General features: G+C 39.7%; 5 protein-coding genes, 1 long non-coding RNA gene and 1 other non-coding gene across 10 annotated transcripts; 5 read left to right on the plus strand and 2 right to left on the minus strand.

The window, feature by feature from the left end:
* Positions 1 to 49086: 49086 nt before the first annotated feature.
* On the plus strand, positions 49087 to 85649 carry BBS7 (Bardet-Biedl syndrome 7). Of its 2 annotated transcripts, XR_009696471.1 has the most exons (20): positions 49087 to 49269; positions 51112 to 51177; positions 53294 to 53356; positions 54859 to 55034; positions 56300 to 56486; positions 59280 to 59352; positions 59785 to 59901; positions 61229 to 61359; positions 65073 to 65157; positions 65925 to 66027; positions 67637 to 67829; positions 69184 to 69258; positions 72107 to 72172; positions 76930 to 77069; positions 78388 to 78552; positions 81722 to 81831; positions 81948 to 82051; positions 82202 to 82325; positions 83560 to 85066; positions 85518 to 85649. XR_009696471.1 is itself a non-coding variant. In XM_061164099.1 (19 exons), exons 1-19 carry the CDS (start codon positions 49234 to 49236, stop codon positions 83691 to 83693), a joined length of 2148 nt encoding a protein of 715 aa, XP_061020082.1. In that variant the 5' UTR covers positions 49087 to 49233; the 3' UTR covers positions 83694 to 85527. The 2 variants fall into 2 exon arrangements, 1 of the variants encoding a protein (XP_061020082.1); XM_061164099.1 differs by having other exon boundaries at positions 83560 to 85527.
* Positions 85650 to 85690: 41 nt separating this feature from the next.
* On the plus strand, positions 85691 to 91505 carry CCNA2 (cyclin A2). The gene is made up of 8 exons (XM_061164101.1): positions 85691 to 86136; positions 86921 to 87161; positions 88355 to 88467; positions 88653 to 88876; positions 89502 to 89709; positions 90133 to 90246; positions 90728 to 90861; positions 91183 to 91505. The coding sequence occupies exons 1-8, from the start codon at positions 85930 to 85932 to the stop codon at positions 91235 to 91237; spliced, it is 1296 nt and encodes a 431-aa protein (XP_061020084.1). The 5' UTR covers positions 85691 to 85929; the 3' UTR covers positions 91238 to 91505.
* A 350-nt stretch (positions 91506 to 91855) lies between these two features.
* Positions 91856 to 105896, minus strand: EXOSC9 (exosome component 9). Its single transcript, XM_061164100.1, has 12 exons — positions 105735 to 105896; positions 105162 to 105256; positions 104394 to 104513; positions 104173 to 104275; positions 103139 to 103276; positions 100831 to 100913; positions 97302 to 97434; positions 96250 to 96338; positions 95443 to 95589; positions 94682 to 94866; positions 92318 to 92396; positions 91856 to 92003 (listed from the first exon to the last, which is right to left on the minus strand). The coding sequence occupies exons 1-12, from the start codon at positions 105798 to 105800 to the stop codon at positions 91919 to 91921; spliced, it is 1323 nt and encodes a 440-aa protein (XP_061020083.1). The 5' UTR covers positions 105801 to 105896; the 3' UTR covers positions 91856 to 91918.
* A 116-nt stretch (positions 105897 to 106012) lies between these two features.
* On the plus strand, positions 106013 to 175534 carry LOC133071865 (uncharacterized). 2 transcript variants are annotated; one of them, XR_009696549.1, is made up of 4 exons: positions 106013 to 107904; positions 154279 to 154396; positions 155464 to 155532; positions 175411 to 175534. It is a non-coding gene; the product is annotated as an uncharacterized LOC133071865 (long non-coding RNA). The 2 variants fall into 2 exon arrangements; XR_009696548.1 differs by lacking the exon at positions 175411 to 175534 and adding an exon at positions 158047 to 159551.
* Positions 153093 to 153284, plus strand: SMIM43 (small integral membrane protein 43). The gene has a single exon (XM_061164791.1). It carries the CDS (start codon positions 153093 to 153095, stop codon positions 153282 to 153284), a length of 192 nt encoding a protein of 63 aa, XP_061020774.1.
* TRNAC-GCA (transfer RNA cysteine (anticodon GCA)) lies at positions 165040 to 165111 on the minus strand. The gene has a single exon. It is a non-coding gene; the product is annotated as a tRNA-Cys (tRNA).
* Positions 175535 to 218294: 42760 nt separating the features above from the next.
* Positions 218295 to 249599, plus strand: ANXA5 (annexin A5). Of its 2 annotated transcripts, XM_061164103.1 has the most exons (13): positions 218295 to 218426; positions 218606 to 218653; positions 231667 to 231751; positions 233083 to 233177; positions 234375 to 234488; positions 236076 to 236166; positions 238874 to 238953; positions 239383 to 239439; positions 244671 to 244764; positions 245721 to 245816; positions 247515 to 247573; positions 247779 to 247901; positions 249094 to 249599. In XM_061164103.1, the coding sequence occupies exons 2-13, from the start codon at positions 218645 to 218647 to the stop codon at positions 249154 to 249156; spliced, it is 966 nt and encodes a 321-aa protein (XP_061020086.1). In that variant the 5' UTR covers positions 218295 to 218426; positions 218606 to 218644; the 3' UTR covers positions 249157 to 249599. The 2 variants fall into 2 exon arrangements, with proteins under 2 accessions (XP_061020086.1, XP_061020085.1); XM_061164102.1 differs by lacking the exons at positions 218295 to 218426; positions 218606 to 218653 and adding an exon at positions 218905 to 219024.
* Positions 249600 to 288358: the final 38759 nt, after the last annotated feature.

Genomic DNA, 288358 nt, shown 5'->3' on the forward strand with positions numbered 1-288358 from the left:
TGATACACAGATCTCTAAAGTACCTTAAAGTCAATGTCAACTGTTAGTTCTAATATTCTAGTTATCAAGGGGAAAACAAACAAAAAAAATCTCACACAAGATGGTATGGAAGACTAGAGATAGGGTAATAGATTGCCAAAAGCCATTCAGCACAGACCCATAAAACTTTCTTCCTTAATCCATGTCCCCAAACACCCCACATACCAGGGAAAGAACCTGTTCAATACTTGGAAAATACAGCAAGAGATGTAACATTTGAGTAGAAACCCTGTAGTAGATTGTTAGTGTCTGCAGGCAAAAGAGTTATCTATCAGTGGAAGCTAACAGTGAGAAACAGTTTTGAAAATAAAGTTGATCTAAATTGAGAAAAGAAAAAGATGGCATATTCTTTTCATTGTAACCTAAAACCTCTATTAACATAGGTGAACTTCAGCATGTCTTATAGGACAACATCTAGAGTCTGAGCTCTTCATTAAATTGGACCCAATTCCAAAAGTAGAGAGATGATCAAAGGACACATTGAAGTGGGAGAAAACTATCTAAGCAGAATATTTCATTTTTAAAGATCTTAGAGAGTCAGCTAGCACCTTGGCTATTAAGTCTAAAAAGTGGCTTATCTCAGAACTGCAGCATGTTTGAGTAGGCTGCCATTGAAGCTACACTCACTTATTTATCCAAGTGTAATTATGAGAGCAGCTGCTACTCATCAGGGACTATTCTAGGTGTTGTGGATATGCAATGGAGCTTATATTCTACAGGAAAAAATAGTCAGAAATAAATTAGTACATAATATAAGACATTGATTGGCTTCCCAGGTGGCACTAGTGGTAAAGAACCTGCCTACCAATTTGGGAGATGTAAGAGATGTTGGTTCGATCCCTGCGTGGACAAGACCCCTTGGAGAAGGAAAAGACAGCCTGCTCCAATATTCTTACCTGGAGATTCCCATGGACAGAGGAGCCCGATCCATAGAGTCACAAATCAGACTAGAATCATCAGACATGATTGAAGCGACTTAGCAGGCATGCATGTGACATTGATAGAATAGCAAAATCAAACCAGGAGATATACAGTGAGAGACAGAAAATGCTCCCTGACATATGGTTGTAGGTGAAACCTTTAATAACAAAGTGATATTTGACGATCAACTGGGATTACACAGGGGAGTAAGTTATGAAGATAAGTGGCTGAATACCGTTCTCACCAGACAACAAAGATGAAAACACTTTAAGGTGAAAGTGTGATATCCAAGAGCACCAAGAAAGCCAGGCTGGCTGGAGAGAGAGAAGGTGGGAGAGGAAGGTGGAGGGATGGATGGGGCCAGAATAAGTAGGGGGGTGACCCCTATTGTCAGGAGACAATGATGCTATTGGAGAAATTCCCACCAAAGAGTTGAGACATCCATATTTCTCTTGTTACCCAGTCTCAATCTTCCACCTTCTAGACCCCAAAATAACCCATCAAAATGGATGTATTTCTCTCCTTTCCTGTTATCAGTAGTTCCAACATACAAAATTTGTAATGTGTTTCATAAACATTCGTAGGTATGTTACCATTTTTAATTTCAAACATGAGATTTAAAAAAAAAAAAAAGTTTGGTGCACTTTATCATGAAACACCTGCTATTAATAATGGAATTCCTAGAGATAAAAATTTTTAAGTACAAAAGATTAGCAAATTTAGTTCCCTTCCACTATAGAAACAAATAACTTAAGTCTGGATCATCTAAAATTAATATCAAATCATATTTCAATAGCAGTTGATATCCCCTAGTATCAGATTTTACTTTCATCACCAGACATATCCACATATCCACATAATGATGGGAGAATGCAGCATATAGTAGTTTCCTTTTATGTTTATTTCACTAAATTTCAATATAAGGCAGCATTGTTTCACTATGTGAATTTTTTTATAATCAATGCCTAACTTGAGAGAGCTCAACATTCAGAAAACAAAGATCATGGCATCCGATCCCATCATCTAATGGCAAATAGATGGGGAAACAGTGGAAACAGTGGCAGACTTTATTTTCTTGGGCTCCAAAATCACTGCAGATGGTGATTGCAGCCTTGAAATTTAAAAGGCACTTACTCCTTGGAAGGAAAGTTATGACCAACCTAGACAGCATATTAAAAAGCAGAGATGTTACTTTGCCAACAGAGGTCCCTATAGTCAAGGCTATGGTTTTTCCAGTAATCATGTACAGATGTGAGAGTTGGACTATAAAGAAAGCTGAGCGCCGAAGAATTGATGCTTTTGAACTGTGGTGTTGGAGAAAACTCTTGAGAGTCCCTTGGACTGCAAGGAGATCCAACCAGTCCATCCTAAAGGAAATCAGTCCTGAATATTCATTGGAAGGACTGATGTTGAAGCTGAAACTCCAATACTTTGGCCACCTGATGCGAAGAGCTGACTCATTTGAAAAGACCCTGATGCTGAGAGGGATTGAGGGCAGAAGGAGCAGGGGACGACAGAGGATGAGATGTTTGGATGGTATCACTGACTCAATGGACATGAGTTTGGGTAGACTCCAGGAGTTGGTGATGGCCAGGGAGGCCTGGCGTGCTGCGGTCCATGGGGTCGCAAAGAGTTGGGCATGACTGAGCGACTGAACTGAACTGAATTTGAGAGAAAGCCTTGCAATCTGTATCTTACTTCTCTGCCCTTTTTGCTCACTGTAGTGGTAAAACTGTATTGCATCTCAGCAATATAACTTCATTATGTTTACTTCCTTCCTGATAAATTATCAGCAGCCAGCAGCCTGATAGCAATGCTGCCCCTCCTTTGACAGACACTGGGAAGCCTGATCCAGGTCTTCCTCATACTCTCCTATTCACGCGCATGTGTCTGAGCCGAATCCTTGATGTGTCAAAGTGATAGTGTCACTCTCTCGGTCATACTTGACTCTTAGCAACCCCATGGACTGTAGCCCTCCAGGCTCCTCTGTCCATGGGATTCTCCATTCAAGAATACTGGGGTGGGTTGCCATGCCCACCTCCAGGAGATTTTCCCAACCCAGGGATCAAACTCATGCCTCTTATGTCTCCTGAATTGGCAGTCAGGCTCTTTACTACTAGGGCCACTTGTCTGTGAAAACTTAGCAAAAGAAGAAAGTACAATTTATGCATTTAATATTTATGCATCTTAAAACTTGTTATGACACTGAATTCACGCCAGGTCATGGTAACTTGAGCAAAAATCAGAAAACATATTTGATATATTCTTAAAACATATATTTTATGTTTCATAGGAAGACAGACTTTCTGCTTAGCAATATAAATGGGTTGTTAGTTTTTAAATTTGGAAATTATCTACTCTAAATACAGCCAGTTTTCTTCTAAAGAGGCAATACTAAGAACTAAGACATTTTTATTAAGTTCAATTAAAACACTATTTCTTGAGGGTCTACTCTGTGCCAGTGTCCTAGGGGTTCAGGATGGAGAAAAAGAGATGGATCCACTTGCCCTTTGAAGTACACTTTTCAGCAAGGCAATTGCCCCCTCATAAGGCAATGACATGAATGTTCTAGAATGGTATACAGATAGAAAGGCAACTTCTAGAGTGATTCAGAGCCTTTGCTTTATAAAATGTTTCTAATTATATTTTCTCAGTTCTGCTTCAATTTGGCAAATACTGCCCCATCAATCTTCCACTCTCATCAACAAAGACATTTCTCCAGGTCAGTCTGACCATGTACTAGAAATAGATGTAGCAAATAGAGTCTAATCTGCCAGGAATAGTTTAGAAAATCATCAATAAAAGACAGCACGTGTCATTAGAGAGTGTCACAATAGCTTTCTAATTTGGCGAATAAAGCATATTAAATATCTGACCCACAGCCTTCACACTGTGTTTTGTGGGGCAAAGGGGTAGTCTTAATCATCTAATCTAAAGTTGGCAGTGCATGTGTGCTAAAAGACTTCAGTCCTGTCTGACTCTTTTTGACCCTATGGACTGTAGCCGCCAAGCTCCTCTGTTCATAGGATTCTCCAGGAAAGAATACTGGAGTGGGTTGCCATGCCCTCCTCCAGGGGATCTTCCTAATCCACAGATTAAACCCACATCTCTTATTTCTCCAGCAGTGGCAGGCAGGTTCTTTAACTCTAGCACCACCTCGGAAGCCCTAAAGTTGGCTACTCTGAGCTAATTTGACTGAAGCATTTCTCTTAATGTAGACCTTTACAGTAATCATCCATGTCACACCCCAGAAACAGCCTAGCAGTATTACAAGCAGAAGAGATTTCAGAGGATTTTAAATTCAATCTCATAATCAAAAATAGGAGACTGAGACCTAGAATGATTATATGATCATCCTGAAGTCCCATACTACTCACTAGCAAGTTCAAATTCTAATCTTTGTGTCTTGCTCTTTTCAGGAACTTAAACAATTTTACTACAGATCCGTTAAAAATTAATCATAAAATAAAACCCATACTATTGTGAGATATATTTTACATGTAAGCTTGATGCCTAAATTATAATTCTAGAGTGCAACTCTCAGGAAGAGGGACATTTGAAATGCAGAAACAAGGTAGAACTTTATGAGATATTTTTAGGTTTGCATTGGGCAGGATTTGTTTTTGACCACCTATAATAGAGAACTGAAAGGTTTCCCAGGTGGTACGTTGGTAAAGAACCTGCCTGTCAATGCTAGGAGACACAAAGAGATGCAAGTTTGATCCCTGGGCCAGGAAGATACCCTGGAAGAGGAAATAGCAACTTGCTCCAGTATTCTAGCCTGGAAAATTCCATGGTAGGTTACAGTCCCTGGGGTCGCAAAGAGTTAAACTGAGCGACTGAGCACACAAGTGATTACACTTTGTAAGAGACATCACTTTCCCGACAAAGGTCCATATAGTCAAAGCTACGGATTCTTCAGTGCTCGGGTACTTAGTCTCTCAGTTGTGTCCAACTCTTTCTGACCCCACGGACTGCAGCCCACCAGTCTCCTCTGTCCTTGGGGATTCTCCAAGCAAGAATACTGGAGTGGGTTGTCATGTCTTCCTCCAAGGGATCTTTCCAACCCAGGGATCGAACTCAGGTCTCCTGCATTGCAGGCAGGTTCTTTATTCATATACAGATATGAGAGTTGGACAATAAAGAAGGCTGAGTGCCAAAGAACTGATGCTTTTGAATTGTGGGATTGGAGAAGACTGTTGAGAATCCTTTGGACTGCAAGGGGATCCAATATGTCAATCATAAAGGAAATCAACCTTGAATATTCACTGAAAGGACTGATGCTGAAGCTGAAGCTCCAAAACTTTGGCCTCCTGATGTAGAGAGCCACAGAGAGCTGACTCATTAGAAGAGATCCTGGTGCTAGGAAACATTGAAGGCAAAAGAAGAAGAGGGTGGCAGAGGATGAGATGGTTAGATAGCATCACTGACTCAGTGGACATGAATTTAAGCAAACTCCAGGAAATAGTGGAGGACAGAGGAGCCTGCTGCACTGTTGTCCATGGAGTTGAAAAGAGTCAGATACAACTTAGGCAACTGAACAACAATAGAGAACCCAAATAACAATACCTTGATCAGGTGAGGGCCTGTTATTTTCACATAACCAGGGAGTCCAGAAATAGGAAATCTAGTGGCAATCTCATCAGTGTTTTATATTCAATCTATATTTCTTCCCAACCTTTCTTAGCATGTGGTTTAGTCCTCATAATTATCACCTAATGGCTACAAATTGCTTGTTCCATTGCCAGCAATGAACACTCATTTCAGGCAAGATAAAGTAGAAAATAAAGGGCAAAACTGATCCTACCCTGTCTAAAAGAGACTTCTTAAGAGTTCTGTCTTGACTTTATGTTCTGTTAGTCAGTATTTGATCACTTGAGCATCTTCATACACAAAAGTCATTGGAAATAACTTTTTCACAGGCTGTTTTGTTTAGGAGTATGTAAATATCTCTAGTGACATGCTGTTGCTAAACAGAATGATTTATATTTTCATACCTTATGGAATATTTTTCAATGGGCTACATTTTTAGTGACAGGTTAATAAATAAATGAAACATACACCACTGTCATGTATGACAATTGGAACAAATTTAAAAATAGGAAAAATAAAGAGGATAATTGAGAAACAAAGTTGCAATTTAAAATAGACTCATAGTAATTGTGGGGGAACACCTCATTGAAATGTATGTGAAGGAGTGACCCCAGAAAACCTTTGGGGAGGACAATTCTGTGTAAATTCAGCAAGTGCTACAGTGCACCATGCTTGAGGACTTCAGATGACCAAGGGAAAAACAGAAAATTAAATTTTCTGTTTTATTAAAGCAAAACATAATTTGCTCTACCATAATATGATATATTTATTTCTTAAAAGTCATCTATAACTTTAAGTTATAATTATATATTATAAAATACACATTTTAAAATGTATCTTTAGTTGGAGAAAAGGAATGATGGATAAAATTTTATACATGTAAAAACATTTTATTTCCTTCACTAGGAATTTCAATAATAATTTGTGGCACAAACAATTTGGAGAGTGAAATTGGATTATAGAACACTGCTAAGGTAAGTATAATAGATATAAACTAAAACAATTAGTACTATTAAAGCCATTTGCTGTATTTTTGTTAAAATGGAAAATAATATTTGTGAGGTCATTTGAGAGAGAAATTTTAATCCAGATCAATGTACTCATGCAAACCTGATCAGTCTGGTACTCTGAAGACTACAGGGAAGTAAACGTTTGTGAAAAATGTCAGGCATTTGCTTGAAGGGCAAGTCCACTGGCATAGGATAATATAATTGTGATTCATGAACAGCTGATAGAAGTGACTGAAATGTTTTAGTTAATCCTAGAGCTTAGAATCTTTTTTATTTCTGGAATGCAAAAGTAGGAAGTCAAGAAACACCTGGAGTAACAGGCAAATTTGGCCTTGGAGTACAGAATGAAGCAGGGCAAAGGCTAATAGAGTTTTGCCAAGAGAACGCACTGGTCATAGCAAACACCCTCTTCCAACAACACAAGACAAGACTCTACATATGGACATCACCAGATGGTCAACACCAAAATGACATTGATTATATTCTTTGCAGCCAAAGATGGAGAGCTCTATACAGTCAGCAAAAACAAGACCGGGAGCTGACTGTGGCTCAGATCATGAACTCCTTATTGCCAAATTCAGACTTAAATTGAAGAAAGTAGGGATAACCACTAGACCATTCAGGTATGACCTAAATCAAATCCCTTATGACTATACAATGGAAGTGAGAAATAGATTTAAGGGACTAGGTCTGATAGAGAGCCTGATGAACTATGGACAGAGGTTCGTGACATTGTACAGGAGACAGGGATCAAGACCATCCCCATGGAGAAGAAATGCAAAAAGGCAAAATGGTCATATGAGGAGGCCTTACAAATAGCTGTGAAAAGAAGAGAAGTGAAAAGCAAAGGAGAAAAGGAAAGATATTCCCATTTGAATGCAGAGTTCCCAAGAATAGCAAGGAGAGATAAGAAAGCCTTCCTCACTGATCAATGCAAAGAAATAGAGGAAAACAACAGAATGGGAAAGACTAGAGATCTCTTCAAGAAAATTAGTGATACCAAGGGAATATTTCATGCAAAAATGGGCTCAATAAAGGACAGAAATGGTATGGACCTAACAGAAGCAGAAGATATTAGGAAGAGGTGGCAAAAATACACAGAAGAACTGTACAAAAAAGATCTTCATGACCCAGACAATCACAATGGTGTGATCACTCACCTAGAGACAGACATCCTGGAATGTGAAGTCAAGTGGGCCTTAGAAAGCATCACTACGAACAAAGCTAGTGGATGTGATGGAATTCCAGTTGAGCTATTTCAAATCGTAAAAGATGATGCTGTGAAAGTGCTGCACTCAATATTCCAGCAAATGTGGAAGACTCAGCAGTGGCCACAGGACTGGAAAAGGTCAGTTTTCATTCCAATCCCTAAGAAAGACAATCCCAAAGAATGCTCAAACTACCACACAATTGCACTCATCTCACATGCTAGTAAAGTAATGCTCAAAATTCTCCAAGCCAGGCTTCAGCAATACGTGAACCGAGAGCTTCCAGATGTTCAAGCTGATTTTAGAAAAGGCAGAGGAACCAGAGATCAAATTGCCAATATCCGTTGGGTCATTGAAAAAGCAAGAGAGTTCCAAAAAAAATCTATTTCTGCTTTATTGACTACGCCAAAGCCTTTGACAGTGTGGATCAGAATAAACTGTGGAAAATTCTGAAAGAGATGGGAATACCAGACCAGCTGACCTGCCTCTTGAGAACCCTGTATGCAGGTCAGGAAGCAACAGTTAGAACTGGACATGGAACAGACTGGTTCCAAATAGGAAAAGGAGTACATCAAGGCTGTATATTGTCACCCTGCTTATTTAACTTATATGCAGAGTACATCATGAGAAACGCTGGGTTGGAAGAAGCACAAGCTGGAATCAAGATTGCCGGGGGAAATATCAATAACCTCAGATATGCAGATGACACCACCTTTATGGCAGAAAGTGAAGATGAACTAAAGAGCCACTTGATGAAAGTGAAAGAGGAGAGTGAAAAAGTTGGCTTAAAGCTCAACATTCAGAAAACTAAGATCATGGCATCTGGCTCCATCACCTCATGGGAAATAGATGGGGAGACAGTGGAAACAGTGTCAGACTTTATTTTGGGGGGCTCCAAAATCACTGAAGATGGCGACTGCAGCCATGAAATTAAAAGACGCTTACTCCTTGGAAGGAAAGTTATGACCAACCTAGATAGCATATTAAGAAGCAGAGACATTACTTTGCCAACAAAGGTCCATCTGGTCAAGGCTATGGTTTTTCCAGAGGTCATGTATGGATGTGAGAGTTGGACTATAAAGAAAGCTGAGCACTGAAAAATTGATGCTTTTGAACTGTGGTATTGGAGAAGACTCTTGAGAGTCCCTTGGACTGCAAGGAGATCCAACCAGTCCATCCTAAAGGAGATCAGTCCTGGGTGTTCATTGGAAGGACTGATTTTGAAGCTGAAACTCCAATACTTTGGCCACCTGATGCAAAGAACTGACTCACTGGAAAAGACCCTGATGCTGGGAGGGATTGGGGGCAGGAGGAGAAGGGGATGACAGAAGACGAGATGGCTGGATGGCATCACCGACTCGATGGACATGAGTTTAAATAAACTCCGGGAGTTTGTGATGGACAGGGAGGCCTGGCGTGCTGCGATTCATGGGGTCACAAAGAGTCTTACACGACTGAGCGACTGAACTGAACTGAGGGCTTAGAATAGACTTCCCTGGTGGCTCAGACGGTAAAGTGTCTGCCTACACTGCGGGCAACCTGGGTTCGATCCCTGGGTGGGGAAGATCCTCTGGGGAAGGAAATGGCAACCCACTCCAGTATTCATTCTTGCCTGGAAAATCCCATTGGATGCAGGTCTGAATTAACTAGTGGAAGAAGGAAGTGCTCTTGGGTTAATGTGCAGACTTGTACAGTTCACATAGATAAAAACATTCTGTCAGGATCCCAGGAAAGATCAGTTCACAATTTGACTGTACAGAGGGCAAAAATCATAAGGCTAGAATTAAAGAAAAAAAGCAGTTGGATGTCACTTAGGAGACACTCAATTTACAGATTAAGGCAGACAGAGACCTACTTCTGAAGCGTATTTATACAAAGCACATTTAAAACCAGGGCTTCCCAGGTGGCACAGTGGTAAAGAATTGCCCTGCCAATGCAGAAGATGCAAGAGACACAGGTTCGATTCCTGGGTAGGGAAGATCCCCTGACATAGGAAATGGAAACTGACTCCTGTATTCTTTCCTAGAAAATCCCATGGACAGAGGAGCCTGGCTGGCTACACAAAAGGATTGGACACAAATGAGCACACACACACACGTTTAAAACCAAACCAGACCTTTCTGAGCTGTGCTTGGCACAAGCTTGCCTCTCTCTGGTGTAGAATCTCTTGTAGAAGCAGGAAGAGGCCAGGTTGGACCCAGAATCACAGTCACAGCTGCATGAGGGTGCACAGTATCCTGAGTTAGTTAATAACAACATCACTAGAGTCTACTGGAAGAGCTCAATAGGGAGGAACAACCCTCCAAAAATATGGGGCAGGGAGACATGCTCCAGTCCCCTGAGATGAGTTTTTCTTTTGTTGAAAAAAAAAAAAAGTAATCAGTGTATGTAAGAAAGAAATAGAAAATGTTATTCAAGTCAAATTTGAGGACTATGACCTGGGAACAGCATCTCAGAAAGCTCCAAGAATGGTTTTGCCTCTTAGGATTCAAGTCACAGTTACATATGCTTTTTGAGACAGAGGGTTGTATATTTGTGTAACTGACAATTTACACAAACTGTATCTATTAAGATGGAATGTTATCTTTAAAGAATTGTCTTGTTGGTGCTAGAATTTTGCTCTTTATGGTTGAGCAGGTATTTCTACTGATGTGGAAGTTTTGGTCAATGTATAATGCAGAAACATAATGCACAGTGAAGGGAGAGAAGAGGCTAAATGTCAGAGAAAATTTTATGGGTTTTTTTTTTTTTTTTTTTTTTTTTTTGTCTTACCATAGAATATGAATTTTACTTCACACTTTACTGACAAGCAAACTCATATTCAGGAACGTTGTTCTGGAGTTGTTGCTGTAGTTAACCAAGGGATTCACACTCACTAAAGAACTCTCATCCAAGAGAGAGTGTTTCTGGGATCGCAGGGGATCCTGACACTTTAGGGACAGCTTCTCTCCCCTTCCTCATCCCCAAGAGATAAAGGAGAGCTAGTTACAACTTTCAGTACAGGCATTTGGGAACAGAATGCCAAAAATATATATTTCAGTTTACTTGAATAAAGGGACAAACCAAGTATAAAAGTGATGAACAAATTAAAGTCGACACAAACCCAGAAGAATTCTGAGTTCTTCAAATCTAAAAGATGCTTCTTTTGGCACCGACTCTGGTTTCTGCCCTTTCTATGATCCTGCTTGGTGTACCAGCGAGGTGATAATCTGGAGACAAGATCTGCGGTGCCTTTCGGTTTCCATCAGTGATTCTCAATGCACCCACATAGTCACACATGTCACAGGCCTGAAACCAGGCAATTTTGTGAACACCTTGGAAGATGTCACATACCTAACTACTGGAATTTCAGCTTTAGTGAAAAAATTAAATGATTTTTTTCCAGTTTAAAATCCTTCAAAAAGTTGAGATGATTGAAAGACTTCTCAGATGGTAATTTAGGGAGTAAAGACTATAATCTCTATCTTGTCTATTAAAATGTGAATGACTATCTTTCTTTAAAGGATTTCTATCTCAAAGAAATTATATGTAGTTTTGGTAAGACTGATGCCCAGGCCAAAAAAAAATTTCATGCCAAAAAAGAAAATGTAAGCAGACCCGAGATAGTATCTCATACTGTTCATACTTAGGAATAGGTTCCATCCAGTGGTTTGCAGCAGGATGCATAGCAAATAATACCAATTCTTCTGGCAATTAAAAGCCTGAACATGATTAACTCATTGAGGATGTACAAAAATGCTGAAATTATGAATAAGGATGAGACACAAAGGTTATATACTTTTACTAAAACTGTGTATGTACATGTATTTTAAACCTGTCTCTTTTTGAAGAAGTTCCTTGAATTCTAATAGTTATGTAGATCATTCTGCCGAACAAGAGCAGAGCTCAATAATACAATTAATCTGTAGATATATGCACACACATACATATAAAAATGTGGGTATGGAAAATTAAAATTAGGCTATGCATTTAGAGTGTAGTTATTCATTTGAATCTGCATTGTGTATTACAAATAAACAGCAGCAGAAACTAGAATTTAAATGTTATTTATCAGACTATCATTTTTCAACATTATAGGGTTACAATGTAATTACACATTATCCCTAAGTGATCAATGAAATGGAGGAAATGGAGGAAAATGAAAGAATGTGAAAGACTAGAGATCTCTTCCAGAAAATTAGAGATACCAAGGGAATATTTCAAGCAAAGATGGTCACAATAAAGGAAATGTCAATAACCTCAGATATGCAGATAACACCACCCTTATGGATGAAAGCAAAGAACTAAAGAGTCTCTTGATGAAAGTGAAAGAGGAGAATGAAATGGTATGGACCTAATAGAATTAGAAGATATTAAGAAGAGGTGGTAAGAATACACAGAAGAGCTATACAAAAAGGATCTTCATGACCCAGATAATCACAATGGTGTGATCACTCACCTAGAGCCAGATATCCTGGAGTGTGAAGTCACGTGGGCCTTAGGAAGCATCACTATGAACTAGGCTAGAAGAGGGGATGGAATTCCAGCTGAGCTATTTCAAATCCTAAAAGATGATGCTGTGAAAGTGCTTCACTCAATATGCCAGCAAATTTGGAAAACTCAGCAGTGGCCATGGGACTGGAAAAGGTCAGTTTTCATTCCAGTCCCAAAGAATGTTCAAACTACCGCACAATTGCACTCATCTCACATGCTAGCAAAGTAGTGCTCAAAATTCTCCAAGCTAGGCTTCAACAGTACGTGAACCATGAACTTCCAGATGATAAAGTTGGATTTAGAAAAGGCAGAGAAACCAGAGATCAAATTGCCAACATCCATTGATCATTGTAAAAACAAGAGAATTCCAGAGAAACATCTAATTCTGCTTCATTGACTATACCAAAGCCTTTGACTGTGTGGATTATAATAAACTGTGGAAAGTTCAAGAGATGGGAACACCAGACCACCTGACCTGCCTACTGAAAAAAACTGTATACAGGTCAAGAAGCATCAGTTAGAACTGGACATGGAACAACAGACTGGTTCCAAATACAAAAAGGAGTAGGTCAAGGCTGTATATTGTCACCCTGCTTATTTAACTTATATGCAGAGTACATCATGTGAAATGCCGGGCTGGATGAAGCACCAGCTAGAATCAAGATTGCTGGGAGAAATATCAATAGCTCAGATATGCAGATGACACCACCCTTATGGCAGAAAGTGAAGAAGAACTAAAGAGCCACTTGATGAAAGTGAAAGAGGAGAGTGGAAAAGCTGGCTTAAAACTCAACATTCAAAAAATGAAGATCATGGCATACAGTCCCATCACTTCATGACAAATGGATGGGGAAACAATGCAATCAGTGACAGACTTTATTTTCTTGGGCTCCAAAATCACTGCAGATGGTGCCTGCAGCCATGAAATTAAAGACACTTGTTCCTTGGAAGAAAAGTTATGAGAAACCTAGACAGCATATTAAAACACATAGACATTACTTTGCTGACAAATTTGCAAATAATCAAAGCTATGGTTTTTCCAGTGGTCATGTATGGATGTGAGAGTTGAACCATAAAGAACGCTGAGCACTGAAGAATTGATGCTTTTGAACTGTGGTGTTGGAGAAGACTTTTGAGAGCCCCTTGGACTGAAAGGAGATCCAATCAGTCAATCCTAAAGGAAATCAGTTCTGAATATTCATTGGAAGAACTGATGCTGAAGCCGAGACTCCAGTACTTTGGCCACCTGATGTGAAAACCTGACTCATTGGAAAGGACCCTGACGCTGGGAAAGATTGAAGCCAGGAGGAGAAGGGAACGACAGAGGATGAGATGGTCGAATGGCTTTACTGACTCGATGGACATGAGTCTGAGCAAGCTTCAGGGGTTGGTGATGGACAGGGAAGCCTGGCGTGCTATAGTCCATAGGGTGGCAAAGAGTTGGACACAATTGAATGAACTGACCAAATGCAATTATTATAATTTGAATTTATACAAGTTATACAAATTCTAATTTGTAAAAATTATAATTATTATAAGTTTGGCAGAATGATCTGCATAACTCTTACTATTCAAGGACCTTCAAAAAGAGGCAGATTTAAAATACTTGTACATATACAGTTTTAGTAAAAGTATATAGTGTTTGTGTCTCTTATCCTTATTCACAATTTCAGCATTTTTGTACATCCTCAATAACTTAATTATGTTCAAGGTTTTTAATTACTAGAAGAATTGCTGCTATTTGCTATGTATCCTGCTGTAATGTAATCCTAGATAGATTATGGGCTTCCCTGTTGACCCAGTTGGTAAAGAATCTGCCTGCAACGCAGGAGACCCGGGTTCCGTCCCTGGTTCAGGAAGGTACCCTGAAGAAGGTAATGGCTACCCACTCCAGTATTGTTGCCTGAAAAGTTCCATGGACAGAGAAGCCTGGTGGGCTACAGTCCATGGGGTCACAAAGAGTCGAACACGACTGAGCAACTAACACTTTCACTTTCAGAATGATTATAAAAGTAATAATAAATTAAAAAGTAGCTTATTTTTAATTTGGTCCTAGAGCTGTTATCAGTGGAACTTGCACCGTAGCTTTTAGTTCAAAGCCCTGGAGCCTTGGACATGTTCCTTTTTCCACTATCTTCCCACACGGCTTTCTGGGCTTCCAGTAAAGGTGGTGATGGTACCTTCTCTTCATAGATCCCAGGATGGGTCAACCAGTCCTGCCAAGGATCCACTCGCTGGGGTTGCTGCCAGGTCTGTTCACCACAAGGGGCACTGTTGCCCTTTGCCCTCAGGTGTCCCTGGCTGAGCTCTTCGATGGAAACTGAGTGACTTCCTGATTGACTCTGTCCACTATGCTTCACATACAAATTACAGTTTTGACTTCATTTTTGTTTTATTTGTTGCTAATTTCTCTCAATAAGACTTCAGCACCTTCCTGAAGTAAGCAAATTCAGAAGCTTTTCTGGGTTTTTCTCAACCAGTTCAGTTCAGTCGGTCAGCCGTGTCTGACTCTTTGCGACCCCATGAACCGCAGCACTCCAGGTCTCCCTGTCCATCACCAACTCCCGGAGTTCACCCAAACCCATGTCCATTGAGTCGGTGATGCCATCCAACCATGTCATCCTCTGTCGTCCCCTTCTCCTCCTGCCCTCAATCTTTCCCAACATCAGGGTCTTTTCTAATGTGTCAGCTCTTTGCATCAGGTGGCCAAAGTATTGGAGTTAGTCCTCAATATTTGCATTTCCATCCCATATCCCCTCACCTGGTACATTTCTTTCCCCACACAACTGTGCACCCTATGCTTTCTTTTAGAGCAAGTATCTATTTCAATTGCTTTATTACAATCAAGGCAGTATAAAATTAATACATTACTTCCAATTGTCCATGATCACGCTTTTATATAAGGTCTATATACATATATCTACAGACTAATGGTATTATTCAGTTCTTCTCAAGAAGGTTAAAATTTCCACCTTTCATGAAAAGGTACTGGAGATATAAAATATGCCATAAGAACCATGGTTAACACTGCTCTATGGTACATTTGAAAGTTGCTAAGAGAGTTAAGTCCTAGAAGTTCTCATCACATGGAAAAAACACATCTCTTTTTTTTTCCTGCTTGTTATCTCTATGAGACTATGGATGTTGACTAACATTACTATGGTTATCATTTTGCAATATATATAAGTCAAATCATTTTCTGTACACTTTAAATTTATATAGTGTGCATGTGTGTGCTCTGCCTTGTCCAACTTTTTGCATCCAACCCCATGGACTGAAGCCACCAGACTCCTGTCCACGGAATTTTCCAGGCTAGAATATGGGGGTAGTGGCCATTTCCTTCTCCAAAATTTATGCAATGTTTTTTGTCAATTGTATCTCAGTGAAACTGAAAGAAAAGAATATCCCCACTTCCCCCAATAACTGAAGGGTTTATTCTATGTGTTGGCCTTTACAAAATCCCAGATTGCCTAAAATGACCCAAAGGGGCCAAGTGAGAGCCCTTATACTTAAGTATAAAGACTCTGTGTCAGATATTACAGATACTTTCACAGCTGGTCTCTTTGTCTTACCATATACTCTATCTTAGAGCAGATGATAATGGTATGAAAAAAATTATGGAGTGGTAATTATTTCATCAGCACAAAAATGACTGCCTAAACTGAAATTTAACTTTTTTCTAATATCTTTACTTACTGGTCAATTTGAATCTCAGGTGAATGTTCCTCATCTAAATTGCATATTCTTGAATTGAAGTCATATTAGATGAGCTGAAGGGCAGTTGGATCATTATCATCAAATGGTCTCTTTCTTGGAATAACATGAATATCTAAGTAAAAACTTTACTAATGCTCTTATTTAAAGTTTGTAGTTACAATAGTGTGTGAAAGTGAAAAAGTGACAATAGCTTAACTAAAAAAACAACTGTGTCATCTTGTAAAAAAAGAAGTTTTAAGAAAGGATAATACATTTAGATCTCAGTGCAAAATAAAAATATGTAAGATATATAAATCACATATTATAGAAGGCAATAAAAGTGATTCTACAGGCTTATAACATAATTGTTTAATGGGTCCTTGAACACAATACTATGCTGGTAGGATAAGCCACTTTTTGTAAAAAGCACATATTTAATTTTTTTGATGTTTTATCTATAGAGTATTGCTATAAAAGTTTGCATTGTTTTGAAATTTTGAGAAACCTTGAAAGAAATGACAGTTTCAATAGCTACTCTCAACTGCTCTTAAATTGTGGGATTGGTTAAATCAAGTGAAGTGAACACCATTGAAATGAAGTGAAGTGAAACAAATCATCTTTCCTCAAATAGAGTAGCTGTTCTATGCAAGGTCACTTTTACAAATCTCTGAAAATAGTTGTGTCTCTGACAACAGAGTTTAGATTTCTTTCTTTTATTGCTATCAGGAAGTTTGGTTAATATGCATGAAATAAGGACGGAGATATTTCAGAATTTCTTTTTCCTTCTGTTTGGACTAGCCATTTAGTATAGGTCTGAGACAGTCTGAAGAATTTAACTGGATCCAGCAGAGAATAGTCTGTCCATCCATCCCTTCATGATTTTAACACTCACACTGTTCTTTGGAATAATTTGTTACCATGTTTTGCAAATATACTTCTGTATATATCTTGTGTTTGATGGAAAGATGATATTAATACACATAAGGAATTAAAAATAAAGCATAATTTTAAGTATTAGTTCACAGGGTGCACTCATCTATATTTGTAGTGAAATATTAGAACTATCAAGAGAAACTCAAGGCTGTTCCTTTCCGCTTATGTTTTCCAAAATAGAGAATGCTGAGATAATATACAGAAGCATACTAGATACAGACTCATCAGTGATAGTGTGGACTCAGCATAGTGTTTCCAGCTCTGAAAGAAAGCATTAAAAATAAATGTGCCGAGGAAAACTGCCTCACCTCTTTGTATTCTTCCTATTTTATTAATATGATAAGATTCGGCCTAAGAATCTGACTCTGGTTTGTAAGAACAAATAAGAACAAGAAAGGAGATCAAAAGTGTCTGACTCAAATAGAATCTCTTTATTTTAAATAGTCAAAATGAGCTTGTGCCCAATAGATGAGAGAAACTATATGAATTTTGAGCCAAAATATATAATATATACAAAGATGAAGAATCTAAAAAAAGAGTGGATATATGTATACATATAACTGATTCACTTTTCTGTACAGCAGAAACTAACAAAACTTTTAAATCAACTATACTCCAATAAAAAGTTTTATAAGATGATGTTTCAATATTGATTTATTCATTGTAAAAGATAATAGAGAAAACTGGGTGAAGGATGTATAGGAACTCTGAACCATATTCATATCTCTGTAAAACTAAAATTCTTCTGTATTTTAAAAATTTCTTAAAAAGAAATTTGGATCACCATGCTAAAAGAAAGACTGAACTGTCCATTCCCTCTACAAAAAATGTCATAAATTACATTTAATAATCATATTCTTACATAGTTCAAAATGAAATGGCAGTTATAATGTGAAGAGTGTCAGGCAAATAAGTAAGTTATTATGAATATTTCTAGGTTTTGTGATGTTTATGGTACTTATCAGCTTTTTAAATATTTAATTTCTTGTGATTTTTTTTTCTCTCACTTTGAATATTTTGTACCTATATAAGGCCCAGTGGTAAAGAATCCACCTGCAATGCAGGAGATGAGGGTTCAATCCCTGGGTTAGGAAGATCTCCTGGAGAAGGAAACAACAGCCCACTCCAGTATTCTCGCCTCGGTAATCCTGTGAGCGGAGGATCCTGGAAGGTTACAGTCCATGGGTCGCAGTCAGATATGACTTAATGAGTAAACCACTACTTCTCTTTCTCTTTATGTATGTATGTGTGTATATATTTGTGAAAATGTCTTCTGTGTAAATGCATAACTTCACGGTGCTTTTATTTGTGAACACATGGAATTAAGCAGTGGTGTCACCAGTAACCAGCTATTTGGATTAAATATAATTCTCAATTCAAAATTGTTCTGAATTTGAATACTGCTTTCATTTTTAATATACTAAAATTTTATGTCTTATAGACATTGTATACATTCTAGTGAGTAGAGAAATGATAGATAGCTTTTGATCCTTACCTAGGAATCATCATGAATAAATATATGTAAAAGTAAATTAATTGTTGCCAAGGTTAAACACAAAACTACAATATATATTATCATAATTTAGATAAAACCTTTCCACTACTGTATAAAGCATTAATTTAAATTAGATTTATGTAGACAATGATGAATCTATTTCTTTTCTGTAATCAATTTGGAACTTTTTTTCAGAATCTACTGTTTAAATTAAGACTGTCAGGAAATGTTGCCATAGTTACCCTGCATCATGTTAGCATAAAATGAAAGAATTTTTTTAAATTTCTCTTCCTATTGCTATTATCACTGCATTATGTGGAAGGCAATTATATTCTTTGGGGTTAATATGCATTTTACTATATCTGTATGGTGCTCGTTTATAACCCACTTGTGATTGAACTCAGTATACATTTTAGCCTGATGGGAGATGGGATAGGAAAAGAGTGCTACAGAAACTCAGAGGAGAATTTGAACTTGGCCTTCTCTTGTAAAATGGGTATACACTGCTCATTATTCCCCTCTCTGTTGTCTTTAGTTATTTCTGTCCTACCTAGGATTTTCTGTTACTCTAAAGTCATGCATCCAAGAACATTAAATGTACATGCTTCCTGACCAACCCAAAGAGTTCTGTCCTCTGAATTATGTGTAAGTCTTTAATCAATGTTTCAACCCCAGGGATAGATAATATCTGAAAGATCACTGTATACAGCAAATAGCCACTGGTATTTCATGGCTAATACTCACAAATAAAGATGATGACTGGTAGATTCTGTTTTGCTGAGCTTCAGGATAAATTCTGGTCATTTGTGTATTTTGAATACTTACTCTGAAATCACTGAATTTTCATACTTTTTTAACCATATTTATCCATATACTAAAATGGAGAGTTGTAATGAAATCATTGTGCTTTATCCAAACTAAGAACATGATACTTCCCACAAGAGACTAATCGCTTGTGCTTGCTTTTGCAAACTCACGACCAGTCTCCCGCTTTTTACGTGTCGCCCTAACCGGACAGAATGGTTCTCAGAGGTGTGACCCAGAGGTGGAGGTTGGCTTCTGGGAGGAACAGTCCCCTACAGCCAGAATTGCCATCAGGGGCAGTTCTGACCAGGGCCCTGCTGGTGACATGTGCCCTGTGTTTCTCTATTTTCTCCTCCATGAGAACAGTGTTCCTACATCTCTGTGGCATCAGCTTTTGTGGAGACATGAAGGAACTCACTCAATCCTCTGTGTGTGTGTGTGTGTGTGTGTGTGTGTGTCGTTGTGTCCAACTCTTTGCAACCTCATACACTGTAGATCGCCAGGCTCCTCTGTCCATGGAATTTCCCAGGCAAGAATACTGGAGTGGGTTGCCATTTCCTTCTCCAGGGGATCTTCCTGACCCAAGGATTGAACCCATGTCTCCTGCATTGCAGGCAGATGCTTTACTGTCTGAGCTAGGAGGGAAGCCACATGCAATCCCAGAACAATGATAATATAATGTTAACTTGCATGGCAGTTTATAATTTCCACGTGCCTGAACACACTGTCCCACTTTACCCTGGAAGCATAGGGAACACATGTTTTCATTATTTCCACTTTTCATGTAGGGGAAACAAAGAATTAGAAATAGAAGTGAATGACCTGAGAGTATACAGTTGGTAAGTATCTGACCCCAAGGTGATGAAAGGTAAAGCCCAAGCTTCCTCTGTAATACATTATGATTCTTGTCCTCAGTCTTCACAGTCAAGTCTAGAAAAATTAATGCTTGTACTATAGGATTCAAAGTAGAATCAAAAAAGTCAGGTCTGTTTTCCTTCTTTCCCCCTGCCTCCCTGACTTTAACTGTTTTTCCCCCATTTAAAAAGGACTATACTTTTATCAGTTATTTTTCTGGATGAATATTAAGATGCAATATGTATATTCATTCTAGTTTTCTAATTTTGTTTGTTTCAAGTCTTAATCTAACCCTTTGTTATTTTAGGAAAACAATCTATTTGATATTTTAGTTAAAACATCATTTTTTCTTTAAGACAAAAATCTGCTTGCTGACTTCACCTAATATAGGAAAAAGCCAGATTGCCCCCAGAACAGTAGATGTTCAGAAGTCTGACAGGCAATTTCCTGGAATGGCCATCTCTGAGCGGGTGAGCACATGGGATCTGCCAGAGGAAAGCAGCTGAACGGTGGCAGGGAGCAACTGAATCCTGCATTAGAGCCAGCGGCTGAGTTAGTCACCGCCAACGGAAGTTCCCAGAAAATAGGTCTAGGCTTTTAGTGAGTGTTTGTGGTCCATTAATAATTCTACTCAACACAAACAATTCAGTTTCCAGAAACTAATTTGAAGTTTCTCCACCCAAAACTCACCCACAAAAATATTTACTCTAAGCATTTTGGTGAATTTTGAAATCAGTCTAACTATAATCTGAGTTGCCTTAATATAGCATAATAGTGCAGTTTCTGAGTGTGCGTGTTACCACTAAAACACACCACTGAATTAGTGGTTCTTATCTACCTGTTTATCCATCTTTATTTTCCCAGTAGCATATAACAGAATTTCACTTTCATTAGTATTAAGTTATTAGCAAATTTGCTTCATGGTGTTACTGGGTCTTATGTGCTTTTTTTACTCAATGGTGTATCAAACCTGAATTGAGGATTATATATGCTCTCATCAACTGTGCAAGAACTCATATTTTTCCATATCCTCCCTAAAATGGGATGATTTGACATTTTAGATTTTTTGAAATATGGAGCATGATCTTCATTATTTAATGTGCATTTCTGAATTCAAGAGGCAGGGAGATTGGGATTGTGATAGTTTGGAAAATTAGGGAAGATGTCCCAAGAAAAGACTAACTGAGCTGACCTCTGAAGGAAGAAAGGGGCTAATTTTTAAAGAGTGAGAATCCTAAGAGTGCATTACAGACTGAGTGCACAGTAAAGCCAAGAAGAGTCACTTTGTTAAGATGAGGCTGATAAGATAGGTAGAGACTGGGCAATACGGAAATATTTAGACTTGTGCTCTTTACCCAAGAGCAATGAGAAACAAGGATGAGTTGTAAGCTGAGGGTGTATGTAAGCTGAGCAGTTTGTTTGTTGAATGCCTCATTCTCCTTGTAATGACTAATTAGAACTAGTTTTAGAGGGAGAGGGTAACAGGTCTAAAGCACATCTTAAAGTCATTTTTAAAAACTTTTAATTTTATATTGGAGTATAGCCAATTATCAATGTTGTGATAGCTTTGGGTGGACAGCAAAGGGACTCGGCTACACATATACATGTATCAATTCTCCCCCAGACTCCCCTTTCCTCCAGGCTGCCGCATAATACTCAGCAGAGGTCCCTGCACTGCACAGCAGGTCCACGTTGGCTATCCATTCTAAATACAGCAGTGTGTCCTGTTCATCCCAGACTCCCTAACTGTCCCTTCCCCTCATCCTTCTCCCCTGGCAACCACAAGTTCTTTCTCTGAGTCTGAGTCTGCTTCTGTTCTATAAATAAGTTCATTTATGTCATTTTTTTAGATTCCACATATAAGGGATATCATGATATTTCCCCTTCTCTGTCTGACTTACTGAAATCATTTCTGTGATGAATCAGCATGGCCTCTCCAGGTTCCACTATCACCAAAGCTGCTACAGCTGTGTACTGACACACTCATGTCCCAGACACTGACATGACCTTACACCTTGATCCATGATCACAATTCCATGAATTCCAATCATATTGCTTCCTATTCTACTTACACTTTTGACCCCAATCCAAAGCTCTTTGATCTCATTAAGACTCTCAATTCAAAGAATACACTGTTTTTCCCTATTTTTCAAAACTTTTTATCCCCCGTAGGACTTCATATCCCCCACCCAGCAAAGATTCCATGGCCCAGCTCTTTAACAGTTCATTGCAAATATCCTTACTTCCCTCATTCCTCTTTCCCTCTCTCATTCAAATCTGGCAACACTAAACTTTGTTAAACCCAACCATCTACATTGTAATTCAGTTAGAGCAGTCCAGCATTGACAGAAACATACCACAAAACTCAGTAGACTCACTTAAAATTTATAAGCAAAAATTAAAAGTGGATGTTCAATAAGCAGAATAATTTACTTTCCTTGTAAATTCATTTTCCTTTCCCTAAAATGATTATTTCACACCATGTCTTAGTTCTCTGCAGTCACTATAACAAAGCATTGCATACTGTATGGCTTACAAACAACAGGAATGTATTTCTCACAGTCCTGGAGGCTGGGAGTTCAAGATGAGCATGGTCAAGTGACAGCCTTCCTGTAGATTCCGGGCTGTAGACTCCTTGCTGTAACTTATATGTGGAAGGGGCCAGATTCCCCCTCCCACCTCAGTCTAACTGAAGCCTCAGTACTCATGAGGACACCAGCTTGCTGTCATCTCAATTGTGTGTTCTCTCCCTTGACAGGAAACCTTAGTAAATACATATAATCCTTGTCACTTCAAGACTAGCAAAAACGTGGTCGCTTAGGACCTGAGGTCGGAGGCAAATAGAAAGAGTTGAAGAGTGTTACCGATTACAAAGAGTTCTAAAGGATCAAGAGAAAGAGAAGTGAAGAGGAATGCTCAATAAAATTCAGATGCTCCTGGGATGCTGGTATGATGGAAGATCAGCAGAAAGGAGAGCTTTATGGGAGAAGAGACTTGTGAAGGTACTTTAGAAATCTCTTTAAGAAATGTGGGCACATTGCCTAATATCCGGAAGGAATATTGGCTGAAGGGGTGGCTGACTCAGAAGCTGCAGGATCTACAGCCTACAGGTGCCTCCTACTCTGACCATGTGGAAATGTCAAGATCTATTATCTTACACTAATTTTAGCCACACCACCTTTAAAGTAAAATTAAGTAAACAGTATGATATGAAAAAGGTTGCATTTTATTTGGTACTATAGTATTCTTTTAAGAATATTATTTTAGGTAAAGCAATCTATAAACACATCTCAAAACATTTTTCTGATAGTTATATCTGTTATATCGGCAAATTGTTCCAACATAGTTGATCTGTTGATCTTTTTTTTTTTTTGAAATAAAATGATTTGGATGGCCTGTGATTTGCTGGGTAGGGAAGGGAAAGTGATATACAGATTCTCAGTCCCAAAAGAAGAAAAAATTGACACAGCTCTTTGAAATCTGACAGATATTCTAAACTATACTCGAAATAACCAAGTAAGCCAGTTTTCATGATCTCTATTATATAGTTGAAGGAATTAGGCTTACAATAGTTAAGGATGAATCAAACTCATAATTACTAAGTGATGAAGACCAATTTTAAGCTTATTTTTATGAGTTTTTTCTCAATGTTCTTTTCTTCTATAATACATTGCTTCTTCATTGAGTCTTATATTATGAACTTGATTATAACCTTTGCTAAGGACCAAATTGCAGTCATCTGAACATCTGGTACTTCTTTTCTCTGGCACTATGGTCCCCTTAAAGAGTTGGTAGCTGGAATACTAATTTCAACTCTGACAATAATTAACCACCAGCAGTGATTTTCATAGTCACATTTTATGAGAGGTTGCTATCAAAATAAAGATATTTGGATTTAAGATTAGTCAGAGCAGCCATTTCACTGTGATATACAAAAAAAGTAAAATATTTTTTATAAGAATAAAAATTTTATTTTCATTTACTTCTCTTTTTGTGTCTAAAATCATGTTGACATGTATTTGACCTTTTTTTTTTTTTTTGAGGTACTTTAGATCAGGATAAGAAATAGATTGTATACTATATAAGTATTTTAGAAACATTAGATAATATAAAAATGTAAAAGAAAACTTTTTTTTCAAAAATTATCTATCATCTATTTTTCTACCACCCAAAGTCAACATTAATGTGTACAGCATTTTAGTATATTTCCTTGAGTCTCAATGTGTTAATCTTTGCATGCATAAATTCTTTTGACAAATAGATATTGATGTCTCCTCTGTGCCAGACTTTGACCCAGACCCAAGCATTGAGCCTACACAATACACCAGATAAATGAGGCTCCTGTCTGCATTAGAACAGTCTCCTGCTACCTCTCTTTGTCTCTGCCTCTCTCTCTTCAGTACACACTGACATGAATATGAGCATAGTAATATACCAGAGTACCTTTTTATTTCCTAGAATTATACTTTGGGTATTTCCCTATTTGAGGGCTTGTCTGGTGACTCAGTGGTAAAGAATTTGCCTGCCAGTGCAGGAGATGTGAGTTCAATCCCTGGGTCAGGAATATCCTTTGGAGAAGGAAATGGTGAACTACTCTAGTACTCTTGTCTGGGAAATCCCATGGACAGAAGAGACCGATGGGCTTCGTTCTATGGGTTGCAAAGAGTTGGACACAGCTTAGTGACTAAATGACATTTTCCTATTTTTAAATAATTCTTATGATGTAATCCTAACAGTGGACTGTTCAAACCATAATGGGCCACTCCCCTATCATCACAACTCATAATATTATATTATCAATGTAATGACTAAATTTTTATATGTTTTATTAATTACTTTCTGTAGCACTAAAAATGCTAACTTTATAAAATCTGAAAAATTCAAAAACGGGAACAAAAGTAGTCACCCATTCTACCATCTTCAAATAATCATTGCTTATAATTCAGTAAGATTCTATATCTACTGTTAACAGATTTGTCACAGAGCCGTGTGCTATGTTTTTAACCTATGTGCATTGTGCTATGTTTTTAGTTTTAATTGAAATTGTACCAACACTTTTCAAATTTATTCCCTAATTAAAATTCTTTTTAAAAATTCCAGTGGTTTTGAATGCACTTCTTGATTAATAATGCCTGAAACTCTGAGTTAAATTTTGCCTATTGACTCATTTTTTGCATTTTGTTTATTTACAGTCTTTTAGCTATTATGACGTGAATTTTTTTTCATGATTTTATTAACCAAGGCCAGTTTCTTTTCTCTTCATCTGTATATGCAAATATATATATGTATAATATCTTTTAGAGCTAAATTTTTCAAAAGTTGTATAGACTTCTTAAATGTTGAGCTATGATGCAATACTGAATATTTTCATTGATGCTTTATTTTCTAATTAGCTTTTATTGCAATATAGTTATTTCCCAGTGCTGCACTAGTTTACACTGTACAGCTTCATGCACACACACCTCCTCATTTTTGAGTTTCCTTCACATTCAGGTCACCACAGAGCTCTGGGGGGGGGGGGCGGGCGGGGTCCTTGAGTGCTGACAGCTTACATATTGCAGCTGTAAACTCACACATGCAAGCAGAGGTATTGCATAACTTCATTGTCAGCATAAAATATAATTTAGATTTATTTTTAGGTATCTTTCTGAAATGAAATTAGTACTATATGTACAAAATCCTTCATTTAATGTGTTCACATAGACCATAACCAACATCAACAACTTACTGTACCAACTCTGTTCTGCCTTAATGGCTGTTATGTGAATTTGTGTTGGTGCTCCCCTGTTGCCAACCACCAATAATAATGCACTTGATCCAACCGCTTCTCAATTTTCAAAGGTCTTCCTCCATAAATACCCCATTTTTCTCTTGCATGATCATAGTACTATATTATTTCCATCAACAAATATAAACTAAATTATCTTTCTTTAAAAATAATCAACCTACCTCACATGTCTACTTCTCTTTATAACAAAACTTTGTTGAAGAGTTGCTAATGCAAACTGTACTCATTTTGTATATTTTTGTTTTTTCTTGGGCCCTGTTCAAACAGGCAATTTATTTTCCCTATTGTCCTATTAGTACAACTGATGATATCCAAGTTGCCAAATCAACTGTAGTTTCTCAAAGTCTCTATAACTTGAGTTATCAGCTGTGCTAGATGTAGTTGGTTACCTTATTTTTTATTGAAACAATATCTTCACTACTTCTAAGGGCCATACTCTCTTTTGGTGTTTCACTTTACATATTTGGAAACTCTTTCAGCTGGTTTCTTCTCATTTTCTAGACCTTTGACCTGTTTCAGATCTTAGGCCAAGAAATAACCTTTTTTATAACTGCCTTTATTACCTAAGTTTTCATTTAAATCTTTAGTCTAAGATTATGTACACATGATAATTAACACCAGATGCATATCTCCCAAGTCAGATTTCTTTCATGAACCACAAATCTGTGTATTCAACTGGCCACCCATCTTTCCACTTGATGAATAATGGGTAACTCAATATTGAATTTCTAAAATCAAACTCCCTTAGCTTCTCATCTGGCTCTCTTTTGATTATGCTAATCATCAAATGCATTTGCCTAGATAAAAAGCTTTGACTCTTTCTCTTACAACAACCAATTCAGTGGCAAATTATGTAATCTCTACCTTGAACACCTATACTGTGAACTAATAAGCAAATATATCAAAGTCACAAGACAAAGGTCCATAATATTGTACAGGAGGCAGCTAATAAATCCATCCCAGAGAAAAAGAGGAGCAAGAGGGTTAAGTGGTTATCTGAGGAGGCTTTACAAATAGCTGAAGAAAGAAGAGAAGTGAAAAGAAAGGAAGAAAGAGAAAGTACACCTAACTAAATGCAGAGTTCCAGAGAACAGTAAGGAGAGACAAGAAGGCCTCCTTCAATGAAATATGCTAAGAAACAGAGGAAAACAACAGAAGCAGAAAGAATACAGATCTCATCAAGAAAACTGGAAATATCGATGGAATATTCATCCAAACATGGGCACAATAAGGGACAGAAACCTTAAAGACCTAATAGAAGCAGAAGAGATCAAGAAGAAATGGAAAGAATACACAGAAGAACTGTACAAAAGAGATCTTAATGACCCAGGTAATCACGATGGTGTGATCATTCACCCAGAGCCAGGCATTCTGGAGTGTGAAGTCAAGTGGGCCTTAGGAAGTACTGCTATCAATAAAGCTCATGGAGGTTATGGAATTCCAGCAGAGCTATTTAAGATCCTAAAAGATGATGCTGTCAAAGTACTGTACTCAATATGTCAGACGATCTGGAAAACTCAGCAGTGGCCAGAGGACAGGAAAACGTCAATTCTCAAGGTCAATTCCCAAGAAGCGCAGTGCAAAGAAGGTTCAAACCCCCGGACAACTGTACTCATCTCTCAAGCTAACAAAGTTATGCTCAAAATCCTGCATGCTGGCTTCAACATTGTAAATATCTTTGTTACAATTAAATTTTTAAAAAAAAAAACAGAATCTTGGACATGGAGTTGTTAAACCTTCACTGAGAAGCGTAGATCAGGACTTGTTCACTAGGTTGGCAGCATAGGGCAGAAAGAAGTATAAAGGGAGAGCTATATATGGATGTGTTCACCTTCATACTTTGATGATAACCATGGATGTGTGTGCATCTCTTGGCTGTGCTATAGGGGTGCACTGTTAAGTAATTCAGTGGAAACATACCTGTTTGCTAATACTTTAATAGTTTAGATCAGATAATGAATCCTCTTAGAAGCACTGTTTTTTGTACTCTGATGCTTTATGTCTCATTTTTAATTGAACATTAAGGGAATATAATATTTTAATCATAACTCTGTCAGTATCTTTATCTAGAGGACATTTTTGTGCTTTTCTGAAATTTTTGTTGCCAAGAAAGGCAGTATTACATATTTTTCCTTCCAGATTGAATTGGTGTAGTGTATTCTTGGTTATCAAAATATTCATAATTTTGGGACTTTGAAATGGTAAATACTCATGATGTGTGAAACAGCATGACACATAACTGTGTGATCTGACTTACATAAAAATGGATGCTTAGTTGTCAAAATACACGAATGAGACATAGAAAGATACATTAATGGTAAACTGTTTGTGATTATGAATGGCTGTTTTTTGCCTCTTGTGTTTTTTGGTTTCCTCTTATACACATGTTAACTTTTAAGAAATAAATGTTATTTAAAAACCCTTAAAAAAGAAGATGTGGTATATATATAATATTTCATTCGTTTCACGAAATATTTTCCTTTGCAGCGACATGGATAGATCTAGACAATACACTTAGTGAAGTAAGTCAGATAGAGAAAGACAAATGCTGCATGATATAACTTCTATGTAGAACTTGCTTCCCTGGCAGTTCAGCTGGTAAAGAATCTGCCTGCAATGCAAGAGATCCTGATTCGATTCCTAGGATGGGAAGATCTGCTGGAGAAGGGACACCCGCTCCAGTATTCTTGGGCTTCCCTGGTGCCTCAACTGGTAAAGAATCCGCTTGCAATGTGGGAGACCTGGGTTCAATTGTGGGTTGGGAAGTTCCCCTGGAGAAGGGAAAGGCTACCCATTCCAGTATTCTGACCTGGAGAATTCCATGGACTGTACAGTCCAGGGGGTTGCAAAGAGTCAGACACAACTGAGCAACTTTCACTTTCACTTTTCATACATAGAACTTAAAACATAAAACAAATACACACACACACACAAACATATATATCTATAAAACAAACTCACAGACAGAAAACAAACTGATGATTACCAAAAAGGAAAAGTAGGAGGATAAATTAGTGGTATATGATTAACAGATTCAAACTACTATACATACAATAAATAAGTAACAAGGATTTATTGTATAGAAAAGTAAATTATATTTGATGTGTTGTATTGACCTATAATGAAATTCAATCAAGAAAAAAAAAAAAACTGAATCACTATGCTATGCACCTTGAAACTAATACTGTAAATCAGCTATTCTTCAATTTAAAAAAACTCAGATATATGAATTTCAATAGTTAATGTCTTGTAAAACACATATAATCTAAATCATTTTATGCTATGGGACTATTTTTAATTATAAGCTTGTTTTACAGAACTTTTAGCTGTTTCAAGTTTTCCTTTACATAGAGTGCAGTGGCTTTATGCAAGTGCTCTTATCCTTTGCTGCCACCTGGTGGTTATAGAAAAAAATGAAGTGAAGTGAAGTCGCTCAGTCGTGTCCACTCTTTGCGACCCCATGAACTGTAGCCTACCAAGATCCTCCTCCGTCCATGGGATTTTCCAGGAAGAGTACTGGAGTGGGTTGCCATTTCCTTCTCCAGGGGACCTTCCCGACCCAGGGATCGAACCCCGGGATTCCTGAATTGTAGGCAGACGCTTTACCATCTGAGCCACCAGGGAAGTCCATAGAAAAAATAATCTAGACAATTTCACTTCCCTAATTTTTTTTAGGTTAACCATCTAGGGGAATTTAGAAAATCAGACTTCTTTTTAAAATTAAATATTAGATCACAATCTTAAGAAATAATTTTTAGAGCAAATAAAATAGACATACTTTCTTGTGCTAAAATATACATACACACAGATATGTATACATATATATGGTGGGCACATACACAAATAATATAGGTCTGTCTATATATAATATATATATATATACAACCTATATATATTATATGATATAACTTATATGTAGAACTTACTACATATAATACACAAACTATCCAAAGCTATACATATCTATAAGGTACATATAAAATCTATATATTTATTTGTAATAGAAATATAGATGTGATATATGGATATATAATATCTTTTTATATATAGCTGTATATATAGGGGCTTCCCCAATGACTCAGCAGGTAAAGAATCCACCTGCAATGCAGGAGATGCAGGAGACACAGGTTTGATCCCTGGGTCAGGAATATTCCCTGGAGGAGGGCGTGGCGACCTGCTCCAGTATTCTTGCAGGAAAAATCCCATGGACAGAGGATCCTGGTGGGCTAGGATGTATGGCGTCACAAAGAGTTGGACACGACTATAGCCACTGAGCACACCTATATAGAGAGAGACAAAAATATTTGCTATTCACAATTTATCGAAATTTTCAGTCTCTCGGTTTATGAGAAAAAAATTAGGAGCAGGAAAATGAAGAGGGCATTACAGTCTTTACAGTGGGATCACTGATGCTCCTGTTCCCATCCCCCAGATTGAGCTATGGCTGTAACCCAGGAGTTCTTCTGACGCTCTGCCCCCTCTCTTCCTTCCCAGCTGTATTCCTATATATAAGACTCCCTGAGAGAGCAAAAAGTCCTTAGCATTCGGTATTGTTGTTGATTACTGGCTCTGTCGTCTCTGACTCTTTTGAGGCCCCATGGGCTGCAGCCAGCCACGCTCTTCTGTCCATGGGATTTTCCCTGTAAGAATACTGGAGTGTGTTACTATTTCCTTCTCAGGGGATCCTCCCAACCCAGGGATCAAACCTGTGTTTCCTGCATTGGCAGGCGATTCCTTTTCCACTGAGCCACGTGGGAAGTCCATTATTCTGTATAAGAATATACAGAATACTGATGAACCATCAATATCAATATTGGTTATTTTAAAAACTATAAACCAATTTTTCAAGAGCGTGTTGGCTTTAGCCAACTTATAATCGGAGTGACTACAGAATTTAGAATCTAAATTGGACAGTTTTGAGTCTGAAAAGTTGAAGTATAAACAATCACACCAAAACAACCAGTTTACTTCGGGGTGTCCAGCTAACTAAAATATACCAACATGCTACCTAACAATATGCTAATTTAAATTGTTACATGCAAAGTGGGCTTCCTGGGCATGTAATCTGTAGTCTCACAGGTCGCCATACTCAGAAGGAGCATATTTTTTTTAATTCTTTTCTGTTGCTATTTTGAAATTCTTAATAACTTTTGAACATAGGGCCCAAACTTTCATTTTGTACTGCATCTTGCCTATTATGAAGACAATCTTGGATACAGAATTTAAAAATTATCTCACTTTATTTCATAAGAAAATTTGGCTATCTATATCTCCTCCCTCATCAAAAAAGTCACACCATTCCAGAATAAAACTTCAACACTTTGTCTAATTCATAAACACACATTAAAAACAAGTTGTAATGTCCTCCACAAGTAAATTACATAGAATAAACATTCCCTTCTTTTGTTCTATGTAGTCTTGTTCTATGTACTATGTTTTTTACTCTATATTTCCCCATTATTAACTTAAAACAAATTTTAAAAATATTCTTTAAGTTTAAAAACTTTTAATATACTAGCACTTCTCATGCTGTATCATTCTGATAAGCACAGATTTTAGTTACTGTGGTTTAGTTAAATAATGCCAGTTCCCCAATAATGCTGTTCAAATTTAACTTACCATGCTCTGTTCACTGTGAAAAGTAACACAGATTCCTATGCAAAGATCAGATATGCCTAGGCAGGATCAAGATGGTGGAGGAGGAAAATCCTTAGCTCATTACCTTTCATGAACACACCAAAACTACACATAGAACAGTTCCCTTTAAGAATGATCTGAAAACTAGCAGAGGACTCTTCCACAACTGAAGATATAAAGCAAAAGACACGTTGACCGTAGCAAAAGGGGAAGAGACTGATCTAATCAGGACCCACACATGCCCCATCCCCCTCAGGAAGCCACTCAGAGGAAGGAGGCTCAGGGATTTTCCCTAAGGAGCAAAGATTCAAGCCCCACATTGGGTACCCCAGCCCTGGAGCCTGGCACCAGGAAGGTGACTCCATTACCTGGCTTGTAAGTCAGTAGAGCTTACAGAAGGGCTGTGGGAAACCGAGACCCTTCTCTTAAAGCATGCATGCTCAGACTTGCTCCCCAGTCCCAGTGCGAAGGCAGCAGACCATAACGTACCTGCTGTTCTGGCCAGCCTGCAGAGAGACGAGCTGAATGCACTCCCCGGACTACACCAGGCTGTGGCTCCTGCCTTCTGCTAATGCGGTAACTGTCAGCACCTGGGAGAAACTGCAGCTGGAGTCATGCTCTCTCTACCCTTCCTGGGCCCAGTCCACTTCTACCAAGGCAGTGGCCCCACTAACACCCTGGAAGAAATCCTGGCCTGTGCAGGGCTCCAGTTCCTATTCCCACCCCCAACCCTGCCAGCTCTTTTCAAAACAAAAAAGCCCCAGCCTGCACTTACTTCAGAACCAACCCTCTCACCATGGCCCCTATACGCAGGTAAACAGCTATCACATAAGGCTATGCCTTCAGGACCAAGATAGATCATTGTTTTGCCTCATTTCATAGAGACAGATAAACATTCAAACATAATAAGACACGAAATAAGTTCTAAATGAAATAACAAGATTAAATTTCAGAAAATAAAAACCTTAATAAAGCAAACATAAACCATTGACCTGAAAAAAAGTTCAAAGGAATGGCCATAAAAACATTAAGTGAATTTGGGAAAAGCATAAAGGAATACAGAGCTGTAATAAAGAATTTTTAAATATATAGATATAGATAGAAAAGCAATCAGAGCTGAAAATAGAATAAACAAAGTGAAAATACACTAGAAGGAATCAACAGAAGTTTAGTGATACAGAAGAAAGAATAAACAACCTTGAAGACAGAAGGGGAAAAGTCACCCTATAAAAACAACAAAAACAAACAAAAAAGCTAACAGTATAGTTTAAGGGACCTGTGGAACATCAGACATACTAACACTCACATTATAGTGGGCCTAAATGGAGGAGAGAGAGAGAAAGGGCCAGAAACATATTTGGTGGAAATAATGGCAGAAAACTCCCCTAACTTAAAGAAGGAAACAGGTATCCTGGTCAGGAAGCACAGAGTCCCAAACAAGATGAACCCAGGGAGACCTGCACCAATATATATCATAATTTAAATGGTGAAAGTTAAAGATATGGAATTTTAAAGATAGCAAGATGAAAAATGAAAACAGAGAGTCACATACAACAGAATCCTCATAAGACAGGATTCTTAAGCTGATATTTCAGGAGAAGCTTTTCAGGCCCAAAGGGAGTGGCATGATATATTAACAGCACTGAAAGTTAAAAAAAAAAAAAACACAACTCAGCAGGGAATTATTCACAATTGAAGGAGAGATGAAGACTTTTTCAGACAAACAGAAACTAAGATTTCATCACCACTGAACTAGCCTAAAAGATATATTAAAATGTCTTTAAAGAAAATTTTTAAAAGGCCATAAAAATAAGAAAATATGTTAAGGAAAAAATTTCACTGGTAAAGGCAAATACTGCAAAAAGCTAGTACAAAGGATGAAACACAAAAATTATAAAAATAAACTATTACTACAATAAATAGTTAAGAGTTACAGATAAAGATTCAATACATTACATGAAAAACATAAAAGTGGGGTGGTTTATATTATGACAAACATGTAGAGCTCTTAGAATGTGTTTGAACTGAATTTCAATCACTGTAAAACAAATATAGTTAAAGATTAGATGCATCTGTATGGAGCTTCCCAAGTGGCTCAAATGGTAAAGAATCTGCCTGCAATGCAGAAGACCCAGGTTCCATCCCTAGGTCAGGAAGATCCCCTGGAGAAGGAAATGGAGCCCACTCCAGTGTTCTTCCCTGGAGAATCCCAGGGACAGAGGAGCCTGGCAGGCTACAGTCCATGCGGGTCACAAAGAGTCAGACAGGACTAAGTGACTAATACACACACACACACACACATACACACACATACACATACACACACACACATATAAACACAATGATAACTTTAAAAAAAAAAAATGATGTACTATAGAACCAAAAAAAAAAAAAAAATAGGAGCACAAATATAACACCAAAAAATCATCAAGCCACAGTGGAAGAGACTCAAAGGAGAAGAAAAAGAATAGAAAACAACTATAGTAAAAAGCAGAAAGCAAGTAACAAAATAGCAATAAGTGCATAACTATCAATAATCACTTTAAATGTAGATAGACTAAATACTCAAGTCAAAAGACCTATAGTGGCTGATTGGATAAAAATCAAGACCCACCCATATGCTGCCTATGAAAGACTCACTTAACTAAAGAAACACACAAGCTGAAAATGAGGGGATACAAAAAGATATTCTATGCAAATGAAAATAAAGTTGGGGTAGCAATGTTCATATCAGATAAAATGGACTTTAAGGCAAAGTCCATACCAAAAGACAAGAAGGGCATTATATAATGAAAATAAGTTCAATCCGAGAGGAATGTGTTCAATTCAACTGGAATGGAAGCGGAGCACAAGGATGGAGAGAAAGGGAAGAAAGAAAAAAGTAGGCGGACCTTCACACAGCTCTGGGATAGGCTACCTCCTATGGGTGAGGTGTAAATGAAGTGGTATGGGGATCCAGGTAAACGCCGAGGAGGTGAAAGCTGATCAAGTAGAAGAAGCAGCAAACCTGTTCTCCATTTCTCCAAAGAACGAAACTTGGACCAGTAGCTAAGAAAGTACAGTGAAGCAGACTTTGGGTTCAATACAAAGGGATTTTTAACAGCTACGGTTGTCCCAAAATAGACTAAACCAGCTGTCTAGGGAAAGTAGCAGGGTCTGAATCACAGACCCTGTGATTTATTCAGAGGCTGCACAGTGGAGATCTGCCAGAATAAGTCACAATAAGTGGTATGAAAAATGAAAAACACATGATTTCCAAGGTCTCTTCCCTCCCCCAAATTCTGCTCTCTACTTCTAAGTCCTTTGTGCTTGTCCAAATCTGTCTTGTTACTTTATATTCATACTTTATAGATGGCTAAAATTCAGAGTATAGAACCCGCTAATGTCGATAAATGTTGGCTTCTCTGTAGAAGTAAATGAGAAGATGAATGTGAAAATGTCTGATAGAGCACTCAGCAATTGCTGGTTGAGTTTTGTAGTGCTCATTTATTTACTTGGCTGCATCAGGTCAGTCTCAGCATGCGGGCTCTTTCGCTGCGGCGGTGCCCAGGCTCGGGAGCCGCAGCACGTGGACTTAGTTGCCCTGAGGCTGGAGCCTGTGGGATCTTAGTTCCCCAACCAGGGATCAGACCCATGTCCCGGTACTGCCAGATGAATTCTTAAACACTGGACCAACAAGGAAGTCCCATCAATTGTTAGTTGAACTTGAATCAGTAAAAAATAAGCAAGTTTAAAAAAAAAGCTCTGATGCCTTTTGGAAAGGCAGGGCATAGCAAATATCTAACCATCCAAATCTCATTCCTATTTCCAGTCTTAATGAAGGGCTGAGAAATTTGTTTGCAAGAGATAATGTTTGAGGTAACTAACACCAAGCTTTTCCATACCCTGGACAGAGAAAATCCATAGTCCACTCAATAAAGTTACAATGTCTCCCTTAAAGAGTGATCACAGGCTCATTCAGAGAAATGTGGGTAATTCAAGGAGGCCTGGGGAATGTAAGTTAATTTATAGTCTTCCCTTGCATTAGTTTGAACCAGAGGGAAAGAAGATGATTTTGTTATTGACCAATTTAATTTTTGATACTGGCTGTGATTAAAGAATCCACTGGAAATCTAGGTAGAGATATTATTTTAAATGATACTTTTACTTATTACTCAGAAGTTTCATGATCCTTGCCTGCAGTCCCAGCATTATTTATAGGTTAATAAAGACTTTGCTTTATAACTGAAGCATAAGTGCTAATAACGAATAAAACTAAGGAATAATAGTTATATTAATTAAGCACCTTCTATGTAATTTACTTATATTGTCTTTTACAAGATAGATTCTAACATTTCCACTACACAGATTGCCACTAAGATTCCATAACTTGTAAATAACTCAAAGCACATTTAAATCCAGGCAAGTTGGTAGATTCAGAACTGGTCTAGAGATTCCCAGTGAGCTCTGATGGGAGGTGGCTGGCTCCGACTGCAGGCGGCAACATGGTCTTAGACCATGGGATAGTTATCATCCTTTGTCATCAGTTTTGGGTTTATCAACAATTCTAGGACAAAAGGAAAAATCCTGTTTGACATAAGATTACATGTTGTCTGGCATCCTTCCTTATATGAAAGTTTTAAACTGTCTTAATATGGTTAGCGTCATCAACCTTTTCCTTATGGCTTATCCTTTCAGCTTCTGTGTAAGGATGATCCATTGTCCCAGAGCTATTTGTTGAGTAGTCTTTTCTTTCCCACTGATTTGTATTACTGCCTTTCAAACTGCTTTTAACTGATAAACATTTGTTTTTTCTTTTTATAAGAATATGCCTACATTGTCCCCTAAACTTAATTACATACCTGATATGTGGACGTGTCATAGTGAATTGTTCTGGTGAAGTTTCACTGGAGCAGTGACTGTCTTCAGTGTTGCATCTGCAGTGTCTAGTATGGTACCTGGCACAGAGCTAAATATTTGGTGAATGAATGAATGAGTCCTGTTAAGATCTACCCAGCTGTGAGTCTGTCCTAAGGTTCCCATTCCACACAACTCAACACGTTTTTTATATATTTTATTATGACTGATAATATGGCCTTTTCTTTCTTGATAGCTTGGGCTCCCTCCAACTTATCTGAGACAGACATTTCGAATTATCCCGAATCTCTCTTTTTTACTTGACCTTGACATCTAGTGGGTCACTTCAGTTCATAAATTTTATTTTCTTAAAACTGAAGTATATTTTCCACCCTCACTATATCTGCATTTCAGTTCAGACTTTTTTACTTCATTATCTTTTTAATGTGATGTATGGTATATGCACAAGAATGTGTACAACACATGATCAATTATGACATGATCAATTACACGCACACCTAGGAATCCCCCACCTCCCCACGAGAGAAAACCGAGTCTGTCTGTTGCCTCTGCTTGGCTGCTGCTCCCGAGGCCACACCCTTGCCACCACCTAAGGGGTAATCACTGTCCTGAAATTTGGGCTTCTCACCCTCTTGCTTTGGTTTTCTTTTCAAATATAGGCTTATTGCATATATGTTGTTTAGTTACTAAGTTGTGTCTGACTCTTTGCGACCCCATGGACTGTAGCCTGCCAGGCTCCTCTGTCCTTGGGATTCTCCAGGCAAGAACACTGGCGTGGGTTGCCATTTCCTTCTCCAGGGGATCTTCGCAACCCAGGGATCGAACCCTAGCCTCTGGCATTAGCAGGTGGATTCTTTACCTTTTTAACACTGAGCCTCCAGGGAAACCCTAATACATATATATATATATATATATATATATATATACAGTCTGAAAAATGCACTATGTAGATTTACTTATTATTGAGTAAGCTTTATGAGAATATAATTTCATATTTAATGAAGTCTGCAACTTGAATTTTTTTATTCAACATTTATGCTTCTAAGATTCATCCATACCATTGTGTGTGGCTCTGGTTCATTAAGTTCACTAATTTCACTGGTGAGCACAATGACATTACATTGTGTAATATACCATGATTTGTCTATTTGGCATTTGTTTGGATTGTTTCCAGGTTCTTTGTGTCTCAGACAAGGTTTCTATAAACCTCGTCTATGTCTGTCTCTTGGTCCACATGTGGCCTTTCTCTAGGCCTTGTACCAAAGAGTGGACTTTCTGGGTGAAAGGATATGCAAGTGTTTCACTTTAAAAGATAATAAATTTGATAAGGGATTAAGAGGTACAAACTACCATGTATAAAATAAGCTGCAGAGATATATTGTATGGCACAGGGAAAGATAGCCATTTCTTAATAACCAATATTAAATCACTGTATTGTATACCTGAAGCTAGTAGAATATTGTAAATCAACTGTATTTTAGGAAAAAAGATAATGCCAAATTGCTCTTCAAAGTGATCTTATACCCATGCCAGTAAAGTACAAAAGTTCCATTGATCCACATCCTTTCCTCTACTTGGCATTGTAAGATCTATTAATTTTTCCCTTTTTAGATATAAAATTATATCACTTTTTGTCTTTTTTCCAGTTTTATTCAGATATAATCGACATACAGCACTGTATAAGGTTAAGGCGTACAGCATAATGATTTGACTTATGTACATCATGAAATGATTATCATAGTAAGTTCAGTGAAAATCCATGATCTCATATAGATTTAAAATTAAAGAAATAGAAACAATTTTTTTTCTTTGGATGAGAACTCTTCAGATTTACTCCCTTACCAACTTTCATATATAACGTACTAGAGCATTAGTCATATTTATTATGTTGTATATCATGTCCCTAGTACTTACTTATCTTATAACTGGAAGTGTGTAGCATTTGACTGCCTTCATCCAAGTCTCCTTTCAACCACCCCCCTGTATCTCTTTTAATTGTAGTTTGAAGTTCCCCAAGAAAGTATTTTGAGATTGTTTCATATGCTTGTTGACCATTCACAATTCCATTTCAGCCAAATGCCTATTTGTTTTTCGCCCATTTTCCTGTTGGATTATTTGAATTTTTCTCAATAAATCTCTTCACATATCTTGGATCCAAATTCTTTACAGGTTGTAAGTATCATCAATATTTTCTCCTAGTGTATTGCTTGCTTTCTTTCTGGTATCTTTATAAACAGAAGTTTTAATTGTAACGAAGTTGTGTTTATCAATCTTTTCTACTATATTAGAATTTTTAATATTGTTTGAAAAACATCCAGTTGTATACTGACTTTATATTATTCTATACTTTCTTTAAATGATTTAAAAGCTCTGACTTTCATATTTAAGATGCACATGAGATTCACTTTTGTGTGCTTCTGTGAAGTAGGGCTCAAATGTAATATTTTCTGTATGGATAAACAATTATCTTGTAACAGCATTTATTTAATTTGAAATATATTCACAGTATATATTTCTGTGGGGGGAAAACATAATATAACAATGTGTGGTATTTAGAAAACATAATACCTAAAGTAATTAGTATATATACAAAATTTTTAAAGATGTTGGAAAAACATACACTAAAATAACAACAATGATTATCTTTGGCTGGTGGAATAATTGATGAGTTTTGTTTATTTTTTGTTCTCTTTACTCTCCAAATTCTCTGTATTTAGCATAAGTTCACAGATTTTTTAAACAGTGAGAAATATAGTAGTGTCAATAAATGATAAGTGTCTATAGATGACCTAACAGAAGCAGAAGATATTAAGAAGAGGTGGCAAGAATACACAGAGGAACTGTACAAAGAAGATCTTCACAGCCTAGATAATCCCGATGGTGTGATCACTCACCTAGAGCCAGACATCCTAGAGTGTGAAGTCAAGTGGGCCTTAGGAAGCATCACTACAAACAAAGCTAGTGGAGGTGATGGAATTCCAGTTGAGCTATTTCAAATCCTGAAAGATGATGCTGTGAAAGTGCTGCACTCAATACGCCAGCAAATTTGAAAAACTCACCAGTGGCCAGTTTCCAGTTGAAAAGGTCAGTTTTCATTCCAATCCCAAAGAAAGGCAATTCCAAAGAATATTCAAACTATTACACAGTTGCACATGCTAACAAAGTAATGCTCAACATTCTTCAAGCCAGGCTTTGGTAATATGTGAACTCTAAACTTCCAGATGTTCAAGCTGGTTTTAAAAAAGGCAGAGAAACCAGAGATCAAATTGCCAACAATCACTGGATCATCATAAAAACAAGTGAGTTCCAGAAAAATATCTATTTCCGCATTATTGGCTACACCAAAGCCTTTGACTCTATGGACCACATAAACTGGAAAATTCTAAAAGAGATGGGAATACCAGACCACCTGACCTGCCTCTTGAGAAATCTGTATGCAGGAAGCAACAGTTAGAACTGGGCATGGAACAACAGACCGGTTCCAAATAGGAAAAGGAGTACATCAAGGCTGTATTTTGTCACCCTGCATATTTAACTTATATGCAGAGTACATCATGAGAAACACTGGGCTGGAAGAAGCACAAGCTGGAATCCAGATTGCTGGGAGAAATATCAATAACCTCAGATATGCAGATGACACCACCCTTATGGCAGAAAGTGAAGAGGAACTAAAAAGCCTCTTGATGAAAGTGAAAGAGGAGGATGAAAAAGTTGGCTTAACGCTCATCATTCAGAAAACTGAGATCTTGGCATCTGGTCCCATCATTTCATGGCAAATAGATGGGGAAACAGTGGAAACAGTGACAGACTTTACTTTTTGGGCTCCAAAATCGCTGCAGATGGTTATTGCAGCCTTGAAATTTAAAAGACGCTTACTCCTTGGAAGGAAAGTTATGACCAACCTAGATAGCATGTTAAAAAGCAGAGATATTACTTTGTCAACAAATATCAGTCTAGTCAAGGCTATGGTTTTTCAAGTAGTCATGTATGGATGTGAGAGTTGGACTATAAAGAAAGCTGAGTGCTGAAGAATTGATGCTTTTGAACTGTGGTGTTGGAGAAGACTCTTGAGAGTCCCTTAGACTGCAAGGAGATCCAACCAGTCCATCCTAAAGGAGATCAGTCCTGGGTGTTCATTGGAAGGACTGATGCTGAAGCTGAAACTCCAATACTTTGGCCACCTCATGCAAAGAGCTGATTCATTTGAAAAGACCCTGATGCTGGGAAAGACTGAGGGCAGGAGGAGAAGGGGATGACAGAGGATGAGATGGCTGGATGGCATCTTGGGCTCGATGGACATGAGTTTGGGTAAACTCCGGGAGTTGGTGATGGACAGGGAGGCCTGGTGCACTGCAGTCCATGGGGTCGCAAAGAGTCGGACACGACTGAGCACTGAACTGAACTGAACTGAAAAATGACAACTGCAGGGGAATCCCTGTCAGTTCAGTGGTTGGGACTTCTTGCTTCCACTGCACAGGGCAAGGGTTCCAATCCTAGTTGAGAAACTAAAATCCTGCATGCCTTGCAGCACAGCCAAATTTTTTTTTAATTGTTTTTAATGAAAACTACAGCTTTCAACACTGATGAGTTGCTATTAGATCTATCTACACAGATAAGAAAGGGCTAAACTAAACTGTTGATGACCTCTGAAGCCATTACTTGATTAATGCATGGAATCCCAAATCTGAGTCATAACAAAGGTATGTGTTTGTAACACCAAAATCTAAAAATGTGTGTTTGGGAACCAGCAAGAAAATCCAGTCATGGTGATTTAGAAACAGTCTCAGAGATAGGACTGTAATTAAGTTTTAGTTTAGAAAGCAGAAACCTTATCAGTTGTGCCATAACCTCCCTGAAAACAAAAAAATTAAGTGAAGTGGGGAACTAGGCCACCATGACAGCTTCAGAAGAAAGGAGCTGTCTTCTAAGTCCTTTTACACAAAAGAGGAAAATGAATTAATGAGAATTAATGAATTAAGGAGAATTTACAGTTTTGGACAAAGTTCTAACTAAAAGAGTGTATCATATATAATGTAACCCCCTCATTTAATAAATACGTTTCCCATATTGATAAATACAACACTTGGTGTGGAGGCTTTCCATAACTCAGAAACAAAGAAGAAGGATAGGGTAGTAGGGACGAAAGAGGAAGCTCACTGGCTTATATAAGGTCCAAATATGATACTAAATGGTGTGAGAATCCATTTCTTCCACGGAAGCCTTGTGATTTATAATTTGATCAGTTTATTTCCTATTGCCATATGTGAAAGGAAAATCACCTCCACTTTTTTTCTTTGCCATGAAAAGATGAAAAGAATCAATAAGTGTTTTGCATGTATTCTTGAAGAAGAGTTAGGATTCCTTAAAATAAAAGGTTGCCTTTTATATAATAAAAGAGCATGGATTATACTTTAAAACATCATAAAGATACCAGGAAGTATCATAAAAGATATGTTTTACATGTGATTCTATTACAAAATGCTGTTAAAGTGTCAGTGATTTGAAGAATCATTTCTTGGATTCAAGATAAGTTCATACCCCAAAAGTTACCTTTCAAGGTCAGTGACATCTACATTTCAGTTCTTCGCAAGAGAATCCAGTTTTTAATTGAAATCTACACATTCTCAAAATTAAATTCTCAAGCTAAATTATGGGAATAGTTGCATTTTAATAGCCAGAAGTTTGCTATAGCCTTCTGTGTGTGTAAATCTTGCACGGTATCACATCTAAGCTTCTTAATTTCACCATTGCTGCTTGTCTCCTTCTATTAAATACATCATTGCCTGTGCCACACAAACTGATTTGTTTGTTCCCTGACTCCATAGTCATCACCATTGGCTTCCCTAAGAAAAACCTTTACTCTTTTTCCTTCCTTTTCCTTCCTTCAACCTTAACCTCAAATATACTGCTCCCATGTGAGCATTTGCCTATTAAATAGATTTATTCCTTTTTAGTAATATTTCCCTTGACTAGGATCCCCTTCTAGCCTAGCAGTGGGAGATGATCTATATAGGTGTCTAACCCTTATGGCTCAAGGAGCCAGAAGAACTCCCTGAAAACAGAAAGGAGATGCCCTGATTATAGATTACATCCTGATTATAGATTACTAGTTAAATCTGCCATCTGGGAAGCCCCAACAGATAAATCACCCAGTGTTAAAAATTGGCTGAGCCAGGACAATAGTTGATGTTTACTTTTAAAACACAGCTGGCCTACTGTTATAGCTTTTTCCAAAGTCAGTGCATTTTTAAAAGCTAAGCATTTCTTAAGCATTTTAAATGAAAAAATCCAAAATAATTATGTTGGAGACATTATGCTGCTGCTGCTGCTGCTGCTAAGTCACGTCGGTCGTGTCCGACTCTGTGCGACCCCATAGATGGCAGCCCACCAGGCTCCCCATCCCTGGGATTCTCCAGGCAAGAACACTGGAGTGGGTTGCCATTTCCTTCTCGAATGCATGAAAGTGAAAAGTGAAAGTGAAGTCATTCAGTCGTGTCCGACTCTTTTAGACCCCATGGACTGCAGCCTACCAGGCTCCTCCGTCCATGGGATTTTCCAGGAAAGAATACTGGAGTGGGTCACCAGTGCCTTTTCCGGAGACATTATGAGATGAATGTATTCATGTTGTATGAATTTCATTCTTTGTTTTTTTTTTTTTAATCCAAAGAGCAAATTACCAACTATATGTTTTTAATACAAACACTACAGGTGAATTAAAAAAAATTAAGCAAGATATCTCCAGCCTTCGTTATGAACTTTTGGAGGACAAGAGACAGGCAACTGAGGAATTAGCCATTCTAATTCATATGCTCAGTGGGAAACTGAACCCCAGCATGCTGAGATGTGAATGACTCAGTAACCTGGAATTACGGCTTTGACTATAGCACAACTGTGGGCAATAATATTTCTAAGTATAAAGTACTTGAAAAACTATGGTGTAAATTTTTAGTATTAACTACCTTTATCATGTGAATCTTTAAAAGTTAAGTTTTAATTATCTTACTATTTTATCACATGCAATGGTCTTCATTTTAATGGCTTGCTTTGACACTACAAATAATGACATGCCATTGCATTTAAAGGCCCAGTATTAGCTACATTACTGACATTTTTTGTCCATTTTAGAATAAACACTATGTCTTTGCACTACCTGTTTGACTACAAGCGACTGTAAGCTCCTTGGGGACAGGAACCATGTCTAATTCATCTTTATGTCTCCAGGATCTAGTACAGTGCCTGGCACACAGTAGGTGCTCAACAAATGTTGTCAAAACCAACCAAACTGCCAACAAAATACAAATAAAAATTCAAAGCCCATGGGTATGTAGCATACCTTCCCTTGTGCAAATGTTGAAGAGGTGTCTTTGTTTTTTTTTCAATAGAAACTGAAAAAATTTATAAACAGCTATGACTTGGTCAGATTTTCTTAGATTTTTGGCATCACTGATACTCTTAGAACCTTTGAACCCTGAATGAAGAATTTCACAATGAAATGGGTTAACAGAAAATATAATTACATTACATATTTGTTTCATAGAATTGTTCAAAGCAACACATTAAAGGTTTTTCTAAAGTATATGCTGTTTGCTAACTGTCTTAGATTTTCATTTATTGTTTTTCAGTAATGTGAATTTAATCAGCAGGGTGGTGAATTTTCTTTTAAGTTGGGGGGTATGCAGGGTTGTTAGTTATAACCTCCTAATTTCTGCATCTGATGATTTAATGCTAATAAGTCACCAACAACTGACTTCTTATCTTGGCTGTGAGCGCCACTCCGAGTTTTGGAGCAAAGGCCGCATACCTGGAGAGGCGCGGCCAAGCATAACCAGGGGTGCTTCACTTCCCTTTGAGGCATCTCTTGTCATAATTGCTTATGCTGAGTAACATCTTTTTTTTTTTTGTTTTAAATCAAGGCATTTCAGTTACACTTGTTACACAGAATAGATTGTGATATGTCTGTATCTGACTTACTATGTAAGTGGGCTGAGCACTGGTAATATTGAGGCTTCTTGACTAATAGGAAAAGGGATACAGGCTGGTAAGCTCCCTCATCTCTTCATAGACAATAAAATATGCAAAGTATTTTTTTTTTAACTAGCTAGGTTTAAATCTTTCATTACCATCCTGATTCTCTTCCATCCGTTCCTCTCAAATCTATGCCAGAATACAAATTATGGTCGTAGCTCAAAGATCATTTTATAGGTTCTAAAAGTCAATTAAATATATAATATTTTAACAGTCATTACATCACACAGAAAGGCTTTCTAGACGTGAAGACAAAACTGAACATTAAAGGAACTACATAAAAATCTTTAAAGATTATTTCTTAATTTCTACTTTTGGAGACTTAATTAAATTAAGAAAAGAACTTTATACATTTTTGCTACCATTGTAGGATATTTCATTAACTTTTGTGCTATGCTAATAGTATTTTGTCTTAAACATTTTTAAAACTTTATGTATGTTATGTTATGCCTCAAAACTGAATAAAATACTGAATTTTTTCATTGCTATATGTTACCATATTTTATATGAAAACAGTAAAGATACGAAGTTTCCATGATAGACAACACTTTGTCTTACATATAGTATTGTTTAGGATTCCAAGTGCAAATATTTTTTATTACAGTTATGGAGCAGAATATTAAGTAATAGCTTGGGATGTAAAGATGTTGAAGGTAAAAGTGTCAAATTCAGCTAGTTTAGGATTCTTAGAGTCTTGAGTGAAGATAAAATTCATGTGAGTCCATACATCTTATATTTTAGTCCTTTTGCAATTCTAGAACTCTCAACATAGGCTGTTTTTCCATTATGTTTGTGTAAAATTAGCATTTTTTTCAGTGTTTATGAATTAATTTATTCAATCAATATTTATTGCATGTTAATAGGTGTTTAATAATGTTCAAGGGAAAATAATCAGTGTAAAAAGCAGACAAAAATCCCCAGTCTCCTGGAGCTTATATTGTAGATTAATCACAGTCTAACATGAAAATAATATATAACAAACATTTATGTCACACAGAAGCAAAAGTTTCCTGCTGGTGGTCTGTTACCTTTGAGTCTCTTCTTGGGTCATCTCCCCAGGGGCTCCGATCTCAGCATCGTGTGTAAAATTAGTATGTTATTGATACTTCACATTTTTCCTCTCTTTATACTTTCTGGGTGAGCTTCAAGAGAAGGATGTGATGCCAAGGCGTGGTAGATGCTATTGCTACTATGGATGGCCCCCTGCCCAGATCCCTTTTAACGGACCAGCGCATATGTCTCTGAGAGCCTGAGTCTTTGCTCCTTAATAGTTCCCAACTATCCTGTTCCCCAGGGAATTGCCATCAGCTGAAAGAAAGCAGCCTCGTCCTGGTCTGGTAGTAAACAACCAATTTCCGTGAAAGCATGAAGCGCTGTTTTCTTGTGTCAAGGTAGGGCCAACTCTTTTGGTCCGAGTCATGCTTCAGAACTCTGGAAAGGATGTAGGCTTCGGCTAGATTCCAGCTGGGCTTCCCTGGTGGCCCAGATGGTCAAGAATCCACCTGCAATGCGGGAGACCTGGGTTTGATCCCTGGGTTGGGAAGATCCTCTGAAGGAGAGCATGGCACCCCACTCCAGTTTTCTTGCCTGGAGAATCACACGGACGGAGGAGCCTGGCGGACTACAGTCCATGGGGTCGCAAAGAACGCAGCAGAGACTCTAGCTGAGACCAGGTCTGTTTAGCTTCTTCCCTGTCACCACTTTCAATGGCTGCATAATGGCCCACAAAGTGGATGCACTATTTCCCTTTTTCGTGAATAGTTAGGTCTCTGTTTTAAATAATGTCTTGAGTATGCCTTCTAACCTATTTTTTGTGGTTTTCACAGACTAAATATCCAAAATTGGGATTATGAGTTAAAACTATAGCCACATAATTTGTAGATTTGGATACATATTACTAAGTTGCTTTTGAAAATGGTTTTATTAGTAGTTTAAAGCATCATGGTTGAGCTCATGTTCTCGCTACAGCATATATAGTGGTATCATTTAAATGTTTTTCTCATTCGAAAGGCAAAAAACTGTATCTCACTTTAGTATTATTGATTACAAGTGAAGGTAACACGCACGGTTGTGTAGCAGCCATCTTCTTTGTGAATTATTGGTTCATGTTTTTCTTATTGGAATAATTGTATTTCTTTTTAAAAATATTTGTAAGAATTGTTTATAAGGATACTAACTGCACACATTTATCCCATTTATTTTTATATTTTCAAATTTTGTGACATATGAAATGTCTAATCTTTATTTTTCATATCTGTTTTCTCCTTTGTGGCTTCTCCTATTCCTTTTGTTGTTGTTGATATAAACTTTTTTCTTTGACATCCAGTGGTCGCCCTCCAGCTGCCAAAGTCCCTGCTTCCCTCTCAACCCCTTCTGACACATGTCCTCTGAGAAACAGCCACTGAACTCCCACAGACCAACCCCCCGCCCCGCTCCTCTCCTCATCTCCAAATTCATCTGTTGAAGTCCTAACCCCTAGTACTTCAGAATGTGACTGTTTTTGGAGAAAGGACCTTTAAAGAGATAATTAAGTTAAAATTAGGTCACTAGGGTAATCCTTTATCCTTCACGACTGGTGTCCTTACTAGAGGAGATTAGAACACAGAGGGAAGATCGAGTGATGACACAGAGAAGGTGCAGTGTATGCACCAAGAAGAAAAGTGCCTTCGAGGACTGGTTTGGCTCCCTGCTGACATCTTGAGTTTGTACTCCTAGCCTGTGAGGTCATACAGCACAATAAGTTTCTGTTCTGTAAGCCACTCAGTTTGTGGTACTTTATTATGGTGGTCCTATTTAAGTAATGTACCTTCCAACCCCCTACATTCCATAAAATTCTATAAATTTTCTATTTCATCTTCTTCATGGCTTTATTTTTCTATTTACTTCTACAATGTATATGTATTTTTATTGAGTCTAAATTGATATTTTCTCCAAATTGCCACACAGCTAAACCATCTTCAAGCATCGTCATATATTTCCAAACAGAGTTATTTTAGCCTCAGAAAAAAATTGTCCTCAATACCTCGGGACTGAGGTAGAACCGTCTCCGATCTCTCTGTAGGAAATCATTTTTTTTTTTTTAAGAATCTCTTCTCAAGGCATTAATTGTTTCACAAACATTTCTGAACTCTCCCTTAGTAGACCACAGAAATCATTTGTGAACCCTCTCCTCATAGACCATAGAGACCACTTATTCATTTGCAGTATTTCTGCAGGCAGAGTATGATAGGCACAAAGGACGGACTGATGAAAGTCAGTCAAGGAATGTCAGTGCCCAGACCTGGGTCACCACTACAGGCCAGCAGTAGTGTGAGGATCCCTTAGGCCTTTTTGGAGATCTGTGATTTTGAAGGTATTTTCATAATACTAAGATCCTATTTGCCCTTTTCACTGTGTTTACATTTGTACTGATGGTACAAAAGCAAGGGTTAATACTGGTGGTGCTTAAGCCTGGATCAAGGCAAGGGCTTTAAACTGCTGTTGTAGTCATTTTGTCCTTCTTTCCTTTGTTACCGACAGGAAACAAATGCTTCACATATTAATAAAAATGTCCTTTATGAAGCAGAGGAAATAGTTAATTTTAAGTCTCTATGCTGGATTATCTTTTTTAATATTCTGTGGGGTGACTTCTGAAGTATGCACAAAGAATTTCTAGTGAATACAGAAGTACATTAGTTGTTTCAAGGAAAAGCACTTGGAAGATTATTTGAGTTGCTGGCTGAATTCACTGATTGTTTTCATGGTACTTTTTTTTTTTAAAGCATGACTGACAGGCAAATTATGGTTATTTAGACTTGGCTACTTGGCATACACTTCCTTGTTAATTCAAGAAGGGAAACTATCATTTAAAGGAAAATAATTGACATTTGTTGCCAATGCTTAAAATTCAAACTTTTAAGCACAAATTAGAATTTGTGTCCATCATCTGAGGCTGAAAACTTTCCAACACTTCAAAATTTTTCTGATGGAATCTTTGATGACATATACAACATCCTCAAAAGTCTGTTTGTTAAATGAAGCCACATTCCACACTGCAACTAACTTTTCAAAAACTACCACTTGTTGAGTTTGGGCCTCATTTTCTTCATATACTTACAGTAACAAGAACAAAAACTACATATACCAATAGATGGTATGCAGAAGTAGATCTGGGACTCCCTTGCTTACTCTTCAGGTGGGCAGTCAATAGATTTGCAAACAAAGCCAGTCTTTTTACTTTTATTTTAGAAAAGAATGATTTTTCATTAAAATATATACATGAGTTCATTATTTTTTCAATATTATTTTTAGAAATTTAGTTCTACTTGGTATCAACAGATAATTCATATAAACAAACGTCTTTGGAGTCCTCAACAGTTTATAAGAGCTTTGTAAAGGGGTCCTAGGGCCAAAAGTTCGAGAACTGCTGCTTGTAAACTAACTCCTACGGCGGTGAAAGATATTTCTGTGAGGGATCCTTTCCAGGGGCGGTGAAAGAGGTCAGAATCTACCCTTGCTTCAAGTCAGGGCTCCACTTACAAAGACTTAGACGGGGCTCAGGGCAGTAGCGGCGTCGTAGCTCGTCAGCGTCTCGGTCTCCCTGGAAACCACTCTTCTGAGGTCTCCTGAGCCCCGCCCTCCTTTCCTCTCCGCCTCTCATTGGAGCGGGTTCAGTCAGTGGGCGGTCTGTCGGGAGGTGGGCGGGGCTTAATCCCTCCGGAGCCCACTCGCAGGAACGTCCTGACGTCACGCAGGACGCCGCTGCCCCGACGCTCCGCCTTTGCATCCCCCACTGAACCCGCAGTAGCTGGCGTTACCCCTCAACGGAGTCGCCAGCATTTTCCCCTGAAGTCTGGGATACCGCGCTCTTTGACCCACCTTGCCTGGCCCGGCGCTGTCCGCCGCGTCCGTGCCGCCGTCATGGATCTGAATCTAAACCGAGCGGATTATTTGCAGGTAAACCTGAGGGGTTGGGGCCGACGCTGCGCGAGGTGAGCCCCGCTCTAAGAGAGGATTCGATCCTTCCACTGCCGTTTGTTGCGGTCTGTGGGAGCCGAGCGGCGAAGGAGCGGGTGTGAGTGGAGCCCTCCAGACGCCGTCCGCACAGGCTTGTCCGCGGGGCCGGTCCACCGGCGCTTGGGAAGAAGGAGAACCGCCGCCCCGCCCCGTGTGCCGGCGTCCTGCAGATGCTCCGAGTGTCCTGACGCGATCCCGGATTCCTCACCAAGGCCCTTCTCCGCCCTTCTGGCTGCAGCTACCTGTGGGGTTCAAACTCCTGACTCTCCTTCTCTACCCAGTCTCTTGTCCCCAGGGCCAGACACGTATTTCTTACTGTGAGCTGGACCTGGCGACCCGGATCGTAATAAAAGCAATGGTAGCCGTTTTCGAGGGTCTAGTTTATTCTCAGAGCTTACCTTTTGTACATATATTTTATTGTTGTTCGTCGCTCAGTCGTGTCAGACGTTTTGGGACCCCGTGGACTGCATGCAACACGCCAGGCTTCCCTGTCCTTCACTATCTCCTGGAGCTTGCTCAAACCCATATCTGTTGAGTAGGTGATGCCATCCAACCATCTCATCCTCAGTCATCCCCTTCTCCTGCCCTCAGTTTTTCCCAGCATCAGGGTCTTTTCCAGTGAGTAAGCTCTTAGCATCAGGTGGCCAAAGTATTGGAACTTCAGATATATTTTCCTTCACAAAAATTCTCAAAGTCGGTACGTGACGATCAAAGGGATTCAGAGAAGGTAATTTGCATAATAGCCAAACTGATGCGGTTCCTCTGTGAAACAAAGTCTCTGTTACACCACCCTGCCTCTCAGTATTTCAGCCCTAGACTTTCCCTCTTCTCCATCCCCTTTCCCAGTAATCCTCTTTTGGCTAATGGTACAAATGTTTGTCCTGCCACTTGAGACTTATGCCGGATACTTCCCACCTTAATATCTTCCATATATATCTGGTCACCACATTTTGCTGTTTCTATCTCGAAAGTATCTGCTGAATCTGTCACGTTTTCTTCCTCCATCTCTGTTATCCCCAGTTCAGTCCTCATCTCTTGGATAATGGAAATAGCCTCCATCGTCACCTCCCTCCAACCCATCCTTCACAACACTGGCTAGACTGATGTTTCAAAAATACAAATCTAAGTAGACTAGTTTAAACTTTAACACTATTCCATAGAATACAGAATAACAGGATAGATCTGTATGTACAATATGTAAATTCTTTCATGGTCTATTGTCTCAATTTCTCTCTCTTTGGTCCCATTCTCCTCCCCTAACCATGCCCAACTAGTGACATTTCTCTGCTGAGCAAACCATGCTGTTTTCATCTTCTGTACCTTTTGTAAAATGATCTTCATCATCAGTTAGATTGGATGTCATTGTCATCAGCATGTTGGTGTCTTAGCAAAAATCTCTGTTCCATTTTCAATAATCTATTTCTAAAGATTTTTCATTACAAACTCTTCTTTAATAGCTGTATGAAGTTGTAAAAAAAGGCTTCTAGATATAATTTTTGTGTGTGAAGTACCTTACCAGTAATGTCACATAATTATGTTTGACTTGACAACTTTATAGTGTGAATTTTACTGCTTTTGATTGTTTCCTATATTCTGACTTTTGTGGCATATTTCATTAGAAAATAAGTTCACTGCTGATAACAGTTATTTCATATCACTAATTGCAATTAAAAAACTAAGGCTTACTATGATTAGAATCTGCTGGTCCTTTTACTCTTTGAGGTGTAACTTTAAATTAGTGTCTCAGAAAACATTCACTAGGCAGTTGATCTGTTTCCTTAGGTGGGGGTGACCTCTCAGAAGACTATGAAGCTACTTCCTGCCTCAAAACATACAGCCACACAAAAGGTAATGTAGAGACACTGCTTCCGCCATATCTCTCTAGCTCTTACAGAGGAGAGGTTTATATGTCCTTCTTTATTGGTAAGTTTTTTTTAAATTTCAAAGCTAAAGTGGAAATGGATTTCTCTTAATTTGAACAGAGGTTTGAATACCAAGGGACACTTATATACAGTAATTTTCTTGTACATTATAAGTATCATGTACAATCAGTAAATAGTATTAGCAAACTAGTTGAAAACTATGTTCTATTTTTCTGGGAATAATTTTCCCTGAGTGTACTTGTGCATACCAGATTGTATATATGAAAAAAGAAATATAAAACACAATATGCTGTAGAGAAAATACTTTTAAAAAACTTTGTCATATTTTTAAGAGTAACTTTTTTAAACTTTATATTTAACTAACAATATTGATTATTTTTATAGAAATATTAATCCTGTAATTTCTATAAGACAATATAATTTCTTAGTAGACTAATGGGATTCTTTAATAGCTGCAAAATAAATGCAGTATTACCATATAATACATTTTATCAAGGTAAATCAACAGATTTTTGATTATCATGTCTTGTATTCAGTCTACTAAAGCAACACTTTTCAAACTTTTTGGTCTTAGGACTCATTTATAGTATTTTTAAGGTCACTTTATTAAGATCACTTTATCAGTTTATTTTTTATTGAAATATAGTTGGTGTACAATATTATGTAAGTCACAGGTGTGCAATAAAGTGATTCATAATTTTTAAACATTATATTCCATCTATAGTTATTATAAAATATTGGCTCTGTTTTCTGTGTTACACTGTATATCCTTGTGCCTAATTTTACACATACTGGTTTGTGTCTCTCAATCCCGACTCCTATGTTGCCCTTCCTCCTTTCCTGTCCCCACTGGTAACCCCTGGTAGTTTGTTTTCTATATTTGTGACTCTGCTACTTTTTGTTATATTCACTAGTTTGCTGAGTTTTCCAAATTCCACATACAAATGATATATGGTTTGTTTTTCTCTGTCTGACTTATTTCACTTAGCATAATGCCCTTTAAGTCCATCCATGTTGTTGCAAATGGGAAAATTTCATTCTTTTTTATGACTGAGTAGTATTCTTTATCCATTCATCTGTTAATGGGCACTTATGTTCTTTCTATATCTTGGCAATGATAAACAGTGCCATGAACATTGGGGTGCATATATCTTTTTGAATTCATGTTTTTGGTTTTTTCAGATATATGCCTAGGAGTGGCATTTCTGGGTCATATAGTAGTTCTGTTTTTAGTTTTTTGAGAAAATTCAATATTGTTTTCTACAGTGACTGCACCAATTAATATTCCCACCAACAGAGTACAAGAGTTCCTTTTCTCCACATCTTTGTCAGCATTTGTTATTTATGTTATTTTTCATGATAGCCATTCTGACAGGTGTGAGGTGATATCTCATTGTGGTTTTGATTTGTATTTCTCTGATGATTAGTGATGTTAAGCATCTTTTCATGTCCCTGTTGGCTATTTTCATTTCCTCTTTGGAAAAATGTTTATTCAGGTCTTCTGCCCATTTTTTAATCAGGTTGTCTTTCTAATATTTAGTTGTATGAGCTGTTTATATATTTTGGATATTAACCCCTTATTACTCATATTATTTGCAAATACTTTCTCCCTTTCGATAGATGATTTTCTTTTCTTTTTTTCTATGGTTCCCTTTGCTGTGCAAAAGCTTTTATTTAGGTAAATCAACTATATTCAATAAAAATTAAAAAAACTAAAAAAGCTTTCAAAAATATCAAGTAGGTCTGTCACAAACTTATTTTGATAATGTTTTAAAAATTAGTCTTACAACATTCTTATGCCCTGGTGATGGGGAAAAAGTCACCTCCTTGCCAAATCCATCTGTATTCTCTCGTTCTCTTTACCTTGTAGGAAACCAGCTACTTCTGTAACTCCCATGGGCTTCTCTTTGGCCCTTTCTTCTAATTCTTTAGTGAATATTTTTTTGTAGGGCTGTCTTTACTAGGTTTTCTGATCTCTATTTTTTAAAATTATAATTTATATATTGTGGATCTTGTTTTCCCCATATAAGTTAATAAGGCATAATAACAGTAATTTTAAGATTCTCTTTAATCTGTTACAGGTGGTTGTTGGGGATCATGATGGAGTAGTTATGTGCTTTGGCATGAAGAAGGGAGAAGCAGTGGTATGTGTATGTTTTGAATACTCCCAGGTTGAGCTTTTTCTAAAGCACAATGAAAAATGGGTTAAAGGAAGTAGTGATATGAAGTATGAGACTTCAGGCAGCATAAGAGTCATTTGCTAGCTGTTTGTAGAACATCTTTGACACTCTAAGGTGATATATTAGTTTTTTTCTGCTGTGTAACAAATTACCTCAAATTTAGGGGCTAACAATGAAACACATTTATTATCTCTCAGAGACAGGAATCCAGTCTCGAGGCTTCATGTGGCTGCAACATACATGTTAGCCAGGCTCAATTTCTTTCTGCAGCTCAGGGTCCTATTCCATGCCCACATGGTTGTTTAAAGAATTCAGTTGTTTATTTCTATTGAACTGAGATCCCCACTTTATTGCTGTCTCCAGGCCCAGGCCTGCTTTCATCATGTGAGGCCCCCACACTTCCTGGCCATATGGTCTTCTCACAGGCCCTCTCACAACATGGCAACCTGCTTCTTCAGGCCAATGGGAAAGTCTGTCCAGTCTGCTAAGATAGAGTCTTACATAACAGAGCGCAACCTGGACGTGACCATCGCATCATCTTTACCACTTAATACAGCCTCGTCAAGGAGTGATTATTACATTATCATGTATACAGACTGTAGTTTTAAAGTGATAGGTCTGAGATGTGAACGCTTACCTTCATTATACCTTATATGGAATTTGCAAAAAGATGAAGCTGGTAAAAACTATCAGAAATTCAGTGTTTCCATTATCCATATATTCTTCCAGATACTTTATTCTCTGTGTATAAAGGCATTGAGGGTGAAGGAAGAAACCGATGCCAATAATAAAATAGAAATTAATAATGCAAGTACTTCCAATTAGAGAGAGATGAAGTTATACACTCGGGTTTTCAGTAAATTCTGTATTCCTTTGTTTATACTACTAAAATTTGTAAAATTGTAAGGGAACCATGAGAAATTAGTTTTAAAAAGATGATTAAAATACTGGAGGAGGTAGCCGTTTCCTTCTCGAGGGGATCTTCCCAACCCAGGAATCAAACCCAGGTCTCCTTCGTTGCAGACAGATTCTTAGCCAGCTGAGTCACCAGGGAAGCCCATAAAAAGATGATTAAAGTGTAAAAACATGTCCATTGGAACCAGATGGGGAGTCTCAGTAAAATGCAGATTCTCATTCAGCAGATCTGCAGTTGAGCCTGAGGGTCTGAATTTCTAATAAGTAAAGTTATGCTGTGCTGCTTCTTAGTGAGCCCTACTTTGAGTTGCAAGAATTTAGATTTTAATGATGTTATTGAAATATGTGTGGGAATAAACATTATAATGTGTGAAGACATTTAGCAAAAAAATCCACAAGATGATTGAAGTAAGCACATTTGTATCTACAAGTTTTCCTATATAGTAAAACTATAAACTTTTGTAAGTTTAAAATCACCACATTTTTTATGGTAAAGGAAAATATTTGCAATAAGTTTGTGTACTTAATTTTTCCCTTAACAATTTTTGCAGACAGTGTTCAAGACTTTACCTGGGCAGAAGATTGCAAGATTGGAACTAGGAGGGGTTCTTAATACACCCCAGGAGAAAATTTTTATTGCTGCAGGATCCGAAATTAGAGGCTTCACAAAGAGAGGAAAACAGTTCCTCTCTTTTGAAACAAACCTCACTGAAAGCATTAAAGCTATGTATGTTTATTCTCTCTTTATTTTTACATGTCCATTTATAATATTTTGGATAGGTGACAAACATCTGATTAAGTATCATATCTTAATAGGTTATCTAGGAAATAACTAAAAATACTTTATGAGTCAGAAACTGAATTTGACCTGGAATCAATATATAATCAATTGGTTATTGAAATCTTTTCAAGACATTTATGGTATTTATATTCAGTTATGATTCATAACCAAAGTATAAAAGAAGTGAAAAAACTCTCCAGATATTTACATTCAAATAAATATCCTCTTTATGATCACAGGTGATGATAGCTATCTAATGAAAATAATATTACTAGGATATAATTTTTGTCAAATATTTTACCTCCCCCAATGAAAACTTGATTCACTCTGAGAATTAGAATACAGTTATGATTATATAAATTTTATTAAATATAATTTTAAATGAACTTATTTCTTTTTTCAAGTTAAAATTCTAATGAAATCATTTTTTTCCACTGTTTATTATTTAGTTTCAGGTCGATTCAGTTTAGATAGCCTCATTCTATTTAGTGTGGTAGTAAGAAAGATATGGAGTAGGAAATGGCAACTCACTCACTCATTCCAGTATTCTTGCCTGGAAAGTTCCATGGACAGAGTAGCCTAGTGGGCTACAGCCCATGGGATTGCAAAGAGTCAGACACAACTGAATGACTGAGCATGCAAGAAAGGTAACTGTCGAGTTAAAGCTACCTGAGTTGCAATCCAATCTACTGTCTACTGTGCGTTTAGGCAAGTTACTTCACATTTTATTAATATTATTCCTCTTAAAAAGGGATAATTGTATAAACTAGGAATCATTGTTCCTAGTTTATAGAGTTATGAGGATTGAGCTAATATAATATTTAAGTCACTTAGGACAGTGCTTGGCATATAGCACACATTAAAAAGAAACCTACTTTTTGATATATTAATTGTCTTCAGGTATAGACAGGTGAATTACCGTTATCACCGTCTTTGTATTACCCTCTTTGTTTACAGTTTTTCTGAACATAATATTTGAGAAGTTCGAGGCCTTAAGAACCTCATTTTCAGCTTTCAAAATCATGGCTATACCAAAAGGCTAGAAATTAAGTATGGGAAATGAAAACAAACTGTGTTCTCTGAGTCTGTGATAAAATGATAGTAAACTGTAAATAAATAAACTTTTGTTTTCATCTCTGAGAATAATTCAGGAGTCTCTTATGCTTATTTTTTAAAATGTGGATGTCTTAAATTACTTTTCATACTCTCAGGCACATATCTGGCTCAGACCTTTTTCTCTGTGCAAGTTACATCTATAACCATTATTGTGACTGCAAAGACCAACATTATTACCTTTCTGGGGACAAAATCAATGATGTCATCTGCCTTCCAGTGGAAAGACTCCTTCGTGAAGTACCGGTGTTGGCCTGCCAGGACAGAGTACTCCGAGTTCTACAGGTTACTGTTGTTTGCATTTTTATAGTTTTTCATAATTTAGGCATGTAAATATTGATGAACAATGTATAATTGAGATAAATTACTTTAGTGACCACTACCACTTTAAATATCTTAAAATTATATCTGAAAATTTTTTTAATGTTTTACTTGACTAACTTTTTTTTTTTACTTGAAGCAAGTGTGTTGAAATCTTTAGCAAGTTTTTAGAGAGGCATATATGGAAAAAAGGACACTTTTGTCCCCTTCACCCCATACATGATATCTGAGTTAATTCAATTAGAATGTAGTACCTTTGCTACATTTACTTCCCCGCTTTTATTTTTCTTTTCATCTATCACCCTCAGTTCAGGTCAGTCTCTCAGTCGTGTATGATTCTTTGTGACCCCATGGACTACAGCACGCCAGGCTTCCCTGTCCATCACCAACTCCCGGAGCTTGCTCAAACTCATGTCCATCAAATCTGATGCCATCCAACCATCTCATCCTCTGGTGTCCCCTTCTCCTCCTGCCTTCAATCTTGCCCAGTGTCAAGGTTTTTTCTAATGAGTCATTTCTTTACATCAGGTGGTCAAAGTACTGGAGTTTCAGTTTTTTGCATCAGTCCTTCCAATGAATATTCAGGACTGATCTTTAGGATGGGCTGGTTGGATCTCCTTGCAGTCCAAGGGACTCTCAAGAGTCTTCTCCAACACCACAGTTCAAAAGCATCAATTCTTTGGCACTCAGCTTTCTTTATAGTCCGACTCTCACATCCATACATGACTACTAGAAAACCATACCTTTGACTATACGGACCTTTGTCGACAAAGTAATGTCTTTGCTTTTTAATATACTGTCTAGGTTGGTCATAGCTGCAGTCACCATCTGCAGTGATTTTGGAGCCCAAAAAAATAAAGTCAGTGACTGTTTCCACTGTTTCCCCATCTATTTGCCGTGAAGTGATGGGACCGGATGCCATGATATTAGTTTTCTGAATGTTTCTATCACCCTCTCCTCTCCCCGAGAATCAAACTAAAAGAGGAAGTTTGGTTGGGGAGAAGGTGTTAGGCTTTAACAAGGGAGAGTTGAGATCAAGATTGTATCATCTGAGTTTATCCAGCATTTATGACAGTATGTTGAACAGAATAAGCACTCAGTAAATATTTGAAAAATCATTTATTATCTTTATATTCCTATTAAAAACTGTGATTGGCTAAAGCAACTATTTAAGGCCATTGTTATTAATAATACTAGTTACAACTGTCTTCTTGAAAGTGACTTTTTTTTTTTTTGACCCTGCTGTGCAGCTTGTGGGGTGTTAGTTCCCTGATCAAGGATTGAACTCAGACCCTTGGCAGTGAAAGTGCAATGTCCTAACCACTGGACCACCAAAGAATTCTGAAAGTGACTTTCAATAAAATAGACACACTCTCTCTCACACGCACACATACACACACCCAGGACCCATAAAACAAAGTTTAAATGTAAATGACAAAAATGTAATGAAAGTTTAAACATAAATGTAATGGATGAATTAATTGGATCAAAATTTAGGATGATGATAGTGCAGTTGAACAAAAAGTCTAGCTATTTATTCTGTACTACCAGATGGCCATTTCTCAGCCTCAGCCCCCCTTTTTTAAAATTAATTTTTATTGATGTTTATTTGCTTTACGACGTTGTGCTAGTTTCTGCTGTACAGAAATGAATCAGCTCTATGTTTAGACATCAGTTCTTTTTTTTTCCCCTATGGGTAATTAAAGTAATGTTCAAGGTTCTCTCTAGGAGTATGAATGATTGATCTTTCCCCTAGCCTATGCTCCCAAATATGAGTTTTTTGAGTAAGGCTTTTAATAGGAGCTGACTCACATCCATTTAGAAATTGATCTGACTGAATTCTAGGATTCTGCTTTGTTTAACCAGTGATCCATGTGCTTACTGTGGAAAGTAAAAAGTTGAAGTCTTTCCTCCGACCTGCACACTTTTTCCCTACTCCCCCTCTGCCTCTGTATGCAATCCATTACCCCACAGGTAGCCTTTTTAAAACAGTTTGTTTATATAGTTAGATACAGTTTTGTGTTTATATAGTTAGATACAGATATCTGTGAATATTTAATGTTATTTTAAATAAAGTATAAAGCATATGACTCATATATTCTATATGTATTTAAAATCTTTAAACAAAATGGTATATCAGATTTACTGTAATTTTGCAAATGTTTCTTCATTGAGAGATTTATCGTATTTTTTCTTTGTGAATTTAATACTTCTACCTCATTCTTCAACAGCTTCACAAATACTATGCACCAAATTAAAGCATTAATAAGTGACAAAATTGAAAAAAAGACAGAATTTAACTTGTTTTCTTATCTAAATAGCAGGGCATTCTGCCTTTTCCTAGAGTGGGTTTTGGAGATACACAAAGGCAAGGCCAGAATTTTCCTTAGGAAGTAACTTTGAGTCTGTTTGAATGTGCCCCAAGTTAGGGCAGAAGAAAAAGCTTGTTCCTAGAAAGTTTTGATAGGGAAATTTACCAGTGTCAAGTTTTCATGCAAAATACCTAAAGTGAAAATTATTCAAAGTGGAGAATACTTGAAATACTTATTTCCTTGCTCTTTATATATATATATATATAAAATGAGTCAACATGCAAAGTTGCTAACAAATAAAAGTTAATATTCACAATCTAGTTTTTTTCAATTGTTTTATTCTAGAGTTCTTTATATGAATATTGATGTTATCTATGAATCCTTTTATTATCAGTATTTTCAATTTGTATTCTGTTTTAGTTTTAAAATACTTGTTCTCCTTCAGGGATCTGATGTGATGTATGAAATTGAAGTTCCTGGCCCACCTACTGTTTTAGCCCTACACAATGGAAATGGCGGTAATCAGGGTTTGATTTTTGACAATCAAATAAGGGAGTGAGTTATGTTATTTAAGTTTAGATGTTTCAGGGTTTTAATCATTTAACTATATATTAAGTGAAAACGGGAAACTGTAAAAAGAACTTGAACTGAAATAGAGAAAGTTGTCTTCTAACTTGCCAGTAGCTAACTGTAATGAGTCACTGAACTTTACTTTTCAGTTTCCTCATCTTAAAATTAGTTAATGAGGAAACCATCTCTTATGGTTATAAAATTCTGTGAATGTATAACCATCTTTCTAAAATAAGTAAAAATTAATTAAAATCTGTCTTTTCATAATATTTTAAATGAGATTTTTATATGGAATCCAATATATATGAAAGTATTTTAATTTTAAAGGAAGAGTGTGAGCTGTGAGACAACCGTAATATGTTGACTTTAATTGTAACTAGGTGACTCTGGAGAAGACCTTTTGTTTGGAACGTCAGATGGAAAACTTGGGCTTATTCAGATCACTACAACCAAACCAATCCACAAGTGGGAAATTCGAAATGAGAAAAAGAGGGGAGGTATGTTTTTTATGTAACTCAGATTCTGAATTTTAGTGATTATTGAATAGAATATCCTGGGAATTCCCTGGCAGTCCAGTGGTTAGGACTTCACGCTTTCACTTCCAAGAGCATGAGTTTGATCCCGGTCGGAGAACTAAGACCCTGCCTGCTGCATGGTGCTCGGCCCCAAACAGGTAGATAACTAGATCAACCTGCATTGCATAGTTCATCCTGCTTTCTTTATTCGTAGGGTAGAGCAGGCCTAGCCATTTACAGAGCCACCACATGTTTATTTACTATTTGTGTATTTAGCAGGTCTATCAGTTCTGCTGTAATTCTTTAAAGTAAGATGTACTAATGGGGCTTCCCAGGTGGCTCAGTGGTAAAGGATCCACCTGCCAGCGCAGGAAACATGAGAGATACTGATTCAGTCTGCGGATCAGGATGATCCCCTGGAGTAGGATGTGGCGACCCACTCCAGTATTCTTGCCTGGACAGTCCCATGGACAGAGGAGCCTGGTGGGCCACAGCCCAAGGGGTTGGAAAAGAGTCAGGCATAAGTCAACTACTGAGCACACACAGGATATACTAACAGTAATTTGGGATGGGTAGGCTTTTACGGGCTAATGTTTATCTATAGGATCAATCTCTGCTCAAATCCAGTTTTCATTGTTTGCTGTAGGGAATTAATTGGAATTTGGGAGTACTTGGTGTGAGTCAAAGAAGTACAATGAGATCAGAGAATATTCCTTTTTTTCTAAGGAATTTATACCTTTCTAAGGGGAATTTTTATCTGACTTGGTAAATTTGGATGGCTGTTTATAAATACAGCATGAAATCTGATTGATGAGAAAATGTGTTAACAATGCAAAACATTTAAGGGAAAAGAATGTCTGGGAAGAGGAAAAAATAAAGGCAGAGAACTTGAGGGAGAGGTAAATTCAATTCATTTGAGGAACAGAAGGAAGACCAGTGTGGCTAAATATGGCATGAAATGAAGTCAGAGGTAGGCTAAGGCCAAGTCATGTAGGTCCTTGGGAGCCTTGTTAAAGGGTTTGAATTTTAGTCTAGGTGCAGTGGGGAGTCATTGGAAAACTGTAAGTGGGAATATGATGTGATCTAATTTACCAAAACTCAAACAAAAACACTCCATAGAGAGTGGATTTGCCTGGAAGCAGGTCGAAATTAGACACAAGGAATTGAATTAGGAAGTTATTGCTATAGGTGTAATTTACTGGGTTTTTTCCCCCCTACTCTGATATATAGATTTTTTTTCATTCATAGTTAGTATATTTGACAGCAATATCAGTATTATTGCTAATTTATCACTTACCTTTTTTTAAAGGTATTTTGTGTGTTGACAGCTTTGACATTGTGGGTGATGGGGTTAAAGATTTACTTGTTGGAAGAGATGATGGAATGGTGGAAGTATATAGTTTTGATAATGCCAATGAGCCTGTTCTACGATTTGATCATGTAAGTTCATTTTTAAGAAGACTATCTATGTTTATCATTCATCAAACAATTATAGAAATGGCTGACAGTTTGTGTTTTATTAAATGATTATGTTAAAGTCTTATGTTTGGCTTAAAATATTGCTGCTTTGATATTATCTAAATCTTGTCTAGACTGCTCTTATGTTTGAATAATAGATATTGCCCTCAAGCTGAACAATAAATTACTTTTTCATTTGATTTCTAAATATTCTATATCTAAAGTATTAAATATTTTACCTTAGTTTCTTTCATGCATAATGCATTATAGGAGTAACATTTATATGTTTGGGTAACATAAATGAGATTGTGTTGTTTTCAAGTAATAAGGTTTGGAGAATAAACTTTATATTGTTAAGATGATATAAAAAAATATCCTTAAACAGAGAGGATGAAGTAGCAATTTCACTTTTAGTCACCCAAGGTCCACTGTAAAAGGAGAAATACTAGATAAGAGTAATTTTTAGCTTACAAATTTTAAGCATAATTAGGCTTCTTTATCCCAAGGTATGGAGTCACATGGAGATGCATTCTCGCATAAACTGAATCTTTCATGTTCGTAAAGTGGTGTTCTCCTGTCCAGGGTTTCCCTCTTCTGCCTCACGTGTGATGTGTTGAGGCTGTTTAAGAACAACAAAAAGCCACAACTCAGTATCAACTTTTCTTTCTTTGTCTAGTTTCTCTAATTGTGATAGGAGTTCTCCCAGTACCTCCTTTAATTGCTTGTCAGTAAATATAGATGTTTTGGTGCACAGATAAAGTATAGTATTATATAGATAACATGGGGATAAAAACATTATACAACATATTTTCTAGGTATATTTCATATTCATCTTACTTTGGTATAAAAAGTCACCTTGATAATGATGCAAATAATAGTTTAGGCTTAAAAGTACATAATAATCCTGTGTTGGGGATCTCTTGGTTTTTCTCATTAACCCCTGGGAAACTTTCCTATTTAGACCCCAAGTCTCCTCTTTGACTTCTTTTCCAAATGCCAGTAATGACATAGCATGTGTCCCCTTTGCCAGGTGTGGCACTAAAAGACAGGAATGTCTTTCAAGTCTTTCTTCTGTTTGATGATAGAGGTACTGCTTTCACATTATGTTAAGGCTGCAAATTTGTTGTCTCATCTTCATTCATGATGTCACTCACTTTGTTGTCTTTCTAATCAGGAGAAGTCCTCTTTTCTGACACAGTCTGGATTGACAGTTGGTTAATCAAAAAAGTTAAGGAGCAGATCATAAAAAGATAATATACGCATACCTTAAATACTGCATTTAAAAATATATTTTTTAATTAATGTATTTTTGGCTGCACTGGGTCTTCGTCGCCATATGCTGGCTTTCTCCAGTTGCATTGAGTAGGGCTGCTCTCTCGTTGGGGCGCGTGGGCTTCTCCCTGTGGTGGCTTCCCTGGTTGCAAAGCATGGATGGGCTCTAAGTGTGCAGGCTTCAGTAGTTGTGGCGTGTGGGCTCGGGGATTGTGGCGCAAGGGCTTAGTTGCACCTGCCACACCATGTGGAGTCCTCCTGGGGCAGGGATCGAACCTGTGTCCCCTGCATTGGCAGGTAGACTCACAGCCACCGGACCACCTGGGGAATCCTAAACATCACATTTTAACTTAAACTTATAAATATGTATTTACTCACCAATATTTTGCACCGTGACCATGGTCTTTTTTTTGTGAATTCCCCTAATTAGCATACTATGTTGTTACTTAGATAAGCCATGTCTATACTATGTTGCCTAGGATCTCTTGTTTTATGATGTGTGACTGGTTTTACAAAATATAAGTTGAATTAACTAATTCTGCAACTCTAGTACTTTTATAAAAAGATACCTGAAGTACATAAAGTAAATGAATTTCATTAAAATGTTGTATTGGCAAAAAAATGTAGAAATTACAGTTTTTTAAATTTTTTAACTTTTTCTGAGTACATTAGGTTAAATAAGGTACTTCTAAGTGAGGAGAGAGTAAGTTATAATTAATAGTCACTTGAGGGGCTTTCCCTGTTGCCCCAGTGGTTAAGAATCCGCCTGCTAATGCAGGGGACATGTGTTCAATCCCTGCTCCCGGAAGATGTCACATGCCTCGGAGCAGCTAAGCCCGTGAGCTGCAGCAGCTGAAGCCCATGTGCCTCCAGCCTGTGCTCCGCAACAAGGGAAGCCACCGCAGGGAGAAGCCCCCGCACACCTGCAAAGGGTGGCCCCGACTCTCCGCAATAAGAGAAAGCCCACAAGCAGCAATAAAGACCCAGCGCAACCAAAAATAAATAGATAAAAGAAGAGAAGAAAGGGAGGGAGGGAGGGTGGGAGGCAGAGAAGAAAGGAAGATGGCTAAAAACAGTAACAAAATGAAATAATAAGAACATAGTTCTTATAATATTGGTGATAAGAGAATTTCCTGAACAAGATTAAAAAAAACTTCAGAAGTCAGAAAGCAAAGACTAAAAGTTAAATAATTTAAATATAGTAGTGATGAAAATCTGAAAGTTTAAAAATGTACACAGGAATGGATACAGTTTTGTTTTTTTCAGAATTAACTTTAGCAGGAACATGAACAAACAAGTTCAAAAAATTCTAGTGTATATTAAGTACACTGGGACGCTCATTAAAAATGCACTTATACCAAAGACTTCCCTGGCAGTCCAGTGGTTAGGACTCTATGCTTCTATTGTATGGGGCATGGGTTCAATCTCTGGTAGGGGAACTAAGGTCCTGCAAGCCATGCAGCATGGCCAAAGGAAAAAGATGCACTTATGAACCTAACTTTATGCAAATATTTAATCAAGCCTCTGTTACTTGGATCCCTCAGGTAGTTAGCTCAGGAACAGCTAAGATAGTCTGATTTGCGGAATAGCTCAGTGGTTTGCCTTCTACATTTTTGCTGCTAGTGTCCATTCCCTCTACCTTCTCCTTTAGAACAATGGTTTTGGGCTTTGCCTAGTAAGAGTTACCTAGCAGAGCTTCTGGTCAAACCCATTAAAGGGTTGCCAGCCCATTTTTTTTCTTAATGAAAGAGAATAGATTAGAATATATCAGAGTACAATACAGAGTACAGTACTTAAGCCTTTTAAGTTATTTCTGTTGTTGTGCAGTATAAAACTTATTGATTACTTTTCAAATAACTTGAAAGCCACTGACCTAGAGTGTTTGTTAAAAACATAGATTCCTGGTTGACTCATCCAAGTAATTATTGTCAGACAAGTTTGGGAAGTATTGCTTTAAAGAGATATAAACTCCTGAAAAACATGGTTTCTCTCCATAATAGCAAATTCCCTAAAGGTCCCATGTTAGCTATCATTTTCTTTATTCTAAAAAGCTACTTGGAGAAAACACATGAGAAGTGGTCTGTAGAATTCAGATAATAAACTAAATGTGTTAAGAGTTTTGCTTATGTAATGTTTTTTAAAAAAGAACTTCCTCTTATAAATAAATGATCTTTGCTTATTGATGACTACTGTAGTGGGGTGGTACACACAGGTAGATGAGTCATTCTTAGTCTCCTTTCCTCATATTAAAAACACTGGAATTTCTGGCCACTTGTGCAGGATTTTCACCTTTCAATCTCAGTGTCTTAATAAGTATTCAGTAAAATTATATTGAATGTTGGGAGATAGGAAAATAAGTTTTGTAGCTTATTTAACTTTGTGAAATTTTATTGATGATGTGCTTGATCTTAAATTCATTGTAGGCATTGTCTGAGAGTGTCACATCAATCCAGGGTGGTTGTGTAGGGAAAGACGGCTATGACGAAATCGTGGTATCCACATACTCAGGTAAAGCAAATGGAAATGGTAATAGCTCATTGAATGAATCAATCATAAAAAATATAAATTTGATAAATTGCTTTTGAAAAAAATATAAATTTGATAAATTTCTTTTGATTATTTTTTTAAAAAGTTTATTAGTAAGTAACTCTTACCTCTAGCATTAAAAGTTTTATTGGTTAAAAATAAGAAAGAAAGGAGTGTTATTGATTTATAAAATAATTTCTTTATTAATGCTTTTTAAAAGTGTTTAGTATATCTCTAGTATCTTTGAAAATTAAATGATATCCTTTGACTTAAAAATTATTATTTACTGAAATTTAGTTTGTTTTGTTACTATGTACATTTCTTATAAAACTTACTGTCTTCTGAGTTGGTCATTTTTGTATTTTCACAATAGTTATATGAGATTTTAACTTTCCATGAAAGTAATTTTTGAAAGGCAACTCATACTCATCAGCTCCTTTTTGCATCTGCTAGACTATGTTGACTTATTTCATCCTTGAAAACTAAAGTTATAAGTTAAGAAAGGATTTCTTTAATTGCAGTATTACAGCATTTCAAGCAAAGCAAAAATGGTATCTGAAATAATTTCTTTATAGTTTGTATATCTTCCAGCTTGATTTCTTTTGTATTTTGTTTTGTTTTGCGTATGCTTTTTTGAAGAAGAATAAGTCCAAAACTAAGTGAGGTTGATGTTGGTGGACAAAGGAGCATGTATTTTGTGTTTAACACTGGCAGCACTTAATGGTACACGATTTAATTCATCTCTGCAGGGTGGGTTACAGGTCTGACAACACAGCCTGTTCATAAGGAAAGTGGACCAGGAGAAGAATTAAAAATTAATCAGGAGATGCAGAATAAAATTTCTTCTTTACGGTAATTTTGGACTTTGGTTTGCCTTTTTTTTTTCATTTCATGAAGTATGTGATTATTGTTTTTTTCTTACTTATTGGTACCATATATTTTACTGGAAGAAATTATATAATTAATTAGTTTATCACCTTTTTAAGTGAAAGTTTATCAGTTTGAGAACATTAGCAATAAGTGCTGACTAATATTTGGAGTTAGAAATACACTTTTTATGTGTTTTTTTCTATGTTGATGTTTTCTTAGATTCTTGATCTAAGAGAAAACAAAACAAAATACAATCTAGATTCTTAGATCAAGAATCTAAGAAAAATCTAAGAGTATGTTTTTGCATTTGTCTACTGTAGAGTGTTTTTTTTATAGACATTAGAAAGTAGCCAATATAGATGGCTCTATTCCTCATTAATTCTAATATTCACTGCTATTGTGGACCTTTCTAAATCTATAGCTTTGGCTTATAAGTTTTCTTACTGGAAATGAGTAATGTTGACTCCTTTAGACACAAGGATCACTTTCACGGCCTGTTCAGTTTGACAAGTCCTATGACAAGGGGCTCAAGGAAAATTGCTTCATACAGTGAAGAAGTAGGAGTTGCTGAAACTTTTAATGATTATTCTCCTTGCTTCAGCCCTTGCCAACTTCTTGGGGGAGTGAAAACCAATCTTTTTTTGGTGGTAGTTGCTACAGAAGTTTTTGAGGCAACAAATTGCCACAAGTACTAGTTCACTAAAGCCACACCACCAGTTCACCACAAACCAGTTCACCAGAGTCACTAGGAGAGAAAGCTCTAATGTTCTGCAGTAAGGATACCAAGTAGAGTTAATGAATTGCTATCTTATGCCCTCAGTACTATACCTTATATTTATAACTGAGTCAGCCCCTTCCTGATTTCACTGGAATGTATGCTTATGAGAAGGTTATGTCTATTTTGTTCATAGAGTCACTCAGTAAATATTTCTTGAGTGAATGAATCTTTTCCTTGGTTAATTGCACAAATCTCTTCCAAGATCCTTCCCAGACTTTCCCCCTAAACTTGGGGTAGCTAAACCTCATATTGTTCTCTCCCAGTTACTATTTGCTTCGTTTGCATTTGGCCTTTCCCTTTAACTGGAGCAACTCAAAGCAGTCACAGTTCAGTCTCCAAGACTTGGTAGAACTTCAGCTGGCTCTTGATTATCGTTGATACTCTGCAGTCTATGTTGTCTGTCTACTCTAATGTTTTTCTGAAAGGTACATGTTTATTGATTTCACACATTTTGTTTCTTCTCATTAAATCTAAGATATTCTACCCCAGAACAATCAGTTTGTCTTCTGATTAGTACTACATGTAACTGAAACCAGACTCGTGTGTATTTACAGCTTGCCTTGATTCTTACAACTCTTTACTAATATTGCTGGTATGGGGCTGAGAAGATATTTAAGTTTTTAGATTATAGATAAATAATATGGAACCAGTTGGTCAGTGATAGGCAAAAATTTTGTTTCTATTTGTGTTATAGTTCAAATGCAACCAATTAAAAAATCCATTTTGCAGAAGTAAATGTCTTGTCAAATTTTTGTGAACATTGTGAAGACCTCAAATAGTATACAGGTGACAAAGTTCTATATTTTCCTCTAGGACTGAATTGGAACAGCTGCAGTATAAAGTGCTACAGGAGAGAGAGAAATATCAACAGTCTTCTCAGTCAAGCGAAGCAAAATCAGCAGTGCCTTCATTTAGTGTAAATGACAAGTTTACATTAAATAAAGATGATGCCAGCTACAGCCTTATCTTAGAGGTGCAGACAGCGATAGATAATGTCTTAATACAGGTAAGTAAAATGCGTAATTACTTTGTTTTATGACTGGATCTATTTTAGTGTCCACTAATTATTTTGGACACTTTTAGACAGTGATTTTAAACGTTTATCTTAATCTTCCATTAGATAATCAGTTTTCTTATAGATTATTTAAATTATATCTTTACTTTCACCCTATACATATTAAACAAAAGGCCAGTGAACTTAAGTTTCAGAAAGATTCAGGAAGGACATTTAGGATTTTTTTCTTTGGATAGCCTTTAGGAAAATTTTAACAAAGATGTGATTTGTAAAACTTTAGTATTTAATATCCTGAATAGGATCTTTAAGTTCCAAATACTAAAATAAGAGTTTACAGTACAGACTGCTCATTAACTTTCAGTTTCCAGATGGGTCAATAGGCAAAGCAGATGATTTCGAAGGGTGAAACCTAGAGATAATAATCTATAGCACCATTTTTCAATATATTTAATTATTTTTTTTCTTATACTAGAAGATAGAGAGTGGAAAGGGATGATAGTAGGATGAAGGGAAAATAAGAGTAAAGAGGAAGAAGAAGACAAAGTTTGAAAAGATATGGGGGAGAGGGAGGATTGTTAATTAAAACTTACAGGCAGAAATTTCTCTTAAGTAATGTTAGCTCAGGGACTGGTACACTGAGAAACTCTAGGTGCATCATTTATACAGAGCACAGTGCAAACTCATTGTCCTGGAAGCTACCTCTCCAGAGTAGATTAAAAATCACCCTCTTTCTGTGTTATAGGTGAAATAAAAAATTATAAAAATGGACTGATATGAATAAGCATTGGCTTCCCAGGTGGCACTAGTGGTAAAGAACCCGCCTGGCGGTGCAAGAGATATAAGAGACTCGGGTTCAATCCCTGGGTCGGGAAGATCCTCTGTAGAAGGGCATGGCAACCCACTCTAGGATTCTTGCCTGGAGAATCCCAGGGACAGAGGAGCCTGGCTGGATACAGTCCATGGGGCCGCGAAGAGTCAGACATGACTGAAGCGACTTATCATGCAAGCATGCATAATAAACATGACCATATGTAGCCCATGGTAGCATTTTTAGCACTGACAGAAAGGTCTAAGAAGACTATACTTGAAAAAGAGCAGTGAGAGATTAAATTCTGTAACCTCTGATTAGTCCAAATTAAAAAAATAAGTCATAATATGACATTTATTCATATTATATTTATTTTCTAGAAGTACATATTGTCAAATATAAGTTAAGAGAGTTCATACTCTCATATTTAGAGATTAACATAAACTAGAACCAAAGAGAACTGTAAGAGAAAATATGCATTGGAAAATATCTAGTTTTCTGCCTGAACCTTTCTTTTTCTTTTAATATTGATTGTAGAGTGATGTTCCAATAGATTTACTTGATGTGGATAAAAATTCTGCTGTTGTCAGCTTTAGCAGCTGTGATTCTGAGGTGAGTAAAAAATATAAAGAATTCTTTTGATGCTTTCATTTTCATTATGCCATTTTGAATAAAACCTGTAAATGCTATTAGAGTCAATGTTCCTTCAATATTTCCCTCCATAACCTTTCCCTCAAAATCTGTTTGTATTCTCTTTCTCTGTATTCAGATAATCCAGAAACTGGAGTGTTCTTTTAAATTCTTTCCTTTTTCTGATCTGTTTAATCCAAGTATAGTGGATCCCTCCCTCTTTTCTGCTGGAGATACTGTGCATTCTAAAAGCCCCAGTGGATGCCTGAAATTACAAATAGTACGGAACCCTTGAATGCTGCTGCTGCTGCTGCTAAGTCGCTTCAGTCGTTTCTGACTCTGTGCGACCCCATAGATGGCAGCCTACCAGGCTCCTCTGTCCCTGGGATTCTCCAGGCAAGAATACTGGAGTGGGGTGCCATTGCCTTCTCCGACCCTTGAATAATACTGTGTTTCTTTCAGTATCACTACTTTTGCACTTTGGAGCTATTAAGTAAAACATGGGTTACTTGAACACAACATGTCATCTGATAACAGAGATGGTTACTAAGTGACTAACGGGCAGGTAGCATATACAACATGAATATGCAGGAGAAAGGACTGATTCATGTCCCAGATGAGATGGAGTGGGATATTACAAGTTCTCATCACACTACTCAGAATGGTGTGTGATTCTGTAAGCAACACTTTCGAGTTGCTTATTTCTGGCATTTTCTGTTTAATATCTTCAGACCGCAGTTGACCATGGGTAACTGAAGCCCCAAAAAGCAAAACCACAGATAAGGGGGAGACTACTGTAGTCACTGATTTCCGTCAGGTCCCCCTCCTGCTCTTCGCTGTCGGCTTTGCTCCCTTTCCCTCCTGTTAACCTTCCAGCTCTCACCACGCTTGCCTGAACTATTCATCCTCCAGTTTCTCTGCCGTCAGTACTGCCTCTCCATCACAGGAGGTGCTGTGCAGCCCCATCCAAGAGGCCTTCCTAAAGCACAAACATCACTGTGTCATTTCTTTTCTCAAAACCTTTTAAAACCTTTCCTGAGCTGCATGTAAGTCTAGATCTCTCACTGTAGCATAAAAAACTTTCCATAATTCAGCTCTTGATTACAACTCCAACTTAATCTCTCACCAGCTGCTACCTTCCCTCCCATGCACATGATTTCTGCCAAACTGAAGTTCCTAAAATTTCTTCAAAATGCTGTATAGTTTCACACATTCCTACAGTTAAACACGATCTGTTCCATCTGCCTGCCTTTCTGCACTTTTTCTTGCTGACTCTTGCTTACCCTTCATTCAGCAGACATTTGTTGAACACTGACTCTGTGCAGAGTGCCTAGGATGAGCCCATATCCAAGCTTTCGGATGCGTTTGCGGCATCATTCCCTCTGTGTGGTACTAGCCGGTACTAGCCGACTAGCTGTCTCTGCGCTAGGTGTAGCTTCTGAGGAGTTAGGGTACAGAGAAGGTCTGGAGAAGGCAAGCCAGAGAAGAAAGTGTGACTGGAACTGGCATTAAAAAGAGAAGGGTAAAAAGAATAAAGAACAAAGTTGACAGTTATATTATGGAATAATTTTCAAAATAATGTCAGAGTAAAACTTTTTTTTGACAAGAGATTTAATAGCAGTTGTCTTGTTATCATATATGCTTTGCCATCCCTGTTTGAGAATAAAATACAAAAGATTAAGACCTACGTTTTTATGATCGTTTAAAAAATCAAGTTAGTATGAACTTCAGATATTTAATTCCTAAGTTACAGTGAAAGATTAGCCTGTTTATATCAATGCAGGATTCTTTGAGTGTTTTATACTAATTTAAAACCTGTTTTCTAGAATGGTGACTTAAAAAACAAATCTTATAGAGATTTCCAATGTATACAAAAGGAGAAAGAATAGCACAACCTCCATGAACTCATCGCTAACTTTAACATATGGCCAGTCTTGTTTTGTGCTCTTTACCCTCTGTCTCCCCTTCCCAAACCTAACTCCAGACATTTTATCTCTTTTAATTAGTCATTTTATCTGTAAACACTGAAATACATAACATTTGTTTTTAATTACACAAAAGTATATTTATTTTTAAGTTGACTTATCCTCTGTGCTTGCTGAGTTTAAAACATTTGAATTTTCTTTTAATATTAGCATTCTTTTTATTTCTTCAGGTATTTATTAAAAATAGGGAAATAGTACATGAAAATTGCATACCAAATAGTTCATGTTGTTTTGTCTGATTTTGCAATTTATGTACCCAGATATACTTTTTTTGTTGTTTTTAGTAGTTTATTATTCTATTTCAAGAAGTTATATTACATGGGGTAACCTCTCCAATTTTATTCAGCAAACATATATTGAATGCCTATGGTCTACTTGACTCTGTGCTATTTGCTGGAAATACATAGATGAGATATTTCTAAGTTGTCTGTAAGTATGTGTGAAAATCAAATACGTTCAACACTGAACATTTATGTTTTTTGCCTTTATAACATAAACATTAGGAATTTGCATTATCAGTTAAGTTTTTGGAAGGACAATTAATATTTTAAAATGCTGTGGGAGAGACTCAAGATGGAGAGAGCACTGAGCTATAGATTTGAGTTTGAAGTCCAGTTATTACTCACTGGCTTCAGGAAAGTTACCTAACCCTTCATGCCCGGTTTTCTTCATCTGTTAAAACTTAGCACACAGGGTTGTTGATAGGAATAAGCGTAAAACTCACAGCACAGTGCCACCCAAATGATAGGTGCTCAGTAACATGGTAACAGTCATTGTTGTTGATGCTGTTGTTATTCTTAGAGGCATGGATTCATTCTTCTCCTCACCTTTTGAATTATTCCTAGTCAAATGACAATTTTCTCCTCGCCACTTACCGGTGCCAGGCAAACACCACAAGGCTAGAGCTCAAGGTAAAAATGTTTGAAATTACCTTTACTTGAAAGTTCGAACTTTCTTTTTCCTTGGTAAATCTTGCAGCATGTGATATCATGTCTTTGCATTAAATTTCCCCCTGAAACAAGCATTCTGAATAATGTCTTTTGAATGACCTGTTTTGGAGAATCTGAAGTTGCTGTGTTGTGCTCTGCTGTGCTTATTTGCTCAGATGTATCCAACTCCTTGCAACCTCATGAACCATGGCCCGCCACGCTTCTCTGACCATGGAATTCTCCAGGCAAGAATCTTGGAGTGGGTTGCCATTCCCTTCTCCAGGGGAATCTTTCCAACCCAGGGATTGAATCCAGGTCTCCTGTATTGCAGGTGGATTCTTTACCTATTTGACTTTAATTCAGCCCAAACCACTGTCTCTTCTGTTAACACTCAGCTGATCACATTCAATAAAATTTTTACCAATCCTAAATTTCCTCTAGTTGGAAATATTTTTTCTAATTTTCTATTATGGAAAGTTTCAAACATACATAAGAGTAATGATTCCTGCTTAAGCAATGATCAGCTCATAACAATCTTATTTATGCTGTCACTATCTGTTCCAAATTATTTTGAAGCAGATACAGGATGTAATTTTTTTGTAAGTATTTCAGTATATATGTTTAAAAGATAAGAACTCTTTTTAAACATAATCACAACAGTGTTATCACACCAAAGAAAAATTAATAATTCCTCAGTGTCATCAAATGTTAAGTGTAGTGGTTTTTGCTTTTAATTTAACATTTGATTCAGTCATAGTCCAAATAAGGTAATTTGGTTACTGAAATATCTGAGCATTTGCCCTGTATTTTCCTATTTGGATTTTTCTGATTGCATTCTAGTGATGGCATTACTATCTATTCCAGGTAAAATCTTTGAAGTTTCCTTTTGCAATGTACTAGGATAATCACTTTTATAATTAAATACTGTTTGTAGCACACAAATATATTTTATTTATTTAATTTTTAGTGTGAGATTAAAAAAATTTTTTGGTACATTTGTGATCCAAAAATTAAGGACTATATAACTTTTTCCTGGTATTGCTGATGTTCTGAGACTCAAAATAAGATTTTCTTCAAGAGAGATGCTGTTACACAATAACTCTTTCACATCTGGTTAAGGAACTTCCAGTTTCTGTTTGTCTAACAGATTGGCACAGATTTAGAGAAAGCAGTATCATTAGTGATAGGATGAGGAAAAGGACACTGTCAGTCATAGCTGAGAGAAATAATTGTTATAGCCACTTTGGTAAAACAGGCTATAGTCCTACTTGTTGGAATCCATTTCATAGCAATAAAGTCATAGTATTGTATCCACAGATATGTGTATAATTATCTGAAGCATTGTTTGTAGAAGCAGAAAGGTGGAACCAAAGTGAACACTCAGTATTTAATGTTTGAATAAGTAGCTGTTTATCCATTCCATAGAATATTGCACAGCTGCAATAAAGAATCAGTTGATCTATTCCTTTTGTGAGTGATAGTTGCTCAGTCATGCCTGACTCTTTGCAAGCCCATGGACTGTAGCCTGCCAGGCTCCTCTGTTCATGGAATTCTCCAGACAAGATTAGTGGAGTGGGTTGCCATTTCCTTCTCCAATTCCTTTTAACATAGAGCAAATTCCATGAAAAACACAAAATACAGATAAAAGTTCTCTCTCTATATATATACATATTATCTAAATATGAAGAAATATATAAAAAGAATCATAGCTGTCTGATATGATAGGTCATACGATAGGGGGAAGGTTTGGGTGGGATGGGGGGGGGAGGGAGTATTAGGAGAGGCAGAGATAAAGGAAGATGTAGTTATTAGAAATAAAAAAGATGTCTATGATATAAATAGAATTTATTCATGTGAAATTATACATTTATTTTTGTACATCTTCATAGAGAGATATATGAAAAGTTGACTTCATCAAAATAGCAATAATGATCATCTCTAGGTGGTAGGATTTCAGATGACTCATATGTTAATCCTAATTTTTCTTCATTGTTTGGATTTTTAAAATAATGAATATGAAGTATATAATCAGAGAAAACATTATGACTTTTTAAAAATATTATGAACAATTGTGTTCTTTTTTAAAAATTATACTCTTTATAGTTATTATAAAATATTGGCTATATTTCCTGTGTTATACTAATTACAACATTCAGAAAACTAAGATCATGGCATCCAGTTCTGTCACTTCATGGCAAATAGATGGGGAAACAGTGGAAACAGTGGCTGACTTTATTTTTTGGGGCTCCACAATCACTGCAGATGGTGAGTGCGGCCATGAAATTAAAAGACACTTACTCCTTGGAAGGAAAGTTATGACCAACCTAGACAGCATATTAAAAAGCAGAGACATTACTTTGCCAACAAAGGTTCATCTAGTCAAGGCTGTGGTTTCTCCATTAGTCATGTGTGGATGTGAGAGTTGGACTATAAAGAAAGCTGAGCACAGAAGAATTGATGCTTTTGAACTGTGGTGTTAAAGGAGATTCTTGAGAGTCCCTTGGACTGCAAGGAGATCCAACCAGTCCATCCTGAAGGAGATCAGTCCTGGGTGTTCATTGGAGGGACTGATGTTGAAGCTGAAACTCCAATACTTTGGACACATGATGCAAAGAGCTGACTCATTTGAAAAGACCCTGATGCTGAGAAAGATTGAGGGCAGGAGGAGAAGGGGACGACAAAGGATGAGTTGGTTGGATGGTATCACCAACTCAGTGGACATGAGTTTGGGTAAACTCCGGGAGTTGATGATGGACAGGGAAGCCTGGCGTGCTGTGGTTCATGGGGTCACAAAGAGTCAGACACGACTGAACCACTGAACTGAACTGAACTGATACTAATTATGAATTTATTGTGGAAAAATTTATGTGCCAGTGTAAGCTTACCCCTTAAAAAGAAGCTCTAAAGATACAGCTTTATCAGATGGATTTTTTATTTTCCTCCTGTATTTTTCTTCTTTAGCCTTTCCTTATGTTTTCTCTCTTTGCATTCAGAGAAATATTTTCAGTGTAACATTTGCAAAAAATTCTTGTTTTAAACTTTCGTTTATATTTTCCATTTAGGTAAAACATTGATTTTTTTTTTCCCCCTCACATGCCAGGGAAAGCATGAGTTGATATGTCAATTTGATTAGAGAAGCTGCCTTTGTAATATAAGAGGTTCTACAGTCCGTTTCATGAACTGGAGCAGGGAGAAGCTGAAAGGGGGGGCAGGAGAGAGAAGCTGGACTGCTTTCTAATTCCTCTAAAATTAGGTCTTCACAGTTACATGAATTAGAGTTTTCTATAAGTGTTTTAAATTTTCAGGATATCCAACTAAAAGGTACAATGAGTTTCCTAATCCAAATATGTCATAATTAGATTATGAGTATGCTTCTTTGTTTTCATAGAAAGTCAAGAATTAAGTTATTGGAAACATTTTCTTTTTTTTTCTGGCAGTAGATTTTTAAAAAAAATTTTGGCTGCACAGGCTCCTTATTGCAGCATGGTTTCTCTAGTTGCAGAGTGAGGATTTCTCTTGTTGTGGCACACAGGCTCTAGAGAGCTTGGACTCAGTAGCTGCAGCTCACAGGCTTAGGTCCTCTGTGGCAGGTGGTAGCTTAGTTCCCTGACTAGGGATTGAACCCGTATCTCCTTCATTGGAAGGCAGCGTCTTAACCACTGGACCACCAGGGAAGGTCCCTTTCAATAGATTTTTACAAGAATAGCCATATGCTGTAATACCCCCATTTCTAAGAGAATGAAGTGTTAGTTATTGACTCACTTATCCTCTCAACAAAAATGTCTAAATTTTTACCATTTTTTAATGTGAATCTTATAAAGTATACTATACACCTATGTTTTTAGATGTGATAAGGTGGTGTATGAGAATGTTTATCTTTCAGAATGACAAATCTATAAATACTGCGGTAGGGATGACTTCAGCTCCATTCAGTTCAGCCACTCAGTCATGTCTGACTCTTTGTGACCCCATGGACTGCAGCACACCAGGTCTCCCTGTCCATCACCAACTCCCAGAGCTTACTCAAACTCACATCCATCTAGTCGGTGATGCCATCCAACCATCTCATCCTCTGTCATCCCCTTCTCCTCCTGCCCTCAATCTTTCCCAGCACCTGGGTCTTTTCTAAGGAGTCAGCTCTTTGCATCAGGTGGCCAAAGTATTGGAGTTTCAGCTTCAGCATCAGTCCTTCCAATGAACACCCAGGACTGATCTCCTTTAGGATGGACTGGTTGGATCTCCTTGCAGCCCAAGGGACTCTCAAGAGTCTTCTCCAACACCACAGTTCAAAAGCATCTGTTCTTCGGCACTCAGCTTTCTTTATAGACCAACTCTCACATCCATACATAACTACTGGAAAAACAACAGCTTTGGCTATATGAACCTTTGTTGGCAAAGTAATGTCTCTGCTTTTTAATATTCTGTCTAGGTTGGCCATAGCTTTTCTTCCAAGGAGCAAGCATACCTCCTTTGAGTGTTTAAGTGTCTCCTGTGGAGGTCCAGGTCAGAGGGATGACTTACAGATGGATTAATTTTGCTTTGGATTGCTAAAATCTTTTAAAATTTTCTTTTACTATAGTGGTAAAAAGTTCCTGTTGAATAGAATGTCATTATTTCCATCAGCATGTTACAGAAGAGATTAAGACCTAAGTACTTGATGACTTGTGTTGAACATTTTAAAGATAGCCATTATGTTTCTAGATTATTCTTATTTTCTTTCCTCTTTTGTGTTGAATCAGATTCGCTCAATTGAAGGCCAGTATGGCACACTTCAAGCATATGTGACTCCAAGAATTCAACCCAAAACATGTCAAGTCCGCCAGTACCATATCAAACCCCTTTCACTCCATCAAAGAACTCACTTTATTGATCATGACAGGTAGGACAAAGGGAGAGTTTATTTTCAGGCTATTACATGATGCATATAAACTTTCTTGTTATTTTAGTAGTATAAATTCTGGTAGCAAATTTGTACTTAAAAAAAAAAAAATGCTATGTACAGGTTTCCCCCGCTATCTGAAAGTAGGGCATTTTAATGAAACCCTTCATAAGCCAAAATAGCATAAAGCAGAGAAGCTGTTACCTTAGGACAAATCTTGCTAATGGATACTCCGAATCAATTGCGATAAAGCACAGATGCTCACAGAGTTCAGAGCTGTGCCGCCTGGTGCTCCGAAGCTGAGTGTAGTTCCTGGAGGAGGGGCTTGGTGGGGCCTTTCTCGGTGCTGCTGGAGTGCAGGCTACTTCTCTTAACAGCTTGCTGCAGAACAGACACTGAGGCTATTTTTGCTTTGTACCTTTTTTTGTAAAGGCAAAAATCCTCTTTAGATTTTTTTTGGTGACTGAAAATAGGTACTCATGTAGGCCTTTCATAAAGTCAAAGTGGCATAAAGTGAGCTTTCAAAAAGTGGGGGATACCTGTATTAATATTTCTAATAGAGATGAGTCTTTGTCTTCTTTTATTGGCTGATTTGAGCTGGGCTCTCCTTGGATTATAGTCTTATATATGTTCCTACATGACATTATGGAAATAATTTAACTCTGTGGGTTTTGGTTTTTTTATATCTGAAAATAAAGTTGGTGTGGAGATCTCAAGAGTTTCTTCTATTCTGTATTCTCTTAAAATTCTTTCTGTACCTTTAATTCGATAAACTTGTGTTTTCTTAACTATCCATTTGATTCATTTTACATTTATTTAATTTACTTTACAACCTTTTATGTGTATGTGTGATTTGCAGGATTAATTCCATATCCTTGCAAAACAGAAGGTGTCATTCCTTAACTTTTCTAGTGGCATGCAGCTAGTGTTTCAAACCCACGTCTGTCTGTCTTAAAAAAGCCCAGTTCTTTGCTTTCACATTATGCTGATTTTTTTCCTTACCTTGTGTAAGTATGTTTTGTAGTCTGTATAATAAAAACACTAGATGAACTTATGAAAAATGGAATTGACCTAAGTAAACTGAATTTTTATTTGTAAAGGCACGTTATAATGAAAACAAGCTATTTATGTCATTTAACTGTTAAAGTACAGGTATAGCAATATGTTTATCTGATGGGTAAGATTAACCTGAGAAAAATTAAATGGCTGCTTTTATGTTTGTAACTACTATTGCAAAATTCTGTTTTTTAATGTATTAAGTATATATAATACCTCCCTGTATTCCCACACAAATATGTGTACTTCTATTAAATTGCAGACCCATGAATACGCTGACTTTGACAGGCCAGTTCAGTTTTTCTGAAATTCACTCCTGGGTGGTTTTTTGCATGCCTGAAGTTCCTGAAAAACCTCCAGCAGGAGAATGTGTGACATTTTATTTTCAGAACACCTTCCTGGATACACAACTTGAAAGTACCTACAGGTGAATAAAACTTATTTGTGATTCACATGTGTTTTTACATAAATGGAACTTCTAAATTTTCATATGTTTTAAGGCAGTAATTTGTAAATAATGTAATTTGAAAACTATACTGTTCAAGAGAATGTATTGAAAAGCAAGTGGGATTAATGATTGACTAGCAATAAATATGAAAGATCAATACGTTTTCCATTCTTAACCATAACCAGTTAAAAAATAAATTATTTTTAAAAAATGTTTCAGAGCAACAATAACAAAATATTCATAAAAATCTGTGGGAATGCTCTTTTTTAGAAATATGTAGAACTTCATGAAGAAAACATTAACATTTTATTGACATAAAAGACTTGATTAAATGGAGTAATATATTCCATGGTTATTAATGTGAAGACATTGTAAACATTCAAGTCCTTCCCAAATTGACTTGAACATTTATCCTAATTCCATTTTGAATTACAGGAAGAATGACCATTGAGTTTCTTTATGCAAAAATAAGAAATGGCTCAGAATTTGAAATCTTAGAATATGCAGGTTTTGAAGCTGCCACGTTATGAGATGAAGGCCATCATCCTCTCATACTCTTCCTCAGACTCACAGTTGCCCTCCTGCCCTCTTCACTGTCCCTCCCTCGCATAGGCTTCCCTACTTTCTGTTTCTGGACATAGTGGAGGCCAAAGTTTTCTTCTCCTGTGTTCTTTTTCTGAATGTGTTGGGTAAGGCTGGTTTCTCTGTAATCTGCTTTGACCTCGAACCCTTCAACTTTTTCTTATTCTCTCCCAGCTGTAGGTAGGTTGGTACTGTCTGTTTGATCTTTTGTTTTATTTTAATTTTGTTGTTTGGAAGGGAGAGGGCTTCTTATCTTCCCTCTGTCTCTGTCTCTTAAGATTGTTTCCCTGAGCAGTTTACTGAGGTATTATACTTCCTGCTTTCTAGCTGAGATTTTACCAAGCTAAGTTTAGCAAACAGCAGTGAACATGTAATTTTACCTTTGAATATAGCCTTTGGGACCAAGAACTCTCCAGAAATCTAATTGGTTTCTTTTTTTATATATTTATTTCCCCAAATCTTGCTTATATAATTGGTTTTAGCATCAGTTCTGAGGGGCTATTTCACTGTACCCTCCAGGGGATCTTATCTGTGTCTAAGCCTGGAATCATGGCTTGTGTTTTGGAGTATGACAGCGAACCTCACACTTTAATCATAGTAGACAATTTGACAGGCCCCTGGCATGTTATATATTTTTATAATAGCACATCTTCACTTTTTATCATTCTGTATCCTTAAATATTCTTAACAGTCAAAACTCTGCTTATCTTTGAAGGTCCACCTCAGTAGCTACATTTTTGAAGTTTCCCTGGATGCTCTTCTCTGTTTCCATAGCATTTTATTCTTACCTGTCTTAGATTTTTATTGTTACTTGTTTGAAGTATGTAATAATTTTTATGCAAGCTAGTCTCTAAACCAGATTGTAAGCTTCTGGGCAGAGTTTATTTCTTTATTATTTTTGTGAACATACTGTTGTTTAGTTGCTAAGTCGTGTTCAGTTCCTTTGCAACCCCATGGATTGCACCTGGTCAGTCTCCTCTGTCCATGGGGATTCTCCAGGCAAGAATACTGGAGTGGGTAGCCGTGTCCTCCAGGGAATCTTCCCAACCCAAGGATCTAACCCAGGTCTTCTGCATCGAGGGCGGATTCTTTACCACTGAACCAGCTGGGAAGCCCCTTGGACATAGTGGTACACTCAATAAATGTTTTTTGGCTACCTGCTTAAGAAATATATATTGAAGAAATATAGGAGTATATACTTTGGAGACAGACATGCTTAGGTTTGCATCTGGTCTGTGACTCACCAGCTATTCGACCTCAGCTAGGTTACTTTCTGAGTTTCAGTTTCTTTTCTGAGGAATGGAAATAATTGCACTTACTTCACTGAATTGTAATGCTTAAAGGAAGATAAACTGTGTAAGTCATTCTACAGTGCCAGGTACTGTATATGTATTTAATGTGAAATTTCATTAAAGTTGAAGACTAATGGGAAAAATCTCATGATATCTAAAATGTAATTGGGATCAAAATAAGTGTGTATTATTAATCTTTCTAGAAAAAAAGAACTAGCATTTGTCTACAGCTAGCCAGGGGCGATGGAGCCTGGTGGGCTGCCACTTATGGGGTTGCACAGTTGGAGACGACTAAAGTGACTTAGCAGCAGCAGCAGCAGTCAGTATGAAACCAAATAAAAAGGCCGCATTGAATATGTAAAGATAGTATATATTAATTAGGTCATCATAAAAAGGAACCAAATGTAAGCAGGCTTAACCAAACAAAAGGAATTTATCAGCTTGTATAACTAAGTAGTCCGCTTCAGACACAACTGGATTAGAAGCTTAACTGATCCCTTTACCCCTCTCCATCCTAAGACTTCATCGCTTGTCATTGCTGAACTCTGATTCTGTCTGCTCTTGGTTTTCCTGTGTAGTGCCACGGAGGCCACCAACAACTCCATCCAGCTTTATGTCTTTTCAGCTACCATAACCTTGCTTTTCCACTAGTTCAAATAAAAGCCCCACGATTATCATCATTAAACCATGAACCACTGTGGTCATGAAGCACACGTAAAAGCTTCTTCCTGAAGTCCCAGAAATAGGGTTGAGGCCAATGAAACTATAAGGATTGAGAAGGAGGGGAGAGGACAAAGGAGTTCCCTAAAGAAAAAGAAGGGTCATGTGATTATAGATGTTACTCTTAGGTTTGATATTTAAGGATGAAGCATGGGGTCATGCTGTTAATCTATGTGTTACATAAGAACTGATATGAAAGTAAGCAATTCTAAATGTATTTTATATATATAAAGTATTAGCTATTGGAAATTTTATTAGTGAAAATGAATAAAAGAGTTTTAAATGAAGACTTAAATTGTCGTATCTTTAGGAGGCATATGTCTAACATCTTTTACTCAGTTTTGCAACTATGTTTAGAACTTGAATTACTACAACAGTAATAGGTTACATGTTTAAATATGCTTTACATTAATAGTGAGATGTGTATATAAAGAAATTTAAAATTAAATGAAGTCTAAACACAAGGTTCTAGTCACAAAATATGTGTTTACAGGACATATTTATTGGATGTACTTCTTTCTAAAACTATTTCTTTAAAAATATTAATTTTATAGAAAAGGCGAAGGAGTTTTTAAATCTGACAACATTTCTACTATATCCATCCTAAAAGATGTGCTCTCTAAAGAAGCTACAAAAAGGAAAATTAACCTCAACATATCTTATGGTAAAAGAAAAGCATAAAAAGAATCATTCTTTCTGTTTTGGGGGGGTTGTTGTTACAATAAGAATGTTCCTGATCAAAGTGACTTATCTAATTGTGCCTGCCTCAACTTCTTCTAGAGATAAATGAAGTATCAGTCAAACACACATTAAAGCTAATCCACCCAAAGCTGGAGTACCAGTTGCTTTTGGCTAAGAAAGTGCAGTTAATTGATGCTTTAAAAGTAAGTATGCCTGCCACGGATTCATGATTATTATTTTATTGTGATCGGATTTCTAAAATGGTAAAGAACTGAAATTTTTATACTTTAAGTCCACTTTACACTGGACTGAATTTTGAAATTAAGGTACTTTTATTTTTAATTTTAAATAAGGAATTGCAGGTTCATGAGGGAAACACAAACTTTCTGATACCAGAATATCGCTGCATTCTAGAAGAGGCAGATCACCTACAGGAAGAATACAAAAAGCAACCTGCACATCTTGAAAGACTCTATGGTTAGTTGACTTTTCTAGCATATCTTGTCATATTCTTTTCTATTGACTGTTTGCAAAGGATCATATGAGGGAAGCTGGGCGGAAGGAGACAGGGGAAGATCACAGCAGTCATGACTGAGACAGGAACAGCAGTGTACTGCAAAGTGTATTTTGTCAAGCTGGTTTTAATGTTTAATATTTTTACTTGAGAATATACAAGTAAACATTAACAAATGAAGTAAATGTAATGCAATTAATTTATATATATGAAGAAACCTGGTATGATACCTTATGAAACATAATTTAGGCTATATTTCATACAAATAATATTCAGTCTTCATTGCTATTTTGAAATATCAAAATACAGCATTTAATATTTTTATGCAAAACTGAATAAGGGCTATATATGTGTTGTGTCAGTTTATAGTTTAGAACTCATTTTGCTTTGGTGGAAAGAAGTTGAGTGTTTCACAATATATTGAAAAAGCAAGAGCAAGAGGGAGATGTGAGGAGGCAGAGAGAGAGGAAGGAAAGAACAGCTTAAGGAAATTTTTTTCTTCAATCTTTACATAAGACCTGATATGCATAGTATACCTATTTATTTATGCATCTTTATAATCAGGTGGGATATTTAATCCTTACAACAGCGCTGCAGGATAGATGGTACTGTCTCTGTTTTTTCACATTTTTTAAAACTGAAATCTGAACTTAAGAATTTGCCATATAAGTAGCTAGTGGCAAAGCCTTCATTAGGACCGCCTTGCCCCAAGATGCATGCTTTTTGCACTGTGCCAAGTCATCTATGGAGTCAATTGGTATCATCTGTCCATATTGATCCTTAAGATCTTCCTAATAATTTATTTTATGCCCAAAGACTTGCTCACAAGCTATAACAATAATATCTGATATATTAATATTTGCCACATGGCAAGCACATGATCTTTTATCCTCAAAATAACCTAGAATATGGGTGGTACAGAGCTGCCATCTCTTATCACCAATTTTGCAGTCCAGAAAGTTTTAAAATCAAAAGCATGTAACCAGTTGTTAGGAGAGTTATTAGCCAAATGATTATATTTTGAAATTTGCCATAAAATCCCTCCCAAATAAATATTTTTTAATGCACCAATCCTTTTAGGTGTGTATGTTAATACAAATTACAGGTGTTGAGAAATTCTCAAGCAATCACTTTCATTAAATAATGTGTGGTTAATCGATTCAATCAATGACAGAAAATTATCTTTTTTCTTTGTAGGCATGATCACTGATCTTTTCATAGATAAGTTCAAGTTTAAAGGCACTAATGTAAAAACCAAAGTGCCTCTTTTACTGGAAATTCTGGACAGTTATGACCAAAATGCACTGATTGCTTTCTTTGATGCTGCATGAAATATAAACAAGGTAAAGTTCCAAAGAATTTGTCTGTTTAAATGAAAATTGTTAAAATAGAATTACAAGCTAACTGTACATACTTTTATTTCAAGTGCTTTTTAATACCATCTAAATATAAATGAAGTATAACTTGTTTTTTGTAGTGCTTTTTTTTTTGACAAATGTAATTTTTTAAGAGAATTTTTATTTTTTTTTTAAATGGAATGATTACAACAGATTTTAATGAATTTTTTTTCAAGTGGCTGTTTTAACTTTCAAATCAAAAAATATTGTTTGGAAAATAGACACATTTAAATTTTTAACAAGCTAACACATATGTATAAACTGCTTTACAGTTTTCAAAATGTATATACATATGTGACCTCGATTGATCTTCACAGTATGTTGATTATTTTGTCAAATCATATAAGAAAACTGATTCTCAGTAAGACTGTGTTTAAGAGGACATGCTGTTATTTCATAAATGTGGGACCCAAGTTATGGTGCCTCAATTATGTTTTGGTTACTATTTATGTTGTCAACTAGGTGATATAACCTATGAATTTTTTTTCTGGGAATTGAGGTTGATTTACAACTGATTTTGCTGTTGCTTGGTAATGTTTTGTGACTCGTATTCAGTTTGTTAAATCCTTGGGTTGGCTCATTGCTTTAAACTGTGGCCAGGGAAATCAGACCTTGCACAGACTGGGGGGATTTTAATTTGATGTGCTGTAACCAGTAGGGCCATACAAATGTACTGCATATGAATAGTACAGAAATAGTGATGGCTTCTTAGATTTTCCTGCACTAATAAATACTAATTTCCTTTTTTATCATATATGGAGGGAAATATAACTTGAGGACTATGGAAGTCATCAATCTTAATTCCTATTTATTCATATTCAGGTGAATATTATACTTAAGATTGTGCTATTTTAAAGTGGCATAAGGATTATAATAGAAAATAAACTATTCTGTGTTTTCAAGAAGGGCACACTTATGAATTTGTTGGAAAACAACAATGCTCCTCAATTATATACCATTATATTTATTAGTTATGTGTAAGCCTTGTATATTAAATGTGAAAATTTGTTAAAGGCACATATTTCTATCAGTTTTATTTTAATAAGGCCATATTGTTTTTCTGTATTTAAACAACCTTCATTTCTAAATGGAACACAATTATATCTAGGTCACTGGAATTTCACTCCGTGCTTTTTGTTGGCTGCCATACCTTGGGGGAAAAAAAAAGAGATAAAAATTAATGGCTGTCTAGTTTAATTTCTTGTATATTAGTTTGTCACGTATATCAACAGTAATTCAAGGTGGCAGTTTAATTGAATCTTCATGAAGAAAAACAAAAAGGATAAGACTGAAGAAGCACGAAAATGGTAAGATGACACTATAGTCATCCACTTGAGTGTCAATTACATAAGCAGCGTGTGAAATGATTTATGCACGTTATTTAATACTAATGATAAGTTATAACATGTAGATATTATCACCCCAGTTAACAGATAGGAAAACTGAGAATCAGAACATTGAGTAACTTGAACAAGACCACCAGGCCAGTATAGCCGAATCCGATTTTATACCTTGAGAAATTAGTCAGTCAAGCTAACTGGAGGTCCTAAGGCTAAAGGCCGGGTGGTGGTGGTGTGGTCTTGTTTGACTCTGCGACCCCATGGACTAACCCGTCAAGCTCCATGCAAGGCCCACTAATAATCGCTAAACGGTACCCCACTTTGTACTAGCGGCAGCCCCTACCCTAAGGCAGGAACCGCTTAGCTGCGGTATTTAAAGCCACCATCAGCATAGGCCCCGCCTCTCCGCCCTGCGCAGGCGTCGTTCCTTCTGCCGCCGTTCGCTGTTTCTTCGCCCCGCTCCGCCCCTGCTCGGCTGCCTTCGCAGCCGCCTTCATTCGCCTGCGACCGCGGCGCCCCGAGTGACGTCACAGGGACCGGCACCTTTCATTGGCCCATTTCAATAGTCGCGGGATACTTGAACTGCAGGAACAGCCGCAGCTCCGGCGGGCTGCTCGCTTCATTTCGGGGGCGTCCTCGTCCCTCCACGCCCGGCAGTTCCTGCGTCCGCCTTTCTCAGTCTCCTCGGTACTACAAGGTCCCGAGCGGACGGGCAGGCTGGCTCGGGCTGCGGCGGGCGGGTACGGCTGGAGTGTTCCTCGGCTGGCCGGCGGGACGCAGTGCACGCTGCTTGGCGCCGGGCTGATCCCGCCGCGCCCCCGGGAGCAGTGATGTTGGGTAGCTCCGCGCACGGGCCTGCGGCCCGCGAGGCGGGTTCGGCGCTAACATTGCAGCAGACGGCGTTCCAGGAGGACCAGGAGAACGTCAACCCCGAGAAGGCGGCGCCGGCCCAGCAGCCCCGGACCCGGGCTGGGCTGGCGGTACTGAAGGCGGGGAACTCGCGGGGTCCAGCGCCCCAAAGGCCTAAGACGCGACGGGTAAAGCAATGAACGATATCCTCAGGAGGGAGGGCCTAGCGGGGGTTTTGCACGGGTCTAGTCGGCAGAGGAGTGTGGCGAGAAAGCATTCCCTGGGATTTTCGCGGGAGGCCAGGATCTGGAGTCCTTTGATCCCTGGGTTTCTGTAGTGTAGGACGCCACATTACTCCCATTAGTTTCTCTCCCATACTGTCCCTGACAGCGCTATGCGTTCATGCTGCCTCTCCTCTCCATTGGGAGTATTTTTCCATCGATAATGGGATCAAACCGAGCCCCACAACGTTGCGTGTGGTCTTTGCCCGCCTCCGCGCCTTTCTCCTTTAAACCCCAGGCACTATTCCGACCTTCTTCATCTTCCCCATATGGGTAAAGAAACTACCTCTACTTTGGGCAAAGGTATAAAAAATACTTTGCTTTTGGTCAATTCCGCCATCTTACTGATTTGCTCTGTTGCTCCACCCTGGGGTGAAAGAGGAAAACCACTTTTGTTTTTTGCCATCTCTGTTAAATTTGGCATCTTTCGGCCTGCCACTCCAGCCATCTCGTGGCCTAGTTTTGCGTAATTCCATTTGGTGTGACTCTGAAATCTTTGGTGTCACAGGAATGCCTATGACAAATTGAAGCATCTCTTCTTTCTCCAGCTACTCAAATTTCCTTGCCTGAACTTTGCCCCCCAAAGTTTTAATTTTCCTGATAGAGGATTTGGGATTAAACTCAGCAGTGTAAAGGGGTGAAAGTAAAATTCCACTTAATAGGCTCAAAGCAGTTAATTATTTCATTTTAGGTTGCACCTCTTAAGGATCTTCCTATAAATGATGAGCATGTCCCTGTTCCTCCCTGGAAAGCAAACAGTAAACAGCCTGCATTTACCATTCATGTGGATGAAGCAGAAGAGACTCAAAAAAGGCCAACTGAATCTAAAAAATCAGAAAGTGAAGATGTCTTGGCTTTTAATTCAGCTGTTACTTTACCAGGACCAAGAAAGCCACTGGCACCTCTTGATTACCCAATGGATGGTAGTTTTGGTAAGTTTTAAAGAAAACGTGAATAAATGTAATTATTAAATAGGTTGGATTAATATTTTCCTTTTAAGACGTTTTACCTGAGCCTTACTACATTCTGAATTAGGCGTAATGTAACGAGTTTAGAAAGGGTGTGACTTACCTCAGGCCTCACAGCTAATCTGTGACCTGGTGACCTCCAAGAAGATTCTAATCCTGCGCCCCTTCTGGTACACTGCTAGTCACATCAATTTCATTAGATCCCAAAGACTTAACTGACCCTCGACACATTTGCTTGGTTGGGAGAATATATTTCAGTTAACTTTTCTCGTACCATTTCAGAGAATGCTGTCTGAGGATGCAGCTTTAAATACTGAGATAGCCAACATCCCTTCCAACTCTAAAACTTTGTTTCTGTAAAACCCGTCTGAGTGATTGTCTGATATCAGAGAAGGACAATTGTCTTCCTGTGAGTCAGAGTAACTGCTATGGACAGCTCTGTCTACAGTTTGTGCTGCTTTACCATCAGGCTGTGGGTTCACTGGACAGCTCACTGAATTCAGTATCAGTTTTAGTTGTATAAATGAGAGGTATAGCAGAGAACTTTGGAAATACAGTAATTTGTGTATTCTTATTTAAAATTTGCCGCAAATTTTAACCTCAAAGTAAACTTTGAGCTGAAATAACAATGGACGACATTCGTTGCCTCCAAAGATGAATTTACCAATCACCCATAAATTGTACCGTTAATATGTTTGAACTGCCCATGACAAAATCTGATTTCCTCTTTAGCACACTTGTTAGCCCTGCTTCCAATTGTTGCCTGGATTATGCTTTGCCATGTTAGACTTTGGGGTCTGCACACTCTCTTATGACAAATCCTAGATATTATCTCAAAGTTTGGATTTTAACCTTGTTCTAACAGAACCACTGTCGTCCTATCATGTGAGATGAATGATGGTTTAACTTAATAACCTGCTCCCCGAATTCATTTTCCTGTTAATGGTCTATCGCTATTTTAATTAAAATCATTCCAAAACTAAGTGGACAGAGGTACTAAAATGAGAGTTAAATCTTATATGTATTTTGTCATAAAAAGCTCTTTTAGTTGGATGAAATAAGCTTATTGGTAGTATGGGACTCCTTACAAGGACAATCATTTTTAGCTCTTAAGTCAAAAACTAAGTGAACTTAACTGTATTTTTGAACTGTCCCAGAGTCTCCACATACTATGGAAATGTCAGTTGTATTGGAAGATGAAAAGCCAGTGAGTGTTAATGAAGTACCAGATTACCATGAGGACATTCACACATACCTTAGGGAAATGGAGGTAACTGCTCCCTGAATCTACTCTTGATACTGCTGTTTATTTACTGTGGGGAAATGAAATTAAGATGATGTTTTTAAATTTTTTAACTGCCAGTTAATTACTCTTAATACTATATTTAAGTTTCTGTCATGTAGCTAGTATCTGTTAATGATAGAATATCTAACTGCAATTTTAACACTCAACAGGTTAAATGTAAGCCTAAAGTGAGTTACATGAAGAAACAGCCAGACATTACTAACAGTATGAGGGCTATCCTCGTGGATTGGTTAGTTGAAGTAGGAGAAGAATATAAACTGCAGAACGAGACCCTGCACTTGGCTGTGAACTACATTGATAGGTTTCTTTCATCCATGTCTGTGTTGAGAGGAAAACTTCAACTTGTGGGCACTGCTGCTATGCTTTTAGCCTCGTAAGTCCAACTTGGTTCATTGCGTTAAAAGTGATAAGTAATATTTTTCTGTGTAGGGAAGAAATGGTGATTTAAAATACATGTATTTGGCAAGTGTGATGTTTTAACATATAACACAAAGCAGGACTCAAAACCACTTGAGGGGTGGTAGTGTAGATGAAACCACAAATTTAGAACATTAATTTTCCTAGATCTGTCTTTCAGGGCACTTGAACCTACAGACTGGCAAGATTTTAATACACTAGGACCAGGTTACAAAGTGTGGTTCCTTCCACAGAAAAGTACCTTCTGTTAAATAAGCAAAATCTTACCTTTTCCCCATTAAGACATGAAAACGAAAATATAAAGCATTTCTTTTTCTAAGGAAATTTCCTACATTTTCAGTTACTTGATGACCTTGCTCCAATCTTGGGAAGTCAATCTCTCATTTCCTTGGACTTCAGTAGATTATATATCTTGGGCTTTTAATTAGCATTTACCCAATTTCAGCTAAAAATGGTCAAGTATCAGTGGAAACAGCCAATTGGTTTCAGATTCATTCCATTTATTCTGCTCAAGGGATTTCAAGTTGGGATAAACAAGCTTGCTTTTCTTTTAGAAGGACTAATTACTTCTTTCATTGTAGAAAGTTTGAAGAAATATACCCGCCAGAAGTAGCAGAGTTTGTATACATTACAGATGACACTTACACCAAGAAACAAGTTCTGAGGATGGAGCACCTAGTCTTGAAAGTCCTTGCTTTTGACTTAGCTGCACCAACAATAAATCAGTTTCTTACCCAGTACTTTCTGCATCAGCAGCCTGCAAACTGCAAAGTTGAAAGTTTAGCAATGGTAAGTTCTTTTCATTCTGTTGAATGAAGATTCTAAGGTCACAATTGGGCAAGCTCTAGTTTCATTATACAGCCTTGGTCAAGGAATGTAGTGTTCTCGGACAGATTAGTGCTGCAGCACAGGAAAGAAAGCCTATCACTCACAGAAGATAATATAAATTGAGAAAGCACTGGGAATATGAGAATGGAAAATGAATGGTAGCCAGAAGGGTTGTTCTTAAGGCCAGAGGGAAAACACAGGATGAGAATGAAGCAAAACAATGCAGTAGTGGATATATTTACAGATGTGACTGTGAAAATGTTTTATATGGTTGCTATACAGCCAGTCTTAAAAGACAGGAAAAAATTAGGTCAGAAAGGGAGGATTTGAGGTTTGAATTCCAGAGCTCTTATGATCATAAAGTTATTTACTTTTTCATTCCAGTTTTTGGGAGAGTTAAGTTTGATAGATGCTGACCCATATCTAAAGTATTTGCCATCAGTTATTGCTGCAGCGGCCTTTCATTTAGCACTCTACACAGTCACAGGACAAAGCTGGGTATGTATTACAACATCTTCACACATCTACCTTGTGATTTTAAATGCCTGTGCCAGATAAGTAACTGTACTAGACAATTGATAGTTGTCTAAATGTACTGAACGGGAAGAGTTGTTCAACCATCTACCCTGTTTAAAGCGTCCTGTCTTACCTTTGTTAGGTAGAAAGCTTAGTTACTACTTGGATTTGAAAGATTACTTAAAGAATTTGGGTGACAAGGCCTGCCACTGGCAGGGAAAATCGTTAAAATTGAAGTCAGCAAAAAGGAGCCTAAGAAAACTGGAAAATGTTCAGTTCAGTTGCTTAGTCATGTCCAACTCCTTGTGATCCCATGGACTGCAGCATGCCAGGCTTCCCTGTCCACCATTGGAGGTGTTAAATACTAAAGTTTAACAAAACTCAAGCTTAATGCCAACTACTAACTTGTGTTTAATGTCTGTTACAAAAACAAAGTAAAATGGTTTTCTCCTCCCTCCTGCAGCCTGAATCATTAGTACAAAAGACTGGATATACTCTGGAAACTCTAAAGCCTTGTCTCCTGGACCTTCACCAGACCTACCTCAGAGCACCACAGCACGCACAACAGTCAATAAGAGAGAAGTACAAAAATTCAAAGTAAGAATTAACAGCAGTAGATATTACACAAGTTTGCTTTTCCAGGCTATCCTACAGTTCAGAGCTCCTTAATATTTTAACTTTATTATTTAAACAGCTGCTCTCTTAGCAGCCATGTGTTCTGAGCTTTCTGTCCTATATTTGAGGGAGAAGAGGGGAGAGGAAGAGGGCATGCATGCATGTTTGGGGGACCAGACTGGCTTTGTAAATATTAAATCAAGTAGGCGGAAATTTGTGAGTTCCTGGTATGTGTATAATCCCATGATCTGCTTCACCCAATGAATGTTTACTAAAAATGGATTTTTTTTTCCCTACTTACAGGTATCATGGTGTTTCTCTCCTCAACCCACCAGAGACACTAAATGTGTATCAGTGAAAAGACTGCCTTTGTTTTCTAAGATTTAAATCACTCAAAGTATATGGTGTACAGATTTTATCTTAGGTTTTAATTTTACAATCATTTCTGAATACAGAAGTTATGGTCCAGTACAAATTATGGTATCTATTACTTTTTAAATGGTTTTAATTTGTATATCTTTTGTACATGTAACTATCTTAGATATTTGGCTAATTTTAAGTGGTTTCTGTTAAAGTATTAATGATGTCAGCTGTCAGGATAATAATTAATAAATTGATTTGGAAAATTTGGTTTGTAAGTCAAATTTAATTTGAAGTAAAAATCTGACTTCAGGATTTCACTCATAAAAATTCATATCGGGACTGGGAAGGCTTCTCCTTCCGACACACAGGTGCTGACATTCACTTCCTTAAGGAACTGGGCCAGCTGTGACTTGGGAATAATCTGAGACTCTTTTAGGCCTGTGTACACACTATGAAAATACTTTTTCATTCGTCAGCTTTTTCATTTGTACACTTGACCTACCAAAATGTTATTTAAAACCTGTAGAGTTCTCCAAACATTTATTTTAAAGCGTAATGTAAAAAACTGTATAAAGTAGATTTTATGATGGGTTTGTGAATAAAATACTCAAGGTTGTTAGCACTGAATAAATACCTTTTTAATAGTTATATACACAAATATACAACTATGTGATCTTTAATTGGCCGCTCTCTTCTTTTTTCTCTTCTTCACTGGCTTTTTACTTGCTGCTTTCACTTGTGTTGCACTGATGGCCTGTGTTCTGTGAACAATGTAAATTAACGTCTCAACAGTATTAGTACTGAGCTGATTCCACAAATGGTTTGCCAACTTTACTTCCTACACTGCCCCCTACTTTGGTGATCCAAACTTTACTTTTTCCAGTAGGTTGGATGTTTGCCAACTATGGCAGAATACTGTAACCTTGAAAGGCACCCATGCAGTTGTATAGAGAAACCAAAGAAAGAACATCTGAATTGCTAATGAAAAAGCTGTCTGTTTAGAGGAGGGTAAGATGACAATAAAGCCTCTAAAGAGTCTTGAGTACATATTTGAAATAAATCAGAAAATCATTACCTTATTTTCTTTGGATTCTTATCTGGTTCTAAAATGATCATTTCTTCTTCTTCACTGTCCGAGAGCACTATAGGGGCATCTTTAAGAAAATGTTAGAAGAATCAGATTTCAGATAGAAGAGGCCCAGGTGGCATTTGGCTGAAGGCTCACAGATCTGTTTGGTTCTTCCCTTCCCTGAGTCCCTTCCTTGGAGCTCTGAAAAACCATGTGTGCTGCTTTCACAGAAAAGTTAGGGGGGTAAATCTATATATTTTATAGATACAGTCCATCTTTTATAGAACTAATCTGGAAACAATTTAATATGCCAACTGAAGTCCTTGTGCTTTCTAAAAGATTTTTGCCAAACTCCTCCAGAAACTGTCAATTTAAAAATTCCAAAAAACAGCCAGGACATGGAAGCAACCCTAGATGTCCATCAGCAGACGAATGGATAAGGGAGCTATGGTACATATACACAATATACACAATGGAATATTACTCAGCCATTAAACTCAGAATTCATTTGAATCAGTTCTAATGAGATGGATGAAACTGGAGCCCATTATACAGAGTGAAGTAAGCCAGAAAGACAAACACCAATACAGTATACTAACACATATATATGGAATTTAGAAAGATGGTAATGATAACCCTATATGCAAAACAGAAAAAGAGACACAGATGTACAGAACAGACTCTTGGACTATATGGGAGAAGGCAAGGGTGGGATGATCTGAGAGAACAGCATCAAAACATGTATATTATCAAGTGTGAAACAGATTGCCAGCCCAGGTTGGATGCATGAGACAAGTGCTTGGGGCTGGTGCACTGGGAAGACCCAGAGGGATGGGGTGGGGAGGGAGGCGGGAGGGGGGATCGGGATGGGGAACACATGTGGATCCATGGCTGATTCATGTCAATGTATGGCAAAAACCACTATAATACTGTAAAGTAATTAGCCTCCAACTAATAAAAATAAATGGAAAAAAAAAATTAAAAATAAATAAATTCCAAAAAACAGTGTATGAAGAATCCATTTCCTATAAATCCATTTCCGATCCACGTAAGAGTTTTCCATTCCTTCCTTTGTATGTGTGTGCTAAGTTGTGTCAGTCGTGTCCAACTCTTTGGGACCCTACAGACTTGTAGGCTCCTCTGCCCGTGGGATTCTCCAAGCAAGAAAACTGGAGTGGGTTGCCACTTCCTCCTCCAGCGGATCTTCCCCACCCAGGGATCAAACCCACGTCTCTTAGGTCTCCTGCTTTGGCAGGCAGGCCACCTATATATATATAGAGGCATATATAGTTTACAAAAAAAAAAAAAGTATCAAGCTGAGTAAGGGTCTCAATCAATGGGGAATTTTTTTTTTTTTTTTTGCCTTACAAAAAACCCCAGTAGGTTCTCAGTAATATTTATAGGCAATAATCTTCCTTAAAGGCAGGCAGGTATGTGAAACTGTTTTCTCAGTCAGTAACTGAGATTTAGTAACTATCCTTTAGTTTTCTATCAACCTACTTTATGTCTACATAAATAATTCATGATAGAATTTAACTGTCCTTCAAATATCCACAAGTGAGAACCATTTCTGTAGTTGTGTTGCTTGCAGGATGTCAGGAACATCTAGGACTACTATTCATGCACATTTAGGATGCTGTGGGTTCTCATGCAGCTTGACTGAGCTGTATGCGGCTACTTAACTACATCAATTAAAACCCAGCATTCAGTTACACAAGCCGCGTTTCACTGCTCAACACTGGCTTAGGGGCTACTGTGCTGGACAGTGTAGACAGAACATTTCTAACACTGCAGAAGGCGGTATGGACAGCACTATTCTAATACATGTCATGATACTTCCCTTTTATATTTGAGGCTTCCCAAGTGGCTCAGTGGTGTAAAGAATCCGCCTGCCAATGCAGGAGACGGGTTTGATCCCTGGGATGGGAAAACTGCCTGAAAGAGGAAATGGCAACCCGCTGCAGCATTCTTGCCTGGGAAATCCCACAGACAGAGCCTGGCGGGCTATCGTCCATGGGGTCATTAAGAGTCAGAGACAACTTGGCAACTGAGCATGCACTAAAAACTATACAAAGGAAAAACAGCATGCACGAATGAGGTTTAAGAAATTTATCCTTCTAAAACTGGCCTGGATATATAATAATAATAAAAAAAAAAACTTATGCCACTCTCCTCACATATCAAAGAATACCACCATTCTACAAAGATAAGTATATTCTCAGAAAAAAACTGGAAGTTAATATTGCAGTAAGCCTCAACAGTTTAAATTAACATTTAATCCCTCTAAATAAGTAACTGCTGAGGTAAGATTCCTAAGAGAGAAATATATATACACACACACATTACATATAGCCATAAAGTGTCACATACCTTGGCTTCCAATATTAGAGACTTCTACACCTGGGTCCATCTTTACACCATCAAGAATGACAGCTTCATCACTGCCACCTTCATCCTCGTCTTCCTTCTCAGAGTCTTCAAGATGACCCCAGGAGTTTTCAATTCCCTCTCCAATTTGGGCGGTTCCAGGAGTCCACAGCACAGGTTTAGAAACACTTAGCAAGTTAAGAAAACTGAATAACAAATATACTGCTATTTGATGCAGTTTTGAAAACAATTAGAATGAAAGTTCTCTTCTGTTAAGTCTGAAGTTCACCTCAAATTCTTAGAAAAAAAAATTAACGACTACACTATGGATGGCTGAACAATGAAGAAAAAAATGTTTAACTCAGGTGAAGATTTTATGGATAGAATGGGTGACAAATATCAAGACACACACTGGCTTGGAACATTTCAGTTGTAGTAATAAATTTGGTGAATGAGTCAATTTTAAGAACAATGTAAAATGTTTGACTATGTCACTGAGATTCAAGAATTTTTCCAAAGGAAAATGAAACACTGTAGGTTGTTAAAATATAAAATTTTCTGATTTCTGAGGATAGTTGAAGAGAAGGCAGATGTTACACCATCAATTTACCTCATCACTATCTTGTTTTGTAAATGGTTTTTTCTGTTTTCAGAAAACAAATTTCAGTATGCACGCACTTCACACAGCCCTAATCATGCCACAAGTATTATAAATCGTTTTTACTGAAAAAAAAAAAAAAAAAAAAATCACCCAGTAAAGATACACTTCTGAAGGAGGTTCAGCTTCAGAAATGATTTCTTCTGCTTTCTCTTCTACATCGGAGGTATCAATAGGGGCCTTTTCCATTTTAAATGCTGTAATCCTTTGATTTGCCATAGACTCTGCAAAGCCAAACTTTCCACCTTCTTTCCTATGTGGATTTTTTTAGGGAGTGGGGAGGGAAAGGGAGAATGAGATGGAAGAGAAGACAGGAAGGGAAAAAAAGTTAACTATTTTATCCTTTTGATAGATGAGACATTGGATGAGAAATTATTTGACTAACTTAATCTCACCCATTTATTTGGCCTATCAAGTGAGATAACAGAAAGCTACTATAATTAACCATTTATTAAACCACGTATCAAGCATGTGCTATGTGCTTAAGGTATACTATTCTCCAATCCTCAAACCAGCCCCACCAGGTAGGCAGTAACCTCGCAGGCCACAGCAGACACTGAAGTGCCAAGACACAGCCATCACTTAATGTCACAGAGTAAGAAGAGATGGGGATCAACCCCAGCTTGTGTTCTGTTAATATAAGTTACCAGATTCTCTTTTTTCTAAGAAAATGTTAATTTTTTTTAAAAGAAAATCACTGTGTGGCTTTTCAGTACAGATTACACTTAAATGGAATGCAATACAATAAACAGTTTGATCAACTTTCAAAAACATTAAGTAGTCTATTCAATTGCGATTATTACATAAGGAAAGATTTGAGTGTAAAAATTGTACGGTTATGCTTGTGCGAGAAAAGTCATTAACAGAAAAATTTATAACAAGACCATTCAATTCTAAAAAAAATTAAACTTACCTAACTTTCTGGTCGTTCTCCAAAGCTTTTTGTATTAGCTCTGTAATTTCCACTACTTTCACACCAGCTATTTTACTACATCTCAAAACCTCAAAAAAAAAGACAACAAATCAAAGAGTTTTCTTTAGCAAAATTAAAAACATAAGATTAGTGTTTCTACCTTTGCAATTTAAGCCTTACTTTTTTTAAATTAGAAAATAATAAAATATAAAAACACAAATTAAGACAAGATATAAGAGACTTTTAATTAAGGTAACTGACCCGAAAATTTTTTATTACAAGATAAGATACCGCTGAAAAGGCCACAGATACACTCACTTCCTTTCTGTGAGTGATCACTATCTCTGCTCAAGACAGAGCTGCAAAGTGTCCCCTCAGAAGTTTTTATAAAGCAGATTCCCAGGCCTCAGGAACCAGTGGATTAGGATCTCTGGAAATGACACTTACTGTATACTTAATTTATGCCATACAGTCCAAAGTATCCATATTGATCCTTACATTCTCCTAACAAGAAGGTGCTGACATTAAGATTACTTCCTATTTTACAGATAGAGACTGAAGCACAAAAAGATGAAATAATCTGCTGAAGGTCAGTTAGTATAAGGCAGAGCTGAAATTCCAACCAAGTAGCCTTTGTTCTCCTAACCAGCTGCATCATGCTCTGTGCGGCAATCTATTTTCTAAAAGCCCTGACATGAACCTTATATGCAGCTGGATTTGAGAATTTCTGCCCACTGTACCCAAATCTCAAAAGTAAAATTTTTACCTAAATCTACTTTACAGCACTTTATAAAAATATAAGCCGCTTTCCTCACTGGGAGGAAGAGTATTCCTCTATGTAGAGGGGTTAGACTGTGGAGCGCCACCCAGGGGAGGGAGGGCGGAAGAACCTTGTAGCCACACGTCAACAGACCATCAGGACAGTCATGAAACCAAAGTCTAACAGAGTCTAGAATCACAGAAAATATCTGTTGGATTTTAGGCAAAAACCAAGAAAAAGCTTCTAAAAATAACAGACCTATTCTTAATGGAACATTAATCAAAATACTGACTTGATCTTTTAGCAGCATTATCCCACCACTGGACTGGATGGTACAAATCTCTCGATGCTTATTCATGGCAATCACCAGCAAGCCATCCATTACACGTTCTTCTCGTTCACTGGGATCCACCAATAAATATGTTCTGAAATGAATGTTAAGTGTACCTGAACAAATGTGATACTGAGTGCCCGTCAATTTTTTTAAATTGGATAACTGCTTTATAATACTGTGTTGGTTTCTACCATATATCACCATGTATCACCCATCAGTTCAGTTCAGTTCAGTTGCTCAGTTGTGTCCGACTCTTTGTGACCCCATGAATCGAAGCACGCCAGGCCTCCCTGTCCATCACCAACTCCCAGAGTCTACCCAAACCCATGCCCATCGAGTCAGTGATGCCATCCAGCCATCTCATCCTCCGTCGTCCCCTTCTCCTCCTGCCCCCAATCCCTCCTGGCATCAGGGTCTTTTCCAATGAGTCAGCTCTTCACATGAGGTGGCCAAAGTACTGGAGTTTCAGCTTCAGCATCAGTCCTTCCAATGAACACCCAGGACTGATCTCCTTTAGGATGGACTGGTTGGGTCTCCTTGCAGTCCAAGGGACTCTCAAGAGTCTTCAATACCACAGCTCAAAAGCATCAATTCTTCGGCCACAGGTATACCTCTGTCCCCTCCCTCCCACCTCCCACCCCTCCCCTCCCCTCAAGACTGTCACGGAGCACCAGGTCTGAGCTCCCGGGTCCTACAGCAAGTGCCCACTGGCATTCTAGTTTTACATATGGTTATGTATGTGTTTCAAAGCCACTCTCAACTTGTTCCCCCGCTCCTTCCCTGTGTCCACAAGCCTGCTCTGTGTCTGCATCTCCACTGCTGCCCTGCAGACAGGTTCATCAGTGCCACCTTTCTAGATTCCATATGTATGTGCTAGTATATGACATTTGTCTTTCTCCTTCTGACTTAGTTCACCCTGTGTAATAGGCTCTAGGTTCATCCACCTCTTTAGAACTGAGTTAAATGCTTTTCCTTCTTATGACTAATATTCCATTGTGTTTATGTACCACAGCCTCTCTATCCGTTCATCTGTCAATAACCATCCACGCTGCTTCCCTGTCCCGGCAGCTGCAAACAGTGCTCTGGTGACACAAGAGTATATACCGTCTTTTTCAGTTAGAGTTTTCTTAGGGTATACATATATATATACACGCCCAGTAGTGGGACTGCTGGGTTATGTGGTGGTTTTAGTCCTCATTTTTTAAGGAAATTCCATACTACAGTAGTTGTATCAATTTGCATTCCCACCAACAGTGCAAAAGGGTTCCCTTTTCTCCACACCTTTTCCAGTATTTATTATCTTTAGATTTTTTGATGATGGCCATTCTGACTGGTGTGAGGTGATACCTCATTGTAGTTCTGACTTGCATTTCTCTAGTAATGAGCGATGCTGAGCATCCTTCCATGGGTTTATACACTGTGTGTACAGTAATGAGCAATGCTGAGCATCCTTCCATGGATTTATACACTGTGTGTACAGTAATGAGCGATGCTGAGCATCCTTCCATGGGTTTATACACTGTGTGTACAGTAATGAGCGATGCTGAGCATCCTTCCATAGTTTATACACTGTGTGTACAGTAATGAGCGATGCTGAGCATCCTTCCATGGGTTTATACACTGTGTGTACAATAATGAGCAATGCTGAGCATCTTTTTATGTGTTTACATGCCATGTGTATGTCTTCTTTGGAGAAACGTCTGGTTAGATTTTCTGCTGATGTTTTGATTGGGTTGTTTGTTTTTCTGGTATTGAGCTGAATGCTGCTGCTGCTGCTAAGTCACTTCAGTTGTATCCGACTCTGTGCGACCCCATAGACGGCAGCCCACCAGGCTCCTCCGTCCCTGGGATTCTCCAGGCAAGAACACTCGAGTGGGTTGTCTTTTCCTTCTCCAATGCATGAAAGTGAAAAGTGAAAGTGAAGTCGCTCAGTCGTGTCTGACTCTTCGAGACCCCGTGGACTGCAGCCCACCAGGCTCCTCCGTCCATGGGATTTTCCAGGCAAGAATACTGGAGTGGGGAGACATTGCCTTCTCCACTGAGCTGAATGAGCCACTTGTAAATTCTGGAAATTAATCATTTGTCAGGTTTGCTACTATTTCTTCCATTCTGTGTCAATTTTAAGATAACGGACATTTTAAAAAGATTTGTTATTGTTCACCCAAGTCATGTCTGACATGAGCTGTAGCCCACCCAGCTCCTCTGTTCATGGGATTTCCCAGGCAAGAGTACTGGAGTGGGTTGCCATTTCCTACTTCAGGGGAATCTTCTCGACCCAGGGACTGAACCCACATCTCCTGCACTGCAGGCACATTCTTTACCACTAATCCACTCCTCCTGCCAATGCAGGGGGCACGGGTTCAATCCCTGGGTCAGGAAGATCACCTGGAGAAGGAAATGGCAACTCACTTCAGTACTGATGCCTGGAAAATCCGATGGACAGAGAAGTACCAATCTAATCACACCATTTTTAAAAGACAGCATTTTAATAAAGTGAAGAGAGTGTATGCAGGTCTGAGCCTATGAATTTGGGTCACTTTAACGTGAAGAGACAACAGAATTATTAAAACACTGATTTGGTTAATTTTAAAGCTTCCTTAATATTCTGTACTTTGAAATTCTTCCAGGTTCTGCTTATGGCTCATTAAAAAAATGCAAAATATCTCAGGAATAATTTTTAAGATACTGATTACATATTAAAATAATATGTTAGATATACTATGTAAAATAAACTATATCAAAATTAATTTTACCTGTTTCTTTTTACCCTTTTAATGTGGCTACTAAAATTACACATATGGCTTATGTAGTAATTCTACTGGACAGTGCTATTTCCCTCTAATAAAATTCAATGACCGAACGATGAAAGCTTTTCTCCAATTTTCAGTTATAAAATTGCTAAAATATTTATACTTTTGTTTCTAAATTAAGCTTTCATTTAAAGGCACCTAAGCACCATTTAAAGGACCTAAGATTTCAGGTTTTCTGTTGTAGGAGGAATTAGCAGCGAGTTGTGAAGAAACTGCTGGAGAGCTGAAGGAACCTAGATTTTTACCCATCTGTGAACCATTTCCCCTTGTGACCTGTTCTTATCCTATAATTATTGCATCTAATATGCTCCTCAAATATACTCCAAAGTCTTCTTCCATTAATCCACAGTAAGTCTCACCCACACTCCAAAATTAGAGCCTAATATCTGTATCTAGGGAAGATACACTAACATGGTGTAGTAAACTCATAAATTTCTAAGTATGCCATGAAAAGAAAAATGTGAAGTCTCTTCGTTAGAGGAGAGTTTATCACCTCTATTGAGGAAACTCTCAGTAATGAGCATTCGTCAACTAACACTCTTACAAAGAAAGAAAAGAACTATAAAGTACTTTAGTATTAAAGGAAGGATTTGTTCATTTGCCTATGACACATCTGAGTGGAACAAAAAATTTCTAGCTTCATTAATAATTTTCGCCATGACGAGGATGAGACTTACCCTTGCTGGAAGAAGGCAAAACTGACACAAATGGGCATGTGATGGATGCTCAATGGTACAGGATCACGTTCTTCAAGTGTATACTGTTTGAAAATAAGTTTCAATAATTACAGTCACTAAGTTACATACATACAAAAAAATCATCTTGTACATCAAATATTAAGGTAAAAGATGAAATCCCTTTAATCCTGAGTATCTAAATAACTTCTTTTGCAATTACCTGTTTGACTTTGCCATTCACCTTCCTTATAACTTTATGTATTTGTCCAAAAGGTTTATTGAGGTATAATTTACACACCATAAAGTCCACTAATTGTTTGTAAATAATCCACTTTCTAGTAAATGTATCAGTTCAGTTGCTCAGTTGTGTCCGACTCTTTGTGACCCCAGAGACTGCAGCATGTCAGGCCTCCCTGTCCATCACCAACTCACAGAGTTTACCCAAACTCATGTCCATTGAGTCGGTGATGCCATCCAACCATCTCATCCTCTGTCATCCCCTTCCCCTCTCGCCTTCAATCTTTCCCAGCATCAGGGTCTTTTCCAATGAGTCAGTTCTAGCATCAGGTGGCCAAAGTATTGGAGCTTCAGCTTCGACATCATAGTTGTGTAATTATCACCACAATCCAGTGTTTTTTTTAAACATTCTCATTACTCACCTCAAATCCCTTTAACATGTCTGAGGTTGATCACTCTCACTCCCAGCTCAAAGCAACCACTGATTTACTTTGTCTCTAGAAATCTGCCTTTTCTGTGCATTTCATGTAAGTGGAATCAATTTTCCATCTCCTGCATCTACCTCCTTTCAACTGAACCTGTTTCATCTACCTTGAAGTATACATGACTTCAGCAGCTTGGTCCTTTTTGCTGTGAGATAATATTCCACTGTGTAGATATACCACACTTTGCTTTTCCATTCACTAGTTGATGAACATTTGGATAGTTTCCAGTTTTTGGCATAGCAAACAATGCTGCTATGAACATTCACATAGAAGTCTTTGAGTGAATGTATATTTTCATTCTCTTTGAGTACACTCTTAGGGATAGAATTGGTGGACTGTATTAAGTTTGCACTTAACTTTTTAAGAAACTGCCAAAGTCTTCCAACATGGCTGTACCACATCAATATCTGTTGAGTATCTTTTTTTAATGAATAATTAATTCACTTAGTTGTGGCTGTGCTGGGTCTTTGTTGCCGCGTGGGCTTTTCAGGGGTTACTCTCTAGCTGCAAGGGTTTCTCGCCGTGGCGGCTTCTCTTGCTGCACAGCACAGGTTCCAGGCAAGCAAGCTTCAGCAGCTGCAGCACGTGGGCGCAATAGCTGCAGCTTATCGGCTCCAGAGTGCTGGCTCAGTATTTGTGGCATGGCGGCTCAGGTGCTCCATGGCCTGTTGAGATCTTCCTGGATCAGGGATCGAACCCTGTGTCTCCTGCATCGGCAGGCAGATTCTTTACCACCCAGCCACCAGGGAAGTCCTGTACACTATTTTGTAATCAGTATCTTTTTTGCCTACTAATCATACTATATTTTCTTTTTTACTTCCTTATATCAACTCCCTTCCCTAAAGGAACATCTCCATTGTTAACAAAACTTTGTCTACATCTCTGTCCTTCAAGAGTCTGTTCCAACTTAATTCCTAAAAATAGCATCACGAATGACAGCTTAGAGAATCTGGGCATCTGATGTTTCCTTTTGTAACTTCAAAAATCAAACTATCACCACAGTGCACTTTCAGTATCCTAGCATGTAATTTATATAAACTGAAATTGAGATACTCTGTACACACAAAAAAGGACAATGTAAATAGTCAAAGTCCATGGTTTTTGAAATGTGATCCTTATACCACCACTATCAGTGTCACCTGGGAACGCTGTTAGAAGTACAAAGTCATACATCCTATCCCCATCCTACTCTGAGGATGGAGACTAGCAATACGTTTCAACAATCTTTCCAGGCTTTACTGATGGCTTCTGCCACAGAATAAGAAAAAGCATCTCCCTGTGAAAATACTGAGAACTGTTTATTTTTCACACACCCCTTAAGAATAAGCCAGACACTCTATCTAATGCTCAACCCAATCTAGTTCTATTCTAGAACATCAAGATAGCGTGTACTTCCATTGACAAAACTTCTGCATAGGAGATTTAAGAGATTTCAAGGGCAATTATGAGCACATGTAGTTTTTGCCTTGTGAGCAAATTTTAGAACATACCTAATTGCCATTTACAACAAAACTTCATTAAAAACAAGTCGTCCTGCACGTCATTCATTCTTAAGAAGGAAACTGGCTCACACCATGGGAGCTTACCAATGTGACTTCATCTCCTTGGACAGAGACATCAGGCCTTCGGAAGTGACATAAGGCTACAATTGCAGCAATGCTGGCAGCATCGATAATATTACCATCATGATTTAATAAATGCAGGTCCACGCGTATTTGCCAAACCTGAATGTGAATTTAAAACAAAAATAAATCCTAAATGGTCACAAGCACAGATTTACAAAGAAAGATAACACTGTGTGCAAATTTTTCTCTTGCTGTTAAAACATGCCTTTATTCGTTCCAGTGTACCAGTAAAAATATATTTAGAAAAATATTAATCCAGACCAACACCTGAAATACCAATACTTCACCTTTCTATGAGTCATTTGACAACAGTAAAATATATACTCCAACTGAACAGAACCACTCTTATGTTTAGTACTAAGATTTCCCTAACTCCCAAGACTAACGTATTATTCTCTCCTAACAAAAAACTCCAACACTTACGTTCCTGGACAATATTTATGATAACCTTACAAGTAAAGGAAGTATAATATTCAAGTATGAAATGTGGAAAGATTAAGTGACTTCTCTGAAGCCAAAAAGATGGTTAAAATACCCTAATCAAGAATAAAGTTTTAATACTATTAAGCAGCACAGTATGTTGACAGTAATATTTCCAATGTCAGACTACCAGTGACTCACTATAAAGCCCATGTAGGTCAATGAACTTATCCAAATGAAGGACTTAATCAGTTCGTTAGTTCTTCATCCATACAGAAGGATAGCATTAACTGCTTCCATCAACTCATAAGAAAGAGATATAAGAATATGTAAAAACCACAAGTTCTTTGAATAAGGAATCTGTATACAAATCTAAGCTGTTATTTTCACCAATGTTTTTTGTCCCTCCAAAGAGAGATTCTATAGAAAGTTCTATAGACAGCACTCCGTAACATCTGAAGTGAACCAGAATAAAACTGAATTAACTGAAGCTCTGAGAATGAAACTACTGGTACAGAGATCCACGAATCAACAGTACTTATCCCAAGATTAAGAATTTGGGGTATATTCCCCACCTTTTCACCAGCAACAACACAGAGAGATTCAGTGTCTATACACTTCGAGTTTCTCAGACATCTTTCCAAGAGGCGATTCAACTTCACCAAGAGATCTGACTGCCTGTAAAAACAGGAATGGGCTAATGTCATGAAATGTAACACCAGGCATTAAATCAATAGCTCATCCTTGTTAGGCTTTCCTCTGGTTAAAGCAGTTTTTTAAAAAAAGATTTAAATACCTGCCAGGTTCAAAAGCTGGGGCAGCCATCTGAGAGAGTTCAAGGTTAAAAAAAAGAATACCTTCTGTTGCCCTATTGAGTTTTGGAGAAACAAGTTCACAGGAAACCTGTCCAAGAACTCTGCAAAAATAAAGTACAAATCTGTTAATTAAAATGTTCAGCATGATATATCCCTATGGTTGAAGTTACATACAAAGTACAGTAGTATAATATATACAGAAATAAAACATATATTGGCATACCCCAAAACATCTCTTATTACAATATTTACTATTCCACAGATTTTTAAGCATCAAGGACCATTACTCCTCTTTTCACAAATATTTAGTGATACAATCGGACATGCAACCTTGAGACACCTTAAGTTTTCATATGGCATAGTTCACCAACATTATCTGACCAACATCTCCACAACTTCCAAATGAACATTAAAAATCAAGTTCTCATGTCACTCAGTAAAAGGAGGAAAGTAGATCCTTCTCAATGACAACAAATGCAAGGAACAAATTCAGTGCAATCACTGCTGGCTGTATATATGATTCACAGAGCTCAGAAACAACTGTGTGTGGCTCGTGTTGACAGAAAATATGTTCATGGTTAAAAATGTAAACTGTAGTTATAAAACTAAAGTCCTACATTAAAGAAAATATACTTATTTGGGGCAGCTAAACAAAGCACTGTTCAGACTTATCTGCTTTGTAAACTGAGTCAATAAAGTTCTTTTAAATTTCTCCCTATTGAGCTTATGCCTAATTTGAACTCAGTTACCTTGTTTTCCCAAGCTCCACAATGCAGCACCCATAATCTGTTCCAAATGAAATCTTGATGTTCCTATAATCATAGGTTTGTCTGCCATCCAGCCGCTGTAAGCAGAACATTCATTCGTTTATTCCTAATACAAATATCTATTACTCTTTGCTAGGCGGGCCCCACGGAGAAGGCAATGGCAACCCACTCCAGTACTCTTGCCTGGAAAATCCCATGGACGGAGGAGCCTGGTAGGCTGCGGTCCACGGGGTCGCACAGAGTCGGACAGGACTGAAGCGACTTAGCAGCAGCAGCAGGCAGGCCCCGGGCTAAGGACTTGGAGGTAAGTGTGATACTAACTACTCCACATGGGAGAGTGGAAACTAGGTGCCCGGGCACTGACAGTCGCTGGCATGACCCGAGCCTTGAAAAGACCCCACCTGAGCCAAATAATTACTGGGGGTTTGCGAGGAGCACTAGCGGCTCCTCCTGGGGTTCCCCGGGCCTATGAGAGCCAAGTCCAAGCATCCAGGCCGGAAGGCTGCGAGCCGCCTGCAACCCAACCGCTGACGCAGCGCTAAATTCCCAGTTTACCTTTTTCTCTTCAATGGCTCGGAGCAGAAAGCGGCGCTCGCAGTTCGATAGCGGCGTCTCCTTCATGCCGTCGAATCAGGAGACCAACAAGTACCGGAATCCGCCGGGAAAACAGAACTCGAACCTCTTCACGCGCGCCCAGCTCGCACCGCGGCGCAGAGGATTGACGTCATCAAAGCGCGGTGCCTGAAGCTGGGAAAGCCGAGGCTTGCGGGGCGTCGCTAGTGCGCAGGCTCAAAGCAAAGTTACGCCATCCTGACTGAACTCTTCCTGCTAACTGGAGAAGCAAAAGGAGGCGAAATTCAGAGAAAAACGGAAAGATCTGGTTTTTTTTATTACAAAGTAAGCGAGGAAAGGACCCTGACAAAACCACCAGTGATAGAAATTAATATCAGTAGAGCACTCTCACACTTTTAGACTTCGGTCTTCAGTTCTAGCGGAGTAGACTAGAAGGTATTATTGCTACTTTACAGATGAGGAGGTTGAGATTTGGCTACTAAAAAGCTGCAGAGGCAGAGTTTGCTGCACATTCATTGGAGAAACACTGGAATTGGAGAAACGCCGTAAGTGAAGAGTAGGGGAAGGAAGAAAGTTGAGATGGTGAATTAGGGTATTACCGCCTGCCGGTGTAACCTCGTAAGCCTTGAAAAGCTGACAAGAATTGAGAATATTCGCAGTTTGTAACTAACCGTGTTATACCTACCACTGACTGAAACAAAATTTGCTGTTTGTTTTCTTACAGTCTCCCCAGTTATTTTAAGGTCTTAACCTCCTTTGTAGCAGGCGTAGAGGACTTTTAGTGTGTCCGTCTGCCAACCACTTGCCTTTTGGGGAGAGACAGAATTAAGAAGTACAGATCTTCTTCCACTTAGAGTAGAGTTATGCGCAGATAAAGCCATGTTAACTCGAAAATATTTTAATATTCTTAATAACCTAAGAATGTTATGGCTTAGCCCAGCCTACCTTAAACTTGCTCAGAACACCTACATTAGCCTACAGTTGTGCAAAGTCATCCAACACAAAGACTACTTTATAATAAGGTGTTAAATATTACGTGTAATTTACTGAATATTGTCCTGAATGTGAAAAGCAGAATAGATGTGTGGGTACAGAACGGTTGTATCAGTTGTTTGGTGGTGGTGTAGTCACTAAGTCCTGTCCAAGTCTTGTGACCCCATGGATAGTAGCCAGCCAAACTCCTCTGTCTGTGGGATTTCCCAGGCAGGAATACTGGGGTGGGTTGCCATTTCCTTTTCCAGGGGATTTTCCTGACCCAGGAATCAAACCCAGGTTTTCCTGCATTGCAGTGGACTCCTGGATGGCTAATGGAGCTGTGGTTGCTACCAGTGTCCAACATGACCATAGAGTATCGGGCTGCATATCCATTGCCTGGGAAAAGATCAAAACTCAAAACTCTGAAGTATGGTTTCTACATATTGCTTTCAAACAGTGGAAAAATTGAAAGTGGAACCATTGTAGTCCAGGACTGTCTGTAGTTAAAAGCAGGAATTAATTCCACACTGAGCCCAGATTCTGACTCTGCCTTTTAATTGTTCTGTGACCTTCGCCAATGTAGCCTATATATTTCACTTTTACTCATCTGCAAAATAGCAATGATAAACTTATTGATTATGAGAAAAACAGGTTAGCACATGTCAAATGCTTAGAATAGGGCCTGGCTTGGTGTTGGGCACTAGTATTCACATATTATTGTTGTTTTATTTGCTTCAGTAATAGGCAATGTAACTCCTATTCCACTTTTGTCTCCTCTCAGGTGTGTTTTCCTGACAGTGATACATTATAGTCTCAATTTATACCTGTTGTAATAGGTGTACTCAATAATTACTTCTATTACTGTGAGAGCTTCTTATGTCCTAAGAATGATTCAAGAGCTGGCATAAGCAGGGTGGACAAACTCCTGACCCTTAAAAAATTGTATATTCTCTTTGGAGGAGATTAACAATTAAAACATACACAAATAAAACAGTTTCACATACTAAATGTTATCTGAGGAGTCTATTTAATAGGGCTAGCTGCTGGAAGAGGTCACTATGTAGAGGTGACATCTGAGTTAAGTAAATCATTCATGATGAGAAGGATCAGCCAGAATATCATCTGCAGGAGAGGAAAAGTCTTTCAAGAAGAAGGACCCATGTGAACCAAGACTGAGGTAAGCAAGATCTTGACACTGTCCGGAGACAGAAATTGTGAAGAAGGGAATTGAACAGATCTTATATCTACACATTCAGACAGCTGACTGATTTTTTAAAAGGGGCAAGGCAATTGCAGGATATAGGTCACTTAAGTTCTTTAACAACACAATTCATGTTTATAGCTTTGCAACAGAACTCCTAGCTACTAAGTTTATCATTTAAATCTTTGGGTTATTTTAGTGGGCATTTGTTAATTTCTCTTTCCTGTCAGAAAGGATATAGGCCTTTATTGAAATAGTCTGTCCTTTCCTGGAAGACAGCTTGGTGGTAGAAAAAGAATGGACTTTGACTTCAGATAAACTTGAGATCAAAGGGACTCTAGGTGAATTAAATAATACTTCTGAGCTTCAGCCTCTGTGTCTTTAGGTTGGAAATAATTGCTTTGTGTTAAGTGGTCTGAATAAAAGCCTCTGACATGTTTTTTGATGTAATAGCTATTCACATTGTTAGTTTTCTTCCTTTTTTGATTTGGCAAGGCTTTGCATGAACCTGCCCCATTGCACCATGTCTGATCGCTATTCTGAGATTGCTGCTTGATTGCTTTGCCTGTGCTCGCCTACCTCTCCCCTTTGCACCTTCCACTTTTATATCATTTCCATCATTCCTTCCTTCTTTACTATCTCAGGATTGTAATTTTAGCACTTCAGCATTTGCCTTTTATTGGGGTTAATCCAAAGGTGCATAATCCATTTCCACTCCTATCTACATACCATCATAAAATATATTTACTTCATAACCTTGTTTTTAGTAAGAAATTTTTGAACTGCCCAAGGAATATTTGTTTGCTTTCAGGGGGGAAATTTTTTTGTAATTTGAGAAGAGATTCAGATAATGTTGTACATTCTGCTCCTTAAAAAGAATCAGTTTGAGTCAGTATTTTGACCTAGATGATCCGTCTAAATATAACCTGGTTTTCAACAAAATCTTTCAGTGTAGAACTTCTCTCCTCTTTATTGGACATCTGTTGCTTTGTCTGATCAGCATTCTTCTGTTTCTTGGTAAAATGCCTTTTCCTGACCCTACATGATTCTGGTGTTATTGTTAATAGCAGGCATCGGTGTGATTAGGCCCTGCTAATTGTGGAGCCCCATCCCTCTCTCCTCATTGACTATACACCCAGGCTGGGCCAAAAAAGTTCCTCCATCAGTCTTGAGCATGTGAACTCTGAGAGAGGGTAGGTCTTTCCTTCTCTAGGATTATAAACACTAAGGATCATGAAGGTCTAGAACTGTGAGAGGCCATCTTGCCATCCCATGGAGAGAACCTGTTTGAAGATGTTCTCTAGAAGAGAGAGAGATCCTTTACATAGAAGTAGCTTGTACCAATTTTTGGACTTCCCAGTTGATGAGTCAATACATTTGAGTTGGTCTTTTGTTAAATGTGTCCAAAAGAATACTGACCATATATGCTTCTATTAGAAGTGTATAAAGATAACCATGTTGTATTAACCTTTATAGCACCCACTGAGACTGGTGGAGTACCTTGTGAAGAAGTGAATGAAAGGCCTATTTCATAGCACATCTGGTGAAAGAAATCAATGGGCAGATCACAAAATAAATGAAAACTTATACTTTATTTACTGTATAATATAATACATCTGCTATGCAATTTGTCTATATAGAAGTTGGTTTTCTATAACTTATCATGGAAAGAAATAATGCAAAATTTTAAGATGATTATTTCTACATACTGGGATTTGGGGAAAATTTTTTTTTCCTTTTGAATTTTTTTCTTTATGAATATCCCACATCTTCTGTAAGGCATGTGAGTAGCTTTTATGATCAGAAAGAGTTAAAAGCAATATCTTTTCTTGTTCTGACACATTTTACTGTTTCTTTATTTAAAGAAATTTTGGTGTTCAAACATTTTATCAGAGATACTTGTTTTGCTGTTTTTCAAGATTCAAACAGGAAGCTACATGATCAATATCTGAAAAGATTTTATGCCTTGTCAGCTCCTATAGTGTGAATGTTTGTGTCTTGCCAAATTCATATGTTGAAATCCTAATCCCCAAAGTTGATGGTGGTTGAAGGTGGGGCCTTTGGGAGATGAGGTGAGGGTGGAGCCCTCCTGAATGAAGTTAGTGCCCTCATTAGAGAGGCCCCACAAAGCTCCACCATGTGAGGACACTACAAGAAGTCTGCAACTTGAAGGAGATGATGGCATAACCATCAGGGTGGCATACTGATCTCAGGCTTCCAGTCTCCTGAACTATGAGAAATAAATTCCTGTCGTTTATAAGCCACCCATGGATTAAGCTTGAATGGATTAAGACAACAGCAGTTGAACACTAATAAGTCAGATGTAGTATATACTTTCCTTCCATATTTTTTTACTTCATGTAATAAATAAAAACCTTGATCTTATCAAGTTTGGTTCTGGTTTCTATTGAATAATTGAAAGAGTTTCTGCTTTCATTCTTATCATTCACAATGCTAGGAATCTGTCTCTCCTGTTATTATTAAGCTCTTCTATATGTTCAGAGGAATTAAGTCTTCAGCTTGTCATAAATACAACAAAATGAGGGGGAAGAGATGCAGGGGACCTTTTGATTTTCAGTGCACTCAGACTACTGTAATACGTGGGTGATCCTAGGCCAAAGAAAATTAGGCATATGGCTCTGTCTCAGGCATGTGACTGAAGTCCTTTGACTTACTCTCTTCTACAAAAAGAAGATTCATACTCATTGATAAAAATCTGTAAGAAAATACTTCAGTCTTTAAAGACTGAGGAGGGTGTGCAAACCAAGGAATGTGGGTAAGCCAGTAGAAGCTGGAATAGGCAAGAAAATGGATTTTCTTCTAGAGCCTCCTTTCCAAAATGAAAGTGGCCTTGGGGACATATTTTAGATTTCTTACCTCCAAAACTGTAAGATAATAAATTTTATGTTGCTTTGAGCCATTACGTTTGTAATAATTTGTTAACAGCAGCAATAGAAAACTAACATAGATTGCCAGATAAAATACAGAATGGTAAGTTACAATAGAATTTCAAATAAACAGTAGTTTTTTTGGTTTTTGTTTGTTTAGTATGAAAAGGGAAAAGTGAAAGTTTAGTTTCTCAGTCATGTCTGACTCTTTGCAACCCCATGGACTGTACAGCCTGCCAGGCTCCTCTGTCCATGGAATTCTCCAGGCAAGAATACTGGAGTGGGTGGCCATTCCATTCTCCATGGGATCATCCCGACCCAGGGATCGAACCTGGATTTTCCACATTACAGGCAGATTTTTTACCATCTAGCCCATGTCCAATTTGTTTTCCAAATATTTGCATAGGGCATACTTATACTGAAAAATAAAAATTCTTTGTTGTGTATCTGAAATTCAAATGTAACTGGGCATCTTATATTTTTAAACAAAATCTAGCCACCCTAAACTATTATAGTTTGCCTTATTTATTCACATATGTATTAATTTCTGTTTCTAGTTTTATATACCAAGTTTTCTTAAAGGACGATGCTTATGTTCATCATAAGCTATATTGTTATGGGGAGTCATAGTATTCACAAAGCAATTTTTACCTGGATATTTCTCATTGCAATGTGAAGATACATAGTTGAAAGTTGCTGTTGTTGAACAGCATGACTTGAAAGTCTCCAAGTCATGTCCAACTCTTTGCAGTCCCATGGACTGCAGCACACCAGGCTCCTCTGTCCTCTACTGTCTCCTGGAGTTTGCTCAAATTCATGTTCATTGAGTCAATGATGCTATCTAACGATCTCATCCAAGCACATAGTTAAAAGTATTGGATGGCAAAGGCTCTTTTTGTATGTTTGTAGGAACTTCTTCTCTGGGTACAGGAGGAAAGCCTACAGATAATAAATATCTCATAATTTTAAAACTATAATGGGTCTGATAGATCATTAAGTATAGGACTTGGAAAGTCAAATGATTCACAGGTTATAAATGAGTGAAGCTGGTCAGTTTGGGACTTAGGAAGTGATGGGGACTGTGGTGACCTACATAGCACATGCCCTGTCTTAATGGATCAAAAAATCATTGAAACTTTCTGAGAGCAAAACAAAACACGGGCTTTTAGTTTGCTTAGTCTCCCTCTCGTAGTCTCCATCACCCCAGTCTATCCAAATAAGCTCTTATTCTAAGTAAATGTAGTGGATTTGCCAAGTAGATGCAGCCTTCTGAGCAGTTCCTTATTCCCTTTCAGCCAGATTGCTGGTCCCAAGCTCATCCTATATAAATTCCAGAACTTCTACTGAGGAGATTTCATCTTTAAAAGCCATCAAGATTCTTGTAACTTCTGAATGTGACCCACTGACCACTAGCATCAATATCACCAGGGTGCCAGTTGACAATCCAGATTCTCAGGCCCCACTGCAGACATTGAATCAGAGTTTTTGCAGAAGAGGCCCTGCAGTCTGTTTTAACAACTTCTCTGATTCCTACACGGACTCAAGTCAGAGAAGTCCTGATCTAAATGTCTTAGGGAAAAAAGGTACATCCGATTCTGGTGCATAGCCCTGGGATTCCCAGTCTGTTTTGTGCAAAATGTGCCTGCAGGCGTCATCCACTCCCCTCTCCCCAGAGGACACTGCTAGTGGAGGGTTTACAGGTTTCTGGAGTGAGGTAGAGACAGGGGAGGTTTTTTGGACCTCGTACTATTGGTGCCAGCAAAGTTGTGACTTCCTTAGGATAATTTCCAACTTGCTCTTTACTCAGGAGAACTTTAAACCACAATCTAAACCTGATCTATGTTTTAACATCATGAATTTTTAAAAACTTAATAGACATTGCTAAGAGCACAGCAAGACTGAGAGGAAAATACAGAGTTCCTATATACCTCCCTTCCGAGTATACATACAACTTCCCTCACTGTTAACATCCCCTATCAGTGTGCTATATTTATTACAGATGAGGAATCTACATCAGTATCACCAAAAAGTTCATAGTTTATTTTACTGTTCACTTTTAATGTGCATTTTGTGGGTTTTGACAAATGTATAATGACATGTTTGGGCTTCCCTGGTAGCTCAGCTGTCAAAGAATATGTCTGCAATGCTGGAGACCCCGATTCGATTCCTGGGTCAGGAAGATCCTCTGGAGAAAGGATAGGCTACCCACTCCAGTATTCTTGGGCTTCCCTGGTGGCTCAGCTGGTAAAGAATCCACGTGCAATGCAGGAGACCTGGGTTCGATCCCTGGGTTGGGAAGATCCCCTGGAGAAGGGAACAGCTACTCACTGCAGTATTCTGGCCTGGAGAATTCCATGGAATATAGTCCATGGGGGTCACAAAGAGTCAGATAATGACATGTATCCACTATTACCATATCATACAAAATAATTTTATTGCCCTAAAAGTTTTTTGTGTTCTGCTAGTCATCTAGTAATCCTTCCTTCTCCCCTGACCCCTGGCAACAACTGATCTTCTTACTGACTCTTTTTTGCCTTTTCCAGAATGTCATGTGATTGGAATTACATAGAGTTTAGCCTTTCCAGGTTGGCTTCTTTCACTTTGCAATATGTATTTCAGGTTCTTCCATGTCTTTTTGTGGCTTGATAGTTCATTTCTTTTCATTACTGATTAATCTGTTGTAAGGATGATCTACATCTTGTCTATCCATCCACCTATTGAAGGACATCTGCATTGCTTATACTTCCTTATTGTTGAGTTCTTTGCATACTTTGGATAACAGAACTTCAGCAGATTTGTCTTTTGCATTATTTTCTCTCAGTCTATGGCTTGTCTTCTCATTGACAATGTCTTTCACAGAAAAATTTTTAATTCTAACAAAATGCAATTTATCAGAATTTATTTTGTGGATTGTCTATAGTGTTGTAGCTAAAAATTCACCTCCAATCCTAAGATTATCTAGATTGTCTCCTGTGTTCTGTGTGTTGTGTACTTTTTCTACTCGAGCCCTAGAGTACAAATGATAGTTATTTTAAATTCCTATATTGATCATTTCTGATATCCTTGCTATAATTGAGACTGGTTTGCTCTGTCTCTTCAAACTGTACTTTTTGTCTTTCAGTATGCCTTGTAATTTTTTGTTGAAAGTTAGACATCATGTATAGGATAAAAGGAACTAAGGTATATAAGTGCTTTGTGATGTGTTGGTAAGGTGTGTGGGAGAGGAGCATTCTATAATCTCACATTTTGGTCTCAGATTTTTAGTGAGCCAGAGTGACCTTTGCAAGTGGTCCTTAGGTTGGGAGGGATGAAGTTGGGTCCTTCTCTTTTCCCAGATTAGTGAGGCTATGGTAAAATCCCAATCTGTTGGGCTCTGCTTGCATGCTTGCTTGGTTGCATCAGTCGTATCTGACTCTTTGTGACCCTATGGACTATAGCCCACCAGGCTCCTCTGTCCATGGGATTCTCCAGACAAGAATACTGGCGTGTGTTGGCATTTCCTTCTGCAGGTGATCTACCCAACTCAGGAATCGAACCCATGTCTCCTGTAGTTTCTATTAATTTGTGTGAATTTCTGCTCTAGTAAATTGTGGTTTTCTGTATCTGCCTGGCTGCCTGGCCAAATTCTGTGGCAGTGGCTTATCCTGTGACCTCACTTCTATGATAAATCTAAGAAAAGTTATTGACTTAGTTTGTTCAGCTTTCTTCTCATTGTGTGAGCAGGGATGACATTTCTAAGCTGACTTTGTGTTGGACCAGAAACTGGAAGTTGTACAACATAAAAACTTAAAATAGATTTTTAAAATTTGAGAAACATGAATATAACGCTTACTCTATCCCAGGTCCTGGTTTAATGTGTTATAAATATTAATTCTAATAATTAACCTATGTTGTTGTTCAGTCACGTCCAACTCTTTGCGACCCCAAGGACTGCAGCATGCCAGGCTTCCCTGTCCCTCACCATCTCCCAGAGCTTGCTCAAACTCATATCCATGGAGTTGGTGATGCCATCCAACCATCTCTTCCTTTGTCATCCCCTTCTCCTCCTGCCTTCAGTCTTTCCCAGCATCAGAGTCTTTTCTAATGAGTCAGCTTTTCACATCAGGTGGCCAAAGTATTGGAGTTTCAGCTTCAGCATCAATCCCTCCAATGAATATTCAGGATTGATTTCCTTTAGGATGGACTGGTTGGATCTCCTTGCAGTCCAAGAGACTCTCAAGCGTCTTCTCCAACACCACAGTTCAGAAGCATCAATTCTTTGGCACTCAGCCTTCTTTATGGTCCAACTCTCACATTCATACGTGACTACTGATAAAACCATAGCTTTGACTATATGGATCTTTATCGGCAAAGTAATGTTTCTGCTTTTTAATATACTGTCTAGGTTGGTCATAGCTTTTCTTCCAAGGACTAAGTGTCTTTTAATTTCATGGCTGCAGTCACCATCTGCAGTGATTTTGAAGCCCCCCAAAATAAAGTCAGCCACTGTTTCCACTGTTACTCCAACTATTTGTCATGAAGTGATGGGATTGGATGCCGTGATCTTGGTTTTTTGAATGTTGAGTTTTAAGCCAGCTTTCTCACGCTTTCCTCTTTCACCTTCATCAAGATGCTCTTTAGTTCCTCTTGGCTTTCTACCATAAGGGTGGTGTCATCTGCATATCTGAAATTATTGATATTTCTCCCAGCAATCTTGATTCCAGCTTGTGCTTCATCCAGCCTGGCATTTGACATGATGTACTCTGCATATAAGTTAAATAAGCAGGGTGACAATATATAACCTTGATATACTTCTTTCCCAGTTTTAACCAGTTCATTGTTCCATGTCTGGTTCTAACTGTTGCTTCTTGACCTGCATAAACATTTCTCAGAAGGCTGGTAATGTGGTCTGGTATTCTCACCTCTTTATGAATTTTCCACAGTTTGTTGTGATCCACACAATCAAAGGCTTTAATGTAGTCAATGAAGCAGAAGTAGGTGTTTTTCTGGAATTCTGTTGCTTTTTCTGTGATCCAACGCATGTTGGCAATTTGGTCTCTGATCCCTCTGCCTTTTCTAAAACCAACTTGAACATCTGGAAGTTCTTGGTTCACATACTGTTGAAGCCTGGCTTGTAGCATTTTGAGCATTACTTTGCTAGTGTGTGAGATGAATGCAATTTTGTGGTAGTTTGAACATTCTTTGGCAGTGCCTTTCTTTGGGAATGGAATGAAAACTGACCTTTTCCAGTCCTGTGGCCACTGCTGAATTTTCCGAATTGCTGGCATATTGAGTGCAGCACTTTAACATGAGGTAGGTAAAATTATCTGTTTTACAGATGGCAAAATCCAGGGCACAGAGAAACTGAGTGATTTTCTCTTAAGGTCACACAACTAGCAAATCATACAACCAGCATTCATACCCAAACAGTCTGTCTCAGGAGACTGTGTTCATAACTACTATTCCATTGTGCTTCTTGTAAATGGGAATCCATGTCTATGCTAAGTGTGTGAACTTCACCTTAACACTGAACCTGCTTATTTTTTCTCTCTGTGAGGATCTTAAATTTCCTCACTTGATTACTTTGCCTTTGATATCTGTATAGATAAGAAAGCTGCTACCATGGGCAGAGGAGCCTGGTGAGCTACAGTCCATGAGGTCTCAAAAGAGTCCAATGCGAATGAGTGACTAAATACCAACCAAATTATTAGATTATCAAACTCAATTTTTTATGCTTAGATTTGACACATAGTTAGAAGTACAACCAAGAAGTAGGGCTCATTAATGCAAAGAGACATGCACTCCAGCTGTAATCCCAAAGCTTGTATACAGGCAAGAGTGAGATGGGTATTGAGTGTTTATTAACAAGCAGTGGAAGAAGCTGCATGTGCAGAAGGAGTGTCCGTCCTTGACTGAGAGCCTCTTACAGATTATATCATTTGTATGACATTCCCCTCTCTCCTTTAGCCCAAAGCTCAAGGATGCTTCACCTACATCATGACCAATTCTTCATTCAAATTTATAACTTCAAGGGAAAAGTTTCTACCTTTTCTTGTTTTCACCCTGTTTTCCTCTTTTTAAAGTTGCCCAGGAAGAAAGGCTTAGGTTGTTTCAGAAGCAGCAGTGTCAGTAAAAGTGGGAATATACCAGACGATGCCAACTCTCCAGTGAGGTAGCAGTGGACAACCAAAGCCAAAAGGTGGTATCAGGTGGCCTCGTGTCTTTCACACGAAATATGGTTTTATCTTGAGATAGTACTTCAGTGGTAGACAGCCTTTAAGATGACCCCCAGTGATCCCCACCTGCTTGCATTCAGGGCCTGTGTAATCCTCTCCCTTTGAGTGACTTGCATCTGGCCAACAGAAAATCTCCACACCAAGGGGATGACACTTCTGTGATTAGATGGACTGCAGTTTCCATCCTGCAAGTAGGTTCTCTCCCATGTTGGTTTTGATGATGCAAATTTCTATGATAATGCAAAGTTCCATGTGGCAAGGAACTAAAGGTGTCCTCCAGCCAAGAGCCTAGTAGATATTGAGACCCATAATCCACAGCACAAGTGGAATTGAATACTGCCAACAATCACCTAAATGATTGTGGAAACATGCATCTCAGATTAAGCTTTCAGATGAGATCCCAGCCCTGGATGACTTTTTTTTTTTTTTTTGGCCGCACTGAGTCTTTGTTGCTGCACTTAGGCTTTCCCTAGTTGCAGCAAGTGCGACCTGCTCTCTAGCTGTGGTGTGCAGGCTTCTCTTCTTATCACAGAGCTCAGGCTGTGAGGTGTGCGGGCTTCACTAGCTTTGGCATGCAGCTTAGCTGCCCTGTGGCATGTGAGATCTTATCAGACCAGGGGTTGAACCAATGGCCTCTGAATTGCAAGGTTGATTCTTAACCACTGGACCACCAGGGAATTGCTCTGGCCAATATCTTTACTGCAGCCTTCAGCGAGAATTGTAAGCAGGCCCAGCTGAGCTCTGTCTGTATTCTTGACTTCACAGAAACTGTGAGATAATAAATGTGTGTTGTTTAAGCTGCTAAGAAAGAATAAACAGCTAGTGCCATTTCTACCACAAATTCTTCTCAGTAAGCTTTACTTTTGGATTTCAAATTCCATTGGCCTTGTCTCATCTTTTAGAAAGAAATGCAGAGAAAACTGTATTTGATATTTTTTTTGCAACCTTCAAATCCATCAAAATGTTGCTAGAATATTTTATGAAGAAGTTTGTAAAACATAAAATGTCAGATCTATATCATTGAAATGTGCTTTCTTTAGTGATTAGGAAAATTTTTAATGATCTCTAAGAGGTGGCCTGAAAGGAAAGCATAGTAAGCATTTCAGGAATCTTGTTTTAGCTAAGTACTATTGGATTAGAACTATAATTTCTACCTCTGAAAATATAAAAGGCAGGGAAAAGTGACTTCTAATGTACAAATGGAAAATCTTTGACCAACTTTGCTTTTACTTAAGAAAACAAAAGTAAAACAAAACTGAGCCTAAAAGGGTGACTTATTGAAGGTCACTGACTGAGAATCCATTCAGAATTGATTTTTTATTTGATCTGGTAATGTTATCTGAAAAAGTAAAATCATATTGGAAGCTCTGTTATGAGACTGTGCGCATGTATGTGTGTGTGCACACTCAGTCGTGCCTGACTCTTTGCGACCCCATGAACAGTAGCCCACCAGGCTCCTGTGTTCATGGGATTTCCAAGGCAAGAATACTGGAGTGGGTTGTGAAAGAAATAATATCTGCTTATAAATAGGGTCTGGAAGGAAAGACTGAAATTAGTAGAGGTTATATATTATAGCTGATCATGGTACTTTTTTTATTCAATCTTTGTTTCTGATACTACTGATAAGTTAGATTGTATAACAAGCATATGTAAGAATTCAATCATTTATAGAAATATTTTTTGTGAGCATACGATGTACCAGTGTTTATTCTAAATACTGGGAAAATGTAGTAAAACAAAATACACAAAGTCCCTTGGAGCATTTGTTATAGAGACTGGTGGACACTAAAGATATCAACAAATAAGCAAATGTTTAAAACTGCCTGGCAGGGGTGAGTGATAGAAAGAAAAGTAAAGCCAAGTCAGGCATGCATGAGGGAGAGTGGCTAGGAGGTTGCTGTGAAGTCAGCGTCATCAGGAAGTTGGCCTCCCCAGTGATGAGGCATTTGAGGACACCTGGAATGGGGGCGATGAGTGATTAAGTCAGTGGACTTTAGCGGTCAAAATAACCAAATGGCTATGAAAAGGCTTGCTGGAAACAAGCAGGGTGACTTCCTGGAGTTTGTTCAGCAAGTACTTAGTACCGTTGGACGTGGTTTCTTGAGATAGAGTTTAATGAATAACGAGCTCCAACTACCTGATTTGAATTCCAGATCTTCAACTTGCTTGCTGGGTGACCCTGGGCAGGTTGTAAACCTCTCTGAAAACAAAAATGGGGCTCATAATACCCTAATAAAGTGGTCATGAGGACTGAATAATATGTGAAAAGCATTTAGGACAGGCTTCAGTTCATGTTTAACAGTAATAAACATTGCCTACAGCTCTTACTAAACTTCCTCTGTGACAGTATTCTTTTTTTAAATTTTATTGAAGTGTCATTGATTTACAATGTTGTGTTAATTTCTGCTGTACAGTAAAGTAAATCAATTGTATATATTCTTTTTCATTTTCACAGGCTATTGAATATAGTTCCCTGAGCTATAGTGTAGGGGTTTGTTTTTTATCAATCTTATGTATAATAGTTTACATCTACTAACCCCAAACTTTCAGTCCTTCTTTCCCCCACCCCTCCTTTGCAACCACAAGTATGTTCTTTATATCCATGAGTCTGTTTCTGTTTCATAGATATTTTCATTTTTGTCATATTTTAGATTCCACATATAAATGATATCATATGGCATTTGTCTCTTTCTGACTTGCCTCTTTTAGTATGATAATCTCTAGTTCTATCTATGAGAGTGGCATTATTTCATTCTTTTTAATGTCCAAGTAATATTCCATACTGGAATAGGAAATGGCAACTCACTCCAGTATTCTTGCCTGGAGAATTCCATGGACAGAGGAGCCTAGAAGGCTAAAATGCATGAGGTCAAAAGAGTCGGACATGACTGAGCACACACACAATTTTCCATACAGTATTTATTTTTTATTAAATTAGGTCAACACATGTGACTCTCCAGACGTATTACCATATGCCTTTGATATATGACGGCTGTAGCCTTCAAATTTTCGAACCTGATTTCCTCAATAGCTTTTCTGGCATCTAGGAACGTTTTGGCACAAGATCCCAGAGATAGCTTCCCAAACAACTTAGGTATAAAGTACATTGTTAGAACAAAGGTATAAAGAAGTGTGTGGATATCAGGGGTTCTTCAAAATCATTTAAGAATCCCACACATTTTTTAAAATGTAAATTTTATGGTGGTTCAGGGCATGGGCTTTGATCTCAGTGTTGGATTTAGGTCCTGGCTAGAGGAACTGTAGCATTTTGGATATGTCATCTTACTTCTCCAAAGTGGAGTTGTGACAACTGACATTCATAGAATTTATTATGCACCAGATGCTTTTTAAAGACGTGTACATACATTAGCTCATTTAATCTTCACAGCCCCTTTTGAAGGGAGTTACTATTATTATCATCATGTTACACATGTTCAACACAACGCAGAGATCAAGTGACTTTTCAAGGTCACACAGCCATTTAAGTGATAGAGTCAGGATTTGAAAGGATACTATCTGGCTTCAAGTCTGTGCACTTAAGCCATACACTCCACTGCCTCTTGGTAACAAGAGTTTCTACCTCATAGGTTCAGTTCAGTTCAGTCACTCAGTCATATCTGACTCTTTGCAACACCATTGACTGCAGGACACCAGGCTTCCCTGCCCATCACCAACTCCAGAGTTTGCTCAAACTCATGTCCATCAAGTTGATGATGCCATCCAACCATCTCATCCTCTGTCACCTCCTTCTCCTCCTGCCTTCAATCTTTCCTAGTCTTTTCCAATGAGAGCTTTCCTTGGTCTTTTCTAATGAGTCAGTTCTTTGCATCAGGTGGCCAAAGGATTGGAGTTTCAGCTTCAGCATCAGGTGAATGAGAGAGTGAGTGAGTGAGTGAGTAAGTCATTCAGTTGTGTCCAACTCTTTGCAACCCCAGGGACTGTAGCCTACCATGCTCCTCTGTCCATGGGATTTTCCTGGCAAGAGTACTGGAGTGGGTTGCCATTTCCTTCTCCAGAGGATCTTCCTGACCCAGCGATCGAACTGTGTTAAAGCATGTGGTGTATAAGCACTTAGCACAGTGCAAGACACAGAGTAAATATTTGTTACAAGTCATAGTAAATTATATCATAGTGAGTAGAACACCTGCATGCTCTGTTATAGGTAGCTTCCCTGGTGGCTCTAGTGGTAAAGAACCCACCTGCCAATGTAGGAGATGTACGAGACATGAGTTCCATCCCTGGGTTGGGAAAGTCCCCTGGACAGGGAATGGCAACCCACTGCAGTATGTTTGCCTGGAGAATCCCGTGGACAGAGGAGGCTGGCAGGCTACAGTCCACAGGGTTGCAAAAAGTCAGACAGGACTGAAGTGACTTAGCAAGCACACATGCTCTATATGGCTGAATAGTTAAATTATTTTTACTTTTTAAGGTTCCTTTGTTTGTGTTCCATCAGCTTTGCAAATCCATTAGTCTAGTAACCCTATTTTGTTAGAACATTGACTTAGCTAGTGAAATTTGTTTGTACTGAGCCCATGGTGGTTCCTGATGATCACCTCTTATATTTCTAAATGCTCACAGACCATCTGTTTGAGACTCTATTTTAGAATTTTGCTTGCAATCAATGTCAAGCTCATAATTTACATATTTGCCTTTTTGCATTCTTTTAGAATTTGGGGGACCTCTAGCTCTCTTCAGGGTAAAAATCTGGTTTATGTCATTAGTATACTTCATTAGTGATGAAAACTGTTAGAAATTTTCTCCATAATTTCAATTTTTTTGTTAAAGTAATGAGATATCTGTGTTGTTCTCAAAGAGCATTTGAATCATACAACTAGCAACTCTCCTATTTCAAACCCATGGCTGTATCAAACTGTGGGGCTGATCCAGCATAAAATAAGATTACTCATCTGTTAGAGGAAATTTTCCAGCAGGAACAGAAAAATTTAGGTAGGATGTGAGTCATATGATCTGACATTCATCTGCTATCTAAATAAATCCTATTTCTTTTGACTAAACCATATGTTTTAAAGGAGTAAAAAAAAAAAAGAAAATGTAAAATTTTTATACATTGAATCCTTTGACCAATTAGAACTTTTAGACATTTGAATTTCTAAGTTATAGTTGGACTTTAAAAATGCATCATTTGTCTTCTGTGTAGTAAACCTTTTCAACTGCATGTTTTCCTTAATTTCTGATCATCTAATTATGGCAAAGAAATTAAGGTGTGCATGTTTGTGTTTGTGTCTATAAATGGTATTGTTTAGATCAAAAGCTAGCAGTAAAAGTTCTTAAATGTTAAAATGTATACTCCAGGGTCTCCCTTCTTAAATTTTCCAAAGGTCAATTGAGTTATTAGAGACAAAAATGAAAAGTCCTAACTTCAGTTGGTCAGGCCAGCATTTTATTAACACAATGTACATTTAAAATGATAAGTGGCATCCGTTTCCATACCATAGCTGGAATCCAGGTACCACTGAAATGGATTTTGCCTTGGTCACCAAACTTTAAGTTGCCCACAACCCCTGTTTTATCTTTTGGTCTGATAAAGGCTATAGGTAAGCTGCAGGGCAACTACAAAGGATAGGGGTGGTAAGAGAAAAAAACAAGACAGACCAGAGATGGTGGATCATAGAAGAACCCTAACATATTATTTGAGGATTTAAAGTCTGTGTGAGTATATGTATATGCATGTAAGTGTGTGTGTGAAATTTAGATTGACTTACACCTCCTTGCTGTTAAAACCAATGAAATCTGAAGCCTTTTACTCGGTTTTTCAATAGCATTTGATGTCATTTGTCTTCTTGAGATAATTCTTTCCCATGACTTTTGTGACCTTCTTGAGATACTTTTTTCTCTTTGTTGTTGTTTGAGTTGCCCAGTCATGTCCTACTCTGTGACCCCATAGTCTGCAGCATTCCAGGCCTCCCTGTCCCTCACCATCTCCCGAAGTTTGCCCAAGTTCACGACCATTGCGTTGATGATACCATCCAGCCGTCTCATCCTCTGATGCCCTCTTCTCCTTCTGTGCTTGTTATTTCCCAGCATCAGGGACTTTTCCAATGATTCAGCTGTTGTCATAATACTGGAGTTCCAGCTTTAGCATCAGTCCATCCAATGAGTATTCAGGGTTTATTTTCCTCAAGATTGACTGGTTGAATCTCCTTGCAGTCCAAGGGACTCTCAGGAGTCTTCTCCAACACCACAGTTCAAAGGCATCAATTCTTTGGTGCTCTGCCTTCTTTACAGTCAAGCTCTCACAACCATAGTGACTTCTAATTCATCTGATGTTTCTACCTGTTTGGCCATTCCTTTTCAATCCCTTGTGGGGATTCCTCTTCCTCAGTTTATTTGTTAAGTGTCTATGTGTCATGGGATTCTGTCCCAGAGAATGTCTCCATTTCTATACTCTCAGTTTTCCACTTCCATGGTTTCATTGACCATTTATCTGTTGATTACTCCCAAATATACTATGCTACCTCTAACCTCTTCTGGACTCTGAAGGTCTCTAAATGTTCTGTGGACATTTGAAATTTTTTTTGTCCACAACTGAACTCATTATCCTTCTTCCCAACCTTGTTCTTCCTTATAGTCTCTCTAGCAAGTGCCAACACCCCAGTTGCTGATAAGCCAGAGTGGTGTTCTCGTATCCATTCTCACTACACCCACCTCTCTCATAAATCACCAATTCCAGTTGATGACATCTACTTGAACACCTAACCCATTTATTTTCTCTGATGCTATCATCATGACCAAAGTTCAGGTTGCTGTTTTCTTTTGCATAAATTATTGTACCAGCCACAAACATGGCCTCCTGGTCTCCAGTCTTTCTTCTTCAAGTTCACTTTCCACATTATGATGCTTCCCAAACACAAAGCTAACCGTGCTGTTTTACATAACAACCAATGACTTCCCATTGGTTTTAAGATAAATTCCAAACTCTACACCGTGGTTTACAGTGCCTTTTATAATTTTTGTTTGTTTGTTTGTTCAGTCGCTCAGTCACATCTGACTCTTTGCAACCCCAAGGACTGCAGCACGCCAGGCTTCTCTGTCCCTCACCATCTCCTGGAGCTTGCTCAAACTCATGTCCATTGGGTCAGTGATGCCATCCAACCATCTCATCCTCTGTCGTCCCCTTCTCCTCCTGCCTTCAATCTTCCCAGCATCACGGTTCTTTTCCAGTAAGTTGACTCTTTGCATCATGTAGCCAAAGTATTGGAGCTTCAACCTCAGCATCAGTCCCTCCAATGAATATTCAGGATTGATTTCCTTTAGGATGGACTGGTTTGATCTCCTTGCGGTCCAGGGGATGCTCAAGAGTCTTCTCCAACACCACAGTTCAAAAGCATCAATTCTTCAACCCTCAGCCTTCTTTATCGTCCAACTCTCACGTCCATACATGACTACTGGAAAAACCGGAGCTTTGAGTATACAGACCTTTGTCAACAAAGTAATGTCTCTGCTTTTTAATATGCTATCTATGTTGGTCATAGCTTTTCTTCCAACGAGCAAGCATCTTTTAATTTCATGGCTGCAGTCACCATCTGCAGTGATTTTGGAGCCCCAGAAGATAAAGTCTATCACTGTTTTGTTTCCGCATCTATGTGCCATGAAATGATGGGACCAAATGCCATGATCTTGGTTTTTTGAATGTTGAGTTTTAAGCCAGCTTTTTCACTCTCCTCTTTCACCTTTATCAAGAGGCTCTTCAGTTCCTCTTAGCTTTCTGTCATAAGGGTAGTGTCATCTGCATGTCTGAGGTTATTGATATTTCTCCCCACAGTCTTGATTCCAACTTGTGCTTCATCCAGCCTTTCATTTTGCATGATGTACTCTGTATATAAGTTAAATAAGCAGGGTGACAATATACAGCCTTTTATAATTTGGTTCCTATTTATTGCCCCAGTTTCTTCTGTGAACTCTTCTGTCTTTATCTAGTCCTCAGCTATATTGAATTATTTTCAGTTACTCAAAGGCACCAAATTCTCTCTCACCTCTAAGCAGTTGCATTGGAGTTCCCTCTGCATAAATACTTTGCCTCACTTTTTTTTGTTTTTTGGTCAACTTGTAACCATTCTTCACTTCTCAACTCAGAGAAAGGAAATATTATTTCATGAAAACCCAGACTGGATAAGCCCCTTCTCTGTGTTCCTAGAGCATTCAAGGCATATATTTTAAGCCGTCTGTTTGTCTCGCTGTGTCTCTCACTCATCATCATCTGGAAGGGCCTGTTTCATTCACTTTTCTATCTTTAGCACCTGAGCCTGACACATGGCAGGTACTTACTAAATACTGAGTAAGTGAGAGAAGAGCAAGAATAGGATGGAGATGGGAACATATTTACTGGGATCCACAAGGCCTGCACTGCGCTACCAGCAAAAGCAATCTTCAGTTACTTTTGCCTTTCTACTGTGGTGCAGGCACTATTCAGAGCAACTGCCTTACATTTAATTTTCCCAACGACCCTGAGTAGAAGAGGATTTTGATGCTTAGATAAATAAGGTAGCTTACCAAAAATCAGACATCTTTAATTTGAGGCTTTCTCCTCTTTGGTAGAGGAGCTGTGTGTTCACCAAGTCTAACAAGGCAGATTTCTAACAGTATTTTGCTTGAAAGTACCACCAACATGATTATGATAGACTTAATAAACACATACATTCTTCAAATTAGAAAATGTCATTTCATTTTAAATAGCCATACATCCTTGTTATGAGAAAACTCTTAAGACTATTATTAAGAACCTTTACCAACACTGTATAAATTAAGTACAATTTCAATGAAACTACCCTCTTTCAAAATAGTTTTGAAACCTTCTCAAGAAGGATGGATGGTGTTTTCATCATAAGCAATAGTATGGACTATACCAAAGCCAGTGAGGTGAGCCAAAGCACCACATACCTTTCAACCAGCCTATCGATTTAAGATGCATAAATAAATTGGTTCAGTATTGGGAAACTTTACAGAATTAAAAAAAAAACAACACATATTTAGCCATCTAAAATGTATTTCACCAGCTGCTTAGTGCATTCTATTTTCCTGTAAGAGATTAGTCAATATTTTGGTAATCAAGACTTGGAAGGCAGTTTGAAATTCTGCTTTTCACAGAGAAAGTGATCAGTATATATTTTCCTGAAATGATTTTAAATGGCAATACTCTCAATTTTATCACGAAGGAACTACAAGCTAGTTGATTAACTTTGTGTGAAAATAAATCCATAGCAATAAGCACTGGAAAGAATTATAGAAGACTTAAACTAGTGAATGTGTTAGAGTGCTGGGATGTTTTCTCCCATAATTTGACAGATGATGCTGTGTTTGCCATTGGTAAAAGTCAGGGACAAGTACAAGGTCTACCAGCAGTGTGTGCCTGGGCAGCCTCTAATATCTGGCCCACATCTACCTAAACTCTTGTTAAGCAGCCCTGTGGACTGGAAGTAGGTGGCTTCAACCTGCAATCACTCTGCTCAGGCTATGATGTCTATTTTGGCTCAAGACTTATGACACCAAGTAACAAGATTCATTCTGTTCCAAAGTGCAAAGCAAATTGTGCTGATTACCCCAAACTCTGTAAACGCCCTATGCTCAGTAATTCACGGTTGTGTCGGGTACTTAAGAGCTTTCAATGGAGCCGAAGGATAGAAACAGGGATGCTGGGGGTTGACTTCTCCCCTGATCCTTACTGTAGGCGTCACATGGGTGGCTGGGGAAAAAATAGGGGAACAGCTGGAGCAAAGCAGGGCCCTTGGCAGCAGAGCAGGGTGTCAGAACCCAATTTGGCTAAGCAGAGTGCCGTTGGTAGTTGTATCGGGAGTGCCAGATCCTTTCAGGCTGCCAAGAGAGAGCAACTGTTGGTGAGTGGGTAGAACAAAGAGGCAAAGGAAAGAACGTGAGCCTGTTTCCAAGGAGGGGTAGGAAATAAGCAATGGAGATGTCTTCAGAGATGCGACATGTTAGAGGCTATTTTCTGTGTGTATGTCGGGAGGTCAGGGGTCATAATCTATATTAAGTGAATTACATACAAGGTAAGGTCGGTGTGTGTAAGGAGATGATACATAGTGAGGAACTTCCAGTGAAGCCAAGATGGGCTTTGTTCATGGGCTCACTCTGACTCTACACAAGAGGTTTAGAGACACGTACAGGGCTCTGATCATCTCTATGACAGGGTGGGCTTGGCACAAGAAGTAACCCATTGGAACTATGAAGCTCCCGTGTGACTCCTGGTCCAGAAGAGGGCTTCTTGCATTTCAAGGAGACCTGATATTAGAACCCCAGGAATCCACCAGGCTTGCCAAAGCAAACTAAGTAGTCCAGTTTACCAGGTATGATCCCTTGAAAATAATGTGTCTAACTATGGATGAGTGACCTCCGGGTAGGATTAATGAAATATTAATATTCAGCCTATTGATTGCTTATCTGTAGTTCATTTAATACAAATTTTGACCTTCTATGAAGAAACACCTCCCATCTCTGTGGGCATCTACCCCATTGCTAATTACCCACCACTCCTTGATAATTTGACCTATCTGCCTTTTTGTTCTGCACCCTCCCCTTCCCCCACCCTGCAGACCTTCTTTCTTGGCAGCTCAATAAATAAGCAATGGGTCCAAAGGAAATCAACTAGAAAATCTTAAATTAAATGTTTATCTCAGTTTTATCTTACTATTTCCACCTCAGTCTGCTTGTTTTCATCACTTTGATACACACTATATTAAATTATAATGCTCTTTTCCATATTCTGCCCTGTAATTATTTTCTACTTTTTAAAATCTCTGAATATAGTTTCTTTTTATGCAGAAAATAACAATTCCTGAAAGTTGGGGATGCATTTTTGTTGTTTGGTGTTCTATCTAATGCATAAGGATTGAAGTGTGGATGATGCAGATATAACGTTAATACCAAGTGTTTTTAATTCTTTACTTAGTACCTGAAACAGGACATGTGCAATTAGACCTTTAAAACCCATTTGTCAATTAACTCGATGGCTCTTATGTGTTTTTAACTGTAAATCTCTTTTGGATAAACTGACCACTTTCAGCATAGTTTTATTAATATGCTTCCCAGATCTACGTTTTAATGGTATAATAATAAAACCAACCCACTCCAAATCACTACTTTATTATGTTTTTTTCTAAAATGTTCTGAAATATAACAACAAAGTATATTTGGCTGAAGAATATTGACATTATTAAATTTGAAGATAATTATAAATGACTCTCTGGACTTAAAGTGTGTTCATCTTTAAAAACAATTCAGGAAACTCTACTCACCTCTTCACATTGTTGGAATTGAATTTGTGCACTTTGAAGAAAGTACTTTGTTCTAAATTGGAGAAGGTAGTTGGGATCAAATTAGATAATGTATATAAAAGTGCCCTGTTAATTCCTTGGTAGATATGTCATTAGTATCATTAATGATGATGATAGTTATGGAACAGCCAAGAATACGTTTAGGCACATTTGGAACTAGAACCTCGCTGGGTGGGGCTGTCACCTACGAGACAATTAGAGGCTGCCAAGCTAATGCTTCTCAAATTGAATGTGCCTAGGGATCATTTGGTGATATTGCTGAACTACTGTTTCTGATTCAAAATCTGGAGTCTGGCTTGGTTTTCTTCATTTCCAAAAAGCTTCCAGGTGATGCCAACACTGCTGATCCAAAGAAAACACTTCATTCAGCAAGGGTTTACACCTTCATAAAGTTTGCCAAATAGGGAAAAAAAGAATATTTGGCAGAATGAAGCCAAGCCTATGTTCTCTGGAGTGCAGACCACGTGTAATCCATTCTCACAGCAAATTTATGAAAACAGGGAGAGAAAGAATCTTTATATCCTATTTTGCCTTTGTTTTAAATTGTAAATATTTTATTTTCAATTCCATTGATCTCAAAAACATCTACTGAGCAACTATTGGGAGAGTGGGCTCAAATTACATAACTTTTGTACCTGGCACACTTAAACACAAACACAAACACACACACCCTCAAAGTGCCTGAATAATTCCAGCTGAGTATGAGAATGGAGGAGGTGGTGGAGGTGGTGAAAAAAAAATTGCATTCTAGGATTCTTTTTTTTTTCCTTTTTTGGTCACACCACACACCAAAAAAGAAAACAGGAAACATGTGAGATTTCAGTTCCCTGACCAGGGGTTGAACCTATGTTCCCTGTAGTAAAAGCATGGGTTCTTAACCACTCGACTGCCAGGGAAGTCCCTGACAGTCCTAAGATTCTTTTTAGGATATTTTTTATCACAGTCCCTCTAAAAGCTACTTGAAAAACACTATTTCCCGAAAACATTTAAAATTGACATCTAAAAAGTTTCATTATAAGTGTATAGTACTAAAGTTTATGTTGTTTATGACACATTGGAAATATCTATTTTTTTTAAAGCAAACTATCACTCTTCAGTGGAAATAAAAGTACCACAGTGATTTGAACTTGACACCATCCATTTAAAACACTAAAACAAGCTCCTCTCAGTCAAAAATTTCATATTGTCTCTTTTTCTCCCTCAGCTTCCATTTCTATTACATTTCTCCCATAGATTTTAATCCTAATGTAATAGGCTTTTACATGCCATGTAGGGCCACCCAAGACAGACGGATCATGGTGGAGATTTCTGACAAAACATGGTCCACTGAAGAAGGAAATGGCAAGCCACTTCAGTATTCTTGCCCTGAGAACCCCATGAACAGTATGAAAAGGCAAAGAGATATAACACTGAAACATGAACTGCCCAGGTTGGTAGGTAGGTTTCCAGTATGCCACTGGAGAAAATTGGAGAAATAACTCCAGAAAGAATGAAGAGATGGAGCCAAAGCTAAAACAACGCCCAGTTGTGGATGTGACTGGTGATGGAAGTAGTCCAATGCTATAAAGAGCAATATTGCATAGGAACCTGGAATGTTAGGTCCATAAATCAAGGTAAATTAGAAGTAGTAAAACAAGAGATGGGAAGAGTGAACATCAACATTTTAGGAATCAGTGAACTAAAATGGACTGGAATGGGTGAATTTAATTCAGATAACCATTATATATACTACTGTGGGCAAGAATACTTTAGAAGAAATGGAGTATCCCTCATAGTCTACAAAAGAGTCCAAAATGCAATACTTGGGTGCAATCTCAAAAATGACAGAATGATCTCTATTTGTTTCCAAAGCAAAACATTCAATATCACAGTAATTCAAGTCTATGCCCCAACCAGTAATGCTGAAGAAGCCAAAGTTGAGCAATTCTATGAATACCTACAAGACCTTCTAGAACTAACACACAAAAAAGATGTCCTTTTCATCACAGGAGACTGGAATACAAAAGTAGGAAGCCAAGTAATACCTGGAGTAACAGGCAAATTTGACCTTAGAGTACAGAATGAAGCAGGGAAAAAGCTAACAGTTTTGCCAAGAGAATGCACTGGTCATAGCAAACACCCTTTTCCAATAACACAGAGAAAGCTCTATACATGGACATCACTAGATGGTCAATACCAGAATCAGATTGATTATATTCTTTGCAGCCAAAGATGGAGAAACTCTATACAATCAGCAAAAATGAGACCAGGAGATAACTGTGGCTCAGATCGTGAACTCCTTATTGTCAAATTCAGACTTAAATTGAAGAAAGTAGGGAAAACCAATAGACCATTCAGGTATGACCTAAATCAAATCCCTTATGACTATACAGTGGAAGTGATAAATAGGTTCAAGGGATTAGATTTCATAGACAGAGTGCCTGAAATGGATGGGGGTTCGTGACACTATACAGGAGCCAATAATCAGGACCATTCTAAAGAAAAAAAAAAAAAAATGCAAAAAGGCAAAATGGTTGCCTGAGGAGGCCTTAGAAATATCTGAGAAAAAAAAGATAAGCTAAAGGCAAAGCGGAAAAGGAAAGATATACCCATTTGAATGCAGAGTTCCAAAGAATAGCAGGGAGAGATAAGAAAGCCTTCCTCAGTGATCAGTACAAAGAAATAGAGGAAAACAACAGAATGGGAAAGATTAGAGATCTCTTCAAAAAAAATTAGAGAAACCAAGAAACAGTTCATGCAAGGACGGGCACAATAAAGGACAGAAATGGCATGGACCTAACAGAAGCAGAAGATATTAAGAAGAGGTGGCAAGAATACACAGAACTATACAAAAAAAGATCTTCATGACACAGATAACCATGATGATGTGATCACTCACCTAGAGCCAGACATCCTGGAATGCGAAGTCAAGTGGGCCTTAGGAAGCATCACTGCGAACAAAGCTAGTGGAGGTGATGGAATTCCAGTTGAGCTATTTCAAATCCCAAAAGATGATGCTGTGAAAGTGCTACATTCAATATGCCAGAAAATTTGGAAAATTTAGCAGTGGCCACAGGGCTGGAAAAGGTCAATTTTCATTCCAATCCCAAAGAATGTTCAAACTACCGCACAATTGCACTCATCTCTCATGCTAGCAAAGTAATTCTCAAAATTCTCCAAGCGAGGCTTCAACAGAACATGAATCATGACCTTCCAGATGTTCAAGCTGGGTTTAGAAAAGGCAGAGGAGCCAGAGATCAAATTGCCAACATCCGTTGCATCATTGAAAAAGCAAGAGAATTCCAGAAACACATCTACTTCTGCTTTGTTGACTTTGCCAAAGCCTTTGACTGTGTAGATCACAACCAACTGGAAAATTCTTCAAGAGATGACAATACCAGACCACCTTACATGCCTCTTGAGAAATCTGTATGCAGGTCAAGAAGCAACAGTTAGTACCAGACATGAAACAACAGACTGGTTCCAAATTGGGAAAGAGTATGTCAAGGCTGTATATTGTCACCCTGCTTATTTAACTTATATGCAGGGTACATATGCGAAATGCTGGGCTTGATGAAGCACAAGCTGGGATCAGGATTGCTGGGAGAAGTATCAATAACCTCACATATGCAGATGACACCACCCTTATGGCAGAAAGTGAAGAGGTACTCAAGAACCTCTTGATGAAAGTGAAAGGGGAATGAAAAAGTTTACTTAAAGCTCATCATTCAGAAAACTAAGATCATGACATCTGGTCCCATCACTTCATGGCAAATAGATGGGGTTGGAACAATGAGATACTTTATTTTCTTAGGCTCCAAAATCACTGCAGATGGTGAGTGCAGCCATGAAATTAAAAGACACTTGCTCCTTAGAAGAAAAGCTATGACCAACCTAGACAACATAATAAAAAGCAGAGACAGAAGCAGGTGCCACCTTCACCCTGAATCCTCATGGGGCAGAGCGGCCACGGGGGGGGGGGGGGGGGGGGGCGGAATCTTTCTTCTATGCACTCAGGGTCGCTTCTGTTGTGTCCAATTCTTTGCGACCCTTTGGACTGGCTTGCCAGTCCTCTCTGTCAGGGGGGTTCTCCAGGCAAAAATACTGGAGTGTATTGGCCAATAGGTTGCCATACCCTTCTAGAGCACTATATTTCCTGCTGCCCTAGCCACCAACTCCCCTGAGTACCTGGTGGCTGCCAGAACCCCTGTGACCCAAGCAGCTACACCACCTCCACACCTCGCCCTCACTTGGGCAGACCAAAGCCCTCCAGGCAGCCTCAGGAGCAAACCCAAGTATATGGGATGACTCACATGCAGAGGTGGAAATAAAACCACAATTGAAACCTAGGGGCAGTGTGGCTAAGGAAGACCCAAAACCTTCCCACCAGCTGCACAAGCTGCAGATTATATCCACATGATCAACTAGGCAGACTCTATGTCTATGGAATATATGAAAGGACATTGACAGCTCCCTCATAAGAAAATGTACTAGTTCTGATAGCTGTGGACATTGGAAGCAAGAACACACAGGAGCAGGACCAGTTTAGTATTTGAGCTGCCCCCACAGCAGTTTCAGGGACCATCACCGTGTTGGAGGGCATCCTAGGGAGAGATCAATTTCTGAGCCTTTGGAGTGGGATCACTAACTCCAAGACCCTAGACTACCAGAGAACTAACCCTAGGAAGTATCAGATAGTGAGGACTCATACAAAGGAAACAACTTGAATACAAGACCCGGCATCACCCAACCATCAGTAGCAGCCTGTGCAGGACGCCTCATCTAAATAACAAACAAAACAAAGATACAAACCAAATCATCAGCAGACAGGATTACCACCTCATTTAGCCTTGCCCATCAGAGGAAAAACAACAACAAAAAACTCAGCACAAATCTCAGCCTATATGTAGTTTACACAAACCACTGTACCAACTTTCAGAGAACAGAAACCAAAAGGAAGAAAGAATTCAACCTTGAAGCCTGGGGAAAGGAGACCTCAAACACAATAAGTTTAAAATATATATATAATGAAAAGGCAGAGAAATACTACACAAATGAAAGAACAAACTAGAAGCACAGAAGTTCAAATAAATGAAGAAGAAATAGGGAAACTATCTGAAAAATAATTCAGAATAGTGATAGTAAAGATGATCAAAAACCTTAAAAACAGAATGGAGAAAATGCAAGAATTATATAACAAAGACCTACAAGAATTAAAGAGTAAAGCATACACAAACAGCACAATTACTGAAATTAAAAATACTCTAGAAGGACTCAATCCCAGAATATCTGAAGCAGAAGAACGAATCGGTGAGCTGGAAGATAAAATGATGGAAATAACGTCTGAAGAACAGAAAAGGGAAATAGAATGAAAAGAACTGAGGATAGTCTCAGAGACATCTGGGCAATAGCAAATGCACCAACATTCGAATTATAGAGGTCCCAGAAGAAGAGAAAAAGAAAGGATACAAGAACATTTTTGAAGAGATGAAAATTTCCCCAACGTGGAAAAGGAAATAGTCAATCAAATCAAAGAGGTGCAAAGAGTCCCATACAGGATAAACCCAAGGAGAAACACACCAAGACACATACTAGTCAAACTAACAAAGATTAGACACAAAGAAAGAATATTACAAGCAGCAAGGGAGAAGCAACAAGTAACATACAAGGGAAACCCCATACATTTAACAGCTGATCTTTCAGCCAGAAACTCTGCAGGCCAGAAGGAGATGACAGGATATAAAGTATTGAAAGCAAAAAAATAAAAAACCAAGATTACTATACCCAGCAATGGTCTCATTCAAAATTAATGGAGAAACCAAAAGCTTTTCAGACAAGCAAAAGTTAAGAGAATTAAGTACCACTAAACCAGCTTTACAACAAATGTTTAAGGGACTTACATAGTCAAGAAATACAAAAGAAAAAAATAAGATCTCCAAAATCAAACCCCAAGCAGTTAAGAAAATGGCAATAGGAACATACACATCAATAATTATTTTAAATATAAACAGATTAAAGGCTCCAACCAAAAGACACAGACTGGCTGAATGGATACAAAAGCAAGAAATGCACTTCAGACCTAAAGACACATATAGACTTAAAGAGAGAGGATGGAAAAATATATTCCATGCAAATGGGAAGCAAAAGAAAGCTGGAGTAGCAATCTTCATATCAGACAAAATAGACCTTAAAATATAGAATATTGCAAAAGATAAGGAAGGACACTACATAATGATCAAAGGATCAATCCAAGAGGAAGACACAACAATTGTAAGTATGCACCCAAATAGGAGCACCTTGATACATAAGACAAACACTAACAGACATAAAAGGAGAAACTGACAGTAACGCAATAATAGGAGGAGACTTTAACACCCCCCTTACACCTATGGACACATCATCAAAACAGCAAATTAATAAGGAAACACAAGTCTTAAATAATACATTAAATGAGATGGATCTCATTGATATCTTCAGGACATTCCATCCAAATGCAGAAGAAACCTTCTCCTCGAGTGCACATGAAACATTCTCAAGGATAGACCACATCTTGGGTCACAAATTAAACCTCATTAAACTTAAGAAAATTGAAATTGTATCAAGTATCTTCTCCAACCACAATGCTGTGAGACTAGATATCATTTACAAGACAAAAAGCTGTAAGAAACACAAGCACATGGAGATTAAGTAATACATTTCTAAATAACCAACAGGTTACTGAAGAAATCAAAAGGTAAATCAAAAAATTTCTATAAATAAATGACAACGAAAACATGACAACACAAAACCTATGGGATGCAGCAAAAGCAGTTCTAAGAGGGAAGTTTATAGCAATACAATTCTACCTCAAGAAAAACATCGATTAGACAAGCTAACTTTACACTTAAAACAACTGGAAAAAGAAGAACAAAAACACCCCAAAATTAGTAGAAGGAAAGAAATCATAAATATCTGAGCAGAAATAAGTGTAAAAGAAATGATAGAAACAATAGTAAAGGTTAATAAAACTAAAAGTTGGTTTCTGGAGAAGATAAAACAAAATGGACAAACCTTTAGCCAAACTCATCAAGAAAAAGAGAGAAGGATCAAATCAACAAAATTAGAAATGAAAAAGGAGAGGTTACAACAAACAATGCAGAAATACAAAGGATTATGAGACTATTCTGAACAACTATATGGCAATAAAATGGATAACCTGGAATAAATGGACAGATTCTTAGTAAAGTTCAATCTTATAAGACTGAACCAGGAAGTAATAGAAATTTGAACAACCCAGTTACAAGCACTGAAATTGAAGCTGTGATCAAAAATTTCCCCAAAAAACAAGAGGCCAGGGCCAGATGGCTTCACAGGAGAATTCTATCAAGCATTCAGAGAAGACCTAATGCCTATCCTTCTAAAACTCTTTCAGAAAATTGCAGAGGAAGGAACATTTCCAAACTCATTCTACAAGGCCACCATCACCCTGATACCAAAACCAGACAAAGACAACACACAAAAAGAAAACTACAGGCCAATATCACTGATGAACATACATTCAAAAACCCTCAAAAACTTTTAGCAAAGAGAATTCAGCAACCCATCAAAAAGCTCATACACCATGATCAAGTTAGGTTTATTCCAGGAATGCAAGGATGCTTCAATATATGCAAATCAATTAATGTGATACACCATATTAACAAATTAAAAAATAATGATCATATAGTCATCTCAGTAGATGCAGAAAAAACCTTTGACAAAAGTCAGCACCCATTTATGATTAAAGCTCTTCAAAAAATGGGCATAGAAGGAACCTACCTCAATTTGGTAAAGGCCATATATGATAAGCCTACAGCAAACATTCTTCTCAATGGTGAAAAATTGAAAGCATCAAAGATGGTAATGATAACCCTATATGTGAGACAGAAAAAGAGACACAGATGTATAAAACAGTCTTTTGGACTCTGCGGGAGAAGGTGAGGGTTAGATGATCTGAGAGAATAGCATTGAAACATGTATATTGTCATATGTGAAACAGATCACCGGACCAGGTTTGATGCATGAGACAAGGTGCTCAGGGCTGGTGCACTGGGATTACTCAGAGGGATGGGATGGGGAGGGAGGTGGGAGTGGGGTTCAGGATGGGGAACACATGTAAACCCATGGCTGATCCATATCAATGTATGGCAAAAACCACCACAATATTGTAAAATAATTAGCCTCCAACTAAAATAAATAAAAGAAAATAAAAAAAGGAAAGATATTCCCATTTGAATGCAGAGTTCCAAAGAATAGCCAGAAGAGATAAGAAAGCCTCTCTCAGTGATCAATGCAAAGAAATAGAGGAAAACAACAGAAGGGGAAAGACTAGAGATCTCTTTAAGAAAATTAGAGATCTCAAGGGAACATTTCAGGCAAAGGTGGGTTCGATAAAGGACAGAAATGGTATGGACCTAACATAAGCAGAAGACATTAATAAGAGGTGGCAAAAATACACAGAAGACCTGTACAAGAAAGATCTTCATGAGCCAGATAATCACAATGGTTTGATCACTCACCTAGAGCCAGACATCCTGGAATGTGAAGTCAAGTGGGCCTTAGAAAGCATCACTATGAACAAAGCTAGTGGATGAGATGGAATTCCAGTTGAGCTATTTCAAATACTGAAAGATGATGCTGTGAAAGTGCTGCACTCAATGTGCCAGCAAACTTGGAAAACTCAGCAGTGGCCACAGGACTGGAAAGGGTCAGTTTTCATTCCAATCCCTAAGAAAGGCAATCCCAAAGAATGCTCAAACTACCACACAATTGCACTCATCTCATACGCTACTAAAGTAATGCTCAAAATTCCCCAAGCCAGGCTTCAGTAATACGTGAACTAAGAACTTTCAGACGTTCAAGCTGGTTTTAGAAAAGGCAGAGGAACCAGAGATCAAATTGCCAATATCCGCTGGGTCATTGAAAAAGCAAGAGAGTTCCAGAAAAACATCTATTTCTGCTTTATTGACTACGCCAAAGCCTTCGACTGTGTGGATCACAATAAACCGTGGAAAATTCTGAAAGAGATGGGAATACCAGACCACCTGATCTGCCTCTTAAGAAACCTGTATGCAGGTCAGGAAGCAACAGTTAGAACTGGACATGGAACAACAGACTGGTTCCAAATAGGAAAAGGAGTACGTCAAGGCTGTATATTGTCACCCTGCTTATTTAACTTATATGCAGAATACATCATGAGAAACTCTGGGCTGGAAGAAGCACAAGCTGGAATCCAGATTGCTGGGAGAAATACCAATAACCTCAGATATGCAGATGACACCACCCTTATGGCAGAGAGTGAAGAGGAACTGAAAAGCCTCTTGATGAAAGTGAAAGAGGAGAGTGAAAAAGTTGGCTTAAAACTTACCATTCAGAAAACTAAGATCATGGCATCTGGTCCCATCACTTCATGGGAAATAGATGGGAGACAGTAGAAAAAGTGTCAGACTTTATTTTTTGGGTCTCCAAAATCACTGCAGATGGTGACTGCAACCATGAAATTAAAAGACGCTTACTCCTTGGAAGGAAAGTTATGACCAAACTAGATAGCATATTAAAAAGCAGAGACATTACTTTGCCAACAAAAGTCCATCTGGTCAAGGCTATGGTTTTTCCAGTGGTCATGTATGGATGTGAGAGTTGGATGGTGAAGAAAGCTGAGCACCGAAAAATTGATGCATTTGAACTATGGTGTTGGAGAAGACTCTTGAGAGTCCCTTGGACTGCAAGAAGATCCAACCAGTCCATCCTAAAGGAGATCAGTCCTGGGTGTTCATTGGAAGGACTGATGCTGAAGCTGAAACTCCAATACTTTGGCCAGCTCATGTGAAGAGTTGACTCATTGGAAAAGACCCTGATGCTGGGAGGGATTGGGGGCAGGAGGAGAAGGTGATGACAGAGGATGAGATGGCTGGATGGCATCACCGACTCTATGGACATGGATTTGGGTAAACTCCAGGAGTTGGTGATGGACAGGGAGGCCTGGCGTGCTGCGATTCATGGGGTTGCAAAGAGTCGGACACAACTGAGCGACTGAACTGAACTGAACTGAACTGAAAATAAATAAATTGAAGAAAGAAAAATGAGTCTTTAAAAAAAAACTGAAAGCATCACCCCTAAGATCAAGAATAAGACAAGGGTGTCCACTTTCACCACTATCATTCAACATAGTTCTGGAAGTCCTAGCTATAGCAATCAGAGAAGAAAAAGATATAAAAGGAATCCAGATTGGAAAAGAAGAGGTAAAGCTCTCACTGTTCACAGATGACATGATACTGTACATAGAAAACCCTAAAGATAGTATCAAAACATTACTAGAGCTAATCAGTGACTTTAAGAAAGTCACAGGATACAAAATCAATACACAGAGATCACTTGCATTTGTATATACTAACAATGAAAAAGCAGAAAGAGAAATTAAGGAATCAATCCCACTCACCATTGCAACAAAAAGAATAAAATATCTAGGAATAAACTTACCTAAGGAGACAAAAGAACTGTACACAGAAAATTATAAGACACTGATGAAAGAAATCAAAGACAATATAAACAGATGGAGAGATGTTCCATGTTCCTGGGTAGCAAGAAACAATATTGTGAAAATGATTATACTACCAAATGCAATCTACAGATTCAGTGTGATCCATATCAAATTATCAATGTCATTTTTCACAGAACTAGAACAAAAAATTTCATAATTCATATGGAAACACGGAAAACCCCAAATAGCCAAAGCAATCTTGAGAAAGAAGAGTGGAGCTGGAGGAATCAACCTTCCCGACTTCAGATTATACTACAAAGCTACAGTCATCAAGATAGTGTGGTACTGGCACAAAAACAGAAATATATACTAATGGAGCAAGATAGAAAGCCCAGAAATAAACCCATGCACCTATGGGTACCTTGTTTTTGACAAAGAAGGCAAGAATATACAATGGGACAAAGGCAGCCTCTTCAATAAATGGTGTTGGGAAAACTGAACAGTTACATGTAAAAGAATGAAATTAGAACACTTCCTAACACCATACATAAACTCAAAATGGATTAAAGACCTAAATGTAAGATCAGAAACTATAAAACTCTTAGAGGAATAGGCAGAACACTCAATGACATAAATCAAAGCAAGATCCTCTATGACCTACCTCCTAGAGTAATGGATATAAAAACAAAAGTAAACAGGTGGGACCTGATTAAGCTTAAAAACTTTCTCACAGCAAAGGAAACTATAAGTGAGGTGAAATGACAACCTGCAGAATGGGAGAAAATAATAGCAAATGAAGCAGCTGAAAGGATTAATTTCTAAAATATATAAGCAGCTCATACAACTCAATACCAGAAAAACAACCCAATCAAAAAGTGGGGAAAAAACCTAAACAGACATTTCTCCAAAGAAGACATACAGATGCCTAACAAAAACATGAAAGATGCTCAACATTGCTTATTATTCAGTTCAGTTCAGTTGCTCAGTCGTGTCTGACTCTTTGTGACACCATGAACCGCAGGCCTCTCTGTCCATCACCAACTCCTGGAGTTTACCCAAACCCATGTCCATCGAGTCAGTGATGCCATCCAGCCATCTCATCCTCTGTCGTCCCCTTCTCCTGCCCCCAATCCCTCCCAGCATCAGGGTCTTTTCCAATGAGTCAACTCTTCACATGAGCTGGCCAAAGTATTGGAGTTTCAGCTTCAGCATCAGTCCTTCCAATGAACACCCAGGACTGATCTCCTTTAGGATGGACTGGTTGGATCTTCTTGCAGTCCAAGGGATTCTCAAGAGTCTTCTCCAACACCACAGTTAAAAAACATCAATTCTTCAGCACTTAGCTTTCTTTACCATCCAACTCTCACATCCATACATGACTACTGGGAAAACCATAGCCTTGACTAGATGGACCCTTGTTGGCAAAGTAATGTCTCTGCTTTTGACTATGCTACCTAGGTTGGTCATAACTTTCCTCCCAAGGAGTAAGTGTCTTTTAATTTCATGGCTGCAATCACCATCTGCAGTGATTTTGGAGCCAAAAAAAAATAAAGTCTGACACTGTTTCCATTGTTTCCCCATCTATTTCCCATGAAGTGATGGGACCAGATGCCATGATCTTAGTTTTCTGAATGTTGAGCTTTAAGCCAACTTTTTCACCCTCCTCCTTATTATTAGAGAAATGCAAATCAAAACTACAATGAGATATCACCTCACACCAGTCAGAATTGCCACCATCAAAAAGTCTACAAACAATAAATGCTAGAGAGGGTGTGGAGAAAAGGGGACACTCTTGCACTGTTGGTGGGAATGTAAATATACATTTACAGCCACTATGGAAGACGATATGGAGATTCCTTAAAAAACTAGGAATAAAACCACACCATATGACCCAGGAACCCCACTCCTAGGCATATACCCTGAGGAAATCAAAATGGAAAACGACACATGTATCCCATTGTTCATTGCAGCACTATTTACAATAGCTAGAACATGGAAGTAACCTGGATATCTATCAACAGATGAATGGATAAAGAAATTGTGGTACATATACAGAATGGAATATTACTCAGCCATAAAAGGGAATACATTTGAGTCAGTTCTAATGAGGTGGATGAACCTAGAACCTATTATAAAGAGTGAAGTAAGTCAGAAAGAGAAAGAGAAATATATTCTAATGTATATATATGGAATCTAGAAAAATGGTACTGAAGAATTTATTTGCAGGGCAGCAATGGAGAAACAAGCATAGAGAATAGACTTATGGACTTGGGGAGAAAGGAGGAGAGGGTGAGGTGTGTGGAGAGAGTGACATAGAACCTTACATTACCATGTGTAATATAGATAGCCAACGGGAATTTGCTCTATGTCTCAGGAGACTCAAACAGGGGCTCTGTATCAACCTAGAGGAGTGGGGTGGGGAGGGAGATGGGAGGGAGGTTCAAAAGGTAAGTGATATACGTATACCTATGGCTGATTCATGTTGGTGTTTGACAAAGAACAACAAAATTCTGTAAAGCAAAGTATTACTTTGCCAACAAAGGTCTGTCTCGTCAAAGCTGTGGTTTTTCCAGTAGCCATGTATGGGTGTGAGAGTTGGACTATAAAGAAAGTTGAGTGCCGAAGAATTGATGCTTTTGAACTGTGGAGTTGGAGAAAACTCTTGAGAGCCCCTTGGTCTGAAAGGAGATCAAAGCAGTCAATTCTAAAGGTAATCAGTCCTGAGTATTTATTGGAAGGGCTGATGCTGAAGATGGAACTCCAATACTTTGGCCACCTGATACAAAGAACTGAATCATTGGAAAAGACCCTGATGCTGGGCAAAATTGAAGGCAGGAGGAGAAGGGAACAACAGATGATGACATGGTTGGATGGCATCACTGAGCTGACAGAGATGAGTTTGAGCAGGCTCTGGGAGTTGTTGATGGACAGGGAAGCCTGGCGTGCTGTGGTCCATAGGGTCGCAAAGAGTCAAACACAAATGAGCGACTGAACTGAACTGAATTGAATAGGCTTTTCTATTGAATTTGCTTTACTGGTATTCATATCATGCTGCTTTCACCTCATATATGTATTCTATGATACACATAGTAATACACATTTGATTAGAATGTCATAAATTATGAATTCTGATAAACAATTATTTGATGAATTTTAGTTGGCACTAATGTCCCCAAACAACACACACAGGAGATATGCAGCAAGGCTTAATGGGAAGTCTTACATCTAAGACACAGCAGAAGAGCACACAGGATTTCTCCATCTCTCATCTTGCCATTAGAGGCATTTAGACCTAGGACCCCATTTATGTAAAATTATGGCACTGAGAATGGACAGAAGTCATTTGTTTAACTATGTAGCAACAGGTGCTTCCTAGAGGTGAGATGACTTTCTTGGAAAAGAGAACTAGTTGGAGCTTAGTGAGGTTGACCTCAGCTAGAAGCTACTTCCCAATATTTTTAACTGAATCATTGCTAGGCTGTCTAGTGGGGCAGGGAGATAGAGCTACTGAAGCCTTTCAACAGACAAAGGGTATGCTCCTTGTCACCTAAATAGTAAAATTTACTAGAAATGTATTTGTTGATGAGATTTGCAGGGGAGAATGCGTTATGGTTTCCTCATTAAAGGAGTTGTTTAAAGGATTATTCATTTGGCAAAGTACAGTATTAAGATTAGGACTAGGTAAGAGATACGGCTTTCTTGTTGAAATGGGAGGAAATTTGGAAAGAGGAATATGAGAAGAGACCCTTGACATTGGAAGGTGAAAGATACCAATCTGAAAAAAGCTACATGCTGTATGTTTCCAACTATGACATTCTGGAGAAGACAAAACTGTGGAGACTAAAAAGATCAGTGATTGCCAGGGTAAAGATGGGAGAGAGAGGAGTAAACAGGCAGAAGACAGGATTTTTAGGGCAGGGAAACTATCCTGTATGATAGTGTCATGGTGAATACATGTCATTATTTTTGTCAAAATCCACTGAATGTCCAATGTGAAGAGTGAGCTTTAATGTGAACTGTGGACCACCAGTCGTAGTGCGTCCCTGCGTATTCAGCACTTGTAACAAAGGGAGCCCTCTGGTGGCGGGCACTGAGGGTGGGGCTTGCTGTGCCTGTGTTGGGGCCAGGGGTGCATGGAACTGTACTTTTCTAGTCAGGTTTACTTTGTATGTGAAACTGCTCTTAGAAACAGTCTATTTTTTAAAAGAGAGAAAGAGAGAGATCCTTGGTGACTGGCATCTTCCTAGGCAAACGATTTTAGGAAAATGTAAGTGGAAGTTGAAGATCTGTACATGACCACCAAAACCATCCATGCCCGTGTGCCATTTAGAAAGTCTTCATGTATCCTCAAGCATAACTGAAACCTAGTTTGAAGATTTGATTTAAGGTTATGGGAGATGAATAGACACAGAAATGTAGTATGAAAAATGAGTTATTCATTGAACAAAGGTTCGGGGAAAACAGGGTAGTCGTATGGAAAAAATATGGGTGGATCTCTACCTTACACTTCACCAAAAATTAAATTCTGGATGTATCAACAGTTTAAACATCAGGAGAAAAAGCTATAAATGTAATAGCAGAAACATGACCTGGAGACACTGCCAGATGTGATCAGTGAGGTAGGCAGTGAATCACACAGTGGTTTGTGTAATCACAGATCAGCACTGCCACTGCTGTTACCATCCTGACGTGTGAAATAGTAATGAGAATAATAGTTAGCTTTTATTGGCACTTACCACTTTTTTGGAAGTGTTCTGAGCTCTTAATAGGTATTAATCCATTTAATCTTCACCACAACCCGAAGTTGAGGGTATCATTCCTACCTCCATTTTACAGACGAGGCAACTAAGTCACAGAGTTGAAGTCACATGCTGGTCAGGGAAGCCAAGACTTATTAATTCAAGCAGCCTGGCTTTAGAACCCAGGCACTTAATCACCATACTCGATTATGAAGCAATGCTTAATTCTATGTCCTTTTAAAACATGCTAGATGCATAGATTAATATTAAATTTTGAGAAACTTGTATCCACAGCAGTAAGTTTAAACAATTTGTGCATTTATTTTCTTTAGGAAAGCTTTGGGAAAAGAGTGTTTTTCATTAAAAAGAGAATTATTTTATCCCTTATGTATTTCAGTAACTGGAGAGTATAATTTTGACATCTTTGCAAGGTTTATTTCACAATTTAATTTCACGGTATTTATTTTTAAAAAATCACAGTGTGTAGACTTGTTTTAGAAACGCACTGCCATTAAGCATGAACTGTTTAACAAACATGATTATCAATAGTTTGATGAGCAAACTGTTGTTCTTTAAATTAATATTCCGCTTGTGTTGAGGTGGAGTGCAAATGTTGTCCCATTATTTCCTTGGTAGGGTAAACCTCACTGGAAAAGCATGAATACCAAATAGCACCCCAAATACACTAGCTTTATGTGATGTGATGTGAAGTCGCTCAGTCGTGTCCAACTCTCTGCAACCCCACGGACTGTAGCCTACCAGGCTTCTCCACCCATGGGATTTTCCAGGCAAGAATACCAGAGTGGGTTGCCATTGCCTTCTCCAAGCTTTATAATACTATCATTAAATGGTTATTGTAATGTTAAAGACAATATATTGATATAATAATGGACTGTCAACTGCTTAATAACAAAAGCACTCAATATTCTTTAGTATTAAATAATCTTTATGATGAGATCAATTTTGGTTCAAAATTAGATAAAAACTAATAAAACCTTTTTCTTGGGGTGCTGGGTATTTAGAAGGCTTCATGTTTAAGCCTGTACAGTGGTGTTTCACTCATTCTAATCTGAAGGAGAAGAAACACAGTGCCTGCAGTTGTGCTGACATGAAGTCCATCCTCAGCATCTTACCTGGGAGGTCTTCTTAATATAATAATCCTTCTCACACATACTTTCTTATTTGGAAATTATTTGGGCTTGATCAGAGAGGTTCAAGAGTTACATGTAATACTCATGGGAAAAAATACCTTCTTGGCAGCTGATAGAATTCCTGTGGGCAGGAACTTTAAAAGAGAATTTGATAAACTTACAGTTAGAAGCTAGCTCAGATTGGTGCTCAGGTTTCCTGCCTAACAAAGAAAGCAAGTAGGAAAAATAATCACTCTGGGGAAGAAAGGGTTAATAGGAGTGCACAGCTGAAGTTGTCCAACAGCCCATCAGGGCCTTTGGGAGCAACAGAAATGTCCAGTGCATGTTTGTTGGCTCCGCAGTCTAAATTCTTCCTTGGGTAAGTTCTGCGTTGTTCAGTGATGCTTTGTAGCATGATTTTCCCTTTAGAAGGAACCCCGGTTGTGCTGAGTCCTGCACATAGTGAAAAAAGTGGCTGCTTTGGGGAGCCACTGATCTGTTGGTTACATGTGAGAAGCTTTGCTTCCTTAAAGTTAAAAGGAAAAATGTCATGGTGGGGGTTGAGCAATGAGCAGTGGTTCGCTAACCTCTCCTGTTAACGTGTCAGAAGCCCTTCCCAGAGCAAATTGCTTTCCTGAAAGAAGGCGCCCTGGGTTCCAAGCCTACTCCATCATCATGGCAACTGGGAGCAATTCACTCAGATAATTTCACTCCTCCACCACCCCTGGTTTGGGCAGTAAAAATGATAAGTCATTTGCATTTTGGGACCAGAAGGGACATGGCTATCGTTATGTTCAAGTCCCCCAATTTAGGAAGCAGAAGCATAGAGAAGTTAAAGACATGCCCAGAGTTACATGGCTCTACAAGCATGGGATGGTTAGCCAGGCCTTTTGTTTCCCACCAGTATTCTTTCCACAACAACAGAAAAGTTGAAGAAATGTGGAAAAGGAGGAGGAAAATCATACTGGCAAGTATAGCTAAGGCATCAGCAAAAACGACAAAGCTGATAAATGGCTGTTTTCTTCTAGGAACAGACTTTTTCATCCGAAGAAATATACAAGATAGAAGAAAACATGAAGAACCAAAAAATATGTCGGTAGCAGGTGCTGAGTTTTGTATAATGAGTTGTGTGTTCTTCCCTCTCATAGGTGAGAAGAGGGTGGGTGGAGAAGTGCAATTCTTGGTGGTGTCTAGTGACAGTCAGAGCCCGCCTGCGCAGCCATACAGCACATGAAGAGACCATGATTAGGAAGGGCACACGGAAGGGCCAGGTGTGCAACAGCCAACAAGGAGTATACGTTTTTTCCAGATGCCGCGGAGCTTCGTTTTCATTATTGAGTAATCACGGTAATCACATCACTCAGTTCAAGCAACAGTATCCGCAAGAGCAAAAGAAAATCTCATGATGGTATTAGTAGTCTAGCGCCACCAGTTTCACACACATCCTGAGCTTTCTCTGTTTACAGTGTTCCACAGGGCATAGGAAATGATGGGATGATCTCTATACTGCTGAAGTTATAATCTGTAACATTTAAATTCTTCAAAATGTGCCTTAAAGGTTGCTGTCTCCAGGATGCTGCCCTCTTGGTGTTTAGATGCTCAGTTCCTTAAGTTAAAAGAAAGTGAATGAAGCAGTACAGAGGCTTTGCCTGTCCCAAGCCAGCAGTCTCCAGTCGGAAGTAACAATTTCTATGGGTGGGTGGCACAGGAGGTTAGAAGAGTCCTCGGATTGGTTCACAGATGATGCAAAAGCCAGAGGGAAGCTTGGGTAAGCAGTCATTTGTTGGCTGGTTTATGATGATGATTACAAAAGGAATATCCAGGTATATTTCCTAGTGAAGGCCTTAGTCTCTCACCAAGAGTTTCTGTTGTAGATTCCAACCAGCATTTACGATAGCAGGCCTTCTAATATGACATATCACAGAGGCAATAATATCAGGCCTATACCTTAACCACTGTGGAACTGGCCTCTCTAAATACAGAAGACCCCAAGGAAAATTATTTTTCACATATACGAAATAGCAGTGTGATTTTCTGCATTAAGAATATTCAACTCTTCAGGAAATAGTTCTTTAGGAAGGATATGTACATGCCTTCTTATAGCGTACAGTCAAAGTAGATTATTTAAATACTTTAGATCATGTGGTAATGCTCTTGTTTTACTCAAAATAAAACATATTTATATGGGTGGTAAACATATAGAATGGAATATGTATTAGTCAAAGATCTCCAGAAAAACAGCAGAAAATAGGAGATCTAGTGAGATAGAGACAGATAGATATGGTTTATTATGACGAATTGGCTCATGTCATTATGGAGGCTGAGAAGGTCCACAGTCAGTGAGCTAGAGACCCAGAAGAGCTGAAGGTGTAGTTCCAGTTTGAAAAACAGCAGGATTCTATTAATAAGAAAGAGATATGAGGTGCTTGGTAGGCAACCAGGGATGTCCAAGGTCACCCAGCTAGCAAGAATCGAGGCTAGGATGCGTGTCCAAGCCCATCAGGCTGGGAACACCGTACAGTATATAGCACAGGGACGGGTATACTGGGCTGGGGCCCAGGTCTGCCACCGCCAGTCTGCACCCCTGTGTCTGTGTGTGCCTGGAGGACGGCTTGGACCCCAGGTCTGGGAATGCAGGCCCTGCTTGTTGGGTTGTCAGAGCTCACAAGGTGGCCTTTCACTAGGGGAGTATGCATGACAACAAATTACTTTTTCCTAATTCTTTTTTCCCCTGGGGCAATCCAGTTTTAGCCCTGTGTGTGTACATTATTCTGCAAGCCCACAGCTCTGATCATTATCAGCTCACATAGAAGCTTGCGGACCTTCCATTAGTGGTGACAGTTTCACCACTGTCATTATTAAAGTTGTGCTGAACAAAGGGCGTATTGCTTTCTATAATGCTCAGGCGTTTCATTTTGCCGCATGACATGGTAATGATCAAGTCGAGGGTCAGTCACAGTCACATCAGCTTTCTCCAATGTTCCTGCTAACTTGCTGGAAAGAGTCTGAATTAAAGAAATAGCATTTGGATGTTACCACATCTGTCACTTAATATTTTTCTTTTTTAATATTGGACAGACTTGGGTATCTTCCTTTGTGTTTTGAGACATTTGAAGCTAAGGACGGGATCTAGAGTTGCTGTTGTGATTGTTTCCATAGAATTATTCTTAGTGGTGAATCCTGGATTCATGGTCTACCACATAGCATGATCTCCACCATGCCCCTCAAATAAATTTCGCCCATAGATTTCCTTCCCTCCCTTCTAAACTTCCTTCCTTCCCTCCTTCCCATTCACTGGAATTTCTAAATGTTTATATCAGATTTAAGCAGCCCATCAGGCACATTTTATGTATTTCCTTATAGCTCATTTTGTAAGCATTGCAAAACTGCCCAGCTCATTCTTTTTGGGATGGAATGGGGGAAGAGATGAGGGTGTTGGAATGTTACAGTTACTGTTGATTAACTTTAGATGACTCGCCATGATAGAACAACTCACTTTTCTCTCCTACAGTAGTGAACATTCTCATAGATTTTCTAATTCTGATCTTGAGGGTTTAGGGATGATAAAGTATATAAAAGGCAATTCCAGGGAGGCCCAGATGAATATGGTGTTATATCTGTATGTGAGGCAGGGGCAAGGGAGATAAGGCGTCGAAGGAATGTGGATAGTTTGGAGCCATTCAGAGTTGCCAGGATCACTAGGACAGATTCAGGCCCTGACTAGCTAGGACAGAGCTGCTTAGGGCCTGGAAACTTCCCTAGAGCATGGACCTCATTCCCAGCACACAGACGGGCACTTTAAAAGACATTCCATCTAAGCAGAAACCAATGACCCAATTTGTATGGTCCACAGTATCTGTTACTTAAAGACCCAGTGTTACTAATCATGATCAATAATACATTTTGAGGCCGTGGTGCACAATATTTTTTTCATTTCCTTTGGATTTATTTCAGGCCAAATTGAGTCGGCCTTGTGAAGCTACCTGCAAATGTCTTTTTCTCTATCTCCTACTCTTACCCTGCCTTTGTATTAGGGAAGTTGCTTCTAACTAGCAGGTGCCCCCAGTAGGTAGGTTCCATCGTGGGATCTTGACAGATTTTACAGCCCTTTCTGAGTGTCTTCTCAGGGCTCCAGGCTCTTTAGAGACACACAGTTACAGGGCAGCCTCTTCTGTTACTGTTAATCACTTCCCATAAACACCTTTGATGCTCCTTATGATAAAAGACCCCCCTTGCTTTCAGAGGTGAGAGTAAGGAAGAACAAAGGAGGCAAAGGGTTGGAGAGCCCCATCCTGCTACACACCATGGATGTCCGTGGGCAGGGACTTGGAGCAGTTGTTTTGAGACTCCTGAAGAGGGGATGGAGGAGTTGAAGTTGTGCCTCTGAGTGGTGGATGAGGCTTGCTGTGTTATTAAAGGATATGCAGGGTCCCCTCTGTGGGCAGTGCAATTCCACCTTAGCAGTGTGTGCACCAGGGCTTTCTCTTTAAATGATGTAACTGGTCAAGCTCTTATCTACAGCGAGTGTCCTTCTGGTTTTTTAAATTCATGGATTTGCTTTCTAAGGATTTCTATTCAATGCATATTTAGGTGGAGAAAGATGGTATCTTATTCCTATGGAGTCACTTGTAATAATGTGAACTGAAATTGAGACCATCTTATGAGATATATAAATATGACCAGAGGCTAAAAAACATTGGGAGCATCTAATAAATGTAATATGTTATTTTTGTGGCAGCAATATTATTTTAAATACAAATTTTATTGAGAGTGAATATGAGTATTTATTAGTCAATATTTATAAATTCATTTAAGCTGCTGAGATAAATGGATAATCTAAATAGTTACAGTTAGGAAGGCTGAAGTGGATTTGAGTTTGGTGACATAAAATCCTCATTTCTTGGCCTCTTTCCTCGGCATTCTGTAGGGAAACACGGGTTCATTTGAAGCTTCAACCTTCAAGATTTCAAAGGAAGGAGATGAGATATATGTAAGCAGAAAGTATGTGTCTCTTTGTTTCTTTCAAGTTTGACACTCAAAAAGAAAACAACAGTCATTGATTTGACAGTCAAAGACAAGAAAAGAGCACTTTCCCCCATGAAATAAATAAGGGTTGAGAGTGCAGCCTACTGCTTAGCAGCTGTGTGGTCTTGGGCAGGTCACTTAACCTCTGTGTGCCTCAATGTCCATCCTTTAACAGCGTGACTATCCAGTGGCAATGTGCCAAGTGGCATATGCCTTTTCTGCCAGACACCTTGTTGGTTATGAGTGCTTGACATAGGCAAAGTGTGTACGTCATACTTCCTTTTTCAGTCAGTATTCTCGTCTGCAAGCTGTCATTAACCACTAATGCTTTTCTGCAATAAAGAGATTTACTGGAGAGCCAGTGGGGGTTCAGAGAATAGGAAAGAGGCAGTTTAGAAAAAGGGCAGGAGTCAAGGATGCCGCGGACGCAGCAGCAAGAGCTGTGCCTGTCCCTCCGGGAGCTGGGCTGGCCTGGGAGCCCCTCTGCCCCTTCATGCATCTGACCTCCAAACATGTTGTCCTGGCCCATCTGCTCCAAGCTTCAGAGTCCTGGAACCAAGGAAACGTGGGTGAGATCCTGGCAAGGCTCTTCCTGCCCTCCCTTCACTGTATCAGGAGTGGGTAGATGTATCTGACCTACTTGATTTCCACAGTGGGAGGTGGCAATGGAGACCAGTCACTGGGGTCTGTCCTTTTGCCAACAGTACATAAAATAGAGAATTCTACCGGTCGGAATATGTGGTGCCTAGAGCAGAGGTGTGTGGATTCTGGGTAGTCAAAAAAAAAAAAAAAAATCACAGCTATCTGCTTTACTCATGTAAGACTTCAGATTTTCCTCAGTAACTCCATGAGGAGTGATATGCTGGTAAATGTTTAACAACTGGTTCTCTCGCCCTGATTTGTAGCACTTGTACATTTCCACAGGGCAAATGCTCCTACTGTGGCCAATTTCAAGCTACCTCCATGACATCAGAGCGGCTGGAGATACACAATAGTGTACCACTATGTAAAATTTCAGGTATATAGCTCGGACAGATATATAACCTCCAATGCATAGATGATAGTAAAGTGTGGTGAAGTAATTAGAAAGTGATGAGTTTTGAGTATTCCTTACCTTTGTTAACATAATTTATTTAATTGTAAGTTCATACAATAAGGGAATGACCAGGTGGCTCAAGTGGTAAACAATCTGCCTGCCAGTGCAGGAGCTACAGGAGACATAGGTTCGATCCCTGGGTTGGGAAGATCCCCTGGAGGAGGAAATGGCAACCCACTCCAGGATTCTTGCCTGGGAAGTCCCATGGACAGAAGAGCCTGGTGGGCTACACTCCATGGGGTCACAAAGAGTAGGACATGATTGAGCACTCATGCATGCACTTAAACGATTTCATTTTTAATGATAGCTGTATTTTAGCACATGGTTTGCAAAATTTTTGAAAAAAGCTTTGAGCCAGTTCCAGCATTCTATTGCCCATGAAGTGGATCAGTAATGTTATTGAGAGAAACAGAGAGACTTGAGAGTTTCCTTACACAGTAAGATGCTTGGTGGAGAGGCCTAGGGCCTGGGGATTTTGCAAAGCAGTAAAATGGGGACTCTCAGCAACAGAATAATAATAGTGTCTGTCATTTACTTAGCAAAACACATTCTTACTCAACATCCCAGTCATTTTTGATCCTCACAATAAACTCAAGAAAAAGGGAAGCAAGATATGTAACAGGTGAGGTGATGGAAAGTCCAAGAACTGAAGTGACCCCTGCCATGTGGAGCTGAGACTAGAATTGGGACTTTGAGATTTCCAGTTCACAGCTTTTCCCATGCTATCCTATATCTTTGAACCCCCTGCCTTTACTAAGAGAGCCACTTATTGCAGACAGCCCATTAAATAATCTGGGATGTTGTACGTCAGCCCTTATTCCCCAAATTCATTTCAGGGGCCTCTCTTGTGTCTTCACAAATAAGGAATGGAATAAAGTCGGAGGCTCACAGAGTGGGCAGTGATGACCCATTGTGTTAGCAGCTTTGATAGCTGTACCCCAAGTTGGCCACCAACGTCCCCTACATCGAAGAGGGCTGACCTGTGTGACCGATTCCGTACTGCAGGAGTGACAGCCTATGCCTTCTGAAGCCAACTGTTAACGGCGCTAGGAGTGACAGCATATGCCTTCTGAAGCCAACTGTTAACGGTGCTAGGTGCTACAGCTTCTGCCTCCTTTCGGACCCCTGGGGGACGTGCCCTCAGCTCTGGGATCCTGTGCTTTGCAGGTTGCCGGCAGAGGGCTGTGCAACACCCAAGCAGCCCTGTGGGGAAGCCCACACTGGAAGGAACTGAGACCCCCGACAGCCAGCACCACTTGCCAGCCATGCAAGTGAGCTACCTCGGAAGTGGGTTCTCCAGCTCCCGAGAAGCCTTCAGAGGACTGCCTCTTGGGCTAACATCTGATGGTAGGCTCATAAGAAACCCCAAGTCAGAATCACCCAGCAAAGTGCTCCCAAATTATTGACCCACAGAAACTGTGAGCTATGAAGAACGTTTATGTTGTTTTGAGCCGCTTAGTTCTTGGGTAATTTGTTACACAGTGGTAGATAAACTGGATTTTTTTTCAGAGCTGTACCATATGGGCTGTGGGTAATCTTAATTACAGAGAGGTGGTAGGGGCTTAAGGAAGCATTTTAAGTAAATTGTTTTTTGTGTTGTTTTTGTTTTCCACCAAAGAAATTGGATTCTCAGTCGACCTCAGAGGGCTTTGTACAGTTTAACTTGAAATGCATTTTTCTCTTTAATGCTTTTCTAAATGAGTGCCGCTCTATACTGAGGACATTTGCAAGTCTGAAGAGCAAGGCAGCTTGAATTGGCATTCACTCAGGCACCCTTAAGTCATCTCACAGCCCTTTGGACCCCGCCTTCGCTGTCGCTTTTGGGTCTCTGGGCCATGGCTTTGCCTGCCCTTTGGGAAACCCTGGACAAGGGAAAATAACGAAACAAATCTACTAGAAAGGGGAAAGGGTAGAGACCCCACTAGATGTTGGAAGTGGAAATCTTAAAATCATTTGCAAAACATCAGCCCCAACACCCGCTGGTGTCTCCACCCACTGAAGTTCGAACCTAGAAAAATCTGCTCATGTCCCCAAGAGCTCTGGAGAGGATCTTGGCGTAGAGAGGCTGTTGTGCCTACTGGGAGGGTGGGAGCCAGGGTTACACTGGCTCCTTGGCGCGTTTCCTCTGAGCTGGACGAGGCTGCGTGTGGACCTCCGAACCGTGGCCCAAGACGAGGCGCCCTTGCGCGGGCGGGAGGAGCCTGGAGGTGGGACCCTGCAGGCGCGCCTCACCGGCAAAGGCAACCGGCGCCGAGCGCGCACGGCTGCTGAGCGCCGGCGCCTCCAGCATGGAGTGGGAGCTCAACTTTCTGCTCTACCTGGCGCTCTTCTTCTTTCTGCTCTTCTTACTTTTCCTCCTGCTCTTCGTGGTCATCAAGCAGCTGAAGAACTCGGTGGCCAATACGGCCGGGGCGCTCCAGCCCGGGCGTCTCTCCCTGCACCGGGAGCCTTGGGGCTTCTCCCGCGAGCAAGCGGTGTGACGGGCGCCGCGCGCACACTGGCGGGAGGGCACGGAACCGTGTGGGCACCGGGCCGGGGCTCGCCTCCATTCTCTGGCCGCACGGCCGCCCGGGTTCTAGGGCCAGGCTCGGCTGCCTCGCTGGCAGGTCCGTTTGGGCATGGGAGCTGTTGGCAAATGGGCGAGTTTCTCTGTTCCTCCGGGAAGCTGAGGGCTCACGGCGCGCTGGGATGTCAGGGATGATGGGTGCCTGGGGTCTGGGCTGGTGGTGTGCTTTTAGGGAGGGGCCCTAAGCTTTTCCGGGGCGGGTAGAGATACGGAAAAGAGAGAAGTTCAGCTTTTGAAGCTAGAATGGCTTTGAGCACCCGCTAGCTCTTCTTTCTAGTCCAACTGCATTTTTATCTTGTACCCCAGGGATCCAAAACTAAATTATTCAGATGATTCAGTCCAGGCACTTTCAAACAAAACCGAACGTCAACCTAACCTTTGGGATAAGAGACAGGAGAAAACAGGCCACACTGGGAGTATTCCACATACTGTTTGAATGTCTGTGCTGTGGTAGACCCTACGTGGGGTTCAAGCAGCGGTGCGCGGGAGAGAGGATTGAGTGGCCCATTTGTTATGGGGTATCTCCCCTTCCTCCTGATCCCTGCTCCTATTCTAGACTCCGACCCTGTAGGTGCCTGCAGATTGCTGTGGCGGGTGGGTTTAGAATCAGCAGGAGGGTGAGCGTTAGAGTTGGAGTCACTGGGAGGTTTCTTGGGGTTGCCATGGAGGGCTGAAGAAATGAGGCTATTTACGCGTGGTAGGGCAACAGGGATGGATAACACGGGAAGATCGAGGCTGACGGTTCTGCCAGGCTGTCCTAGGGGATTAGAATGATGGGCTTAGGCTGTCCTAGGTGATTAGAATGGTTAGACTGATGGGCTGAAGTAACTTCTCACGCGGGTGCCCTAAGTACCCTCGGGCAATGTCAGTTTGGGAATGACCCCATCTTCCAGGCGCTCTTTCCTCAGCCTCGGCCATCTCAGGTTCTGGAGCGGAGCTGCTGCCCTGCGCTGCTGTGTGGAGGACGCTGGAGGTCCAGGCCGGTAGCCAGGCGGGCGTCACCGGAGACAGGCGGCTTCTGCCATGGTAAGCAGGGACCACCCTTGGTTTTGCTTTGTCCCTGGGTAAACTTCTAAAGACACAGGCCCTTACAAAGGTGAGGGTTTAGGATGAAGGAAATGGGTGCAGTGACATAAAGGGCTCTCTCCTTCCCAGAGCCAGTGAGCTTCTACAGAGACCAAGGAGCCAAGCCCATTCCCAACCTAGTACAGCATCTAGGTAGAGGATCATAAAAATTAGAATGGGATGTGAGAAATGATTGCGGTTGATAAATATGCCCTTTTGGAAAATAGAACAGGGGTTCTTAAAGTTGAAATATGTAATGCAGATATAGTTTGTCTTTTCAATAAGGGAAGATTTTTGGTTCAGCCATGTTTATGGTAAGATAAGCCATCCATATCATGACTGTAACACTGAAAACACTTATTAATTTTAAGCACAAAGACAGACCATGTAAAAAGGCTAAAAACAACAAAATGCTAAGTAGTAACCTAAATTGAGAATATGAAAGTGAAGTGGAAGACAATTATTTTAATAATTCGGTAGAAGGGAAAATAATCTCACTACTTATGGGGAAAGTTTTGGTATGAAACATTCAGATAACTTCCTACATTTTCTATTTCACTTTACTGGAATGGAGCTGTTGTGAATAAAGTAAGCAGTTTATTTTAAATATAAGGTCATAAGTAAATTCATATATATGTATATATATGAATTCATGTATATATGAATTTTAAATATGTCATAAGTAAATTCATACATATATATGTATGTATATATATGTATATATACACACACACATACCTCTCTTTATGGGAGGTATAATAAGACTTTATTTGAATCCCAGAATCAACTACAGTGATTCTAAATTACACTTTGAACAGTAGTTCTCTAATTTGTTGACACCTCAATAATGACATTTAATTATACAGTTGTGTGGTTATTACAGACTTTGAAGATGAGTGTAGGAATAGTTAATAAGCAGTAATAGCTTATAAGGATGAAAACAATCACTTCAACTTTATAAATAATCAGAATGCAAATTATTGTAACCACATGTTTGACTTGATTTTATAATCCTTTATTCTTCCTAGTAATGCCACTGGTGTCCAAAAGTTTAAACCGCCCCTGACTCTTCTAGACAGGAGACTAGAGAACTCAGGGTGAGTAGTTTGCTGCTATCCCAGTTTTAAGTCAATTTCTTTGCTGGTTCTATTAACTCAATTTCCTACTAAAGGAGTGGTTGCCTTTCTCTTTTGTGGCCAGTGCCATTTTACGACCTACTCAGAATCTAATTCATGAGTTACTGAGTTCCCATTTCTACAGGCAAAAATGAACACGTACTCCTTTTGTCCAATCTCTGCCTTGAGCCTGCCCTAAACCCTAGGAATTAAAGATTCTCATACTGCCTTGTTCTATTCATTTATTCAGTCGCTGGTTTTCAGAACCCAACATAGACTGATCTCACCTTAGAACTACTTTTTAACTCAAATTTTTTGCTACCTGTATACATTCTTTTTTCAAAAAAGATTATTTATTTACTTGGCTGTGCCCATATTGGCATGTGAGTTGCAGCAATATCTTAGTTGTGGCATGTGGTATATAGTTCCATGACCAGGGATTGAACCCAAGCCCCCTGCATTGGGAGCTCAGAGTCTTAGTCACTGGACCACCAGGGAAGTCCCAACCTGTATACATCCTTGATCTAGTGCTCCAGCATCCACAATGGTTTAGGTGATAGGCTTGTAGATATTTATTGCTCCATCCGCTGACCACACCCTGGTCCTGACAATCACTACACTAAGTCTGTTTTTGAAGACAGTGTACATATGAGCTAGACATTAAAGCATTTGAAAAGTCAGGAACATTTAAAATAACTGCTCATTATATAAGTATAACTTGATTATAGAAAATTGCTATATTTTATTTTCAGTAAGCAGTTTTCAGTGATTCTTCAGCAATGTTAGAAGCTGAGATGAATTTCTTACATTATAAGGAAATGGGCCATAATTCAGTTGTTATATTAGTATTCTATTTCAACTGTTCTTATTTCACTGTTGTTTCTAAATTTCAGCTATTTTAAATGACTCAAATTTTATTAGGATGATCTTGATTGTTTCACTGATTTCCATACTTGAAAATACAATTAATCTGCAGTTCTACTTGAAAAGATAAACATTTTATGTTGGCTAAGAATGCCATCACAGTCACACCTGAAATCTAAAATATCTAATAAAGTCAATTCCTGTGTCTGAACTTCAGTTTTAAGCACAGCTGTAGATGCAGGACTGATGCCATCTGGTGTGATTCCACAGAATAAGAGAAAGTTTTCCCAGAGTGTGCCATGCACTGGCTTTTCTGGGAATGACAAGGTGCCAGGATTTGTTTTTGGTTCACTTGCAGGGGTGGAAACTTGGAACTAGGTGAGTTAAAAAAAAAAAAAAAGCAATATCCCATTTTTAGCTTGACATTTCATGTTTCCAATTTTGCCTATAGTTTCAGAATAAGTGCAATAGAGTCGAACATTTTTAATGGCCAAAATTCTGAACATTGTCAATGGTAAAACCATTTAGGATAGTGGTAAAGCTTTTTTATTCTCCATACCTACTAATATAGGGACTTGCAGAATACTAAGGGTATACTGATGTAATGCAAAGAAAGTACTTGCAGAATACTGTACTCTGTTTTTAATTTTTATAACTCCTCTAAGGTACTTGTGCTTATTTAAGCTAAATCCACAATTAATTAAAATTCTGAGACCATTAGGAAATTGCTGTCAGATGTCTATGTTACATACAAGGGAGAATTAAAAGTTGAGTTGTAGGTTGTTGATGTTGATATTTCTTTTGGGGGGGTTTGAATTAAGGAAATCAATGATAAATTCTTCATTTTTTACTTTGTCTATACAAAATAAAGTTATAGATGAAATGATATGATTAAGTATCTGAGTAGTTAGCATCTTACCATATGAGAATTTGGATAAGCAGAAGGGTAGACCTGTGTTCAGAAGAGTAATCAGAACATAATAGACACTCAAAGAAAATCTTCCTGATGGATTAATCTAAACATCCTCTTATTTGCCTTAATAGCAGCTATTTTATACAATAAACCTGCTCATTTCCTCCACCTCTGGTCTGTTGAGGCTTTGGTGGGTTCAAATAAACTTTTGTTCTATTAATATGATTCTGCTGCTGCTAAGTCATGTCAGTCATGTCCAACTCTGTGCGACCCCATAGACGGCAGCCCACCAGGCTCCCCTGTCCCTGGGATTCTCCAGGCAAGAACACTGGAGTTGGTTGCCATTTCCTTCTCCAATGCATGAAAGTGAAAAGTGAAAGTGAAGTCACTCAGTCATGTCCGAATCTCAGCAACCCCATGGACTGCAGCCCACCAGGCTCCCCTGTCCATGGGATTCTCCAGGCAAGAGTACTGGAGTGGGTTACCATTGCCCTCTCTTAATATAATTCTATGAAGTTACTTAAACTTACTGAATATGCACATATTCTTCAGGCACGATATTTTTTCCTTGCAGAGGAAAATTTTCTTTTTGGTGGTCTGCTTTGTTCTCGGGTAGCGTGGAGGCTGCGGGGTCAGCTCCTGCTGGTACTGGCTGGTTCAGCAGCTCACAGGCATCCGGGTCAGAGTGGCCCCTGAGACTCCTGCGGCTTTTCCCTTAGGTTCCAAGATGGTGGTTTCGGTTCCCAGCAAGAAGACGGAGGAAGCCCGAGGGGAAAACAGGGCATGCCAGTGTGAGGCTACCTCTTTTTAAAGAGCTTTCTCCGCAGTCCAACAACTTTTGCTCACATCTCATTGGCCAGATGGTGTCCTTGGCCCCTGCTATCTCTAAAGATGCCTGAGAAATGTAGTTTTTGTAGGTGGACATGTAACCACCTTCAACAAAAATCTGAGTTTTCTTCATAAGGAAGAAGGTAACGGTGTATCTTGGGTGAACAACTTGTAGTCTGTGCCCTGAATACAAAATACAGTGGTAAAGAGGCATAATGTTTGAGATGGTTCAAAACGGCAGCTCCTTCACAACTGGCAGCACACCAAGCAGACTGCTGTGTCCGAGAGTGACCAGAGTGAAGACAGGCCAGGTTTTCTCATGAAACACTCACAGCACTGACTGCTGTCTCAGCCGGTGTACCTGTCCCCACCAGGCGTCTCCAGACGAGGACCCTGGGAACCAACTCTTGGACTTTCTCAGAGGACGTGCTTGCTTCTTGGAGGCTTGAAATGAGATGAGGAATGTTGTACCTTGCTGCTTTTACATCTGCGTTGTTTATCTTTTCTCTAATCTTCCTAAAAATTTTTTGGTGTAGTCTAGTTGTGTATTTGATCCCCATGAAAGGATCACTCTTTTCATGTACAGGGGAGGGTAATCTATGTAAAGAAAGGCTACTTTACTCCCTGCTGTGTCTCCACCACCTCATCTAGGAATATCATAGAAGAATTGCTTCTCGGAGCTGCCTCCATAAACAGCCTACATCCTGACTGAGCAAAGAGAGAAGAAACACTTCCCACATCCAGGGCTGTGCAAAAGAACTTTCTGTGATGACAGAAATGTTCTGTATCTGCAGTGTCTAATACAGTAGCCACCAGCCACCTGTGGCTAGTGAACGACTGAAATGTCACTACTGTGATTGAGGAAGTAAATTTTAATGTTATTTAATTTTAAATACCTTAAATGTAAATAGCCACATGTGGCTAGTGACTAGTGTTGTAGACAAACCTTTCTCTTTCTTGTGTTTTAGAACTTGCTGGGTGTGTGTGTGGGTGGGGGGGTGGTTGAATAAGTTGTATGCTTGGCATTCCATGGTCTTCACTATTCCACCTTGCCATCAAACTTGTCTCCCAGACACAGAGGAAAACTGGTATTTTGGAACTAAATTCAGATGTTACTTGACATTTACGCATTGAACATATGTATTTGTATGTGTTCCTGTGTGAATAGAATGGTCTTCTGGGAATAGGTCCTGTGATTGATTTTTGTGATAACTGATGATGGGAAAGTGGTGGTGCTGGTCACTTTACTTTCCTAGTGAACATTATGTGTTCCTTGTCATAGTCAGTAGAGATTCTGTTGCGCAGTTCATTCTGTTACTTTATTTTTGTAATACTGTGGCTGCTAAATGATTATTCCATGTCGTTTTCCAAAATACTTTCTGGTTTATATTTTTTAAAAGGCTATGAAATAAAAAATAGTAGATCAGCCTTATGTGTAAGTGAATTATTATTACCCACACCCTTTGAAGAGTTAATTAGGATGAGATAAGTGGATGGAAGGAAATATTTATTTTTGTATCAGATTTTCTTTATAATGGGTGTGCCTATATGCCAGTTAATGTTACCTTTTAAAAATATTTAATGATTCTTTCATTGTATACAGAGTTTGGGTAAACTGTGGGGAGGCAGTGGTATCCAATTAACTCTCTCCAAGTCTCTAGATGTTTTTCTACACTGAGCGTCTCTTGACTCTTGCTTTAGTGTCCTGAATTGTTTGGGTTTGTCTGTCTTTTATTATTGGGTTATTCTTAAAAATATCCTGGACACTGTTTCTTTATCTAGTGTGTGCCTTTTTTCTCTAGTTTGTGGATAGCCTATTCATTGTCTTAACATGTCTTTAAAAGAGAAATTTTTATATGGTTGATTGATGTTGATATATGGCAGAAACCAACACAATATTGTAAAGCAATTATCCTTCAATTAGAAATAAATAAATTTTTTAAAAAGAGGGATTTTTAAATTTAAATTTCTCTACTTTTTTATGTTATTGCTTTCTATGTACTCTTTAATGGAATTCTTCCTTTCTTTTGAGTCACAGAAATATACTCCAGTGCTTTCTTCTAGACTGGAAGTTTTATAGTTTTAACTTTTACTGTGTCTGTTATCCACCTCAGTGTAAATTTTTGTGTATACTATGAGGTAAGAATTGGCTTCTTTCTCCCCTCGCCTCATATTTTTCCCCCTTTCCTTTCCCTATTGGATTACTTTGGTCTCTGTCACAAATCAAAGACCATATTAATGTGGGACTATCTCTGAGCTCTCATTTCTGTTCCATAGAGTCATCCTAAACTACTACCTCACTGTCTTCCTTACTGCATTTTCACAATAAGTCTTGGTATTCACCACAATGTTGTCAATCCTAACTTTTGTAATAAACTTCTACTGAAGATTTAGTCTGTGTGCATAAAGACACTTGAATAATTTCAGTTGAAAATATTTAAATTCTATAAGAACCCCCCCACCTGTTACCATGCTTCCTTTATTCTAGCTTATAGCTCCACCTGTGATCTAAATCTAGATCTGGAGTAGAACATGGTCCAAAAAATTGTCATAGGTAGAAAATATCCTTTTTTTCCCCCTGTTACTAGAATTGAGAGAAAACTGTACTTTAAAGTGATACAAAAAAAAAAAAAAAACCAGGAAGCATAGCAGCTTTTGAGTTGTTAGGGTCCCCGCTTCTTTACCAACAGAAGTCTGGCCACAGATGGATTGCCTAGCTCAGGTATCAGGACATTCATTTAGATGTTTTCCCCTTGTCTGTGTGGTGTCTTGACCTTTGAGTAATTGGGTCATGCTGCTTAGAAATTTGGCTGAGGTGGTTTTATTGGCACCAGATCATGTCTCATGCTCCATTTTATTTGCATGCAGTTTTCCAGACTTCCAGTTTTCACATGTTCTTGTCCTTTACATGTCTCAACTGGGGCCTCATTGGGAAGTGTCTTTTCGTTATAGGAAGAGTAAAGGGTCTCATCCATCTCCTACAACTATAATCTCACTCTGTTCCTTGGAGCTAACAGTTCTTAACAGTTTGCCACTTATCTTTTGAGATCATTTCCTGTGTATTTTCATGGTCTTACCATGTGACTTTGACATTGAGAGACAAGGTCTGTGTCCCTTCCCCTTGAATCTGGCAGACTTGTGACAATAGAAATTTTCAGAAGCAACACTGTCTTGTCAAGCTTGATCAGGAGAGGCAATGCAGTCTCTCCATTGTTTGAGGAAATATCTACTTTTGGAGCCCTGACTCAGCATGTAATATGGGAATATTCTGAGTCTATCATTTTTCTGAAGAACCCCAGGTCCAGGTCCCATGTAGGTGCCGTAGTTGAATGTTCCCACAAACACCTCAACGAATGACGAGTCCTGCCAGCTGAGCTTTTAGGCTTCCTTTAGCAGAGACCAGGCCGTCTCACTGTGCCTTGTCTGACTTTTGGTGGTTGCCTTAAGTCACTGAGTTTGGGAGAGTTTGTTATAGCAATAGTAACTGGATAATATGTCTCACAAAGTTGTACAGAGTACTCAGCAGTGTAACAAGTACATGCTGTTTGAACATTAAATTTGTTGCCAGTTTTCTACAGATTGTACTTATACAAGTGTGATTGCTGGGTCAGTTGGCTTAGAAACCTCAAGAGTCGGTAGATACTGACGATCTCCATCCTAGATGACTATACCAGTATACACCTATCCATGTTCCTACACGATTTGACATCACGGATCTCTTAAAAATTTTGTGTTGTAGTGAAAAAAAAAAACAATAAAACCTCATTGGTTTGATTTGAAAGATTATGAGGGACCTTGTCCCTCTTGTTTTATATTTATTGGTAATTTTAATTTCCTCAAATCTAAATGCCTATTCATGTATTTTACCTATTTTTCTAATAGGGTATCTTTTAATAAGTAATTTATATATAGAGAGAGATATAATGACTATGTATATAATATATTCATATACATAAGATGATACATATATAATGATCGTATGTTGTCATTGTTGTTTCATTGCTAAGTTGTGTTTGACTCTTTGTGACTCTATGGACTGTAGCCCGCTAGGCTCCTCTGTCCATGGAATTCTCCAGGCAAGAATACTGGAGTGGGTTGCCATTTCCTTCTCCAGGAGATCTTCCCGACCCAGGAACTGAACCTGCATCTCCTGCATTACAGGCAGATTCTTTACCACTGAGCCACCAGGGAAGACTGTTATAATGATCATATACAGTATATAAAATCACTAAATGCATATGCATATATACATACAATCATTAATCATTCCTCAGCTGGAAGTTGAAAATATTTTCTCCTGGTCAGTTGTTTGTGTTCCCTTTACTCTTGTTAATTCTGCATTTTGAAGATCTTTTTAATTTATAAATTTGATAGGTAAAAAAAGTGATTATTTGTTGTTTTTATTAGAATTCATTCTATTATTAGTTTGAGTATTGATCATTTCTCTTTCTTCTTTTGTGAGTTTCTTACTCATGTCTTGCCCATTTTTTCTATGGGTGCATTTTTTAGTTTCTTACTAAATTTTTTGTTGATATTTATTTTTCTTTTCTTTTCTTAAAGAATTTTATTTATAAATGTGAACACAATGAGGTTAAGGCTTCTGCCTCTCCATAACTACCAGTTTCCATTTCTTCTTCTTGGATACCAGATTCTTATGTATTTTTGTAGAGTGATAAAATATATTATATTCATTCATATGTATTTATATATTTTAAATTTACATAAATGAAGTCACACTTATATGCACATTGTTATATTTCTTGCTTTAAAAAAAGTGTAACAATTATTCCTTACTTATTTATCCAGCAAATATTTATTGTGCACTCATCGTGTGTTAGGCACCATCCAAGTTATTTGGGATTTGAAAGTGAAAGTGAAAGTCGCTCATTCATGTCTGACTCTTTGAGACCCCATGGACTAAACTGTCTGTGGAATTCTCCAGGCCAGACTACTGGAGTGGGTAGCTTTTCCCTTCTCCAAGGGATCTTCCCAACCCAGGGATCAAACTGGGGTCTCCTGTGTTGCAGGTGGATTTTTTTATTTACTAGTGAAAAAAAAAAAAAAAAGACAATGGACTCCTTCCTTCATGAAGCTTGTGTATATTCTACAAATGAGGCTGCTTCTTTTTAACTATAGTATTCCATGCACTGTAGTATTCCATGAGTAAAGGAAGCACCATTAACTTATCTATTTCTTTTGTAATGGGTATTTAGTTGTTCCCAGGCACTTGTTATTTCTAAAAATACTACATAATCCTTTGACATAAATCTTTAACAAATGTTTCCATATAAATATAAAGTCCTAGATGTGGAATCTCTAGACATGTACATTATATAAATTTTTTGTTAATAGAAATTTGAAAGATATATAAATGAGGGAATATTGCTATAAATTTTTATTCTTATTGATTATTTAAACATTTTATTAATTTTTATTTATTTGTTTTTAATAATATTCCATTATCTCAGTGTACCACAAATTGTTTATCCACTTACCTATTGAAGGATGTCTACTTTTGCATTTGGGTAATAATGAATGATTATTAAAGAAATAATAATAATATAAAAATAAGTAATAATGAAGCCTGAAACAAGCTTCTGTATGCAGGTTTTTGTGTGGACATGGTGTTCAGTCCATCTGGGTTGAAAGAAGCGCAGTTTCGGGTCACATGGTCAGAATGTGTTTAATTTTGTAAGAAACAGCCCAAGAGGGTTCATAGGTGAGGTCAGAGGTTTCATGGAGGTGTCTGTGTAGATCTTTTGCTCATTTTTAAGTTGGATTGTTTTCTTACTGATGAGTTTTAAGGATTCTGTATGTATTTTGGATATCAGACCTTTATTTGCAGAAATGTCTTTGTAAATATTTTCTCCCAGTTTTTGGCTTGTCTTTTTGTTCTCTTAACAGTGTTTTTTGCAGAGCAGATGTTTTTAATTTTAATACAGTCTATCGTATCAACTTTTTTCTTTTATGGGTCATGATTTTGGTGTTGTATCTAGATTTTCTCCTATGTTACCATCTAGGAGCTTTATAATTTTGCAGTTTATGTTTAGGCCTGTGATCCATTTTGAGGTGATTTTTGTGAAAGGAATATGATCTGTGTCTAGATTCATTTTTTTTTTTTTTTTTGCATGTGGATGTCTAGCACAATTTGTTGAAAAGACTCACGATTTTTTAAAAAGCAAAGTATGTCAGTGGAAAATGAATCCTCATCTCTTCATGCTCCAAAGTTTTACTCATTAAATTGCCTGCCTGGTTTTATCTGTTTTACCAAATAGAAATGACTGACATATTCTGAATTTAATGGATTATCAAGCCCTTACTCGATTAGACTACTGGTCCTCCCTATTTTCCTATTGCCTTTGGTTGCAAGTGAGAGAAATCCAAACTCAAACTGGTATAAAAAAACAAAAGAAAATTTATTGTCTTAGTAACTGAATGACCTCGGGGTAGATTTCACTGAGGTACAGATATTCAAACAATGTCCAATCCAATGTCCAATTAATAAATCCAATTTTCCCTTCAACTTTTAGCTCTATTTTCAGATAGTTACCATTCAGTCATGTCTATTAACTAATTCTGAGAGATAGTGAAGGACAAGGAAGTCTGGTGTGCTGCAGTCCATGGGGTTGCAAAGAGTTGGACATAACTGAATGACTGAGCAGCAACAACAACATACCTATTAAGTATCTACTCTGCAGTACTGCTTTAGATGCTGCGGAAGCAGTGGAAATAAGATAAGAAAGGAAGGTCCCTGCTTTTATTGGGTTTGAAAGTGAAAGTGAAGTCGCTCAGTCGTGTCCGACTCTTTGCGGCCCTATGGATGTCCATAGGATTTTCCAGGCAAGAATATTGGAGTGGTTTGCCATTTCCTTCTCCAGGGGATCTTCCCAACCCAGGGATCGAACCTGGGTCTCCTGCATTGCAGACAGATGCTTTACCGTCTGAGCCACCAGGGAAGCAGTAAAAGTTTCAAGACTCAGTCTGATTGGACTAGCTCAGATCATGCACTCACCTTATGAACCAGTCACTTGGCCAGCTGTGGGCTGATCTGACCTAAACCTGGGTAATATGTTCCATCCCTAGAACTAGGGATGGGTCTGGACCACATGGACTAAGAGTGGGATGGGGCTAGGTACCCAAATGAAGACCAGAGATGATGTTGAGAAAAGGCAGAATGGTTGCTGGGAGACAAGTGATAAATGTCTTTTTTAATTATGTTTTCAGGAGATTGACTAAGAAAATTCTCCAAGAAGATATTTTTTTGACCATAATTCTTTAGGATTTAGGATGTATTAGGACAAACTAGCAAGCTTTTACAACATTCATGTTTCTTGGGCCTCTGAGAACCTGATTCTATCCAGAGTTGTACGTTTGAGACTCCCTTGCCAAAGAATTAAAGGCTCACATTGCTGGACAGTGTTCTCTCTTTAAAAGGAGAAAGTGCTTGGGCGGACCCTGTGGCCCTCTCTGCCTTTCTTTTTCCTGCTGCTTGAAGGGTGGCCATGGCAGCTCCCTCTCCAAGTAGGGCCCTGTAACATGAGCACACCGTTGTGATGGAGGCCTGTGCTGAGAAGGGCAGGCGTCTAGAGGGCATATAGGGTAGGCACAGGAAGAGTGCTCCTTGTGGTCACCTGTGCGTGTATGATCTCATGTGGACAAAGTCTGCTTACCTCACACTTCTTAGGTAACAAATGCCTAAGTTACTCAACATACTTATTCCTCCCACACACTATCAATGTATTGGTGTTTCTGACTTCTTCTGAGATTTAGAAAAGATGAATTTCTAATCAACATAGATGCTAATTGGATATGAATTTTTGCTCACATTAGATTATCACAGTGCTAACTTTTATGTGGGGCATGAAGTATGTATAGACTTTTTATTGGACCACTTATAATTATTCATAAAACCATGATAAACTTTTCTAAGAATCACCTGAAATCACATTGTAATAGCGAAAATGGTTTTCTTAGTCATGATGTTTACTGAATTTCAAACCATGCATAGTAAACATGATAAGGATTCAGGACACCTTGAGGGGACTCACTTTGTCCTGAGGCTTCTGGAAAATGTATTTATTCCTCAACAACATCCCAGGAGAATGAAGATTAAGCAGTGAAATTCTTTGAAATTAGAGAATATAATGGAGAGGTCTGGGAATGTAAAGAAGGCAATATAATGATATTTCCTTTTTAAAGTGTTTTTCTTTTGATGTTTCAATATGAGTTTTAAAATATGTTTTTTTGATTATATGGCCATTTCAGTTTCTGTCAGCTTTATACATCATTTTAATTGCTTTTGTTTCTGTCCTAGAGCCTTGTACCCAGACATGAAAATACTTGAAAAGTTAAAATTGCGCTCACAAGTGTGAGTTACTGATCATGACCATATCATTATCCTGCCAGCTTTTGGTCTGAAACAATATTGAAAAAGGCATAATTTTTGAAGAAGAACAAATAAAAATGGGAATTGTACATATCCCCAATACATATATGTTTGGGTAATTTAATAATTCCAGTATTCCCCTCTCTACAACTCTGTATGACATTATCTCCTAAATTTACTAATTTTGTGCCGATTGTAGATTTTCTTCAGCTGCTTTGCAGTTTCTTAACAGTTGTTTGATGTCCCTTCTGTTTGGTTGAAATTCTAACAAAGGGACATAAACTCAAATTCTTTCAAAAGTCAGGTAGGTAGCATAAAGACAAAAGTGTGGGTGTCTGTGTGATATACATATGTCTGTATGTGTGTATGCATGCAGTTGTACCTGTATGTGTCTGTGTGATTGAATGTGTTTGTTGGTTGTATGTTCAGTTTTGTGTGTGTGGTTGTGTGTGTTTATGGTTACATGTTTTCGTAGTTGATGTAGTTGTCTGTATTTCTGGCTGTGCCTTTATGTGTTGTATATTTGCAGTTGTGTGTGTGTATGGTTGTCTGTGTTTGTGCATTGTACTGTAGTTATGTCTGTTTATATGGTTGTGTCTGTTTGTAGTTGTGTGTGTTTGTATGGTTGTGTTTGTGGATTATATGTCCAGTTGTGCGACTGTGATTATATGTAGAGTTTCCATGATTGTGTGTGTTTATAGGTGTGTGTGTGTCTGTAGAGGTGTGTGTGTGTGACTGTGTACACACACACACACAGGCGTGCCCATACCCGTGAGGTGAGAGGTAAGCACTATGGCTGACTGCATGGTACCTGCTCTTTTTAGATGAGCTAGTTCAGAAGTTTGTAAAATATCGTGCTGGCCAAACAAAACATAACAAAAAACAAGTCTTTATGCTCAGACTTAAAATGCCTTAGTTTTAGTATAAGGCTGTTAAAGTTGTCCTTTATTTATTTGTTTATAGAAAATGTTAGACAGTTTTAAAGGTTGTACGGCATCTACAGCTATTACAAAATACGGGCTATACTCCTCATGTTGTGTGATGCCTCCCCGAGCTCAGCTTGCAGTAGTGTTTACTTCCCACTTCCCCACCCTTACATCGTTCCCTGCCCCCTGCTGCTTGGTGACCATTTTCTGCTCTCTATATCTGTTGAGTCTTCTTCTTCTTTGTTATATTTATAGTTTGTTGTATTTTCTAGATTCCACATATAAGTGATAGTATACAGTAGGCTGGATGGCATCAGTGACTCAATGGACATGGGTTTGGGTAGACTCTGGGAGTTGGTGATGGACAGGGAGGCCTAGCGTGCTGCAGTTCATGGGGTCGCAAAGAGTCAGACACGACTGAACGACTGAATTGATACAGTATTTGTCTTTCTCTGACTCACTTCACTTAGCGTTATCACCTCCAAAACCATGCATGGTGCAGCAAATGATGCAATTCCATAATTTCTTTTATCACTGAATAGTATTCCATTTCATATGTGTATATATACACACCACATCTTCTTTATCCATTCCTCAATTGATGGGGACACTTAGGTTGCTTCTGTATCCTGGTAATTGTAAATAATGCTGCTATGAACATTGGGGTGCATGTATTTTTTAAGTTAGTCAGGTTTTTTTTTTTTTTGGTTTTTTGGATATATACGCAGGAGTGAAATTGCTGAGTCATATGGTAGTTCTATTTTTAAATTTTCTGAAGAATCACCATACTGTTTTCCTTAGTGGCTATACTAATTAACATTGCCAGTGTTCCTTTTTTCCTCTCCAACATTTGTTATCTTTCGTATTTTGATAATAGTCATCCTAGAAGCTTCCCTGGCAGTCCAGTAGTTGAGACTCTGTTCTTCCACTGCAGGAAGCACAGCTTTGATCCCTGGTCAGTGACTAAGATCCCACTCTCAGCATGGGCAAAAGAGAAAAGAAAAAACATAGCTGTCCTAGAAGATGTGAGGTGATATCACATGGGTTTAGTTTGTATTTCCTTGACAATTAGTGATGGGCTTCCCAGGTAGTTCAGTGGTAAATTTGTAATCTGCCTGCCAATGCAGGTGATGCGGGTTCAATCCCCGGGGTGAGAAGATCCCCTAGAGAAGGACATGGCAACCCACTCCAATATTCTTGTCTGGAAAATTCCATGGACAGAAGAGCCTGGCGGAATACAGTCCATGCGATTGCAAAGAGACAACATGACTGAGTGACTGATCATGTAAGATAATTAGTGATGTTGCATACATTTCCACATACCTGTTGGTGATTTGTATGTTATTTTTTTTAACTATAAATTGGAACCTATTCTGTATGTTGTTTTCTTATTTACTTGTCTTATATAACAATGTTCTGACAATTTTTATTCACTTACTTTTTAATCTGAACCATGTTATTTGTAATCACACCAGAGGTTTCTTGAAAATAACTGAATAAATAGCCTGCCATGGAGAACTATCAGAAAAGATAAGTTACTAATTATCCAATATAGCTGTTCATCTGCTTCACTCTGCTTCAAAAGTTATAGTCATGGCAATCAAATAACATGGCTTTTATCCATGTGAAGATTCTTTTTAGGATAATAACACTAAAATGTTCTCTATTCTAACATACTTGCTATAAATTTGTTCTGCTTTGATCTTCACCTTTCCTTCTGTCTGCTGCTTTTATTAACCTTACTATACAGCCTTGGTTGAAAGCAGTAAAATTATTGTCAGAGGTTATCTTAGACCAAAATAGACACTTTCAAACAGTTTTGACCAAGATTCATAGTAAAAAAATGCATTTTGTCTTGTTATCCAATACATAGACATGTACATGAAAATAAATTAAATGTATTTCATTATCTAGTATACTTATATGAAATACATTTAAATATCTTTATTTAATATAATTCTAGTCTATTTTATGTCATCAAAAAAAAAATACAGCTTGCCCCCTCCCACTCCATCCACTAAATTGATTTCAGGACCTACTTCTGGGCCTTTGTCTGCATTTTATAAAACAGATTTAGAAGGAACTTCTGCCTTCTTGCTAAAGGAAATCCATACTACCCATGAAAATAAAATCCAAAGCTGCTTAGAAATTGTTCCTATCCCAGCTGCAATCTAAATTATTAATTAAAAGTTAACCTTGATAAGGTCTTATATATTTAGAAAAAAACTTGAAACATAATATATATGAAATATGTCTTGATATTGAGAAAAACAGTATTCTCATTTAAAAATCTTCCTGAAGTTTTAAAATTAAGGCTGATCACCTTATATGTGGGGCTTCCCAGGTGATGCTAGTGGTAAAGAACTCGCCTGCCAATGCAGGAGATGTAAGAGACATGGGTTTGATTCCTGGGTCGGGAAGGTCCCCTGGAGGAGGGCATGGCAACCCACTCCAGTATTCCTGCCTAGAGAATCCCATGGACAGAGGAGACTGAAAATCTACAGTCCGTAGGGTCGCACAGAGTCAGACATGACTAAAGCAACTTAGCACACCTTATATATTTTTATTTTAAACGTGTGTTGGAGGAGGTAATCATGTGACTGTTTAGATACCTGACCTTTCTCCCCTCAATGGGGCTCTTACTGCTTTATTTAAATCCATGCTTGTTGGTGGGTCCTTACTGTGATGTGACATGCCAGGACATGTTCCCACTTGATTATAAAAGGGTTTTGTAACATTACTTTTCCTTCTTTAACTCTCAGCTTGATACTTTCCTTTTTAAGTTAGTATAAAAAGCTGCAAATTTTTGTGCATTTTAAACTCTGAATGCATCCAAATTTTGTTGTGTCCCATAAGCAGCGACATATGTTTTGATATACAATTTTGGACTAGTTAAGATGAAATTCTCTTCATTTCTTTACTCTGTTGTCTTTGAACTGTCAATAGTAGATGGCAGAAGCTAAACCTGTATTATAGGGTTTAGGGAAACAACAAAGGCTGCTGAAGCCCCCTGCCCTGAGCACAGTGACAGTGGTGAACTGAAGCTATGATCACCATAGGTCTAACGGGTAAGGAGAAGTGTGGTTACTAGGACCCAGCAGGGTCGTGGCAGGAGACGGTCTCTTGACAGATGCCAAGGGCTTCCGAAGAGGGCCAGCACCACCCAGGGTGACTCAGCAAGGAGGAAACAGGAATGGAATAGTCATATTGCACAATCTGCCCAGTGGTTCATTTTCTGCCAGTTCCTCCCAACGACCAAACCCAGCCAGAAGTCAGAGACAAGAATGTAGATCTGGTGGGTCAAATGGGATCTAATCCAGCACATAGATCTACTTCAACATTTTAAAGGCCACATGTATTCCATTATTAAGAGTCGTGTTCGACTCTTTGCAACCCCATGCACTGCAGCACACCAGGCTTCCCTGTCCATCACCAACTCCTGGAGCTTGCTCAAATTCATGGCCATCGAGTCGGTGATGCCATCCAACCATCTCACCCTCTGTCATCTCCTTCTCCTCCTGCCTTCAATCTTTCCCAGCATCAGGGTCTTTTCCAATGAATCGGTTCTTCACATCAGGTGACCAAAGTATAGGAGTTTCAGCTTCAGCATCAGTCCTTCCAATGAATAGTCAGGACTGATTTCCTTTAGGATTGGTTGGTTTGATCTCCTTGCAGTCCAAGGGATTCCATTATAACTAATACATAATTTACATAACAAGTCTTGCACAGATGTATCTTTAGATTGTTTTCAATTATTCATTAGTATAAATGAATGACTGTCCATGTTAACAGTCATTGTGCATATCCATAATTATTTTCTTAGGATGAATTCCTAGAAATAGCATTGTTGAGTTAAAGCATTTGCACATTTTGTATTGTCATAAATTTAATGATTTATTTTCAGAAGGGTTATATCCACTTATATTCTACTCAGTAGTACACCAAATTGTTCATTTCCTTACACCTTTGCAAAAAGCTTCTGTCAGTCTTTTATATCTTTTCCAATCTAATAGATTGAAAGCAAGCTCTTGTAGTTTAAAAATTATTGGTAACATTGAACAAATTTTCACAGGTTAATTGGATGACTTTTATCTAGGACATGTCATCTTAATATCAGGGTGCAAATAAAAAATGAAATGTTATTACATTGTTACAATTACCATATAAGATGGAGTCAGCTCCTTAACAAACATGATACCAAAAAAGATAGGTTATTCCATTGATATTTTGCCCTATGGTCATTATTACAAAGACCATGGTCATTATAAGGTCATTATTTAAATAAAATGCAGTATTTAAATAAATGATTTGAGTCATTAGCATATTTAGGAACGAGTCACACCATGGAATTTAGAACCAGGTGTGAGTGGACTTACTTGCCTTGTACATGTGTGTGGGGAAGCAGAACTTTACCCTCATTAGAAGTGATAAAGAATAATTTGAGTTCTTTCACATGAGAGCTCTTTCAAATTCCACTCTTCTAGGTTAAACATCTGAAGCTTCTTTGGGAATATGCCACACTCTACCATTCTGTTTGCTCTTCTCTGGAAGGCCTTCAATTTGATCATATTCCCCTTAAAAAGTGGTGCTGTTGGCATGGGTATGGGTGATCAAGTCCTCTCACACACTCTCACAGGTGTGTGAGTCTGAGCGGATACACTGGAGGGCAGCTTGGTAGTATCTACTAACACTGAAATTGCACATGAGGAACAATTCTACTAATTCCTGTCTGTTATAGAGAAACACATAAATGTAAAACAGATAACACTGTGCGTCTGGCCATCAGTCCCATTTATAGTGGATCAGAGGCTGAAATGAAAGAAAGCTGGACCAGAGGGTGAGAGCAAAGGGTAAGCCTCCAGGACACTCTAGAATTAGAGAGGAAGCAACAGGGCTTGAAGCCTCGTCGTGGATCTAGGCTTATCCCATGATGAGTAGAATTAGGCAGCCAACCAGAACTTCAGGCTCATTGGATACCCAGTTGGTGACAGAAGGACTGATTCCAGATTCCCATCGCCAGCACACCCAGCCTCTGAGATGGCTGGTGTCCTGTCTCACCTGGGCACAGTAGATTCCAGCCAGGAAAGGCTGAAGTTGAAAGAACTGGAAACCATTGACCTACATCTAGAATATTATCTTCACCCTGCAAAATAAGTATAATTCAGTAGCTTTCAGATGGCTTCATTTCTAATGCACACAAACTATATTTTTAAATATGGAATTTTGATGTGGGTTGACATTAAGCCTTCCTTCATAATTTGCAGACTCTTCACCCCCACCCACTCTGCCTGCTTTTTGAAAACAGGACCATTTGCCTGCCTCCAAACTCAGTTTCTACCCTGTTCCTGTGACTCCTCTGCATCCCTTGCAGTTTTGGTGTGAAACCGCCTCTGCCAGCCTTGGTTTCTCAGAACTCAAGCAGAGGAAGGGAGGGCATTTGGACAACAGCTTTTCCCACAGCCAAAATTGCCAATCACTCTACTACATTCGTTTCTCTGCCAGTTTTCCCTCTGAGTTAAACTGCGTTATTATATCGGGTGTCTGGCCAGGATGCCAATCTTATAAGAATTTCACTTCTCTCTTTCTTGTTTTACTTCCAACTGAGATCATCTCCATGATTCCACTCTGTTAGCTTATGGATTTCTCTCAGCCCACATTGGTCACTCTAATCTTAGGGGAAAAGTGCTTAAAAACTCAGACACTGAGTCCAGACTGTTGCATTTAAATCCTCCTTGTATCACCTTTCTGTGCCTCAGTCTACCGTCTGCAAAATACAGATGTGATGTAATAGAGCAGGGCAGAGTGGAGCCCTTGGCACGTTGCCACTGCTGCTGGCCATCACGCCGCATCCCCTGAGCGGGCAACAGCTGGCGAGGGACCGATCGTGGTCCTCCTCCGCCACTGGTCAGGGCTGCCGCGGGCCCACCCCCCAAGTGACTGTCCATGAGTGAGGCTGTTAGTGACCCTGCTCAGCCACTGGTCAGTGCTACAGTGAGCCTCTCCCCAGATGACCAACTGTCAGTGCGCACATGTAAGTGGCTCATTCAGCCAATGGGCATCAGAGTGGTGGTTGTCGAGTGAGGAGGGAGAGAAATGGTGGATCCTGTCCTGCTCACCCAGGCCTCCAGCTCACTCTGCCTCAGGCTGGGGAACAGGCCGGTGGCTGTGTCCTGTGGGGATCCAGAGCCCTTGCCAAGGCTGCCCACCAGTCGGGCCCAGGCCTTCAGGTGGCGGTGACCCTCTCCCCATCCCAGCCTCTGTGCCCTGATGGCAGCGGCCGTCTGCAGCGTGCAGGACGTGACCTCTCCCCATCCCGGCCTCTGTGCCCTGATGGCAGCGGCCGTCTGCAGCGTGCAGGACCTGACCTCTCCCCATCCCGGCCTCTGTGCCCTGATGGCAGCGGCCATCTGCAGCGTGCAGGACGTGACCTCTCCCCATCCCGGCCTCTGTGCCCTGATGGCAGCGGCCGTCTGCAGCGTGCAGGACCTGACCTCTCCCCATCCCGGCCTCTGTGCCCTGATGGCAGTGGCCATCTGCAGCGTGCAGGATGTGACCTCTCCCCATCCCGGTCTCTGTGCCCTGATGGCAGAGGCTGTCCGCAGCGTGCAGGAAGTGACCTCTCCCCATCCCGGCCTCTGTGCCCTGATGGCAGCGGCCGTCCGCAGCGTGCAGGACCTGACCTCTCCCCATCCCGGCCTCTGTGCCCTGATGGCAGTGGCCGTCTGCAGCGTGCAGGACCTGACCTCTCCCCATCCCGGCCTCTGTGCCCTGATGGCAGCGGCCGTCTGCAGCATGCAGGATGTGACCTCTCCCCATCCCGGCCTCTGGGCCCTGATGGCAGTGGCCGTCTGCAGCGTGCAGGACCTGACCTCTCCCCATCCCGGCCTCTGGGCCCTGATGGCAGCGGCCGTCTGCAGCGTGCAGGACCTGACCTCCACCTTGTTGGCGGCCTGAGGAGCCTGCGGGCCAGCTGGGGTCTGGGCACCTGGCTGCCTCAGCAATGACTGCCGGGCAGGTCTGGGAGCCTGGCCGTACGGGAGCTGCCAGCTGAGACCTGCCTCCTCTTAGTCGCGACCTGGGCCTCAGAGGGGGACACTTGTGCCTGGGACATGGCTCTTTCTTGTCAGAATAGAGAATGCCGTTTGTTTGGTAGACATTTATAGGAATTTGGTTAGCTGCCCGTGGCTTGACCTCTGGAACAACGAATCTGACAAGTTTCCACAAATAACCACAGCCCTCCCTCACCTTTCCTAGCAAAGGGCTTTGCTGAAAGCTTTCCAAAGTGCGGGATTTTTAGAGCATGAGCCACCCATCTCCTTGCATGGCCCTGCAGGAAACCTTTCTCTGTTCCAAACACCAACGTTTTGGTATCGTTTGGTCTCACTGTGCATTCGGTACATGAACTTGCACTTTGGTAACAATAATACCTGTAAAATACCTCGAATATATATGACAGGATCAGATGGGACATATAGTAAGTGCTCCATAAGTGATAGCTAGTGTTTCTATCAGACAAGATACTCTTCCATTACTGATTCTAGCTGTTGCTCCCTTTTCACCATAGCTTCTTTCTCTAACACAGCATTCCTTTCCTTTGGCTAAAATTCCAAGTTAACTTGATTCATAACCTATACTTTGTTAATTTATATATACACATGTGAGATAATAGTATCGTTCCCATTCACTTCCTTGTTTTCTGCCAAAACTTATCAGTCTTCTCTGATGTTATTGTTCTCATGTCCTACCTGACATTTTCTGTATGAATATGGTTTATCTGGGCATCTTTCCTCTCCTGAAAACTTCAGATTTCAGGTTGACACTGTGCTATCAAATGTATTTCTTCCAGCCCGTGTAAAAATATCTGGCCTCCGCAGGAGACCACTGTCCTAGAAATCTGAACTCATTCCTACTTCTCACTTCTCACATGCTCCTTTATCTTGCAGAGTCAGTCTTTTCCTGGAAGGAGAGACACAAACACATCTTATGCCTGATGTCCTTCAGCTTCCTGCCAAGAACGTAAAAATTGCACAGAGAGACATTTTGGACAGTTCTGACAATGGTCTGTAAACGCAGGTGAGCCATTAGAAGTTAGTCCTAAAAGGATTTGATCAAGAGCAGACTGTTTGTCCTAACTCAGATATAATCAAGAGCCCAAAATATGTGGGCACACAGCTAATGAGGATCTGAGTGGTCAGGGAGAGAGATGCAAAGTCGGACTCTGAACACTTGTAGTGTGAGCTCTCTTATAAATGTCTAGGAGAGTCTGAAGGGTCATACATTCATTATGCTTGTGAGGTTTCTGCCCAGCAAGGCACTGGAGATGCACAGAGTATGGGTTGTGTGATGAAGGATACAGGGAACAAGGACTGGAGTATTCCCACATTCATTATACCTGGAGGTTTTATTCCATGTAAAGAATCTCTGAATTATAATAAAAGCCTTTACCACATGTTTAATCTTAACTGGATCCTTTCTCCTGTGGGAATTTATGATGTATAATGAGATGTAAGCTCAGGCCTGCCTCTGATGAGAGCTTCTCTCCACATTCGTTAAATTTCATTAAATTCATAGTCTCACTCTCTTATTTTCTCATGTGAAACTTCTGTGCTGGGAGAGGGAGTCTGCCTTTTGTATTTCATCTTACTTATCCGACCTGCCCTCGAAAACTGCAGTTCCCTTTAAAAGTGGAGTTTGGGATCGTCTTTTATTTCCATGGGCATCTACCACATATCTTCTTAAACTAATGACAATAACAGCATCTACTAATTAATACTAAGGACTTACCGTGTTTCAGGCTCTGCTGCGCAGTGACGCGGTTCTGACATCACCGCAGGAGGGCGCTGTTCTCACGCCTGTGTTGTTCCCCTGTGCCGTCTTTCCTTGTATCGTTTTGCACCCATAACATGGGGCACCCCCAGTTTGCCCTTCCCCTGAGGCCCAGGGTCCCCCATTGTGACCAGAGGACTCGGTACCCCAAATGTGTTTTGGGGAACACATTGCCACCCTGACTGACTCTTTCTGGTCCCAGGTGGGAGTATTGAAACTGTAAGGAACTCTCCAGAAAATAGACTCACTGTGATTGTGAGGTGAACCACCCTAAACAGGTTGCTTATGAATTCAATGGGTGAAAATGCTTATCAAAATCAAAGCCAAACCTTTTTTATAAAAGCATATTTTAGCTATTTCAATAATACCAGAGAGTGGAATATATCAGAAATACTGCACTGTTTTGAAGATTTTCTAGAATATAACACCTCCATAACACATCTGCCCATAAGCACAAGCATTCTTCAATTTACAGTTCTTGTTACTAATTCCATGAACACTGGGATTATTATTTCCTGGGCTGATGCTTCTCCAACTTGCTCCCAGCAGCAGAGGAGAGAGAGTAAACGTGCATCCCAAGAACTACTAGATTCTAGCCTAAAGTGACCCTTTGGAAAAAAGCAATGTCTTTGAAGTCCCAAGTTTCACTTCACAAGTTGTATGGGTTTTGCTTTCTATTCCTTAGCATATGTAAGTGTTTTTAATTTCACAAATAGCATTGAGTAACATGGCTGGGAAACGTGGCATGTTTAACTTCTGTTCAAGGAGTTACAACTTCTGGAAAGGCAGGAAGGGACCGGACGTGCAGTGTCCTTCAGTAGGAGAGTGCTTCAGTCTGTGTCTCCATCAGGATGTCCTTTGCTTATCTTCTCCGTGTTTGACCCCTCTTTGCTGCTTAGATCATCTTTCATTTTGCATTTTGGCCTTTCATATTTGTTTTGATTAATATTTTCATTACTTTTTGAATAAATGGGGTCTTGAAATAAACAAGCCTTTCTTTCTGGCCTTCAGCAGTGCCCTTTCTTCCATTCCTGAGGCTACCTTAACTCAAGATAACTCCCAAACTCCTCTCTGAATTAAACCCATCTGAATAAACTTGGGTTTGTCTTCATTCTTCCACTCTATCATTTTAGTACTGTTCACATTGTCAGATCTTGTTTTAAAAATAATTAAATAATGTATGTATAGTAGCCTTACATATTTTTCCAGGACAAATTTAAAATGATTCTTATAAATACACATAAGATCATCACAAATGGGAGAAAGAGAAAAGCATGAAGTGACTAATAAAAGTATGCTGTTTATGATATCTATAATGATGATGATGATAAATAAGGCTGGTAAACATAAGAAGCAGCTAGGGAAAACATGAGTTTACATGGGCTCACTTAGGGGCACAGTCTTTATCTTCAGACATCCTTCCTGGATTTTTGCCAAACTCGGAGTAGAAATGCCACTGATGACTATAACCACGTTTGGGTGAATTTAGAAGTGTGTTGCTGTTTCACTGTTTTAATTATAGCTCTTTTTTTACTGCCCTCATTTACCCCCACCCCCATCATCCTTTATTAAAGTTGAAATGTTGGAATTCACTAATGACTACAGGAAGAGTGCTGCAGAATATTTTGTTGCTTTAATTGACACAGGAACTTTCATGTGATTTCGACCTGGAACTACTCAAGGAGGTGAAACATTTATTAAAGATGCCAGGTTCTAGACACTCATGTTACCAGTTGTGGTAGATTGTATCGTTTCTTCAAAACATTGCCTGCCCCTCTTTAGTGGATTTATTCCTGCAAAATCCCATCCTGGGGAAGGATTTTATTGGTCAGGCTTGGCCACATAACTTACTTTAGCCAAACAGCTGTGAGCTGCAGTAGCACATGCCTCATTCAAGAAGATGCTGTAGGAGTCAGCCTGTGGTTTTCCCACTGTCCTTTCCCTCTACCATGAGAACAAGATGCCCGAGTTAAGGGCATCTCCTTTAGTCAGGATCCTGGAGTGAGAAAATCATGTGAAACAGGCCCTATGAGTGGGAAACAAATCTGTTTTGTTAGCCACTGAGATTTTGAGGTTGTTTATCACAGCAGCATTGGAGAAGGCAATGGCAACCCACTCCAGTACTCTTGCCTGGAAAATCCCAGGAACGGAGGAGCCTGGTGGTCTGCAGTCCCTGGGGTCGCTAGAAGTCAGACACGACTGAGCGACTTCACTTTCACTTTTCACTTTGGAGAAGGAAATGGCGACCCACTCCAGTGTTCTTGCCTGGAGAATCCCAGGGACGGGGGAGCCTGGTGGGCTGCCGTCTGTGGGGTCGCACAGAGTCGGACACGACTGAAGAGACTTGGCAGCATCACAGCAACATAACCTAGCAATGGCCATGTGACACACCAGTGAAATCTTATCAGGCAATTTTACCTATCCATGAGCAATGGTAGATGGTCTTTGATATAGTGTATCTATTATATCTTTAATATATTAGTCATGCAAGAGAAGTGCAGCTGGAGACTATAGTCCTTGATTATTTTCAGCAAAATCCTTTCTTAAATTTTACTTTTTGATAAATAAGGACATATAGGGTCTAACATTGTGGTATTTTTCCTTCTCCTCTTTGTATTTTAAAGAAAATCCATAAGTGAGCACACTGTACAGGCCTATAGTACTTTGTCAACTCAACTGGTTTTCTAGGTACAATTATGAGGTATTATGCAACTGTCAAGATTCCTGAGTTTCAAGGTCTGGTAGATTGGGTTCCCCTAGAAGAATCTGAGATGGAAACTGCTTAGGGTACAAGCAGTTTAAGGATAACTCCTGGAGTCAGTACCTGTGGAACGGAAGGGAAGAAAGCATGACTGGGCAGAGAGGAAAGCTGAACTGTCACAGAGTCTGGAGAGAGGACTCAGCCAGCCTCGCTGGGAGCTCTGAAGTGGTGTGAAGAACCAGGCTTCAACATTCATGGCCTGACACCTTGGCATGTTGGCATTAACCAACACCTGGCAACGGGGTTGCCATCCACTGAGATGGAGCAGCCAGTGCAAGGAGCCGCTGCAGAGGTGGGGGCAAGAGTGGGAACTCAGCTGTGGACACATTAAGCTTGCGATGCCTGCTGGACATCCCATCAGCACCCAGATATGTGAGCCTGGAAATCACGGAAGGGTTCAGAGTTATGCATTTGTGAATCTCTACTACAGAGATGGCGTTTTAAGCAGTAAGAATGAATGAGATGGCTTACTAAGCGTGGTAAGAATGAGTGAGACTGCTCAGGAGTGAGAGTGGGTAGGAAAGAAAAAATGGAACCAACCAAAGACCGGACCTAATGCACTTCATGGTCCGAGTGAGCGGAAAGGAGGCGGCTCCAGCAAGAGATGGAGCAGGAGCAGTCGGAGAGGTGGCAGGGGCCCCAGCCAGACAGCTATCCCAGAAGCCAAGCGGAGAAAGTGCCTCAACAGGACGCACGGAAGAATGAAGGCACCAGGCACACGGTCTCAGGGATGTTTCACCAGAGTCGGCTCCCTGGGCTGTTTGAACCTGATCCACATCAGGCTTATGTGAAGGGTTACAGAACATGTGTGCATGCTTGCATCCCTTTGGAGCATTGATAAAAGTCCAGCTCATCATTTCCAAAACAAGCCTGATATTCTAGAGGGACGACTCAAGGGTATAGAAGACGTTTCAAAGCATTCGATCAGGACTATAGTTCTTTCATTTCTATTTTTCTGAAAGCACCTATTTTAACAAGTTGTTTTTGGACTCTTGCCTGGAAAACTAAAAAAAGCCAGAAGCTGTCTGTTGTCTTGAGCCCGCAGCCTAGCACAGTACATGAGAAGAATGTGTGAATATCCACTGGGGCACTGGTACAGCCATGCCCAGAAGCGGCAGTACCAAGTAAAAACAACCTGGAAATTTCATTTGCTGCCAGCTGACTTTGAGAATGCTTTTCTCTTTTCTTAAATAAGACTTTTGAAGAGAGGGAAGCAGCAATAGGAATTTTAAAACAAATATTTTCAGAAGACAAAAAGATTGACTTATTTTCTTATTAGTAACTTCAAGCAGAAATGTGAATGCACATTTAAAAACTGTAATGAAGACGACTTTTTTCTTGATAAGAATACAATATTTGGGGAGAGTATGGATCAAATATTTCCTCCTGAATCATTGTGTCATACTACATTCGGTATAATTTCATGAAATTCAAATATATTTTAAGACACAGAAATGGAAGGAAGTAGTTAAATAAATCAATATTCAAAGCAATTGAAAGTAATGAAGTTTCCTTTCCATAGGAAGTAATAATTTTTAATGTTTAATTATTTTTAATGTTGTTCATTTCAAATTTAAATGTTATTCATAGGACAGCTATTGGAAGTTTGTACCTCTGAGCAAATTTTCTTTTTTAAAGGAAACTTTTTTTTTTTTTTTTTTTTGATTTTTTTTTTTTTTATTATTATTATTTTTTTTTTCCCAGTGGGTTTTGTCATACATTGATATGAATCAGCCATGGATTTACATGTATTCCCAATCCCGATCCCCCCTCCCACCTCCCTCTCCACCCGATTCCTCTGGGTCTTCCCAGTGCACCAGGCCGGAGCACTTGTCTCGTGCATCCCACCTGGGCTGGTGATCTGTTTCACCATAGATAGTATACATGCTGTTCTTTTGAAATATCCCACCCTCACATTCTCCCACAAAGTTCAAAAGTCTGTTCTGTATTTCTGTGTCTCTTTTTCTGTTCTGCATATAGGGTTATCGTTATCACCTTTCTAAATTCCATATACATGTGTCAGTATGCTGTAATGTTCTTTATCTTTCTGGCTTACTTCACTCTGTATAAGGGGCTCCAGCTTCATCCATCTCATTAGGACTGGTTCAAATGAATTCTTTTTAATGGCTGAGTAATATTCCATGGTGTATATGTACCACAGCTTCCTTATCCATTCATCTGCTGATGGGCATCTAGGTTGCTTCCATGTCCTGACTATTATAAACAGTGCTGCGATGAACATTGGGGTGCACGTGTCTCTTTCAGATCTGGTTTCCTCAGTGTGTATGCCCAGAAGTGGGATTGCTGGGTCATATGGCAGTTCTATGTCCAGTTTTTTAAGAAATCTCCACACTGTTTTCCAAAGCGGCTGTACTAGTTTGCATTCCCACCAACAGTGTAAGAGGGTTCCCTTTTCTCCACACCCTCTCCAGCATTTATTGCTTGTAGACTTTTGGATAGCAGCCATCCTGACTGGCGTGTAATGGTACCTCATTGTGGTTTTGATTTGCATTTCTCTAATAATGAGTGATGTTGAGCATCTTTTCATGTGTTTGTTAGCCATCTGTATGTCTTCTTTGGAGAAATGTCTGTTTAGTTCTTTGCCCCATTTTTTGATTGGGTCATTTATTTTTCTGGAATTGAGCTTCAGGAGTTGCTTGTATATTTTTGAGATTAATCCTTTGTCTGTTTCTTCATTTGCTATTATTTTCTCCCAATCTGAGGGCTGTCTTTTCACCTTACTTATAGTTTCCTTTGTAGTGCAAAATTAACACACAGAAATCCCTTGCATTCCTATATACTAACAATGAAAAAACAGACAGAGAAATTAAGGAAACAATACCATTCACCATTGCAACAAAAAGAATAAAATACTTAGGAGTATATCTACCTAAAGAAACAAAGGACCTATACATAGAAAACTATAAAACACTGATGAAAGAAATCAAAGAGGACACAAACAGATGGAGAAACATACCGTGTTCATGGATTGGAAGAATTAATATTGTCAAAATGGCTATTCTCCCCAAAGCAGTCTATAGATTCAATGCAATCCCTATCAAGCTACCAACGGTATTTTTCACAGAACTAGACCAAAGAATTTCACAATTTGTATGGAAATACAAAAAACCTCGAATAGCCAAAGTAATCTTGAGAAAGAAGAATGGAACTGGAGGAATCAACCTGCCTGACTTCAGACTCTACTACAAAGCCACAGTCATCAAGACAGTATGGTACTGGCACAAAGACAGAAATATAGATCAATGGAACAGAATAGAAAGCCCAGAGATAAATCCACGAACCTATGGACACCTTATCTTTGACAAAGGAGGCAAGGATATACAATGGAAAAAAGACAACCTCTTTAACAAGTGGTGCTGGGAAAACTGGTCAACCACTTGTAAAAGAATGAAACTAGAACACTTTTTAACACCATACACAAAAATAAACTCAAAATGGATTAAAGATCTAAATGTAAGACCAGAAACTATAAAACTCCTAGAGGAGAACATAGGCAAAACACTCTCCGACATAAATCAAAGCAAGATCCTCTATGACCCACCTCCCAGAATATTGGAAATAAAAGCAAAACTAAACAAATGGGACCTAATGAAACTTTTTTTTGCTTTTGAGTAGTTTATTAAGAATAAGCAAATTCGTTAAGCAACGATCATTTATTTCTAGCAAACTTTGGTTGGGTATTTATGAAAATTAATGGTAACTGATTTCTTCACACCCTGGGTTTAAACATTAGTATGTTACTGGATTATTGCCCCAACCTGCATCCTTTAGGCCCCACGTCCCTTCAGGAGCTTTCTCCAGTTCTCAGTGAGTCTCTGGGTCCAATTATTCCTTTTGCTGCGTGAGAAACCACTTGGGGGCGACATCTCACTGCAGGCGCTGCTGCCTGAGCCCTGCGAAAGGGAGGGCTCCCTAAAACTCCAAACCTTGGTCTCAAATTGGGAGAAGGCAGCCCCTTGCTAAACAGCTTCATTTTTTTTTTTTTTTTTTGGCCATTCTCTGCCCCAAGGCAGCTCTTTCTCTCTTTGAAAACAGGTCCTTCACCTGCTGTTGGAGGCTTCTTTTTCCATAGCAGGATTTTTCCAAACATGAGCTGATAGATTATGAAACCAATTTAGTGAGTAAGGAGGGAATTATTAATAACTACACAGGTTGCAGGCATAAATTGGGACTGTCCTGGATGAGCCATTCATATGCTCACCTGCTAGCTCAGAATCAGAGTTAAAGAAAATGAAGCAAAATCAGAACAGAAAATATCAGAGTGTCACATGTGTAAAGTGTGAAAGTGAAAGTGAAAGTATTAGTCACTAAGTCATGTCCGACTCTTTGTGGCCCTATGGGGTGTAGTCTGGCAGGCTCCTTTGTCCATGGGGTTCTCCAGGCAAGACCACTGAAGCGGGTGCCATTTCCTCCTCCAGGGGATCCTCCTGACCCGGGGATCGAACCCACGTCTCCTACATGGCAAGCAGATTTGTTACGCTTTGAACCACCAGGGAAGCCGAAAGTGTAAGTAGTGTTTAACGACATGTGTTGGGAGTAGGTAAGACCGATTTTTTCTGGAGTCAAGGATGAAAACATTTGAAAGTCATGCTCTACAGGGCTGAGACTAGCCTGCAGAGGGGACTTTGGGAAAGGCCATTATGCTTTCCTTGTAGGTTATTCTCTACTCCAGCCTCCTTTCACCCTAAGGCTCTCAAAAATCACAAGTCTTATGATTAAACTCATCCCACTTGAACACTAGCACTGGGCCTGGACTAAAGCAAAGTTCCCTGAAACATCTTGTCTTTGCTTATAGGATAACACTTCTCTTCTCTGAAATCATTGAGGAATATAAGCGGTTTGTCTATCATTTGTTGTTGTTTAGTTGTTGTGTCTGACGCTTTGAGACCCCATGGACTGTAGCCTGCCAGGCTCCTCAGTCCATGGGACTTCCCAGGCAAGAATACTGGAGTGGGTTGCTATTTCCTCCTCCAGAGGATCTTCCCGATCTAGGGATCAAACCTGCATTTCCTGCATTGGCAGGTGGATTCTCTACTGCTGAGCTACCAGGGAAGCCCTCATCTATCATAAGTGTATCTAGATGTGAACTTTCATGGAATAGAAGCTGATGCACACACACACACACACACACACACACACATGCATATATATGTATATATACATATATATATATATATATTTTTTTTTTTTTTTTTTTTTTTTCCCCTCTCTCTGCAAGCTCCTTGAGGGTAAGGGCCTTCTAAGAAAATAGCAGCAAGCTGACAGGTAGACGTCCTCGGTAACTGCTCATTGAACTCCACTGGTCTGATGACTGGGTTTTCCCTCCTGCTCAGTCCTGTGAAAACTGATACCCACCTGCTGTTTCTTGTGGTGTAACTGCCCTCTTTGTGGAACGGCTTCCGTGTGTTTTCTCACAGCAAGGGTACTTCTCCAGCAGGAGAAAGCGTGCACTCTGGGAGTGATGCTGCACTGAAGGAGGGCTCAGTTAGGACTCACGGAAGGCAGGTGGCAGGGCGCTGGGTGCGGGTGAGTGCTCAGGAGTGCCCGCTGTGGCCGTTATTAAGTGAGCAGAGGAAAGACAGAACAGCACAGGAACAAACCATGGCTTTTGTGTCTCTTCACAGGAGGAGGGAGGGCCTTTAGTAGAGTCCTCTCTTGTGCTGTTGGAAGAGGGTGTTTGCTATGACCAGTGTGTTCTCTTGGCAAAACTCTGTTAGCCTTTGCCCTGCTTCATTCTGTACTCCAAGGCCAAATGCAAAGAAATAGAGGAAAACAACAGAATGGGAAAGTCTAGAGATCTCTTCAAGAAAATTAGAGATACCAAGGGAACATTTCATGCAAAGGTGGGCTCGATAAAGGACAGAAATGGTATGGACCTAACAGAAGCAGAAGATATTAGGAAGAGGTGGCAAGAATACACAGAAGAACTGTACAAAAAAGATCTTCACAACCCAGATAATCACGATGGTGTGATCACTCACCTAGAGCCAGGCATCCTGGAATGTGAAGTCAAGTGGGCCTTAGAAAGCATCATTATGAACAAAGCTAGTGGAGGTGATGGAATTCCAGTTGAGCTATTTCAAATCCTGAAAGATAATGCTGTGAAAGTGCTGCACTCAATATATCAGCAAATTTGGAAAATTCAGCAGTGGCCAGTTTCCAGTTGAAAAGGTCAGTTTTCATTCCAATCCCAAAGAAAGGCAATGCCAAAGAATGCTCAAACTACCGCACAATTGCACTCATCTCACATGCTAGAGAAATAATGCTCAAAATTCTCCAAGTCAGGCTTCAGCAACATGTGAAGCGTGAACTTCCAGCTGTTCAAGCTGGTTTTAGAAAAGGCAGAGGAACCAAAGATCAAATTGCCAACATCCACTGGATCATAGAAAAAGCAAGAGAGTTCCAGAAAAAAACATCTATTTCTGCTTTATTGACTATGCCAAAGCCTTTGACTGTGTGAATCACAATAAACTGTGAAAGCTTTTAAAGAGATGGGAATACCAGACCATCTGACCTGCCTCTTGAGAAACCTATATGCAGATCAGGAAGCAACAGTTAGAACTGGACATGGAACAACAGACTGGTTCCAAATAGGAAAAGGAGTACATCAGGGCTGTATATTGTCACCCTGTTTATTTAACTTTTATGCAGAGTACGTCATGAGAAATGCTGGGCTGGAAGAAGCACAAGCTGGAATCAAGATTGCCGGGAGAAATATCAATAACCTCAGATATCCAGACGACACTACCCTTATGGTAGAAAGTGAAGAGAAACTAAAAAGCCTCTTGATGAAAGTGAAGGAGGAGAGTGAAAAAGTTGGCTTAAAGCTCAACATTCAGAAAACTAAGATCATGGCATCTGGTCCCATCACTTCATGGCAAATAGATGGGGAAACAGTGGAAACAGTGGCTAACTTTATTTTTCTGGGCTCCAAAATCACTGCAGATGGTGATTGCAGTCATGAAATTAAAAGACGCTTGCTCCTTGGAAGGAAAGTTATGACCAACCTAGATGGCATATTAAAAAGCAGAGACATTACTTGATCAACAAAGGTCCGTCTAGTCAAGGCTATGGTTTTTCCAGTCGTCATGTATGGATGTGAGAGTTGGACTATACAGAAAGCTGAGCACTGAAAAATTGATGCTTTTTTTTTTAATTACTTAAATTTTTATTTCACAAAACAATGTACATAGGTTTTTATATATTGATGAATCTGTTTCTGTGGAGTGTATCCCCAGGACTATTATTGCTTGTTTAAAAAGTATTTGTTTTTGTTTTGTTTTTGAAGGTTGTTTTTGTTTTAATTAAAATTCACCAGTCTTAAATGACTTTTAATTAGTTATATATACACATACACACACACACACACACACACACACACACATATACATCAGGTCTTGCTGAGTAGACATGTTTAAAGGATACTTTTGCAAGGTTTATTTGTCCTGCGTCGTGAATAGCATAATTTAAAATGTCTTGCCTTTTAAAATGCAGCATGGAGCAAGAAATCACTCCCCATATTCTCTGAACACTCCACGCACAAGCCTTGCCTGCTGCTTACAGTGTGTTTCCCTTTCTGGGCAAACTCCTGCTCACCCTCCAACACCCAGCTCAAATGTCACGTTCTTTAAGAGAATTCCGTGTGTTCCAGTGGTATCTTATGTATATATTCTACCACTATTCTTACATATTATTTTCACTGTTTATAGGTCTGCCTCCCCAAAAGGGAGGAGCTTTGTCTTCTTTACTTTTCCACCTCCAACCCTTAGCACAATGCCTGTCACAGAGTTTTTCCACAGCAAATGGCTAAGAGCTGATCGTCAGAGACACAGTGTGGAAGCTACAAATCTGAGCTTCGATTCTACTCTGCTTCTTTTTAACTGTAGAACTTTAGACAAGGCAGTTAACTCAAAAAGGCAGCTTCTTCATGGATAAAATGAAGATAATAGTGTTTACAACTTAATAATTTCATGATTTAAAAACACCCAGTTACATCAATGCCTCTTTGAGAAATGAACTGTGGCTGGTAATGGGCTAGAGTACATGAAGTCCATCCTTAGAGCTGGGCAGAGCATAGTTCAGACTGAGGACTCCTTGGGGAAATTTTATGCATTATTATTTGATTTTTGACTATGTAATAATTTAATAACCATTTGCATTAAATGTTTTTTAAAAAGAATTGTGTATAAGAATTGTGTACTGCAACTCCCAGAAGTATATCCAGGAGGCTTCATTCAGGGCCGGAAGGAGGCCTAGAACCACCAGTATTTGAAAATGGGACCTCATTAGCACCACGGGCTGAAGCTACCTGGTAACACTGGCTTACATCCTCATAAATGGGTTACTCCTATAGGGAATATTATCATACTCCTGTGATTCATTTTCTCTCTGCATGGTCCATTGGGAGGCAACCAGGAACAGAAAGATCATGGACTCTGGGGCCAGATGATCCACTTGTTAACCTATAATCTTTAGTAAATTGTTCAACCCCTCCAAGCCTTGTTTTTCTCATCTTTTAAACATGGGAATAGTAATAATAAAAACTCATAGTTGTTTTGAAAATGAAAAGAGGTCACATACAATGGATTTTTCAGACAGTGAGACTACTCTGTGTAATATATACATGTCACTATACATTTGTCCAAACTCACAGGAGGTACACCACCAAGAGTGAACCCAAGGGCAAGCTATAGTCTTGGGCGATTGCGATGTGTCAGTGTTGGGTCACCAATTGTAACAAATGTACCTGTTTGGTTGGGGTGTTGATAACTGGAGAAGCCACACATGTGTGGGGGCAGGGAATAAATGAGAACCCTCCGTACCTTCCTCTCAATTGTGTTGTGAACCTAAAACTGCTATAAGAAGTAAACTCTATTAAAAATAAGAGGTCACATATATAAAACATCTAATCTATGCCTAGCTCATGGGAAGTACTTGCCCAGTATTAGCTACATTTTTTTCACAGATGACAGAGTGTGTTTCAAACATCACTCATCACTGTGTCCACTATGTGGAAAACATCTGACTTGCCTCCTTACTATCAAAGGCTCTGCTGCAAAGAACCATGAACCCATGTCAGGAATTAATCCAGTATTAATAGGGGTTTATTATTGCCTATATATAATCATAATCATATTAATGACAATATCAACCACGGTAAATAGGTGTTAAACATTGATGTGCCTGCATTTTTCTACATGCTTCATATACACTAATTCAACAACCCTATGCACGAAGTTCAAATAACCCACAGATGGGTTAATTATGCCATTTCATACACTTCAAAGTGCAGGAGCCAGAACTCAAAACCACAGACATCAGTCACTAGAGTACAGATGGATTATCTATGTCTGCAGAAAGAATGATAATCAATTATCATGTGACTCAGAGCTAGGTAGTTCCTTCCATTGTTTTCATAATCAGTAAAACTGATAAATTGTGAAGCAGGTACTCAACTTGTTCTATAGCAATAAAGTGCTATCCTTTGATGTTTATGTTCTGTGATGACACTGTTTTTTCCATGTTAGGCTGCAAAATGCTGGTCTTGAGGTTTGTTCTGAGCAGGAGATTAGTAGGAAACGTTTCAGATTATGTCCTCCCTCTGCCAGGGTTTGTCTTCTGAGTTGTTAGGGAAAATGTGAAAAGGCAGGACTCCTCAAAAAAACTGCCCACCGAGCATATATTTGTGCTCTTCTCATTTTTACTGATGTTGTGGAAGAGAACTGCCGTCTTGGAGAAAAAGCCATGATCCCAGGAATGCCAGTCTGTGATGCATTGTGGCTTTCAACCAATGCATCACTTAAAGGATGGAAAACCGGTCCGTGCACTCAGGGCCTGTGGGTTTCCAAATGAGCAGAGAAATGAGCTTGCCTCGATTCCAATGTTGCTGTTTGGTAGCACAGGCTTTTCCCTGCAGGAAAAACAACAACAACAAAACTTGTGAATTTAAGGGAGACTTCTTACATAGATCTCCTAGGTAGCTGGGTTAAAATCTGTGGGAATTTTAAGCATTTAAAAACACCAATAGAAACTAATTCTAAGCATGGTGAAATTGCCTTCATTATGATACGACGTCTTGTGCTGTGAAAGGAGATTTGCACAGGGATGTGATGGGGAATTGGAAAGGAAGGGGCTGCTGAGGGAACAAGAGGCCTGCTGAGGCGGGGAAGGCACGCAGAACAGGGGCTTTCTGTGGTGACTGCAGACTCAGCGTGGCACGGGGCTTTTACGTGTCCGGGTCAGTGCCTTTCCTCACCTTTTCTTATTTCTCTGCCCCTAAACGCTTGTCAGATACAAAGCATTTGTAGTAGACACTGTTGCAGGGCTGGGCATCAGAAACTGGTGGAAAGGGGACGCTGGCAGGAAAAGGGATGAGGTGGGGAAGGGAAGAAAGACAATTTTAAAAACCCAACCCAGTGAGCGGGAACCAGCCTCCCGGGCGCCATCAGTGCTCCAGGGAGCCCTCTCCTGTGTGCGTCTGTGGCCGATGCCACCACCCCTCAGGTTACGCTGGTTCACATGGAGACCACTTCTATGCATCTGTTCGTCCTAAGTTCTCCAGAATTTCCCCAAACACATCTGCTACCCCTTCCCACATGACCCTTCTTCAAATACCAGGAGTCAGACTTCTCTTTTTCACATTAAACTTGTGTTATTAAAAAAAATTTTTTTCAATTATTTTGCCAATTATCTTCTTAAAAAAATTTATTTTTTACTTTTAACCATGCCATGTGGCATTCAGGATCTTAGTTCCCTGACCAGGGATCAAATCTGTGTCCCCCGAGTTGGCAGATCAGAGTCTCAACAACAAGACCACCAAGGAAATCCTTGCTATTTGTTTTCTCACCCATACTACATTCTCATCCCTCAGAATGCCACTCTGTGTTGGGTGAGGCCAGGTAATCTGAAAAGCAAATCCATGATGCTGTGTCAGTGACTGGTAGTAAGTTACGCTTATGTCTGAGTGTGTGCTAAGTCACTTCAGTCGTGTCTGACTCTTTGGGACCCTGTGGACTATAGCCCTCCAGGTTCCTCTGTTCATGGGCATTCTCCAGGCAAGAATACTGGAGTGGGTTGCTGTGCCTTCCTCTAGGGGATCTTCCTGACCCAGGGATTGAACCTGGATCTCTTATGTCTCCTTTATTACCACTAGGCCACCTAAGTCTATAATCACAAAACAGGAAGAGACCTTCGAGATCAGCTCAACCCAACCTTCATTCCACATGAAGGTTCAGGGTCACTTGAGTTGTTGGTGGGTGAATTAGGACCACGACACAGATTTCTGAATCCTCAGCATGGCAGGCCATGTGCCAGACCACAGTCCTGGGAAACACTTTGACAGGCAGAAAATCAAAGAATACGGTGGGGTTAACTAACAGTGCTGTATAGAAGCCAGCCTGCTGCAGTCTTTTGCCTATGTTGGCATACTACATATATTTCTATTTTACAAGATAAGATCATCCTCAAACCACTGGGGCTCCTAAGGATGCTTGTTTCTTATTATGAAGCTGATAGTTTGTGGTTGTTACTGTTTTGTTGATAAGATCCTCACAAAGTGAGTTGCTCTCCCCCTTATTTTCAGTTGGTGGTATTTTACCTTGAAAGATACAGTTCTCCGGATGCAAATTATTTTCAAAATTGAAAGCTCATTAAGGGACCAAATAGTCGGACAGGGTGGGATTGTGTTACATAGCAGCTGTATCATTTACTCTGAAGGAAACAGAGAGAAAAAATTTCACAGTGATATTATTACTGTAAACATTTTGCTGAAAACACACAAGAAGTTCATGTAATTTTCTAAAATAAAGTTTAAATTTTAAAATAGTATGAGATTTACAAAAAATTGCAAAGATACTACAGAAATTTCCATATACCCCCCATCCAATTTCTATTATTAACAGTTTGCAATGGTATTAGTATTATACATATAATGGAATTAATATTGACACATTATTATCAGTCAAAATCCTTTCTTCATTCAGATTTCCTTTGTTTTCATCTAACATCCTTTTTCTGTTACAAGATCCCACCCAGGATATAACATTACATTTAGTCATCGTGTCTTGGCTATGACAGTTTCTCATACTGGACAAATTTTTTTCCAAGCTTTTTTTTTTTTTTTTTGGCTGTGTCACATAGCTTGTGGGGTCCCAGTGCTTGGACCATGGACTGAGCCTGTGCCACAGTAATGACAGCCAGGAATCCTGACCACTAGGCACCAGGGGACTCCCACTGGCCAAGTATTTTGTAAGTCTCTCAATTGGAAATTGTCTGACTTTTCCTTATAATTAGACTGGGATTGGGGGTTTTATGGAAGATGAAGATGATCAAAGAGGTAAAGCACGGTTCAGTTCAGTTCAGTTCAGTCACTCAGTTGTGTCCAACTCTTTGTGACCCCATGGACTGCAGCATGCCAGGCCTCCCTGTCCATCACCAACTCCCGGAGCTTACTCAAACTCATGTCCATAGAGTCGGTGATGCCATCCAAACATCTCATCCTGGTTGTCCCCTTTTCCTCCTGCCTTCAGTCTTTCCCAGCAGCAAGGTCTTTTCAAATGAGTCAGCTCTTCACATCAGGTGGCCAAAGTATTGGAATTTCAGCTTCAACATCAGTCCTTCCAATGAACACCCAGGACTGATTTCCTTTAGGATGGACTGGTTGGATCTGCTTGCAGTCCAATGGACTCTCAAGAGTCTTCTCCAACACCACAGTTCAAAAGCATCAATTCTTCAGTGCTCAGCTTTCTTTATAGTCCAACTCTCACATCCATACATGATCACTGGAAAAACCGTAGCCTTGACCAGATGGACCTTTGTTGGCAAAGTAATGTCTCTACTTTTTAATATGCTGTCTCGGTTGGTCGTAACTTTTCTTCCAAGGAGCAAGTGTCTTTTAGTTTCATGGCTGCAATCACCATCTGCAGTGATTTTGGAGCCCCCAAAATAAAGTCTGTCATTGTTTCCGTTGTTTCCCCATCTATTTGCCATGAAGTGATGGGACCAGATGCCATGATCTTACTTTTCTGAATGTTGAGCTTTAAACCAACTTTTTCACTCTCCTCTTTCACTTTCATCAAGAGGCTCTTCAGTTTTTCACTTTCTGCCATAAAGGTGGTATCATCTGCGTATTTGAGGTTGTTGATATTTCTCCTGGCAATTTTGATTCCAGCTTGTGCTTCATCCAGCCCAGCATTTCTCATGATGTACTCTGCATATAAGTTAAATAAGCAGTGTGACAATATACAGCCTTGACATTCTCCTTTCCCTGTTTGGAACCAGTCTGTTGTTCCATGTCCAGTTCTAACTGTTGCTTCCTGACATGCATATAGGTTTCTCAAGAAGCAGGTCAGGTGGTCTGGTATTCCCATCTCTTTAGGAATTTTCCACAGTTTATTGTGATTCACACAGTCAAAAGCTTTGGCATAGTCAATAAAGCAGAAATAGATGCTTTTCTGGAACTCTCTTGCTTTTTCTATGATTCAGTGGATGTTGGCAATTTGATCTCTGGTTCCTCTGCCTTTTCTAAAACCAGCTTGAACAGCTGGAACTTCACGGTTCATGTCCTGTTGAAGCCTGGCTTGGAAAATTTTGAGCATTACTTTGCTAGCGTGTGAGATGAGTGCAATTGTGCAGTAGTTTGAGTATTCTTTGGCATTTTCTTCCTTTGGGATTGGAATGAAAACTGACCTTTTCCAGTCCTGTGGCCACTGCTGAGTTTTCCACATTTGCTGGCATATTGAGTGCAGCACTTTCACAGCATCATCTTTTAGGATTTGAAATAGCTCAACTGAATTCTGTCACCTCCACTAGCTTTGTTCATAGTGATGCTTTCTAAGGCCCACTTGACTTCACATTCCAGGATGTCTGGCTCTAGGTGAGTGATCATACCACCGTGATTATCTGGGTCATGAAGATCTTTTTTGTACAGTTCTTCTGTGTATTCTTGCCACCTCTTCTTAATATCTTCTGCTGCTGTTAGGTCCATACCATTTCTGTCCTTTATTGAGCCCATCTTTGCATGAAATATTCCCTTTGTATCTCTAATTTTCTTGAAGAGATCTCTAGTCTTTCCCATTCTGTTGTTTTCCTCTATTTCTTTGCATTGATCGCTGGGGAGGGCTTTCTTATCTCTCCTTGCTATTTTTTAGAACTCTGCAATCAAATGGGTATATCTTTCCTTTTCTCCTTTGCCTTTCACTTCTCTTCTTTTCACAGCTATTTGTAAGGCCTCCTCAGACAACCATTTTGCTTTTTGGTATCTTTTTTTTCCTTAAGGATGGTCTTGATCCCTGTCTCCTGTACAATGACACGAACCTCCGTCCATAGTTCATCAGGCACTCTGTCTATCAGATCTAGTCCCTTAAATTTATTTCTCACTTCCACTGTATAGTAATAGGGGATTTGATTTAGGTGATACCTGAAAGGTTTTCCCCACTTTCTTCAATTTAAGTCTGAATTTGGCAATGAGTTCATGATCTGAGCCACAGTCTGCTCCCAGTCTTGTTTTTGCTGACTGTATAGAGCTTCTCCATCTTTGGCTGCAAAGAATATAATCAATCTGATTTTGGTATTGACCATCTGGTGATGTCCATGTGTAGAGGCTTCTGTTGTGTTGTTGGAAGAGGGTGTTTGCTATGAGGTAAAGCACAATTCTCAACAATTGTATCAGGAGCATATGTGGTCAGTGTGACTTATAGCTGTTAATATTAATCTTGATCACTCAGCTGAGACAGTATTTGTTAGGTTTCTCTGCCATAAAATTATTCTTTTTTCCCCCTTTCCATTTTGTACTCTGTGGAATGAAGTGGCTATTTGTAGCCCACTCGTAAAGAATAAAGAATTATGTTCTACCTCCTATACCTACCTCCTATTCTGAGCTGATTTTTGTGGAATGTGTAAGGTTTGTGTCTAGTTTTATTTATTTTTGCATGGGGATGTTCAGTAGTTGCAGCACTATTTATATACTACCCTTCAGATTGCCTTGTAAAGATTAGTTGACAATATTTTTGTGGGTAATTCATTTAACTGACGGTACACTTGAGAATGATTCTTAAAATTAATTGATTCTGATTTTATTTCTACAGTTTGTGTACTTTAATTTTATCATAATCTTTTATTGCCGCATAGGTAGCTATCATCTTGGCCTTTGAAAGAGGCATATCTTAATAAGAAATAAAAATCTTCAATTTCAATTTTCCCTTACTTAGATAAGATTAATAGATAGAGAATTTAGAAACCTTCCAGGCAACAGTATTTTTTATTTTGTGAGAAAAGGGAAGATGTCTGTGAATGACTTACTCAAGATCAAACAGCAGGTAAGTGGTAGGACCACTAACCAATGATCAATGATTCTGTCACCCTACATGGTCTCCTAGTTTAAAAAGAAGCTTCCACCTCTTTCCATCATTTTCTCCAATCATACTAATTCATAAACACATACTTCTCAGGTGACTGAGTAAACATATCCTCCATAACGCTAACCAGAAATCCATCCCAGGGGAAATCATTCTGAGAAGGTCGGTTAGAGCAAGACATTAATGAGGCAACTCCTGAGTTCTTGCAGCCTGGGAGACAGTTGGCTTATTTTTGATCTGAATCCAAGTGGCACCAATAGAACCTCTTAATGACTTTCTGGTCGAAAAGGACTGTATGATAAAATGCTGGAGTTTACATGTACAATCCACTAGTATTATTGAAAAATATATCTCAGTGGGCACACCATATTGATAATGAGTTAGGAGATAATTTTCACATGACAGAAACAATGCACCTAACCTTGTGTGGGTGGGCATTATGTTAGGTGAGTATTTTGCTCACAAGTAAATAGACATGTGGAGAGATGATGAACCACTCAATAAATGGAGAGAGAATATTCAACATTTTGGAGAAATAAACAACATTTTGATTCCATAGAATTTCTTAAATATGTTAGATTTGTAAATCTATGACTATTAGGGTCTGTATGCTGAACAGTTAGCTCCCACGATACTTCCAAGTCTTTCATACATCATCCTAAGTAGTAAAAATGTTCTTGCACAGTGGCTGGAGGGGTTAATTTTATTCTTTCTTTAAACTTTATTCAGACCTACTGTCATCACCATCTTGCCAATTCTTTTAAAATACATTTGATGTTTAACAATTTCTCCATCATTGCCATAGTCATTATAATTAATTATAAAAGTCATCATTTATTCACCACCTACTGTGTGGCTAATATTATCTTAAGCACATTTATGCTCATTATTCTCATGCAATCTCCATTTTAGTTTTGTGAGGTAGATTGCATTATAGTTTTCATTTTGAGCGATTAAGAAAACAACCTGTAGTTTATGTTCACAATTGTCATGACTTGTGCTTGCTGTATCCCAGTCAAAACTAACTCCTTTATGCTTCCGATCACAGCTAGCTGCCCATGAGATCAAGTCACTAATATGAACATGATGATGAATGTTTGATTCATCTGTATAGAAGATTTGGAGAAATCAAACCTAATGGTATTTTTTTCTGGCAGTGAAAAGACATTGTTGGGAATGGGAGTGCAGGAGATAGGGTGGGCTTTCCTGCTGTGTAGTCCACCTTCCTTTCAAAAACATTTCTTAAATGTTCACCAGGTATGTGTGTTTGTCAGCGAGAATAGCATGTGTTAGAGAATGTACTTCAGGGAGGACTGCTGAAAGAGTAGAGATTTAATGTATGTGGGGGAGCCTTCTGTCGTGGTTACCTACCCACAGGGGGATAAGTGAATTAACTGTAGTTCTGCAGCTAAGAATTCATAGGTGGCACTTACAATAATTAGAGGGTGTCCAGGCAAGAGTTTACAAAAATAACTTAAGTAGTGGTTAGTACTGAGTATTATTTTGGGTCAGATTTCACATACTTGTTTTTATTTCCTATTTTTTGTCTACTTAAAAGTAGGCATTTCTCCTTGGCATTCTGTCCTTTCAGATAAACATGACTGGGCTGCTTGGGTTCGAGAATACATCACTATGCAATTTAGGCTAAGATGGAACTCTCACCTTCTCGTGTTTTGGGGCCTTGAGAATAAAAATGAGGGCTCTGGGACTGCACCGGGCTCAAATCCCAGCTCTGCCGTTTACTAGTTCTGTGACCACAAACACTTATGTAACCATTTTGACCTCAGTTTCCTCATTTGTAAAGTGGGGGCAATAATACTACTTCATGGAATTGTGAGAAATCAAAGAATCACTTAAAACGATGCCTGATATAAAGTAGTCATTTGGTAAATGTAAAATACTGTTATTATTACTTTTGGGACATGTGTTTCACTCCACAGTTCATAGCTATAGTTTTAACTAATGACATACATTCTTTTCATCTGTTTTTCCTGAGCATATTAATCATACTTATTTTAGTATTTTTTGATAACTAAAATATCTGGATCAATGTGTCTATTTCCATCTTTTTCTTTATGATTTTCAATAACTCTTTCTGTGTCCTGGAATGCCTGGTAAGTATTGATCCAATTTGATCCTGACGTTGTATTTCAAAAATTAGAGAGCTTTGAGGTGAAATCTTCCACAAAGAGAGGCCTTACATTTTCTACTAGAGAACTGATCACTTTAATCCATTCAAAGGTAGAACCAACTACAGGCTGCATTAGAGGTTTTTATTTTTAAAGCTGTTTTTAGTTCACAGAAAAACTGAGAAGAAAGTACTAAGTTCCCATTTGCTTCTTGCCCTCACCCTTGCATAGCCCCCTCCATTATCAACATCCCTCACCAGAATGGTACGTTTTAAAAATAATTTTTTACTTAAGTACACTTGACTTAGAGTATTGTCTTAATTTCTACTGTAGAGCAAAGTGATTTAGTTTTATATATATATGCATATATACATTCTTTTTCAATTTTTTTTCCATTATGATTTATCCCACAATATTGAAAATAGTTTCCTGTGCTATATAGTATGACCTTGTTGTTTATCCATTTGATATATAATAGTTTGTATCTGCTAATCCCAGACTCCCAATCTATCCCTCCCCTAGCCTGCCCCCTTGTCTGTGAGTCTGTTTCATAGATAAGTTCATTTTTGCCATATTTTAGACTCCATATAGAAGTTATATCATATGGTATTTGACTTTCTTTTTCATACTTCACTTAGTATGATCATCTCTAGGTCTACTCTTGTTGCTGCAAATGCCATTATTTAATCTCTTTTCTTATGATTGAGTACATTCCATTGTATGTATGTACCACATCTTCTTTATCTCAGAATGGGACTTTTTTTTAACCAAGGATGACTCTCCATTGACACAGTTTTAATCACAAAGTCCACAGTTTGCATTAGGGTTCACTCTTGGTGTTGTACATTCTACAGGCTTTAAGAAATGTATAACAACATATATTCATCATTATAGTATCATACAGAGTAGTTTCACTGCCCTAAAAATCCCTTTTGCTCCATCTATTCTTTCCTCCCTATCCCTAACCCATGGAAACTACTGATTTTTTTTTTCTTTTTAGCTTTGTCTTTTCCAGAATGCTATATAATGCATCATAGTTTTGTGAGGCTTTGTCCCATCTCTATAGTCCATGGGGTCTCAGAGGGTCGGACACAACTGAGCTGCTACGCACAGTGATCCCTTCGGAGCGCCACGATTCCATCCCTGATCCGTCGCTGTTCCTAGACAGTAGCCCTCTGCTGTAGACTGGGTGTTTATGTTCCCCTCAAAATTCACACGTTAAGATATATTTTGTGTGTGTGTTAGTTGCTCATTCGTGTCCAACTCTGCGACCCCATGGACTGTTGCCTGCCAGGCTCCTCTGTCCATGGTATTCTCAGGCAAGAATACTTGAAGCAGGCTGCCAAATTCCCTTCTCCAGGGGATCTTCCCTCCCAAGGATTGAACCCAGGTCTCCTGCCTGCAGGTGAATTCTTTACTGTCTGAGCCGCCAGGGAAGCCCATTATGTTGAAATCCTAACCCCCAAGTGTGGTGGTATCAGGAGGTGCAGCCTGGAGAGGTGATTTGGTCATGGCAGAGGAGCCCTCGTGAATGGGATTAGTGCCCGTATAAAAGAGGCCCTGTAGAGCTCGTCTGCTCTAACATGTGAGGAAACAGCAAGAAGATGGTCATCTGTGAACCAAGAAGTTGGCCCTGACCAGACACTGAATCTGCCAGACTCTTGTTCTTGGACTTTCCACCCTTCAGAACTGCATGAAATAAATGTTTAAATCACACAGCCATGGTGTTTTTGGTATAGCAATCCCACCCAACTAAAACACCTCCTGGGGTTCCACCTGAGCACTTGGTTCTCACTGTGGCCCTCCTCCTGGTGAGTCTTTTGAGTTTTCCAAATCTCTGCTCTACTTTAAGAGACCTTCTGCTTAGTGTAGCCTGATCCATGTAGCATTGGAACCTGGGAAAGCAGGGTAAGTGTTAGACTCGTTTTTCTATCCTCCCTTCTCACTGGCATCCCAGCCTCAGAGAATTCCAGTTTTTCTCTCTAGCTCCAGACTGCTAAGAATTCTGCTGCCTTCTCTGCCCTTGGTGACCTCCTGCCCAAATCTCTTGCCTGGATTCCTGGCTTCTTGCCAGGTCCTCAGAATTGGCAAGTGCCCCAAAAGAAAAATCAACTGAAGAATGTCAGCACTCCTCTCCAAGTCTCATCCTTCTCCAGAATATGATTGCTCAAGTCTGAGTTTCCCCTGCAGTTCTTCTTTGCCTTCAAACAGGTACTGTTTTGTGTATTTTATCCAGCTTCTCTGGTCATTCTCAGTGAGAGCACTGGCCTTCATCTCAGCTGAAAACAGAAGTCCTGACATACATTCCTGACATGCGTACCCATATTTTCCTATTTATTCTATTAGCAAATATATTATTTAAGAATTATAACTTGCTTTTTAATCATATATATTATTATGTAAATTATATAAATATATATAATTTGTTTCATAATTATAATGTATTCTACTATTTGTTATTATTAACAAATAATAGAGCTTAGCCAAGCAGTCTACCTATGTGCTTGATTTTATGGATGATTTGTCTTTCACAAGTATAAATCTGTACTTTAATTTAGAATGTCACTATATTAACATATTTGATCGTCTGTTATGTAAATACTTATGGATTTTTCATGAATTTATGAATATTTAATGAATAAAAATGAATATTTAATGACCATAATCACCATATTTTATGTACTGTACATGAATTTTAACTGAGCAACAGAATATATTGGGGAAATATAATTTTTTAAACTGAAGTATAGTTGATTTACAATTTTGTGTTAGTTTATGGTGTACAGATAGTTTTTTTTTATAACTCAAGTTAATTTCAATCTTGAGCTTCCATTTTACTTGGGTGGCATAAACTTAATCTCAGTCACTTTGAGGGTCTCCCTAGGATTGTGTTTAAATAATGAGAGGCTTACATAGCATCAAAGCCGCAGGGGTGGGAAGGATCTCAGTGTCATCTGTCCATGAAACATCTGCCCACATGGGCATCCCCTGTCCATGATGCCCTGACCCCAGAGTCCCTAATCTTTGACATGACACCATCCTGTCTCCCATTCAGGGGTCCAGCCTGGCACTTCTTGACCTTCATTCTTACCTGTGAAGCACCTGTTAGGTCCACTGGCTTTCTCTGTTTACTTTGTTTTCACCCTTGAATGCAAAGGAAACTTTCTGGGGCTCCCAAGCCAACCCAGTGGGAAGAAATGACCCTCACTGCCTGGGCATACTATTTATTTTTTCTGTAAGGCTTTGGTGCCTCCCTAGAACTGGGCTCTGACTACCTTTTGGATCAGTCTTTCAGTTTTAAAGGAGAGATAGAGGTATACTTCACAACTTTCTGTCCCAATATTTTGTTTATGCCATAAGTGCTTTGAATTTTCCTAAAGACATAAATATTTGAAATTCAAAATCTGGGCAGAATTTTCTTTCTGTTGTCCTATGCATTCCCTGAAGCCTAGATAACATATTGACCTAGCTGAAAAGGGGAAAATGAAATACTACAGGGAAAAACAAAGTAAACATTGGTTACTATTTCAAGAAAGTTACTGTGCTACATGTGTATTCACTCAATAGACCCTTACTTTCTTATTGAACTCCGAATTTATGCCAGGCAATAGGCTAGACTCCAGACTGTCATGATAAATGAGCTGCAGTCTTCAGCACACAAGAAAGAAGCAATTTCAAGATTTCTGGTTAAAATATGGCAGAGGAAACATGTTTTCTCCCTCCCCAAATTACATAAAAGTAACAGTAAAGTAATTTTCTTTATTAATAGAAGCCATGAACTTATAAAGGCAAAAAATGAACTTGTTGTAAATAGAGAATATGACAGCAATGGAATGTTGGAAACTAAAGTAGGTGGACCAGTGGCAAAACTGACTTAACAATTGAAACAAAGCTTGCAGTAAGGAAAGCTAAGAAGAAGGCTGACTTGAACTACAGAATCTCAGAAATACTCAGGACTATTAGAATAAGGGAGCAGAAGGTGGTGACAATGGGAGGACTAGTTGCAGGCAGGTCTGTAAAAGAAATTAATTGGCAGCTAAACTTTTGCTTTCGTGGTGAGAGTGTGGTTGAGTCCTCTGTGGGAAGCCAGATGAAAATAAAAACAAAGAAACAATGAAAGGGTGGAAGGTGGGAAGGAGGTTCAAGAGGGAGGGGACATATATAGACACCTATGACTGATTCATGTTGTTGTATGTCAGAAACCAACATAACATTGTAAAAAAAATTATCCTGCAACTAAAAATAAATACTTTTTTTAAAAGTTAAAAAATAAATTAATTAAAAGAAACAATGAAAAACCAAATCAGATTGCCCTACAGGTATGGATACCAGTCTATTCCAGGCAATTTTTAAAAACTGCTTTATTTTTAAATATAAGCAGACAGCAGTGTTGCTCAAAATTCTCCAAGCCAGGCTTCAGTAGTACATGAACCGTGAACTTCCAGCTGTTCAAGCTGGTTTTAGGAAAGGCAGAGGAACCAGAGATCAAATTGCCAACATCTGCTAGATTATCAAAAAAGCAAGAGAGTTCCAGAAAAACATCTACTTCTGCTTTATTGACGATGCCAAAGCCTTTGACTGTGTGAATCACAACAAACTGTGGAAAATTCCTAAAGAGATGGGAATACCAGACCACCTGACCTGCCTCTTGAGAAGTCTGTATGCAGCTCAGGAAGCAACAGTTAGAACTGGGCATAGAACAACAGACTGGTTCCAAATAGGGAAAGGAGTACATCAAGGCTGTATATTGTCACCATGCTTATTTAACTTATATGCAGAGTACATCATGAGAAACGCTGGGCTGGATGAAGCACAAGCTGGAATCAAGATTGCTGGGAGAAATATCAATAACCTCAGATATGCAGACACACCACCCTTATGGCAGAAAGTGAAGAAGAACTAAATAGCCTCTTGATGAAAGTGAAAGAGGAGAGTGAAAAAGTTGGCTTAAAGCTCAACATTCAGAAAACTAAGATCATGGCATCTGGTCCCATCACTTCATGGCAAATAGGTGAAACAAATAGTGGAAACAGTAACAGACTTTATTTTGGGGGCTCCAAAATCACTGCAGATGGTGATTGCAGCCATGAAATTAAGACACTTACTCCTTGGAAGGAAAGTTATGGCCAACCTAGACAGCATATCAAAAAGTAGAGACATTACTTTGCCAACAAAGGTCTGTCTAGTCAAGGCTATGGTTTTTCCAGTGGTCATATATGGATGTGAGAGTTGGACTATAAAAAAAGCTGAGCACTGAAGAATTGATGCTTTTAAACTGTGGTGTTGGAGAAGAGTCTTGCGAGTCTGTTGGACTGCAGGGAGATCCAACCAGTCCATCCTAAAGGAGATCAGTCCTGGGTGTTCATTGGAAGGAATGATGTTGGAGCTGAAACTCCAATACTTTGGCCACCTGATGTGAAGAAGTGACTCATTGGAAAAGACCCTGATGCTGGGAGGGATTGGGGGCAGGAGGAGAAGGGGAAGACAGAGGATGAGATGGTTGGACGGCATCACCGACTCTATGGACATGAGTTTGAGTAAGCTCTGGGAGTTGGTGATGGACAGGGAGGCCTGGCATGCTGCGATTCATGGGGTCCCAAAGAGTCAGACACGACTGAGCAACTGAACTGAACTGAAGCAAGTTAGGGACATTTGTAGTATATGTGAAGGCTTCCCAGGTGGTGCTAATGGCAAAGAATCTGCCTACCAATGCAGGAGAAATAAGAGACGCCAGTTCAATCTGTGGGTGGCAATAGGCTACCTGGAGGTACCTCCAGATCTCCTGGAGGAAGGCATGGCAAACCACCAGTATTCTTGCCTGGAAAATCCCATGGACAGAGGAGCCTGGTGGATGAAAATTCTCGGGGTTGCAAGAGTGCAGACAGCCTTAGGGAGGAAACCACCACCACGACCACCTGCAGAAAACCACACAGCGGTTTTCCCCAATGTGGTCCTTTGCTGCCTTGGCAAGCTTCCTGTTCTTGCCTTTTCCTGCCTTCCACCACAGAGGGGAGCGAGGGGCCCTTGTTCCTAATTGCTCCCCCAGCCCCTCACCCCTCACTCTGTGTCCCCCGAGGCCCAGCTTTCCCCACTCTGGATTCAGCATCCAGTGCTCAGTTCCTCTTCCACTAGCCATCCCACCTGTCTCTCAGGCAGCCCCAGTCCACAATTGTGAAGCCCTTGTCAATGTATTTTCCTCCTTCGTCTGTTTTATGTGCCCAAAGCCCTCCTCCTCCACCCTTGTGGGATTCCTGCATGCTGAGTCACACATGGCGCCCTGCCCTCGACCCTAACTACTTTGCTCTGCCTCCAGCTTGTTTTCTGGGGTTTTGTGCTGCGTGGAGGGTCCCCTTCTTGCAGAGTGCTATTAATATCTGGAAAGCGCCTGTCCAAAGTGAGGAGAGTTGAATGTTGATTTCCCTACCCAACTCAGCTGAGAACTAGTGGGTATTTATCATGGCTCAGGGGCTGGGGTTTCCTTTTCTCAAGGTAGTGTTTGGGAAAATATTTGGAAATATTTACTTTGTTCCACTTGTGTGATATGAAAGCTCTTTCTATTTGGTGTTCTGAATTCCCAGTTTTCTCCTTCTGAAAGAGAGGTTATCCTTTCAAAAGGGAAACATGATTTGGTTTTGGTGTTATGCACTATTTTTTTTAATGTTGTCTTTTTAAGATTGAGCTAAAAACATAAGTAAACATAAGTAAACTGTGATTTTTGATAAATATTTACACCCATGTAATTATAATTCAAATCAAGATAGAGAACGTCCTTTCCAGAATTTTTCCCCCTCTTTTAGTTGTTAATAGCTTCAACCCTACAAAAAACTACTCTTGATTTCTATCACCTTAGCTTAGTTTTCATGTTCCCAAAATTCATATAAGTGAGATCAGATAGAATCTTTCTTTTGTTCTGCCTCTTTTTCTTTTGTTCAACACATATTTGAGACTATTCCCTGTTATTGTGTTCTTTTTTTACTGCTGAATACCATCCCATTATATGAATATACCACAATTTATTTATCTATTCTCACTTTGATGATCATTTCAGTTGTTCCTACACACTAATTTTTAAAATGCAAACTAACTGCATAGAAAGAGTGTTACAGCAGAGTGTGTTCTTCATGAAATCAAAACTATATCCCTATCTGAGAACAAACTGGTGGTAACCAGTGACGAGAGGAAGTGGGGAGGGGCAAGAAGGTAGGGGATTAAGAGGTACAAACTATTCTGTATAAAATAAGCTATAAGGGTATATTATATAACATGGGGAATATAACCAATATATTATAATAATTGTAAATGGAATATAACCTTTAAAAATTGTGAATCACTATATTGTACACCAATATTGTATGCCAGTATTATACTGTACAGCACCTATACATCAATTTTTAAAAATTACATCCCTAGCTGATTATCTAAAATATAGGAATTAGATTCTCTGTATCCTATAGAATCTGATTATTGAAAAAGATAGATGCTTGAATGTCAAACAAGAATGTCCTGGGAATTCCCTGCTGGTCTACTGGATACAACACCACACTCTCACAGCCAACAGCCTGGTTTCAATCCCTGGTCGAAGCACTAAGATCCTGCAAGATGAGTGGTGTGGCCAAAAAAGAAAAGAGAAAGAAAATGTATTAATGTTCTCTCAATTTCCATCCTGAGTCTTTAAGGCCATATTAAATAATAATAATATAATTTTGAACTCTTACTTTACATATTACTGTATGAGCATTAAGTAGTTAATCCACTACTAACCCATAATTAGTTTTACTATGTTTCAAAAAGAAATTGGAGAAATAAAAGACAGTTGATTGGTACTGTTTAAAGACCCTCGAGGATTGAGTTGGGAAGACCGAGCCCATGCACCTGAAACTTGGGTCTAGCATTTCATTCATGTTGACCTCTGCAAGTGAACTGTTTCAGTTGGTTTTCTACTGCTCTGTCACAAATTATCCCGAAACCACCTTGCTGGCTTACAGCCGTAAATTCTTTTTATTTCCTCATTCTGTCGGTCAGGAATTCAGCCTAAGGTTGCCCAAACAGTGGTTGAGAATTCAGGAGCAGCTTAGCCTGGTGAGGCTCAATGTCTGTGGTGAGGTTGCCATCAAGGTGTTGGGACACAGGGCCAAAGAAGCCTTTCCTTATTTGTGGCTGTACTGGGTCTTCGTCGCTGTGCTCAGGCTTTCTCTAGCGGAGGCAAGTTGAGGTGCTCTCTGGCCGTGGTGCACGCGCTCCTCACGGCAGCGGCTTCTCTCTTGCGGAACACAGACTCCAGCTGCGCGGGTTCCAGTGGCCGCAGCACGGGGGTCAGCAGTTGCCGGCCGGGTCTAGAGCACAGGCTCAGTGGCTGTGGTCCACAGGCCTAGTGGCGCGTCCCTGATGGCTCAGTTGGTAAAGAATCCGCCTGCATGCCGGAGATCCTGGTTCGATTCCTGGGTCGGGAAGATCTGCTTGAGAAGGGATAGGCTACCCACCCCAGTGTTCTTGGGCTTCCCTTGTGGCTCAGCTGGGTAAGGAATCTGTCTACAATGCGGGAGATCTGGGTTCGATCCCTGGGTTGGGAAGATCCCCTGGAGAAGAGAAAGGCTACCCACTCCAGTATTCTGGCCTGGAGAATTCCATGGACTGTATAGTCCATGGGGTCGCAAAGAGTCAGACTCGACTTTCACTTTCACTTTCACGGGCTTAGTTGCTCCATGACGTGTGGGGATCGAACCCATGTCTCCTGTATTGACAGGTGGATTCTTTACCACTGAGCCACCAGGGAAGCCCCTAAGGAGAGTCTTAGGAGAAAAAATTGAGAATATGCTTAACAATGGGCCCTGAGGAGGAATAGGAACTCACCAGGAGAGCTAGGAGCATATAAGGGAGTGTGTTTGAAGCAGGTAGAGGAGGTAAATGCAAAAGATGGAGTTTTAGGTAATTCATTAGCAAAAAAGTAGAGAGTGTCAGTAAAGTTAGAGAAAATTTTCTGGAAGGCCTTTGTACTTCTTGCTAGAGAATTTGGAATATTTCCTACAAGGAATTTGGATTTGCAAAGAATCTATTGATTTTAGGCATGGAGTAACACAATCAGATTTGCATTTAGAAGGCAAATTAGAGAGAAGAGAAACTAAGAGGCCAGTAGAAAATGATTGCTGTAGCAAATGAGTAGAAGTGAGCCAGGACGAGACAGGAAGGGCATTATTAGAACCTACCACCTTAAATGTGGTGGTGGCAGGGCTGGTAAGGGAAAGTGAAGAATCCAGAAGCATTGCCTGGATTCATCAGGAGTGACTGGCTAACAGGGATTCTTTAACCAGATTGGGGAGTATGAAAAAATCTGGTCTTGAAGGAAAAATGATGAATTTGGTTTGGATGTGTTGGTTTTATCTGTGGCCCATCCTGGCTGAAACATGAGAAGCAGGCAGGTAGCTATGTGAGCCTAGAGCACAGGAGAGAGGTCTGAGGTGCAGATGAAGATGCGGAAGTGTACTTTGCTATGGCTAGTACTCCTGACAGAGGAGCCTGCGGGCTACAATCCACAGGGTCGCAGAGTTGCACATAACTGTGCGACTAAGCGGGCTCACACACACATGCACACGAGTACGCACACACACACACGTGTGTACACACACACATGCACACGTGCACACACACACACACACACACACACACACACGGAGCAAGTAAAGAGAACACCGGGGATCTCTCCCAAAGCAGCGAAGAAGTGTTTCCTTGAACAGCAAGGGGAAATTTTAAGCTAAGGTTACATACATAGTCAAGAAGGTGCTTGAGCCGAGGAGAATTCAGCATAGAATTGGGGTATAGGTCAACAGAGGCCAAGCTTTAGTAGACTGAAGTCAGCAAAGGTCAGGAGCATCAGTCCTTCCTCCTCTTGGGTGGCGCTTATTTCCTGCAGATCTGGAAGATATATGTAGCAGATTGTTGTGTGTTCCTTGAGAAGGAGCTAGGGCTCTATTTCATGCTGAACTATTATTTCTTGTAGCCATATTTTGCCACAAGAACAAAGCTGGTCTCTGAGACAGGAAAGTGAAACAGAGAGAGAGCTAAGAATATGCGGTCAGTCATACTTTCCCTTCATTGACTTTTCTTCTTCATCTTTCTTTTTTTTCTGTTTTAACTTCTATGAAATTGATGTGGGAAGGGAGGAAGGGTCCTGCTTCCATAAACTTGAAACTAGCACTCACTTCCCCAAATCTTGAAGTATGACTGATGACAAATTCTTAGCTCTCTGCCTTTTTACCTAAACTAGCTTGAGTTGGGTTTCTGTCAATTGCAGCTAAGAGAGTCCTGATTTAAATAGCTTTGTTAATTTTGCCTGAGAAGAAGCTAGTGAAAGGAAAAGATTTAAATATAGGTGGGAATAAGATCATGATCCTGGAGAATAAACCTTAAATCTTAGAACAAACAGGAAGACGGTCCTCTCACCCTCTGAATGACGAGGTAAGAATAGGTATGGGCCAGGATGAGTTTGTAGGTGTAGGGTGAGAATTCAGGGCAAGTAGACTTGCTGATAGGAATGAAGATCATCTGCTGGGAGAAAGGGTGAGGGCGAGGATCTAAAGGAGAGCAGTGAAGATCAAATACGATGCGGGATGGTAAGAGACCCGAGCAGGGACATGTTAAACGGTCACTAAGGAATGCTGAGGGCCCGGTTGAGACTGATGACTCCAAGCTGGGTTTTCGGCTGATCTATTGTGTGATTTTGTTGTGCCTAACTGTGCTCAGCATGCATATAGTGATACCCTGTGGGTCTCCTGGGCGCAAGGCCTTCGCGTCTCCCATTTCTTTGATTATAGGAAACGGCCTTCATGCAGTCTTCATGACCTTCCCTGAGTTCCAATGGGCAGACTCAAGCAGTTGTCCATTAGGGGAGGGAGAGAAGGGGAGGGCAAGGAGAAACAGTCAAGAGCAACGGGGGTGAGGTCCTGTTTCCCCATCCGTGGACACACACAGTATCTCTGAGCTATTCTGAAGATACTGAAACCCCCTCCAGGCAGGAGAAGTTAATAATTAATGATGCTATGCTGCCACAAGCATGTGAAACCCCAGGCTAGCTGGACCTGAAGGCTGCCGATGTGGACTGCTACTTACCACCTCATTCTTCTGAAGAATGTTCGCATGGGCTTCCCTGGGGGTCTAGTGGTTGAGAATCCACCTGCCAACTCAGGGGACATGGGTTCCTTCCCTGACCCTGGAAGATCCCACATGCCACAGAGCGCCTAAGCCCATACTCTGCAACTACTGAGCCCATGTACCTGGAGCGTACGCCCTGCAACGGGAGGGGCAGCTGTAACGGGAAGACTGCCCTCTGCAACTGGTTGGTAGTCCCTGCTCACCGCAACCAGAGAAGGCGGAGCACAGCCAGATATCAGTACAGTAATAAATGCCACGAGCTGATCACGCCTTCTCTGAACAATTACTATAAAACTTGTCACTATTTTCCCCAAACATATGGGTTTGAGGGCATGAACCTGCTGTGTCCCTCTTTGCCTCGCGAGGCAATAGATCTATCCTTTTCTACTTCACCCAAAGGTCCATCTAGTCAAGGCTATGGTTTTTCCAGTGGTCATGTATGGATGTGAGAGTTGGACTATAAAGAAAACTGAGCACCGAAGAATTGATGCTTTTGAACTGTGGTGTTGGAGAAGACTCTTGAGAGTCCCTTGGACAGCAAGGAGATCCAACTAGTCCATCCTAAAGGAAATCAGTCCTGGGTGTTCATTGGAAGGACTGATGCTGAAGCTGAAACTCCAATATTTTGGCCACCTGATGTGAAGAACTGACTCATTGGCAAAGATCCTGATGCTGGGAAAGATTAAAAGTGGGAGGAGAAGGGGACAACAAAGGATGAGATGGTTGGATGGCATCACCAACTCGATGGACATGAGTTGGAGTAAGCTCCGGGAGCTGGTGATGGACAGGGAAGCCTGGCGTGCTACACTCCTTTGGGGTCGCAAAGAGTCAGACACGACTACGTGACTAAGCTGAACTGAACTTTATCCTAAACTCTGTCTCTGAGATTTGATTTGGCACTGGTGTACAGAGAAGCTGAGCTTTCAGCATCAATAGGGGCATATGATGGTGGGGTAGTGGTCAGCGGGACATGTGAAGAGAGTAGGCAGACTGAAGGAAAGTGATGGGATGTGGGGAACTTCGCAGGCCATGGGTAGGATGGAGAAGAAACAGCAGGAGAAAGGACGGACGTGGACTGGGTGGGAAGAGAGGCTGGAGGTGGGTGAAGGCTGAGAGTACTGGCAGGTTTATGATTGGAACGGTAAGAAGACGGGGAGGACAGCAGGGGGCCGCTGGGGATGAGAAATAGTAAGTAAGTATTAGAGGAGGAGCCGAGAAAGAACAGCAGTGCTCGGGGTGTGACACAGGGATGAGACACGCCCGTCTCATCCAGTCAGACTGCATGAAGGGAACGAAGGAACGCTGCGTCCACCCGTCACGTGCCTTGATATCTCTGTTAGGCTGACTTCTGGGAAGGACGACCCCCTCTAGGCCCCTAATCACACAAACATACCCGCCTTTCAAAGCTTTCCTTGTTTAAGCCTACGTCCTGCTCTTGCCTCCTACCCTAAAGTTAACAAGATTATGCTGTGTCATCTCATTTATTCTGTTAGACTGATCACTATAATTAGATTCTTTTTTTTTTTTAATTACTGTATCCTTAGTGCCAATGACAGGATGTAACCCACAAAAGTCATTGAATGAATGAAGATAAAGTTCAGATAAAGAAACCAGTGCTGAGAGGACTTAACACTGGCCCTAGAAGTGGGGGTGGGCTGGTATAGGGGCCAGTGCCTAGAAGCTGTCTGTTGATGGGCAAAGCCTGCCTCAGTGGAGCAGTGGATTCATAGGAGTTTAATTTGGGATTCTGAGGGAAACTGGTAGGGACTGAATCATCAGCATGGAATAGATGAGGGTGGGGTTTAGGGGTAAGAGGTTTTGGAAGGAGGAAGAGGAATGAGAAATTGAAACCAGCCCTCCTGTTATTTTTAAACATTAAACAAGTGAGCTCATCTAATCCTGACCACCACTCCAAATTAGGAAAAAATCAAATCATTGTCTGAAGTCACACATGAATAAGATCATGAAACAAAACTTCACCCACCCAGAGATGAGTCCTCTCCAGAATTCAGAATCCCAGTCTGACAATACAGCTATTCCACTGGCAAAATTCCCACTTACAAGGTTACCTTTTAACTTTTTTGCATATCTTCCTCATCTTTCTGAATATCACCAGTTTGCCGTTAATAACCAACACCACAAGTGGATTCATTCATCCATTCACTCATCTTTTCGAAACAGTCACCTAACTGTTACTCAGTCGGTAGTAAGTGCTGCGAAGGGCACTGTGCTAGGCGCTGGGGATTTAGCAACGAGCAAGAGGGGCAGGTGCTTGCCCATTTATAAATATGCTGAGTACTTCTGTGATCCTTTTTACTAATTTCTCTGAAGATTTAACCAGGCTTAAACATTCTGCCTGAAAGGTTCCTTTAAGAACACTTTTTACATAATTATTTACCTAAGACCTATATTCCAGTCTCTTGCTAGGGAAATTGACTTAGCTTTTACTGGATAAACAAAAATATTGCTTTGAATAAAAGCAGTGGAAGGACTTCTAAAGCTAAAATCTCCCGAGTCTCTGCTTTTAGTTTCTGGTGAGCATGTGGATCTCAATAAGGGGGAAATGAAGTAGTCTCCTAATAATTTCACACTGTTGGCTCAGGACGAGTTTCTCTGGACCTGTTTCCCCAGGGGACGTTACAACCACTTCAAATATAAAAGGCAAGGTTGGGGAGCCACTAGAATGCTGGCTATGTTCAGTATCACTTCTGGGAGAGAGAAGTGATGGTGAAAATCGAGGGGGCAGAATCTGCAGAACAAGGCGACCTCCCCTCCCCTCCCACCCAGAAGGTTCAGGGATGGACAAGATGAGGCCAGGCAGGGGCTTGAATTCAGGTTGACATGCTGCTTCTGATGCCTTTGGCCCCAGCAGATGGGACCGCAGGGGCCTGCATATTGTGAGGAGTGTCGAGGGTGGGAGTCTCGTTTAGCTATACTTGATGGAGGCCACTGATGGGAGACTCCAGTGTGGAGAGACAGGAGGGAACCAGGAAGCACCAGCTTAGCCCTGGAGAGTTGGGGCCCGTCAAGTCTGAGGGATCGTCTGCTGATAGGATGGGTCATGCTGCAGTGGAGCGGTGGGACCATCAGAGATTCATTTGTTATAAATGTAAAGAGGGGCCTGAATAATCAGGTTAGGGGCTAAGAATTACCTGGATTCTCAAAGGAGGAACACCAATTCTCTTATCATCTTAGGCACTTTTACAGATTCAGTTCAGTTCAGTTCACTTCAGTGGCTCAGTTGTGTCTGACTCTTTGCAACCCCATGAACTGCAGCACGCCAGGCCTCCCTATCCATCACCAACTCCCGGAGTCCACCCAAACCTATGTCCATTGAGATGGTGATGGCATCCATCCATCTCATCCTCTGTCGTCCCCTTCTCCTCCTGCCCTCAATCTTTCCCAGCATCAAGGTCTTTTCCAATGTGTCAGCTCTTCGTATCAGGTGGCCAAAGTATTGGAGTTTCAGCTTCAACATCAGTCCTTCCAATGAACACCCAGGACTGATTTCCTTTAGGATGGACTGGTTGGATCTCCTTGCAGTCCAAGGGATTCTCAAGAGTCTTCTCCAACACCTCAGTTCAAAAGCATCAATTCTTCAGCACTCAGCTTTCTTTACAGTCCAACTCTCACATCCATACATGATCACCACAAAAACCATAGCCTTGACTAGACGGACCTTTGTTGGCAAAGTAATGTCTCTGCTTTTTAATATGCTATCTAGGTTGGTCATAACTTTCCTTCCAAGGAGTAAGCGTCTTTTAATTTCATGGCTGCAATCACCATCTGCAGTGATTTTGGAGCCCTAAAAAATAAAGTCTGTCACTGTTTCCATTATTTCCCCATCTATTTGCCATGAAGTGATGGGACCAGATGCCATGATCTTAGTTTTGTGAATGTTAAGCATTAAGCCAACTTTTTCACTCTCCTCTTTCACTTTCATCAAGAGGCTATTTAGTTCTTCACTTTCTGCCATAGAGAGGTGTCATCTGCATATCTGAGGTTATTGATATTTCTCCTGGCAATCTTGATTCCAGTTTGTGCTTCTTCCAGCCCAGCATTTTGCATGATGTACTCTGTATATAAGTTAAATAAGCAGGGTGACAATATACAGCCTTGATGTACTCCTTTCCCTGTTTGGAACCAGTCTGTTGTTCCATGTCCAGTTCTAACTGTTGCTTCCTGACCTGCATACAGGCTTCTTAAGAGGCAGGTCAGGTGGTCTGGTATTCCCATCTCTTTCAGAATTTTCCACAATTTATTGTGATCCACACAACCAAAGACTTTGGCATAGTCCATAAAGCAGAAATAGATGTTCTTCTGGAACTCTCTTGCTTTTTTGATGATCCAGCAGATATTGGCAGTTTGATCTCTGGTTCCTCTGCCTTTTCTAAAACCAGCTTGAACAGCTGGAACTTCACGGTTCATGTATGCTGAAGCCTGGCTTGGAGAATTTTGAGCATTATTTTACTAGCATGTGAGATGAGTGCAATTCTGCAGTAGTTTGAGTTTTCTTTGGCATTGCCTTTCTTTGGGATTGGAATGAAAACTGACCCTTTCCAGTCCTGTGGCCACTGCTGAGTTTTCCACATTTGCTGGCATATTGAGTGCAGCACTTTCACAGCATCATCTTTTAGGATTTGAAGTAGCTCAACTGGAATTCCGTCACCTTCACTAGCTTTGTTCATAGTGATGCTTCCTAAAGCCCACTTAAGTTCACATTCCAGGATGTCTGGCTCTAGGTGAGTGATCACACCATCATGATTATCTGGGTCTTGAAGATCTTTTTTGTACAGTTCTGTGTATTCTTGCCACCTCTTCTTAATAGCTTCTGCTTCTTTTAGGTCCATACCATTTCTGTCCTTTATTGAGCCCATTTTTGCATGAAATGTTCCCTTGGTATCTCTAATTTTCTTGAAGAGATCTCTAGTCTTTCCCATTCTATTATTTTCCTCTATTTCTTTGCATTGATCACTGAGGAAGGTTTTCTTATCTCTCCTTGCTATTCTTTGGAACTCTGCATTCAAATGAATACATCTTTCCTTTTATCCTTTGCTTTTCACTTCTTTTCTTTTCACAGCTATTTGTAAGGCCTCCTCAGACAGCCGTTTTGCTTTTTTGCATTTCTTTTCCATGGGGATGGTCTTAATCCCTGTCTCCTGTACAATGTCACGAACCTTCTCGTCCATAGTTCAGCAGGCACTCTGTCTATCATATCTAGTCCCTTAAATCTATTTCTCACTTCCACTGTATAATCAGAAGGAATTTGATTTAGGTCATACCTGAATGGTCTAGTGGTTTTCCCCACTTTTTTCAAGTTAAGTCTGAATTTGGCAATGAGTTCATGATCTGAGCCACAGTCAGCTCCTGGTCTTGTTTTTGCTGATTGTATAGAGCTTTTCCATCTTTGGCTGCAAAGAATATAGCCAATCTGATTTCAGTATTGACCATTGGTGATGTCCATGTGTAGAGTCTTGTCTTGTGTTGTTGGAAGAGGGTGTTTGCTATGACTAGTGTGTTCTCTTGGCAAAACTCTATTAGATTAGCTTATTTAATTCTTAGCTTAATTAGCTTCTTTAATTCTTCTTGCTATTCACTTTAATATTGCAAGTCTTCTTCTTCATTCATAATTAGCATATAACAAATAAAATTATTAAATGAAATTAATTTAAAAAGGCTAGTTGAAAATTTTCTACTCTGAAAAACAGGACTAACTCTACTAGAATCAGGTTAAGTTGTCTTGAACTTACTTATAGAAAGCCTATTACTCATTTTTTTTTCTGTTATGGATCAGTTAATTAAGGGAAACAGTAAGTTAATGAATATATGGTGAAAATATTAGTTTTGAAACATGTAGAAATTGCAACACAAAGAAGTTAGTGACCTATTTAGAATAAATTGGCTAGTTCCTGACTGATTGGGGTAAAGAGGGAAATCAGGAAAATCTCGAGTTTACAGATAAACTCGAGGTTCAAAACTGTGTTTGTAAATCAGTTATCTGACATTTGGTCTATTTCCCCAACGAAAAGAAAATTTTAGGTATGGCTGCCACCTGGTTACCTTATCAGAAAATAGCTGAAGTCTATTATTTGTACCCCAGAAATACAGCAAACAAACCAACATTATTACAAAATACTTAAAACTAACACAACATAAAGACAACACATGAGTAATTTTAATTTTAAATTCAAGAAAGAGAAGGTATAATTAGGAGAATGAAAGAATTAACTGAAAAGATCGAGTGGAGAGTCTGAAGATGACTTTTGGTCACTGATCAGGGGCTTTTGGGATACATAACAGACACTGTTTTTAAGAGTTAATATGGATTTCCTGAGTGTGCATCAATTGTAACACCTAATAGTTAAAAAAATACCACTTATTCAAAATGCATCCATTAAACATGCCCTTCAAAGCAGAGTCTTTGCATACACGTGTACTCAGTCCATTCAGTTGTGTCCGACCCTTTGGGCCCTGTGGACTGTAGCCTGCCAGTCTGCTCTGTCCAAGGAATTCTCCAGGCAAGAATACTGGAGTGGGGTGTCATGCCCTTCTTCACAAAACAGAGTCTTTAAGTGACAGTTTTTATGCCCCTTTTCACTCCAGCCATTTTACAAATTCAATTCACACATACACAAAGGAACTTTGCTGATTTTGGTTTTGCTATTCACTTAACCAGATCACCCTTTCTCCTCTTCATTGTCTGACAAAATATCCTCCCACAAAGTCCAATTCAGATGTCACATCAATTAATTTTTTAAATTCTTTGACAAAATATTAGCTGTCCCTCTTCTGACCTAACAGAAGCAGAAGATATTAAGAAGAGGTGGCAAGAATACACAGAAGAATATACAAAAAAGATCTTCATGACCCAGATAATCATGATGGTATGATCACTCTCCTAGAGCCAGACATTCTGGAATGTGAAGTCAAGTGGGTCTTAGGAAGCATCACTATGAACAAAGCTAGTGGAGGTGACGGAATTCCAGTTGAGCTACTTCAAATCCTACAAGATGATGCTGTGAAAGTGCTGCACTCAATATGCCAGCAAATGTGGAAAACTCAGCAGTGGCCACAGGACTGCAAAAGATCAGTTTTCATTCCAATCCCAGAGAAAGGCAATGCCAAAGAAAGCTCAAACTACCGCACAATTGCACTCATCTCACATGCTAGTAAAATAATGCTCAAAATTCTCCAAGCCAGGCTTCAGCATACATGAACCGTGAAGTTCCAGCTGTTCAAGCTGGTTTTAGAAAAGGCAGAGGAACCAGAGATCAAATTGCCAATATCTGCTGGATCATCAAAAAAGCAAGAGAGTTCCAGAAGAACATCTATTTCTGCTTCATTGACTATGCCAAAGTCTTTGGTTGTGTGGATCACAATAAACTATGAAAAATTCTGAAAGAGATGTGACTACCAGACCACCTGACTGGCCTCTTGAGAAACCTATATGTTGTTCAGGAAACAACAGTTAGAACTGGACATGGAACAACAGACTAGTTCCAAACAGGGAAAGGAGTACATCAAGGCTGTATATTGTCACCCTGCTTATTTAACTTATATGCAGAGTACATCATGCAAAATGCCAGACTGGATGAAGCACAAGCTGGAATCAAGATTTCAGGGAGAAATATAAATAACCTCAGATATGCAGATGACACCACTCTATGGCAGAAAGTGAAGAACTAAATAGCTTCTTGATGAAAGTGAAAGAGGAGAGTGAAAAAGTTGGCTTAATGCTTAACATTCACAAAACTAAGATCATGGCATCTGGTCCCATCACTTCATGGCAAATAGATGGGGAAATAATGGAAACAGTGGCTAACTTTATTATTCTGGGCTCCAAAATCACTGCAGATGGTGATTGCAGCCATGAAATTAAAAGACGCTTACTCCTTGGAAGGAAAGTTATGACCAACCTAGATAGCATATTAAAAAGCAGAGACATTACTTTGCCAACAAAGGTCCATCTAGTCAAGCCTATGGGAGAAGGCAATGGCACCCCACTCCAGTACTCTTGCCTGGAAAATCCCATGGATGGAGGAGCCTGGTAAGCTCCAGTCCCTGGGGTCGCTAGGAGTGGGACATGACTGAGTGACTTCACTTTCACTTTTCACTTTCATGCATTGGAAAAGGATATGGCAACCCACTCCAGTATTCTTGCCTGGAGAATCCTAGGGACAGGGGAGCCTGGTGGGCTGCCATCTGGGGTAACACAGAGTTGGACTCGACTGAAGCAAGTTAGCAGCAGCAGCAACAGTCAAACCTGTGATTTTTCCAGTGGTCATGTATGGATGTGAGAGTTGGACTATAAAGCTGAGCGCGGAAGAATTGATGCTTCTGAGCTGTGGTGCTGGAGAAGACTCTTGAGAGTCCCTTGGACTGCAAGGAAATCCAACCAGTCCATCCTAAAGGAGATCATTCCTGGTTGTTCATTGGAAGGACTGATGTTGAAGCTGAAACTCCAGTACTTTGGCCACCCGATGTGAAGAAGTGACTCAGTGAAATGATCCTGATGCTGGGAAAGATGGAAGGGGGGAGGAGAAGGGGACGACAGAGGATGACATGGTTGGATGGCATCACCGACTCAGTGGACAAGAGTTTGAGTGATGGACATGGTGGACTGGCATGCTGCAGTCCATAGGGTTACAGAGTCGGACACGACTGAGTGCCTGAACTGAACTTCTGACACCAATTGCATTTTGATTGTGTTTTATGTATCTGTTAATATTTAGTTTGTTCCCCCATTGAAGTATCTGTATTCATGCTCTGTCTGTAATACTAAGGGCTAGACTCTTGTGTAGACCTTTTCTCACAGGTGCTCAGTAAATTGTTGTCAAATATAATTAAATTATATCAATTCAGCTTTCTTGTCAAGTCTCTGAGAAACTCCTCAGACCACCTTTGGCAAAACAATGCTCCCTTCAGCCTGATTCCCCAGCCCCACTTTATCTTCTTATAGAAAACTTCATAGTGGACCTAAGTATCATTTTATTGTCTGTCTCCTCCGCAGAACGTGTGACCGGTGAGGGCAGGCACTTTGTTTCATTTATTGCATCATCCTACCCCCAGTGCTGGGGGCTGTGCCTGATCCAGAGTAGGAGTTGAATAGATCCACGTGACCGAAAATGAGAGAAATACGAATTGCGTGTGTGTATCAAAATGCTGTCTAATAATTCATTGACTCTATCAGTATTTAGCTGCAGGACACAGAGCAAGTTGGTAACCTACAACAGGCATCATTCTCCTATAAAATCAACAGCATTGTTAAAACAGAATCGCTGAGGTCTGGCGTCATTCCATTGTTCTCAGAGTAGGAAGTGAGAAAGACCATAAGAAAAGGACTTTATGGAAGTGGATGTGTGAGGAGAAAAGAATGCTCCGGGCCACGCTGAAGGAGCTCCTCTCAGTGAAGTTCAGTAAAATAAAAAGCATTACTCACACTCTGTGGCTGTCTCCAGCGCTCGGGGAGAGGCTCAAGTCAGGGAGCATGAGGCCACCGCAGAGATGCTGGGCTGCCTGACAAGAGGCTTCCGGGGAAGAGGAAAGGCAAGCTGAAAGATGAGAGAGAGTGTATGTGTGTGTGTCTTCGTGTGTGGCAAGCTCCACATACTTCGAAATTTTGCCTCCATTTCCGGCAAACAATCACTCTGTTGTGACTTTGTCAGGGCCTGATTAAGCATGTGGCTCTTATGTGAATGAAAGAAGTTTTATCCATACAAAGAACCACACTAGTTCGACGTTTATTAATAATTTATGAGAAAAACCTCTTTATTCCTCAAAGCAGACTAGCTTCTTATCTATCTCGTATCGCCACAGGACTTTGCTCTTCGGATCCTAGAATACATCACTGTGTCTAGAGTTGCACGCTCCGTCCTCTTGCCTCCGGGAGCCCACTCCAGCGTCTCCCCTCCCCGAGGCCTGTGAGTCTGAGAAGGGCACGGCTTTCCGTGGGCCTTCCCTGCATCAGCCTACTACAGTATCCTTCCGTGTCTGTGTCTTTGTCTCTGTCCCCGCCATCCCACATATATTCATATAGTTTATGTTTAATTAATAATAGGAAATGGCCCAAATTTAAGTTATTTGAAGGTTCTAGGCTGGTTCTGAATATAGAAACTGACCCCAGGCGGAGGTTTTGAAATTCCCCAAGTAAGACACCATAGAAAAGACATGGCTATCTAACAAGCAAGCAGTGACTTTTTTTTTTTAACAAAAATAAACTTGGGAATTTTAGAGCGTGGCCAAAGACGCGCTGTCCTAGACAGCAGTGCCTGTCTGGTCTTCCAAAAAGATGCGCATGCATCGTGACGTCCGGGCACTGGGTGAGGCCCACGTTCCTGTGGCCACGGAGCGGAGGAAGGTCCCCCACGCCAAACTCAGAGTCCTGCACTGTTCCCCATGGCCTCCTCGCTGCACGAAGGCCAGACTTTCCCCGGTGCCCTGGGTGCCGAGACCCCTCGGTGTTCCAAAGCAGCGGCGGCCGGGCTCCACCCAGGCGGCGAGGACTGGGAGCAGCCGCGGCCCACGCAGGCGCACTGAGGCCTGAGGCGGTCGGGGGCGCCCAGGGGCGGTGCGGGCGGTGCCCGGCAGGGCTGGGCTGGGCGGGGCCGGACCGAGCCGCTGTGTTTCCGTTGCCTGGAGCCGCCAGCAAGCAGCGGCCGCAGCGTCCTCCGCTCCCCCTCGCCGGCTCTGCGCGCCCCGCCGCCTTCCCCGCAGTTCGGGTCTGGGTGAGTGAGCGCTCGCCGCGCCCGCAGAGGGAGCGGGGGCGCCGGGCTGGCGCGGCCGCTGGGCGGACAGCGGTCTCCGGCTGCGGGGAGGGCGGGTCTGCGGCGGGGCCGGGGGGCTGTGTGGGCGCCTCGTGGGGTGTCTGGCCCGCCGAAGCCGCGGTCTTTTTCTTCTCTTGCAGTCTTGCGTCGCTCACCTTCTCCTGACCTGGGCAGGCGCCATGGCACAGGTAAGGCCGTGCGTCCCCGCGCAGCGCTCGGATTCACCAACTTTGTAAACTGCTCAGGAGTTCCAGAATTTGTTGGAAAGTCAGAAAAGTTGAGGAGTAAACGGAATCTGCCTGCGGGAATTCTCATATTCCTGTTTAGTTCCCCCTTTGTTCCCTTGCCTGGGGAGAATCCACCGGAACCTGCTCTCACCCGGCGCTGGCAGCCCCGCGGGCGCAGCCGACGGTGACGTGGCCGGATTTTTGTGCGCTTTTTTTTTCGTGAGTAAATGTGTGAAAGGGAGCCTTCCAGAAAGCCCAGAGTTGCTGGAGTTAGAACCAAAGCAAGTGAAGCTAACGCATTTCTTTTTTCTTTTGACTTGATTTTATTTTCGGTAAGTTTCTTGTACTAGGGGTGGGCGTTGGCTTTTTCTAGTCGAGTTGTAGTGGAGCTTTTTCCAGTTGCTCAACCCAGCCTCACCCAGAGGAACTGTTCTTCGTCGGCACTGGTTCCACCGAGCCCCGTGTCAAAAGATTAAACCGAAGAGCTGCTTTTCCTAAGTAACGAACTCGTGGAACGAGTTCTGAATTGAATCTGCCTTGGGACTGTTTCAGAACTTGATTACCTAATAATATTGCTTTCTTTGCTGTGCATACATTGATCAAAAGTGTAGGGAAGAGAAAGTCGTCTAAATGTCGAACTCTGTAACAGTTGACCGTGTGGTACAATCTTCAACAGTGAATTAAAAATCGGTACTTTAAGACAGCTCCACCCCGAAACTAATTTTACAGATCTCATCGATCTAACTGGCTTGTTAAGAGTCCAGAAACTTTTATTTAAACAAGTGTTTAAACTGCTCAAACAATGCCCTCTTTCACTTAAAAAAAAAAAATCAGATCGACTTACCAAAATTGAAAAACGTTTCATAGTCTTCTCCAAGAGAAAATGGGAGGATTAAGAGAAGTTGGTAATTTTATTAAATTTGTACAGTACTCCCATTCTTACTTCCTTTTCTGCACTTAAGAATTACAACAAACCAATTCTCATATTACTTCTAGTGGAAACTTTGGTTTAGATTCTTAACCGTATAAAGGATACTTTTATATGGGATTAACTTTACTTGGCTAAGAATTATTTTTCCTATCTTGATATGCTGGTGTGGATGTAAATGGTAATTTCGCAAGCATCAGAGAATAATTCTCTTTATTCTAGCTCATTCGGCTGTTTCTCTTATCTCTTTTGTAAGTTTACCCAGTGATTCCTGAAGTTTTCTAATCAATTCCTTTAATTGTGTAGACTCCTTACCCAAAATAGCATAAATGAACACATTTTTCCAAATGTGGATATTAATAATTTCAAAGACTATTAATGTAATTACATTAATTAAAAATAATGCAAAAATAATGTAAAAGCCTTTGTATATGCAAAACCTGGGAGATTGGTGACTTGTATTATAGAATTTTGTATGTGATCTCTGTTACAATATAACCAGGACTGTTTTATAGCCAAGTCAGTTTTTAGTTATCATAAAAGTTACAAGTAATATTAAGAAAGATACAATGTTGAATTTTACAGTAACTTTGTTATTATCCTTGGAAACCATGGAAGTGAAATAGTTTGTTAAAATATTTAAGATGGGAGTTTTGTTGGCTTTACACAACATTTGATGGTGTACAGAATGCATACATTATGGAATTGCACTGTCTAAAATTTCCTTTGGGCTCTGACGTAATTGTAGGAAAGCTGAAGCACTTCAGTGTTAGGTTTCAAACAGTTTCCATGGTAGTTCCATTTGTTGATGTGTGGTTTGGGAACCAAAGGCCTCCACTCTGTGGCCATCTGTAGAGTAATGGAATCATGCCTGACTTGAAGAGGTGCACGTTCTGGCAATTTAAAATGTATTGTTAAATGTGAGTGTCTCTTATTTACTGAAAAATGAAAATGCATCCTCCCACAGTAGTAATGCTTCACATTTATGAACTAAATCTTCCATACCAATAGTTTTCTCTTTTTACTTAATATTGAGACCACCCTGCAGATAACAGCAGATACCCAGGAATCAGTTATCACATACATAGATGAATGTCATGACTGTTTTATTAAGAAAAACAGTATTGATGGGTCTTTGACAGATAGTATTGATGAATCTTTGACAGATACCCTGGAGTTTTTTTTTTTTTTTCTGTAAACAAATACTAGGGATATTTTATACTCTTGTGCATATTTATATTAATAAAATTAATATGATTCATATCAATGCCACCATTTTAGTTAAATTATGTCAGTGCAAGGGGACAGAGCTGTAGCAAATGTTGGAAGCTACGTAACAAGTGACATGATGTATACACAGTGGAACACTACTCAGCCATGAAAAGGAACACATTTGAGTCAGTTCTAATGAGGTGGATGAACCGGGAGCTTATTATACAGAGTGAAGTAAGTCAGAAAGAGAAAGATAAATATTGTATGCTAATGCTAATATGAAATCTAGAAAGATGACTGATGAATTTATTTGCAGGGCAGCAGTGGAGACGCAGACAGAGAATACACTTATGGACATGGGCAGAGGGGAGGAGAGGGTGAGCTGTATGGAGAGAGGAACATGGAAACTCACATTACCATATGTAAAATAGAGAGCCAATGGGAATTCCTGTCTGGCTCACGAAACTCAAACGGGCTCTGTATCAACCTAGAGGGGTGGGATGGGGAGTGAGGTTCAAAAGGGGGAGAACATCTGCATACCTATGGCTGATTCATGTTGAGGTTTGACAGAAAACAACAACATTCTGTAAAGAAATTACCCTTCAGTTAAAAAATAAATGTTTTAAAAGTGACATGATGTTAGACAAACACGTGTGGAGTTAGAGGCATTTGTGGGGCAGCCGGCACTTGAGCTCTGACCTTCTCTTTCTGGTCCTAATTCTCATCCATCAGTACTGAAATAGGTGAGACTCAGCCTTTAACTGCTGTGGGAGAGAGGTGGTCTACTCTGGGGCTTCCCAGTTTTTCTCAAAGAAAGCATACTGGTTCACTGTAAACTGCTCATGACGTACAAGAAGATAAATTACAAATGTGCCTGGTGTAAACAATTCCTGGGTACTCTACATTTTTTTTTTATGTTTGAAACTATTCATTTGGATGGTTTTATGTTTATATGGTTTGAAACCACAGCATTCATGTTATTTTCACATAAAGTGCCAAATGAGTAGTAAATGATTACGATTGTTGGATCAGTCACATAATCTACTATGGTAACTTTGGGTACAAGCTGGTTGAAGATATTTACTAGCGAATAACCAAAGAGCTGTCAAAATTGCCTGAATTATTATAGTTAGTAAATATTTTTGAATCTTTTCTCTTTTTTTCTCAACAATCAACTTATGATTATAAAAGTGAATTTTTCATTATGTTTTAGGGTCATCTCTTTAATCTGATATACCGTATTTTGGGTTGGATTTCTTAAATAGAGTCCGGACCTATTTCTTTCCTATGGCTTTACTTGCTTACACAGGTTTTTTTTTTAAATCTCAGTATTTAGCTAGAACCAAACTACTTCATAGATATTCTAATTTATTTAAGTGCTTAAAAGTACATTGTGTACTTCTGTGTTCTCTGGTTTGGAAAATCAAGAGTTGGCTCTGTTTCATAGACAAATGATCCATATAATACATTTTAATTCAACTTAAGGTTTTTATGTCTTTTAGCTGTCTTTTAAGATAATGAAACTTTAAAAAGTTAATTTTAGACTGTCTAAACTTAGTTTTATTTACAGTGTTGTTTACAAAGAGTTAGTATCTTCAGGGCATTAGGAATGTCATGAAGCAAAAGGAGGCTGCATAATTTTTGCTAGAAGCTTCATGAACATCACCGTTACCAGCCTGATTCATGTTTAAACTGTCCAAGATTTGAATAAGAAATTGTTTTGGTTGGCTTGACATTTTTGTTCAATGATAGTTGACAAAGGCCCTGTGCAGAGCAAGCAGTATCCATGGAAATGGAGAAATTTGAAATGACTTTCATTCCAGAGGAATTGGCTGGATTTTGAGTGCCTTTTTTCATGCCGTTCACTAAGGTCAAATCTCTCTGTAGTTACTCCCTTGGTGGTTCTGACATTAGGTTACCTGTTTACCCATGGCCTCTGCCGCTTTGGGTTAGTCTCTCTCAGTTCCTAATTCCTTTGACTGGTGTTCATTTTGGATGCTGAGAAAGAACTTGATCCCAAGCTGTTTGACAGCTTTGCAAGCCACTAAGCAATTCATTGTTGTTTTCAGTTGCTAAGTCATGTCCAACTCTTTGTGACCCTATGGACTGCAGCATGCCAGGCCTCCCTGTCCTTCACTATTTACTGGAGTTTGGTCAAACTCATGTCCATTAAGTTGGTGATGTCATCCAACCATCTCATTCTCTGTCACCCCTTCTTCTCCTGCCCTCAATCTTTCTCAGCATCAAGGTCGGCTCTTCACATCAGGTGGCCCAAGTATTGGAGCTTCAGCTTCCATGTCAGTCCTTCCAATGAATATTCAGAGCTGATTTCCTTTAGTATTGACTGGTTTGATCTCCTTGCTCTCCAAGGGACTCTGAAGAGTCTTCTCCAGCACTGCAGTTCAAAAGCAGCGCTTCTTCAGCGCTCAGCCTTCTTTATGGTCCCACTCTCTCATCCAGACATGACTACTGGAAAAACTATAGCTTGACTATACCAACCTTTGTTGGCAAAGCAATTTGTTGTTGTTCAGTAAATCTAATTCTCTTATCTTGAGCTAGTGTCCCTTTGACACAGGTGGCAAGTTAGAGGTCTAATTCTGACATAAAATTTATTCATATAACCTGTATACTATTCTAAAACTTCACAAATATATCAGTTGATTTTTTTTTTAACAAAAATAAGTGTTCCTAACACCTTTGCTTTGTGTTTTATGGACACATCTATTGGTTTGCAGAATATGTAAATCTGTAAGCAGTTGATCATTTGAAAGGAGTGCATATTCCAGTCTGTGTTGTTTTCTTTGGACTCCAGTTCCTAACTGTTCTCTTTACTTTGCCATTCATGCATATATTTGTGAATGTTTGAAGCTTCTGAATTCCTCCTCTGTACCAGTATTCTTAGACGCGGCTTATAAAAAGGAAAAGGGAACTAAGATTTATTGATACAAAGTTGCCATTGTCCTTTGTTGCCAAGTCCTTTGTGCTTGGTGCTCTCTGTACAGTTTTGGAAATAAGTATTACTATTTCGGCTTCACAGAAGAGGAAACGGAGCTTCCTGAGCTGGTGTTAGTCATACGGGACAGAAGAGGACAGGCATGATGCCTTGAGGCAGTAAGAGCAAAAGCACATGCTCAGGGTTGTGGAGGAGTTGGGGAGGCAGGGCCCAGCGCTGCAGGCAGTGTGGTTCTGCTGGATTGAAGGGCAGGCAGGTGGGGGGTGATGGAGCCTGCCTTGGGAAAGGGTGCTGGAGAGGCTGTCCAGGAGCCAGACTTAGCGCGGACCATTCTGCAGAGAATGGGGAGCTACCCTAGAGCCAGAGGCTGGGCTGTGCCTCCGTCAGGTTTGCATTGACGAAGATGGCCCCAGAGTCATGCCCGGGTGGTGGTGCGGGAGTTGAGGAGGCGAGCGGAGACTGGAAGGCTACTTGGGAATCTGTTGCTGTAACCCCTGTGAAATTTTGAGAGCTTAACCTAGGCAGTAACTGGGACTTTCAGTAGGAGGGGACTGTAGGAGAGAGCGGGCAAATTGGATGCATGAGTGAATGGGGGTTAGTGAAGGGCCACCACCCTTCAAGATGAGTGGCTTGCTTGATGAAGTGGTAGATTGTGTTTTTCTTTTGAGAAAGAAATGCAGGTTTGAGGTGAGAGAAAAACAGTAGATTTATTGACCTTGAGTTCTTTATAGAACATTTAGGTTGTGCTGTGTAGCGGGGTGTATATGATTTTACCCTCTTTCGTCTCTATAGGTCATCCCTTTGTTTATGTATAAGGGCTTCCCTGGTAGCTCAGCTGGTAAAGAATCTGCCTGCAGTGCAGGAGACCCTGGTTCAATTCCTGAGTCAGGAAGATCCCCTGGCGAAGGGATAGGCTACCCACCCCAGTATTCTTGGGCTTCCCTTTTGGCTCAGCTGGTAGAGAATCCCACCTGCAATGTGGGAGACCTGGGTTCCATCCCTGGGTTGGGAAGATCCCCTGGAGAAGAGAAAAGCTACCCACTCAGTATTCTGGCCTGGAGAATTCCATAGACAATAATCTTTCATCTCTATAGGTCATCCCTTTGTTTATGTATTATTTATCTGTTCTTGCAACTAAAGATTTGAAGCTTATTTTCTACCTCTTTTTAGGACTAGCCATGTTCATTAGATTTCTGTCTCTTGTTTTGATGCAAAAGGAAGTTGTGAATCCATGTACACGCTTTGCTAATATGAGAAATCTATAAACTTGATTATTTTCTGAAGCTTTGTTGAGAATGAATTGGTTAGTAAAATAGCTTTTCATGTGCTTTGTGCAAAATGGCCAGTTGAACAACTAGATAAAATAGCCCCTTCATCAGAGGTTAATGCATTTGCCCACTGAACTGATTCAAAAGTATCACCATTATTCATAGACAGTTAAACTTTCCATTTTATTAGTATTTGCCGAGCGAAGGCATTCTTATAATTAGCAAGGTGGTAGCCATAGGTGCTTTAAAGAAATGCAACAGAAGTCTCACTTATGTTGACAAAATCTTTATTAAGTTACTAAACCTTTTCTTCCACTGTGTGTGCATGCGTGCCCATTTGCTTCAGTCGTGTCTGACTCTTGGCAGTCCCGTGGACTGTAGCCCACCAGGCTCCTCTGTCCATGGGATTCTCCAGGCAAGAATACTGGAGTGGGTTGTCATGCCCGCCTCAGGGATCTTCCCAACCCAGGGATCGAGCCCGCATCTCCTCCATTGCAGGCGGATTCTTTAACACTGAGTGTAAACTACTTTATATATAGTTTTTTTACTTACCTAACATTCAAAGGTCAAAGGTAATTGAATAACTGAAGGAACCAAAAAGGACCATGAAAGGGAAAGAAAGCTACGTGAAACTTAACAATAGTGACAGTTTGAATTTGAGACTTTGAACTGTAGTTTTTACCTGTTTTGATGGTATTGAGCAATGGCGAAGATAAGGGCTTGAGATCTTATTTTTGAGCCCTCGTGATAGGTATCTGTACTATACCTCTCAGTGCTCTGGGAAATTCTGCTTTTTTCTGATATTAATTTACTTTGTGTCTCAAATCATCATCCTGTTGCCGTGGCTTCTCGCTCATTCCTTGCTTATCTCATTTCTCTCCTACTACAGTCATTTTCAGGGTTCTTTTTTTTTCCCTCTGCTGATCTCTGAGTCCCATTATCACAAGAAATATTAGTGGGGCTGCTCTGTACTTTGCCCGTTAGATGAGATGTCAGCTGCTCTGATTCGAGAGGAAAGGCAGGACTCTGTCCTTGGCCTACCCGCCTTGCCCCTTTATTGGTGGCCTCCAGAAGGCTTTTTGCAAAACCTGAGCCTCAGAAGAACCGTACTTAAAACCCAGTGTACAGCTGCTCAGCTACAGGGCTTTGCTTAATGATTTCTGGCTCAGTGAATACTATGTGGAATGGTTGGTAGGTGTTCAGGTATTGATTTCATAGAACTAGATGACAGACTTAAAGAGAGTTTAGTTCTCCTTTGTGCCTTCAGTTTAAAATGTTCCAGACCCAGGTGAATGGGTCTCATCTTTAAATTTGAAAGGTTATTTTTGTATTATTTTCTTGTGTCTTAAATTCTAGAAAAGAAGCCTTCCACTTGTGTTTTGGTTTAATTTTATTCATTTTATTTTGCATACCTAGTCTTTGAACATAATGAACTTTTTCATTCAGAGCAAACAAAAAAAGTCTCACAAAATTATAGACCTAGAAGAATGGGTAAGTTGAAGTTGAGAGTTAGCAGAGTGAATTACATGTTTTGGCCCCCTGTTGTCTAAGCATCTATGATAATTCCCTTGGTTATGGCACTGGTGGCAGAGAATCAGGGTAAATGAGGTGAACTGAGGACAGACTCAGGTAACAGTAGCTGCTTACCCTTGGAATTCCCCTGGGGAAGGTGTGTGTGTGGAACTTGAGGCTAGCAGCGACGCTAGGAAGCGGGGTAAGCCCTCTGTGAGTCACTCAGAGTCCCGTGGTTTGGTTTGGTGTGGGCGTGGGTGGGGATGGAGCTGGACACGGCTGTCCAAACAAGGGTTCTGTCTGTGTGACTCACATCCTGTGATTCACATCTGGTCCTTACTACTGCTGCGTGGCTTCGCTCGCTTACTCACGATCACTGATCAAGTGGAATGCAGCAAGAATGTTCCCCAGTTTCTAGAAAACTCTCAGAAATACAACCAGCAGTTATTTCTTCTTCACAGTAGCTAAGACGTGAGGAGACACCCCTGTCTCTTTTTTCCATTCTTCACCTCATTTTCCCCAGGATCAGGGGTCAAATGTCTCTCCTTTTAAGGCAGACCCCGCCTGTCCCCTGTTCTTAATCTCTTCCCTAACTTCTCTTTCTACTGGCAGCTTCTTCAGAGCCTGTAACCTGGATAAAGTATTTTTTAAAGTGTGTTTTTTAAAAATATAAAAACCCACCCGCTTGTAGGATGAGCGTTCACAGAGATGCTCGACCTCTCAATTCGGTTGTCGGTGTCCTTCAGCCAGACTTCGCCACCTCGGGGACCTCCTGCTCGCCAGCCCCAGTGGCCCCGCTGCCTCCTTCTCTCACGCGGCTCACGCCCCGGGGTGTGCACGCTGCCTTTTCTTCCTTTCCTTGGAGTGTTTTTCTGCTTTGGCTTCCGTTCCATCACCTTCTTTGGGTTTTACCTTTTTGCCTTTGGGAGGCTGCGTAGCATCCTAGTCAGGAGCCACGGGCCGGTGGCCTGTGTTGCGTCCCAGCTCTGCTGCGTGTTTGCTTGCCGGTCACTTGAGTGACCTGCCAAACCCTTTTCGGCCAGCGGGTTTCTGCACATGTGAAATGGGGTTTCACTGAGAGGACCCCCTGAAGCTCCGGGCTGACGGCCGCTGACCTGCCCCTCGCCTCTGGCTCTTCTCTCCGTTCCGTTAGCCTTGTCTTTGGTGACGGGCAGCGACTGCCACGCCTGCTGTTGGCTCAGTTTGTGGAGGAAGGCAGAAGCAGCCTTCCTCTTCCCTTTCCAAAAAACAAATCATCCTAAATGGTTTCCTTCTGCCTTGGCCCTGTTCCAGTCTGCCTTTGCCTTTCCACTCCTCTGCCCTGACTTTGATCAGGCCTTTTTTAGCCTTCTTCCGTTCGGTGGTTTTTAAACAGCCCTTCTGTCTCCACCACGCACAGCTCCGTCCTGTGGTCCCCGCTGCTGCCCTGCGGGCTCGGCCTTGTTTTCCGTGGGTGCTGCAGTGCCCTCCGGGGATTCTTCGCCAACCAGGGAGGTCTGGCCCAGTGACTCCCAGCCTTCCTTTCCTTGTGATGACCTTTCACTTTTTTCCTTTTCTCTCCAGTCTTCCTGCTGGCTCCAGTCTGTTGAAACACTTAACCCACTGTCCAGAGTGCCACATCGCTTCCTTCTCTCATGTCTGTATGCCCCTTGAAATACCTGCCTGCCCTTCTCTGCTTTCCTGAGCCTGCCTGGAAAATCACAGGCATCTCTTCAGACACTGGGGGGGGAGTTTTTCTTTCTTTCTTTTCTTTTCTGACACGTTTTAAACTCGTTATGTTATATTGGGATACAGCCAATTAACAATGTTGTGATAATTTCAGGCGAACAGTGAAGGGGCTCAACCATACACATACATGTGTCCATTCTCTCCCAAACTCCCCTCCCATCCAGGCTGCCACATAAAATTGAGCAGAGTTCTCTGTGCTATACAGTAGGTTGATCCATTTTAAATATAGCAACGTGTACACATCTATCCCAAACTCCTTAACTATCCCTTGCTATGGGGAAGGTTTTCTGATTTCTTTTCTTCCTGCTTTTCTCATCTTAGTCCCTCCTTTATGTGCTCACATTACCCTGATGAAATTTCTGTGTGAATATACTCTATTGCACTTGATTATTTACATGTCTGTCATTTTCTCTTAAGGGATCATGACTTTTTCCTAGCCATTCAAAAAATGGTTTTGAATGAATAAATAAGCAGACAGGTGAACTAAGTCATTCAAGTTCTCACATTGAGAAAACCCATGGTATTTATTCGTTTTTGTGATGATATTGATGGTATCTTTCTCATCGACTTGAAGTGGTCTTACTAAACAGAAATTGCAGTTGGACTTGAGAAATAACTTTCCTAACCCATACTAATTTTGAAAGGCCGTTTCCTCAAATCTTAGCAGTTTTTCTCCCAACCTAATGTTCTTTTTGTAATTATATTGAACCACTTGAGGCTTCCAGTATTCAGCCATTTCAGATGCTAGTTGCAAGTCCAGACTGTCACCTGTGCTTCCGGCTGACTGCCTGTAGATTGGGGTTTCCAGTGACCACATCATTGGCTTATAGAACTCAGAGACATTTTACTTACAGATCTCTGGTTTATTATAAAAGGATACAACTCAGGAACAGCTGGATGAAGAGATACATAGGGCACGGTGTCTGGGAAAGAAAGCATCCTGTGTCATTTATGGGGTCTGAAGAGCTCGGGTTGCCATAGTCCTTTATGTCTCAGTGCGGAAGAGAATTCAGTGAGAGGTAAAGTGATAGATAAGAAGTGATTTATTAGAATAGAATGCTTGTGAGGCTTACAAGTGGATGGGGGAGAAATGCCATGCCAAGAATTTACTGGGCTGCAGTTTTATAATCAGAGGAAAAGTGGGGAGAGGGAGAAGACCTCTTTGTCTTTCTTGAGTAGACATCCTGTCTGCATCATCAGTTACTCCTCCAGGGTGGGCAGGGGAGTTTTCTCATCCCTACATGCTCAAGCTAGGTCCACAAATTATTGTTTTCCATGTGTGAGGAGAGGGTAGGGGTGGGGATGAAAGTTGCTACCAGTCAATACTCTAGGTTGGGAGATTAAACTGGAGAACATCTCTTCCATGGGATTATATACTTTTGGCCACATCATTATAGCACTAAGGTCTTCCTGTAGGTTCTCTCAAGGCTAACTCTGTTTAGAGGAAAGAAGAATCTTTCTTCTTGCCTTGAATGAGAGAAAACTACTGTTAAAAAATTATTCTCCCAGTTGTTAACATGTAAGGAAGACTTTCAAGACTGTTGCAGTAAGGGTCATGGCTGTTTCAGTAGAAGAGAGAGATTGGGTTCAAGTGCAAAGACAGCGAAGGTGGCTGGGGATGTGTAACCAGTGAGCAGATTGAGGGTGCCAGTGGGTGGGAAGTTACTAAGAGGAGACATCAAGGGCAGAGGATTCTTTCTGAACTGGCCTCATAGGATTCTTGCCAAAGGCAGCCCACAGATTCATACATCAAGGATGGAAGAGGAGGAACTTGAAGAGTTACTAAGTATCGGGGGGATTCTCTGTAAACTGACTCAGCAAGATTCTTGTGCAACTGGGCTTGGCAGGCTGATGCCAGCACTTGTCAAAACGAAGGCTCTGAGGTTTCTGTCTAAAGTTTGGTCAAGGAGAGAATCTGTCTCCTGAATCTCGAGTGCTACTTCAGGAGGTGTAATTCAGCCCACTGAAGAGAGGTCACCGAGCTGGCCTCTGGTGCTGCGTCCCGAGGAAGTTCTTCCCCAAGGATAGCGCTCTCTTTTTTTGTCATCTTTTATTTGGTTGGTTGGTTGGTTGGTGTTCTCATATTGTTGGCAAATGCAGCAATTGGATGTTAAGGTGGAAGAGAAATCTTTTTCCTTGTGGGAGACTGCGCTTCCATGCCTTCATAATAAAATACAAGTGATTGCAAACCAGACAAGCATTCTCAACCTCCACTCCTTGAGCTCTTTATTTCTCAGTTTTAGATGGAACCTTGCCAGGAGTTGTGAGGTACTTCAGGAACATTTATTGGTAAAAATAAATCCTGGGAGCCTCCTTTTATCACAAGATAAAAATTTATGGCTCAGGATTAGTAAAGCCTTTGGATTCTAAAGATCTAATGATATTATAAGCATTTTTTTAAAATATTAAAATACTTGGATGATTAGAAGTACTATATATGATAACATAGGAAATCTTATAAATAGAATATTTATAATTTATAAATTATAATTCATAAATATACATTATATATTTATATACTTATTTATATATACATATATATTTAATGTAAATAACTTAATATATTTATTTAAATATATTTAATATATTTATAAGTATATAAAATTTTAATATATATAAATTATATATATATTTTATAAGTATATAAAATGTAAATATATTTAATAAATATATAAATATATATTTATATAAACACATATAAATATATGTGAAATATATATATTTATTTATACATATAAAATATATAAATATATAATTTATATACATATTTATATATAAATAATATATAAAATGTATTATTTATATATTTATATATAAAATATGTAATTTATAAAATATAAACTATAATTTATAATTCTAATATATCTTTATAAAACTCTGAATTCAGAAATTTGTATTCTTTGGGCACATGAGCAACTGAGTATCTTTTCAGGTTTTGCTGAATCTTCAAATCCCTGAGAGATAGGACTAGATGCGTTAAGAGCATCACTTAGAGTTGAGTGTAAGGGTAAGGCGTCAAATTCTAATACAAGTTGAGCGTGCATGCAGATCACAGTGATGAGAGACTGAGTGGGAAAGAAGCCTGTAAGGAGGCGCGCTCCGTGAACCAGGAGGCGCTGGTGGGGCTGGATCCCTGGGGCAGTGCCTGAAGGCGGGACACCAGCCTTCCCACTCCCGGGAGTGCCGGTGGCCGGGAGAGCCGTGCCCCGAACCCGTGCACTGCTGATCCACGTTGTTAGGGTGTATCTCCCACTTCAAGTGAAGCTGTGCATCTTACCAGATTAATGCAAAGTCTGAACATGAGACAGAGAAAGTTTATACTGTTTGTGGTCTTAGTCACGCTGTTAATAATAAAAAAATGTTCCCGTGCCAGGTTCTCAGAGGCACCGTGACTGACTTCCCTGGATTCGATGAGCGGGCTGATGCAGAAACTCTCCGGAAGGCCATGAAAGGCTTGGGTAAATTCAGCCTTCTTTTTGTTCTAAAAAAAAGGTGACACTTGTTTTTCTGAACAAAATGTCTTGTTTTACAGTAAGACTAATTTTAGAGTATTTTGAGCTGAATGTACATAGAAGGAGTAGGTAATTAAGATAACAAAAATAATGACTCACCATCCCTCGTATTCAGCCTGTAGACCTGGACAGGAGTTAGACTCAGCCTCTGTATTTTAAGCTTTTCAGCTTTACCTGCACAGCCGCTGATTGAGTAGACAGGCAGACGTCTCTGAGGGTGACGAGCCGTGCAGCCTTTGCTCTCGGTGTCCGGTCAGATGTCTGGTTCCCCAAGTGCCTTGCATCCCACTGTCTTCTCTTCTGCCGTTTTTTGTTTTTTGTTTTTTTCTTTTTTTGCCCTTTTGGAAACCTCTCACCATGGGAATTCCCACAGATAACTGCTCCCCTGGTCCTCAGACTCCTCCTACCCTAATGTCCTTGTGAAGGGCTCCATCTTCCTCAGACTTGATGCTCTGACCCAGCGCTCTGCGTTCTGAGCGTCTCGTGAGGTCTCCTGCTGTAGCGGGGTCAGGTGCACGGGCTTCCCTGGTGCTCCGGCCCTCTTTCTCCACCAGCTCACATCACCGCCTGGCGTGTCCCCTGATCCAGCTGCTCTCCAGTGATCACCGCTTCAGGAAAGACCTGCATCTTCCTACTGCTGAGCTTTCCCTGAATTCTAAAAGCCAGTTTTCCTTCTTTATATCACTGCCTGGCAAAATCTTTTCATCCTTTAAGACCCTTTTGGGTGGGATTTACCTTTTCCAAGAAGCTTTTCCCAAAACTGTCTTCTACCACTTGTCAGCTTAGAGAACCTCCTCTGAACCCCCATTTAACACCTGGACCTCTCCTAAGGTCCTTGTCACATTCTACCTTAGCTTGCGATTATTTGTGTTTTTGTATTTTTTTTTCCCTATGTTGTTTGTAACTTGAAACCAGGGTCTGTATCTTTTCTCCTTTCTCAATATCCTGTAACTCCCAATACATTGTGCCTTGTGAAGAAGTGTTACTTGAATAACTTTTGTTGCAAGAAAAACTAGATGCATTAGTTTTTAAAAAATGAGGAGAATTTTTGCATCTACTTTATCATGTTTAGGGGTAGTATGCATTTTTGGAAATAATAACATTTTCATATTATAAATTTTGCATTTAATAAATATATTTTAATATATTTAATAAATATATTTTAATAAAATATTTTTTATGAGGCAAGGAATTGGAATGACTGGGGATCTGGTTACAAAGGTTTTTGAGAGAAGGGGCATGGGAGCCAAGGTGTAATGGTTCGCACGTAATTGCAGGCACGGATGAGGAGAGCATCCTGACTCTGTTGACATCCCGCAGTAATGCTCAGCGCCAGGAGATTGCTGTGGCTTTTAAAACTCTGTTTGGCAGGGTAAGACCGTACTTCATCCCAAGGTAGAACTGTGAGAGCAGCTTTATCTTTTTATCTTTTAAGACTAGTTTGAAAATCTCCTGATATTCTTTTGTAAATATCCTGACATCCTATTCCTCCTTTTTCCTTTTCTAGTTTCTTAGTTGTGAGCTGTTGGTTAAGATGCTCACCCAGCTTACCTTCATGGGGTGGATTTTCCTTGCTTGACACCATGAAATTGCTGAAAGGTCTCATGGTGCTCACAGTCCCCTTGCCTTCTGTGTCTCACACATAGGACTGGTGTGTTATCTCCCAGGTGTAAACCTGTATCGCAGCATCTTTTGTTACGACGCAGTCACAGTCTGGTTCCGTTGGAGGGATGTTTTAATAAATGAATTTTAATTCATTGGTTTAAATGTGCTTACTTGATTAACAATTCAAACTAAAAACTAAATTTGTTACTAAGTGAATTAGTACAGACATGAAAACGTGAATGTACTTTTGTTATTCTGACAGTTTTTTTTCATTATTTTAAGAAACAAAAAGGGAAAAAAAAGAAAGTATTTTAAACACAACTTCTGGTTGCCTGTGTCCTGAAACTGAAGTGGATGCAAAGTACTGCTCTTATCTTCAAAATTACACAGACAAGTTCCCCATAATAGCAACTGTCCTGCAGTGGTCAGGGGCATAGTAATGAACATCATCTGTTAGGTCCTGGAATACATAATCTGTTATGTATTAGAACATAGTATGTTTTGTATTAAAATATTATTAGATATGGAGAGAAGAGAAAACATGTGTTGTTTAGATTCAATAGGTCAAATTTTGTTCCTTGTAAAAATGCATTGATGATTTTTTTTGGGGGGGGGAGTATTTTTTTTTTTTTTTTGCAATAGACATGGTTCTCAGAACAGTATTTTAAAAATATTTTTAGCTTTCTTTAAAAACAGTCATTTTTTAAAATCTCTGAAAGTAAGAAAAACATCTTAAAAACAAATATCTTGACACACAAGTGTCTTTACTTTGCTCAAGTCGCAGGTCAGATGTCAAAAGTACATCATGCAAAGCTCTAGGGTATTGTTTAGCTCATACATCTTACTTCTACTTGGAGATAGCAACGTAAAGAATTCATTAGTGCAAAGGGCTGTTGTTCATATTTAAGAAGAATCTCCTTAAAGTTTCTACCTGGTTCACAACTTTATATTTTCTGTGTATTAGGACCTTCTGGATGACCTGAAATCAGAACTGACTGGAAAATTTGAAAAATTAATCGTGGCTCTGATGAAACCCTCTCGGCTTTATGATGCCTATGAACTGAAGCATGCTCTTAAGGTAAAAAGATGAGTGCAAGGAACATTCCTGTCATGTATAATAATATTTTGTGTTGGTAATTACTTGACGGTGTTTTTTATATTAAAACAAATTGATTTCACTGAGGGTTTCTTGAAGGACAGAATTGTAGGAGGCAATAAGAAAAGGAGGGAAAAAATGATGTGTGTTATTTAACCCTTTTGTATAGTTAACTCAATGATAGTGTTTTTTTAAAATTTTTAATATATTTTACAGGCTTTTATGTTTTATTTCATGCTTATTTCCTAATTTTGAGATATGTTTTCAAAATGTTACAGATTAGTTATTCAGTCCTTTAGTTTGGAAAGTTACCTGATTAGGCAACAATATTGTCAATAGTGTTAGCTTAAAAGATGAAGTTTTGAAGAGAACTTTGAGACTTTGAGATAAGAAAGATTTTCTAATACCCTTTTGTACTTTCCTGTACTTCTGAATACTAAAATGAAGCAGCTGGTAAGCTTGATATAATTTCATTGTAGCGAGTAACTTAAATGTATATTCCCTTGCCTGGTGTTTGGAATGTTGTATAAAATATGACTACATTGAATCATTTGTTTAGGTTTATGGGACTGGAAGTAGCTCAGTCCTTAGTATTTAGGTTTTGAATGGGCAAACTGAAATTAACAGCCAGATCATCATGTAGCTCCCGTGGAGGGAAGAGAGGGCTTGTCAAGTGAGAAACTTTCTCTGCTGCTTCATTTTCTTACAGTGATTCTCTGGAATAAAGAAAATCTTTTTTCAGCCTTTTGAAATGTTAGTAGTAGCTAAAATTTTGCCAGAGCATAAACCTGGTTTGTTTCAGTGTTTCGTTTTTGGTAAAGAAACAGAAATACAAAGAAATTAAGCCTTCAGTATGTTATCTTTTAAAATTAAGTTCAGCTGTGTCATTGCTTGTATCTTCTAGTTTAACAGTGTAGATAAGACTTTTATCAGGAAGGAAAACAAACTACAATTACTCTTCAGAGCTTCAGACAGCAAGTGCCAGTTCCTTTATACTGATCCAATAACTGGTTCCTCATAACTAAGCCATGCCACATTTATTGTTACCTTCATTATTGAGTTTCCCTGTGACCCATAGAGAACTTAATTTGAGGGCAGAGTTGCTTATGCTTTGAGGTACATATGATTTAAGTCTCAGTGTTCGTCTGTGTAAAGTTATGTAAATTTTTTATTTTACCATTTTTAAAATTTTTATTTTATTAATATTTTACCATTTTTATTATTTCCTGTTTCGTTAAAATGTTTTATGTTTTATTAAACTATTTAGAATTAAACTGATAAAATTACAAGTTTATGTGATCTGTTATATATTATGTATACACATAACATACAGTAAACATTTTTTATTAGACAAAAATGATAAAATTGTCTTTAGAAAGAAAATTAATATGAAATTTTGTATTTCTGTAACTAATAGAACCCATATACAAGAAATGAATGTTATGTTGGATAATATTTCCATATTTTTGCAATTTGAATAACAGCTATTCTGGGAAAAATCGCTTTCTTTTTAATCTTATTAGCATGTTTTGTTTTGTTTTTTTCTATAAAATATAAATCTCCAAACAGGGAGCTGGGACAAATGAAAAAGTCCTGACAGAAATTATTGCTTCAAGGACCCCTGAAGAATTGAGAGCCATAAAAAAAGTTTATGAAGAAGGTAAATGTTTCAAATTATATTTTCCTTCATTTCTGCTGTCACTGTTTCATTAAAGTGAATGCAGTTATTTAGAGTTCCAGGTGGTAGGCCATACACAAATGAATGAGTGAATGAATGAATAAACAAATAATCAACAATTCAAAGTCATTTCTTTTTCAGTAGGAAAAGACTGCCTTTTTTCTGTACCTGTAACTACTTTAGTATTTGTAAGAACCTTCTGATGAGGATGGAGCTGATTTTCACACAGGATTTACAGTCAGTGTAGGAATATACAGGTTGTCTCTTTTATACTAAATTTAAAATGTAAGTGGTCTGTCTTCCTTAAAAAAAATTGTTTTATGTTAGTAGAAGTTAAAAGTTACTGAAAAGGAAAAGAAAACCTCGCCCAAATCAGAGGTGATAATGTCTGAGTACATGTATGTTGTTTTAGCTAAGGACAGTGCTTGAATACTCTGCATTTTGACTCTTCTTTTTGGTGTATTTTTTTTTTTTTTAATAAATTTTTGTGTGTGTGTGGAAAAAAAATCTTTGATTTGATCTGAAGCATAGCCTGTTAATGGAACCAAAAGAATGTAATGCAAAGTAGAAGTAGAGAGTTCTTTTCTCATCAGATTTTCCATAGAGGACCCTGCCCTCTCCTGACGGAGGAGGGTCAGACCATCCAGGTTGTCGGCTCAGTCAGCAGGCCTCCAGGCCTAGTGCCTGCCGCTTGGAAAACAGGTCCCTGCTTTGCCATTAGTTTGTTCATCTTAGAAGTGACACTGGAACCCAGGTAATTAGAACTGTGAAATCCGTGGCAGCTAAATAATGACCTTTTGAAGTGCTGGATCTCTCTTTCCTGCTCCTGTTTTTGTAGTTGGATAGGTCCAAGCCACTGAAGCAAAGGGGACATATGTATCTCAGCTGCAGCTGATCACTGTTGAGTCTTACCTCATACAGCATTCAGCTATCTCTTTGCGGGGATGCTGACTCCGATGAGTGAGCCTTTGTACTGCTGGATGGCAGACGCAGTGCCCTGAGAGCGTAGTAGCTGTGGGGTCCTTCCCTCCCCTGTGTTCGTGTACACTAGCTCTGTGCCCAGCAGTGTGCTGGCTGGCATGAAGGATGCAAAAAATGCTCCTGTCCTCAAGGAGTTTGCAGTCTGTTTAGGGGTGACGTGACTTAGAAAAGCTTCAAGAGTTAAAGGCTAGTAAAGTGCAAAACATGTTTAATGCAAGAATTCATTCAGAGAAGAGAAGTCATTGTGGCTTTGGGTGTTAAGGGAGGCTTCAAGGTGCAGTCAGACGCTGAGCCAGAGTTTTCCAGACGGGAGAGGCTTTGCATGGGTGAAGTGGGCATTTTTGGTCACGGTGCGCCCCCTGACTGCCATGGTGTGGAGACAGGGTTGAGGGACAGAGAGAGCCTGGCTGGTGGGGGGATAAGCTGAATGGAACAGCTGTGGTCAGGCTCTGGTACACGTGGTTTCCTATGACTAGAGTAGGAGCTTGGGCATGCTTTAAGCTCCTGAATGGGTGGTGGACAAAAGGGACAATTGATGGAGGCGGGAGACTTGAGTTAAGAGACTGATTAGGTAGCTGTATTAGGGGAGGTAAGCTGGCCAGTTGTGGCTCAACCTAGGTTGGTGGGAGGTATGAGGCAAATAAATCAGAGAGAGGAGAAATTAAAAGCATCTGATGGTTATATATGTATATATATATATATTTATATAGGTGTTGGAGTAAAGGAAGGAATAAAAAATTCCATCAAAGTTTTGTATTTGAGCAACTGATTGAAATATATATCTCTTTTGTACCTCTAGAAGTTTCAAGCTTTTAAAGTTTGTCTCCCTTCAAATAATGATGACGTATTTAAATGCCTTGGAGTAACACCTTCAGTGGGCTTCCTCGTTGGCTCAGTGGTAAAGCATCTGCCTGCCAATGCAGGAGATGCAGGTCTGATCCCTGGGTTGGGAAGATCCCCCAGAGAAGGAAATGGCAGCTTACTTGTATTCTTGCCTGGAGAATTCCATGGACAGAGGAGCCTGGTGCGGTATCATCCATGAGATCGTGAAAGACTCCATTAGCGACAGACTTTCACTTTCAGTACTTTCAATAGCTGTTCCTTTAATAGCAGCTGGTTGAAAGACAGTGAAACGTGTCTCTAGACTTGTGCAAATCCTGGTTCTCCCCTTTGCTGTGGTTTTATGTTGAACAGCTGGAAATAGAGAGGGGGAAGACATATTTAAAAATATACCTGTTGTCTCTCAGAAATAACTCTGTTGCAGACGAGAAGTATCTTGTTAGGGAAAGGCCATTCCCCAAAGGAAAAAAACTCAGAATATTAGAGAATGGGAGACCTTAGGAGATGAATCATGTAAAACATTTGAAAGGAAAGCAAAGCAAAAATTTGAAATTAAGGTTGATTATATTTTAGAGGCTTTCCAGCACCATCCGGTATCTACAGATTAATAACTGCATTGGTTGAGAGCATTTCTAAATGACTAAGTCATGATTTAAGTTTGAACCAAATGCTCTTAGGAGACTATTTGTTTTTATCCAGCCTCTCACTCAAAGCATTTACCCTTCAGTCTGTAGCGCACTCAGAGAAGGGTAAGCTGTTATGCTAATCAAATATTTCTTCCTTCATGTGTCTTCCATTTGATTCATGCGGCAAGATATCCTTTTCTCGTTGACAGAAGCTGTAAATAAGTGACATTATTCTGTTGCAGAATATGGCTCGAGCCTGGAAGATGATGTGGTGGGCGATACTTCAGGGTACTACCAGAGGATGTTGGTGGTCCTCCTTCAGGTATTGGCTAGAGACTATTTGTGGTTGGACTAAATCTGAAGCTGGACTAGTCTGAAATTGGTTAAGTAAGGTCACTTAAAATTCTTTTCATTATTTCTGGTACTTGCTTGATTCTGGCTGTGTGGTGCCAGCGTTTGTTTGTGTTTCAGCATATCTGACCTGAATTCTTAATAGCTAACTCATAGCTGCTTTTTTTTTTTTTAATACCACTGTCCTCTTTTATTCATAGATTTTAAAACCAAAAGGGTTAGGTTGGTTTTGAACAGTGCTTGTGTGATAACCTAAAATATTGCAGAATTGGTAAGATCTTAATAAAAGCATATTATTCCTAAGAGAAAAAGCTTTATGTGCGTAACCATCTGGTGGAACTGTTGTTTTTTTTGAATGAAAATGCTCATGTCATTCAATAATGTGACATATCTCTTCTAGGCTAATAGAGACCCTGACACTAGAATTGATGAAGCACAGGTTGAACAAGATGCTCAGGTATGTGAGACTTAGGTGATGACTTTATTATGACATAAATGAGAAGAAAACCATGCTAATGGAAAACCATAACATCTTAAAATAGCATCTAAAAGTAACCTGATGGGTTATTTACAAATCACAAGACACATGTAAGTTAATGTCGCTCATTTTGATCTGGGCAACAAGATATTTTATCCCAAAGCTGAAACAAAAAAATAAATTTCATGTAAATATTGAATTCCACCTGGATGTGTTACTTTTCTTTAGATTATTAAACGTTCCCAAAATAGAGAATTTTATAGGAAAACCAGGTTTATGAATGCTACCGGCCATGTGGCAGTCAGTTTCTGGCAGGAAAGGACAAAGAAGAAAAGATAAAGTATTTTAGTGATAAATGGTGTTTTATTATGTAAGAGATGACATGTTATTGTAGTATTTGAAGAACCCACCTCCTATTCTTTGATAGAATTGTAAATAGAATTGTCCTTTCCTCAGTTGCTCTTCAGCGACTCCCTAAATAAATTTTTGTACTTAAGTTGCTTTTAAATCCCATTATAGTCTGCATGTGGTTTGTAAAGTAGTCAAATGTAGGAGATAAGTGTTGGGAAATTTGAAACATGAGACCTGAAAACTGGAAAATGTTAATGAAGGAATTACTTGGGCTCCTAGAAGCACATCCCATAGTCCTGTCTCTCTGGTCACATTTCCCATATAGGCTTACCTTGGAGATAGTGTGGATTTGATTCTGGACCACCACCCTAAACTGACTATCAAAATAAAGCAAGTTACAGAAATTGTCCTGTTTCTCAGTGTATATAAAAGTTATGTTTACACGATACTTCAGTAAGTGTGCAATAGCATTATATCTTAAAAAGTGTATCTCCCTTAAATGAACAGTGCTGGAGCTCAGTTGCAAAGTTGTGTCCAACTCGTTTCAAACCAAAGGACTGCAGCCCACCAGGCTCCTCTGTCCATGGGATTCTCCAGACAAGAATACTTGTGGGTTGCCATTCTCTTCTGCAGGGAATCTTTGCCACCCAGAGATTGAACCTGTGTCTCCTGCATTGGTAGGCAGATTCTTTACCACTGTGCCACCTTGGAAGCCCTAAATAAAAATACTTCATTGCTAAAAAAAAAACAACTACATAGTAACATCAAAGGTCACTGATCACACATCACCATGATAAATGTAATAATAATGAAAAAGTTTTGAAATGTTGTGAGAATTACCAAAATATGACCCAGAGAGACAAAAGTGAGCAAATATTGGAAAAATGGTTCTGGTAAACTTGCCTGACTCAGGGTTGTTTACAAACCTTCAGTTTGTGAAAAATGAAATATCTGTAAAGCATGCAATAAAGAGGTACGCCTGTAATAAAATATAAAATTTTGATTGTTAGTTATTCACCATTGAAAGGGGAAAAGCTATATTCACTCCTGCAGTTGACTGTTCCCTGTGAAGCAGCTTTTGTATGTGTAATCTGACTTTGTTAATAGAAAAGAGGGGAACGTTATTCTAATCTAAATTGGGTTGATTTCGGTATGGTGTTAGGATGCTATCATGTCTGTGGCTGGAGAAGGAAAAGGAAAGGAAAGGAATGTGTGCGGAGGGCTGTCTGTGAAGTATTTGACGTTTTCCTCATTATCCCTTATAAAATGCAAACCTGTTTGTCCCATCTCTGTTTAAAACCTTAAAAAACCTTCAGTGGAGCTGAGTGTCTGCAGGATAAAGTTCAGGCCCCTAAATGTGGTTTTATCATCTGTCTCTCGCTCTCTTACGCCTCCAGCCTTCTCCTCCCACCCCATCTCCGCTTTGTCACCTCATTCCTCTTCAGGGCTCGGTCCTCATGTTGGCTCTTTCCAGGTCGCCCTGCCCGAAGCCCAGGTGTTGTGCCGGTGCTCCTTGCAGGGGAGGCGGGAGCATCTCCAGCTCCCTGTCACGGCCGTGCCGCCTGACCTGGAAGCTGCCCATTGACCTGAGTGCCCACCCAGGGCATAGGATCAGCACTCAGTAGAGAACTCACGAGTGGACCAGTGCATCACTCCAACAGAGAGGGCATCATTTCCAGTCTGTAAACAAGGAAGCTGGCGCTCAGGGCTTTGAGGAACAAGCCCATGGCCCCCACTGAGCCGCAGTGGAGCTGGAATTTCCCCCTGGGCTTATCTGACTCTGAAGCCCTTCCTCTCTCACTAGACCACAGTCTTGCTGTTCTTATCTGATAGCTCCTCTCTCTTATTTCTCCCTCCCTAAAATGTGCTGATTAAATATAGGTTGTAAGGAAAGATCTAGCTTCACCTTGGCCTTGAGGGAACAGCTGAACCAGCCCCCACATGCGTGCTCCCCGACGTTAGGGCTTTGCGTGTTGTTGAGGTGAGCCCTGTGCCTTGCAGGCGGGCGTTGTGTGTGCTCGGTAGGAGCCATGCTGGTCCTCACGCTCTCAGTCTCAGGAGGGGCTTCTGGATGCCTCTCGGGGCCATGAGCACCGTGAGAGGAGCAGCTTCAGCCATCTCTGGTGCCCGCAGCGAGGCCGGCGTTAGCGGGCGGGGGCTGCTGGTGTGATGGGAGCCCTGCTGCAGGCGGAGGCCACGGAGTGCGAATGGGACATTCTCACGTCCGTTTCCCTGAGTCCTCTGCTCAGAGCATGCACTTCTCAGACTTGCAGTGTGCCTGTAAATCCCTCAAAAGTGAAAGTGTCAGTCACTCCGTCGTGTCTGGCTCTGTGCCACCCCGTGGACGGTAGCCTGCCAGGCTCCTCTATCCACGGGATGCTCCAGACAGGAACACTGGAGTGGGCTTCCGTTTCCTTCTCCAGAGGATCTTGCCAACCCAGGGATCGAACCCTGGTCTCCTGCATTGCAGGCAGATCCTTTACTGTCTGAGCTACATGGGAAGCCCCAGTGAGAATTTCAGATTTCATAATTCAGAGTAATACAAGACAACTAAAGGGCCCTTTCATAAGCTTTTGAATTTTTTTCTCTGCTGATTCCTTGCACCAAGAAGATTCCTATTATTTTAGGGATTTGGTAAGCCTCAGTGAGTCATTCACCTGGGCATTGAACATTCTGTAGATAATTCACTTTTTTAAAAAACATTTTTAGTATGTTGAACTAATTTTATTTCTTCCCCCACCAAATCTTTGTTTTATACTTTCTGTGAAGACAAAGTTGAGCTCTTAAACGAAGGAGGGAGAAGGGAATCAATATTTATTGAATTCCTTCTATTGATTGCCTAGTAGTGTTTCGTGAATTCATTATGTGAGCTATATAATCCCCATCAGTAACTACAGAAATAGTATTCCTGTGTAGATGAAGACCCTGAGGCTTAAGCGATTAAGTAATTCATCCAAGATAAGTAAATACAAACAGAGATAAATACAAGGACCAGGTCTTTTTTTGTTTCCTAAACCTCTGTATTCTTCATGGGAGCCAGAGGTTATCACCCTGCTTGTGGGAACTGAAAGGCCCCTTCTTAGAGAAGAGGGAGGCTAAGCCGGTGTGAGGACCCCTCTTGACGTCCAGCTCTGTGGACACTGGGCAGCCTCATCTTAACCCTTACCTTAAAATAAGATAAACTAAAACCTTAAATATTGCTCTGACGGTGCCGTCATTAGTATTGCATACGATTGATTTAGTGTTAGGTTTTGTTTTTTTTAATACTTCGGATGCGCTGGGTGGCTTGTGGGTTCCTCGTGTCCTGACCAGGTGTGGAACCCACACCCCCTGCTTGGAAGTACTGAGTCAGCCCCTGGGCCACCAGGTTCCCCTGGTAGTGGTTCTAGACTAGATAATGATCCCAAACAATTCTTACAAGAGAATTAAGGGCTGCAGTTAAAAATAGCCATCTCAACCAGTTAGTCCCATGCAAGCTATAGCTCCTAGAGAATAACCCTAAAATATAAAACAATTGATAAGAAAGGAGAGCTTCAGCAGTGCATGCATTATTGTACAGGGTGAGTAATTCCCCACTTTTAAGTGTTAATGTATGTGTATATCTTACCTATATGTGAAAACATTCTAGAGGTAGTAGCCAGTATCTTCAGGAAGTTGAAAATTCTTGGTAATTTAAATTTTCTTATTTATGTTTTCTCACTGTTTTATAAAATTTATCAATGAATGTGTTATTTTGCAGTTAGATTTAAAAAGTTATCTTAAGAGGTCTATAGCATCCTGATATGGTTCTAAAGTTTAGATACTTGCAAGACTCTTGTAATAACTTCTTAGTTTTGAAGAACATGCTCACATGACCAGGATTGATACTGTTTATTTTAATCATTAAGATAAGTTGATTTCGATATTGGGTGTGAATATGTTTCTCTGGAAGTGTAAAAGAAAATAGACCTAGCAGCGGTATCGCCTGTATTCTTAAAACATACTGTGATCAAAAATTCTGCATCCGAACACGTGCTTTGATCACCTCCTGCCATTTGTTTCACCACCCGTGGGCATAAGGACAGCTCAGTAGTAGTCTCAGCAGTTGCATTTGGCTTGCTGTAATAGCATACTTACCTTGAAATGAGTAAAAGGGTAGGATAGACATTATGAAGACTGATTCTTTGACTTTTAATGAATTGTCAACATCTCAGTATGTGGACTCAGATTTAATGATGATGGTTGAGTAATTTTTTCAGCAATGATATGAATATCGGAGAGTATATTCTTTGCATGTTAAAAAGTAAATATAGACACTCAAACTGTTCAACAAATGTATGTTAAGTGCCTGCTCTATGCCAGGCACTGTGCTGCATTCACAACCTTTAAAAAGATTCGTGTGATCGCTTACAAATAGGAAAACTTTTTGTAGCTAGCATTGGCTAAATTTCAGTTGTAAAGAGACTGGAGTTTTATCATATGTTATTGAACAACTACAGAGCAAGCATAACACACATCACAGACCCCTTCTTGGTCTATACATGGGTGTATGAGCAGTGAGGTAATCAGAACTTCCCACCGCACATATCATTGCTCTTGAATGATTGCAAGTCATGGTAGACACTTTGGAAACGTTTAACCTAGCACTGTTATCCTGCTTTATTGTTCTGACCCATTAATTTCCTGTGGCAGAGTTCAGTGGTGAGCTTTGAAGTGGCTCCAAACTTAGTGAACTGAGTTTCAGAGTAGGAAACATTAGAATTGAAATATAAATAGGAGTCAGGCAAATTAGTATTCAGGGAATACCACACAAGCGTGATTAAGAACCTGGAAATGAGATGGGAGAGCAATTTATTAATTGAAGTTGAATTTTTTTATAGGCTTTGTTCCAGGCTGGAGAACTTAAATGGGGAACAGATGAAGAAAAGTTTATTACCATCTTTGGAACACGAAGTGTGTCTCATTTGAGAAGAGGTGAGTGATAAAAATGTGTGTGATACAGGTACTTTGATTAATTTTGAAAGTAAAGAGCCAGTATGCCAAAGCACCTGACGCGTAACGGGCTTTTACTGAATGAGTCGAGTCTGTTTTTCTCTTCCTTGGTGACCTTGGGGAATCTCATAATTCTCTTTGCTGCAGTTGGAGGTTTTACCAAACTCGAGATGCTTATTCTGCTCTTTGCTGTCAGGGTGACGAGGGAGATAGGCCACTAGATTCTTACTCATAGTCACAAATCACTGAGCTGTAGGTGGTATCTCAGAGCTCAGCTCTGGGTTTTCATTGGTATTTCTGCTCTCTGGTGGTAGTAAGTTCAGTTGCAAGTAACAGGAAACCCTGCTGATAGTGGCTTTAAGACGGGGCTCTCTGTAGGCGGCACTGCTCGGCTGGCTTTGCGGGACCCAGGCTCTTTCTGTTTTCTGCTCCTAGTGGCTTTAAGACTGGGCTCTCTGTAGGCAGCGTTGCTCGGCTGGCTTTGCGGGACCCAGGCTCTTTCTGTTTTCTGCTCCACTGTCCCCAGCGCTTTGGTTTTCTCTCTCATGCTCAGTACCTCATTGTTACAAGATGGCTGATGTTGCTCCAAACGTGCGAGCCATTTTCACAGCAAGAAGGAAAGGGTAAACTAATCCTATTCGTCCATTACTTTTAATTAATAAAAGAGAAAGATTTTTCAGAATCCTCTCCAGCAAATTTACCTTTGGGTCTTATTGGTTATAACTAGTAAGGAGGGGCTGGGAAATGAGTGAACAAAGAACATTTATAATCTGTTGTTTTGAGCTTGGCACATTGAGATTCTGAGCAAAATCAAGGTTTGTCAGCAAGAATAAAGGGGAAATTCGTGTTTGGTCGGACAGTACCTGGTTAGGGTAAATATCTTCTTTCTGGAAAGAGTGATTCTTATGTGATTAAGATATTGTTTCCATGTTTTCTAGTGTTTGACAAATACATGACTATATCAGGGTTTCAAATTGAAGAAACCATTGACCGAGAGACTTCTGGCAATTTGGAACAACTTCTTCTTGCTGTTGGTAAGTAATTTTATAATGTATATAATATTCATGGTATTAAGAGCTAAAGTATTTTATTCAGTTGAAGCTATATGTAAAAAATAACCATCAATTTCTTTATATAAAAAGAGAGCTTAATCATGACATATGGGTGAGGCAAACTCCTAGATTTCCAATTCAGAATCTGCTTTGATGTTGCAAAAAAGTGAAACATCTGGTTATTTCATTTTATCTTATGGAAACACTAAGATAAATTTTTTTAGAAATCATTTTGAAGTGGCATTAAAAATATTATTTCATTGTGAACTTGAAGTATGGGCATTATTATCTCAAAAGGTAAACATTTTTCTTGTAAATGTTATTTCTGATACCCATGGAGTTTTTTCTTTAGAATACCATTCTCACAGTTTTGAAGCACACTGAAAGCTGGGATCTGATTTAGAAAAAGTATCTTTGCTATAATGGAAAATGTGATAGTGGTTATTAACCTGAGTAAATAGTTTAGAATTTTATTTTAGCTAAATAATCACAATAACGTGGAAAATTGGAGGACCGAGTCTGTGCAGTTTATTGTAGTATTATTCCATACTCTCCAGATCCAGGGAAAATCCAGTTTGTGAGTTTGCTATAGTCCCAGTTTTCATATGGGTTTGGGGTGAACATCTGTCTGCTGTTTGTTCCAAGTATATGGTGTTGAGCTGAAGCTTTTGTGCTGTCTGTCTTCTGGAAAATAAGCTCAGTGTATGCATGAACCAGCCCTAACAGTAGGCTTTCATTTCAATCTGTAGTTAATGAATTTTAATAGAAATCTTTTAGATGGACCGTTCAAAATAGAATGCACATAAAAGTTATGACAGTTTTAGTTACCAGTGGCTGTTTTTCTTAAGCATTGGAAAAGAGAAAATACTGCCTCCAATCAGCGATTTGTTATTTTTGTGTATAAGTGTTCCTGTTCTTTTTTTTGGCCATGCCATGCAGCTTGTGGGATCTTAGTTCCCCAACCAGGGACTGAACCGAAGCCTTTGGCAGTGAGGGCATGGGGTCTTAACCCCTGGACCACTGGGGGAAGCTCCCTGTTTTTGAATATTGAGGAACTTTTATGTGATCATTTCTGAAACTAGTGGACTTGCGTTCTGAGGAGTGCTAACATACGGTAGACGTGTACATGTTCAGGGAACATACTCTTTCTTTGGGTGTTTCTACCGAAATGGGCAAGTCTCATACTGCTCTGTATGAACCATGGATATTACAGAACACAGAGGGAATACCTCGATTAAGATTACAGGCAGATAGTCTGAGGTTTGTCAGGTTACGTAGGGTAATACTGTACATTTTTTGCTTGAATATATTGAAAACTCGTAGGAGATTTGCATAATTCATGGGGATGAAGAAGGTTGTGGCTTAACAGCTCCGGCTGCCAAAATTTCAGCAAAAAGGTGGTCATAGCAGAAAGGGGTGTTGAAAATCTTGCAGCATCGCCTGTGCTGCATGCCTGTCTGTGTGGACTTTAGAACTCTGAGACCACCCCAAGCAGCTGTCTGTGGAGATACTCTGTAGCAAGGAAATCAGAGCCGCTTGTGAATGAGCAGCTCTTCAACCTGTGTTACTTGCATGCTTGTGTTTAAGTAGAGCTATACGCCTGAGACACCTCTGATTTTAATTACTTAATCCTTTTCACATTAGAATAGCATGTGACCATTATATTATTTATTTTCTTAGTGAAATCCATTCGCAGTATACCTGCCTACCTTGCAGAAACCCTCTACTATGCTATGAAGGTAAGTGCATGCCTTGAATCTTCTAAGTAATTTGTTTCTCTAATATGTTTTAGAGGATAGACCTTGAGGTTTTTTCCCCCTCCTTAAAACAGGTGGTTGAATTCTACTAAGTTGTTTTACTTTATTGACTCACCCAACTCAGGAGAGTTTGATGCTATAATTGACATTTTTAAACAATATGTGTCTCTGTTTTTCTTTTTTAAAGGGAGCTGGAACAGATGATCATACCCTCATCAGAGTTGTGGTTTCCAGAAGTGAGATTGATCTGTATAACATTAGGAAGGAGTTTAGGAAGAATTTTGCCACCTCTCTTTATTCTATGATTAAGGTAGTAAAACCTTTCTTTAAATTATGTTTGGAAATCCTCAGCAGGACAATAAATAGCGTGGAAGACACGGATGGGAGAACCCGATTCTTCTGTCAACTTTAAAATTCTAGTGGTGTTTCTAGAGCTCTGAGGTACAGAATTCAGCATAGTGTCTCCTGAAGTGCAGATGCTGGTCCCGAGTGAAGGGTTGACTCTTGGTGAGGCTGAGGCTCCGGGTGAGCTTAGAAGTGTTATTAAGTAGTGGTGACAGATGACTCACTAAATCCAGTCTTGTCCTCAACACTGTTTGTTCTTTCTGCCTTTTATCAGTTCCAGCTGTCTTTATCAGTTTCTCCTTTCTTTTATTAACATATCGGTCTTTTCTTTCTTGTCTGTTATCACCTGGTTTCTAGTATTGGTTCATAGTTCAGCAAAGAACCAAACAGGTCATATTAGGAGTAAGTAAAGAGCTTAAGTATTGCTCTCATTTTTGTTCTTTAAAAAGCAAGGGACACTGTGGTTTGTGATTAAATTTGGCTTGAAGCCTTCTGAGTTTTTCTTTTGTTTCCCTTCCTCCCTCCCTCCCTTCGTCCCTTCCCTCCTTCCTTCCTGTCTTTGTCTCTCTCTTTCTGTTTGATAAAGGGGAATGTGGGTTGTGTGCAAAGCAGCATTTCAGTTGAGCAAGTTTTTCCTTTGTGTGTGTGTGTGTGTGTGTGTGAGATGTGGCTTGGCTGATGGGTACTACAGAGTTCTTCCAGTGACTCATAGCTTGAAACACAACTTATCACACATATCTGTGCATGAGACAAGCAGAGGCAAAATGTATCTTGCCCTCCTGTCTGAGGCAAAGCCATGGAGCCAGGCAGTCCCAGCGTGGCCCACCCCCCATAGCCAGACATACACAGTGTGACAGAGACTTAGAGTGTGTTCAGAAGGCTTGAGTTGCACACGGTTATAAAAGCTTCCCTGTTCTCTGTGTTACTGGAGGGAAGAACATACTTCACTGTCTTAGATAGGACTGAGCTTTTAAGGGGTAAAATTATAAAGTTAAACATCAGTTGCATCCGCAGGATACTCTCTATAACATCCCTGATGTGAAAGTCACTCGGAGAAAAGTCGTATGAATAAAACATGTTACCGGATCTGTCTTAATATTTTCTTTTCTGTGGCTTCCGTGAGTCCTGAAGGTTAACGGAGTGCATTTGGGTTTCAGGGGGACACGTCTGGGGACTATAAGAAAGCCCTGCTGCTGCTCTGTGGAGGCGAAGATGACTGACGGGAGCCTGGGGAGCTGCCCCGCGCCGTGTCCGCCCGGCACCGCTGCTCACCGCACCCTGCACGCCCATGCTGCGCACACTGCCTTACTCACGCTAGCATGCTGTGGCCAGAACACACACGTCGTCGAAGAACATAGCGGTGCTCCTTTCTGATCTTAAGATCTTTCTCTTTAACTGTTGTAGCACTAAAGTGTACTTATGTTACTAGGACTAAAGTCTGGATCATTTATATTTTCCTATAAGAGGCAGACTGCTTTCACCCTTTTTCAAAAGCTTCATTTATATTAAATTGATAACCATATTACCTTAATCGGAACCTTAGCCTTGGAATTGTGAACTCCTGGAAGTGTTATTAATCAAGTTTGCTACCAAGTTAAACCTTAAAAATTATGGTAGTTGCAATCAAAAGATTAATGAATAATAAACATTTCCATCTCCTGAACTTCTCGTGGGTGTATGTCTAGAAAACTTACTTGATTTACATATTGAACAAGAATATATTTTTTTCAGGCTGGTCAGTTGACAGTGTTATCAGTTGACAACTGAATTGTCGACAGTTATTAAAAGTTGGCTTTTGGTTGAAAAGCATGAGCTACAACACTGCAGAATGAATTTCCTGTGCAGAGGGGGCTCGGAGGGACCTGAAGGGGCAGCTTCCCTGGTGACTCAGACGGTCAAGCACCCGCCTGCCGATTCAGGAGACGTAAGAGATGCTGGGGTGGGGAAGATCCCCTGGGAAAGGGAGTGGCTACCCACTCCAGTATTCTTGCCTGGAGAACCCCCTGGACTCTCAGAGGAGCCTGGTGGGCTACAGTCCATGGGGTTGCATATAATCGGACACAAATTACCAACTGAGTACATACAGAGTATGTAATAAGCCATTAAGCGTTCTCATTTATTGGTAGCATGTTTATGTGGGCATCAGCTAAAGCAGTGCTAACACTAGTTGCTTATTGGAAAAACTGATTTAAAAACTTAAACTAAAAAATAAAACCCAAACATTCCTGATGTGAGAGTCACTCGGAGAAAAGTCATATGAATAAAACATGTTACCAGATCTGTCTTAATGTTTTCTTTTCTGTGGCTTTTGTGAGTCATGAAGGTTAACGGAGTGTATTTGGGTTTTGGGGGACACGTCTGGGGACTGTAAGAAAGCCCTCTTGTGGCTCTGGAGGTGAAGATGACTGACGGGAGGGAGCCTGGGGAGCCGCCCCGTGCCCTGTATATCTTGTCCATCTGTATATCTTCAGCAGAAAAATGTCTATTCAGACCCTCTGCCCATTTTTAAATAAGGTTATTTTTTGTTGTTACTATTATTTGAGCTCTTCATTTATTTTGGATATTACCCTCCAATATTTTGGATATTAGCCCCTTATCAGACATAGGATTTGCAAATATTTTCTCCCATTTGTAGGTTGCCTCTTAATTTTGTTGATGGTTTCCTTTGCTGTGCAGAAGCTTTTTGATGGATGTAGCCCCATATGTTTATATTTATATATAGAAAATCATCACCAAGATTGATGTCAAGGTGGTAACCATCCGTGTTTTTCTTCTGGGAGTCTTGTGGTTTCAGGTCTTGCGTTCACAACTTTAATCCATTCTGAATTAATTCTTATGTATGGTGCAGGCCCAGTTCTACTCTTTTACATGTGGCATCCAGTTTTCCCAGCACTGTTTCCTGGAGAGACTATTCTTCTCCTACTATATATCCTTGGCTCCTTTGTCGAACATTAATTGACCGTATATCCCTGGGTTTATCTCCGGGCTTTCTAGTCAGCTGTGTTGATCTATATAAACTATATGTCTATTTTTATGCCAATAGTTAATGTTAGTCATTTATTCATGTCCAACTCTTTGTGACCCTGTGGACTATATATCGGGCTTCTATGTCTGTGGAATTCTCCAGGCAAGAATAGTGGAGTGGGTTGCCATTCCCTTCTCCAGGGGATCTTCCCCACCCAGGGATTGAACCCAGGTCTCCTGTGTTGCAGGCAGATTCTTTGCCATCTGAGCCACCGGGGAAGCCCTTTGAAGCCAAGGCCTCACGGTTTTGGTACCACAGCTGTATAATATAGTTGAAAATAAGGAAGCCTGTTGTCTCCAACTTTGTTTTTCTTTCTCAAGATTGCTCTGGCTATTTGGGGTGTTGTGGTTACATAAAAATTTTAGGATTGTTTGTTCTTTCTGTGAAAAATGGTGTTGCGGTTTTGATAGGGATTGCATTGAATCTGTAGATTGCTTTGGGTAACATGGACATTTTAACTATTAATTATTCAGTCTATAAGTATGGAATATATATCTTTCCATTTATTTGTATCTTCTTGAACTTCTTTCACAGTTTCTTAGAGTTTTCACCTCCTTGGTTAAGTTTATTCCTAAATATTTTTTTTTTTTTGGATGCAATAGTAAATGGGATTGTTTTCTTAATTTCTGATAGTTTGTTACAGTGTATAGAAATGCAAGGGGTTTTTGTATATATTTTTTTATCCTGTAACTTTACTGAATTCATTTATTCTAGCAGTTTTTGGTAGTGTCTTCAGGGTTTTCTTTTTAGTATCATGTCATCTGTAAACAATGACAGTTTTACTTCTTCCTTTCAAGCTGCTGTTTCTGAGCAGGGGGAGCCGGTCAAGGACTGATTGATTGTAACATTCCTGTGGGACAGTTGCGTGCAAGCCCCAGTGGCCAGCAGAGACAGGAGGTGTCTCGTGAGCAGCAGCTTCTGTGACTGCTGCGGCAGACCAAGTGTGCAAGCAGTGCTGGGGGATCCTCTGGGGCAAGGCAGAGTGAGTGTGCAAGCTAATCCTGGGAGATCCTGGCATTCTGGGGCAAGGCGGAGTGAGTGTGCTGGGGGAGGTTTATGGTGAGACTGTGTCTCAGTCTCTTCTCCCAGCTTCATTGTAGGTTTCTCCTCATTTGTCTGATGTATAGGAGTCACTTAGCTAGGCGTTTTTTTTTTCTTTTTTATCTCCCACAGAGGAAAATTTTCCCTTCTTAGCTGTAGATTTAGTGTCCGTTAGAGAAGATAAATTCAAGATCCTTCTATGTCGCCATTTTGAACCAGACTCTTGGTTTTTCTTCTTTTTCTGTTGATAAGGTGAATTACATTAACTGATTTTGTCTACGTAAAAAAGATACACAACATGAGAGATGTGAGTTAAGTTTTATTTGGAGCAAAATGTGGTCTGCCACCCCGGAGACGGCACCTCAGATGGTTCTCAGAGACTGCTCCAAAGAGGTGGGGTGAGGGGGGAAGGTCAGTTTATGTGACCCCTGATGAAGGGAGAGTTCATGCAGTCAAGCACTTAGCGTACAAAAGGTTTTCTGCTAGGGATGAGGAGCTGATGTCACCACGAAGGGATTTAGTGCTTTTATTGGATATGAAGACATGCAAGCATTGGGCACATAAAATCAGTTCCTGAAAATAACTGTTTCACCAGTTTTCCTGGAGTACAAGGTGCCTCATCCCTGTTGTCCACCCTGAACTCCTTTCAGGGCACGTCAAAGGTCGACAGCTGCCGCGCACAGGACCAGTCCCCACGGAGGAGGATGGCAAACGCCCTTGGTGAGCGCCAGCTTTTTATCGACAATTTTCAAACCTTGAACAATCTTGCATTCCCAGGATGCAACTGCACTTGTCAACAATGCTTTATCAATTTTATGTGTTGCTGGGTTTTTTCCTAATACTTGTTGGGGGATTTTTCTGTGTTCATGCGGGATACTGGCCTGTAGTTTTCTTGAAATACTTTTTTGTCTAGTTTTGATATCACAGTAAACCTGCCCTCATAAAATGAATTGAGAAGTATTTCTAACCTATCGTGTGAATTTGTGTAGAGCTGGTATGAAAAGTTTCCTGTTTTTCTTTTATGTTTGGTGTTTGGTGGGTTTGCCATTGAAGCCTGTCATGAGCTTTCTATTTTGGGGGGAAGGGTAGTTTTAAACTACAAATTAAAATATCTATTGTCAACTTGAAAAAATACGCACAAGCTGCAAGTTGAGAGTTAGGTTTTCTTTGGCAGGAATTTTTAGAACGTCAAGTCCGGGCCATAGCATCTCAGGGAACCCTGAGAGAACTGTTCCAGGGTGTCGAGGCAGCAGGCAGGGAGCCAGGTTATATAGTCTTGCAACAACGGGCAGGTAGTTTAAATGTCAAAGGATTACTGTTAAAGAAAACCAGATACCTCAAGGATTTTAGTGCTTTTCTCTGTACAGGAAGATGCAGGAGTCTGGGCTCACTGAAATCACCCCTTGGATATGCACCCCGGCTCTCTGGGGCCAGTACCCCGTGCTCCCACGCCCCAAGCTTCCTCAGTGCTCACGGCAGGGAGCGGCTGAGCTCCACTGGCTGCTGGATGGCAGGGCTCCTCCTCCTTCCTGGGTCTCCCTGGGGTCTCAAAGGCTCCCACTGAAGGGCCACGGTCACTGATGACTACGACATCCTTTGTCTTATATGGCAGGAAATATTCCATTTCTCATCCATCTGATTTGTATACACATCAGATATCATGAAGTTGTTCAGTCAGTTCAGTCGCGTCCGACTCATTGCAACCCCATGGACCGCAGCACGCCAGGCCTCCCTGTTCATCATCCACTCCCAGAGTCCACCCAAACGCATGTCCATTGAGTCGGTGATGCCGTCCAACCATCTCATCCTCTGTGGTCCCCTTCTCCTGCCCTCGATCTTTCCCAGCATCAGGGTCTTTTCAAATGAGTAAGCTGTTCGAATCAGGTGGCCGAAGTATTGGAGTTTCAGCTTCAACATCAGTCCCTCCAATGAATATTCAGGACTGATTTCCTTTAGGACTCGTTGGATCTCCTTGCAGTCCAAGGGACTCTCAGGAGTCTTCTCCAACAGCACAGTTCAATTCTTCGGCACTCAGCTTTCTTTATAATCATGAAAGTTAGTGGCTTAAAATAACACAAATTACTATCTTAAGAGTTTGAGAGGTTGGAAGTCCAAAATCATTCTCACCGGGCTAAAATCAAGGTGTCGGCAGGACTGTGTCCCCTTCTGGAGGCTCTGGGGAGAATCCATCCCGTCTGTTCCAGCTTCTAGAGGATGCCTGGGTTCCTCCACGTTGGGGCCTTCCGTCTTCAAAACAGCTATCAGTTCACTCCAGTTTCTGCTTCCTGACCTCTCACCTCCTTCTCTGTCTCTGACTCCCTCCTCCCCCCCTTTTGAAGGACCTCTGTTGTTTGCACTGGGCTTGGCTGGGTAGTCTAGGCCCTCTTCCCGTTTCAAAGTCACATCTGCAAATACTTACTTGCCACATGAGGTCACAGATTCCAGGGATTAAGACATAGACTTTATTTATTTATTTATTTATTTTTGCTGGGAGTGGGGACATTTTTCTGCCAACCACACATGTTTTCCAAAAAATACTTTGTGGTACACACAGTATCTTCTCTTTGTTAGGGTAGGAATGATGTTCTATATCCCAAGGATAAGAGAAACTTCCAAATAATATACATACCCTTAGCTAATTTTGGAGAAGGAAATGGCAACCCACTCTAGTATTCTTGTCTGAAAAATCCCATGGACGGAGAAGCCTGGTAGGCCGCAGTCCATGGGGTCGCAAAGAGGCGGACACGACTGAGCGACTTCACTTCACTTAGCTAATTTAGATGACATAGATGGGAGGAAAATATTTTATTACTGGATTTTGAATATATACTTAAGATCAAAAATCTCTGTGGATGTTTTTTCCCCCTTGAGTGTGTGTGTGTGTGTGTGTGTGTGTGAGAGAGTGTGTGTGTGAGTGTGTGTGGGGGGGGATGTTTTTTCCCCCTCGAGAGTGTGTGTGTGTGTGAGTGTGTGTGTGGATGTTTTTCCCCCTCGAGTGTGTGTGAGAGTGTGTGAGTGTGTGTGAGTGTGTGTGTGAGAGAGTGTGTGTGTGGATGTTTTTCCCCCTCAAGTGTGTGTGTGTGTGAGTGTGAGTGTGTGTGAGAGTGTGTGAGTGTGTGTGAGAGTGTGTGAGTGTGTGTGAGAGTGTATGTGAGAGTGTGTGTGTGTGAGAGAGAGTGTGAGTGTGTGTGAGTGTGTGTGAGGGTGTGTGTGAGAGAGTGTGAGTGTGTGTGTGAGAGTGTGTGTATGTGAGTGTGTGTGTGTGTGTGTGTGTGTGTGTGTGTGTACACATGCACACTTTGAGGAATCTCATACCAGGAGGTCTGTGACGGTCTGTCTTGTGCCCAGTAGGTGGTGCTGTTGGCATAAACTTAACAAACTCCACTTCTACATAAACTGAGCTTGTTCATTTTTCAGCAACAGAAGGTATTCCTACACGTCTTCCTAACCTCAACCCTCCTACAAAAAGTGAATTTAAAATTTAATTCCCTACTGGTTACTCATCTGTAGCTTGGTGGCTTAGAATCATCTTGTTTTCTCTGGTTTAGGCTAGTCAGTGTTGTTTTCTGAAGCACTGATTTGTTTTTCTCCCAGGATGTTTGGTAGTCAATTTAGTCTCACGCCTCCTGCTCCCAATCCTGCAATGGAGCATGGAGGACTGTCACCTTTTCCTACAGGCTTTGGATATTTTCTATGAATGATATATATTTCTCTTCGTTTTTCAACCTGACAGCATTTGAAGATCTAGCCAGAGGTGCACATAAAAAGGTGCACCTTCTACAGAATGAATTTGTCTTCTGGGTTTTGATATTTGAAATGGAGAAATATTTTAAAATTTTAAATTCACCTTTTTAAAACGTTGGCTTTTATGCAAAAATGTCTGAATCTATATTCATCACACATCCCCACAGACAAGTTTGCCCTCCCAAATTCCCTGTTTGTGATAGTGGCTCTAAAATTCATCTAATTATTCAGTCTCAAAATTTTGGGAATATTTTTATATCCTCCCTTTCTTTGTCTTTCATGTTAAACTAATTAGTAAGTCCAAATAATTCTTCTTTCAATATGTTTATCACAGCTGCCCCCTCCTTTCCATTCCTGCTCCCCTCTATTTCTGGAGCTAACTAGCTTATTACTACACAAAGTAATTTCTTTTATTAAAGAAAGATTTCTTTGTTTTTTAAAAAAGCAATAAATGGAACAATTTAAAAAGTCAAAAAGGGTGGAACTAACTATAAGGAAGAAGTCCTTAGCCTTTCACCTCCCAGCCCATTCCATTCCCCATTGGGGTGGGTGTCAAAAGCCTTATACAATTTTATCATTTTCCATTTAAATTTTTCCAGGAAACTTTATCCATATTTGATACATATATATGCACATATATATACATACACCCATATATGGATATATACCTATATATATATCTGAGATATGGATCAGTTCAGTTCAGTTGCTCAGTCATGTCCAATTCTTTGCGACCCCATGGACTGCAGCATGCTAGGCCTCCCTGTCCATCACCAACTCCTGAAGTCCACCAAAATCCATGCCCATTGAGTCGGTGATGCCATCCAACCATCTCATCCTCTGTCATCCCCTTCTCCTCCTGCCCTAAATCTCCCAGCATCAGGGTCTTTTCTAATGAATCAGCTGTTCGAGTTTCAGCTTCAGCATCAGTCCTTCCAATGAATATTCAGGACTGATCTCCTTTAGGATGGACTGGTTGTATCTCCTTGCTGTCCAAGGGACCCTCAAGAGTGTTCTCCAACACCACAGTTCAAAAGCATCAATTCTTCAGCACTCAGCTTTCTTTACAGTCCAACTCTCATATCCATACATGACCACTGGAAAAACCATAGCCTTGACTAGATGGACCTTTGTTGACAAAGTAATGTCTCTACTTTTTAATATGCTGTCTAGGTTGGTCATAACTTTCCTTCCAAGGAGTAAGCATCTTTTAATTTCATGGCTGCAATCACCATCTGCAGTGATTTTGGAGCCCCCCAAAAAAATAAAGTCAGCCACTGTTTCCACTGTTTCCCTATCTATTTGCCATGAAATGATGGGACCGCATGCCATGAGCTTAGTCTTCTGAATGATGAGCTTTAAGCCAACCTTTTCACTCTCCTCTTTCACTTTCGTCAAGAGGCTTTTTAGTTCCTCTTCACTTTCTGCCATAAGGGTGGTGTCATCTACATAACTGAGGTTATTGATATTTCTCCCGGCAATCTTGATTCCACCTTGTGCTTCTTCCAGCCCAGCATTTCTCATAATGTACTCTGCATATAAGTTATATAAGCAGGGTGACAATATACAGCCTTGATGTACTCCTTTCCCAATTTGGAACCAGTTTTTTGTTCCATGTCCAGTTCTAACTGTTGCTTCCTGACCTGCATACAGGTTTCTCAAGAGTCAGGTCAGGTGATCTAGTATTCCATCTCTTGAAAAATTTTCCACAGTTTGTTGTGATTCACACAGTCAAAGGCTTTGGCATAGTCAATAAAACAGAAATAGATGTTCTGGAACTCTCTTTTTCGATGATCCAGCAGATGTTGGCAATTTGATCTCTGGCTCCTCTTCCTTTTCTAAAACCAGCTTGAACATCTGGAAGAGATACATGCATCTACTTCTGCTTCACTGACTACACTAAAGCCTTTGACTGTGTGAATCACAACAAATGAAAATTCTTAAAGAGATGGGAATACCAGACTACCTTAGCTGCCTCTTGAGAAAACTTACGTTCGCAGGTCAAGAAGCAACAGTGGGAACCAGATATGGAACAACAGACTGGTTGCAAATTTGGAAAGGAAAATGTCAAGGCTGTACGTTGTCACCCTGCTTATTTAATTTATGTGGAGAGAACCTCATGAGAATTGCTGGGCTGGAAGAAGCACAAACTGGAATCAAGATTACTGGGAGAAACATCAATAACCTCAGATATGCAGATGACACCACCCTTATGGCAGAAAGTGAAGAAGAACTAAAGAGCGTCTTGATGAACGTGAAAGAGGAGAGTGCAAAAGCTGGCTTAAAACTCAACACTCACAAAACTAAGATCATGGCATCCGGTCCCATCACTTCATGGCAAGTAGATGGGAAAACAGTGGAAACAGTGACAAACTTTACATTCTTGGGCTCCAAAATCACTGCAGATGGTGATTGCAGCCATGAAATTAAAAGATACTTGCTCCTTGGGAAAAAAGCTATGACAAACCTAGACAACATATTAAAAAACAGAGACATCACTTTGTTGACAAACGTCTATCTAGTCAAAGCTATGGTTTTTCCAGTCGTCATGTATGGCTGTGAGAGTTGGACCATAAAGAAGGCTGAATTCCAAAGAATTGATGCTTTTGGACTGTGGTGTTGGTGAAGACTCTTGCGAGTCCCTTGGACTGCAAGGAGATCCAACCAGTCAATCCTAGAGGAAATCCGTCCTGAATATCCACTGGAAGGACTGATGCTGAAGCTGAAGCTCCAATGCTTTGGCCACCTGATGTGAAGAACTGACTCATTCGAAAAGATCCTGATGCTGGGAGAGGTTGAAGACAGGAGGAAAAGTGGATGACAGAGGATGAGACGGTTTGATGGCATCACTGACTCGATGGACATCAGTTTAAGCAAGCTCCAGGAGATGGTGAAGGACAGGGAAGCCTGGTGTTGCTGCATCCATGGGGTCACAAAATTTGGACATGACTGAGGAACAACAACAGCAGAACCTATATATCTATCTATATCTGAGATGTAAATATGTATATTTGTAATACTTATACTACTACTATGTATATACACTATTTCCTCATTTATTCATATCAAGATGTTCTCTTGGTTCTGTGCTGTAATGGATGGTAATACTTATCCCAGTTTCCTTGCATCTTCTCCCTCCTCTTGGTGTAGTTATGTTGCTCTTAGTTCTTCTCAGGTTACCTGTGTATCATTAAAAGATACATTTCTTGTTCCCACTATGGGAAGAATCTATGGGAAGAATGGGAAGAATCTATGGGAACTATGGGAAGAATCTCTAGACCCCTTGCTTGGAAGGTAAGGCCACATGCGACTCTGCACTAGTTCTCTCCCCTGTCCATCTACCACCCTTGTCAACTGTCATTTTACTTTTTAAAGTAAAAGTCAGGGTTCATGCTATATACACTCTGGTCAATGATCCCAGTTAAATTTTTTGTCCGTTTATTGATTCTACAATTTGAAATAGAAAAGTTAACATTATTGACGAATCTCTAACCTGGCTGTGGTCTGTGATTTTATTTCCGTCCTGGTGAACTTTTATGTCCCATCCTCATGCTATCTGCCTTTGCCGTTTCCTAAGTGTTGGTAATGTTGTTGGAAGTCTATGGCACCTTGCCCACGTTTTTCCTCCTGGGATTTCTGTCCTGAAGCTGATTTCTCTCTCGTTGTGCTACACACTGGGCGCCTCTAAACACCAGCACATGTGTGGCTTAACCCCGAGGATGGCCGTACTGACTCACCGACCTGGTTCTCCTTAGACATGCCCTGCAATTCTTAGGGCGCTCCTCTCTGCCCCATGTGCTCTGCTCCTTTCCCCTCTCTTCCCGTTCCTCACTTCCCAGTCCTCTTTCCCTCATTCCCTTCATTCCTTCCTTGCGTTTTTTGCGGCTGGGGTTGAGGTAGGGGTAGGCAGTTGGTGAGAGGTGTCTTGAGCTCCAGTGTTTTGTATGTGTGTGTACTTTGTTTCAAATACAGATTTTCAACTAGTTCTTCTGTTTTAGGTCCTACATGCCATTCCCATGTCTGTGCTCCTTGATACCTGTGAGTCAGAAGCTCTTTCTGGGGCCCCATGGGGAAGACTGTCTCTCATCATCCACAGCCTCTTTTCTGTGTTTTGATTTGTGAGACACCACTTCTCCTTCCGTTCTTCCAGTTCCCAGACATTCGTTGACCTTTCCCTCCTGCTGATGACTTCCCTCCCAGTCTCACTTCTGTGAGATTTTTAGCACCTCAATTTTTGTTGTTAGAGTCCAGGTTTCATAACTGCTCAGACTTTCACCTAATGAATCTATTGAAATGTAGTTAAAAAAAAAAAAAAAAGGCTTTACTTCCTGGGGAAATTAAATGTGAAGAATATATATTCAGTGTTAAGTTATTGAAAATCCATGCAATGTTCTAAATAATAGCAAATATTAGTTGAGGTAATTTTCATGGTTTGGTTATTCAGCTTAAATTTGAACTGTGGCTTATTTTACACATGTGTTAATGTAAATTATTTCTAGTTTTCTGTGGTTTAAAAATGCTGCCTTTAAAAGAAATTCAGAACATTCACCTGATATATATACTTTGACTTCCTAAGGAATTTATACTTGTATCAGTATTGAATTTTAGCCAGTGCTCCAATATAAGGAAGTTACTGTTTTGAAATAAACAAACTTTTATTTCCCTTGAGGAAAAAGCTGTCCTGAAATGCCGTTTCCGCGCCCCTGCTGTTGCGAGCCTCGGCGCCTGCTGCCGGGTCCCCACGCCGTGGCTCTGTCTGCTTCGCTGGGCCCCAGCGTCGCTCCTTCCCTCGGCTCCATCTCGGTCACCAGGCCGATCAACGCGACACACCGGAGGCAGCACTGGGCTGTCTCCGTGCCTGCTCACGGAGGGTGGTCACAGCACCCTGCCGGGCTGCGGGCGACCTCGGCTCCGGATCTGTCCCCCAGACGCCGCCTCTGCCCCCAGCACGCCTGCTGCTCCCGGCGCCCGTGTCTCGGTTACTTTCTTCCCAGCTGGCGGTCTCCTGAGTCGGCCGCCCGCAGCACGCGTGCAGGGCCCCCGCGCCTTCCCGGGGGCCCTGGTACCACGCTCCGCTGCCTCCCCCTGCTCCTGGTAATCCAGTTGCAAGCTGCTGCCGCATCGCCCCTGAAGTGGCCACCCTCTGAACATCTGCTTCTTCTCCTGGCTCCACGTCCTGCTGTAGGCTCCGCCTGCGGCCAAGCTGTGCTCGGACCCAGCGTGTGTTCTTTCATTAGGCCCCAGCCTCTCCCCTCCTCGCTTGCTTGGGTTGCTGCAAGGAATACAGATATCCTTTGTATTCCCAGCTGTTGATAAATCACCTTCCAGTTCCACACATCTTACAGTCTGTTTATTCTCAATGGGGGCAATATCACCCTCTGGTGAAAGTTGATTCTTGGGGGCTGAAAAGAATTTACTCTTTTTGTGTATAAAGCATAGATACATATACATATGTACATAAGCAAATAAGCAGAATACCTGTGGTATTAAAAATTCCTGTGGAGTGGTGATTAGCAAAAAAAACAAAAACAAAAAAAAACCTCTGTGAAAGCTGCTTGTGTGTGTGTTAGGGGACATTGATGAAAAAAAAAGAAAACACTGGTTTACTTTTGAGGTCTCATATTCATCCTGTTTCTACTTGCCCAGAAGCCTTCAGTAGCTTCCTGCAGGCAACTCTGTAAAACCCGAATCATGTTCTGCAGGTCAAATCTCTTCCTGTTTACCCCCCAACCATCTTTGCAGTCCTGGCCCCCACTGTCTGCCTGCATAGACAGACTGCTGCCCACAGCCCCATAACCGCGGACTGCTCTCCTGCTTTTTTTAAACCAGCGTGTCTCGTTGGCCTTCCGCTGGCATCTGGGAACTTAGGTGTTAGGATTCCCATCGTGGCTGCGAACTGTTAAGAGAGGCTCACTGGGCCTGTGCCGTACAAACAGTATGGTTCACGCTGAGCCCCTGCTTTCCTTCTGGGAATCTGGAATCCAGGTACATGCCAGGCAGAGAGTGCCGATGTGACCAGCCCCCAGGGAAAACTTGGGGCAGGGAATCGCTAGTGAGCGTCTCCTGCACACAACTTTTCACGTGTGTGTTACAACTCACTGCTAGGATGGTTAAGAGTATCCAGTGGGACCCCACGGGGAGGGGACTCCTGGGAGCTTGTGCCTGGTGTTTTTCAGACTTCTCTGTATATGGCTTTTTGTTGCTGAGCTTGCTTTGAATCCTTTCACTGTAATAACTCTTAGCTGTGAATACGATTATATGCTGAGACCCGAGAGTCCTCCTAGAGAATGACTGAGCCTGGGGTGGTCTTGGGAGCCCCCGAGAAAACATGACTGGTGGTTTCTGTTGTCCCTTTGGCTCTCAGCCATTCCTTCAGGAAACAAGAATGATGGGAGTCTCTTTGCCCAGAGATGGACAGTGAGGCCTAACAGCTTCGGAAGGAAGGTGATATGAAGACCGTATGTCCACGGCCTGTGGTGGATTATATTAGGTTAATTTAGCTGAGATGAAATTGTGTTTTCCAGGATTTCCTTTGCTGTGTAACTCCAGGTTGGCGTGGGTCACGGGACTTGGAAGGCAGAGGTGGAACGCCCGTGACCTTGCTTTTTATGCTCTAAAGCTGGCGAGGCGCTGCTACAGCTTGGGTTGCACTGTCGTTTGTCCACAGGCCCATCTGCTTGGCATGGGGCGGCCGCTGGGCTCGCGTCCACTGCAGCTCCTGCCTTGCCCTCCTTCAGCGCCCTTCTCCCCAGCTCCTGGCTTAGATGTGTGTTTAGCTTTATGGTGAAGGGCAACTGTGTCTCCTGCGAAGTTGGAGACCTGGAGATGGTGAGGGACTGAGGCAGGGTCCAGTCCATCCATATGGCTTCAAGCCCAGCCTCCCAGGGGCTGAGGGAGGCAATCCACCAGGAGCTATGAGGGTCCGTGGACGTTCCTGCCCAGAGTGCCAGGAACGCAGGTCTGCCCTGACCAGGACATTTCTCAGGGTTGTGTTTGCAGCAGGCCACCTTGAGGAAGAGATAATACCTCCATCTGGGACAGAGAACAGTTTGCTTACTGCTTATGATATTTATTCTGGTGAATTTTCTCAACTCGGTGTTTCTCAGCTGGGAGGTAAATTCGCTGCTGTGCAGCATGCATCAGGGACCCGCGTGGGACTGGGGAGCACGGGAACCAAAGCGAGCTTCACATTCATGCTGCTTGCCGCACCGGGAGTAACAAGAGGGCGCTGCCTCAGGTGTGCTGCCAGAATCCTTGAGCAGTAAAAAGCTACCTTAGAGCTTGTAGGTAGGTTAAAACCTTACAGTGCGATCAGATTCTGATCGCTCTTCATTTCCACCCGCCCTTCCTGTCGCCTCTGTGGTCTTTAGGTGCCAGACACACATACGGTCTTTCATCAGATCCCACGGGTGTGTAGGGATAAATTCCCCCCAAATATGAATTACATACATTCTGTACTGGGTCTGCTTCTCTGATCAAATGTGATGGTTATAGTTCCCCTCACAACCTGGCTAATGAGTCTCCTGATGTTCTATATTGTTTCAAGTTCTGTATAAATATAATATTTAATGTAAATATCAGTATTTAAATATTATTTAATGGCAGCAGAATATTTCACATTGGGTATGTTTGGCATAACCTATAGACCTGAACTTTGGGCACAAAAGATATTTGGGTAGTCAGTCTAATTGTTCTAAAAGGAAGAGGGATTTGTGAAATTGAATTAGCTTTTGAAAATAACCTTTATTTTTCTGAGTTATTAATTTTGTGTAAATGTTGGAACACTCTGTTCTGTACTATTCTGGTATTTCTTTTCTATTTATTTAGATCTGTACCAACTCCAGTGCAAGCTTGGGAGAGAGAAAGATCACTGAATCAAAATATTCCAGGTCTTGGGACCAAGTTCTTGTTTGATAAGGGAAATGGATGCTAAAGGAGGGGGTAATGAAGTCAAGATCAGTTAAAGCCCCCTGTGAACTCTGAACATTTTCATGTACTTATTTGCTATAAGAGTTAATTTTAAGACTAGTCAACACAGAAGCAGCCCTGACTCTTGGATATAAGGCTATATGAAAAATGTGCTTGGTGACAAATAATAACTGCATTTTTTTCCAGTTAAAAAGTTCAAGTGATTGTGTTCATTAGTGTGATGTTTAAAGAGGGAGAAAGTTATTATCTGAGTTTCTTAGCAAGGAAAATGACTTATTTTGTCCTATGCATTTCTGCTTCTGTTAAGGGGAAGCAAAAAGTCTTTCATAGAATAACTCTGGCGGCACAGGAGAATTTAACTATCCTAAAGTTGCTGGAACATAATAACATTGTTATTTTAAGTGGACAGTAGATATGAGAAAAGAGTCTTGCTTAATATAGTATGAAGAATGTGACCCAAGAATTATCTTTTCTACTGAGAAAGGAACAGAAGTGAAACACTAGACTGCAAGTTTTTTAAGGGAAGTAATTACAATTATCTGATTTACCGCTATAGTCTTAGGGCCCAGTGTAGTGCCTGACACAAAGGAGGTGCTTACAAATCACTTTTTTAATAAATCAACAAAGAGGAACTCAGAGAGAGGCTCATTAAATCTTACCCCTAGAGGGCAGAATCCTCTTGAGTACAGATAATTCAACTAAATTTCTGAATTTGGGATTTAATTCCAGCAAGGATTTATTAATCTTATTGTATATGATTTCCTGATATTAGTGTTAATTATTTTGACTTGTCTTATTCTTGGCCAGTATATATCCTATGAGTTTTTTGAGCAAGAATATTTGTGAAGTATTTTTCAAGTCTGTGCATTTGTGAATGTCATTTTGTTATCTTCCCCATGAAAAACAACTTGTTATAAAACTTGTTATTGTTCAGAAGCAGTAGATGTTTCTTTTTTTCCCTCCAGCACAGTAGAAGAAGTTTAAAAATTAGACCAATCTGTGTTACTTTCCCTTCTCCCTCTACTTCCATCAGACTGAAAGTTTGTAAGATTTCCTTTTCTTTATTGTTTTGATTTTAAAAATTTGCCAGGCTGTGTCAAATGATTACCCTGGAAGGAGGTGAAGTGTTTTAATCTGAGATAGCAAGACTCCTTTTAAAATTTAGAGGATTGTTTAATTATAGGTTTTATTTTTTTCCAATTGTTTTAGTCTCTTCCTGAGGGAAAAATATATATAATCCCTGTTAGGTTGGATCTCTCTTCTTTATTTACTTTGGTTTTCATTTCTTTATCATTTTTCTCTGTGCTTTGAGACTATATCTCAAACTTGTCCTTTCCCTCATGGTCTCAGTTTTTGTAATGTTAATTCTGATCTTTTCTTCTCCCAGTGTGAATAGGTGTTATTGAATATTTGCTTTCTCTGCAGTCCTCTTACCTGGCCTATTTCCTGTCTAGCCATTTTATTTCAGGATGTTATTTCTTTAGCCAACTGTACCTTTTTCATAGAGGTCATGAAGGCTAACCTGTTCCAGAGGATGCCAAAAAGGTTCATCACCTTATTTAAAACATGGGTATTATTTTCAGAAGACTGCTGTATCTCGTTCCCATTGACATACACAGTTCTCTAAAGAAGAAGTTAAGAAAACAAATGACAGCTTCACAAAAATTATTCATTGGTGGCACTAGTCCTGCTACCATTAAAACATGTTGAACATGTGTTTGTGAAATATAGTTTTGTAGGCGTGCCATATTATTAGTCTGTCTAGAAGATGCATGCTTTATAATAGCCTGACCCTAAAAATATTTGTGGTAGGAGCAAGAACAGGACATCATGGTACTTACATAATTATTTGTATCCATAGGTTGTTGAGGTCATGGCCTGGAACTTGAGAAGAGGTTTATCCTTTGCAATAGCTTGTGGAGTCCCCTGAGTGAGACAGGCCCAAACTGTATATTGGAGATAGAAGTCTGAGCCTTCTCTGATATCTTGGGTGGGACAGAGCAACTCTGGATATACAGGAGACATTGGCATAGTGGAGGTAGGGGTAGGAACTGGGCCACTTACAGGGGACTGGATGCCTATTCTGGTTAATTGAGATGGGTTGAAGACTAGGGAGAAAGAAAGAAAGAAATGAATGAATGAAAATCCAAAAAGTGGTTTTTGATAAGGGTGGACTCAGGTGACTGTCAGTCTCCTGAAACTTCTGAGTAGGATCTTGAGAGCTTCATTATTTCTTTCAACAAAAATGCCATGCCCTACTTAGAGAACAAACTTATGGTTGCCTGTACACACAGCTATATTTAAAATAGATGACCAGAAAGGACCTATCATATAGCACAGGGAACTCTGCCCAATGTTACATGGCAGCCTGGATGGGAGGGGAGTCTGGGGGAGAATGGATACATGTGCATGTATGGCGGAGCCCCTTTGCCGTTCACCTCAAACTATCACAGGATTGTTAATGGTCTATACCCCAGTACAAAATAAAAAGTTAAAAAAAAAATACTGTGCCCCTACTGTATGTGGAGCACTCAGTGGGCACAAATTGTCTGAGATGTGGTCTCTGCCACCAAGTGGTTTATAATCGAGTTGCCTTAAGTCTTTTATGCTGAGTCAGTTAATGGTGTGTAGTCAAGTACCCCACAGGAAAAGGGTGTGCCAGGAAGCTCCTTGTCCCGGGTTATTCTGTTTATTTGAGCATTTTAAGAATTCCATGGAATTAAAAAAAAAAAGAATTCCATGGAATAAACACATATTACACAATACCAATAACTTTTCATTTGACTTCTGTTTTAAAAACCTTTTAAGGGTAGCATATTTTGAAAAATAAGAAAACGAAGGGAGGCAAAGAAAAGGTCACTCAATAACAACCAGAACAACCCACTCGTAACATTTTAGTGTACAACACTCTCCTTCTGAAATATCCATTTACCACATTTTCCAACGTGAATAGTTTTACAAAATAAGCTATATATTTCACCTCTTTTTCCCCTACATATGTGAGTCCTTAATTTTGAGATCACTACAACTAAATTATAACTAAGGATGGAACTAGAATTTAAAATACAACCTCTTACAGTCCACAGATGACATAAAAAGTCTATGATTTGATGGTTTCCAGCTCAGAGTTAAAACTATTGTTATATGATTATACATGTTCATAGTAGAAATACTAGAAAACATGGATATGGCACCAATATTCATTAAGAATGCTGAAAAATATATTCTCTACATACATTTGCCTCTAATTTTTATTCCCTTAATAGGCTTTTAAAGTAAGGAATATATTTGTCAGCATACTGAAAAAGTCTGACTGTGGTTTTATGTCAAGATGTCACACTTGCTATGTATAAGCTTGAAAGTACAAGATTGAAAGTGATTTATCAAGCGGTGTAAGAAAAAGTGACAGAATAATCTTCTAGACCCAAGGCTAAGCTATGTAACTTGGGGTGAGACCGTGTGGAAAGGCTTCTCCCAGACAACTATTTAACCTGTTTTTATATAACACCAGTTAACTGACTCTCTGACCTTGGTTTTGAATCTGATTTCTCCTTAGTTGTTAGAGTGTTGTTGGTCAAAACCAGCTACCAGATTTAGGCATATGAGTCACATAAGAAAGAAAGAAAAGGAAGCACAGAAACTGAATAGAGGGCTGAACTGACTGAACTGAGTGTAGATATAAATCTTGTTCAAGACAGGAATAAATAGCTAGAGTTGGGGATAAGTATCTGATGAATATAATAGAACATTATGTTAAGACTACAGAAACAGTGATGAACAGTGTTAGATCTTAGAATTTTACCCGACAAGATCCAGTAAGTCATGCAGAAATGAGCCGACTCAAGGACACAGAACCTGGATCCAGATGTCCAATGGTAGAGGTGGGCTGCAGTGTGTAGCCGTGTAGTACACAGACCCTAACACAGGAGCTGGGACTAAATTCACCCCAAGAGGATAAGCATGTCTACAAAGCATTTGGTAAGAGACAAAGATATAGTATGGCAAAGAGACTGTTTTATTTTTTTCCCAAGTGTTATTGAGGTATAACTGACATATAGAACTGTATAAGTTTAAGGTATACAGTATTATGATTAGACTTATATATGTTGTGAAATGACTACCACAGTAAGTTTAGTTAACATCCACTATCGTGTATAGATACAAGAAAAGAGAAGAAAAGAAAATGTTCTTTCCCTTGTGGTGATAACTCTCTTAACAGCTTTCATATATACATATAGCAGTGTTAGCTATGATTGTCATGTTCTAGTAAATATATTACATCCCTAGTAGTTATTTTCCTTTAAAAATTTGTACCTTTTGGCCACTTTCATCCAATTCTCCTTCCCCACCCCCACCTCTGCTTTGGTAACCACAAATCTGAGTTTTTCTGAGTTTCCCTATGTTTTTAAGATTTCCATATATCACCGATGTCTTTCTTTGTCTGACTGATTTCACTTAGCATTATGCCTTCAAAGTCCACCATGTTGTTGCAAATAGCAGGAGATATGTATGTGTGTGTATATATGTAGAGAGAGATTTATCTCCATTTCTGCACGCCATAGTCTCTATATTCATCCATTCATTGAGGGACGGGTAGGTTGTGTCTGTGTTTTGGCTGTTGTAAATAATGTTCTATATACATAATTGTGAAGATATCCTTTTGAGTTAGTGCTTTTGTTTCCTTTACAGATATTGCCAGAAGTAGAATTTCTGGATCATATAGTAGCTCTATTTTTAATTTTTTGAGGAACTTCCTTACTGAAAGTTTTCCAGTTTGCCTGGAGAATTCCACAGAGGCTACAGTCCATGGGGTCACAAAGAGTCAGACATGACTGAATTACTAACACTTTTTATAGTAGCTCTATTTTCAATTTTTTGAGGAACTTCCTTCCTGGAAGTTTTCTGTAGTGGCTATACCAATTTACATTCCCACCAACACTGTACAATGGATCTCTTTTCTCCACATCTTTGCCAGCATTTATTAACTCTTGTTTTTTTAATGATGGTCATTCTAATAGGTATTAAGTAATATCTCATTGTGGTTTTCATTTGCATTACCCTAATGATTCATGATATTGAGCACCTTTCCATGTACCTGTTGGTCTTTTACATATCATCTTTGGAAAAATGTCTATTCATGTCCTTTGCTGGATTTTAATTGGATGAGGACAATGATTATGTTTTGCTATAGAGTTGTATGAGTTCTCTTTATATTTTGGATATTAACCCCTTATCAGTTATATGATTTGCAAATATTTTTTCTCATTCTGCAGGTTGTCTTCATTTTGTTGATTGTTTCCTTATGCAGGAGACTTTTAGTTTGATATAGTCCCTTGTTTATTTTTGATTTTGTGGCTTTTGCTTTAGGTGTTGTATCAAAAAATCCTTGCCAAGATCCACGTCAAGGAGCTTTTTTCTGTTTTCTTCCAGGAATTTCATGTGATGAAAATGGCATTTTACTTCTATGGTCTTGCTCCTTAAAAATCTAAAACTTTAGTTATGAGAAAAAAAAATATCAGATAGGTTCCAGTGGGGACTGGTTCTTCATTCTTTTAGAAACTTTAACTACCTAAAGTTATTACTTTAGGAGTAGATAAATGTATGAGAAAAATGCAAAAAATATCATCTGTATTCACACACACACAGAAACACATACCCCCAAACTTGGTCTACAACAGTGTTTATTTTTCTTTCTACCAAAAACCCTATAAAATATCCCAGATTGAATAATGGGTTAGAGAAATGTGTATAGAGAAAGGAAGGATAGTAGATGATAGATCATCATATAGATGATCCTTATCAAATACAGCTGATCCTTGAATAGCACCAGGTGATAGGGGCGCCAACCCTCAGCAAAGTCAAAAAGATATCTGAAGATAATTTACAATTGGCTCCTCAGGAGCTGGGTAGGCAGATTCAACCAACCAGATTGTGTAGTGCTGCAGTATTTATTGCTGAAAAATATAAGTGGACCTGCACAGTTTAAACTTGTGTTGCTCAAGGGCCATCTGTGATGTGGTCACGCCCTTGCTGCAGCTGTCTCCTAAGTGCGTTGTGGGTCAGAGACCTGTATCGTAGTGTCTCCTCTCTCCTCTCCCCTCCCTTCTAACATTCTCTCTTCCCCTTCCCTCCCTCCATCTCCCTTTTCTTTCTTTTTTCTTTTGGTCCTGGTGCTGTGACCTTATGTAGAAACCTCAAACAACCCATCAGAACAACAAAGGTAAACTGCGCAGCATCTCTAATTCATCCTTGCCTGAGGAGAAAGGCCCCGGGCGCCCACCCTCCTAGCTTATCTGCTGTAGTGTCATTACATAAATCTTCTCCAGATGCTGGTTGTATCTGACCTTCCCTCTGAGACTGAAAGCAAAGATCCATCTGCTGACTTGTCGTTCCCACTAGACCACTTCCCTCCAACCTGCCCTTCTCCCAGTCTTTCCCAAACCAGGAATCAGCATTTCTACCCATCTGTACCTATTTCCCACAGACCTGCCAGGGTGAACTTTTAAAACACAATCCCATCAGGCTAATTTGCTACTTAAAAACCTGCGCATGGCTTCCCCTACAATTAAAATACAGTCAGTTCGGCTATCATGCTTTTAGCATGATAAAAGCTAACTAGCTAGCTAAAGGAACAATTTTGAGCATATGTAAGGTTCACTTTGCTTCTGTATCAAAAATACAGGCAGAATGCAGGAACCGCCCTGCTGAATGGGGCGCTCCTGCCGGGCCCTCTGACACCCCGCAGCCCCCTCGCTTCACGGAGGGTTCCGAGCCTCACCGGCGCCCCTTAGGTGCTGGCGGCTTCTCCTGGGTTTTATGTAACCCCCCTCGGCCATTCCAGAAGAACTCAGCCCTTCGGATACCCCCTTCGACCCGCGAACTTCAGGGCTTTTTAAAGGTAAAGTTTGACAGTTTTTTTTTTTTTTGTTTGTTTGTTTGTTTGTTTTTTTTAGTATCTATGTAGTCCATTGTTTAAAATGTGCAAAATATGCTATTTTGATTCGGTTTCTATCCTTTTTTAAAGCGGCTCAGATATTTTGAGTATTTCACCTTTAGTGCTGTGGTTTCCCATGTGCCCTGTGGTTTTTACTGTAGGATTTTGCATAGGACTGTGGTTTTTTAACGGAGAAGGCGATGGCACCCCACTCCAGTGCTCTTGCCTGGAGAATCCCATGGACGGAGGAGCCTGGTAGGCTGCAGTCCATGGGGTCGCTAAGAGTCGGACAGGACTGAGTGACTTCACTTTCACTTTTCACTTTCATGCATTGGAGAAGGAAATGGCAACCCACTCCAGTGTCTTGCCTGGAGAATCCCAGGGATGGGGGAGCCTGGTGGGCTGCCGTCTATGGGGTTGCACAGAGTCGGACACACCTGAAATGACTTAGCAGCAGTGGTTTTTTAAAATGTATACCTTGTGGTATAGTAGAACTCACTGTTTCAATAATTCCTCACTTAAAAAAGACTTGCTCCTTGCCTCCAGCTTATCTTTCCGAGCTCTGCTCACACTACCCTTCCCTTGGCTCAAGGTTCTTCAGCCTTTTCCTCCCATCTCAAGCTCTCCTCCAGACTTGTTCTTTCTGCCTGGAAAGTCATCCTCCCGGCTTCTCGTGGCAGTTTTAACTTCAGTTTCACATTTTTAGGTTGGCCTTTGTCAGCCACTCCCCCCACTTCAATCTCCTTCCAATATCTGTATCATGTTTTTATTCCTCTTCTTCAGTTTATCACAGTGTGAAATTATATGAAGTAAAAGATTATTTCCTTTTTCTGTTTACTAAATTGTAAGATCCTTAAAGATACTTCTTTATGTCAGCTTTAACCATGTCCGGTAAACTTAATAGTTTCTGAATGAATGGATGAAAATGAATATTTCATCATCTCTTTGATTTACCATAAAATGCTTTTATAAAAAATCCTTGTTTTTGAACTATAAAGTCATGTCAGAAAAAAACATTTCATGTACTGAAAAGCTTTCTCCAGAGGGAACTGTAGCATTTTACTAGAGTGAATGAACACTGGGAAAAAGGGGATACCCAGACTTTTGAAGGATTACTACACATTGGTTCTGAATTGATGCTAAATACAGGGGAAGGAAAATGCTGCTGTGGTCCATCAGTCAAAGTAGGGTGTATGGGTGGTTTTGGCCTAAATTTAAGTCACTGTGGGCTCAGTAGACCTGCAGACTCCTATTGTTATCTCCTAAGATGCTGACTGCTTAATTTGAATAGACGTGCTTGTCGATTGGAAGCGTCATCACATAGCTTCTCTGACTTATGAAGTAAAGACATTAGGTAGGAAGGCCCCTAGGACTTCCTCTTCTTGCCAGGATGGTAAACTCAATACTGCGTTTCTGGAGAAATTGCAGGGATTGTTGCCACTATCAAGGACTTGGAAAATGCTGCTGTATTGATGTTAGTTGCATCTCTATTTAATTTGCTTGTTTGGACTCTGTAGAAGTGGGATGGATCTTGGAGAATGACCATGGAATAGCATACATTTAATCAGGTATTGGCTATATTTGCAGCTTCTGCTCAAGATGTGGCATATTTACTGAAGCAAATCAGTAAAGCACATCACAGCCTGGCATCTGGTGTGCAGCTAATGACCTGGAAAATGCTGCCCTCCCCCCATTCTAATCTGTAAGATCCACAGCAGTCATTTGTTTTTGCTTGGTAGGACTTACCCTTTTGTGGTCCTACCTTAGGGCAAATGAAAGCTGCTTCTTTACTGAGGCTCTATGATCTGATGATTCTTGAAAAGCCTATGCACTATGTCTAGGTATGCACTGTGAAGACTTTGGCAAGCTCTAATAGGAGAATTATCGGGCAGATAATATAGCAAACCCATGCTTTCCTTTATAGATAACCATCTTTTTGAGAAATAAGTTCAGGTTTGCTGTGTGGCCCCAGTAGAGACTGAATGTTTGATCATTGGACATCATGTGACTAGGTGACCCATCATAACCAGGTGTTCTCTGAGCCAGTGAGCCATCCACTTAGATCTGGGTGGTAGCAACCGATTATCAAATGGAAAAGGTAAATAAGAAACTGAGCTGAGCTGAGCTTAGAAGACACAACGAGGCAGTTGCAGGAACAGGAGCCTCAGGCTCCTTCAGCACTACCTGCTGCTGTATTGTCTTTCTCTTCCACACCCGTGGCTTCATGGCGAATCCTCATGAGCTTAGGACTCAGTCTGGTTTGCAGATGGTTTGGTGGCCTTGGTTCCCAAGAAGGACGTCACAATGGTTCTGTTTTCTAAATGTATTTTAATACATTTATTTGCTTTCTTTAATTTAAAAATAAATTATTTGACTATGTGGTCCCTAAATTATTTTGGTACTCCATGTAAATAAATCCCAAAGTAACATTTTATCCCAAGTTCTTTATTAATAATGACACCGTTAACTTTACAATGATGAACTATATCTGTAAGAATCTTGTGTCCTACATATCACAGTGGCTCTATTGAACCAAGTATTGAGACGGCCACTTGGCCACTGGAGTCCTCCTGGCATTGAACTCACAGGTCGTGAAGGAGGTTACTCCACTGCTCGATCCTGATTGCCAGGGGGAAGCTGGATTCCTCCAACACAGCAGTGGCAGTGAGGATGTCTCAGTCTGTTTGCACTGCTGTGACCAAATACATGTACCTGGATGGTTTATGAAGAACAGAAGCTTCTCCCGGTTCTGGATGCTGAAGGTCCGAGGTCAAGAAGTGTCTCAGACGGGATCAGCGAGAGTCCGCTTCAGGGCTGCAGACTTCTTGCGGTGTGTAGTCTCACGTGGTGGGAGGGCAGAGGACCGCTCTGGGGTCTCTTTCATAAAAAGATGAATCCCATTTGTGAGGGTTCCACCCTCATGTCGCAGTCACCTTTCAGAGTCTCTACTTCCTAATACCATTACCTCCGGCATTAGGTTTTCAACTTGAACTTTGGAGGGACATTCCTCCACATTCACGCTGTATCGGTTTGGAATGCAGGAAATGCTTTGGAGTTCTCTTGGTGCTTCCTGTTCAGGGACAAAAGTTTATAGGAAACTAGAGAAACAAGAACAACAAAAAAAGATCAGACAACTAACTAGAGACTTAGAGCCTTCAGAAATGAAGTTTTGGTTCCCTGTGTAAGGTAGAGAATCCCAAGCAGCTGGGCCTCTGAGGACAAAGGAAATATGAACGGGATATGGAAGATAGGGGTTATAAATATCAACCAAGGCTGAAATGAGGTTTGTAGCAGCCATGGCCTTCCCTCATAGCTCAGTTGGTAAAGAATCCACCTGCAATGCAGGAGACCCCGATTCTTTTCCTCGGTCAGGAAGATCTGCTTGAGAAGGGATAGGCTACCCACTCCAGTATTCTTCAGCTTCCCTTGTGGTTCAGCTGGTAAAGAATCTGTGAGAGACCTGGGTTTGATCCCTGGGTTGGGAAGATGCCCTGGAGAAGGGAAAGGCTACCCACTCCAGTATTCTGGTCTGGAGAATTCCATGGACTGTATGTAGTCCATGGTGTTGCAAAGAGTCAGACACGACCAGTGACTTTCACTTCGCTTCTTTCTTGTGGGTGTATGTGTATACATACACATGTAAATTTCCTTTTCTTTAGAATCTTATGCACATTTTGTTGGAGGTAAGCTTTCATCACAATCTTTAGTTAACAGAATGTTTCACATATGGCTGTGGCTGAACTTGAAGTGTAATTAACATAGCTTAGCTACTGCTAAGTCACTTCAGTCATGTCCGACTCTGTGCAACCCCATAGACGGCAGCCAACCAGGCTCCTCCGTCCATGGGATATTCCAGGCAAGAATACTGGAGTGGGGTGCCATTGCCTTCTCTGAACATAGCTCAGAGAGGGATATAATGACAGTTGGGACTTAGCATCTCCAAAGGTAGGGGGAGAGGATGAGAATGCTTTCAACTTGTCTAAAGGATGGTTCCATCATGTTAGGTGCAAATGTAGAGTTCTTTTTGGTGCTGTATGAAAATTCAAATATATGTAGAACACGTGTGAATGGATATTGAGTACCAAAGGGGTAGATTGGACCAGTTATGCAACTTATGTGTCTCAGGTCCAAATCCATTCTATGTACTCTGCTTTGTGATGTTAGGGCTGGGTTCTGCAAACAGGGTTTCCTTGCCAGTGGCTTTCTGTTACTCTGTGACAAAGGGGGTGCTACAGAGAACTACAGGGCTGGAGGAGAAAGGAGAAAGGAGTTTCTTCCCTTTTTTTTTCTTGTAAGTTTGGTCTCTTGTCAATATCACAAGTGCCTCCTTTCTTCAGTCTGACAGATGCACATCATTCTTATAGAAGCAATTGCATTAGTTTGCAGATGTTCCAGCCTTTGCAGAATTAGGTTTCATTGTGTCCCTCTCAGACAGCAACAGCTGTCATTAAGCATCCCTTCTGAGAAGTCTGAGTCCCTGCTCGGTGTGGGACCCCACTCCACCAGACCCCTGGTCTGGTAGAGAGCAGCCTTTCCTCCGAGATCTGAATATCAGCTCCCTGGGGATCCTTGTTCAAGCTTCTGATTTTAACAGTCCCAACCTCTCCCCTTTGTTCGCTTTGCTGTCCTCACCCTGGAGGTGGCAGCTGGTAGCTGCTTCCTTTGCTTGTTAGTTTCATGACACTTTATTGTTCTTTAATTTCTTCTGAATTTTTAGCTTTTCAGTTAAAAATTCTTTTACTTAGTTTAATTCTTTATACTAAATTTTCTCCATTAAAATAATGTATGTGATTTTTGTTTCCTAACAAGGATCCATTAGTATATAGAAACCACTATTGTATTAATTGATTTTGACACTTCTTAAAACATTCAGAAACTTTAATAGAACATTAAACATAAAACAGAACAGAACATGTTTTAATAGAACGTAACATGTTTAATAGAACATAAAACATTCAGAAACTGTTCTAATAGAACAGTCTTTCTGAATTTATATTAGTCATAAACCATTTGTTATTTTTTGTAAATGTATCTTCCCATTGTCGGTCTCTTGGAGATACATGCTATTCATTATTACCTTGTTTCCAAGCAAAGGAGAATTTTAATTGATATGGTTGGTCTGAGGTTTTTCTTTTCAACCTTTTAAATTCTCTAAAGTTAATCATTCATAATGAACTGAATTAGCATTGGGCACATGCTGACCTAGGTCAAGCAAGAAAAACATTAATCTAATGTATTTTTGAACTTTGTGTTTGATCTTTTGGAACTAATAGAATAAAATAGCGTATAAGTTGTTTCTGGGAAGTCAGGCTAATGGAATACTGTTGTTTGAAACCTAAGAACAAAGTTTTCCTGTATTTATTCATCTTTATCAGCATTCTTAAAACCAGAGACCAAAGCATGCACGATGTTTAGTACACCGTGATGGTGAGTAGGGGAGCCTGGGTTTGCAGCTTCCTCCCAGTTTACCGTGTGACACAGGATATGTGAACAAGGCTATTCCAGTCATGGATGGGCTGAGGGTTTAAACATTCTCATCTTGTGTTTTTGAGCAGAAACATTCAGAGTCTTCATCTGTAAGGGTCTAGGAAAGGCAGGAGCTGACACTCTTCAAGGAATTAACTAATAGACAACTATGCTACTGGAGGAAATTTCTTTGCTAGTCTCCAAACTACTTAAATTGTCTTACAACTCGTGTGTCTCTATTTCATGGCTCCTGTATGTCAGCCTTCTAGATGTGATGGCTTCTGGAACGCAAAGACAAGACATGATTGCTACATCCATGGAAGCTGCACTAAAAAGTACCCAAATACATAGTAGCAGTTAACATCAAACTTGGTCTGTCCATGTGTGACTAACTGAAAGTCAAATACATGACAGTCAGATTTGTGAATTTTTGTGCTTCTAGACTGCCTTCCTCCTTGCTTTTTCCTGCCTGTTCTCCTGAAAAGTTTTGTCTGTACCAGCCAGACTCTGGACTTGTGAAGCAGACTCAGGAAAATGGGGTGAAAAAGGATTGGATTATCTGAAAGGACCAAGGAAAATTGCAGAGATTTTCAAAGAGATACAGGCAGAGATTAGAGAATGTGTTAGGGTTTGGCTCTGATGTTGTGGAACGTGTGGAATGACAGAGACTTGGAGATGGGAGGAAATAAGTATTTGAGAAGCATTCTTTTGAGTTATAAATTCAGTGTCACTTTATGTTCTTAGAGATGCATGTGAAAATGTGAGTTCCATTCAGTATGCTTCTGGTCTGAACTGTGCTTCTCTGAATGTGACTTCTTGCAAGGACTGAACTATATGCATGCTAAGTCGCTTCAGTTCATGTCTGACTCTTTGTGACGCTATGGACTGTGGCCTGCCAGGCTCCTCTGCCCATAGGATTCTCTAGGCAAGGATACTGGAGTGGGTTGCCATGCCCCTATACGGGTACTAATTTATTTCTGGACTTCATATAGGTTGCTTTCAGCTTAACTCAACCTGTCCTCATTCATCATTATGCTGAATCAGTGAACACCAGCACATGCAGTTTCTGTCATTTAGGTCATATCTCTCAGTTGTTTCCGTTGTGGCTCAGGTTTGCTTTCTCTTCTTGCTTTCTAGCCACTGTAATACAAATAGGTTCTCTCCATGGATGTGGAGGGCAGGCTGAAAAATTATATGTGGATTTTCAACTTGCAAGGTGGCGGGAAGGGTGTGTGTTGGTATCCCTGCCCTCTTTCCCCTGTGTCCAAAGATCAACTGTTCTTTGAGTTTAGCCTGGTGAGACCCAAAGAAGAGACTCCTACCATGTGTGTCAGGCTTCTTATCTACAGAAACTGTAAAATAATGAACCGCTGCTTTTGTAAGCACCAAACCGGGGTGGCTCACAGGTTAAAGTGTCTGCCTGCGGTGCAGGAGACCTGGGTTCGATCCCTGGGTTGGGAAGATCCCCTGGAGAAGGAAATGGCAACCCACTCCAGGATTCTTGCCTGGAGAATCCCATGGGCAGAGGAGCCTGGTGGGCTACAGGCCATGGGGTTGCAAAGAGTTGGAGGTGACTGAGCAATTTCACTTTCACTTTCAAACCTCCCTGTGCTCCAAAAAAAAAAAAGAAAGAAAGAAAAAACAAACTACCCCCGAAAGCCAATAAAAAACCAAATAGGTTCTTCGAGAACATTTGGTCAAGTTAGGACAAGGGTTCTTGTACACTCAGTAATTTTTGGCTGTGCTCAGTAAATCTGTCTGACTTCACAACCCCATAGACTGTAGCCAGCCAGGCTCCTCTGTCCATGGAATTTCCCAGGCGAGAATATTGCAGTGGGTTGCCATTTCCTGCTCCATGGAATCTTTCCAACCCAGGGATTGAACTTGTGTCTCTTGAGTCTCCTCATTGGCAGGTTCTTTACCACTGTGCCCCACCTCCCGAGCCAGGGATCAAACCCAGGTCTCCTGCATTGCAGGTAGATTCTTTACTGTCTGAACCACCAGGGTCTAGTAAGTAGGGATTTTTAGGCTTTTTAAAGTCTACAAACCAATGTAAGTGGCTTATAAACCACTGTTCAGGATAGCCCATAGATTCAGTCACATGGTAGCAAAGGTTAATACCTCTGATATTCCTACTGATTTTGTCATTAATTGGCAAATGCCTTCTTTAAAGCTAATCCCCCATGCTATAGCATATCTGGATTCTGCCTTATCCCTCATTTGAATTATCTAGTACCTTTATTGCTGTAGCTGCTATTACTACTGCTGCTAACTTTTGGTTGGCTAACATAATTGCCTAGTGTTTCAGGTACTGAGCTAAGTTCTCTACACATTATCTCATTTAAGTTTGTAATTGGGTAACTTCCATGCATCAGACACTATATTTCATTTAATTCTTAATTGTCCTGGCAGGGTAGTATTTTCAACTTTAACTCTGGAAAGTTTAACTTACTTCATTTGTTTCACAGTTGATCCATCTTAGAACCATTATTTAAAATGTTTAATAAAAAGTTACCACTTAAAGTATTTTTAAGTGTATAATTCAGTGACATTAAGTATATTCATGATGTTGTACAACCATCACCACTGTTTTCAGAACTTCATTATCATCCCAAACAGCATTTCTTTATGTATCAATATATTCTTATTTCCCCCTCTGCCTTCTCATTTCCCCTCTACTCAACCTCTGGCAATCTCTAATCTACTGTCTGTCTCTGTGAATTTGATTAGTGCATTAATCGGGGTTGTCCAGAGAAACAGAACCAATAGGATATATATAGACACATAAAATGAGTTTTATTATAGGAATTGACTCATGCGGTTATTAAGGCTAAGAAATTCTATGATCTCTTTCCCTGAAGAGCCAGGAAAGCTGGTGGGGTGATTCAGTTCAAGGCCAAAGGCCTGAGCTGTGGAGCGCCAGAGGCATACGTTCTGGTCTGAGGCCTGGGAACTGGGAGTATCCACGTCCAAGGCAGGAATAGGCGGACATCTCTTCTCAAGCTGACATAAAAAATTCATCTTTCCTCTACCTTTTGTTCTGTTATGGGCTTCCCTGGTGGCTCAGATGGTAAAGAATCAGCCTGAAATGTAGGAGATCCAGGTTCAATCCCTGGATTGGGGAGATCCCCTGGAGAAGCGAATGGCAACCCACTCGAGTATTCTTGCCTGGAGAATCCCATGGACAGAGGAGCCTGGTGGACTACAGGTCATGGGGTCACAGAGTCAGACATGACTGAGTGACTAACACTTTTACTTGTTCTATTAGGCCTTCAAGGGATTAGATGATCTCACCCAAATTGGGGAGGATTATGTTCCAAAGAATAGCAAGGAGAGATAAGAAAGCCTTCCTCTGTGATCAGTGCAAAGAAATAGAGGAAAACAATAGAATGGGAAAGACTAGAGATCTCTGCAAGAAAATTAGAGATACCAAAGGAACATTTAGTGCAAAGATGGGCACAATAAAGGACAGAAATTGTATGGACCTAACAGAAGCAGAAGATATTAAGAAGAGGTGGCAAGAATACAGAGAAGAACTGTACAAAAAAAATCTTCATGACCCAGATAATCACGATGGTGTGATCACTCACCTAGAGCCAGACATCCTGGAATGTGAAGTCAAATGGGCCTTAGAAAGCATCACTATGAACAAAGCTAGTGGAGGTGATGGAATTCCAGTTGAGCTATTTCAAATCCTGAAAGATAATGCTGTGAAAATGCTGCACTCAATATGCCAGCAAATTTGGAAAACTCAGCAGTGGCCACAGGACTGGAAAAGGTCAGTTTTCATTCCAATCCCAAAGAAAGACAATGCCAAAGAATGCTCAAATTACCACATAATTGCACTTATCTCACATGCTAGCAAAGTAATGCTCAAAATTCTTCAAGTGAAGCTTCAGCAATATGTGAACCGTGAACTTCCAGATGTTCAAGCTGGATTTAGAAAAGGCAGAGGAACCAGAGATCAAATTGCTAATATTGCTGGATCATTGAAAAAGCAAGAGAGTTCCAGAAAAACACCTACTTCTGCTTTACTGACTATGCCAAAACCTTTGCCTGTGTGGATCACAACAAATTGTGGAAAATTCTTCAAGAGATGGGAATACCAGACCACCTGACCTGCCTCTTGAGTAATCTGTATGCAGGTCAAAAAACAACAGAACTGGACATGGAACAACAGACTGGTTCCAAATTAGGAAAGGAGTACATCAAGGATGTATATTGTCACCCTGCTTATTTAACTTATATGCTTATTTAACATCATTCAAAATGTCAGACTGGATGAAGAACAAGCTGGAATCAATATTGCCAGGAGAAATATCAATAACCTGAGATATGCAGATGCTACCATCCTTATGGCAGAAAATGAAGAAGAACTAAAGAGCCTCTTGATGAAAGTGAAAGAGGAGAGTGAAAAAGTTGGCTTAAAGCTCAACATTCAGAAAACTAAGATCATGGGATCCAGTTCCATCGCTTCAGTGATGGACTTTGTTTTGGGGGCTCCAAAATCACTGCAGATGGTGATTACAGCTATGAAATTAAGACGGTTGCTCCTTGGAAGAAAAGCTGTGACCAACCTAGACAGCATGTTAAAAAGCAGAAACATTACTTTACCAACAAAGGCCCATCTAGCTATGGATTTTCCAGCAGTCATGTATGGATGTGAGAGTTGGACTATAAAGAAAGCTGAGCGCCAAAGAATTGATGTTTTAGAACTGTGATGTTGGAGAAGACTCTTGAGAGTCCCTTGGACTGCAAGGAGATCCAACCAGTCCATCCTAAAGGAGATCAGTCCTGAATATTATTGTAAGGACTGATACTGAAGCTGAAACTCCAATACTTTGGCTACCTGATGCGAAGAATCATCTCATTGGAAGAGACCCTGATGCCGGGAGGGATTGGGGGTAGGAGGAGAAGGGGATGACAGAGGATGAGATGGCTGGATGGCATCACCGATGCGATGGACGAGTTTGAGTAAATTCTGGGAGTTGGTGATGGACAGGGAGGCCTGGCGTGCTGTGATTCATGGGTTCGCAAAGAGTCAGATATGACTGAGTGACTGAACTGAACTGAACTGATGTTCCTTACACAGACTACTGATTAAAATGCTAATTTTCCACAGACATACCCAGAAATAATGTATCACCAGATCTCTGGGCAGCCCTTAGCTCAGTCAAGTTGACACATAAAAATTAACTATCACATCTGGTTCACTCAGCATAATGCTTGCAAAGTTTATCCATCTTGCAGCATATTGTTATTCATATTTTCATAATTTCATTTTTTAAAGGTAAAATAACTTTCCATTTGTGTAGAGCATTTTGTTTATCTTTGGGTTAATGATTTGTTTCCACCTGTGAATACTGGTATATAAATATCTGAGTCACTGCTTTCAGTTCTTCTGGATATATACCAGGAAGTGGAATTACTGGGTCTTACAATAGTTACGTGTTTAACCTTTTTGAAGCCCCTCTATACTTAATATGGATAACTAACAAGGACCTTCTGTATAGCACATGGAACTCTGCTCAATGGTATGTGGCAGCCTGGGTTGGAGGGGAGTTTGGGGGAGAAGGGATACATGTGCATGCATGGCTGAGTTTCTCCACTGTTCACCTGAAACTATCACGACATTGTTAATCGGTTATACGCCAATACAAAATAAAGTTTAAAAAAAAGATTTAGAAAAAACAAAGCTTGTTTACTTTATTCTAAACTCAGACCATCACTCACATTTCATCTCCAAGTGTAAAAGTATATTTGGAAACATGAATTTTTTTTGATCAAAAAAATTTGGTACACTTTATTAACTTGGAGAAAAAAAGCTCCATATGTTAAAGGCAAGTTCTTTCAACTCCCTTTTCATTATAAATGTTATTTGCTTTAGACCTTGCCTGTCATAATATATTCAAGAGCCTGTGAGACTCTAACAGAACACTTACCTAGCTCCATAAGCCCTCTCAGCCAGTTGGGAATTGCAAGCACCTGTTTGTAGAAGAAATGTCAAAACAGTGGTTTAAATAAGATAGGGAGATTGCTTTCCTTTCACTTGACATGAAAGCTAGAATCAGCCAGTCTTGGATGGGGTGCGTGACTCCAGACTTCTTTCTTTTTTTTCTCCTTCACTAACTTCTCTTTTGTTTCTTCTTCTTCTTCAAGATCATTCCATGATCACAAAGGGGCTCTAGTGATGACTTCTGTATTCTACAAGGATGCAAAGGGAAAAGAAAAATGATAATCCTTTTAAATGAGTCAGCCCTGTTGAAAGAGCTTCCCCAGAAGCCCCACGCAGTAACTTCTGTTTACGTTCCACAGGTCGTACTAACAAAGGAGGCTGAGAGATACAGAAGAATAATTCCAGTAAGGTCATTGCTGCCTTTCTGACCTTTTCTAGTGCTTTGTATAAAGCTTGGACTTCCCAAATTATTATTGTTAGGTTGTTGATATCCTTTCATATATATAAAATGCTATGTATTGAACAGATTTCTGAAATCCTCTCACCAAAGAAAGTTATTTCTCTCAGCCATTCTTGCTAAGCCTTAAATGACATACCTGCAAATAACAGTGCGGTCTATGCTATCCCAACAATGTAGTGGTTTATTGCAAGAAAAGGAGAATAGACTTTGGGTAGGCGGTTAGCAGCCTTTTCCATACCCTCAGACAAAGAGTAATGTCATCCCTAGAACCCTGGGTGTTTTGATTCCATTTTCTCTGGTCACATAGCAAAAATATTTCTTTCCTTTTTTCTTATCATCAGATTCTCTCTCCTTTTAATCAGTTTCTACGTATTGTGCTACAACGCTCAATGTACAGGTTGTCCCTAAGTCAATTTTCTGTCCTCTTTTTCCCAGTTAAAATAAGTAAGCCATTCAATTTTTTTTTCTTTCTCTTTAATCATTCCTGAATCAATCATGAATTTTCCAGGTAGATCAACTGAATGTAGGTTGATGGGGTTCTCATACACTTAAAAGGTAGGTCTATAAGAACTCTCACTCAATTTAAAGGGAAGAATAATGGATTTGAAGACTGGAAGTACCTCTTGATTTTAAATATCCATGAAGGTTCAGAAAGTAGGAACCTTGTTTTTTCAAATTTGTTGGCAGTCTAAGTAATGGTTTAAAAAAGTTTTATTTTCCTACTTCCGTTAGCTCTCTCCAGTTCACTATACCTTCTTGTTTGCACTAAAAGGCTCAGATCAGTTCTCATTTGAAAAGTTCTGGTCCTGGGCAGGAAGTATAGAAGTACTCCACTCAGAAGGTCTGGGTATCAAACTCCATGCTTCACATGGTACTCCATGACTGTTGCTTTGTATCCTGTGAGAGTACTTAGTTTCCCAGAACCCCAGCAAGGGTTCTTAGGGAATTATTTCTCTCACTTATACCCTGAGTTACTGCTTTTTGTTGTCTCACCTGGATTTCTGCCCTTTCTTCTTTTAACTAACTCTACCCAATTCTTACTCTGAGTTCGCTTATTTCCTTGAATTTTGTTGTTGTTTAGTCACTAAGTCAAGTCTAAGTCACAAGTCTTTGTGACCCCATGGACTGCAGCATGCCAGGCTTCCCTGTCCTTCACTATTTTCCAGAGTTTGCTCAAATTCAGATCCATTGAGTCGGTGATGCCATCCAACCATTTCATCCTCCGTCGTCCCCTTCTTCTCCTGCCTTCAATCTTTCCCAGCATCAGGGTCTCTTCAATGAGTCGGCTCTTCACATCAGGTGACCAAAGTATTGGAGCTTCAGCTTCAGCATCAGTCCTTCCCATGAATATTCAGGGTTGATTTCCTTTAGGGTCTGCTGGTTTGATCTCCTTGCTGTCCATGGAACTCTCAAAAGTCTTTTTCAGCACCACAGTTTGAAAGCATCAGTTCTTCTTATCTGTGAGGAAATGACCCTTAACTTGATTTTCATGTGAATTGTGTACACTTGATTTTGTTGTATGTTTAAAATATTGTATATTTATTTACATTGAAGTTTTCTTTTTCCTCAACTACATTTTCAGATCAGAGTTCTAAGTGAACTTGCACAGTGATTTCATGATTGTTTGTGGTTTAGTTATTTTTATTTATTTTTTTGTTTTGTTTTTAACTTTAACTTCATGTGGAACTGAAAAGATGGATTGAAACAAAAATGTACTAAATTTTGTAGATTTCCTAATTTTTTGACTCTTTAAAGATTTTTTTTTTTTACTTCTTTCTTTCTATTTACATCTCTTCTGGTATATTTTAATTATCCCAGTAAACAAGTCATAGCTTGGCAAGATCTTATGTAGGGATTCCTTTATTCTGGTTTCTGTTTTTCTTTTGATTTTTGTTTTCTTAATTCCTGAAGAACTTCTGCCAAGGTTTCTACATGTTCAGCTTGAGTCTGTAAGAACTCAAACATTTTATGTATGTATGTATGTATGTCTTTAGTAGTTTAACTGTTAATTTTTTATTGTGGTAAGAACATTTAACATAAGATCTACCTTCTTAATTTTTTTTCTTTTTTAATGATGTTGCTTTCTTTTGAACTTTACAAGCAATACATGTTTTTTTTCTTTTTTATTCTTGCAGAAAATAAAAAAAAAAAGCATAAAAGTGTACAGTAAAGAAATAATAGTCAGTGGTAATCTTCAATCCCAGACATAACCACCATTAGCATTTTGATACATTTTCTCCCAATGTCTACATATTCTTTATAGGATTTTTTGATGTGAACCATTTTAAAAGTCTTCATTGACTTTGTTACAATGTTACTTCTGTTTTATGTTTTAGTTTTTTTGCCCCAAGGCATGTGAGCTCTTAACTCCCTGACCAGGGATCAAACTTGCATCTCCTGTGTTAGAAGACAAAGTCTTAACCACTAGACCCCAGAGAAGTCCCTACACATTATTTAAATTGATGTATAACTGACCAATAAGACTATGTTAGTTCCAATGCACACGTACTGATTTGATACTTTTATACAATACAAAATGATCATCATGATATGTCTAGTTATCATCTGTCACCATACAAAGGTATATAGTTGACTGTATTCACCGTGCTGTACATTTCATCCCCATGACTCATTTATTTTGTAACTGGAAGTTTATCTCTTTAATCTCCCTCATGTGTTTCTCTCAGCCTCCCGCCCTCATCAAAGACCTGTATTGTGTGTCTGTTCTATTTTGTTATGTTCATTTGTTTTGATTTTTAGATTCCACAAATTTGTCTTTCTTTACTTACTTGACTTAGCATAATACTGTCTAGGTCCACTCAACGTTGTTGAAAATGGCATAATTTCCTTTATAATCTTTTCAAGTTTATTTTTGTTGTGCTGGGTCTTTGTTGCTCCTAAAGGCTTCCTCTAGTTATGGCAAGCGGGGCCCACTCTCTAGTTGTGGTGCGCTGGCCTCTCGTTGCGGCGGCTTCTCTTGGTGTAGAGCATGGGCTCTAGGGCCTGTGGGCTTCAGTGGTTGTGACGTGCGGGCTTAGCTGTCCCGAGGCACGTGGGGCCTTCCTGTACCAGGGATCGAACCCATGTCCCTTGCATTGGCAGACAAAGTCTTAACCACTAGACCACCGGGACGAGGTTTACATATATATATATATATATATATATATACACACACACACACACACACACACACACATATAAATCTCCCACAAGCAGGTGAAGTCTTAACCAGTAGACCACCAGGGATGTGGTTTATATATATATATGAATCTCCCACATCTTCTTTGCCCATTTATTTATCTATGGGAGCTTAGGTTGCTTCCATATCTTGGCTATTGTAAATAATTCTGCAATGAGTATGGGAGAACATGTGTCTTTTGAAATTACTATTTTTGTTTTCTTTGGAAAAATGCCCAGAAGTGGGATTACTGGATCATGTGGTAGTTCTGTTTTTTTTTTTTTTTTTTTGAGGAACCTCCATATTGTTTTCCATAGTAGCTGCACCAATTTACATTCCCATAAATTGTGCTTGTGGGTTCCCCTTTCTCTACATCTTTAGCAATATTTGTTACTTGTTGTCTTTTTGATAATAACCATTTTGACAGGTGTAAGGTGATATCTCATTGTGGTGTGATTTGCATTTTACTCAAGTTTAGTGGTGTTGAGCATTTTTTCACATACCTTTTGGCTATCTGTATGTCTTCTTGGGACAAATGTCTGTTCATGTCTTCTGTCCTTTTAACTTGAGTTGTTTGTCTTTTTGATGTTGAGTGTATAAATTTTTTATACATTTTGGATATTAACCTCTTCTTGTATATGTCATTTGCAAATATTTTCTTCCATTTAGTATGTGGATTTTTTTGCTTTATTGATAGTTTCCTTTGTTGTACAAAAGTTTTATAGTTTGATGTAGTCCCATTTATTGATTTTTGTTTGTTTCCCTTGACTGAAGAGACATATCAAAAAAAAGTTTGCCAAAGTCAAGGTCAAAGTACATATTGCCATGTTTTCTTCTAGATGTTTTATGGTTTCAGGTCTTCCATTTAAGTCTTTAATCCAGTTTGAATTTATGTTTGCTCATGGTGTGAGGAAAGTGTCTCACACCATGAATAGTTACATTCTTTTGCATGTAACTGTCCACTTTTCTCAACGCCATTTATTGAAGAGACTATTTACCATATATATTCTTGCCTCCACTGTTGTAAATTAATTGCCTGTATACACATGGATTTATTTCTGTGCTCTCTGTTCTATTTGATCTATGTGTCTGTTTTTGTGCCAGTATCATACTCTTTTCATTACTGTGGCTTTGCAACATAGTTTGAAATTAGGGGGCATGATACTTTCAGCTTTGCTCTTCTTTCTCAAGATCATTTTGGCTACTTGGGGTCTTTTGTGATTCCTTACACATTTATTGCCTTCAGAATCCCATGGACAGAGAAGCTCCAATCCACAGGGTTGCAAAGAGTTGGACACAACTGAAGCGACTTGACACACATGCACATATTTTAGAATTATTTGTTCTAATTCTGTCATTAGAAAAATTAGAAAAATGTCATTGGTGATTTGAGATAAACTCAGATTGAATCTGTAGATTGCCTGGGGTAGTATGGTCATTTTAACTATATTAATTCTTCCAGTTCATGCTGCTGCTGCTGCTAAGTCACTTGAGTTGTGTCCGATTCTGTGCGACCCCATAGACAGCAGCCCACTAGGCTCCTCTGTCCCTGGGATTCTCCAGGCAAGAATACTGGAGTGAGTTGCCATTTCCTTCTCCAAAGCATGAAAGTGAAAATTGAAAGTGAATTCGCTTAGTCGTGCCTGACTCTTAGCGATCCCATGGACTGCAGCCTACCAGGCTCCTCCATCCATGGGATTTTCTGGGCAAGAGTACTGGAGTGTCCAGTTCATGAGCCCAGTATATATTTCCATTTGTTTGTCATCTTCAGTTTCTTTTATCAGTGTCTTACAGTTGTTTGAATACAAGTCTTTTACCTCGGTTAGGTTTATTCCTAGATACTTTATTCTTATTGGGGCAACTTGCAAGTAAGACTATTTTCTTAATTTTTCTTTATGACAGTTCACTGTTAGTATACAGAAATCTCTTGCATTTTTATACATCGATTTTGTATCCTGCAAGTTTACTGAATTCATTGAGTTCTAATCATTTTTTGATGCTGTCTTTAGGATTGTCTATCTTCAGTATCATGTCATCTGTAAAAAGTGACTGTTTACATTCTTTCCAATTTGGATTCATTTCTTTTTACTGTGTGATTTCTGTGGCTAGTATTAATACTTCGAATATTGTGTTGAATGTTGGGCTTCCCAGGTGGAACTATCGGTAAAAAACCTGCCTGCTAATCAGGAGACATAGGAGACTTGGGTCGGATCCCTGGGTCAGGAGGATCCCCTGGAGAAGGGCGTGGCAACCCACTCCAGTATTCTTGGCTAGAGAATTCCATGGACAGAAGACTCTGGCAGGCTCTTAGAGTCACAAAGAGTTGGACGTGACTGAAGTGACCTAGCTTGCATACATGCAAAGTGTTAAGAATGGACATCTTTGACTTGTTCCTGATTTTAGAGGAACTGTTTCACTGTAGATTATAGTTTTAACTGTGGGCTTGCCATATGTAGCCTTTATTTAGGTGTGTTCCCTCTATATCCACTTTATTGAGGATTTTTTAAAAAAAATCATAAATGGATATTAAATTTTGTCAAGAAGTTTTCTGCATATATTGGGATGATCATGCAATTTTCATTCTTCAGTTTGTCAGTGTGGCATATCACATTGATTTGCAAATATTGATTTGCGTCCATAGAATAAATCCCACTCGATCATGGTGTATGATTCTTTTATTGTTGGACTC

The sequence above is a fragment of the Dama dama genome, chromosome 17 (genome assembly GCF_033118175.1).
Source record: "Dama dama isolate Ldn47 chromosome 17, ASM3311817v1, whole genome shotgun sequence".
Classification (NCBI taxonomy): Eukaryota; Metazoa; Chordata; class Mammalia; order Artiodactyla; family Cervidae; genus Dama; species Dama dama.

Excerpts from the sequence above, each read along its gene's own strand:
- SMIM43 (XM_061164791.1), top strand. The coding sequence starts at position 153,093 with ATGGAGTGGGAGCTCAACTTTCTGCTCTACCTGGCGCTCTTCTTCTTT.
- ANXA5 (XM_061164102.1), top strand. The coding sequence starts at position 218,920 with ATGTGTGAAAGGGAGCCTTCCAGAAAGCCCAGAGTTGCTGGAGTTAGA. Across the intron at positions 233,178-234,374 it reads TTAAAACTCTGTTTGGCAGG|GACCTTCTGGATGACCTGAA; the intron begins GTAAGACCGTAC and ends TCTGTGTATTAG. Across the intron at positions 247,902-249,093 it reads CTCTTTATTCTATGATTAAG|GGGGACACGTCTGGGGACTA; the intron begins GTAGTAAAACCT and ends TTTGGGTTTCAG.
- EXOSC9 (XM_061164100.1), bottom strand. The coding sequence starts at position 105,800 with ATGAAGGAGACGCCGCTATCGAACTGCGAGCGCCGCTTTCTGCTCCGA. Across the intron at positions 94,867-95,442 it reads GCTGAACCTCCTTCAGAAGT|TGTTTCTAAACCTGTGCTGT; the intron begins GTATCTTTACTG and ends TAACTTGCTAAG. Across the intron at positions 92,004-92,317 it reads AAGAATCCAAAGAAAATAAG|AACACAGGCCATCAGTGCAA; the intron begins GTAATGATTTTC and ends CATTGTTCACAG.
- BBS7 (XM_061164099.1), top strand. The coding sequence starts at position 49,234 with ATGGATCTGAATCTAAACCGAGCGGATTATTTGCAG. Across the intron at positions 55,035-56,299 it reads ACTGAAAGCATTAAAGCTAT|GCACATATCTGGCTCAGACC; the intron begins GTATGTTTATTC and ends TCATACTCTCAG. Across the intron at positions 59,353-59,784 it reads CCTACACAATGGAAATGGCG|GTGACTCTGGAGAAGACCTT; the intron begins GTAATCAGGGTT and ends AATTGTAACTAG.
- CCNA2 (XM_061164101.1), top strand. The coding sequence starts at position 85,930 with ATGTTGGGTAGCTCCGCGCACGGGCCTGCGGCCCGCGAGGCGGGTTCG. Across the intron at positions 86,137-86,920 it reads AAAGGCCTAAGACGCGACGG|GTTGCACCTCTTAAGGATCT; the intron begins GTAAAGCAATGA and ends ATTTCATTTTAG. Across the intron at positions 90,862-91,182 it reads GAGAAGTACAAAAATTCAAA|GTATCATGGTGTTTCTCTCC; the intron begins GTAAGAATTAAC and ends CCCTACTTACAG.